General features: G+C 42.1%; 7 protein-coding genes across 21 annotated transcripts in view; 2 read left to right on the top strand and 5 right to left on the bottom strand.

Annotated features, from left to right (window-relative positions):
• Positions 1–20269, bottom strand: part of LOC129168076 (inactive ubiquitin carboxyl-terminal hydrolase 53) — a 35241-nt gene extending 14972 nt beyond the window's left edge. The window contains exons 1-7 of one of the 2 annotated variants that reach the window (XM_054752922.1): positions 19947–20269; positions 5529–6043; positions 3783–3875; positions 3583–3717; positions 1962–2072; positions 502–584; positions 272–356 (exon numbers count right to left, since the gene is read on the bottom strand). In XM_054752922.1, the coding sequence (XP_054608897.1) occupies positions 272–356; positions 502–584; positions 1962–2072; positions 3583–3717; positions 3783–3875; positions 5529–5672 (651 nt within the window). In that variant the 5' untranslated portion in view covers positions 5673–6043; positions 19947–20269. The remainder of the gene's footprint in view (positions 1–271; positions 357–501; positions 585–1961; positions 2073–3582; positions 3718–3782; positions 3876–5528; positions 6044–19946) is intronic. The other variant, XM_054752923.1, reaches the window with a different exon arrangement.
• A 17175-nt stretch (positions 20270–37444) lies between these two features.
• On the bottom strand, positions 37445–48695 carry LOC129168314 (myozenin-2-like). Its single transcript, XM_054753438.1, has 6 exons — positions 48557–48695; positions 48116–48207; positions 45809–45975; positions 44781–44892; positions 40927–41110; positions 37445–40800 (listed from the first exon to the last, which is right to left on the bottom strand). The coding sequence occupies exons 1-6, from the start codon at positions 48664–48666 to the stop codon at positions 40581–40583; spliced, it is 885 nt and encodes a 294-aa protein (XP_054609413.1). The 5' UTR covers positions 48667–48695; the 3' UTR covers positions 37445–40580.
• Positions 48696–49136: 441 nt separating this feature from the next.
• LOC129168313 (synaptopodin-2) lies at positions 49137–61549 on the bottom strand. 4 transcript variants are annotated; one of them, XM_054753436.1, is made up of 5 exons: positions 61403–61549; positions 57347–57498; positions 55694–56151; positions 52149–54712; positions 49137–49598 (listed from the first exon to the last, which is right to left on the bottom strand). In XM_054753436.1, exons 1-5 carry the CDS (start codon positions 61502–61504, stop codon positions 49152–49154), a joined length of 3723 nt encoding a protein of 1240 aa, XP_054609411.1. In that variant the 5' UTR covers positions 61505–61549; the 3' UTR covers positions 49137–49151. The 4 variants fall into 4 exon arrangements, with proteins under 4 accessions (XP_054609411.1, XP_054609408.1, XP_054609410.1 ...); XM_054753433.1 differs by lacking the exon at positions 49137–49598 and having other exon boundaries at positions 49606–54712; XM_054753435.1 differs by lacking the exon at positions 49137–49598 and having other exon boundaries at positions 49606–54712; positions 61468–61489.
• Positions 61550–64318: 2769 nt separating this feature from the next.
• Positions 64319–80614, top strand: sec24d (SEC24 homolog D, COPII coat complex component). The gene is made up of 21 exons (XM_054799808.1): positions 64319–64413; positions 64965–65162; positions 66307–66391; positions 66501–66622; positions 66693–66974; positions 68283–68383; positions 68532–68643; positions 68713–68840; positions 70959–71097; positions 71170–71285; positions 72249–72373; positions 73230–73421; positions 73492–73585; positions 73675–73962; positions 74032–74128; positions 74465–74610; positions 74680–74937; positions 75774–75953; positions 76023–76214; positions 76298–76387; positions 77536–80614. Exons 2-21 carry the CDS (start codon positions 65009–65011, stop codon positions 77674–77676), a joined length of 3042 nt encoding a protein of 1013 aa, XP_054655783.1. The 5' UTR covers positions 64319–64413; positions 64965–65008; the 3' UTR covers positions 77677–80614.
• kcnip4a (potassium voltage-gated channel interacting protein 4a) lies at positions 78514–155727 on the bottom strand. Of its 6 annotated transcripts, none has more exons than XM_054799811.1 (8): positions 139330–140235; positions 84597–84721; positions 82811–82880; positions 82627–82697; positions 82454–82561; positions 82275–82379; positions 81041–81103; positions 78514–80900 (listed from the first exon to the last, which is right to left on the bottom strand). In XM_054799811.1, exons 1-8 carry the CDS (start codon positions 139454–139456, stop codon positions 80853–80855), a joined length of 717 nt encoding a protein of 238 aa, XP_054655786.1. In that variant the 5' UTR covers positions 139457–140235; the 3' UTR covers positions 78514–80852. The 6 variants fall into 6 exon arrangements, with proteins under 6 accessions (XP_054655786.1, XP_054655784.1, XP_054655790.1 ...); XM_054799809.1 differs by lacking the exon at positions 139330–140235 and adding an exon at positions 93333–96503; XM_054799815.1 differs by lacking the exon at positions 139330–140235 and adding an exon at positions 96043–96503.
• A 2494-nt stretch (positions 155728–158221) lies between these two features.
• Positions 158222–195664, bottom strand: si:dkey-172j4.3 (diacylglycerol kinase delta). Of its 3 annotated transcripts, XM_054800635.1 has the most exons (31): positions 195358–195664; positions 194828–194974; positions 193150–193254; positions 169462–169572; positions 169264–169344; positions 169083–169187; positions 168857–168989; positions 168672–168778; positions 168447–168572; positions 167171–167273; positions 166925–167084; positions 166742–166850; positions 165686–165825; positions 165003–165090; positions 164842–164933; positions 164666–164765; positions 164160–164225; positions 163918–164089; positions 163747–163845; positions 163201–163285; positions 163013–163120; positions 162846–162942; positions 162667–162774; positions 162474–162587; positions 161459–161593; positions 161007–161170; positions 160820–160925; positions 160196–160285; positions 159997–160110; positions 159777–159900; positions 158222–158938 (listed from the first exon to the last, which is right to left on the bottom strand). In XM_054800635.1, the coding sequence occupies exons 2-31, from the start codon at positions 194909–194911 to the stop codon at positions 158892–158894; spliced, it is 3273 nt and encodes a 1090-aa protein (XP_054656610.1). In that variant the 5' UTR covers positions 194912–194974; positions 195358–195664; the 3' UTR covers positions 158222–158891. The 3 variants fall into 3 exon arrangements, with proteins under 3 accessions (XP_054656610.1, XP_054656612.1, XP_054656611.1); XM_054800637.1 differs by lacking the exons at positions 193150–193254; positions 194828–194974; positions 195358–195664 and adding an exon at positions 170520–171546 and having other exon boundaries at positions 169462–169569; XM_054800636.1 differs by lacking the exons at positions 193150–193254; positions 194828–194974; positions 195358–195664 and adding an exon at positions 170520–171545.
• gpr185b (G protein-coupled receptor 185 b) lies at positions 187664–220409 on the top strand. Of its 4 annotated transcripts, XM_054800640.1 has the most exons (7): positions 195547–195661; positions 195939–196013; positions 200713–200827; positions 205292–205445; positions 206006–209470; positions 211359–214526; positions 215574–220409. In XM_054800640.1, exon 7 carries the CDS (start codon positions 215576–215578, stop codon positions 216635–216637), a length of 1062 nt encoding a protein of 353 aa, XP_054656615.1. In that variant the 5' UTR covers positions 195547–195661; positions 195939–196013; positions 200713–200827; positions 205292–205445; positions 206006–209470; positions 211359–214526; positions 215574–215575; the 3' UTR covers positions 216638–220409. The 4 variants fall into 4 exon arrangements, with proteins under 4 accessions (XP_054656616.1, XP_054656615.1, XP_054656614.1 ...); XM_054800641.1 differs by lacking the exons at positions 195547–195661; positions 195939–196013 and adding exons at positions 187664–187701; positions 188507–188585 and having other exon boundaries at positions 200717–200827; positions 205292–209470; XM_054800639.1 differs by having other exon boundaries at positions 205292–209470.
• The last annotated feature ends 3079 nt before the right edge of the window (positions 220410–223488 follow it).

The raw sequence follows: 223488 nt of genomic DNA, 5'->3' as shown, positions 1-223488 counted from the left end.
ATGCATTGCGGGTAGAAGTTAAAATAGCTTTTGTTTTGTTATTTTAATTTAATAATTGATTGTTATTTTAATGTTTATATTATGTTATTTTCACTTTTAGTTGCTGTGTGATTATTTTAGCTTCCTTTGTAAGTCCTCTGTAAGAGTCAGACTGTTATTTTGAGTAATGACCTACTGCAATGAAAAGTTTTGAAAATTGCTGTCCCAAAAATTAAGGAAATCATGTGTGCATGCTTGTTAAATACACCAAAAAAAAAAAAAAAAAACTTACGGGACAGTTCCTCAGGTCTCCGACCGTGCATGCTGCTTGTAACAGTTCTCCAAAAGAATCATCCTTACGCTGAAGCATCTGCTGGCTGAAAAAGAAGACAAACACGCAAGAAGTGAGACCAATGAGGACTTGAGGGGGTCGTAGTGAGGACAGTCCCATGTGAAGCCTCGGGGTGGGAGGGCAAAAGTGCAGGGACAACAAGAGCAGGACAGATGACAATGCAGCCTTACCAGAGTGCGGTGGTGGAGACATAATGCACCAGCTCTATAAACGGCAGTGGGTCAGAGGATGCCCCGCAGCTACGGCACACAGACTGAGAGGGAAGAGGAGGACAAATAAAGTTACTAAAAACTTTACACATTGCTAGCATTGCAGTATGCATGCTGGGCCAGTAGTGGGCAGTGTAGTTGAAATCTGAGTCTGAAAAAAAAATATATACACCAAACTTTATATAGAGTAAGCACATTCAAATTAGTGTTGTGTTTTACAGTTTTTTATTTCTTTTTACACTTGCAAGAGAGTTGATTTACACTTGTTTTTACACTTGCACTTCTTTTGATCGTTTGAGTTTTACAGTGATTAACATCTTTTGACACCTGCCAGAGAGAAGTTTATTGTTTTTGTGTTTCACAATGTTGTACAATGTTTTCACTTGAAGTGTAAAGTTTTGTTTGTTTGTGTGTTTTACTGTGCTTCATTTTTTACACTTGAAAACATTAAGCTTAGTTTATTGTTTATATATTTTAACTCAATAATTTTGCCGGCCTCAATATAGTCATGTGTATGCGTGTCTGTTTTCTTCGTCTCCCGCCTCCAAACAGGAAGGAAGAGTGTTGACCCTGTGCATTGGTTTCAGCACCTTGGCACATTAGTGCCATAGAACAACAGCATGAATAGAGTGAGAGCTTTTGGGAGTCATACAGTCTCTTTGTCTCAGTGGGTGGAGGCGGGGCCGGTAGCATACACACAGAGCGCATACGAGTGTAGCCTCATGAGGAGCAATGCAAGGTAACGTAGTAGAAATTATATTAGTCGATTGCAATATATTGTCATATATTTTTTCAGTGTACTTTTCTTAAAAGTAATGTTAAAATCTTGTCTCGTCTCTTCCTCAGACACCCAATCTTAGCGAGAAAGAGCAACCTCAAGGTCCACACTCAAAGGAGTAAGACTGCAGTGTGTGTTTTTGTGCTGGTTAACTTCTTTTTACACTTGTGCGACAACTAAGAGTGTTAAAAATGTGACTGGACTGTACTGTGTACTGATCATTGTCTGTACAGTTATTAAAGTTTTACGACGGCCACAGTTTGACCCTGGAACAGATCGTTCTTATTTTCCTTCATGTCCTATGGGAGAACTGCTTCACAATGGTTGGCTCCAGCTAAAGTCAGCATCTCAGAAGGTCCCAGTGGTGTCTGCCTGGCTATAATGGATGTACACACAAACACACACACAGCATCTGTGATTTACTCGGTACTGCTGATGCTGCATGGACACCACTAAGGAGTCCAAACCCAACCCTCCACCTCTCACTTATTCCACTCAGGAACATGACGGATTGGATTCTCACTGTCTTAGACATTGATTCATGTACCTGTTGGACAACAGTGTATGTGTACGAGTTGTGTTTGCTTGACCACCACCGTATCAAAACAATAATCATGTGTAAGTTAAATGGTGTTCCACTGACCTGCTCGTAAAGTGACATGGCAAACTTCTGGTGAGTAATGCAGGACTTTGAGGTGCACGCATCAGTCTCCTCAGGCACAATATGCAGGTGTATCCTCTCCAGTATATTTTCCTGTCAAATAATAATAATAATAATAATAATAATTTGTATTTAGGTGGAGGACAAAGCTAAATACAAACAAAAAAGGTTGTTTTAGGCCTAGAATGAGGGAAGGTGATAAAATATTAAAAGTCCTGCACGGCAGGCGTGCAGAGGTTACAGGCTAGAGCGTCACGGCCTGTTAATCTGACACTGGTGCACATAAATTCTCCAGTGGCAGGCTGTTGCCTCCGACACCGCCGCCGCCAATGCATTTCAGCAGTAAGGATAAAAAACATATATATATGAATGGAATTAAAAGGGAAGATAAAGGCGCCATTATAAGCCATTTGAGACATAAATAAGACTCGTGATAGTGTGTGTTTCAATTATTGTCTTCTGGATGTGTGGGCAGGAAGTGACATCGGGGATTCAAAGTTGAGTTTTAGCTGGAGCATAGCCACAACAATAGCCCAAGTTATTATAATGATGATGATGATGATGACCATTATTATTAGTATGTTATTATTGTGCCTGTTGTGAGATAAATAATTCTACAATAATAAAAGCCTGTTGTTGGTGATCAAGTCTGGTGCGTTTTACTAGTGACAGCATGTGGGCAGTGTAGACTACAGTTTATCAACGTCTTGTAGTGCCTTAAACTGTATTTGTATTTTAGTTCATTTAGAACATTTTTATGCTTGAAAAGGCTTAATTCAGCCCAAGAATACGTAACATTTGCTTAAAATATGCACTTTAAAAAAAAAAACGCGCCAGAGTGAGGAAGCGATGTACATAGAGCAATGGAGTGAAGGACGACTGCCTTACAGAGTTCTTAACACAGCCCATCGTGAAGGGGAAAAAGTTCAAGAAACAACCAATAAAATGCTGAGAAATGTGGTTGCTCTTGTCAAGTTTAGCAGAGTATGAACAGGCTAGAGTTTGCAGTGATCAATAACAAGCAAAATTTATACTAAAACCAAAGTTAAAATATTTTTGAAACTCAATAATGCTCATGAAAATGGGAAATTGTGCCCCCCCATATGAAAACCAGAAGTGAGGCAGACTGCCTTTAGGTCCATACCCAGCCATACAGTCAGCTATGCTGTGTGCATGTGCACGTTTGTGCTGATTGATTATCAACACACGTAATAAAATAAATAACATAATATAGGAAATAATAAATACAAAATAAATAAAAAGAATAATAGATTAAAAAATAATACATTAAACAATACTGATTTCAATAATATAATACAAAAATTCATACATAGAACACATTTAAAAAATAAAAATAAATCAACTGGTGTCAACATCATTAATTATGCATGAGGCATCCTTTTCCAAAGCACACAAATGATGCAACCTCATGTACTGTATGTGCAGAAAACAAACAACCCCGGCCGGCGCTTATATAATCTGTCATCCTGATATTTAGCGGCAGTGTGGCAAGCACTTGATGGGAGGAGAAAGGAGGGACAGAAGCTCCTTTCAATGACCTCACTTGTTGCAAATAAAGGGCTCCCTCCTGACAGGAACTTACAAAGCACTCTGCGGCATCATCCATGAAGCCCAGCTGGAAGCGCTGTTCGTCCTTAAAGGTCTCCGCCAAGGCGTGACGCAGGTTGTCCGAGGGCAGCGCTCGCTCCCTACTGTGCTGGAACTGGGAGAATATGCCCTTAGAAAAAAAGAGGAAATATGTTAGAATGTAGACAAAAACAGGACAATTTGCACTGAAAATACCTTTAATGCACAAAAGATGCATGACTCCCCCAAACAGAAGTGCCCAGGTAGCTGCCTCAAGCTGCGTCTGAAGATGTCCAGCTGCCAAAGGACCTATGGAGAAGACAAAACAAGCATTTTCAGTGTTTTTGGGACACAAGGTCATGCAAGAAGAGCAAAAACAACTGTTCATCTCCGACCAGCTCCAACTAGTGCCTCACCCTCTGAGTCATGCTGAGTGGAGGGTGACTTCACTGACTGGAAACCATGAAGTAAGCCACAGGCCCCACAAGCCAACCTTCATGTGTATTAATACATCGCGCGGGAAGGGCGCTGACTAAGATGCGAAACCTCGAGATAAGTCTTATTTTGGAAAAGGGTGGAACGCAGTCTAAGGGTTAGGCATGAGGACACAAGTTCAGAACATTAGGACATGAACTGGACATTTGAATGATGTTCTGACAGTAATGTCTCCCTGTGTTAATGAGCAGCAAACAGGAGAAAATCTATCATGCACCTCACACAAAAAAAAATCAGGCTTTGTTACACATCTTAAAAAATAGCCAGAAGCTCTGCAAACTATCCGTCAGACAACTACAGACCTGAGACCTGAAAGTTTGATAATTTAGTTTTTCTTCATCAAAAGAAGCTAACCTAGCATGATGTTACTGTTAAAATGTGACCGTAATGTTAGCACAGTAGCTCACATAGCTACACAAGTGTTGTGTTTTGTTCCTCCTGTCCCACTCCCTAATGTTACGTTGTTCTATGTTAGGGGTAATCAACTAACATTCAAATAGGTCCAGATACAGAACATTTCCTCAAGCTAAGGTCTAGTTCAGTGCCCTCAAAAAAAAAAAAAAAAAAAAAAACACCCCTGGACACCCCTGGGTTAGGATTGAGAACCACTGACCTACAGGATCCAGGGAGGGTTATTCATCATGTGCTTTGCATGAGACTGCTTACTTTTCTGTGGCGTGAATTTAGACTTGAGTGGATAAGTCTGGTCAAAAACTTTGTGCTTTGTCTCATCATTTCACATTGCCACTTTTTATGAGTGCCACGGTCTCTGGGCACATAACTGGTGGTGTGCTTCCAGAGGGAAGAATGAACGTCCACTCTTCTCTTTGTAGAGTACCATGTGTATTTATTTTTCTGTTGTCTCCGCTTCACTTGTTTCACTGTAGTCGCATTCCTCCAACATTGCCGGTGGCCAGGGCGAGGGAGGGTGGGAGTAGCAAGTGGGTGGGTGCGTGTTGCCATTTCTTTCTTCTTTCCCCGTAAATTTCACTTTTCTGGCTGTCCTCTTTATCAGTATCTATCACTCGTTTCTATCTTCTTTCCCTGTATGTTTCACTCGTTCTTCAGTGTCACTCACTTCGCTTCTCTCCTCTTTCATTTGTCTGTTGAATTTAGAGTCATAATGTTTGTGCAGGTCCGTATTGGACGGCGTCTGGTCTGTACTCGGACCGCGATCCACCAGTTAGTGATTCCTGATATAGGGCAATTTCATTATGTTTCGGGGAGTGGTGACCCATCCCACTTTGTTAGACGGCCCTAGAACATAACATAGTCATGTGTGTGTGCGAACTTTCTTCAACACTGCACAGATAGATTTATACTTCACTTCCGTTTTTCCTTCACCTCATATTTGTTCCCAAATGCTGATACTGTGTGGGAATGCACAAAGGTAAGATTGGAGGCAGAATCCGAACTGCTTTCACACATGGGAGAATAGGACTCTAAGTGAATAGTAGTAGCACCTACCTGCACAGCGCTGTTGAGAAAGCAGCTGTTCTGACCCGGCTCGTTCAACAGTCCTTTGGTGGGCGCCAGGGACAGCATGCTCCCCGGTTGGTAGGACTTCCCAAGGTTGCCCCCCGGTTTCCTGAAAATCCTTACCCATGCCATTGGGTAGTGGGTTCTGCGCAGCTTTGAGCAGAGACACCGGGACTAAAAAAAAAAAAAGGTGGGGGGGCAGGAGGGTTGGGGGTCCGCCCCCAAAAATCTTGGGCTGCTAGGTGATTCCGTGAGATGCTGCAGACTCCCCGCTACACATGGGCCACTACTGCAGGTTTGCAACACATGCAGATGAGGTCTCTCCGGGATGAATAATGACTATTACAAAGAAACAGTTATAATCCGAGTGGCAAGTCTTTGAAGGTAGAAGTTAGATGCCTTGACTCGATCATCTTGCAGCCCACACAGGCAAATCTGCTACATGTGATGTTGACATACAGTGGTCTGTTCGAAGGTCACAGTATCAGCTTGAATCCAGGTTCCTGTTTAAGACACACTTAAAATTAGTACATGACATACAGTACAGGACGAATGGGCAACCTGTGGTACGTGTGCAATATATTCAAAAAACAAGTGTTACAAAGAACGCTCTTAAACCACATTACCTTATTTACCCATATACAAGACTACCTTAGATTCTTTAGAAGAAAGTCTGAAAAAGACCGGTCATCTTTTATTTACAACTCAATAGGCGGCACGGACTTCTCTCCAAGAAGGAGAAGGGGAAAAAAAGTATGCGCAAGCACAATTAAAAACATTCATTCATTTTCTATGCCGCTTTTCCTCACGAGGGTCGTAGCCTATCCCAGGGTGAGAGGCAGGGTTAACAAAAAACATGGAAAGAAAAAAAAAAATTATTTAGCACTACAAATAACATTTCTTATGTCACTTCTTTTTGTCCTTTTCTTTTAATGTCACAAATGACATTTTAGATTGGGGTTCTTCAATTAAAATTGAGTAAGGTCCGTTTCTGAAATTTTTTTCACAGCCAAGGACCAAACCTTGCGAAAACATTTCTGTACCCCATGACAGAAAATACGTGAGAACCACTGCCCTACAACACACTTATTTTGGAACCTAATCTGCTGCTCGATGAGAACAGCAATACGTGCTGTCAGTGTCAGTCTCCAAGTGTTTAATAAGACCAGAAAAAGTCGCTAGATTTGTTGCTAGTCACTTTTTTTTAATTTTTTTTTTTTTAAAGAGTATCTAAAGGGATCTGATTACTCTGTAAATATAGTGTAGCTTGTTGGGAAACATTACTGTGGGTTACCCAGCATGCCTTGCGCGTAGATAGGGGTGTAATTTTGCGTGTATGTTTGCACGTAGGTGTTAGAAAAGCTTAGTGTTGCGGTGTGCTCCATATGTGTTAACTTTCTGTTGTTTTGTATTGTTCGCACCATGAGTGAGGTGGGTGTTTGGGTTAGTCAACTCCTGTTCCTTTGTGCAGTGTAACTGAGTACGTGCAAAACTGATGACCTGCAAACTAAGAGCACTTCATTATTGCGTCCAAAGTGTCAAACACACAGCAACAGAACTGTCACGGAGATGGAACAAGTCCATGAAATACAGTGGATGCTCAGTTTTCATCATTAATCTGTTCCAAAAGGTCAGACAAGAAACAAATAATAAGAAATAATATACAGGTTGTCCTTAAGCTATAGTGATCCGAGTTTTGCTGTTTTGTGATTACGTACAGACTCCAACATTTAAAAATACTGTAAGAATGCCACTTTCATATATTCTTTATTTTATAATGTAAGATTAATGTCTACGTCAACAAACATTTACCACAGGATCAAATCGAATTGTAGCGTTTATACACTGCATCGAATCCTTCTGTTTTTAAAATATATCTTTTGAATCGTATCGGAACCTGTGTATCTAGATTCAAATCAAATCGTCTATCACAAAGAGATTTACATCACTAAACTATAAAGTAAGAGGATTTCTTCCTGTCACTCACATACATACACTAGTGACTGGTAATTTATTATTCTAGCCTTGCATCTTTTTTTACGCCCCAAGTGAGACACAGCTTTTGTTCCTGTCACTCTCTCAAACACATGCACCATTGACCTGGAGATATGCATGGAGAGATCCCAAAAAAATCGGCTTTGGAAAAGACAGGTTGTCTTATATTTGGGAGGGAGGGTCTAGAGATTTACACATGTAAACCAACAGGTGGAGCCGAATGACTTCTCCCCACAGCGAGACAAATGTTCTTTGACATGTCAGGCTATGTCCACACGAGCACGGACTTTTTGAAAACGCATATTTTCTCGGCATTTTGGCCTCTCGTCAACACGTAAACATAGGCTTTTGTCCTTAAAAACTGAGCGTTTGGGAAAACTCTCGCCAGGATGAAGATTTTGGAAAACTCCAGCTTCGGTGTGGCCAGCGAAGACGGAGCTTTTGGCTTGTTGCTGACAGATGACGAAACAATGTGCCGCCATTTCCGTACTAGATACAGTAAGTATAAATTAATGTGTGCATTGGCAAACATTACTGTACATTGCTGCTTTTAAGCATACTGAAATGACTTTTTGTGTGTTTAAGAGTAAACATACGCCTACTTTCACTTTACAATGACAAACAAAAAGAGCCATTATTGTCTTCGGAGGACGCTGCTGCTGCTGTTTTACTCTCTAAAAAGGCTACGACATCCCGCCAACGACGCCGATTTGGATCAAGACCTTATCAGACATCAAATTGTGGGTCAACTTTGACAAGCATGTTGTTATTGTGGAAAAATGGTGTGATTGTGATTGCGTCTGATTGAGCTGCATCGCCCGCACATTGAAAGCTTCCCTGTTATATGCGCCTGTTTTGTGCTGCATAACTACTGTCGTGGAGGCACTTAAAAAAGGACAATTTGCTAGACACACAATTATTTCAGCAATGATAGCGTCACAGGTGATGGGGTTCTGTCTTGACCGATAAAATGAACTACACTTCACTGCTTGGTCGTGAAGCTCTTCTTGCATGACCTTGGGCAGAATTACCGAACGCCTTCTGCCCAAGCAAATCAGAGATTTGGTGACCTGCGGTCTGAAAGAGGGTCTGTCTTATATTTGGGTCAATATGGTAATTTATTAACATTTGTTCTATCCTTGCATCTTTTTTTTACCCCCATAAAATTTTGTTTGGCCCTGACTTGAGGAAAGGCTCATCACTGAACAGTTTAAGGTATGTCAACAAAGCTTGCACATTAACTTTTACAAACAGCTTTTAAAACCAAGGCCAAGGTCAAGTTGAACTTCTACCCGGCAACAGTGGCACATTATCGTCCCGAAAGCAAACACTCGCAAGCATTTAATGAATGATATCCGATTTTGATGTAAAAAGAACAAAACAAAACAAAAAAAACATTATTTTCACTCTCAGTAAAAAGCAATTCTAAAACAAAACAATAAAAAATGACAAAAAATAACAGTAGCTAGAAAATGTAACTAATTGACTGTCATTATTGTCATTCATTAATCTCATGTGAGTGACCCACACACGTAGCTGAAGGAAGGATGAAAATAGCCTACAAACAGATTTTGTGCCGTTAATTTCCTCAGCTTTGCCCCTTTCAGATGCCTTTCAAATTCCACTTTGTTGTCTTACCAGCTCCACAACAACGCAGGTCTGACCTACTTTTTGAAGACGAAAGTTGCAGCACGGGATACTATCACAAGTCACAGTGGAAGGTGGCATTCAATTTATTCAATTTCCCATTCGGGAAAAAAAAAAGTGCAAAGCAACACTCGCTCACTTTGATAGCTTTGATGAATGTTTATATTTGTGCTGAGGGTGCCAGTAAGATGTTATTACATTACTGAATTCTGGTTTTAATACGCACATTTTTTATACAGTATATTTATGCATCATGTGACTTCAGAATACATATATCTTGAAAAAGCATACTTTCTTTACACAATGTCAAAAACCACAATGAAACGTTCCTCATTGTCTAGAGATCTGCACGCTTTCAGTCACAACCAGTTGGACAACATTTGCCACCCTGGAATTGCAAGAATCCTGGATGGATGATGATGATGATGACGATGACGTGGCAATCATGTAACCATTCAACAGTAGATTGAAAAACTGTGACGTTTAGGGACCCGCATCCAATTCAATTAAACATGCAAAAGTTCTCAGGCTTGTACTTTGCAGCTGGGCTCCATGGCAACAGGATTCCAAAGCAATCACTTAAGCTCAGAGTTGCTTAAGAGCTGCAAGTTTTCAGATTAGTTTTGGGGTCTGGCAAGGCGAGTGTTCTCACTGTATGCATTGCAACAAAACCAGACATTTTCAGTAATTGCTATTGAACAACTAACTGTGACAGTAAAATTCAAACACCTGCAAGCAGTTCCATCCTCCAAAATAAATAGGGGACATTTTTAATCATAAATTATTAAAGGCATGGTATGACTACGCAAAACATAATGAGCTAAAACAATTGCATTTTATCCATAGTTAAACTCATAATTAATCGCACTTAATCGCAGATAGAAATTAGTTTTTATCTGTAATAAGTAAGGATGTATAGTAAATCTCTTTGTGGTAAACGATTCAATACGCAACTACAACAATAACTACATCAAATTGTATGCAAAAAGATATCAATTTTGGAAATATGGGCCATTATTTAATTGAAAAAGTAATATAGTGTGAGAAGTCCCACAGTTTTTACATGTTTAATGCGAGCGGTATTTTGTCCCACTTTTATTTGACCTTGAACACACCTTTAACTTTGTCCCACGCTGCACAGATCAGCTATTCTGTATTTTCCCCCTTTTTCTTTCACCTCATAATTTGGTACCAAATGCTGATACCATGTGGGAATGCATAAAGGTAAGATTTGATGACCTCATTGAGTGCTAATGTGTATACTTTATGAAAAACAAACACTGGGCTCATACTGGTTGGTGGATGGTGGCTCAGTATTGATTTCATGCTTTTAATTTGATGCTGTCCATTAGGCTGGTAATCAATCTCAGGGTACCTCACGGTATGATAAAGGATTTAATTTTAGGTGTCTGACAAACAGTGACAATATTTTAAGTTTATTCAGAAAGCACATCTCATGCCTATCAAGTAGATCAAATCTATTAAGTAAATGTATAACAAAAATAAATATTTAGTGTCCCTTTGGGACATCAATAATGTCCTACTTCTGTATATGAAGAATCATGGAAAATATGCGTTAATATAATAATATAGTGATATGTTTTAATTTATGGTTTACCGAGTATATCTCACACAATATGTTTGCACACCTTGCATAACTGCATGAACCCTAACGGCGCACTACAACCAAGTGAATATCTGCTCATACTAAAATACTTAGTACTCTGATGAATTGTACTGGAATAAGCGTGGAATAAGCAAAATAATTTGAGTTAAAGTAAGTTAAAAGTTGGAGAGTGTATTATTCAAAATTTTGTCAGCAATATTTTCACTTTTACTGCAAAAATTGGTTTTGTTTCAGCCCTGAAAAACTATATCTGTCAATCAAAAAAAATAAAAAGAAAATAAAAAGTGCTTAGTACATTTTAACAGATGTCTACCTGGAACCGCCTTACAGTGTAGTGTAACCAGTCATGAACAGGAAATTAGCAGAATTACCAGTAATAAGAGTCTAGAGAGAGAAAAATACAATTTTAGGGGGCTTTGGGCTTTTTCCACTTCTCCTTTGTTTTATGTGTAATGTTCTAATGTGGGCCATGTTTAATTTTACATGTAGAAAATGCCGCAAGCCAATAAAAGACAAGTTGCGGCCCGCACTTTGGACACCTCTAGTCTAGAAGTTTACCGTATGCAAACATATCCAATGACTGACAGCTTGACAGTACCAAGATGATCATTTTTCTTTCCCCTTTAAAATACGGCCTTACTCCGCCACCGAGCGCTGACAGATCGAGAGCAGTCTATTTAATATGCAATGAAAAGAAACCATTGATACCAGTGTGGAAATTGGGTCACTGCATCCGCAAAAAAAAGAAAGACTGCCAAAAAGCAGCACGATGAGTACAAGAAAACAGAACAATGAGGCTCATATTATCTAGTTTAATTTGGATTATGACGAGGCATTTTCCCTCCACTTTTAATGATCTCTAGGACTATGTGGGATGTCCAAAGCGTGGCCCGAGGCCACTTGCAGCTGCTGCTTGTTTTTATTGGCCCTTGGCACATTCTAAATTTACAAATCAAACAAGAAAAAAAATAGTGCTGCCACTAATGACTAATTTTCGAACAACTAATCTTTTTATAATTTTTTTCTTTTTCCAATTTTTCCAACTAGTCGACTAATCTAAACAAACAAAAAAAAAACAGTTTCTTATTGTTCATACGACTCAAGGGCCAAAATGTAAAATCACTCGTACAAAGAAAAATGTAAATAATATAAATAACTTAGCCTACTTTTGTGATAAGCCCATTAAGTAAACTGTTTAAAAAAATGATGTATGCCCTAGGGGTGTCACGATACACTCACAAGACGAGATGATTCAAGATATTGGGTTTACAAGAACGAGGTAAGACGATATGCAGCAATCGTGTTTTCAGCTGACAAATCTTAAGTAAGTTTGATCAAATGTAGAATTATTACAGCTTCTGTTTAGACATTAACACCTCTGCAGCTGCTGAACTCCAATGGGGAAAAAAAGCAAAAAACAGGGGCGCCGTAAAGGGGGGAAAAGTTAGGACAATTCCAAGGGCCCATGACTGGCAGGGGCCACAGTAAATAGGTAAATAATTCTACTATCTGGTTGAGATTTTTGTTTTTATATATAGTCAAAAAACGATAACAGTCTCTTGTATCTGGTAGTAACAGTTAAATACCCACATAGACTAAAAGTAAACTTCCATAATGACAGACCACCCCCCATAGTTACATGAAATGGTTTGGTTCACTCCTGCCTTCACCATGCTTGCCACTGCAGCAGAGCAGAGTGAAAAAATGCTGCCAGCGCCTAGTAAAAATAATGTCTGGGAGTGAAAAAAGAAATGAGGGAAAGGTGAGAAAAGAAAGGCAAACAAAAAGGGTGTCAATATGTGACCCGTTTCTTTTTGTAGCCTAACCAGCCTGTGCAGGGTGTCCGCTACGTGTAATGGATCGTGGCGCAGCGCCATGGTAAAATAAAAGCCGCCACACCTTGGAAATGAGTTGGTTTGTTTTTTTGTTTTTTTGCAGGCATGCCCATAATAAACACATAATTTATTTTTCACCATTTTGCAATGCAACTCTGGGAGTGACAGGCGATAAGCGGTAACAACACAAATGACCAAAACTGTCCAGCCAATGATGAGATCCTGTTACGTATTTACTTACGCAGCCAATCAATTAATTAACAGCGCATTACGTACTTAATGTCGGTGTTTTGCAGGTTAGCATAAAGCTACTGGTGCAGGGCAGCTAAATGCTACTTGCTAACCCAGGCAGTACCACATCCACTCACCAAGCTAAAGTTAAAAAAAAAAGGTCTTTTAAGGTGGCCTGGCTGTCGGAGTATGTGGGAACAGAAGAACAAGAGTTGAATATGGGTGAGATTGTTTTCTTTTTTTGAATGAGAAAGGGCTGCTCTAAGCCAATTTTCTGAGTGAAAACTGGCTGGCTGAGTGAAAAGTGTGGACTAAATGAGTGGCTTAACTGCACATGTGGTACTGGGGCATGCTTTTATTTATTAACAGGAAGTATTACACTGAGTTTGCACGAGTGATGCTGAAGGGGGGGGGGGGGGGGGGGGATTTTTTTTTAATTTATAAATTTTTTCATTGAGACAAATTTAAAACACATACAGCAAATGTGGTATCACTTTCGAGTAAATTTCCAGAATGAACTAGCAATGCAAATCTCTTTGTGATAGACGACTCAATTCAAAACTAGACGCACACATTATGATCCCATTCAAAAACTGAACAATTCGATGTGATTCGATGCAGTGTAGAAACGTGACGATTCGATACGATTTGATTCAATTCTATGGATATTAATAGATATTAGATTTGATATTATATATTAATCTTACATTATAAATTAAAGATGCCAGTGATATGAAAGTGGCATGTTTACAGTATTTTCTAATGTGTAATAGTGCACATCATAGCCCCAAGCATTCCGCAAGACACTGGCAAAAAATAAAGTCAACAGAATAAGATGTCAAATGTATATATTGTTTAGACAAAGACCAAAAAAGCCTTGCTGAATGAAAATCTTTTTCTTTGATGCGATCAATATTTTACATTCTATATTTTATATGTATATTTTTATACCTTTAAGTTTTAACATGTCTTAATTTTGCTAGAAATGGAAGTGGAGCCACCAAACTAAGTTTGGTTGTATACTGTGTGCAATGGCAATAAACATCAATCTATCTACCTATCTGTCTATCTAGCTGTCACTATAAAATATAACAATGAAAAAACAGAAGTCAACCTTCACTCCAATTAATAATACAAAATAAATAAATTGCAAAGCCCCCTTAAATAATGGCACATCTCTTCCAAGAACAGACAAGGAAATAGAAGTATTTGTCACATAAGTGCGATGACAGTTCTGTTTTATCTTGGAAAAGTAAACAATCCCATACTCAGTCATAACAATGGTAATCGTGCAACATTACAGACTGAGCATAGAGTTTTCAACACTCCAGGCACAACATTTCAAAGTAATCAAGTTACAGAGCAGAAACGTTAATACACTCGCCTCTGCTGGTTTGGCTGCTCAAGTTTTGCACCCTTCTCGAAATTAATCCACAGAGTCTCCAAACGTCGGCGTTCAAACACAAGCTAGTTACCTAGCGCCGGCCAGCATGCTGGCCCTAACTAGTTGGCGCCGGTGGCCGGCGTGTTGGCCCTGGTCATCATAACGGAGGTGTGGCTTGCCATGATTCGTATGCTTTAATTACACAAAAAAAATGTAATGTCATGTAATTAAATAAAATAGTTACCGCCGTTAACACGTTATTTTTTGACAGCCCTAGGCGTAATGTAACAAGAAAAAGTTGATGTTAATGCAGATAACACTCATAACTAGAAGTGTAACAGTAAGCCATAATCACACTTTGATATGTACATAGGTTTTGAGGTCATGGTTTGGTTAATTTTCAGTATGTAAGGGAACAAAATGCTGAAAATAAAAATGCTTAACATTTGTGTAAACAGCTTTAATGATTTTTAAAATGAAACATCAAATCTGTTGAAATTTTAAATAAAATGCACATATTTCACCGAGAAGGCAAAGTGGAAGAAACAGGAGACTTAAACAACAGAAGACTGTCTCTAGGCTCTGGCCTCTTCTTAGGAATGTCACTATCTTAGACTTAAAAAAAAAATATATATATATATATATATCAAAATGGCCCCAGAATCCTTTGATTTTCAGTATACGGCCCTCAGTGGAAAACGTTTGTTTTGTTGTGGTTTACACTATTACATCAGCATACTAATAAAGGAATATTCTATGCTTTCACCAGTTTTACAAGCAAATACATCTGTTTTCCCTAAGGCGGTGGAGGAAGCTCAGTCTTCCACTGCAAATAAAAGGTTTTGCAAAAAAAAAAAAAAACAATCCAGTGCTTCTTTCCCTCGTCATTAGGAAAATGCACAAGCTAGCACCTCGGAAGCAAATCACCCGGAGAGGTGCATCAGCAAGTCAGACGGGGGGTCAAGGGAGTTGCGAAGAAGGATCTTTCACCACAGAGTTGTCGGGAATTGACAGAATTTCTTCCGATAGCCATCTGCTGATGGACTACCTCATTAGGGAACGGCTCCTTTTGCTGCACAGGATGCAGAAATTGGCCCATGGTTGTGTTTTTGTACACATGTCCAAGCTAGGATTGGGATGTAACTCCATCCATCCATTTTATGTGCCGCTTATCCTAATAAGGGTCGCGGGTGTATGCTGGAGCCTATCCCAGCTGACCTGGGGCGAGAGGGAGGTATACCCTGGACTGGTCACAGGCCACTCACAGGGCACATATAGACAACCAACCATTCACATTCATACCTATGGCCAAATTACAGTCTCCAATTAACCTAACATGCATGTTTTTGGAATGTGCGAGGAAACCGGAGTACCCGTAGGAAACCCACGCACGCACGGGGAGAACATGCAAACTCCACGCAGAGATGCCCAACGGAGATTCCAACCCAGGTCTTCCCGATCTCCTGACTGTGTGGCCAACATGCTAACCACTCAGCGGGATGTAACTCGATTATCTTAATTTAAATCAATAAATGAATTAATTATTATTAATATATTATATTTTTATTAATATAGTATATATTTGGGGCCGCACGTGGCCTAGTGTTTAGCATGTTGGCCGTATAGTCAGCAGATCTGGGTTCCTATCTCCGTTGGAACATCTCTGTGTGGAGTTTGCATCCCCCACCATGCAGACATGTTTGTGGTGTACCGTGGGGAAGTTAGTTTCACGTCGGATATTAGGCTCCGTAGCTACAGCGATAGTTCCCCCTGATGTGCTCGGACTGCTGTGACATTGGGCGGGGAGCTCGCACACAGTGGCGGAGCTACGTGGTGGCCTTGGCCACCCCACTAGTCATCTAGACATTTCAGGTATCAACTTATTGCCACCACTATGTGTGTGTAATGGTCTCACCTTGGCCACCCCAATGAAACATTTCTGGCTCCACCACTGCTCGCACGGGAAGTGCTGCTATAACCGCTGGTTGTTTACACTAGGGACCGTCAATAAATTACTACTGCGCTGAAGAGAGTTGTATTGTTGTGATACACTTCATACATATTGTCAAGTCATGATCCAGCTTTGTCCCATCCACACATACTGTATGAAAGCCAAAGTAAGTCCACACGTTTGATTTCAACTATGCTGGCACGTTTAACTTCACCGCCCGAGTCCACCATGGCGCTGTTTTTTTTCTTCTTCTGTGATTGTCTGCCACTCTCGCAAGGAGCGGCTCCTGGATGACATGCAAATGGTGACTCTACTCACTGAGGAGGAAGAAGTTTATAGAAAATATATTTTAAGAACAATTTTCTAAAAACAATACGCAGTGAGAGCGTATCGATAATCCATCATAAGGTTAAACATCGCGTAATTCGGTATATCAATATTTTGTCACACTCCTAGCCAATGCCCTGCCCAATGACTGTAATAAAATACTTAGTCATTCAAAACCATTCCCAGTTCTGCACTAGTCTAAATTGTAATGAAGAGCTTTAATTAGAACACAATTGAATGTCACGATGATGAAGCGTTGGCTTTGGGTGAGCTCATACCAGCAACTGGGATGAGTCATGACAATGTCATGGAAGTAGAAATAAACTCATGATCTGCTCTGACAGTCTCTGTTTACTGTTAGCACAAACAAATTCTCTGAAAAATATAAAATTACAAAATTTCCTGAACCAAAATACAACAAAACTTAACGAAGGACAAGATAACATACATAGCAGCATATCACAGAAATCTCCAGATACAGGGGAAGCGGTCTTAAATTAATTCTCCTTTGATTTTGACTGTACAGAGATAAATGTGCCTCTAAATTTCAACAGTTAGGTAATGCGTGGCATTCTGGGCTTTTTCTTTGTATTTTTTTGCAACACTGCGAGAACAAGAAAACACATTGGAAGTTACATTTTTAATTTAAGGAAGTAAGACTCCTGCGCCACAAAAGCTAGCATTCAGCATTTTATAGTTTTTAATGTTCACAGTGGTTAACTTATTCAATCAATAAAGAGACATCATGGGCTTTTTCTTTGGATTTTTTCACAACACTGAGAGGAAGAAGATATACAACAGAAATTACACATTTAATTTAAAACTTCTGTGCCACAAACAAGAGTGTACTAGTGTTTTTATGTTAGTTTTTACTGTTCACAGTGGTTACCTTATTTTCACACTTGTACAACCTCGTTTAAAAAAGCACATCTGCAACACAGCAGATAACTTATTTTTACACGCATCTGACCATTAGAAACATTAAAAACTGAAAAACAGGTGACGCACAAGTGCGACACAAATTACTCAAGCAAAGACTGCATGTTTTATTGTTTCTGAATAGTACTATATTATTTTACACTTGCATGACTGTTAGGAATGTTACATGTATTTCGTTGCTTCAATATAACAGTAAAGTACTTATTTTTACACACTGCCGCTTGAAAAAATGCTCCTGAAGCCAATAAGGTTCTACGCCGACATCCCGAAGTTGCGTATTTACTAGGGGTGTCACAAGCTCTCGTGTCACAAGATCTCACAAGATTATATATCTTGATGACAGATGACAGGGATGTTAAAAGGCGTGTTTTCTTATTTTTAGCCGATAACGTACTTTACACTAGTATGACCGTTAGGAACATTAAACAAGATGTGTTTTGCTTTTATTAAACAGCGGATAACTTATTTTTACTCTTGTACAACTTTTTTTAAAATGCTTGTAAGGTCAATATTTTCACCGTGATTACTTTCAGTTACATCATTTTATTAGTTTTAAAATCTAAACAAACATCACAGCGCTTTATTTTGGTAATGAGGGGAATATCAGCACATTTTCAGCATTTTATCTCTAAAATATTCCAATATTCTGGATGCATGTGGTCTAGTCAACACAATATCCTCATTTTACTACATGATTAGTATTACGCCTCTTGTGAATGAACGTTCTTTCAATGGCTACTACCACCTTCACCTCTTGTGACCTGAAATCACTGACCTTATAGTTTTGGAGTACACAGACTGACTAACTGAGGTAATGTTTACATGGTTTAAAGTGCTCTCGATTGGCAGCTTGCAAACAAAACTGGTTCTCCTGCATGCCTCGCTTTATGTAGGAGGGAAATCTTCCACTTTATATACACAAGAATATATTTAAAATATTTTTATTATTGCTTTTTCCATTGGAGTAAAAGGGTACCGGATCATACTTGTCAGGTGTTTCAAATATTTTGCTCCACTAAATAAGCTTAATAAGGCAACTAATATACTGTATTACAAATAAAAATAACAATAAAAAAGCATACTGTAGTTTGAAATACAATTTCAGTAATTTAATCTAGAATTAAACTCTTTTTTTTATGTCACAAGATCTCGCGAGATTAAAACGTGACAATAGTTCTCGTTCAGAAAGTGTGCCATGGACACTAAGCTTGGGACGATATTAAATGAATTAATTAAATCACACAATAAATCGAATCCACTTGATAATGTCGCCAGTCTCAACATACTGCCATGTGCCTCTGTGTTCCAGTCAAGATGGTTCAGTCTTGTCATATATTTTTTATATTGTGCTTTTCTTAAAAGTAATGTTAAAATCTCGTCTCGTTCTCATACACCCAATCTCGTGTATCGTCTCGTGTGGTGATCAAAGTGTCTCGTGGCACTCCGAGTTTTAACACAGCTTTTTGTATAGAAAAAGAGAAATATTATGTCCGCTCATCAGGCTTAATTTGTCCACGTGATGACGACACGCAAAACCTTTTGCCTTGGCAGCAGCTGTTTTATGGTAATTTAGCCAAACTCATTTTAATTCACCTACCACTTAATTAACTAAGTGGATGTTGGTTTATCCTAATTAGGGTCGCGGGGGTATGCAGAAGCCTATCCTAGCTGACTTCGGGCGAGAGGCGGGGTTCACCCTGCACTGGTTGCCAGCCAATCGCAGGGCACATAAAAACTAACATGTGGGAGTTATTTTAGCAACTTTTCCCCGAAGCTGGGCTTTTCATTGTCATTTTACGAACCAATAAGGTCACTTTGCTTTGCCTCAAAAGGCAACCACCGTATGCAAACCACAGAAATTAACATAGCTATACAGAACAATGGCAATAATTTAATTTATAATAATAAATGACTGCAGTATTCCTCCTTAATTAGATGTTATTACACAGAAAAGTCGTGCCTGGTGTTATGTCCGCTCATCATCATAGCACAATTTGTCCACGTGATGACGCCACACAAAACATTTAGCCTGGGCAGCTAGTTTGACCAAAAATGACACACACGACGTCATTTTATCAGTTGTAACTCACATATCATTGCGTTTAAGCGGCTAACTATGTGGATGTCCGCCTAAACGCCACAAAAAACGAACAATTTGAGTTATTTTGGCAACTTTAGTGGTTAGCTTGACATTGTATGACAACAGGTACGTCACTTTGCTAGGCAACTAACCTTAATCAATATTAAGGTTTTGAAAGGACAGCTGACAGTTGATGTTTAAGTCGCTTTACTACTGTTTGAAACAATATACGTTTTATTCCACCAGCTGCTGACTTTTTAGGCCCTTCCTGATTCTTCGACTTACCTGAGCTCACGACCAGGTACATTTCCTCACCGGAAGCGCAGCGAAAACAGCCAATTTGAGGAAAAGAGGAGGAAAAATAAAGGGTAAATCATTAAAACAACTTACCTAGACGTGAGTGAAGAATGTATCCGAAGTTTCTGCGATATAGTCCAAATAAGAGTTGCGAAATTGGTGGGGGAAAGTAGGAGGAACCATCCAATAAACAAGGTAGACAAGTGGTGGTGCTTCACAAGACACGATAGCCCCGGCAGAAATAATGCAAACTTTCCTCCTGGTTTAGAACCACAAAAATAAATAGATAAACACAGTCCTCCCTTCGTTTGTTTGTTTGTTTGTTTTGCCGCTGCTTTGCCTGGAAGGGAATCGGCAGCGATGGTGGCTCGCTTCGTCCACTTTCTTTCGGCACCTGAAATATTTCTACTGGATCAGAGATGTTTTGTGCAGCGAGATGACAAGCCACGCCTCTTCCTCAACTCTCTGTTTACTGCAGTGTGCCGTGCTCGATACACGACTCGCACACACACACACGCACACACATATCTTGTAACAGCTTTTACTCTTTTTTTATGTAAAAAGTTGCACATTCACAACATGCTTTGCAATTCTAATTTTTCAGTTATTGCTGCGTCTACACCAGCGTGTCAAGGGAATGATTAAAGACGCCTTTTGTGAAGTGTAAATATTCGCCACTGCATACTTGTAGCCCGGCAGCGGTATTTAACATGAAGATAGGAAGAGAGAGCAGAGCAAAAAGAGGCAAAAGTGATGTAAGGCTCATGTTGTTACACCAAACACCATCTGCGTGATCCTGTTACATAAAGGAGGTGCAATTAAAGCGCAACACACAACCTCTATTCATGGTTTTGCATTTTTATTTTTAGTTGGAGTTTTAGTTATACAGATAGTTTAAATATATTTCGTCAAATTCTGGGATCAATTTTTTTTTTACTTATAAATGAATTCATCTTCAACGTCACAAAAGACCTAAAGCCAATACTGTGCTAGATGACACAACTGCATAATGTTAAGGGGAGAATGCACAGGAGCGAATAAAAACGGTGGAAATTAACAAATTAATAAGGTGGTTAGAAAAGAACAGGCTATCCTTGAACCTAAGCAGAACTAAAATAGTGTTTGGGAAAAATCACTCAAAAATCACTCAAACATCAATAGAAATAGACGGCAGAGACAGAGGGTGAACGAAAACAAATGTTTAGGGATCATAATACTTGTAGATCAAATGAGAAATCTAATTTACACAGCATAGTGGCAAGAAAAGTGGCAAAGCATATTCTTAACCAACAATCACTTAGACTCCCTTTTGTTCTTTAGTGTTACAATATCTGAGGTATGAGAAAACAACTCCAAAAGGACAGTTCATTCACTAACTGTACTGCAAAAAAGGTCAGTTTAGATCATCCACTATGGTGGTTGTAGAGAACACACAAACACTTTATCCATTAAATCACAATTATTGAAATTCACAGATCCAAACAGCTAAACCTATGCACGCAGAAAACAACATGCTACCCAATAATGTACAACAATTCTTCTCAAGGAGTAATACAGCCTAAGGGAACCTGACCAGTACAGCTGCAATCGATTCAATGCCTTGAGAACACAATGACCTGGATGAATGAAATATTCACAGGCTAGGGGGAAAAAATTCACTTAAAAAATACTAAAAAAATACTAACTATTCTTCTAATTTTTCTGCCGCATTGTCCCGCAATTCGCCGTGGCAATGCGTGTCTTGTAGATCAGGGGTCCCCAACCACCGGGCCAGGGCCCAGTACCGGTCCGTGGGCGGGGCCGAACTGGGCCGTGGGCGGGCCCGAACTGGGCCGAGGAAACCTAAAAAATAAAAAAAATAAAATAAATAATAAAAAAAATTCACACACAAAAAAAAAAAAACTTGAAAATAACTAAATACAATTTTAAGTAAATGCATATCAATTTTGGAAATACGGGCCATTATTTTATTCAAAAAATAATATAGTTTGAAGTTTTTGCATGTTTATGTTGTTTGTCGTGAGTGTCCCACTTTGTTTGACAGTCCTTGAACGCACCATTGTACGAGCGCTAGCCTTCTCCCACTCTGCACAGATTGTCAACTATACTGTATTTTTATTGGGAGTTTTTCACGTCATATTTGCTCCCAAATGCTGATACTCTGTGGGAATGCATGAAGGTAAAGTTTAATGACGTTATTGAGTGCTAATGTGTATATTTTTTGTAACAGCTTCAAGTTAATTCATGCTAGCACACTGCCTGTTAGCACACACGTCAAGCAGCGGCGCTATAATCTTCTCACTGCAAAACAAACTCCAAGCTTATAGTGGTGGATGATGGGTCTGTATTCACTTTGTGTTTTTAATTTGATGTTGTTCCTGTCTTAGTTTTACACAATACATACTAAATTAGATAAATTACATCACTATATGACCCCCACCACCACCCCAGTCCGTGTAGATTTGTGGGAACACGAGCCGGGCCGTGGGTCCAAAAAGGTTGTGGACCACTGTTTGTACTAGTTTGCTTTCTTTTTATGCATAAATTATGCATAAAGCGTTCAATTAATGACCAAAAATGGTGCGCCCTGACACAAAATGCCACGCTCCTGCACGACCTATGTCAAGTACTGTTTACATCTAGTGTACGACATAGTACGTGCGACACGCATTGTTCCCGCATGGGTATGCATTGTCACCACCACTTCCCGCATCTGTGAAGCAGTTGTGGCATTATTTGGTCCCGCTTTGTCCCGTGTGACACCACGTTACAGCAGGCATCACCCCAGCTTGATTAATTCCTCTATTTGCAAGGGACCTACAAGATGTTGAACTCCGGAGATGAAGCTGTCATTGCAGAAAAGAAAAGGTATGTCTATATAATCTGGCAGCTGCAGAAAACAAATGCAGAAAGAGCAAGAAGAAGGCATAACACTAACTAGAAAAAAGAAAGCATGGACAATGTGAGTGAGCGAATTGTTGGCAACAAGACATCGCTTTGGGCATTATGGTCAGTTATTAACAGAACTTCACAAGGAAGATCCAAGAGGCTACAGATATGACAGTACTTGAGAACACCCCCCATGTCTTCAAAGAGGTGATGGAAAAGTTAAGCCATTCATGACACGCTTTGATACGTACATCCCACATTGTTTGCAAATAGGTTGCACTGCGTTCACGACCAGTTCACGCAAATGGCACGAAGATTATGCGTGCCAGAAATTTTTAACAATTCAAAATGGTCTTTGTGCACTGGCACACAGCCCTGCACAGTTTACACTCATTATCTTGCTCATAAGGCAAGCAAAATTGCGAACCACTGCAAGGACAGAATTTGAGCATGTGTCAAGGTGGCTTTCGGTAAGCAAACGACAGTCTCACACAATAAGCACATGCAAAGCACAATGAACCAGAGTAGTCCAGGTGACCACTCTGAGTAATGGAGCCCTTCCAATGAGAGATGAGAAACAGCTGCGCCGACAATCCCCTCAGATAGGAGTAAAGTCCAAAACTGCACAAAACAGGAAACTGATGTACAAAATAAGAGCACTTAACAGGAAACAAAGAAAACCGACACCAAAGAGTCCTAGCTGTCAGCATGACACATTGTTTATGTCAATTTGATAGGGGACATACATGTGTAAATCTATTTATTTATTGTACAATGTTGAGTCAGATTTACTTATTGTTTACTTAATATTGTTTATGTCAGTTGTGTCTGAATTATATTCAATAAGTATCCATTCACTACACATTGGTATGTCAGTTTTACTACTGCATTACTATTTACTCTCATTATTTTATTAATGGATGAAAGGACGGCATTACATGTGGGGAGAGATGCTCTGGTAGACTTCCCCCTGTTTTCAGAGATGGTTTCTCAACTTTGACGTAGATGTCCTCCCTCACTCCCCTTCCAAACCACCTGTTTTCTCCGTCCAGAATATATACATTTTTGTCCTCGAAAGAGTGCTGTTTCTCTTTGAGGTGCAGGTAGACAGCTGAGTCTTGACCTGAAGAGTTAGCCCATCTGTGTTGTGACATGTGTCTGCTCAGTGGCTGCTCACTGGTTTCCTCAATATAAAAATTAGCGCATTCCTCACTGCACTGGACAGCGTACACCAATTGGTACAAAGCTGGTACACCCCAAGGACCCCCATACTTCTGAATACAAACTGCTAATGAGGGTGATACTGTCACACCCTTTTGTTGGCTGGCAGAGGCCCCTTAACGACTGTCATTTGACGTCACAAAAGAGCGAAACCGTTCTTGTCTAGACATGCCTCTACCTTTAGAGGATAAATACTTTGGATCCTACTGCACACTAACCCCTCAAACTAGGCTGTCCTACCTAGTCAGACTAGTATCTGTCCCACCTAGTCACTGAGTATGAACTGTGAAGCCTGCTAGGATGAGAAGTAAAAAATCTTCAAAGACAGCCTGAACAGTCCAATTGACATTACATAATAACCTGGAGGAATGGGAATAGTCACAGGCAAATATATTTTCAATAATTGAATTAGTTTTAATACTTTCTATTATATATATGTTATTTTCAGTTTTGGCTTATACGCTGAATATTTATATATATTTATTTAATATTTATTTTAAATTTAATTTATTCTACAAAAATAAACACACAGAAAGCAATGTTTATTTATCTAGTAACGAAAGCACAGCAGTTATAATTCAAAACCCAATATCATTTTTTTTATTTTAAAAAATACATCTAATATACAATTATTTTCATATTTTTTGCTTATTCTTCAAAATTTTATTCAGCATAATTAAGTTTATACTTTAAAATATTACCGAAATGTAAAAAAAAGGCACGATTAAAGCCAAACACACAGGCATCTTTTTTATAATATATGTATGTGTATATCCATCCATCCATCCATTTTCTATACCACTTATCCTCATTAGGGTCGCGGGGGTATGCTGTAGCCTATCCCTGCTGACTTTGGGCGACAGGCAGGGTACACCCTGGACTGGTCGCCAGCCAATCACAGGGCACATATAGACAAACAACCATTCACACTCACATTCATACCTATGGACAATTTAGAGTCGGCAATTAACCTAACATGCATGTTTTTGGAATGTGGGAGGAAACGGGAGTACCCGGAGAAAACCCACACACGCACGGGGAGAACATGCAAACTCCACACAGAGATGCCCAACGGGGATTGGCCATTTCTTCCAGGTCTTTCCGATCTCCTGGCTGTGACTGTGTGGCCAACATGCTAACCACTAGACCACCGTGCGGCCCTGTATGTGATCCTCAGTTAGAGGATTGAAGATGGGTCGTGGCTGGGTCTTCCCACATGACAATGACCTGAAGCACACAGCCAGGATAACCAAGGAGTGGCTCCGTAAGAAGCATATCAAGGTTCTAGAGTGGCATAGCCAGTCTCCAGACGTAAACTCAATAGAAAATATTTAGAGGGAGCTCAAACTCTTTGTTTCTCAGCGACAGCCCACAAACCTGGTTGATCTAGATAAGATCTGTGTGGAGGAATGGGCCAAAATCCCTGTTGCAGTGTGTGCAAACCTGGTGAAAACCGGAAACGTTTGACCTCAGTAGTTGCAAACAAAGGCAACTGTACCAAATATTAACATTGATTTTCACAGCTGTTCAAATACTTATTTGCAGCAGTAACATACAAATAAATTATTAAAAAATCATACATTGTGATTACCGGACTTTTTTTTTTTTTTAGATTATGTCTCTCACAGTGGACATGCACCTAAGATGAAAATTTCACACCCCTCCATGATTTCAAAGTGGGAGAACTCGCAAAATCGCAGGGTGTTGTCCCCAAAAAATGTATACACCTGCTGCAACAGTCTGTCATGCCAAGTATTAGAGAACGTTATATGGAAGGAGGGGTTTTGTTGAATACTCTCTGCGTTCACCAGATCCCACACCACTAGGCTTTTTTTTTTATGGGGATACCTAAAATACAAAGTCTACCCTATGAGAGCTGCAAAGGTCGCTGAATTGAGAGCAGCCACTGAACGTGAATGCACGCAAATACCAAGGAAATTGTTTCGTGACGTGTGCAATTCCATTGCTTCGCGTTGTCAGTAGTGTCTGGACCAGAGCGGATGTTAGTTTGAGAATAGGCAGTGACAAAACAATAAAAGGATGTTTGTAAATTCTATTAGACTTTGAAAATTTAACAAATTATAATAAAGACCTTGATTACAATTATTTAAAGTGTGTATACTTTTTTTGGGACACTCTGTATGTAGTATATACTGTATGTCTGTAGACACACAATTATCTTCATATTTAAGTTTATTTTTTTACTTGTATGCAGAATAATTATGTTAATATTCAATATTTTAATTAGTTTCAATATTATTATTTTATTTTATTTGTATTGCACCAATACACAATTCAACTAAAAAACATTTCACATGAAATACTTGCGCATTTTAAGTATTTATAATACACGGTAAAAGATACCTTAAAATGAGCATTTTTAAAAATGCTACAGCTTCACAAGGCAAAAGAAAGAGTACGCGGTGATTTAGTGTGTGTGCAGTGGAGGGTTCTCACAGTGTATCAGCACAGTCCAGCGTATCCCCAGGAAGTATTTAAAATCCATTTAAAGCTGTTTCCTTCCACGCACATTTCCTCAGGGGATGTTCAACACTTCCTTTTGAAATAATTTAAAGTTTGGGAGCGTGGCAAAAAATTGACTGTTTAAAATGAGTATTCTTATTTTTATTATGATCATCATTATTTTCTTAGTATTTCTTTTATTTTTGCCAGTTGAAAACCTACGGCAACCTATTATTTTATTTTATTTATTTATTTTTTTATTTTCTATTTTATTTTATTTTATTTTATTTTTTATTTATTTAATTAAATTTTATTTGTTATTTATTTATTTCTATTTATTTATTTATTTATTTTTTTTATAATTTTCTTTGTTGTGTTTAAAAAAAAAAGAAAAAAAAAAGCTTTGTTCTTATTTATTTATTTATTTATTTAGTATTGTCATCATATTATCATTATTATGAATGTTCTCTCTTTTTTTGGGGGGACGGTTATCTCACCGTTATCTATTATGTGTTATCCTGACTATCACTGAAAACATGACATGGAATCCAGGAAGTGAACTACATGTACTGTACTAGATGTAGAATGGATGGGGGGTAGGATTAAATAAGCTTTGCTTCTTCCTACTCCTTTTGGACATGTGGAACTGTCAAAAAATGATTCACGAGATGTATTCCATTGTAACCTTCATGTTCAAATAAACTAAACCAAACCAAACCAAACCAAACCAAACCTGATCCCTCAGGTTTAAGCTTGGACAGGCGTCCAGCCGAGTACTTGTCAGCGGTCCCTAGCAGCACAGTCTTTTGTATTTCTTTGGCACTGACTCTGCATGTGAGTTTGTCCAGTTGCTCATGGAATCCGTTCTTGATGGGTCTTAAAGCTTTTATGTTCCACATGCACTTGACTTCTATGTTAAAATCTTTCTACATTGTTATTTTCTCAGCCTCTTTCTTCAAGATGTTATTGTCATTTGGGATAGACACATCAAACAAGTAACACATTTGTCTATTTGTCATGGAGCACAATGTCTGTCCGATTTGCAGAGACGGTACCATCTGTAGGGATGGTCATGTCCGACATGAGGACATAAGCTCCATTGCCAACCACTTTCTCAGTCCTGTTTTTGTACCACTTGTCACCTGTACCAACACGCATTTTCTGGCACAATGCCCAGTGCAGGTAAGTCCCAACCATGTCGTGTCTTTCCAGATACTCTTTTGGTCCCAGTAGTTTGCAACCAGAGACCATATCACAGATGGTCTCTGGTATTACAGGTATTTAACATTTAGTCCTGTACAGCAGTAATTAGGCTTTGAGTTTCTCCTTTGAGTCCTGCACTGCACAGCCATGAGTGAATAGGTTATTTGTCCACATAATGCTTGTCAACATTGTTCGCAAACAATGATCTTGTGCCCTCTGAATGATCAAGCGCTAGCAGAACAGCATTCAGCGACCCTCCCTGGTGGCGCAAGATGTACATGCGCTCAGCATCAGCTCTTGGGTGTAGACGGCCACATAATGTCCGAAATTTCCTGGTTTTGTAGTCCATATCCTTGATATCCTGCTTGGTTCATGAAAGTATACCAAAACTGTCACTGCTAAGCTCATGATTGCAGAAATCTTGTTCAAATATTTCAGCTCTGATAGGAGAACTATTATGATGCGGTGGTAGTATTAATTCCTGGTTTTAACATTCATGCACTCATGCTTGATACCATCACCCTCATCCACTCCAATACACTTGTAGATACCTCCATGCTTCAGGTTTTTGTTGGTTGTTGGTTGTGTTGGTTTTTGTTGGTGATGTTTGTCACTAAGAGTGACATCTGTCTTTTAACCACATTCAGCTCACCACTTAGTTTTGCATTTCCTGTGGCAAAGAGCTTGAGGTTGTCCATGAACAGCAGATGATTGACTTGCTGTCCTTTTTTATCCTCATATCCCAACTGTTGTTGGCGATGCATGCTGCTGTGCAAATTAAAGCAGTAACAGTAAAAATCCCTCGCTTGATGTCTCCTCCATGCTGACTTGACTGTAAAACAAGCTCATGTGTAACAGCCAGGTTTTCATAGTACTTGACAAAATGTTCATCGTCATCGTTAGGCTCACTCTGTAACACTCCAGGCTTTGCAGGATCCATGAGTGGGGTAAGCTTTCTTGTAGTCTATGCCATGCTCAGGTTCTTTATTCTGCTTTTGGCATATCTGATCACCATTTCCTTTATGTGAAGCTGGTCTTTGCATCCCCTACTCCCCTTCATAAACAGCCTTTTTGTTCTTCAGGCAGCATGTTGTTTGCCAACAAGTGGTCATAGATTTTGTTATTATTCCTGTAAGATCTTGTAGAGTATTGGGAGACAAGTGATTGACTGATTGTTTTTTCCTTTGTACGGTAGATTAGAATCGTGGTCCCTTTGCTCATCCAGTCGAGCACCAAACAAGGGTTTTGGACAATTTTGTTCAGTGCTGTGCCAAGTTGTTAGTGTGCAACTGTGAACTTCTTGATCCACGGGTTTTGAAGCTTGTCAGGCCCTGGCACTTTCCAGTTCTGGGTGCCCTCGATGATAGCCACAACTTTTTCAGTCGAACTGTCCACCAGTCACTGTTGTATGGGCCTGCTAGCGAACGTCTTAGGTTGAATCCCAGTTCCACTCCTTAGCCCTTCCCCTTCGTCTTACTCCTACCCCTTAAAACCAACGTCCAAGGGGAAGAAGCCACTAAGAAATGGGACGCCACTTGATGCTCATTCCGTCATCACACCTTACCGCTTGCTGGCTGTGATAGATGAGACAATTAAATTGTTCATAATAAATGTTTCCTATCATAAAGTAAGGTGCATAAGGTGCATTTCTCCATGATTTCATTCTTACAGTATACAGCCTACCTCATTTATTGCCAAACATCGCTAATAAATAACAGCTTACAACCAGCACTGTAACAACATTTATCAAAATAGAAAATGTTTCACGTATACATATGAAATAAAAATAACAATATAACAGACTTTATGAACATCAACAAATGTATACACCTTATCAAGTATTTCAAGGTTTAACACCCTCCTTGTTTTGGCCTCAGCCTCCTCCTGTCATTGTTCTCTCTCAGATTCTTTTGTAAGAAAGTCCAGAATGGCATTTTGTTGCCTTTTACTTTTGTGCTTCATTGTGGTTTTACTAAGTCGTGGCAATGTGCTCCTATGGTGTGTTGACTTCAGTTGGCTCAGCATCCCCTGCAGGAATAACACATGCATAATTGATGGGGTACAACTATTAACTCTATTATAAATACAATAATAATAGTAACAGTAGTATATTAATAGCATGACTAACGAACACAAGTCTCATTTATGTCCTAAATGGCTCATTTTCTCTGATTATATCTACTATATTGGGTAATGCAAGTGTAAAAATGACTATGGGGTGTTATTTTTTTATGTCTAGAGGGCTGTAATAATTAAAAAAAAACATATTTAGAAGATTGCAAACAGGTTTTCTATGCTATAACTACAAAATTATTCCATTCATGAAGAAGGAATCCTACTTTGTGGAAATTCACTCATCACAAACAGGTCTGGACTGAATTAACTGTGATAAATGAGGGATTACTGTATTGCCTCTCCAGAACGTGGTCAGCCCCTGCTTGTCAGGCGACTCAGACACACTGCTTTGCTCACTGTTCAGCTGTTGGTACAGGAGCTTCTCAAAGAGTTTGTTCTGGCGCTAATGCCTGCTCCTTTTTTCAAACCTAGCCGCATACTGCAGTCTTTAACCTCTTGCTTTGGATAATTGCACAACCTGGTCTGGTCTGCCACTCTCGAAAGATTTTGGTTGCCTCGAGAATGGAACATTTTTGCAGCAACTCTTTTTTCCAGCTCTTGTAACGTGACTAGCTGACCTCTCGGGTTCTCTATTTGCCGTTGAATGCATTGTTTCCATCTGGGAACTTCACTAAGCTTACACTTTGCAAGCTTGTTGGGCTGTTGCTCACCTGCAACAACAGCAGCCACTGCACACAGGAGATGATTGATCTCAGGTTAAAGTGTTCCTCTCAGCAACGTTGACTGATTGCCTTGGTTGGCCAGCTCAACCGTCTCAGAGAGTTTCTTGCAGGTCTTGACTTTTTCGATACTTTTGTGCTGGGCTATTAGTGTTATTTTGGTCTCAAGCAGTTTCTCAACGATCATTTGTTTCATCTGGAGCACACATTTGAAATGTGGTGGGACAGTATGGGCTGATGTTGGTTGTCTATCAGAGACTTCTCTAGGCTCATTCAGTCGTGCTCGCTCCTCGTGCATAATGCCTGTTTAAACTGGTCAAGCAAATGGCAGGTCTTGTTGCAATTAGTCTGACTGTGCTTGTTGTTTGTCACCATCTCATCAATCTCCAATGCCATTAGTATGTTATATCTCCTCACTGTGTTCAACCAATTTGCATCAAACTCAAAGCAGGTAAGGATTGCACTGTGTCCATGTGCTCTCATCCATGCCTCTTGTTTTTGGAGCTGGCAGCCCATAGATTAGTGTATCGTGATACAGTCTTCCTTTGTCCAGTTATGTTTTTCGTCCAAGCGCCGGTGCTGGGGCAGCCGGACGCGACAACCACACCTCTTTCATTGTGGTCTTTATTTACCTTGTTTATCTGCTTTCTTAATGCAGTCAGCACCACTTGGTGGTAGGGATAGAACTTTGCTGACATCATTATCACCATCATATTTTATTTTTGAATGCATTTCTTTTGAATAATTATTATCTTTTAAACCTGTTTTACTATAACATTCACTTGATGTTGACAACATATTGCTTGCTTTGCTTTCTCCTTGTCACTAGGAGAGCCCCAGAGCTCAAGCTGGGTCCACAGCTGTGCCATCTTAAGTTGGACACAACATCAATGATAATCAATGTGTTTCGGGTCTTCAGTCAAGATTCAAGATTCAAGATTCAAAAGTTTTATTGTCATATGCACAGTAAAACAGGTAGTTATACTATGCAATGAAATTCTTGTTCTGTTCATTCTTCCAAAAAAGAAAGAAAGAAAACACAAGAAAATGAATAAGAACATCAGAAACATAAATACCAACAAATTAAGCAGCAACAACAGAAGAGACATTAATACAAATAAATAAATAAATGAATGAATAAAGTGCTATGAGTGTGTGCGTGTGTTGCGTGCGGCGTGTGTGAGTGCTTAGTTGAGAAGCCTGATGGCCTGTGGGTAAAACCTGTTTGCCAGCCTTGTGGTCCTGGACTTCAAACTTCTGTAGCGTCTGCCTGATGGTAGGAGTGTGAATAATGAGTGTTGTGGATGTGTGCTGTCCTTGATGAGGTTGTTTGTTCTTCGCAGGACTCTAGTTTTATAAATGTCTTGCAGTGAGGGGAGGACTGCCCCAAGGTGTCCCTCTTTAAGCACAGAATACACTCTGGTATGTCTAGGTTAGCTGGGTTTTCAGAGGATGTCAAAAACCAATTGGATGAGAAATTTAATGCACGATGGTTAAGTGTGCCAGAGGTCTGCCCAGGTGATGCTCCAGTGTTGCTTGTGCTCCCACCTGGCTCATCCTCCTTGCTTGGCCATGCCAACCATCTTGCTGCTACGTTCTTCCTCCACTTCTGCTCGGCTCTCATCCTGTACCAGATGACGCCTCTCTTTTCCCCGAGCAAAACTGTAGCAGGGCTTCTGAAAGCAACTTAGACCACCTCACTTTGTTGCCATGGTGCCCACTAGGCTTTTTTGCCTCAGGAATGCCTCGACTCCATTGACCGCCTCCTGTGTCTGCCACAGTCTTCACAAGGATTCCCGCCATTGCGACCTTATCGTCCCGGGAGTCCCTGTACATCATCATCATGGTTGACTTTAAAGTCTGTTAGTCCACTAACATTGCCAAAAGAGAAGAGCACACTGACGTTGTGACACAAAAGAAACGTTCACCAGGCAGTTAATGTGTTTACACTGTTGTAATCTCTCCCAAAAATACTTTTCTCAACACCACACTACGTACAATTATATTTTATCTCATATTATTATCTGCGATTGGCTGGCGACCAGTCCCGGGTGTAGCCTGCCTCTTGCCCAAAGTCAGCTGGGATATGCTCCAGCATACCTCCGCGACACTAATGAGAATTAACCAGCATGGAAAATGAATGAATGAATAATATTATTATGCATCAGGTACCATTTTGTACTGTTTCACTAGTTTTTCTGACCTTGACGGGCAGCAGCATAGCCAAACAAATTAGAATTATTATTATTATTATTATTGTTGCTGACCCAGAATGTCCTGTACTTTGGATGACTTCCGGAGAATTCGTCATATTGCACATGTTGCCAACAAATTTAAGTGCACCGGTTTATATGGCTCTCTGGGGCCCTAATGAAGTATCCAGCCTAATACATCAACATAAAACCAAATTAATTAATAAATAAGCTAGGACACATAATTGAAATGTGAACATCATGTGCCACCTCTGCAATAACAAACAATTCTTGGGCGCTTTGCATAGTGGGAAATAACACAATAACCATAACAATAAAAGTCAGCCTACATTGTTTGTTTTATGCTGGTGGTGCATACTTGGCGTCCATTTATCTTTTTTTTGTTTTAGTGCAGAAAAAAAGAAGATGACATAAGCATAATTCCCTTTTTGGCACTTGACCGTCTTACTTTGGTTGTGGAGCTCGGCCAAAAGGGGGGACGGTGAAAAATGTTTCTCTGCTGTGTTGGCTGCAGTTGCCACAGTAGCTGCAGACTGCAGAGAAAGCATGCAATGCTTAAGCTGTTACTGCAGAAAGCACGGTCGCTCTATTGTAGCATAGTGGGGTGTTTTTCGTTGTAGTTGAACTATTATTTCAATTATTTGTTATTAGTATTAATTGCTTTCAACATGTATATAAAAATGTTTCTTATGAAAATAACATTATATAATAATAAAATAATATACGATAAAATTATTTTATAAAATGAATACAAATGAAAACATTGTGATGACATGCAGTTTATAACAATAGAAAAAAAGGTTTTTAATGTGTACATTTTTGAGGGGGGGGCGGCATGCACTGCAATACACTGCGAACTTCAGACAAAATAAATTAATAAAGTGAGGTACACTGCAATGAAATACAAAAACCTGTACCATCATACCATAAAAGGGCTTTTTAAAGTATATTTTATCAATGTTTTCAATTATATATTTAATTATAATTGTATTTACAAATATATATTTTAGAAATATATAAAACATTATTTTACTATGAAAATCATCTTAAATAATAATATTACTATTATGTAAAACTAATACGCAATCATCTGAAATGTGAAGTCGACATGTTTACGACACAATAGAATTGAATACAACAAAATACAGAACAAACTAGTCGAGTGCTCGGTCTCTGTGAAGAATGGACGGTGGCTCTTTTAGAGTTGACCCACAATATTCAGATTATGACCAGGGAATCCTTGAATCATCTTTATTGTCTATGTGGTTTATTTGTTCATAGAACACACACAGAACGATGAACAGCTCGTATCTGTCTCCTCCTTCCTCCTAATAAGCACAGCAATGGCTGGTGAGGTGTTTAGGCGCACTGCGTATTTCTGAGCGTTGGACGAATCTGTGGTTTTAAAAAAAATTAAATACAGCTGAAAAAGAACAAATAGCAAAGTCCTAAAGATAGCGTCTATTAGGGTAGGATTGTAATGTAAAGGTAGGAACCTTCTACATACTGTATGTTGCAGGGGGAACCATTTAAGGGAGACACATAAGAGACAGTGAGCCGGGCCAGTGTGTGTAATGATGATTGTAACTGTTGCTGAAATTTACAAGAAAGTTCAAGTGAGCCAGCATACAGCTCTAACCATCCACTCTTTAAAGTTAAGTTTGTAACGACTAGAATGAAACAGCGCTCGGCGTGGCGATTCAGTCCGCTTCCCTCGCTTCCCATGTGAAACTGTAATTGCCTTCTGTAAAATGTGTTTTGTGTTAATATTATTGGGTTTCTGGAACAGATCAATTGAATGTACATTATTTCTTAAGATTAATTCGGGTTTTGTTCATTTCGATTTTTCGTCTGACCTTTTGGAACGGATTAATGATGAAAACCGAGGTTCCACTGTACAATTCATTTAAAAAATGAAGGCATGCATAACCAAAAAACATTGTACAAACTCTTCGGACTTAAGGCAATATAAAATACAAGGAAAGGACATACAAGCAAGCCAATGGCTGAGAAAAAAAAATCTTATTAAAAAAATAAAATACCCATGTTAATTCGTGTATTGAAACATATAAATAATAGAAAACATTCAGTTCAATTGACAATACAGAGATGATCTTCGGTGATGACCACATTTAGTATGACTTTAATTTAATCTCTGGAGCTTTAGAACACACTCTTGATTGTTCTGTATGTTCTAATGAGGCTAACCTATATAATTATCCCACTTGTGGCAGACTGAGCAACATGCCTATTGCGTCATTTTACCTCATTTTAAGACATTCTACACGCCATTGGCAACCCAACACCACCCCGCTGACCCCTGAGGTTTGCATGGCTCGTATCCTTCCTGGTATTTTTAGATATCCCATAAGGCTTTGCACCTTCCCGTGAGAACCAACACCTGCTGCGACCCATCCATCAGCCCAAAGCCAGACAACACTGTCTTCTTAAACACAAAATTACAGGCGTTAATGCCACATCCAAACATATTTAAGCCTCCTAAGATGTGCTTAGTCAAGTGTCTAACTGTGCCCTTCCAGCTTTGACTCCCTTTGACACAACAACACGAGATTCAATGGTTTATCTGCTGTCAGCACACAGGGGGCATTAGCTAGGTGCCGTGTGCCAGATGGAAACCCGAGGGACCCCAAACGACGACTCAGGACTGCTGATGGAGCGACTGGAAAGGACAGCTGCTCCTGTTGCGACATCAACTAATTGGCATCTCTTTGACTTCAAAACGACCTGCTCAACCTGTTTGAACGTGAAGGAGTGTTCTTGTGACATAACGCCCTCCCAAGAATGACTTAGTGTGCATGGAAGTAGAAAACACAGTTATTATCTATCATGTCATTTTGTCTATTTTATTTTGTCTGATTTATTTTATTACATTTTAGGGTCAATGACCTGGAGTCAAGGTGGAGTGGAATAAGAGAAGGAAAGTGGAATAAAGTCAAGTGTAGTGGAGTACAGTGTAGTCGATTAGAGTGGTGTAAACTGGCGTGGCGTGGAGGTGAGTGGAGTATATTGAAGTATGGCTGAGTGGGGTAAAGTGGATTGTAGTGGAGAAAAGTGGAGTGGGTGGGGTACAGTAAACTGGATGGAGCAGAATGAAGTTAAGTACAGTGGAGTGGCGTGGAGTAAAGTGGAGTACAGTAGAGGGGAGTGGGGTATAGTGGAGTGGAGGAAAGTGGAGTACAGTAGCGGAGAGTGAATGGGAGTGGGTAGAGTCGAGTGGAGTGGAGTAACATGGAGTGCAGTGGAGTAAAGTGGAGTGAGATAGAGTATAGTAGAATAGAATAGATTGGATGAAGTTCAGTGATTAAAGTGGAGTGGTGTGCAGTGTAGTACAGTTGAGTGCAGAGTGGAGGTTAATGGAGAAAAAACGGGATTGGAGCAAAAAAAAAAAACAAAACAAAAAACTGTACTGTACTGTTTTGTTTCTTTAACCAAAAATGTATATACCCTATAACTACATAGTAGGGCTGTCAATTGATTAAAACATTTAATCACGATTAATCACATTTTGTCCACTTAACTCATAATTAATTGCATTTAATCGCAGATGAAAAAAGTTTTTATCTATATCAAGTAGGGATGTAAATCTCTTTGTGGTAAACGATTCGATACACAACTACAATGATAACCACATCAAATAGTGTGTAAAGGATTTTGGAAATATGGGCCATTATTTTATTCAAAAATAATATACCGCTAAATCCATGTTTCCGTGAGCGGCGATTTATCCCACTTTGTTTGATGGTCATTGAACGCACCTTCTCACACGCTGCACAGATAAATACTTTATTCATGTCCAAGAGAAATTCACACTACTATACCGTATTTTTACTCTTTTTCCTTCACCTCATATTTGCACCCAAATGCTGATACTATGTGTGAATGCATAAAGGTAAGACTTGATTACCTCATTGAGTGCTAATGTGCATATTTGTCCGGTACACAACCTCTCTGAAAACAGGTCCAGGGTCATACAGGTGGATGGTGGGCCTGTATTCATTTTGTGCGTTTAATTTGATGTTGTTCCTGTCATAGTTTTACACAATACATAATAAAAAAGATCAATTAGATTGCTGTAACGTACGTATGTTTTACTGATGTGTTGATGACAAGCTAGTGTGCTGCTAATGCTAGCGCTGCTAGCGCTTTAGCCATGGTCACATTGACAGCAGCTCTTACATAGCTGTCCTCAGCTATGCCTGCCATTTACTAGCAGCTCGTACCCAAATTTTAGCTCCAAGCAAAAAATCAGCCCACAGACACCTCTCGTCTAAAAAAACACTCTTTATTTGGGACACTCGTATGCCAAGGTAACACTGTAAAAATGACAATAAAAAATACCGGCAGTGCTTCAGTACCTTCTTGCTTCTCTCTGGCAACTGGACGACAACGTAGTCCGTGACATTTCCAATCATAGACAGTAGATACAAATAACTTTGGTCTTGTTGCAAGAGCCATCTGCCAGGGCTTTAAAACTAAATGTACTAATCAAAGTACTCTTTTTTTTCTTCAATTCTGCTCAATATTTGCTGCCGCTTGTAGCTCCAGGTCACCCACCGCTGCTTCCTCAAACTACAGCGTCGGCCGAGGGTCAAACAGGAAGTGTACACGTTAATCGCACATCAAAAAAAGTGCCGTTAAAGGAAACTGCTAACTTTGACAGCCATAGTAGACATATACTGTATGCTTCAATTAATAAATACATTTGACCTTCTTGTTCCTGGATAACATAATGCCTATAAAATATATATATATATTTTTATGTATTGAATTAACAAGAGCTCACAGCTTATTTTGGAGTGCAGTGTCTCCGTCATGCCAAGTGAAAAAAGCCTGAGGGGAAACTAGTTAGACACTAATAATCGAATTGTCTGACTGCCCCCGCCTCCCCCCACGTCCAATAGCCTGTGCCAATATTATTTCCCGTTGGTGCCTTGTGATAAACGCTCCGAACAGAGTGCAAATAGAGTTCACACACTATTAATGTAGAGCGGCATTACATTTATTCAGTAGGTGATTTGGCAGTACTACTTCATACTTCACACACTGTCTTCCAAAAAGTGACCACTGACAGGAATTCATTATTGGACAAGAAAGGAGGGAAGATTGGGGGTGTGGGGGGTTGTGGGAAAGGGAGTGGTAGCATTCCAAGCGTTCTCCTACTGAAGCTTGGAATGTGGATGCTGGATTTAGTCACATGGCAGAAGACAATATCACACAAATGTACTGACATCCTGGATAGTCAAAACATAAACAAACAAAAAACTAACACGGGGGAGGGATAGGTTGTATCATGCAGTGCAGAACTCTCTATTTTTATTAAGTACTGTAAAAAATAATGAAAAAATCATAAATGTATCCATTCATTTTCTATGGCACTTGTCCTCATTAGGGTCATGCATGAGCTGGAGCCTATCCCAGTTGACTTCGGGCAAGAGACAGTATACACCCTGGACCTGACTTGTATGACACCCTGGTCGGACCGCCCCCCTTTGTCCGCCTCTTTTCATGAGCACCCCTTAATTTGCATTTGAAATACAGTACAGTCGTCCCTCGTTTATCGCGGTGAATTGGTTCCAAACCCGGCCGCAGTAAGTGAATTTCCGCAAAGTAGGATTCAATAGTAATAAACATAACATTTTTGTAGTTAGAGCATATAAAACTTATTACTTTCTAAGTATGGGTTTTAACATTATTAGAGCCCCGCAGACATGAAATAACACCCAAATAGTCAATTTTACACTCCTATTATTCTTTGTTTACATCGCATTGCGCAGATACGGGATCACTACAGGGACATAACAGACGGCCACTGCTAGCATAGCAAGCTACCGAGCTAACAAGTTAGTCTCTCCAATTTATTTTGTTCTAAACTTAAGAAAGTGTTTCAAACAGAGTGGGGAGGAAGGACAAAAAAGCCCAAAACTTACCACTTCCACACGGAATGAGAGGAGGACCTTTTCTTCACCTGATCTCAGCCATGGCATGTCGACTCTGCTCTGCTGGCTCAGTAGCCAGTCTCCATGCAGCGTGAAAGCTAATGTAATCTCATAACATTACTCATGCCTAGTGACCAGAATACTACATATAACTTGTCTCTCAATATTTTTGACTAATAATATGCCATGGTCAACCCACAAAACAGCTAACATTAATCGATTAATTCTCTTTTGACAAACCAAGATATAGTGTGAGGGAGCGATATTAGAACCGCGATATAGCGAGGGACTACTGGATATATTATTCACGCAATTAAAACTCTCCGTCAAGAAAACAAATGAACCACAGTTAGCTGACAGCCACCAAGTAATGTTAGTTGAATTGATCACATCCATTCCATAATATGGTATACTTAAAGTGATGGCATAGCTCCATCTTTGGCCCGTTTCTTCTCTTCTTCATTCCTCTTCTTTCTAACTTGGGTAGTGATGGCTTCGAGTTTCTCTTTTTCACATTTTGTTGACACAAATGAATGACATCAAATTAAACATCGTTTCCCACCATCACATCGATATTGACTCACAATTTCCTCGGTTTTATTTCACATTTTCATAGTGAAATGCCATGTTTGAGACTCCTGGCCTGCGATATAGCCAATATTATACAATATTAAGAATGAAATTAGTTTTATTTTTTAGCAATTACTGTTGTCATGTACTCTTTTACCTTGTAACTAGCATGGAGGCTGACGCCCAGCGGTCAGCTCACCCCCCTCACTACTCCGTTTGGTTTGATCCACCTGATTTGAGCAACATGGGGGTGCTCATCTGACTGACATATTCTGACCTGAGGAGGAAACGACAGCTGAGTACAATTAAAATAGGATTTTTCCTTGCTTCATCCATGCTAACCACTAGGCCACCATGTGGCCATTCAAAAATATCTATGACGGACTGACTGGTTGAATGTTGTTGTGTTGGATGATGTGGCTCGAATTTTCCCATAGTCTGATTTCATTGGTTTCCAAACCCAAATTTGCAATGGCAGCTTCCTGTACCTCAGTAAACATTTGGCCACTTCCTTCACCATGGTTGCGTCTCTTAGTCTATTATAAATACAAGAATACAGAGCTTGGACAATGCAGACTAAAGATATTTCCCCCACAGTAGAGTAAATTATACAGGAAATGTGTACTGTTAGTGACATCAGCCATTCAGGAAGTACAGGTGTCATCCAACTGATACACTATGACATGATGTGGACTATATACAGGGGCGGACTGGCCATCAGGCTTTTGATGGATTGATGGCCATTTATTTATTGATATATTTATTGCTGCACTTTGCCTTGGTAATTACGATAAGTAAATCTCTTGGGGGCCGCATGGTTAGCATGATGGTCACACAGTCAGGAGATCGGAAAAACCTGGGGTCGAATCTCTGCTTGGAGTGCATCTCTGTGTGGAGTGTTCTCCCCGTGCGTGGGTGCGTAGGTTTTCTCCGGGTACTCCGGGTTCCTCCCACATTCCAGAAACATGCATGTTAGGTTAATTGGCAACTCTAAATTGTCCATAGGTATGAATGTGAGTGTGAATGGTTGTCTACATGTGCCCTGTGATTGGCTGGCGACCAGTCCAGGGTGTACCCTGCCTCCAGTATACCCCCGCGAACCTAATTAGGATAAGCGGCATAGAAAACAGATGGATGGAAATCTCTTGGGCCAGCCCGCGAACATGCCACTGCAGACTCGACACAACAGAGCGGGCGAGTTGGCACAGTTAGAGCTGCGGATCCCCACATCAATTTTTGTCCCAGAGGTGGAGTAAAGTGAAATGTACTAAAATGGAGTGAAGAGGAGTAAAGTGAAGTGGAATGGGAAATATTGCATTGGGCCCAATTTTATTGAGCAAAAACAAAACAATTGACATTATTATACACTACTGTATAATATATTTTTAACCCAACATCAGTTACAGCATGACAGGTTCAAAGGTCATCTGACTCAGGGAGCTGGCAAACGGTAGTGGAGAGGGTGACCGGCGCTTCTGTGGACACCCACCCTAGGGCAGACCTGTTAAAGGTGGGGCGACCTGGTGCAGAGTCCACTTTGAGCTCAGGGTATTCGGGTAGGGTGGACTCTACGTTTGGGCTCTTGAAGGGTGCAGTTTGGGGTGCCTTGGAGAAGCCACCAAAGGGAGTTGCCACTCTGAAGGTGATTAATGAAGGGGGGACTTTAATGAGCCATTCTTTTAATCAAACAAGATAGTTACTGATCTCACCAAATGAAACATGGACCATTCTGTTAATTGAATAAGACAGTTACTTATCTCACCGATTGAAACTTTTGTAGCCTGGTCGGTTTGTTGGTGCTTCCGGCTCTGACATGTGGGTTATGAGGGTCTCAGCCAAAGCTGGGTCGCTGATGATCGCCTGTTTCCACGGTGAGTGGTAGGACTTTGGGACCGCTGTACTGTTGAACTTCTCCGGTGCGACATCTTTCAAGGGACCTCCGTACCCTGGGATGATTGCATGGCAAAGACAGTGGTTATTAGTTATTAAGTAATGAAAAAGGCGATGAAATATATAGTTGCTCATTAAATAAATAAGTAGCAAATAGTGTTATTTTATACAGTGGTGTGAAAAAGTGTTTGCCCCCTTCCTGATTTCTTATTTGTTTGCATGTTTGTCACACTTAAATGTTTCAGATCGTCAAACAAATGTAAATATTAGTCAATGACAACACAACTGAAAAAACAAAATGCAGTTTTTATATGAAACACTTTATAATTAAGGAAGAAAAAAATCCAAACCAACATGGCCCTGTGTGAAAAAGCGATTGCCGCCTAAACCTAATAACTGGTTGGGCCACCCTTAGCAGCAACAACTGCAATCAAGCGTTTGTGATCACTTGCAATGAGTCTCTTACAGCGCTGTGGAGGAATTTTGGCCTCTTTCGGCATCTTTGCAGAATTGTTGTAATTCAGCCACATTGGAAGGTTTTCCAGCATGAACCGCCTTTTTTAAGGTCATGCTACTGCATCTCAATAGGATTCAGGTCAGGAGTTTGACTAGGCCACTCCAAAGTTTTTCTTCTTTGTTTTTCTTCAGCCATTCTGGACTTGCTGGTGTATTTTGGATCATTGTCCTTCTGCAGAACCCAACCAGAAAAGTGGCAAACACTTTTTCACACCACTTTATACTTTTATCAGTACATCTTGACCGCACTCGGCTCTTTCAGTTTTTTTTCTTTACATAATGTCTTACGCTCGCGTTGGAATCAACAATTTTGTCTAGCGGTGTCAACCAAAACAAAACAAAAATTGTATATTCAAAAGACTGTACAATGAATATACAATGAAACTTTAAAAAATATTTTTATTAGCATCAGCACATCTCAAACAGCCTAATATTATACGAAAGAAAATTGGAAAGAGCCGCGTGGTTCTGTTTCACTTTCATACAGTAAACGCTAGTGTTGCAATCTATCACTATGTGAGCTAAATTGATGCAATGTGGACTTTTTTAATGACCAAACATCTTGTTGTTTTTATTTTTTATTAGTGTTAGCATATCTCAGTTGCAGTTGGCTTAAAGTTTTTTTTCGTATGTACATAATGAGGCTCGCGTCTGAACCATTATAAGGAGTGGAACTGCATCGAACACAACTTACTTACATACGTATATTTAAATCTATGACCAAATTTTTTGTTGCTTTTATTCGCAACAGCACTCAGCTGTTTCCAGCGGCTGTTTTCTCTTACATACCGTACCGTGCTAGCTTCAGAATCTACTTTAAGTACATTTACGGCGTGTGACACCCCTGGCAAGCATTTCCTGTTTTTTAACCTTGCTTGACATACGCTAGATGTGCATGTGGTAAAGTCAGAACGCTTGAACCATATTCCATGAGCTGAGATGATCTTCTGGGTCGAGATCCTTTCTGAAAAAAAACCCAAAAAGAAAAGAAAATGTCCCCACAGCTCGGTTTGGTCTCTGTGTCTTCCCCCCAGAGGACAAAACATAAACTCAGGAAGGGGGATTGTTCATTGTGAGAGGTTTGGATGTGACACGACGCCCCACGTTATGTAACGCGCCAGCTTGGAGAAGCTTGGATAGGCCTCTAGCTTATTAACATATGCGATTTAAAGAATGTGTTTGCTGTGTATTTTAATAATAATAGTAATAATAATAGTATTTTGGCCTTCAGGATACCCAAAGATGCTTAACAGAAACAAAAAATGGAAATAAATAACAATAAATAACATGAATTTAATTTACATGTATTTTTATTAAAAAAAACAGCGTGTATTGTAGATATGGTAGAATTTTGTGTACAGTTGTCCCTCGCTACATTACGATTCAATTATCGCTCCCTCACTCTATCATGTTTTTCCAAAAATGTATAAGTTAATAAACACTAATAAACATTAATAAATCACTGTTTCATGGTTGACTACGGCCCATTATTAGTCAAAAAGTATTAAAATACAAGTTATATGTAGTATTCTGGCCACGAAGCATCAGTAATGACATAAAAAATTGATGAGACATGACATTACATTATCTCATTACCGTCACACTGCATGTAGTCATCCATGGCATGTACAGCATGACAGAGTGAAAATAAGTTCTCCTCCTATTCCGTGTGGAAGTGGTAAGTTTTGGGCTTCTTAGGGGCTATCCACACGGAAACGTTTTCAGGTCAAAATGGCAACATATTTTATGGTTTCAGCCTCCCATCTACACGGAAACGGCGTTCTGGGTGCCTTGAAGCAGTATTTTTTTTAAAACGGCTTCCAGAGTGGGAAAATCTGAAAACGCCAGTTTGTCGTTTTGGTGTAGACAGCCAACACGAAAACCATGATGTCACTGACCCGAGCTTGGATGACAAGCCAACATAACATCTGAATATTTGGACTGCCATGACTCACCCCCGTCGACATTCTGACTAACTGACCAAAAAAAAAAAATCTCAGGAGCGTTCCTGTGTGAATAGGGCCTTATTTTGTTTTTCTTCCCCACTCCATTTGCAACCCTTTCTTAAGTTTAGATACTGTATATATATATAGCACCCATATAGCACCCAAATAGCACCCATATATATATATACAGTATATGGGTGCTATTCCATGTCTACATGTCTCTAATAATGGTAAAAAAAAATTGTATTTAGAAAGTTATAAACACGTTTTCTATTCAAAAACTACAAAAAAATTCCAGTTATTAACAATTAATCCTACTTATCGGAAATTCACTTACCGCAGTCAGGTCCTGAACTAATTGGCCGTGATAAACAAGGGACGACTGTAATACATTTACATTTTTGAAAATTCAGATAATTCATATTATACAGTATGAGTAAGTTGTGGTTAATGCACTTCCACTGGATCCCAACGTTCGCTCCATTCCGATTTCAGAGTAATAATGTACGTAAGAGAATCGGAAAAAGCCAAGTGAAATCAAAATGTTCTGATTCTACTAAAAGTTTTTGAAATGGCAAAAATTAGTAAGCAAGTTAAGAAGTTGTGATTGAGGCAGTTCCACTTGATTCCGGCGTTAGCGTAATAGCGTACGTAAGAGAATCTGAAGCAGACAGTGCTAAAAACATCAGTGCACATAGTGGTACATTCCAATGCCAGCGCACACCTGCATGTAAGAGAATCGTAAACATACGAATGCAGTTGAAAATAAGTGAGTGCATTCAAAATGGGCTTATGCTTAAAGTAAAAAAAAAAAACAACAACAAAAAGGCACAGTCATATTTTTAAACGTACATTCATAAGATGCAGTCGATGCTCTTCCACTCCACAAAATACAAGTAAATGTTGGCGTAGTACTGCACATAAGAGAAAATGTTACCAAAAACAGCCCAGTATAGTCAAAATGTGCTAATACTAATACAAGTTTTTTAAACGACAATAAGATCAAAGCACATACAGGTAGTCGATTCCGACAATAGCGTAGTGCTGTGAGAAAAAAACCTGAAGCAACTGATGATAGTTTAGATGTGCTAAGACTAATGAAAATGCAACCAAAAACTACAGCTTCATAAAAAATGATAATAATAATTTAAACTATGAAACTATGAAATATGTATCAAAAACAGTATACAGTATACATATTTTGTATACGTAATACAAGTGTCAGTAACATGGCGATATGTGTTTTATCACATGTGTTGCATACCAGGTGCGATAGCGTCTGGATGTGGAACCATTTCAGTGGTATCAACTGTGCAGGCCTGGTTGTCAGTATTGTAGTCTTCTGTGGAATTATCAGCTAGAGAGTCCACCGTGTTCTAGGAGAATGGATGAGAAACACAACGACTAAGACATTAGGGACACTGTGCCGAAGCTTTCATCTGTGTGAAAGATATTTATGATGATTTACTCCAGAACTTCCTGATGAAAAACTTGAAACAAAATCCACTCCATTTCCCCTCAAGCAATAAACAAAGTAGAAATATGCGAGTCACTTCAAAGATAGGAAGGGAAGTAAGAGGAGGGGGGCTTCCTTTTAGTGTAATCATTACTTTGTACAGACCTCAACAGTCACTGAACAGTACACAGGAGGTCCTTAAAAGGTTCTTAAAACCCGCAGAACGTTCCCTTTATATACTGTAGAGCAGTGGTGTCCAAAGTGCGGCCTGGGGGCTGTCTTTCATTATCGCCCCGCTGCACATTCTAAAAATATAATTTAACAAAAAAAAATTTAAAAACAGCAAAAATGGAAAACTCAGAAGGAATTTTAAAAGAATAAAGTAAAAAAATATTAAGAGAAAAAGTTGTAATTTCAGTAGCATGAAGGCGAAATATTAAAGGAAAAAGACGTTTTTCTTTAAGCTGTAATGTTATGAGAAACAAACAAAACAAAGAAAAAGTTACAACATAATGACAATGACAACAGGTAAAAATAGGGGAATAAGGCATAATATTACAAGTAGATTATTCAAGAAGAATGTGAAATATTTAGGAAAAAAGCAACAGTAAAGTGGTGGAAAATATATATAAAAATAATACGCGCTTTTGCCTATATCACAAAATATATATACTGTATAGCTTCTAAGCATATTACAAAAATATCATTTTTCTGGAAAAAGTTTGGACACCCCTGATATAGAGGATCTTTGACTGGTGTTTTTGCACAACATTAGGGCGTAATAATACTGTTTCTATAATAATATAGAACATAATAATATTAAGAATAATACATACATTCATGTGTGTGTTGTTGTAATTCTGGATGCTTTCAAAGGTGTATTTTTCCGATCGTCTCTGCCGCATCTTAAAGAGGCGAGATCCTCGGTTGGAGGCAAGGGACAGTTCCTCCAGCATGATGTCCTTTGGCACGCTCACCTTCTTGCCCAGATCCATCTCCACGTCTCCGCATAAAATCAAGAGGAAGAGGAAAGAATATGATGTACATGAGCGCAGACGTCATTTGTCATCCTACTTCTGACACGAAAAGTACATGACTGTACATTTAAGGGTCATACGGCTTGGTTCCTCTTCAAGATACTTTTTGAGTGTACGCGTACCCACTTATCCATTCAAGTTCAGCACTTTGTGTGGTAACGAGTATCTCTCAGCTGTCAGCGACTTTAAGTGCGTCCTCCATTGCCAGACAGCAGTTGTCCTCGCCTCAAATAGCATGGTCAAGACGACAAAGGGATTGGTTACACTGAGCCATAAAAGTATTCATAGCCAGGGTCGTGCGTGTAAGTGTATGCTTGAGTGAATAAGTGTAAATATAGAAAAATTACAGCTAACGTGAAACATCCTACCTCGGACACCCAAAGTATATCAAAGTACTGAAAAAGATCAAATGTCCTCATGCACTCAAAGTTGGCTTTTTTAATTTTGGAGACAGTAATTGACCATGTGAGGTACATCTGCAGACGCCATACCTCAAGGCACACACGGTGACTCATTTTGTAATCCTGCTTCACCAAAAATTACAGTATATCAAAGTACAGTCGTCCCTTGCCACTTTGCTGTTTGAATTTTGCGGTTTTCACTCTCAGTTTTTCCAAATGAATGAATTAATTATCACTGTCTCGTGGCTGACTACGGCCTATCATTTGTAAAAAAAAAAATATTATAAGTACATTTTGCATACTCTTGGCCTAAAGCACCTAAGCATTTTAAAGCATAAAAATGTCAAAATGAACGAAAATTCAAATATTTTGAGGCATACAGAAGACACATTCAAAGACATTATATGTTGTCGTCTGCACTGGTCACAAGGTGTCAGTAATGTTACATTGCTGAGACAATAGTCACCATAGGAAATACTTTGTCCAGAAAAAAAATAACAAAAAATACTCTCCCAATGGTAACGTGTGAGTCTTTGCTATGTCTTATTTATCTCTAATATGTCTTATTTTCTCTGATTATGTCTATTATATTGGGTAATGTCAATGTAAAGGTGACTATCTGGTTATTTCATGTCTAGAGGGCTCTAATAATGTTGAAAACTGTATTCAAAAGGTTGTAAACAGGTTTTTTATGCAATAATTTCGAAAATATTCAATTTATAAAGAAGGAATCCTACTTTGCGGAAATTCACTTATCACAGTCAGGTCTGGAACATCAAAAAACGCAATAAACGAGGGATTACTGTACTTCAAAGGATAAACTAGCTTGATGTCCTCAAGTTTAGTGCCCTTGACTTTTATCATTTGGAGACAGCAATAGCCCAAATGAGGTACAGAACACACTAAACCTCAAGGGACAATCCTACTTCTGATACCAAATGTATATTAGAGTACCTAAAACGCTAAAATTGCTACTTTTCTAACTTTGGGACAATCACTGATCATATGAGATATATGAGTACACTTCAAGGAACGGACGGTAACTCTTTTGGTAATCTAAAGAGCCAGGCAACGGCCTGCTGTTAGGAGGGATTTCCCGAGTCATATTTTTTGGCTTCCGATCCGATTTTTTTATTGTCTTGCCGATCCGATACCGATTGTTTTTTTGTTTTGTTTTTTCTCGTAAATTTACGACTTTATTCTCGTAAATTTGCGACTTTATTCACGAAATCTAAGCTTTTTTTTCCCAATGTGGCCCTAATACTCTGTCGTATTGAAGGTGTATGTTGTCAGCTACTTTAAAAAAAATTTATATCGGCCAAAATCAGAGGCAGGTCAGGCTTTTTAAAGGCTGGTGATTTTAATCGAAGCACCCCTACTTGGTGTACTCAAAGTTACTACTTTTATACCTCAGACATTTACAACTAGTACATTAGCATCAATAGAAACACTATAGCACACCGGCTTCCTTTGTAATCCTAATTTTTTTTTTTAAGTAACAAAAAAAGAGGAAAATGTACTTATAATTACCAAAAAGGTAAAATGGCTGCTTTTGCAACCTTGAATTTTATAATTTGGTAAAGTTGGAAATTGAAAAATACTGAGTATTTAAGTATCTAAGAGGGTAAAATGACTTGTTGCACTCAAAGTTACTACTTTTGTACAACTAGAAGGAAGAGAATAGAAGGAAGGGGTGTAAAACTACCTTCCAGGGCTTGCACCTCCCTGCAGATCGCTTCAGCCTGAAGTTTCCGCTCCCTCCCCTCGTCATGGTGGAGAACAGCGACATGGCTGCACCTGGGATTTGGAATTGGCACAAACTGCAAGCATGACTTACACACGACAATGCACGTGTGACATCAGGCACATGTAGTCCAAGCGCTGACTGACTGAAAAGGGCAAGGTTAGCACATCTCTTTAAATAATCTTGGCCTGTTAAACTGCTCGCACATGCTCATCAAGACACTGTCAGCAGAGGTGTCAGGACCCCCGGAATCAACATGTGGTGAATTGGCGGAAAATAATACATAATAAGTATCAGAGGAAGTACTTTGCGAGAGTTCTACACAAAACTTTCTTTAAAAAGAAGAAAAAATGAAACATTCAGAAAATTGACAAATTAGCACCTTTGTGGGTGGTTGCTTACCTGCCCTGAAGGACCTTGGAGAGGGGTCTGTCGTTGCACCTGTTGGAGTGCAGGAAGTGGCAAAAGAACCTAGATAGTAGTGTGAACCAAGTGGGTACACTCCACGGCATAGGGGGGCTCCCTGACTGAGTGGGTGAGTGGATGGAAGGGTGGGTGTCACTATGTCGTCATCAGTATTTACTGTAGCTCACAAGTGTCTAAATTTAGAGCACTACAGTCCCTTGGCCGGTGCTGTTACACTACAGTAGCTGGGTGTGCTACAGTCAAAAGTTTGCAAAGTTTCTCCCTTTCCTCTTGTTGTGTCTTTACGCAATGATGTTTGCCATAGGAACACAAGCCCCTCCTCTCGACCTTAAAGAGGATGTAAGAAGCACATACGGCGCAATGGTTGTCTTTATTTTTCGAGAAAGGCTGCATCTTTCATGCCCATATAGGTGAGTTGACGCCACTAAGGGAAAAAATTGTGGGTCATTAAGCATGCTTAACATGAGCAACCACGGCAACAACAAAAAACCCTCTAAAAACTAAGTCTCACTGTGTTTTGTTTAATTACAGCATGCAAATAAAACAAATTAAATGTTTTGAAAAGTGCTTCCTATTTCTTCCAATTATATTTTACGCCAGTAACAGACTTGTATGCTTGCTGCCCCACTGAGGGTGGCCTACGAGCCTGCCACTGTCTAGGCAGGGATCCGTAACCTATGCCAGAGACGCCACCCCTACTGTGGCTCCAAGCCTGGCCTCCGCCCTTTTGCGAGGCCTGGAAGGACACCCTTGCCTTCCACTCTGGCGGCGGATCGGGGACCAGTTTGCGCTGGGCTGCCAGGTGAACATTGGAGGCCAGGTTCTGCTGGAGGTCCTGGATGGCGAAGGCTTCATCCACAAGACCCAGGGGATGGCGGGATGCGGCCTCCCATGGTGTGAGGGGTTTGGGGGCCTTCTCCAGCCAGGAGGACACCTGCCTGGATGCCCGGGTTGGATGCCGATGGGCTGTGGAGGACACTCTGGCTGGAGGGGAAAGAGAGTAGCTCCTCCCAGTTACCTAAAAACCACAAATGTAGTTTATTTTAGTAAATGTGAGGCAACTGTGACTTCTGAATTTTTTTTCATCCTTATTTGTTCAACTTATGCATGAAAATAAATAATCTTTTGAAGCCAGACTACTGTGCAACACATACAGGAAGTACAGAGCTGCCATCGTGTGGTGAAAGATAGAATTACAAGGGCTAGAACGCACAGGAGAAAAGGAAATACACTAGTGTATTAGAAAAGTAAATCAATTATTACATCATTTCTAAATACATTTGGTCGTTGTAGCTATTGTTTCAGCTGTTAGTTGTCATTGTTGTAGTGGTGGTTGTATTTGCTAGTATTGCTGTAGTACTTCTAAAGCCTGTAGTTGTAGTAGTTGTAGTTGCATTTGTTTACTTAACAAGGTAGAAAGTGCAGGAATATTCAGCAGTAGTCAAAAGTTGGGAGACACCTTCACACTGTATAGCAGCAGGAAGTGTCTCCAAATTTTTGACTGGTACTGTATGTAAACTATCTTGTCCAAATGTATTTCCTACACAAAAACTGTATGCTAAAAATGTACTATATTTGTATTTTTGATGCAATAATTTATTCAAATTGTAAATAATATAGAATGGCAGAGGATGTAAAAAAGAAAAGAGCATGAAAAAAAAAATAAGTAAGGAAAAAACATGCAGCAAAGGGAACAAAAGAAAGAAAAAGCCAAACAAGGATACAAGTTTTTTAATGGCACTGCAGTGAATGGTATACAGGAAAGTGCATCGTGAAGAAGAGAACACACTAAGGAGGGAAAGAAAATGGAGAAAGGGAACAAAAAAAGCAAATTGCAAAACATAAATAAATGCAATCTATTCATATGAAGACCATTGCAAAGATAAAGCTATATGGTCGATTAGTTTGGCTCAAGTTGAAATTCAAGACCGCTATGTGTCAGCCGTGGTTTAAATATAACATCCAGCATGACGCAACAGCTGGCAGGAAAAAAAAAACGCTTAAAATAAAGTCACTTGACAAAGGTGCTGCATGAAGGCAAAAGACAGTGGAGTAATCAAATAATTTTACTATTATTATTATTATAACATTTATAAGGTTCAAAAAGGACGCTTCTAGGGCTGTCAAACTACCACCTCTCTAAAATATTTGGCTTTGCAAACACCACCATTTTTTGCCACCGTTTTAGCTTCGAACATGAGGCTTGTACTCACAGGTGAAGGAAATTCATACATCTTTTTCTATGCCGCTTGTCCTCAATAGGGTTGCGAGAGGTAAAGGAAATATTCATTTGAATTAAACTTCAGCAAATTTTGGTGATTTGCACTTGTATAATTGCAAACATTTACGTTAACTCCATATAGAGTCATGGAAAAAATGATGTGACCACCCTTGTTTCTTCAGTTTATTGGTCCATTTTAATGCCTGGTACAACTAAAGGGACATTTGTTAGGACAAATATAATGATAACAAATATAGCTCATAAGAGTTTAATTTAAGAGCTGATATCTAGCAACTTCCAAGGTTTTCTTGATAATAACCAAAATCATTTAAGTTCTTACATGAATAGCTATAGCATTGTACTGCCAAAAGAGTTAACTCTTATGAGCTATTTTTGTTGTCATTGTTATATTTGTCCAAACAAAGGTACCTTCAGTTGTACCAGGCATTAAAATGAACAAGAAACTGAAGAAACGTGTGGTCTAATCATTTTTTCCATGATTGTATTTTTGCTTGTTTTTTTTTTTTTTACAGAGCGTTAAGTACATACAATCATCCGTCTTTCTTTTTCTAAAATTCTGTCCTATTTTACCCATCATACCCCCCTACATTCTTTTAACTTTAAAGCTTTAAAATTACATGAATCCTTCCAATAAACATAATGCGACTGAGATCACTCTTTCTCAATACCGGTGGGCTTCCAAACCTGAGCGGAGCTTTTTCTTGCTGTAAATTTAGGTTTGGGGGCGGCGATTGAGTTTCCCCCGGATGTGGACTCAGGTGGGGAAGCTACAGGGAAGCTATGGGGGATGTTAGTGTGAGGCTGCTGGTAAGCAGGTGAAAGGTAAGGTGGATTAGCAGCTGTTTGGTAGGGGACCGGAGGCGGTTGGTACTGGGGATTGGGTTGTTGGTTGTATGCTACCCAGGAGGGACCACCTGGAGGTTGCTGATAAGGACCAGAAGGGGGGTAAAGGGTTGGCTGGTAGGTACCATCATGCGGCATAGGCTGCATGGGTTCGTAAGCCTGCTGGGGGTATGGTGGACTAAAGGTCCCAGCTGGTTGATCAGGGGACATTTGCTCATATAGTGGCGCTTGATGGCTAGGAGGTGAACAACTAAGTTTGGATTCCTTGGCAAACTCTGCTGCAGGACCGTAGGTAAAGAGCGAGGCGCTAAGCTGGTAAGGTTGATGCTTCATGACGTCGATAACATTGAGCGGTTTTGCGGCAGGTTTGCCTTTTTTCTTGGATTTTGACACCGGGCCACTGGAAGGGGGTTGCTTTGATGCTGCTGGGGGATAAGAAGGGGACTGAATGGGGTTAAAAGCCCGAGAAGGTGGCGCACGTACATTAGGGGTGTACTTCCACTCATTGGGTAAGGAAGCGGCAGGTGACGTCGATCGGCTCGCCATGTTGGCTTGAACAGTCTCAGAGTCCACGACGTATTTTTCCATACGAGACTGCCGCTTGGCAAACATGTCGGCACCTTTTCCCTTAACAGCTGGCATCTCGAAAGCCGAGCCAGCAGACGATGGGTTCAAGATTGTTGCCAAGGGGTTCACAGGTGAGGAAACTCTTTGACCACTAGCAAAGTTTCGCTGCTGTGCTGGTAGTGGTGCAGGGCTGCGGTTTTGTTGCCAAGGTTTTGGCAAGGGGTGAGTGTTAGCTGTTGGTGTTTGCTGGGACTGAGGTGCCCAAGTATTCACAGGGGTCTGAGGTTGAGCTGGAGGCCATGCGTTCATTGCAGGCTGCGGTGGAGGCTTTGGAGTTTGCCAGGTGGGCTGTGGCGATGGTTGTAAACGAGCAGGCTGAACCCAAGGTGATTGCTGTTGGACCTGATCTTGCGTTGCTCCCCAGGATGAAGTGGCATGCGCTACCTGTTCTGGAGCCTGCTGGGTCCATGTTGGCTGGGCAGGAACAGGGGCCCATGGATTCAAACTGACTGGAGGCTGTGCTTGGGCTGCTTGGGTCCAAGGAGGTTGCGACGGAGGCCAGGAATTAATCGGAGGTTGCTGCTGAGGCTGAGGGGGAACCCAGTGTTGATCTGGCGCTTGGGTTTGTGACCAGGCTTGTGGTGGAGTCTGAGGCTGTGCTGGTTGACACCATGGTGGTTGTGGCTGGGATTCTGGCTGAACCCAAGGTGGCTGCGCCTGGGCTTTATGCTGCGGCCATGCCGATTGAGACTGTACTTGGGTCCAGGAAGTCTGGGATTGCTGCGGCATCACTGTATGCGCTTGTCCCCAGGTCGGCTGCACTTGTGGCTCTTGCGTCCAGGTTGTTTGTGGTGATTCTTGTGGCGGACACCAGGATGGTTGGGCAGGAGGCTGTTCTTGCTCTGGTTGGGTCCAGGAGGGCTGCCAAGTATTGGCTGCTGGGGGCTGAGCCTGGACTTTGCTCAGAGCGGGCTGATGTGTCGCCCACGGTTGTTGAGAAGGGGACTGTGTTGGAGGTGGATCCTGGGGCTGTTGTACCTGGAATCCACAGGAAATGGCGGATTGCTGTGGAGCTGTTTGCATTGATGCTGAATCCCACATTCTTCCTGGATCAGGCTGTGGCGAGGAATTGGCGTGAGCATTCCCCTCTTGCACTTGTGTCACTTGTTGTGTTTCTGGCACAGAGGGAGGCCATGTTTGTTGTTTCTCTGCAGCTTGAGGGGGAGATGGCTCAGGGGCAACAGAGATTGGCTCCCGGTCTGTGGAAGGTGTGGTCTCAGCAGTGGGGGCTACAGCAGGTGGGCATGCACTATTTTCAGCATGCTGCTGAGGCATGTCCATCTGAGGGGACCAGGGAGTGGCGCTGGGGTTGATCATGGGTTTAGGGGCCACTGGTGGAGGAGTCTTGTGTTTAAGCCGTGCGGACTGCAGGAAATTACAGGCCTCTGCACCGAGGCTGAGATAGTCCTCCTCGGGTCCAGACTCGAACCCCGTCTTCTTATCTTTGCTCATGTTAAGGAGGTTCAGCAACTCCGGATTGGGTGATACCTTTGGCGCCTCCTTAAAAGTGAACATCGGTTTGCCGGCATTCCTTCTCTTGGAATCCAGAAGGCCAGTCCTGCTTGCCGGCGTGGAAATGCGCTCGTCGCGGGAGGCAATCTGCTCTCCTTGACCTGTAGACTCTTGATCGGCGCCACTCATGACCGTAGAGTAAGGACTGGCGGCCATGTTTTGTACCGAAAAGGGCTTTGCAGTACGATTGCTAAGGGATCTCTGCATCTCACTGCTTTGGTGATGGACTGAGCCATTCTGAGGAAACTCCTGATGATACATTTTCTGTTGCTGAACCTGCTGATACTGCTGGTACTGCTGCTGCTGGTACTGCTGCTGCTGGTACTGCTGCTGGTGTACATTCACATCCATGTACACGTGGTCCTCTGTGGCTGACTGCATGTAGGACGGTTCTACCACTTTCTGCCTCTCCTGTACCCCTTCCACTGGGATCCCTTGGCGCCGGAGCTCTTCGTGCTCTGCAGCGATCTCGTCCATCCTCTGGCGCCGCTGGGCGAACATGAGAGCGCCCTTGCCCTTGGTGTCTGGTAGACACTCCATTTGCTTATGCTGCCCAAGGAGACCTTTATCCTGGAGGCTGATGGTCAGCACACCTTTCCCGCCTTGGCTGAAATGTTCCTCTAAATTGGTTCGGTCTTGTGCTGCGACGGTGAACTCCAAAACATGGATTCCACCTCGATGGCCTTCCTCGTCACCGTCCTCTTCTTCTGTGCTGTCTTGCTCGTCTTCACCGGTGCCGTAGCTCACAAGGGTGTACTTCTTGGCTCGTTGCTGGTGCTTCTTGAACATCAACAGCCCCTTGTTGTTGGGGTTGGGCGGCGCAGTGGTGAGGAGGAGGGCAATCCGTTTACATTTGGACTTGGCTTCCTTCACCTGCTTCTCAGAGAGACTCTCGCTACGCCTGAGCCCTGCGGGAAAAAAGGTGGACACTTAGACTGACAGCCTAAAGGTCATTACTGCAACAACACCACCATGACATAAGACCAACATGAGTGTAATTGACATTTCTGGCGCCCCTTGTGGGTTGTGCTCATAATGCTTTTATGCTAGCATACATGTAATGCAGATATCCTCAAAGTGTTATAATCATTAGACAAATGGTCAATGACAGTTGCTTAGTCCATCTGGTGCCCCTGGAAAGATATTTTGCTTGATGGCGGCCATGCTTTTAACCGGTCTTACTCAAATTTTAGAAGTTTGTTTGTCAGTCCCCTAAAGGTGTGTACCAAATTTCATAGCAAACATGCTAAAGTTACAGTGGGTCAAACTTTTGTTTGGGTTTAATAAAGTCAACATGTGGTGTATTTCTCAGAAAAATAATACCACAGGCCTTTTCACCTTTTTGTGTGCAATTGAAGCGGAACACATACATGCAGTCACATGAAAAAATTAGCTATACCAATAACCTAGTCTCATTTGCAAGTCAATAAATGCACAAAAGCAATTTAAAAAGTCTTTGACCCATGTCTAATCCTGTGAGAACACACTACATTAAACCAACAGCATTAAAGATGTGTTGTGATAAATTCAAAATGACCACGGACATCAAAGAACAAAAAGCATTCAAGTTTTTCCTCCCAGACTAACCTGAAGGCAGTGAGGACTGCGAGCGGTGAGAGTGAGCGTCCTGACTTTTTTAGTTCGGTTTGAGAGGAGGATCAGGTAACGGCTTGAGCAGCACATGCACATGCTGGTGTCTGTCAAAGTGCCACACTTCTGCAGGCATCAGTGGGTATATTTAGCTCCCTCCCCCCCCAAAAAACTTTAGGAGTCTACAGTTTGCCTTTTTAAATAAAATGTCTGTAGAATCTTAAGACTAAAAGGACCTTCTGCAAGCACAAACATATATCAAACATTTATCAAACGACCCTTTAGAGAATAGTACTCACTGGCGTGCCTCGCCCGGTGCCTGCTGGGTTTCTCCTGGTCGGAATCCTCCTCCTCCTCCTCCTCTGCGGGCGTCCCCTCATCTGAAGGGAATTCGAAAGCGACTCTAAAAGACCCAGGACCCTCACAAGGACCTCCCCCGTCCTCTGCTCCGCTCTGGGATCTTCCCAGGCCCCTCCCTGCTGATGCTGATGATACTTTCTCTTGGACAACTCCATACTGGCTCAGTGGCTTACGGATGGAGGATGGTGCTTCATTTGTAGTGGTGGACCCTCTGGTGGAGACATCTCCTTTGATACTGTGGGCACTTCCAAGAGAGGTGCATTCCATGTCTACAGGGACACCCCCCATGCCTTGGTCACCATCAGATGCCTCATCCTGGGACTCGGATATGTAGAGCTCTGTCGGATTTTGGCTTCTGTACTTCATGCAGCTTGTTAACGCTTCATTGGTTGCAGACCTGTCACAGAAAACAGTTTAAAATTTTATTATTATTATTATTATTAATTCTATTGTTATTATGAGGTATTATTTTTATAATTTAGTTTAGTGTAGTTGTTCACTTTAGTTTAGTTTAATTTGGTTTTGCCATTTACAAGCTGAGTTGAGTTGAGCTTTGTTGTTTAGTTTGCTTTAGTGTTGTTGTTTAATTTAGTTTAGTTTGTAGTTAGTTAGTTGTTTAGTTTCGTTTTGGTTTGTTATTTTGTTTAGTTTTGTTGTTAACTGTCAGTTTAGATTGCTTTAGTTTATATTAGTTTAGTTGTACTGTTTAGTTTGTACTTGTTGATTGTACTTGTTGAGTTTAATTAAGTTTTTATTGTCTGGTTTAGGAGGCTGCCCGGTAACCTGATGGCCTAATGTTGACCGCACAGTCAAGAGATCGAGGGTTTGAATCCCTGTTTGGGCATCCCTTTATGGAATTTCCATGTTCTCCTTGTGTGTTTTCTCCAGGTATGCTGGATAATTGGAGGATAGGGAGACTCGCCCAAAGTTGGCAAACCTCAGCTAGAATGGGATCCAGTTTACCCGTCACCGTGATGCCAATCCATCTATTCATTTTCTCTGCTGCTTATCCGAATTAGTCACAGTCGGTATGCTGGAGCCTATCCCAGCTGACTTCGGGCGAGAGGCGGGGTACACCCTCGACTAGTCGCAGGGCACATATAGACAAACAATCATTCACGCTCACAATCATACCAAAGGACAATTCAGAGTCTCCAGTTAACCTAACATGCATGTTTTTGGATTGTGGGAGGAAACCGGAGTACCTGCAGAAAACCCATGCATGCACGGAGAGAGATGCCCGACGGAACGTCTTCCCGATCTTCTGACTGTGTGGACAACATGCTAACCACTGAGCCATCGTGCGGCCCCGTGACCCTAATGATGATGAGCGATATAGAAAATGTAGTTAATTAATTAGTTTAATTTTCTTGTTTAGTTTAGATGAAAGGAAATGATAAGCAATGATATGTGTAATACGTAATGATGCCCCAGCATACCACCCAATCAAATTGTACTGATGTAATTCCTATGTTACTCATTGCTACTAGGGGCATATTGGCATTGTACATGGGGGGATGGCCATATGCTGTTATGGAGCCATTCTATTCATGTGTGTTGAGGGATTGTGATATATAATTGAGCTTTTATACCTTTTGACAAGTAACTGCAGGCGGTTGCTGGATGTATCCATGAGGGCGTGGGCTCGTAAAAGGGTGACCGTCACACACTGCTCTCCGTTCACCGACACCACCTCATCTCCTTCCTGTAATCCGGCCTTAGAAGCGAGACTGCCTTCTTCTACCTGTCGATAAACATACATTTACACTAGAAATGCTACAGTACATGGCTTGTGGGGCTCCTGAAGTAGCTGACAGGTACCGGCAGGCCGAGTGGCACGCGGCTTTGGCGGTGGTCGAGGCAAAAACGCGAGTGTGGGAGAAGTTTGGTGAGCCCATGGAGCACAATTTTTGGTTGGCCTCGAAGAGGTTCTGGCAAACCATTTGATGCCTCAGAAAGGGGAAGCAGTACCAGGTTCACACTGTTTACAGTGGAGACGGAGGCTTGCTGACCTCGACTGAGGATATAGTCGGGCGGTGGAAGGAATACTTTGAGGCCCTTCTCAATCCCACTGACATACCTTCCATAGTGGAAGCAGAGTCTGAGGACACAAATGCAAACAGGTCCATCATCGTGGCTGAGGTATCTGGTGTAGTCAAAACGCTCCCCAGCGGCAAAGCTCTGGGGATGGACGAGGCCATGGTTCTCAGTCGGAAAAGGGTGGATTGCACCCTACAGGTTGGGAGTGAGGTCTTAGTCTCCTTGGTGTCCTCCCCATGGAACTGGATGAGGTGGCAGGAGACCAAGAAGTCTGGGCTTCTCTCCTAAGGCTGTTGCTCCCGGGACACGGGCCCGGACATGCGGAAGAAAATGGATGGCTAGATAAATGGATGCTACAATACATTCTCATCTGTGTGTGTCTTATAATGAATGAAGACACTGTTTGGTGTTTCACGTTGGATGCATTTAAAAGGGCAGTTATTACAGTGATGGATGGTTTTGTTGTCTTGTAATTTCTTACTGCTGTCGCCTCATTAATAAAGGATTCAAATAAGCATAAATGACCCATAAATCTTGTAGAAATCAAATTATGCAATTAATTAAAACAATACATTTACGATACATTTACGCTGGTCAAATATACTCTACATGGCCATAACCGTCAACAATTGCAAACAACAATTTTTGTAGCCATGGGCGACGTATAGAGAGGAAAAGTTAGGACAATTCCAAGCGCCCATGACTGCCAAAGGCCCCAAAAATAGGTAATTTTTTAAAAAATAAAAGGGGGAGCACCAGTGTGATTTCTTTTTTCAATCCTGGTGGCACCCCTGTTTGTAGCACAAGTGTGGAAACTGTCACCATTGTTACAGGCAGTACCAGAGAACATGAATGAATGAATGACTTCAAACATGGGAAATCTACGGGAAATTATTAGAACGGGAGAGTAAAAGGACAGAGGGGAAAAATACAGGAGTTTCCCAGGGGTTGACAGGTATGCACTGTATAGGATGGGACCCTACTGCAGAAAAGAAGATGGTAAAACAAGGGGCAGTGTAGCGTGCCATGTTTCCACTGAATAACACTCCTCACAATGCTAGCCAATGGTCCATGCATAGGCTTGACAGGTAAACACGCAATACCAAAGAAAAAACAGTAATATTACCGTACTGCTTTATAAGCACAAACCGCCATGACAGAGCCTAACATAAGCAACACCCACCATAATAAAATGAGCTGCCTTATATATAAAATGCATTTTATGAGCTGACTCCATCCACTCAGGCCCTATAAGGCTACAAACTACATCTCTGCTCCAAAAAAGGATTTCTCGCCTTGCAACCAGGAAACGAGGAACCAGGAAAAGTAAAGAAAAAAATCAGTATTACAAATAAAGGTGTCATATATTACATTAGGGGTGTACAAACTTTTGTCATCACTGAGGACCGTACAGTTTTTTATATAGTGGTGTGAAAAAGTGCTTGCCCCCTTCCTGATTTCTTATTTTTGTGCATGTTTGTTCCACTTAAATGTTTCAGATCATCAAACAAAATGCAGCTTTTAAATGAAACTTTTTATTATAAAGGGAGAAAAAAATCCAAACCTACAGTAAATAGCCCTGTGTGAAAAGGTGATTGCCCCCCACCCCTCCACCAGAAAGAAAGTAATTGAGATCTATCAGTCTGGAAAAGGTTATAAAGCCATTTCTAAAGCTTTGGGACTCCAGCGAAACACAGTGAGAGCCATTATTCACAAATGGCGAAAACATGGAATAGCGGTGAACTTTCCCAGGAGTGGTCGGCCAACCAAAATTACCCCAACTCCGAGTCATCCAAGACGCCACAAAAGACCCCACAACAACATCCAAAGAATTGCAGGCCTCGGTTGCCTCAGTCAAAGGTCAGTGTTCATGACTCCACCAGAAGAAAGACACTGGGCAAAAACAGCCTGCATGGCAGAGTTCCAAGACCAAAACCACTGCTGAACAAAAAGAACATTAAGGCTCGTTTCAATTTTGCCAAAAAACATCTTGATGATCACCAAGACCTTTGGTAAAATACTCTGTGGTCTGACAAGATAAAAGTTAAACTTTTTAGAAGGTGTGTGTCCATTACATATGGCATAAAAGTAACGCTGCATTTCAGAAAAAGATGCCAACTGTAAAATATGGTGGTGGTAGTGTGATGGTCTGGAGCTGTTTTACTGCTTCAGGACCTGGAAGACTTGCTGTGATAAATTCAACCATGAATTCTGCTGTCTTCCAAAAAATCCTGAGGAGAATGTCCGGCCATCTGTTCATGACCTTAAGCTGAAACCAACTTGGGTTCTGCAGCAGGACAATGATCCAAAACACACCAGCAAGTCCACCTCTGAATGGCTGAAGAAAAACAAAATTAAGATTTTGGAGTGGCCCAGTCAAAGTCCTGACCTGAATCCTATTGAGATGCTGTGGCATGACCTTAAAAAGGCACTTCATGCTGGAAAACCCTCCAAAGTGGCTGAATTACAACAATTCTGCAAAGATGAGTGGGCCAAAATTCCTCCACAGCGCTGTAAGAGACTCATTGCAAGTTATGGCAAACGCTTGATTGCAGTTGTTGGTGCTAAGGGTGGCCCAACCAGTTTTTAGGTTTAGGGGGCAATCACTTCTTCACACAGGGCCATGTAGGTTTGGATTTTATTTCTCCCTTAATAATAAAAAGTTTCATTCAAAAACTGCCTTTTGTGTTCAATTGTGTTGTCATTGACTAATATTTACATTTGTTTGATGATCTGAAACATGCAAAAAAAAAAGAAATCGGGAAGGGAGCAAATACTTTTTCACAACGATGCATTTATTACATTTAGAAAAAGGATTTTTTTTTAAGTTTTGAACTTTGGCCACCCATGCATTATATGGACAGCATCATGCAATAACATGCTTCCTGCACTTCTTGGCCTTTGCAGCTTCAAGCAATTGCACTTTTACATTACAAAGGTAAACGTCTGCTCTTTTTAAACAGACTGCAAAAATGATAGTAAAACAAGTCACTCTTTCAGCAAATCAGGGGTTTTGCGTCCCTGCATTCTGTCACCAGTAATGAAAGAAGCACTTTGGTTACTCCGCTGAATAAATAAAGCGATGGCATTTTGCTTAATCAGGTTGCCATGGTGTACTATTAGGCTGGCAAGGGTCCTCTTATTTAAACTACAATGTATTGTTTTTGTAACAATGTAAAAAAAAGTGCATCATTTACCACCATAAAACTAGGAGGCTTGTGAGGCTTTTGTGAAATAAAAATAAAATGACCTCATCAAATTTGTACACAGGTCAGGAGAGGGGCAAAAACACAAAATTCCTTATAAGGACAAAATGCATCCATCAGGCTGTGAGTCTGTAATGCCTTGTACCTTTTATTACTTCAAGGCCAACAACGCTTTAAGTGGACACAATTCATTCCCCGCATAACACACATACCGTTACATTTTGTTTTTTTGTTGGTTTTTGAGTGATAACAGATCATACTGGCCTCTCCTCCTCCACCTCGGCATTGACCATATAAGGATTGTAAGGAATCTTGCACCAAAACACAGCTAAGGCATGCAAAACCAACAAAAATACCTTGAAGTGTAATTAACTTTAAAAGTATTGAATGAAAGAGAGTTACCTGGGAAACCATCAAAGATGCCCCACCTTGTCCTTCCCCCAGAGTGAACCCCCAGGGCGCCCCACCTTCTAAAGTGATGCACAGGTACTCTCCGGTTCCCATGCCGTCTGCATGAACCGCTGCTGAGCAAATCCGAAGTCAGTCAGGCAATCGGGCAAGTTAACAGCATTTTACAAGAGAGGAACTGCCCCTCCACACCACTGCTTCTTAATCCCCATCATCTGAGCTCAGTCCAGCCCGCTTGGTGATGTCACAGCAAAAAAGGACCAGCCCACCTGGAGGAGAGTGAAGGGGTGGGGTTAGAGAGAGGGACGCAACTGCTGGTCGGACTCCCATGCAGTGCTCGACACTGCTTGTGAATGATTTTGAGCAAAAGTTAAGATTTTTACATTTTATTGCATTTGAGAGGTCTTTGAAGTTCACTCATGCACTTGAACCACACAACCAAAAATGTCAGCTTCCCAAAAATGCTGTACAAATATATAGTAATACTTTTGTCTAATTATTCAAAATAAATAATTAGGCCATGAGATGGGTCAATGATTGGCAGCAACGGTGATTATCATGCATCGTTATTTTTTTCTATAGTGTCCTCAGGACCGAAAAAGGTCACACTGTATTTCCAAAAACTGCTATAAAAATATCATATAGTATTAATACTTTTCCACTTTATGAGAACCAGTCAATCTTTTATAAGTATTGTATTTCAGCCTGAAATATAAGCACAGCAAATATTAATTGTACTTTTGGGCTTTTCACCCTTTAATGGCCAGTTTACATAAGGCTACTGTTTTTTATTGAAATGTTTTCTTCAAGGAGTTTTTGATTACTATTATTATTATTATTACTATGAGGTCCTGAGAAGTGTCAATGACTGGCAGCAAGAAAAACTCACACTCCAGTGTCTGAGGACCACTCTTTTTTTAAATCCCAAAATAAACTTCCATAAAATATATTCCAAGAAGTATTTGCTTATTACTATTGTTATCATTATTGTTGTTGTTATTATTAGGCCCTAAGAAGGATCAACAAAAACAATAAAAGCAAAATAGCATTTTCCCCCCACTTTAAATAAGTCAGTCTTTTTAAACTTCTTCATCGTTAATTATATTTTGCAAACTTTTAATGGTTTAAAGGTAAGTGTGTTTAATTAAAGCCACGGTTTAAAAAAAAAAAAAAGTTAAAGTAACAGTTTTTTAAATACAGTGTTCCCTCGTTTATCGCGGGGAATAGGTTCCCAAAATAGCCGGCAATAAGTGAAGTAGACAACTTTTTTTGTTTACAATTATTATATATGTTTTAAGGCTGTAAAACCCCTCACCATACACTTTATACACTTTACTCAGACAGGCATTAACATTTTCTCACATTTCTCTCTTGTTGAAACACTCTCAAAGTTCAAATTTCATTAGAATTTTAATTATCAGTCGACCAAATTAGACACAAGAAATTAGTTAGTTTCTCACGCGTATCCACTCCTCTGATCGTCTCTCGTCCTGGCGCAGTTCGGCTCTGGTGTTTTTGTATCCTTGTTAAAACATATTGCTCCTGACGTCGTCCTCCTCCTCGTCGTACTCCTTGAACTGAACATTTATGTCGCCAGTTAGCTTCTTCTTCTTCTATTGTTTATTGTTAGTAAGCAGTTCACACAGTTTGCTATTTTTCTGGCGACTATTGACCACAACAGGAAACAACACTATGGAGATTGATTAACAATGGTCAAACAGCCAATCAGGATGCAGACCACAATAGGCGGGTTCTCTCTTAGCCAATAAGGACTGCCGTGGCTCTGTATTTAGCCAGCTATTGTCTACTGTGGGTTCCTAATATGCTCGTACAGGCACATACGAAGACTAGTGGAGCTGCACACGTCTTCAACATGGGTACAGCACAGAAAAATTGCTCTAATGTTAAAAAAAAATATGTAAAATTGCTCTTAAAAAAGTGGGTTCTGGAACCAAACTCCTCGAGAGGGGCTGGACCTTGTTCTACTCTGAAGTTGCTGCAGGGGAGAGGCCCCAAGCTGGTGTAGGCTTATTGATAGCCCCCCGGCTCAGTGCCTCTGTGTTGGAGTCATCCCTGGTTAACGAGAGGGTCATTTCCCTACGCCTTCGGGTTGGGGAAAGGGTCCTGACTGTCCATGTGCGTACGTGCCGAACGGCAGTTCAGAGTATCCAGCTGTCTTGGAATCCATCAGAGGGGTGCTGGAGAGCAACCCAACTGGTGACCCTGTCATTTTACTGGGAGACTTCAACGGCCATGTGGGCATTGACAGTGTGACCTGGAGGGGAGGAACGGCCTCCCCGATCTGAACCCGTACGGTGTGATGTTGTTGGACGTCTGTGCGAACCTCAGTTTGTCCATCACAAACACCACAGCGGAGATTCGTCTTCCCGATCTCCTAACTATGTGGCCAACATGCTAACCACCTGTCCATGTGCAGCCATCATTTTAGCATATCATTTAATTATGTTGTATTTCTTCATATCTCCTTTATTTAATCTTTAAATTATTTATAATTTATTTAAAAATTATATGAACAGTATTATTGTTATTATCATTCTTTTTATTTATTTTTTCGGAAGTATTTTTAGCTTTATGCCGCTGACGTGACGTGAAATATTTCTGCGCATGCGTACTCTTTCCCTGCCGTTAAGTCAACGAAAACTATCAAAGGGTATCCCGTCCAAGGAAGGCTGCCGAGCATCGAAATAAAAGCACGTCATACAACATTTACATTGATTTTAAGATTGTATGAATGATGTTTTATATCCAAAAAGGCTATATAAACAAACACTGTACCGCTTATGCTTGTTTAAGTTTTATTTGGGCTATTAATTGGCCATTGATGGCTTCACTGTTGTTTATTTTGAAACCAAATGCTGATAGGAAGTTTCCCTCCACCCTTTTTTCCTCATACGTCACACAGACCGGCAGCTTGGAGGAGTTTGACGTGGCACTCTGCATTCCCTGCAACCAACAGGCGAAGCGAATTCTGCCCCAATATACTGGTAAATAAAAGAACATTTACTTGTCACTTCATAATAATTGTAAACATGGTCGCTTTGGGCGCTTGTGTGTTAGGACGTTTTGTTTACTTCAGGATACTGTAATAGGTTTGTTACTAAGTAGCTGGCTAGCAAAGATGCCCTAGTGTTGTAAATTGCATTACTTTTTGCATTGTGTGTAATGTAATTTAAACATACGTAAGTGTATGTAAGATGATTTATTCGTTGAGAATGATTTTATCCACTACAACAAGCTTTGACGTGGCGACGACCCTGAAAAGAATGGAAGCATGAGTTTAAATGCAACGCATTGTGTTGACAGTGAAGGTGTTTTGCGTTGTTTCGTCCAGAAAATGGCATCAAGCATATGTGTATTATTTTTGCTGGACTGCTATATAGATAGATAGGAAATTCACAAAGATAATCTTATCTGCTTCTTACCAGCATCTCAAAGGTCCATGTTGTGTGCACGTTAATGCATGAGGTCATCATATGTGAGTAGACAGCTCATTTTGGTCATTACACTTTTACAGCTGACTTTCTACCTCCCACAGACTGTCCAGAAACCCAATTACTGTGGCATGAGAAGAGCATACCAATGAGTCAACAGGGTTATGTTGCCGCACCCCCTTACTCCCAGGCCCAGCCGGGGATAGGGGGCTACCAAGGTGGGTTTGGGCCTGGTCCTGTGCAACCCCATTATGGACACTATGGAGGAGGAGCACCACCCACGTTCCAAGCACCTCTGACAGGTGAGCATTGACCATGCAAGGTAGCACAGGGGTCCCCAGCCAGCGGGCAGCAAGAAAACATTCAGACACAATCGGAAAATCACTAGGTTAACGACATCCCTAAGTGACAAAGCTCGGTTTTAAGGTCACGGTTTGGTTAATTTTGGGTACAGTAAGGGAACAAAACTGTTTAGCATTTGTCAGAACAGCGAAAATGGACCAAACCGAGCACTTCAAGAAACTGAACCGAACTGAAATTACATTTTAGTGTACTGTTACACCCCGAGTAGTTACTTACCTGTTACATGTTGTGCTGTCACTTTGTGTGTGTGTTAGCACCGCGATTGTAGGCAGTCTTCTGTTTAGTGACCCCCATTTCTCCATGTGACACACTCTTAGTTCCGTGGTAGGTTATGCTTTCACCCTGTGAGCATCATTGGCTTAACTTTGAGCTTGCGGGTCGCATTCACAGTAGTCGTTACTGTCAAGTCGCGAGTTTGAGACCCCAGGTTTAAACAGTCTGAATATTATTTTATTTTTAGTAAATTTTAAATCCTTGTTGGCTGAATTGCAGCATTAATAGTTCCACCTTGTTTACCATATGTCAATGACACACACTGCTTTTGTCTTATCCACGTTTTCGTATTGCCCTGGGATAGCAATTGTTCTCAAACAGGAGACTTGAACAACAGAATAGGGTTTTCAAGCTTTGGCTTGTCCTTGGTACTATCACTAGCCATGACTCCTGCTGGCCAAAAGCTGGGCTGCAGCATATTTGTTTACGGAGACATGTGAGAGCAGTAGATTCTTGCCAAAAAACATTTTTATGCTTCATTATCACATATTCAAAAATGATTACTCACAAAAAACTGCCTATTTTGGGGGGGAATATATTTTTCACCAGGAATTTGTGATTTTGTGGTGTCGTGAATGTCATTTGCCACCATGCAGGGGATCCATTGTACTGTATATCGCGCAGCAGTTACACTTCCTGTACATTACCTCATGCATTCCATCTCTGTACCACTCCAAAAATCACATTAGGAATACAACACACCTTTTTCTTTTTCTTCTTTTCCTTTTTTTGTCACTGGTCCGTCAGAGGTTTGACAAAGGAGCCAATAGAAGGTTAAATACTAAAAAAAAATTCCTTACCATGTGTTAGGTGGGATGAAATCACCAGTGTTGCCACCTCCAGTGTCCACTCCTTCCAGTCCAAGCAACCAGCAGAATGGGGCTCAGCCACAAAGGTAAGTGGAAGTAAATATATTTGTTTAATTAATTCATACATTCCTCAGTTGATCGATGAATTAATTAGGGTGAAGTGATGAATTAATCAAGTGATTTGTTATACCTCAGGTACCCTGCTGCTTACGGACAACCGCTACAGTCCACAGCGTACAACAGCATGGCCTCTTCAGCCCCGCCTCCAGCCATGCAGCTGACCAATCAGATGAGTTCACTGAACATGGGCAACTATGGTAAGCTGTTCTTAACTTAATCAAACATGTCAACCACCTTTGTGATGAACCCCTTTCTTCCTTGTTGAAGCTCCGGGACCAGTGCTCCAGAACCCCCCATCTGCGACAAGCCTCCAGCAGCCTTTCCGTACACCCCCTCCGCCTCAGATGACCCTGGGATCGCAGTCTCCCCACATGCAGTCTCCCCACATGCAGCCGCCCCAGATGGCCCCAGCGCCAAGTATTTCCATGGGAAGCCCTCCGATGGGACGACCCTTCCCTGGAGCACCGCCTCCTCATCCTGGTGGTTCTCGAGGGCTCCAGCAGCCTGGTCCTGGGCCTGTGGGTCCGCCTGGATACCCACAGCAAGCAGGTACCTTAACTGTCTACATATAAGTGTAAAAATAAGCTAATTGTTGGGAGGTTGCAGAGTGACACCATCCCTTAGTAGTGTTTTATAGATATTAAAAGTGTATTTATGCTAATAAAGTGTCACAATACGCTCATTTTCCAAATCCATGGTTATCATCACACTTCTTTGCCATTGCTGGTACCCTTCAATGTATGCATCATAATAAGAAAACAAAAGAGGCATATTTTAAAGTTTAAAATCCTCCAAAAAGCCACAATGCTTGGGTATGTGCAGCAAGCAAATACATTAACGTTCAACATACAGTGGTACTTTTGTTTTTGTGATTAATTCGTTCCAAAATATCAGATGAAAACTGAGATATATGAAATCTAAAGCAATTTTTCCCATAGGAAATAATGTAAATCCAATTAGTCCATTCCAGACACCCAAAAATATTAACACAAAATAGTTTTACATGCAGAAAACAATACAAAATAATTTAACTCACAAATATATAAACAAGCAAGTATGTCCACATCTTTATTAATACCACAACATTCAACATGCCAGACAGTAAAATACAAGTTTGCTCCATGCAATATTGTACGATAACCAAGTCAGTGTGCGAGAACCAAGACAAAATTTTGCGATAATTAGCTGAAAATAGAATCATAAAAAAATGTGGGCGTTTGAAAATCGAGGTTTGATTGTACAAATATAAAGAGAAACTAACCACTATATAATTAAATTAAAGGATGGTGAGGGATCAGGAATGTGATTTGCTGAGTGATACTGTCACCTACCAGTGTTTTATAGGCATTGCAAGGCAATTTATGCTGATAAAATGTCACAGTAATCTCCATTTCTAGTTCTACAGTAGGGTAGCCTCACACATTTCGTCTTCGCCATCACTGGTAGTCTGCAGTGTTTGCATCACAAAATACACAAAAGATGTGTTTTTTGAGGTGTTTCAGTTTCATAAAACAGACAATACCTGCATACTAAGAGCAAGCAGGTACTTTACTTGTAACATACATGTTTCGATATACAAGTAGAAAGAAAAACGAATCACTTTATGATTACATTAAATAAACCTTATATACTGTCACCTATTGGCGGGAAGTGGTAAGTAAGCTGGTAAACATATTTTGTTGTTTGTATTTCGCTTGATTAAATCTCACAATAAGATTGATATACAGCTCTGTGGTGATGGCATTGCCTTCGCTGGTACCCTACTGTGTTTGCGTCACAATAAAACACAAAAGATATACTTCTGAGGCGTACTTTAGGAGTTTAAAATCCTTCGTCATGCCTTTTGTTTGCGCTCAGGGCCATTTGGAGGCCACATGGCAGGACCACATCCAGGACCTGGGGGATTCCCTGCTGGTCCGCCTCAGAAGAAACTGGATCTGGACTCCATTCCCAGCACAGTGCGTACGCTACAATTTATTTAATGTAATATTTGCACAATCCATCCATCCATTTTCTATGACGCTTAGCCCCATTAGGGTTGCGGGGTGTATGCTGGAGTCTATTTTGTGCTATAATATGCTAATTCATATCTTTTTTTCACCCCAGATTCAAGTCATTGAGGACGACCAAGCCAAACATGGAGGACAAGTTTTTAGTACCAACATCAGAGGACAAGTTCCACCTCTAGTCACCACCAACTTTACAGTGCAAGACCAAGGTATTATCCCACTAACATTATTCTTTTGTTTGCGTCATTTGTACTCATTCTACATTTCATTGGATTTAGGCAATGCCAGCCCCAGGTTTATGCGCTGCACCACCTACTCCTTGCCATGCACCTCCGATCTAGCCAAACAGTGCCAGGTGCCCTTGGCATGCATCGTCAAACCGTTTGCCAGCTTGCCAAAGAACGAGGTAGGACTGTTTTTCCCTCAAATAGTTCCACCATTTGCCAATAAGTTGTTTAATTGCCATACTGACCTGCAGATAATAGGACCCTGAATGTAAGACGGCCCTCTTTTTTAAGACCTGTTCTTTTTGAGCCTTTTTTCAAGGGAAAATAACTTGTCTTAAAATGTAATTAGGGTCAATATGGAAAACTGTCAAGTTACTCATCATATAAAAAGTATTATTAGTACCCTATATTGACCACCACCACCCACCAGAGACATAAATGGGGACACTCCACACTTAAAAATTTAGAACGGAAGAAGCCTTTTGGATTAAAGGTGAGATGTCTTCAACAAAAAAGAAGAGTCCAGCTGCAACAAAAAGGAGTCTAGCTGCCTTTATTCAACCATTGCGGATTACCTGGATGAATCAACACAGACACAGTATATATGTACATTTGCATTTGGTGCCTGGGCCTTGAGTGGGGAATCGGCTATAATTTTTCTCATCAGACACTGTGAGGGCCGGTGTGTGTGTGTGTGTGTGTGTGTGTGTGTGTATATATATATCTTGTCATATGTTGTATGTTGCCATTAATTCTGACTGGGATTCCCCTGTGCCAAGCGCCAGCGTTGTTATCCGCTGCACAATCCGGCTGCTTGTATAAAAAGCTGACTGTCAAGACACTGCAAAACCATTAGCAAATCGAGACCCCCATTTAATTTTTTATCTTGGGATACATCATCACCAATATGCCTAACTTTCATTTCTGCAAGTAATTTTGAGCATTAGAAATTTCCTCCGGTGATCGGTGGTGCTTGTAAAGCTGGCGCTCAACCAAATATAACAAGCTTAAAGGGATAGTTCAAATTTTTTGACATGAAGTTGTATGACATCAGCATTGTAGTCCATTAACAGAGACTTACTCCCCACTTGGTCTCCTAAATACAGTTCTGATCAGATCTGTGATGCAGAACGTAGTTCCGCTTAGTTGCTGAGGACAATTGAGTAAACAGTTTGGCTTCTCAAAACAATATGCGTTCAAAAGATTAATACATTTGCATCACAAAAATGCTAAAAAAAAAAATCAAGCCTCACAAAACGCTCGCCATTATATTTGTCTCCCACCGTATTCCTGTGCACTGTCGCAGGATTACGGCTCATTGATAAAGGGTTCAGACAACGCCAAACCTGTATGCCAAAATTTAATCTTTACCATTTGAGAATCAATATTTATCTAAAAACAGGACAAAAACATAACACTTTTAAGTAAACTACATTCAAGTACCAAAGATGTCAGAGTTTCTCCTGCTTAGTCAGCCATTGTGGGTTTTCCCAAAAACATGTCTTGATAAAGAGAGGTTGTCTTACATTCACGAGCTTTTTATATTTGGGTCAATAGAATAATGTTGTCTTTTTCTTTGTCTTTGGCTGGAAAAACCATTAAAAAAAAAAAAAGGTCTCGAGAAAGAGGTGTTATCTTATATTCAGCATCGTGTAATATTCCGGTCACTATGATGATTACATTTATTTTTAGTTTTTGATTTTTTTCTTAAAACATTTTACCAAAATTGGGTCTTCAAAAATTATGAGTCATCATTTATTCACGTCATTAGGCTAATATGTGTAGATACAGGCCCCTAAGAGATGCCTGGGAATTTCTGCATTGAGGAAATAAACTCCAGTACAAGGCTTATATAAGACATGTATTCAGGAATATGGTAATATATTTCCAAAAAAGGGAACGTCTTATATTTGGGTGAATATGGTAATTTGTGCAAATACAAACTCCTACTAGATGCTTGTCAATTTCTGCAGGTTAGTCAATAAAATCCCAATACAAGGTGTATATCAAATTTCTCAGCATGATGCATTCATCATAAATCAATAGTTCACTTGTACTGGATGTCATGACACAGATGTACTACCTCCTTTTGGATCCCTTGCAGTGTCCTAAATGCTTCCCTTGCCGCTCGCCTCATCTCCTACGCCTTTTTAGGCAATGTTAGTGTTCCCTCCAATATCCAACACTGCATCTGGAGGAGAAGAGAGGAGATTTTAAACACATTTTAAGATGTCAACCTTCTCAGATGTAAGCTAATAGAATTCACCATGATGTCATTGTGTCCTCCTCTTCTGTAGACGCCACTGTACCTCGTAAACCACGGTGAAAGCGGTCCCATCCGCTGCAATCGATGCAAGGCCTACATGTGTCCCTACATGCAGTTCATCGAGGGCGGCCGCCGCTACCAGTGCGGCTTTTGCAACTGCAGCAATGAAGGTGCTACACGCAAACAGCAATCAGAAGTAATAGGAAGGCAGTGTTAGACATTATTATTTTGGTTATCCATAGTGCCTGTCTTCTACTTTCAACACCTCGACCACATGGGCCGCAGGGTGGACTTATACGAGAGACCAGAGCTGTCGCTGGGATCATATGAAATGGTGGCCACCCTGGACTACTGCAAGGTCTTTTAAGCAAGGATTGCATGTACAGTGGAACCTTAGTTAGCGTGTTTTTTAGTTAACGTCAACAAGTTCCGCCATCATTTGACTTTGGTTTGCGTACATTTTCTGTTTAGCCTACAATATGGTGCGCCTCTTGTCGTGTTGTTAATACACTGTGAGTCTAACTGTGTTCTTAATGTATTTTTAAGGACAAAACATCCTTGTTATCATGCTATTAGCTTGCCACTACATGAAAACAGGAACCGAAAGTCAGCTGCGTCACCTGTCTATGATGTCATTAGTGGTTGACTCAAAAAAAAACACAAAACACGTTTTTGTAATTTTACCCACATAAAACAGTTCTGCTGTAAATGCCTGAATATGATGAATGAAAGGGATAAATGCTTACTTTTACTTTAATTGAAGATGTGGCAGCACGATCAACACGGACACTACCTTTGTGGTTTGTCATGAGTCATTTGTTGAGTTCAGTAGTGTTTCTCACCTTCTTTATCAAATGCCAGCACTTGCAACTTTCTTTGCCTTTATTTTGGGTTATTGCGGTGAAAAAAAACTGTTGATTTCAAGAAATAATTTATGACAAAATATGAAGGTGGTGTCGATGTTGATCTTGCTGCCACATGGTGTCATGGGGAAAGGTCACGTCAAGAATCACATCTTCAATGAAGATAAAAGTAACCTAAAATGTTAATTTCTTCCTTTCATTTATCATGTGTATGTATTTGTTTTCTGCATGTAAAACTATAAAAATGTTTAACATTTTTGGCTTTCTGGAACGGGTTAATTGGATTTACCGGTACATTATTGCTATTGGGAAAAATTGATTCAGTTAGCGTCCATTTCGGGTCGAGTCAGACCTCCTGGAACAAAATAATGATGCTAGCCAAGGTTCCACTGTACAGTATTGGTCAGCACCACATTGACAACTGTTCTGGACATATTCCTGATATGATGATTCCACAGAACAACAAGCCGCCCAATCCACCTGCCTACATCTTCATGATCGACGTGTCTTACAACAACGTTAAAAGCGGGCTGGTCAGACTAATATGTAATGAGCTGAAGACGCTGCTGGACATGCTGCCGAGGTACGAACGTGTGGGAATGTCCGAGGATGTCCGGTGGTCTGATGGGGTACATTGACGTCGTTATTTTGAGTTTTTCAGTTGTTTTTGTGGTTGCCAGCTTTATTATTATTATTTTTGGTATACGTCATATGCTACTGTTCGGCCGCATGGTGGCCCTGTGTCTAGTGTGTTGATCTCACAGTTACAAGATCAAGGTTTCAAATATCTGTTGAAGCATTTCTGTGTGGACTGTGCATGTTCTCCCCATGCCTGCGTCAAATTTCTTGGCTACTCTAGCTTTCTCTCACACTCCAGAAACGCTCTCATACATAACACTTATGGAGGACAAGCGGTACTGAAAATGAATGATTATAGAATTTATTTTGAAATTAATTAATTAGTAGTTTTTATTGTTGCTAGCCATTTGAAATTATTTTTTTCTACTTTTATTTATTGTACATTATTTTTTAATTCATTCATTCTCTTTCTATACCGCTTAATCGTCATTAGGACCACGGAGGTATGCCTATCCCAGCTGACTTTGGGTGTTTTTTGATTAAATTGATAATATTAATTTGGGAAAGAAATTACAGTAATAATTTCATGTTTTTATGGTTGCTAGCCATTTAAAATGATTGCATTTACTTTGGCTTATTTGTTTTGTAATCTTTGTATTAAAAATTGTTTTATTTTCTCAGTTGTAATTATTTAGTTGAGTTTTATATATTTTTAAGCAAAGGGGCATCACACTTGTATGTTCAGTTGGTTGTGTTGTTAAAGTCACGTCTTTAAATCACATTGATGGTGAAGTACGTGTATTATTATTTGTATGATGTGGTCACTGTTATAGAAGCTTGTCTTATCTCCCATTCATCAGAGAGGAGGGCGCAGACAACTCACCTGTGAAGGTGGGCTTCGTCACCTACAACAAGACACTCCACTTCTACAACGTCAAGAGCTCCCTGTCGCAGCCGCAGATGATGGTGGTGTCCGACATGGCCGAGATGTATGTGCCACTCCCAGATGGCTTCCTCGTCGACTTCCAAGAATCCAGGGCAGTCATCTGCAAGTAAGTAATATTAATTACAATAATTAAAAAGGGTAAATACTAAAGTTAATGTGTGATTTGTTATCGGCAGCCTCCTGACCCAAATCCCTGACATGTTTGCCGACACCAACGAGAGCGAAACGGTCTTTGCTCCTGTCATCCAGGCTGGTGTAGAGGCATTCAAGGTCATTTTGAAGGGGAAATTACCAAAACACTCTGTTGTAGAAGTGCACTGCATCCAACTCATCATCATTTGATTACCTTCAACATGCAGGAAGCAGACTGCAGCGGCAAACTCTTCATCTTCCACTCATCCATGCCTACCGCAGAAGCTCCCGGCAAGCTCAAGAACAGGGACGACAAAAAGCTGGTCAATACGGAGAAAGAGAAAACACTCTTCCAGCCGCTGAAGGGGACGTACGAGCAGCTGTCCAAAGACTGCGTGGCCCAAGGCTGCTGTGTGGATCTCTTTCTCTTCCCCAACCAGTATGTGGATGTGGCCACCATGGCAGACGTGTCGTTGCACACAGGAGGCTCTGTGTTCAAGTATAACAACTTCCAGGTGAGCTTCTTACTGGTGTAGACACAAGCCTTCCATCTGCTGGTTATTTCTAATACTGCATGGTGTCAGGTGGAGATGGACGGGGAGCACTTCCTGCAAGATGTGAGGAAGGAAGTGCAGAAGAGCATCGGGTTTGATGCCATCATGCGTGTTCGCACCAGCACAGGTGAGGAATTTTACCATATTGACCAGAATATAAGACTCTTTTTTTTCTTCTCCGGTTGTCTTATATGACGTTTCCATTCACACACTGACCCGTCTTACTTTGTGTAATGTGTCAAACTTAAACTCCAACCTGTCTTATCTAAGAACCTTTACATTCCAATCCTATTGTAACAGATGCTGCCTTCGTACATTGCTGCGAGTTCTTTCTTGAATTCAATAGTGTTTCTCACCTTCTTTATCAAAACTACAGGCACTTGCAACTTTTTTTGCTACCATATTTAATTAAAAAAAGCACAGATTCATATAGTATATTATATCCAAGTGAGTGTGTCTACAGGCTTCAGAGCCACTGACTTCTTCGGCGGCATCCATATGAAGAACACCACAGATGTGGAAATGGCAGCGGTAGACTGTGACAAGGCGGTGACGGTGGAGTTCAAGCACGATGACGCGCTCAATGAGGAGACGGGCGCTCTCATACAGGTGTGCGCCAAAAATTCTCAATGGCTACTTAGTGCTTTTGTTTCTAAACCAATGCTCTTCTGTTCCCAGTGTGCTTTGCTCTACACGACCATCAGCGGGCAGCGGCGCCTCCGCATCCTCAACCTCAGCCTCAACTGCAGCTCGCACCTATCAGAGCTATACAAGTGCTGCGAGACAGACTCACTCGTCAACTTCTTCGCCAAATCAGCATACCGGGCCATCTTGAACCAGCCGCTGAAGAACATCAAGGAGATTCTGGTCAACCAGACGGCCCATATGCTGGCCTGCTACAGGAAAAACTGTGCCAGCGCCTCGGTGGCCAGTCAGGTTAGCCTGGAATACACAAACATACAAACTCGTGCTGCATTCAAGAAAATTGGGAAATATGCAGAACCGGCTGTGTATAGCAAAATACATTCATAGTAAAAATACTATAGCAATATGGTAAAATAATACAAATAAGGTATAACTAATTTTATTATTTTATTTAGTCTTTTGTTGTGTTTTTGTTCTACATTCCCTCAAGTAGTGGCTTTCCATTGACAGAGAAATTTCCCACTTTCCTGGAATGCAGCATTGGCCGTACACACGCACACCTACACACACACACACATACATAAAATAATATATTTTAGGTGAAATTATATAGGTATCTTTTTATAAACAGCTATTTTTTTTTTATTTACTGCCATATTAAATCTTTTAAATAAACACACACACACACACACACACACACACAGTACCAAAAGCATGACAAAGTGTGTCCAAACTTGACTATTGCAGTGTAGATCAAATTAAAAGATTTCTTTTCAAAAGATGATATATGATGATGAAATATTTTTGGGGAAAACCCGCTCATTCCCGCCATTTCTCACCGAAAATAGAATTAGGGTATCCGCGGAGTCCTAAAAAGCCTAAATTGAATTTAAGGCCTTCAAATTTCTAAAATTCTCTTAAAATGTGTTAGATATAATTTTGAAAGGTCTTTAAACTCTATAAACATTACTTTTATTTCAAACAAATGCATAAACGTAAGTCTCACAGTCTCACTTTTAAAAGTTTCAATTTTGAGGACACTACAGCATAAGCTGACTAAGGTACCTGTGCAGCCCCCACCAATAGCAGGGATCTATTGTAAGTATTTTTGACTTGTGTGTGTTTAGCTAATCCTGCCAGATGCCATGAAGGTGTTCCCGGTCTACATGAACAGCCTGATGAAAACATCTCCCTTGACCGGCAGCACTGAGCTGTCGACGGACGATCGGGCTTATCAGAGGCTGTCCGTCATGGCCATGGGGGTGGAGGACACTCAGCTGCTGCTCTATCCGCGCCTCATCCCACTGGTACAGCAAAGACAAGAAGAGAAAAAACACAATAAAATGAAGATCAAAATTAATTTTATTTCCTTTTAGCACAACATGGATGTCGCTAATGAGGCTCCACCCGCTCCTCTGCGTTGCACAGAAGAGCGTCTAGCAGACAGTGGTGTCTTCCTTTTGGAGAACGGCCACACTATGTTCCTGTGGTTGGGCCAGGCGAGTCCACCTGACGTGATCCAGGGCCTCTTTAACGCACCCTCCCTTGCCCACCTGCAAGGAAACATGGTCGGCGCTGCTTATATCTACATTTAAACAAATATAACTCAACACGTATCTGACTTTATTGTGCTTTTTTTCCTCCCCTAAAGAGCGTTCTGCCTGAGCTGGACAACCCGCTGTCTAAGAAGGTTCGAGCAATCATGAGAGACCTTCTGGAAAAGAGCCCCAAATCCATGAAGGTAAGGACAAAAAAGGTCCACAAAGAAGTACTGTAAGGAAAAAGTCTGAAAACACAACTCCTGTCTTGTCTGCTGTCCACTCAACTGTGGCTTTGGAGCTTTAGAGTAAATACTTGCCCACGCAACAACACATATTTCCAAAACATTTAAAATTACGAAAATTGAACATAAATAGAATATAAAGCCATATTATATATTATTATATATTAAAAATTATATACATTGAAATTATATATTAAAATATGAAAATTAATTTAAAGCACATGAAAAATATGTGCGGTCTGTTGGGCCACTCTTTGTCTGGTCCCTCACCAAGGACCTGTTTGTCATGGGTGACCCACCAGGGATATAAAAGCCCCCGGTAGTGCGTGTTAAACTTCAAAAGGTCTTGAGCAACCTCTAGCTATCAATTATTGAGCACATTTTGCCCAAATTCCATCCATCCATTTTCTTTGCCGCTTATCCTCATTAGGGTCACGGTTATGCTGGAGCCTATTCCGGCTGACTTCAGGCGAGAGGCAGTGTACACTCTGGAATGGTCGCCAGCCAATCACAGGGCATATATAGACAAACAACCGTTCACACTCACATTCACACCCTGAGTCGCCAATTAATTTAACACAGTTTTTGGAATGTGGGAGGAAACCGGAGATAAACCCACACACGCACGGGGAGAACATCTCCAACGGACATTCGAACGCAGGTCTTCCCGATCCCCTGACTGTGTGGCCAACATGCTAACCACTCGGCCACCATGCGGCCCAAATTTATTTTTTTACTTATTCAAACATGTTCTATATATATTATTCAATATGTTCTAACAAATTGTTAGAACATATTGCTGCAGACGAATCAAAGATTCGTTCACAAGCTAGCAAGCAAAAAGGCTAGCGATGACACAGACATGGCAGGACGGCACGAAGGAGATTGATTGACAATGGTCTACAGCCAATCAGGAAGCAGAAAACAATGGGCGGTGCAGACAGACAGAGATGGAAGAGAGACACTCACCTTCCCACAATGCAGTTCTTCTTAAGGGGCCGGGCTCAGCCTGTAACAGCGTTCATACAGGGAACACTGTACAGTCATTTTAATTACAACATTAGATTATTATTCAAATATTTTTGCTTGTCTTTTCCTCTTCTCAGCTTCAGATCGTGAGGCAGAAGGACAAACCTGAGATGATGTTCCGCCAGTTCTTGGTGGAGGACAAAGGCCTTCACGGCGGAACCTCCTACGTGGACTTCCTGTGCTACGTTCATAGGGAGATCAAACAAGTACTCACTTAAAACATTTTTGTCTTCCAGAGAGCTTAAAACGGACCCTAATAATTTTACAAAAGGCGGAAAAACTGCATTTTGGGAACATTCCAAACACAGATCATGGAGAAAGTGTGCCAAAGCTGCCTCTTTTTTTTTTTTTAAACCACATTCCAGCTTATTGTTTTTTTTTAGTTATTTGCTGAGTAAAAGAAGGCTAATAGAAGACAAATGTAAATGTGCCTTTTGTTTTTAATGCTAGTCTGAAACAACAAATTACACTTTAAAAAAAAAAGAAAAGGTGGGGGATGGTTAAAGGAAAACGGCACTTTTTCAGAATTTTGCCCATCATCCACAATCCTTATGAGACATGAACACACGTCTTTCTCTTTTCTGTGCGTTCTGTACATTCCGTCACATTATATGTAAAAGGAGCGTTGTTGGTGCTTTTTGGAATCTTTTTGAGAAGGCTTTATAGGCGGAATAAATGTTTCCATACGTGCAGTGATGAGCTGTGTCTTTTTATCTGTTTTTATATCTTTAGAACGCACAGAAAAGAGAGAGACGTGTTCGTGTCTCGCATAAGTATCGTGGATGATGAGCAAAAATTCCAAAAAAAAGTGCAGTTTTCCTTTAAGAATTATTTTTTCAGTATCGTGTATTGTCTTTTTGTACCAGATAAATTGACAGCTGCCTTTTTAGTTGAAACCGTACAATTTGGTTTGTATTAAAACATAACCTCAGGTAATGTGAGCACATTATTTGTCTTAAAAATTCTATCCTTAATACAGTTGATCCCAGCTATTCGCAGGGAAACCACCCGCAAATAGCAAATAAACAAGAATATTTGAAACGGCCGTAAAAATGTCTATTTTTAACAAGAGTAAAGCCTGGATTATGCTGCTGCATCGCTATGCCAGCTCGCTGCACCCCGTCCAAACCCTCCTGCGAGTTTGACTTCAGTTGCAATAAAATTGACTGCAATTATTAGATTAGGCACTGACGTCATGTCGTACAGCTACTGTATGTTGGCTTTATTGTCCTGTATTTATAAATTATTCCTGACTTGGGGAGAATGAGATGTGTTTTCAGCAGAAAAAAATGCCTATTTTAGGAGAAACAAAAACAAATTTTTCTACCAAAAATCTGCAAATCTGCTGGGTCGTGAATGATGAATCATGAATATGTGGGGATCCACTGTACATACTTGAGAAGGAGTGGTGCACCTTTGCCTTAGAGCCACTAAAAGGCACCAGGGTACTAAAAAAATAAGACTGCAGTACAGTACAGCAGTGTGTTCCATTCCGAGACCTACATGACAAAAAACAGCAAGTGAAATACACACCCAAGAAAAGCCTATAAATTAATTAAAAGCTTACCATAATTTCTGGACTATTGAGCACACCTGAATATAAGTCACACCCACCAAATTTAGAGAATTTTGTTTTTGTACATAAATAAGACGCACATGTAACGTGGGATATTTACACAGAAAGAAACTATAAATCTTGCAATCCTACCTACACTCGGTGGTCCCCTCATCACTTGTTAACCCTAATGATGAGCAGTGAGATGCTTCTGCCGCAGTCCAAGCAGAGCTGTACTTATCCTACGCTTGATCAAACTTACTTAAGATTTGTCAGATAAAACACGGTTGTTGCATAAGACTTCAAGAACATGATATTTTTGTCCACTACTGCAATTCCAAACTTACTAAAGCTGCACTCTTAAGCACCACGGGAACTGTAGCTCTTTTAGCCATAAATTAGCCACATCATTGTTTAAGCCACAGGGTTCAAAGCGTGTGGCAAAAAAAGTAGTGGCTTATAGTCAGGAATTTACGCTAATTTATTGTCTGTAAACACAGGAATCACTCGAAAACTAGTTACTAAACTAAACTAAACTAGTTAGTGTGGTATGCCGTGGAAGAATACACAATGTACTCAATATTGGCCGCACTTGTCTCAGTGGCTTGACTGTTGCCACCATCATTTAGGATAAAATATCTAACTGGAAGTTGGAAAGATAACGAAGAAATGGTCCATCAACTATCTCCACCGCACCAAAACAACATCAGCAAACTTAGCGGTCCTCTCTGCACGGAGCCACACACACAAACAAAATCAGGACACATGTAATGTTCAAAGACGGTCAGAAATCAGTAAACTCTTAACTCTACAAAACACATAACTGGTGTTGCTTCAGCAACAGTAATAACCAAGCAGTGTAGTGGTCTTACTATTGATATGGAAAGGTTGCTAGTGCTTTAAGCTTTTATTACATTATATCCATTTTTATTGCAGTTTCTTTCTAATAGTATTTTCTCACTGTGTTTTATGTCTTTCATGTGCTCTGAGTACAAAAGAAATGAACACGCAGCGGCACGGATGCCGACCCATGAATAGGCGGGCATCTACTGTACATTGAAATAAAAATGATGAAAAAATACAGTAAACAAGAATGATGTTTATCGTTTATTTTTATGTTGTGTTATATTTTCATAAATGTAGAAATATGCGGCATCCAGTCTCATTTCAAAAGTGATGATGAGCACATAAGTAAAATGATAATAAATACAACATACAAAGTGTCAGAGAGAATAGTTTTTCGAAAAATAAATAAAATGAAAGTTCACATACTTGTAGAGCAGCTTTTAAAACTCCCACAAACCCACAAATGTTCCTTTAATACTGCATGGATGACCTGTTTTTTTTACAATGAGCATAACACCATATAAATAACTTAATTATCCGATAGAAAGATGAACGTATGATAAAGAAAATACACTTAAAAAGCATTGGTGGTGTCTAATATTCTACATAAATTCAATATAAGCTACTTGTGTGCTTGTGTGGACGTCATTTGCTGCCTTCTACCTGGCGGGGACACATGATTCTTTTCATCATTCATGTACCTACACTAAATATATACATTTGTCCTCTAAAAGAAGTGGGGACACTCGGGAATATTCTCCATTGTATGGAATGGTGTTTTTTTTTCCAAAAAGTCACCTGGTGTCACCTGGCAGGAAGTAAGTAAAACCAACTGATGCTTCCAGAGTGTCACCACAGCTCCTCTTACTGGTGGCCCACAGTAAGGAACAACAAGTTATTTTATGTCATAAACGCATAAATCTGCATAGCACGCTGTACACCAGTCCCAAAAGTCTGTCAACTCCCCCAAAAGCTTTCCTGGGTAACAAAGATTTAAAGGACGTTTTCAAAGAGATGCATTGATCGCATGATGTTTTCATCCTGGAGACAAAACAAAAAACAAATATGGCGTTTAGAGCGTCAAAATCAATCGTTTGGAGACACCTGCCCATTCACGAGCACGTGGAAGTGCGTATACATTTTTGGCTGCTACTATACGGGATGGCCGCGTCCCAACTTACATTTTGGCAGCAGTCGATGAACTCGTCCATAGTGACCACTCCGTCTTTATTCTTATCCATCTTCTGTTAGGAGAAAAGGCGGGAACAATCAGAAACAAATCAGAAGAAAATATACACACATTCAGACCACATGATCTTTTCCCATTATTCCTATTAGGAGCCCCCCCACTCTAGAACAGGGTACAAACTAGATGCAACAGTGCTCCAGAGTAGGGGTAGCGGGATCAAGATTTCTCGTTCAGAAAAAAAAAACAACAAATAAATGAATTAGTCACAAATGAAAATGAACTGGATCATTTTGACGGCTTCCATATATTGCCATGTAGGAGGTTGGCAATGCTACCTGCAGAGTTGTAAATTAAATAAAATTAAACAGGTACCCCACACAATTTTTGTTAACTGCACCTGACTAACTACTATTTTTCTATGTACTCGTATTTCATTGTGATAGTGTAATGACATGTTTACGCCAGCAGAGAGTGTGGCAAGGTGCTGACAGATTCAGTAGGGAGACTGGGCTGGTTAGCTTTAGCCATGCACCGCTGATTAATAAGCGAGCTCAGTGACGAGAAGACGCTAACTTTGGATCTCTCTCTCTCTTGTTTCGCAGTCATTTTTATTGGCTACACAGTGCTCCCTAGCCTGTGGAACCTTTGCTACTGGCCCGGATTCCCCCAGGTCTGGTGCTGGTAACACATGCCTGTCTGTTTTCCTTGTCTTTCGCCTCCAAACAGGCAGGAAGCGGATTCACTCTGTGCATTGGTTTCAGCACCTAGACGAAAATGGCGTGCGTTCACGGGGATACGTCGCAAAAGAAATGCTGCTGTTTAATACCGTTGGAAAGCCAGCATATTAAGAAACGCTGCAAAGATTTTGTAAACAGCACAAATGGCCTGTGAGAAAATACATGTCATAAACCGCAATTCCACAACTTTACAGAAATATTCCATTATTATGATATATTATTATTATTACTGGCATAACATTAGTGGTTTATTTGGTCTAAACAATTTGGACAATATTGCTTTAACATCAATTTGTGGGACATTCAACATTCATTTTCACTAATTTTTTCATCATACTTTCCTTAAAATGAATGTTAAAATCTCGTCTCGTCTCGTTCTCGTGGACCCGACGTCATGCGTGGTCTGATCTCACGAGTGGGGTGCCTCGTGACACCTCCTCCAGAGTCCTTTACGCTCCGAAAAAAATATACTTGCGTTGGTACACTTGCCTGAAAGAATATTTCTACGTGCTGGCGTGGGGTCTCCTCTTTGAGTACGGGGTACGTACACTTGCCCATCATGTCATAGATGGCCTTCATGATGTCCAGCATCTCCTGCAAACCAAGACAAAGTGGCCTCAGCTCTTACTCCAGCCCTAAGAGGACACGTCTTTCACTGAAGGACCAACCTCCTTGGTGATATAACCGTCTTTGTTGATGTCGTAGAGGTTGAACGCCCAGTTGAGTTTCTCTTGAATGCTGCCTCGCAGGAGGATGGAAAGACCCATGACAAAATCCTGCAAGGACATTTCACCTCATCTGTAACTCTTTGCATCTGAAAGGGTGACGGCGACCGGCTTACCTCAAAACTCACAGAGCCGTTGTGATCCGTGTCAAAGGCGTTGAACAGGAAATGAGCGTACGTCGACGCGTCTGCAGGGAGAGAGAAAAGCGGCAAAGATAGGACAGGAATGAGCAGTGATCCGCGCCGGACTTGTCTTTTAGGATTTTTACATGATAGCGACGCTGCAAAAAGTGGTGCAAACCTCCTTGTGGGAAGAACTGGGAGTAAATGTCTTTGAAGGTGTCTTCATTGACCACTCCGCTCGGGCATTCCTGCAAGACAAAATATACAACTTCTACATTGAGCGTATACATTTTTCACATACAGTAATCCCACTTTAGCACAGTTAACTGGTTCCAGACAAGTGAATTTCTGTGAAGTAAGATTCAATATTGGAATATTTTCATAGTCAAAGCACAGAAAAGCTGTTTCAGTAAATGTCTTCTGGATGTGTGGACAGGAAGTGGCGTCAGGGATTCAGTGTTGAGTTTTAGCTGGAATACAGTAGCCTGTGTTATTATGATGATGATGACTATTATTATTATTGTTATTATTGTGCCTGTTGTGAGACAAATAATGATAAAATAATGGCGATCAAGTCTGGTGCGTGTTACTAGTGACACCTAGTGGCCAGTGTAGACTACAGTTCATCAATGTCTTGTATTGTTTTAAACTATTTATGTTTCAGTTCATTTGGAAAATTGTTACGCTTGAAAAAGCTTAACTTAGGCCAAGAATGTGTAACATTTACTGAAATATGCATTTTTGCATTCAGCCACGAAACAGCAATCATTTATTAACTCATTAATTTTTGAAAAAAGGCAACAGAGTGAGGGAGACTATGTATTGTACTTTTGTTTGTTTTTTTTAACCTACCATTTTGTAAGCAACAAAATCAAAACTTACGAGACAGAAAACATCGCAAAACAATCATACCAAACTAAAACAAATAACCATCCATCCAACCATCTTCTATGCCGCTAATCCTCACTAGGTTCGCGGGTATGCTGGAGCCTATCCCAGCTGACTTTGTGCGAGAGGACTGGTCGCCAGCCAGGCGCAGGGCACATAGACAAGCAGCCATTCACGCTGACATTCATACCGATGGACAGTTTAGAGTCGCCGATTAACCTTACGTGCAAACCGGAGTACCCGGAGAAAACATGCACGCACGGGGAGAACATGCAGACTCCTCACAGAGATGTTAAAATGTGAGATTCAAACCCAGGTCTTCCCAATCTCCTGCCTGTGTGGCCCACATGCTGACCACTAGGCCACCGGGCGGCCCCAACAAATAACTAACCAAACAAAATTAAAATAAACTAAAGTAAGATAAAAACTAACACAAAACTAAAGTTAACCTTCCAATTCCAGGCTTGAACCCTCATCTTGCAGCAATTTCTAAAATCTGTAGAAAAGGCCATTCAATTTAAAGTGACAGAAGGCCCATTCAGGATCAACGCTTGAGTTGAAATGCGCTTATTCTTATAATTTAGTGCCAAATGCATGACTGGAGAGTATGAACGGCAGAAACAGCCCAGTGTATTTCATTAGATATGCTTGTAACATTTGCTCATCCGTGAACACAAAAACCACAAGGCGTGAAATTTCCTTCCCAGGGAACGCCTCGAAGCGATAAGGAAGTGTGAAAGGAAATCACATTTTAATCTCTAAAAATGTTTTTTTAAAATATTACAACGGGGGTCCGTTTTGACCCGGGGCAGAGGTCTTTTTTGGTCACCTGAACCACAGTCAGTGCGGACAAATGACCTCATTCTGTCTTATGTATGTTGCCAAGGGCACAAAAGGGCTCCATTTCGCCGCAGGATGCCAGCCTGAGATCGTGCTGTATTAAAAAGGGCTGACATTCTGCCCGTTTCCTTTCCTTAAGAGGAACTGTTGGATCCCGGTGGCTAGAAATGAGCTTGTATCACGCGATAATATGTAGCAGAGCAAATATGGCCCCCCCAGCGCCAGGTGTCACTTACGCTCTTAAAGCCGCGGTAGAGGATCTGTAGCTCCTTGCGGGAGAATCGTGTCTGCGCCTCCAGCTGTCCCAGTCCCTCGGGGCGGTGTCGGACAGCGGAGAGCTCCAGCTCATCTTCAACGCTGTCTGCAAGAGGAACAACACATAAACATGTGATATTTCCTCAAATAAATTGTCGACCAATCACCACGGTGCGTCGTCCACTTGAAGAAATGAACGCCACACCCAAGGTGATGCCAGCAATAAAAGAGCTACACAATCTACACAAAATCCCAATTCGGACACTTCCTGTCCTAAACGGAAGCGAGTGGTACCGTTGGAAAATGCAGACCAGGGAATGATCCATGCAACGATCCTATGCGTGAACTGCCAAAAAAGCTCCCAAATTCTCAGTTCAGGTACTTCCCAACATCGTCGGTGGAAGTGGAACGCTAGCTACCGCTAAAAATGTTGGAAGTGCAAGTCCAATCAACGGTAGCCCACTGCTGGAAAAGCTCACTTCTAAAAAAAAAAAACAAACATAAGAAAACGGAATTGTTATTTTGTTATTTTTTAAAAATTGTTTTATTTAATTCAAATGATTTTAAAAATGTACCATATTATTAAATAATATTTAAAAATGTGTACAAATACAGGCCTCCACTCTCATGAATACCTGGCACTCTCTGCAGTTTCGTAACAGGAAACCATTGCAAAAAGAAGGCGCTTGCTTTGAACACTGCTTGATGACTTTTTGGCCACGGAGCATGAGAGGAGCCACGTGAGACGAGCCCTCACCCTCACCCTCACCCTCACCCTGTAGACAAGCAGTGGTGGCAACAGGTAAGGAAGTCGGGACAACAGCACATTTGGTTGGGATGATTTTAAAAGGGCAAAATAGGGCAGCTGGGGAGATGAACGGTTAAGTGAGGGTGAATACAGGTGTAAATCTACACCTGGAGACAACACTGTGTGTGTGTGTGTGTGTGTGACATCACTAGGTCACATGACTTATTTAAAAGTCACACAGTAGGTCAGCACAACATGATACTCTGACCTGATTTTGCTGATAGCATCTAATTCTGGCCAGAAAAAACACACGTTACAATGCTGCTACTAGTAAGACTACTGCTGCTATGACTTAATAGGATAGAATACACTTTATTTGTGTTCAGGTAGCTTCTGTTAAATAAAAAGGAACTAAAGTAGTAAGTCAAGGCACCACTGTGTACTTAATATAGCTCGGGTGTACCCAATAGTATTTGATGGAAGTGTACCTTATATTTTGGGTATACAATATCGCGGTTTGATTATCACGCCCTTGCTATTTCGTGGATTATCAGACATGGATGAATGAAAGATCGCTGTTTCGTGGTAGATTACGGTCTATTGTTAGTCAAAACATATTGAAATGCAAGTGTTATGTAGTATTCTGGTCACCAGGTGGCAGTAATGTTACATCCATCCATATTACATTACACTACCTTGCACTTGATGTAGCCATCAATTGATGCAGAGTGAAAAAAAATTCTCCTCCCATTCTGTGTGGAAGTGGTAAGTTTGTGGCGTTGTATTCCATCCTTTGCCACCGTTTGAAACCCTTAAGCTCTGAAGAAATACATTTGAGGTTAACTGGTTAGCTCGCGGACGTCTAGAGTCCCTGTATTGTAATAGTTGTGCAATCGGCGTAATCAATGAATAATAGGAGTGCAATGGTGACTACGGAGGAAGTCATGAACAGGTTTTCTATGCTCCAACTACGAAAATATTACATTTATCAACAGTGAATCTTGTATTGTGGAAATTCATTATCGCGGTGGGGTCTAGAACCAAATAATTAACCAATTAACGACTGTATTATAGATTTTGGCAGCAGCTGCACCTACTATTTAGTGTGCAGTGTTTTTTTGGCCTCATCTACCTGATACTTTTAATCGCATCTATCAAATATTTTGGCCTGGCGTGTGCTGAATAGTTTGGCTAAATGTATACCTACTATTTTGGGTACAACTACTACTATTTCTTATATTACTGTTATTCATATTACCGGTTGTCCACACGTAGCCTTGACACAGCTAGCAAAAAACTCTAAAAAATGTCTTTTTAGTCCCAAGAAAATGTACAGAAAGTTATGTATTTCTTTAATTAGCCCTATGGCAGTTGAGAAGCAGCCAGTGACTGGCCAATTAAAAAGATGCAATGGCGGCAATTACATATCTGAACAAAATTGACTCGTAAAACTACCAAAATGTCAATCTGGTTATGAAAATCTAAAACAAACAAACAAAAAATGCTTTTTCATCAATTTTTATTATTCGTTGGACCCACGTGTCGAACAATCCAACGCTGCCAAATGTATTCAAAGTTGGCGGCGAGCAGGAGTGGAATAATGGGTAGCGTCCTTTGTGCCATGGAGCGAACGCGACGGTCGCCTCCTCCTTGTGTCTGTTCTTCAGACAGATGTGGATTTTTGCACGCACGCACACACACACACACACACACACACACACACACACGAGCAAACGTTGACAGCGTGATGGCTTTATTTGGAAGCTTGGGTGCACCGCGGGGAGCCAGCTGTGCCAAGCTCAAGGACAAAAAGCAGTGGCCTGGAAGACTCTTAATTATGATGAGTTAGTTGGGAGACAAGCATGTCTGTTCTGCTCTTCTGGGGACTGCTATGATCGACTGTCATGTGATCTTTAGTGGGCTGTTGTCCTGAACAATGAAGTCCGTTAATCCCAGGTCTAACATTTCCTGTATAATAGGGATGGGCATGATCATCAATCAATCATATTTATGCCACATGTCTACCTTATATTCACTTCATGTGTACCAAACATGTTGGGTTCAAGAGCAAATGTAATGCTCATAAAAAGGCACCTAAGAGTTTGGCCTCAGGTGTACCTGACATGTACTGTACACAAATATGTACCTATACCTTGGGTGCACCGAATACTTCAGCCTCGAGTATACCTCATTTTGGGTCTACACTAGATCCTCGCTTTTTGCGGCGATTATGCTCCGGGACCGCCATCGAATGGCGAAAAACTGCAGGTGTCTTTTTTTGGGGGGGGGGATCAACAGTTGCAATTACAGTGACTGCTGAAATTAGCAATTAGGTTGAGCTCCAGAATGCTCCCCTTCTCTCTTCAATTGCCGTTGTTCGCTGGCGAGACAATCCATGCATCACACACTTATTAAAGTATCAAATGTTTAGGTAATCACCACTAATGAATGGTCATGTGAGAGGATCCCTGAACGGGTGGAATCAGAGTCACGGTGTAGCCTTTAGCCTCGTCGTCGGGCTAGAGCTAGATGCTAGCAGGCTAGAGAAGGCGTCTCACCAAGCTGTCCTACCCACTGCTTGCCTTTTGTAATTCCAGTAACGACTTCCACGATCATACCGTATGTTAACTTGTGTTCACCTCGCTGCCAGTTTTGACTGTCAATGCTAGAGTTTCCGTAGCCAAACAAACATTTTGCATCTCAGAGAACTGTGGTGCATTTAACAGCTGTCAAAAGAAGTGCGAAACCTCATCGCTTAACGAAAAAGCATTATCAGTCAAGCATAAAGACGAGGGCTGTCAAATGATTACAATTTTTTATGTCTACATATATACATATATATATATATATATATATATATATATATATATATATATATATAGATAGCTACATATATATAGATATCTTAATCATGCTGATTAATCGTGATTAATTAATTTCTAACCATGATTCATTTGATTAAAAATTTAAATGCCAACGTGCAGGGATGCACTGTATTTAATTTTGACCTCAGGTTCACCTTATACCTTAGTGGAAAGTATACCTCATATTTATGATGTTCCTAATATTTTGGCTGCAGGTGTACCTAATATTTTGGGTGAACCCGATACGAGTATATTAGGAGCCGATGCATCTGGGTGCACATACTGTTTTGGTACCAAATCTTTTGCACATTTACACCTAACACCACGCCGTATCAACTGTACCACATCTTTGGGCATACATTATATTTTTTGTGTACCTAATATAAAAACTAATGAATGCCCATCCCTTATAATTATACACGCTGCACTCTTGTCTTCTTCCAGAAACACTCCCTTGTAGACTGAGTGAAACAAAAACATGTAATTCCCATTAACAAGCACTGCTGTATCCTTTTGTTTTTTTGGGAAACGCAACCCAATACAACATGGACTTATTAAGATAGAAGGCCTCACCTGCGGCGTCATAAACGCAGGACAAATACCTCAGCAAATACGGAATTAACACGGGAGCAAGGCACGGTGAGGTTTGCCGACGACAGCAGGAAAACTAAAAAGTCCTCATCAGTGAAAATGAGAATAACAGCTAGAAACCATCCATCATGGCCGGCAGCCTGCAGGCGTATGTCAAAGCACGCTGACCTTAAATCGAGATGTTTTCTCAACCTGAAAGGAGACACTTGCAGCTTGGGAACATGCGTGTACACTTTTTGCCCCCACAAAAATAGATTTTTTTAATTTTATTTAAATTTTTCCAACGTTATACACTGTACTTTGAAAAATGCAACATGGCTGCATTTGCAAACATATGGCAAATGCAACAGGGAGTTCTTTATCACCCCTGTTGGGCCACTTTGGCCAGCTGGAAGGTAGAAGAAAGTCATTTCCTGGAAAAGGCCCGTTAAATATAATCAAATTAAAAAAAAGTATCATTTAAATGGAAGCAACATCTACATTTGTGTAAATTAAATACTACTTCTAAAAATATAAACAAATAAAACATCAATGTAAAATAAAAATATAATAAATGGAGACTGACCCTCAATTATATGTACTCCATCACTGAAGCTCTTGCTCGCGAGCACCTGAACGCTACTCAACACCTGATCTCATCCCTGCCAAACGCGACACGGCCGCGTAGCGCACTCCTTATACAGTATAGGCCAACAATCAGCCTGCTCACCTCCATGTAAGGTAGCAGTAAATATCCAACAATTCTCTCCATCCCTGAATGCATCATACTTTCAATTTACAATTTAAACTCACCCATTCCTCTTAAAGGTCAACTTAAGGAAGCAGACTTGGAGGCTCGTTAGGATTTTTTCAGAGGCTAATATTTATGTGCTGTTGAGTCGTATCACTTTATCGCCGCACTCGTCTCACACATCTAATAAAAAAAAAAAACTTTAAAAATCACATCTCCGAGAGCGGCGTTGCGGCGTCTTTCATCGCTCTTTTAGGCTGGACTTCAAACTGCTGGCTTTGAAGTGAAGATAACGATATCGTCATATTGATGGACGTTTCTATTAAACACACTATGATGTGAAATGGAATCGATTGTCGCAATTCATTGGGGGTGGGGTGGGGGGTGAGGGGGAATGACAGAAGATGCAGCCTGCATGCAAAATAGACTTTTTGGATTACTTTTGGTTTTATTGACTCACACTACGGCCCCACAGCGTATTATTATTATTTTTTCCAATCAGATAACAGCACAGCAAGCATGAGGGGAGGTACTGTACACAGGCAGAACACAAATAAGCCCATATGTCAGCGCTGGTATTTAATAAAAGTGCCTGCAGCTTGCAAAAAAAAAAAATGGCTTAGGGAAAAGGAAAAGACAACACAGCAAGCGTCCATGTAATATTGCCTCATTTCATTCTTTTTGTCGATATGACAGGAGCGCTCTGCTGTTACGGACCGAGTGCGGGGGAAAAAAAAAAAAACGCTGGTCACAAATCTTCTATATGACAAGATTTCTCTGCTGTTTTTAAAGGACATACTGCAAAAAAACCAAACAAACAATGACTTGTCAAAGATCTTCTATATCAGTGGTCCCCAACCCCCGGGCCGCGGGTCATTTGGTACCGGGCCGCACAAAAGGAAAAAATAATTTCCATTATTTCTTTTTTTTTATGTTTTATTTTGAAAAGTGGCCGGATTCTCTCTGTTACATCCGTCTCACTTGACACATGTCCATTGTGCGTGTGCCGCACAGATAGTCTACTACTGTATTTTTACCATTTTTCTTTCACCTCGTATTTGGTGTCAAATGCTGATACTATGTGGGAATGCATAAAGGTAAGTTTTGATGACTTATTGAGTGCTAATGTGCACATTTGTCTCAAGATAATTCATGCTAGCGCACTGCCTTTTACCACACACGTCAGACAGCCATGTAATAATCCCTCTGGAAAAACTCCAGGCTTGAACTGGTGGATGGTGGGTCGGCATTCATTTTGTGCTTTTAATTTGATGTTATTCATGACTTAGTTGTACACAATACATAATAAATGGACCACTGCTCTAAATGACGAGGGCTTTCTAGGTTCTTCTGCAGTAGGTGCTTAAAAACAGCAGAGTGCACCTCCTGTCTCTCAAAGGATCTTTGACTAGCTTATTTTTTGCAGTACAACCTTAAAATCAGCAGTCAACTGTTCTCTATATCACAGTAACGCTCTGTCTTTCAAGATTTACTAAAAAAAGAATGCAAGCCAAACATCCGTATGTGACAGGAGCGCTCTGCTGTTTTTAGGGACCTACTGCAAAGAAGGTCAAAGATCCTCTATGCATTTCCTACAGCATATTCAATGATTCCATATGTCTAAGTAGAAATGACTGGTTTCATTACACAACGATAAGAACTATCGTAACAGGGGGACACGTCAGAACTGTCCACCCCATGTGTCCCACTTTCTCTTTGGGCACTTTTACAGAAGCTGATGTGTAACGACTTTGCATTATGCATGAGAACGTGTCCTCCACCTTCATTACGGAAAATACCCATCACCACGTTTCCTGTGCCTAATTAGAGTGCTTGTGGGAGGGTGGGGGGGGGCATACACGTTTTCACACCTTTGCTGTAGTAAATACAATGACTAGGCGTCCTATTACTTTTGTCCACATCATCCTATTGATTTCGGCCATTTATTAGCTGTTATTTATTAGCAATAGCGCTCAGGCTAAACACCCTCACCCGTCCCCCTGCCGTCTCCCCGGGACACACCAGCAAAAAAGGTCAATCAAATCACCATGCTAGTTGAGGAAAATAGCCAAAAGGCTAATCGGGCCGCTTTCTTGTTGTCTCTTCAAACTAATGTCACACTACTTGCAACCAAGATGTACCACCCCCCCCCCAACACACACACACACACACACACACACACACACACACACACACACACACACACAGCTTCATTATGTTTTTGTTGTTTTTACCAACTAAAATGATGGGAGGGGCTGAGTTGGCTGAATCAGTCCAGGTTTGAGGCAGGGGTGGGGAGATGCTTCTCTAAGCCCCGCCCACATTATATATATATACACGTATATCACATAATGAATCCCAAAATATATAACTGAATACATTTAAGTGTATGAAAAGCAATTTATTTGACATTATTATTATTACTGTGATTTGTGGGGGGGAGGGGGGGGGGGGTTTCGTCTTATATTTGGGGTCAACTGGTGTTTATAATATGTCTTGACAAATGACAGGTCGTCTTTCATTCAAGGGCATTTAGGGTTTTACCATATTGGCCAGAATACAAGATGTTTTTTCCCTAAACATTTTTTTGGTTGTCTTATATTTGTGGTCGAGTTATTTTTACATGAAAACCAAGCAGTAGGCGGTGCCAAACATACCCCCCCTGGGTCTTGAAAACGAGGGGTGGTCTTATATTCAGGGTGTAGAGGTTTATACAAGCAAACCAACAGGTGTCACTAAACATCTCGTTTTCCAGAAATTGGTATAGAATAGAATATATTTGGGTCAATACAGTTGATGTACTATAAGCATTTATGGGTTCAGTGTTTTTTGGGGACTTTTTTTTTTTTTTTTTTTAAGTTGCTCCGCGGTTTTACTGTATTGACCGGAATATATGTCCTTTTTCCACCTACAGAAAGGTCTGAAAACTACTTATTTTCAGGCCATTAAGGTCATTTCTGACGTTTCCATTTTGTCTTTAGGCGTGGCTACTTCTTTTGAAGCCTTGGGAGCAAACCTGGCCTTGGAAAAAGGTTACAGAAAGACTAAAAATGAGTAACGAGGCTTCCAAAAGTGGTCTAAAAAAGTTGTTCTAAGCTTTTATCAGCCATCTGTGACTGTCTAGCCAGCCGCTTAATTCTAAAACGATCTTTCTTGTCAATATTTTGCACGGAAAGCCTGTCAGCTTGTTTGATTTTCTTTAAGACGTCTGGAATACTGATAACGTCTGAGCAAAGCGATGATAACGACACAGCTGCGTTACGCATACTCATTCTAATTATAAAATATGGCTTTTGATTGTCCGGACTAATTAGGCAGCCGAGGTGTGCGCTCCTCCAAACTGCTTACGATGCACCTCCGCTATATTTAATGAGACTGCCGCCGCGGTCGGGATTAAAGCGGCAGCGAGCTTTAGAGTGGCCGCACTAATTAGACGGGCTTTTCCTTGACATGCATATGAGATCCATGCAGAAATCGCACCATAAAACAGACATTTTTACTATTGCTTAGCCTATGAGAAGTTGATGAGCCCCAGAAGTTGCAGCTGCAAGAGACACATGCAGAAGCAGCACCACAAAATAGTCAATTTTACTTTGTTAACCCTATGAGAAGTTGTTGAGCCCCAAAAGGGTGTGGCAGCATGAGATCCATGCAGAAGTAGCACCACAAAATAGTCAATTTTACTTTGTTAACCCTATGAGAAGTTGTGAGCCCCAAAAGGGTGTGGCAGCATGAGATCCATGCAGAAGTAGCACCACAAAACAGCTGATATGACTTTGTTTACCCTCTGAGAAGTTGATGAGGCCCAGAAAGTGCAGCAGCTTGATGGAGGCGAATACCAGCACCACGATGCCCACCGTCTGCAGACCCTCCGTCTCCCAGATGGCACTCAGCATTGCACCGCCCTCGACCCACTCGCCGCCCCCGTACCCGGACCCCAAGTCAGAGCCAGAGCCGCCCCCTTCATCCTCGCCAGCGCTCCAGTTGCCCTGTGCCCACTCCAGTGCTAAGCCGGGCCGGGCACACAAGCCGGTCGCCCCTTGGCACCTGCCTCCTGACCTCCTGCCGCTGCCTAAATCTAGGCTGAGGTGCCCTGACCTTAAGTGTTGTAAGGTCATGAACGGTCTATCGGGTCACATGGCATCAACGTGGACTACGTCCACACCGTGCTGAATGACAACAATGAGGATGCAGCGGAAGCAAAGTCCTCTCTCACACTTCTCTTCTTGCTCTTTAGGGAGCAAGGGGAGGAAATGTGAGACGGAGAGAGAGAGGGACGGAGGAGAGAGAGAGAGGAACAAGATGAGCATATCGCCATCTAGTGGCTGTATGCATCTATGCAGGGGTGGGCAGCCTTCGGACCTACAGTCGTCCCACGATTTATGAAACATTAATGAATTCATAGAAGGTAGCTGTTTTGGGAGTTATTATTATGCCTATCATTGCCCATTATTAGTCCAAAAATATTGAAAGATAAGTTCTATGTAGTATTGTGGTCACTAGGCATCAGTACTTTTACATTGATGAGACATGACGTTGTATTACATGACCTTCAGACTGCATGGAGTCAGCCATGGCATGTCTGACATGATAGAGTGGACTTTATATTTAGGATAAATTAACTGGAGGCTAACTAGTTAGCTTGGTAGCTTGCTATGCTAGCGGCAGCCGTCTTTTATGTCCCTGCAGTGATCCTGTAGCCTGTGCAATGTGGCATAAAAAAAAATAAGTATAATAGGGGTGTAAAGGTGACTATAGGGGTGTTATTTTGTGTCTAATAATGGTTAAAAAAAACTGTATCTAGAAAGTCAAACAGGTTTTCTTTGCTCTAATTATGAAAATATTCATTTTATTAATAATGAATCCTACTTCCCGCATGCCGTGGTCGGGTCTGGACCCAATTAACCGCGATAAACGAGGGACGACTGCGCTTCAAAAATGGCATTCAAAGATCCTTGATATGATGGGAGCACTGTCTGTTTTTTTTTTTTAATGCAAAAACATGAGTCAAAAATCCTCAAAGCGACAGGAGCTCTGCGCTGGTTTTAGAAACAATCTACATTTTCATTACGGTGGGCTTAATTAATATGGTTGCTGTGTAAAAACAGAAGAGTCATCAATCAAAGTTGTGGACAGGCGATGAAAAGATTGTTTATCATCATCAGAAGATGAGGACGGTGATACAATTAGGTGACACCTGCAGCGCTGAAAGGGGGGAGGGTTAGTGTAATTACGAGGTGCAAAACGGGGGCAATCAAGCGCGTAGCGCTAGTTAACCTTATGGCAATTTCCCATCCATAATGCATTTATTGTTGCACATCATCTTGAGGCGCGGTTGTCTAATGCAAGTTCATAGCAGTGGCAGAAGAAGTAGAAGCGCTCTTTCATGCCGATTGATACCAACATCTCATCAGTTGGCACATAGGAGCTGCACCTTTATCCTGATTTGCACCAGACTTTCATATGTTCTGACACTGGATTTGCATTTTTAGCCAGATTTCCACCAAACTTAAGTCGGCACATGGGATCTACATCTTTAACCAGATTTGCACCGAGATTAAATGGGTTATCACACTAGATCTGCACCTTTATCCACCAAAATGAAGTTGTCACGTGGGGACGTGCACTAGATTTGAACCGAAATTAAAATGGGTTGGCCCCCCTTTAACCAGATTTGCATCAAATTTCACAAGGTGGCACATTGGAGCGACACCTTTATCCACCAAAATGAAGTTGTCACGTGGGGACCTGCACCAGATTTGAACTGAAACTAAGATGGGTTGGCCCCCCCTTAACCCGATTTGCATCAAATTTCACAAGCTGGCACATTGGAGTGGCACCTTTATCCACCAAAATGAAGTTGTCACGTGGGGACCTGCACCAGATTTGAACTGAAACTAAAATGGGTAGGCCCCCCTTAACCAGATTTGCATCAAATTTCACAAGGTGGCACATTGGAGCGGCACCTTTATCCAGATATGCACCAAAATCGAATAAGTTGTCGCACTGGATCTTTATCTGGGACAAGTGTCTTCATCCGTGACTACGCATGCCAGCCTCCTGTGTGCAGCAGTGCCGCCCGTTTCCAATAAATTAAAAAGTGAGGCGAAAAAAACCGTCACAAAGCGGACAAAGCCGAGAGGACCCGCATGGAGCAGCTGATAACATTGACCAGCTTGTGTCTCGGCCTTGACAACATGACAAGGAATGGAGGGAAAAAAAGGCTTTGTAAAGAGTCAGGCCTGATTTACGCCAGACTGACAGTCACGTTGAACTGTGAGCGTAAAGGCCAGCGAGTAATACAGGACATAAAATGAGGGGAGACATTAAATAGGAGGGAGAGCCCAGGACGGCTGGAGCCACTGTCCACTGGATGACGTACAAGCAGCAGCCAGAGGAAATCAATAGAGACATCATTTATGAACAAAAAGATTAGCTTCATCAAACTTGACAGCTCACACAGCCACAATTCAACTTTCCCCTGCTTGTCTTACCATCATACCCGTCTTCCAGCAGCCCAAACTGCTCCAGAACCTTCACAAAGAGCACCACCACCACCAGCACGGCAATCATCTCCAGACCCTCCAAGTTCATGTCGATGCAGAGCGCCGCACGTCCCCAGGGTCATTAAACGCCTCACAAGAGTGTGCGCTTGATGGGCATGAAGCCGCGAGGGAGGGAGTGAAGAGGAGGAGGAGGTGGTGCTCTTAAGTTGAACTGATTTGTTAGCTCGCCGTCCTTATTGCCAATCATAAAATGGGAGAAAATATCGAAAATAATATTTTAAATTGAGGGGAAAAAATAGTATAAATTGTTGTAATTGTTGTTAGATGTAGCTGTACTTAATAGGCCGCAAAACTCCAAGCACATTTTAAAAACGATACATAAAAAAAAGAGCCACGTAGCAAAATTTAGGAGGCAGCTGAGATGATGAAAAATAAAACATTATAAAATAAAATTCATATGTTTTGCGCAAAATGTTCTATAATATTTTGACAAAATTCTGGAAAATGCTCCAGTTATAATTAACAGTTAAAGTTAATCTAATTAAAAATGGGAAAAATGTCTAAAATTCTTCCATAAAAAAAAAGTGGCAATAAACTGGTAAAATGTCTAAAATTATTGTGTACTATTTTGACAAAATTCTGGAAAAAAAGTTGTAGTTATAATTAAATATAGTTACTCAAAGGATGCACAGGTTGTAAAACGTCAAAAAACAGAAAAAAGACAATATAGAATTGGAATATAAAAATCAGAAAATATTCTCTAAAAATGTGGAGGAAAAAAAAAAAAAAAGTACTAAAAAGTTTGAAAAAGTAGCAAAAAATAAATAAAAATACCAACAAATATTCTGGAACATTTTGGAAAAGACAGTTCAAGCCATGGGCCAATAGTGACCCAAATTAGTCAATGTATTCTTCTAAGAAAAATCATACAAAATTGTGTGTTTGTGTGGCTCTAAGTATCTAAAAATAAACAATAAAGTGTGTAATAACGTTTGGAAACTGAAACTACAAATAGTTAAAAGTTAATCAACTACACTTAAAAAAAAAAAAAGAACACTGGATGCATTCAATTGGGTTTTGACTTTTTTTTTTCTCCCCCAAAATGGCTGCCAACATTAGTCGTCTTTGTCCCGCATGAACGCCACTGTGTGCTATTTTCTAATCACCTCAGGACATCGCACGAGGCGCAATCAAGGGGCCGTGGCTAACGCTTATTAAATGTGCCAAGATCATCAGCACACAGTATGCCGTATCAATCAGCATGTGATTATTGGTGATGAGGATAATTGCTAGAGTTGGGCGCACGGTGACACCTGCGCCGTGTATTGTTACAAATATTAACAATGCAGGTATATTAGCAATCATGTTTTAATGCAATGCGAGTCGACACAAAATTAGGTACACCAGTGGCCTCCAAAGATGTTCCAAACGGAAGTATTTTAGCACTGTCAAGATTTCACAGGAATGAAAAAAATGATTCATTTAGGCTACTTGCTGAGTGCTAGCATGTCGTTAGCATTTGAGCTAGTTTACGCATGTGAAATTGCGTGTACAGTACAGTCGACCCCCGCAGTATCGCGATTTAATTATCGCTCCCTCGGTCTATCGCCGTTTTTCAAATACTAATTAACAAATCATCACCGTTTTGTGGTTGACTATGCTGTATTATTAGTCAAAAAATACAGTATTGAAAGACAAACTTGTGTCGTATTCTGGCCACTCTGCGTCAGTAATGTTCCATTACTGAGACGTGACATTAAAGTAACCGTCACATGCTAGCTGCATGGAGTCAGCCATGGCATATGTTCAACATGATAGAGTGAGAAGAAGTTCTCCTCCCATTGCGGTTGGAAGTTGGAAGTTTGGGGCTTCTTGGTCCTTCTTCCCTACTCGGGTTTAAACCCTTTAAGTTTAGAATACAGTGAATACATTGGAGGCTAACTAGTTAGCTCGCTAGCTTGCCTATGCTCTGGCTACAAAAATGTTCCATTTATTAATATTAAATCCTTCATGGAAATTTCACTTTTCGCAGTCAGGTATGGAATCATTTAGCCTCGATAAAGGAGGAATGAGTACATTTACATAGCATGTTGTTTTTACACTTGGCACTTTCTGCACTTTTGGTTATGTGATATCTTGCTACCTTCTCGCATGCTAAACAGTTAGTATTGTAGCAAGTTTCCACATGTCAAAGTGCACGCATTTACGTGGAGCGCTTTTTAGCTTTGGCACGTTCGGTGGTAAATTTTTGCTAGCTGCTAGCATGCTAACTGTTAGCATTTTAGCAACCTCCTCATGTGACATGGCACGTGTCTACATATTTCCACATTTCTTAACTGATCGCAAACCATTTAAACATCAAAATGTTCAGCTCATTGTTCCACTTTCCAGAATTCCCCACTATTTCCATAATTCCACATTTTCCATGACCAATTCTGCTCCGATTCCAAACATTCCAGCCATTAAAAAAAAAAAAAACCCTTCAGCTCTACAGCATTCTCACACACTTCCTGCAGGAGTTGTCTTCTTTCGTTAAGCAGTGCTATGGGGTGTCTTTGACTCTGCTGCCATCCAGTGGACAAAGACAAAACCGCAGACCTTTTATTAATACATAAGAAATAACAAGAAAGTCTGCATTATTTGCATAAGAAATGGAGAACTTAAAATGTTTTTTTTTGTTGTGACAAACTCCCCGAAACCTTTTGCCTGAAGCTGAAATACATTTATAGTACTACACGTCAACAATGTCTTACAATCTGATCATGAACAGACACAGGAACAGGAACGACAATCCGTGTGTGGGGATTTATCACTTTAACATGATGGAGACTATCCAGACATTTCTTGTCACAAACGACTGACCAGTTGGTAGGAGCCTGACTAACCATCTCACTCCCACACAACAACAACAGTGCGTAACACACACACACACACACACACACAGACATGCGCACACACACACGCTACTGTGGGAGCACTCAGCAGCCTGATGTGAGAGCACCTAAGGGTGCTTGTTGGAGCGGTATCTGTTGTTATGCAAACCATGGGCGATGAATGGAAGGCTGCTTTTAATATGTTCAAAAAAGCAGCATAAAGTGGGAAGGAACACACCACAACATTGCTGATTTGTTGTTGTTTTAATTCTATAGAGAATACATGGTGGCTAGAGATCACCACCATGATGCACCCCCAAGAGTAAGTACCATAGAAGTCAGGCCAGGGGGCAGTGAGTGCAGATTTTGCATTTTTTTTTTTAATAATGACAGCATAAAATAACATTAAAATGTATAAAATAAAACATATTGTTTTATTAAATACTACTCATTCAATATGCCAGTGTTTCAAATGTTAATACACATTCTTTTAAAGTTTTTTTCTTCATACTGTGTGTGGAAATAAAAAAATATATATATTAAATTTTGTGTAAAAAAAAAAAGACAAAAATATTATATGTCTGTATAAAATATGTAAAGTAAATCCACAAATCCCCACAAAAATCCACTGGATTTATATGTATTTATATATTTGGGGGAAGTGGATAAAACATAATTAAAAAATATATTTATAAAATAATCTTGAGTAATAAGATGGCATAGCACAACAAAACAAAACATTCCTATTGACATACTGTATGTGGAAATTATTATTTACATATCAAATGTATATATATAATATAAATACTTGGTTTTATATATATATATTTATTAATGCTACACATAAAAAAAAATAGAAAATGGTATACATAATGTGGGTCCGCCCTTCTATCCTTTGTAGGTCTATGTGAGATGTGCTTACAGGAGCAACCGAGGCTGCCCCAAATAAAATACGACTTTAATTATCATCATCATCATCATCAGCAACATGGGGTTGGCTTCCGCTAGTGTCAGCATATTGAGGCAAGCTAACAACGTTACAACTTTTACACAAAGACAATTTCATGAGCTCCTGGTCCAGAAAGAGGAATCCAAAAGCCAAACATTTCACCATTGAAATAACTCATCATTGCAGTCTGGGTGGTGCTATGATATGCTGTGATGCATCCATTTGCTATTCACATGCCAGTTTCTATGACACAGTGCATAAAAAGGTATCTTATAAAGCCTCATGGGTGCCTACCTGTGGTTTTGCGTCTTTGTTTGGGCTGCAGAGAGAAGATGACCATTAAAGCTCCCATGATGCCCTCACTGTCTCGCTGCCACTGATATGGAAATCCACACACACAAACTCACACACACTTTTTGCCTCCCACGCTTTGCAGGGTGCCTCACATCAGAGGGAGTGAAAAAGAGAAAGAGAAAAGAAAACAAAACCCTGGATTTCCAGTATTGGATATGCCAGTGATATTGTGGTCCTAGTGTTGTGTTCAAGTGAGAGATCCAATTATAAAATGCAATAGATGTCTCCTCGTCTCCTCGTTGCTCATCCTGCAGACCCCTTGTGTGGGATTAAGGCCAAGGTCACAACTCCTGTCTTGCTCAATCTTGTTTTGAGGGGATAAAATAATAAAGACAGTAAAAATATACTTGCTGACAGCAAGACTGAGCAGAGAAGTGTCACATTATGTCCATGCAAACTTACAAATAATGGCAATAAGAGTGTATTCAGGAATATACAATTTGTCTCCTTGGTGACAATTGTTTGAATTATTTGCTTAAGAAGGAATATTCTTAAAAAAATACAAAAATTACAAGATGAATTTTACATATTAAAATTAATTAACATAATATAATAAATATAAAAAATAAATTCAGGAAAAAAAAGAAACTAATAGCATGCCAGTTTTAGTAGCGGAAGAACAGTACTTGAAAACGACCACTAGATGGAGGCAGAGTATTTGTGAACATGCAGTATTTGCCTCAGCAACACACAAAACAATAGTTTGAATTATTTGCTTAGTAACCGTAAGGAATATTCTTCAACATTGAAATTATAAATTATTAGAATTTCACAAAATGAATTACCAGGCATAGTGCACGTGTATTAAAGTAATTCATAGAATGATCTAAATATTGGTCTTAATAGCCAATTTTAAGGCATTAACACGTGTATTCGTAAAACAAGAGTAAATAACCAAACATGTTAACATTCTATAGTATATGGATATAAACATATATATATATATAGTATGTAGTATTTAGATCAATCTACTGGAGGACAATCTGTGTACTGCAGGGCTTTGGACCAAAGAACACGCAATTGTTTCATCCCAAGGGGAGATAGTTTCTTCTTTGTTTCAAAAATTGTGAAGACCAGTGTAGTGTCTTTAATGTATATTCTATTTATTTATTTAACAATTATTTTGGATTTTTGAATTAACTGTATTTATCAATTATTTATCACGCAAGCCACACATTCTTACAGTCTCTCCTGAAATGTCTTACACAGGAAGTGAAGAAATGATCAGTAAATCCTGAGGCATGGAGAAAGGATGAAATAAGCTCTGCTTCTTCCGACTCCTTTTCGGTCATGTTGAATTGTCAAAATAAAATAATTCAGTGTTCCTTAATATAACCTCATCTGCAATTCTGAAACCATTAGCATTTTTGGAAGAAAAACTGTACAACAAAAATGAAATGTGATAAGAGTTCTGACTTGCCTTTTTTTTGTGCACTCAAGTTATTTTCCTTTTCTCAACTGATGGCTCTTGAAAGATATTAAACTGGAGGCTCGAGGGCCAAACCTTGCCCGTGAATGACATCAGACTGGTCCGCAAATTCACTTCAAAACTTGACTATATTTTTGTAGCGGATTCCTAAAAACAGCGCTTGACAGCTTGAGGATCTTTGGCAAGCTTTTTTGCAGTCGGCCCTGAAAACCAGCAGAGTGCTCCTGTCATAGTATAGATTCAAGATTCAAGATTCAAGAGTTTTATTGTCATGTGCATGGTAAAACAGCAGTTATACCATGCAATGAAAATCTTATTCTGTTCATACTCCCAAGAAAAGAAAGGAAACACGAGAAAGAATAAGAACATAGAAACATAAACACATAAACATATATACCAATAAATTAAGCAACAACAACAGAAGAGACATTAATACAAGCAAATAATACAAATAAATAAATAAATAAATAAATAAATAAAGTGCTATGAGTGTGTGCGTGTGTTGCGTGCGGCGTGTGCGAGTGCTTCGTTGAGAAGCCTGATGGCCTGTGGGTAAAAGCTGTTTGCCAGCCTTGTGGTCCTGGACTTCAAACTCCTGTAGCGTCTGCCTGACGGTAGGAGTGTGAATAATGAGTGTTGTGGATGTGTGCTGTCCTTGATGAGGTTGTGTGTTCTTCGTAGGACTCTAGATTTATAAATGTCTTGCAGTGAGGGGAGGGCTGCCCCAACAATGTTCTGTGAGGTCTTGATCACCCGCTGGAGTGCCTTCCTATCACGTGTTGTACAGTTACCGTACCAAACAGTGATGGAGGCGGTAAGGACACTTTCGATAGTGCATCTGTAGAAGCAACTCAGGATTGTGGTGGACATGCCAAATTTCCTCAGTCTTCTCAGGAAGTACAGTCTCCTTTGGGACTTCTTCAGAATTTGTTGGGTGTTGTGAGACCAGGTGAGGTCCTCGCTGATGTGTGTGCCAAGGAACTTGAAGGTTTTCACCCTCTCCACCTCAGTCTCATCAATAAACAGGGGTCTATGCGGCTCCTTTTCCCTTGTTCTTGGGTCAATGATCATCTCTTTAGTCTTATCTGTATTGAGAAGGAGATTGTTATCACGACACCAAGCTATGAGGTCCGCCACCTCTCTTCTGTATGATGTTTCAACACCACCAGTGATCAGTCCGATGACTGTAGTGTCATCCGCAAATTTAATGATGCTGGTGTTGTTCTGGGAGGCCACGCAATCGTAGGTGAAGAGCGTGTAGAGGAGTGGACTCAGCACACACCCCTGTGGGGTCCCAGTGCTCACAATTCTTGAGCTGGATGTGCAGTTGTGGACTCTGACTGACTGGGGTCTGCCTGTGAGAAAGTTAAACACCCAGTTACAGAGGGAGGGAGACAGGCCAAGTGTGAGGAGCTTATTTGTGAGTTTGTGGGGGCAGACTGTATTAAAAGCAGAGCTATAGTCTATAAATAGCATTCTGACGTATGTGTCCTGGCCCTGTAGGTGAGAAAGGGCTGTGTGGATGGCAGTGTTGACTGCATCATCCGTGGACCGGTTCTGGCGATATGCAAACTGTAGAGGGTCCACAGTTGCCGCCGGGATGCTCTTTTTGATGTGGGTCATGACTATTCTTTCAAAGCACTTCATAACAATAGGAGTGAGTGCTATAGGGCGATAGTCATTCAAGCAGGTCACGTTGCTCTTCTTGGGTACGGGCACTATGGTGGTGGACTTAAAGCAGGTCGGTACAGATGCTTGTGCAAGCGACAGGTTAAATATGTCAGCAAGCACATCAGCTAGCTCTGATGAGCAAACCCGAAGTGCACGTCCTGAGATGTTGTCTGGCCCTGCTGCTTTTCGTGGGTTTGTTTTGTTTAGAACCCTGCGCACATCAGCTGATGTCACCATGAGAGGTGAGTCCTGTGTGCTCCCCAGGTTCAGCCACCCTCTCTGCTCATCAGGAGTTTGGGTGTCAAAGCGGGCATAGAACTCGTTCAGCTCATCTGGAAGTGTGGTATGGCTGGACGTGGCTATGCTACTCTGCTGTCGATAGTCTGTTATGTGCTGGAGCCCCGCCCACATGCGCCGAGGGTCTGAGGTGGAATAGTAGCCCTCCAGCTTCTGTCTGTACTGTCTTTTGGCCTCCCGTATGGACCTCCTCAGGTCATATCTGGCCTTTTTGTAGTCATCAGCGGTGCCCATGACAAATGCAGTCGAACGAGCACGTAGCTTAGCCCTTACATCACAGTTCATCCACTGTTTTTGGTTAGGGTATTTTCTGTAATACTTGGTGGTGGTAACAGTCTCTATGCATGTGCTAATGTAGCCAGTAACAGCAGAAGCATATTCATCCAAATCAACAGTACAATCTTCCCTCCCCGCTGCAGTTTTAAACACATCCCAGTTTGTGCAGCCAAAGCAGTCCTGAAGTACTTGATCAGTTTCTTCATTCCACACTTTAACTGCTGTACGTACAGGGGGAGCTTTTTTAAGAAGTTGTCTGTATGTTGGATAAAGGAATATAGAGATGTGGTCAGCCTTACCAAAGTGGGGTCTTGGAACAGCCTTCAAAGCACCTTTCATGTTGCAGTAGACTTGGTCCAGGATGTTATTTTCCCTTGTGGGAAAGCTCACATGCTGGTAATATTTGGGGAGGACAGTCCTGAGGTTACAGTGGTTGAAATCGCCAGATATAATAAATACAGCGTCTGGGTGTTTGGTCTCGTGTTTATCAATGATGTCATGCAGGAGGCCTAGTGCATTAGCAGTGTTAGCTCGTGGTGGGATGTAAACAGCAGTTAAATACACAGCGCTAAACTCACGAGGCAAATAAAAAGGTCTGCATTTCACTATCAGCAGCTCAATGTCCTGCGAGCAGTGCTTTTCCATCGTCTGTACGTCTGTGCACCACCGTTTGTTTACGTAAACACAGACACCGCCACCTCTGTGTTTACCAGACGCTAAAGTCCGATCTCCCCGGTAAGCAGCAAATGATTCCAACTGGATCGCCGAGTCCGGTATATCCTCCGTCAGCCAGGTTTCTGTGAAGGTGAGGACACAGCATTCCCTGATCTCACGTTGAGCTGTAATCCTTGCTCGTAGTTCGTCCATCTTGTTTTCAAGAGAGCGGACGTTGGCTAGCAGCAGGCTTGGTAGCGGTGGCCTCGTCGCTCTAGCTTTTAGCCTAGCATGCAGGCCGGCTCGCTTGCCTCGTTTACGCCTCGGATGCTTTGCTCGCCGGGTATTCAGCTCACCAGGCCCGCAGGCTGCTGCGTTCTCTCGGCGCAGAAGAAAGGCAAAGTCTGAGAGGCTAAATGAAAGTTCGTGGTGAACCCTGCCGATGTTCAAAAGTGTCTCTCTGTTGTAATGTACTGCGTGAGTGTGTTGAATGTCCAAAATGAACAATAAAATAGCAAAAAATAGAAAAACACGGGAGAGTGTCACAGAGACGTCTGCCACGGAGGGCGCCATCTTTGATCTATAGATAGTATAGATAGTATAGTATAGTATAGTATAGTATAGTGTCGTATAAAGAATAGTATAGTATTGACTTCCAGACAAGTGCATGTCAATAACTCATGCCGAAGTCGTGTCTGAGGGCGAGGGCTTTGCCAGCATTGCCACCCAGGAGACCATCTCTTTTTCAGTGGCTGTAAAGTCCTGAAGCTCGGTGGTGAAATATTGGACATTCTAGAGACGGGACAGCACAGAATTCCAATGTGAGCAATAACAGTTCAGACTGTGAATTTGGCCCATTTCTGTCACGGGACTAAATGAAATTCATCGATTGGCTTCATGACGCCATGGCTTTTTTTTTTTTTTTTTTTCTTAATGGTGCTTTCTGTGCTGGAGCACAGGAAGCAGACGTTAACTCTTTCCACATTCCACATTATCAAAGATGGCGCCCTCCGTGGCAGACGTCTCTGTGACACTCTCCCGTGTTTTTCTATTTTTTGCTATTTTATTGTTCATTTTGGACATTCAACACACTCACGCAGTACATTACAACAGAGAGACACTTTTGAACATCGGCAGGGTTCACCACGAACTTTCATTTAGCCTTGGTACGGTAACTGTACAACACGTGATAGGAAGGCACTCCAGCGGGTGATCAAGACCTCACAGAACATTGTTGGGGCAGTCCTCCCCTCACTGCAAGACATTTATAAATCTAGAGTCCTACGAAGAACACACAACCTCATCAAGGACAGCACACATCCACAACACTCATTATTCACACTCCTACCGTCAGGCAGACGCTACAGGAGTTTGAAGTCCAGGACCACAAGGCTGGCAAACAGCTTTTACCCACAGGCCATCAGGCTTCTCAACCAAGCACTCACACATGCTGCAAGCAACACATGCACACACTCATAGCACTTTATTTATTTATTTATTTATTTGTATTATTTGCTTGTATTAATGTCTCTTCTGTTGTTGTTGCTTAATTTATTGGTATATATGTTTATGTTTCTTATGTTCTTATTCTTTCTTGTGTTTTCTTTCTTTTCTTGGGAGAATGAACAGAATAAGATTTTCATTGCATGGTATAACTGCTGTTTTACCATGCACATGACAATAAAACTCTTGAATCTTGAATCTTGAATTCTGACCTTCGCAATGGAAGACAGAGAAACCAATTAAGCAAATACTTCATCTGAAAAGATGAACAGTTCCTTTGTGTTTGTGCATCGCCTCGGGAAATGTGACTGCATTTCCGTTGCCTGCATTACCTCTTGATGTCAATGATCTTTGACAACATTAACGGTGCCTCATACCATTTGTGGTGGTCTGATGTTGCTTTAGAGCAGGGGTCTCAAACATTGAAACCCACACGAGATGGTAAAAGGCACTTTAACATGCTTAATTAAAGGAAGAGGGTATTTAATTGGCTAAGCAGTAGCCAGCACGTTTGTCTCACAGTGAAATGAACGGGGGGGGGGGGGGGGGGGGGGGGGTCACTAGACAGAACACTAACTTCAATCGTGGTATCAACTAGGCATGACATTCTGACAGTATGATAACCCAGGTCAAAAATACCATGGTTTCACGGTATTATCATTACAGCTCAAAAAGCAATTTTGAAATTTCTATATTGAAAATTTAAACTAAAGACATGAATAACATCAAATTAAAAGCACAAAATGAATGCTGACCCACCATCCACCAGTTCAAGTTCCCGCCAAGTTTTTGGCTAATTCATGCGCTAGCATGAATTAACTTGAGACAAATGTGCACATTAGCACTCAATAAGTCATCAAAACTTACCTTTATGCATTCCCACATAGTATCAGCAATTGACACCAAATATGAGGTGAAAGAAAAATGGTAAAAATACAGAATTAGTCTCTGTGCGGCGAGAGGTAAAGTTAGCACACGCACAATGGACATGCGTCAAGTGAGACGGATGTAACAGAGAGAATCCGGCCACTTTTCAAAATAAAACAGCAAAAAAAAAAAGAAATAATGGAATTTTTTTCTTTCTCTGCGGCCCGGTACCAAATGATCCACCCCGGGCTGTAATAGAACACTATGAAAGGGGAACATATTTATTTTAAATAAATAACTCCATTTTTAAATAAATATATCCATAAATTACTGTGGCTAATCCTGCAACTCAAGTCAGCACAATAAATATATATTAAAAAAAAATGTAAAATGCAAATACATGCAATCACAACATAAGTAATAAAAACAACTCGTAATGTTGGGTTATTATTTCATGGGGTGAACGTGCAGGTCACAATTTTCCACGAACGTCCGTTTTCGGGTCATGTGGTTGTTGCTTGTTGTTCAGTGGAGGATAAACGGTTTATACCACTTATCCTCGACTCCTGTCTCGTTCTGAATCACATCTCCACATTTGGTGACTGACGACTTGAGTAATACATCGACTGACAACATCACCGCCATACCGGCGCTGCTCAATGCTAACAAGGCAGCCAACCCACACCCGTGGTTCCAACACATAAAAGCCCAGTTCGAGGAATTATTTAATAAAAATAATAATTCCACGTAATGGCCACGCTGGACCGCCACTTTCTCTCATGAAGATGGACAATTTTAGTGGTTTTGAAGCTGTCTTTTTCATACCGTGGTGTTAGATGCAGTTACATATAGGTCTCTCTTGGACATGTTAGCTAGCATGACCAGAGCAAACTCGTCTGTTTGCTGTATCTTTACCACTTGCTTGACCTTCATCTTATCCTTTATCACAGCCTTTGGCACACTTAGGATCCACCTGCTTCAACCAGCTAAGACCACTGGGTCGCACAAAAACATACCTAAAGGGGGGCTAAGCTAGGTAAAAGGAGATCTGACCCGAAGTACTTCGGACTTGAGAGCGTAGAAGACGAGTCCCGCAGCTGTGTATCATTCTTCCTGGTACATTAAACTGTCCAAATTGAGCTAATTCCAAGACTTATTTAGAAGTTTTATTTGGACTTATTTGGAAGCATTAAAGATAGCAAACCAAAAGCGACAAAAACTTTCAGTTGGTCCTTTGAGCCGGATATTGCGCTTCCTGCTCAATCTGCCTTTCGATCCTGGACACTTCCAGCAATCTAAGTGGACCCAAATAAGAAGGTAAGCAGAAAGAACTCATTTCTGGCGGTCCCCTTGTGGGGCAGATTGCTGGAATTGACGAGAAAAGAAAGCCAAAAACTTTTGTAACAAATTTTGCCTTATTTAATTGCAAAAATTACAGTTGGGAGTACCAGTAAGAATGATTTTGCCCCAATTGTCAAATGTTCCGTCATAAGTGGCCTTTTCGGACGAGGATCCTGCCGTCCCATTTATATGTTTGAGTTTTGCACAACTTGGTAAAGAAAGCCGCTTAAAAAGGTGTATACACACACACCACCGAGAGTATACTACTCTTGGTCGGGAAAGCCTTACCGGTGTACACGTACTTACCGAGTGTGTGTCTGTTTTGTTTGAGTTTTTGAGGCAAGGAATCCCCGCTGGGGCCCACGCACCGTCACTAAAACTCTGTTCTGTGTGTCTGTGTTACCGTTTGTGTCGTGTCTTGTTTGAGTTTTTCTGAAAATGTAGTCCTGTGCGTTTGTGAGACTGTCCGTGTGTTGCTGTAAAACGGCAGAGACGATTTGGAAGTCTCATTTTAAAACAAGTAAGCTGTGGAAGTGAGATCCAAAAGGCGCTGAGAAAAGTTCTTGAAGGACAGCCTGTTTCACTGCGGGAAAGATATGCTGAGAAATGTAATGGTTGGCTTAAACAAGTGCAAAATTTGGGAGGAATAGGGACATTAGAGGGTTCTTTGCCAAGTAGGTGAGATAAAAAGGCAGGGAAACTTGCCAAAATTAAGAAAAAGAGCCAATTGGACACCATTCATGATCTGTTAAAATTCTACAATTCCATTTTCCTAAATATCCCTCAGGAGGAGAATAAAAAAACACGCTCTTCCAAATGTGTGTGTGACCGTTGAAGCCACATCCAAGCCTGCAGCAGTGACAGCAGAGAGAGCGGAACAAAAGGAAGCAACTGTTTGTGATTATGACTTACCTGCTCTACGGCCTTGAACCTACAGTATGTCAGTGAGTGAGTCACACACAGCATGTTATCAACAATCCAAACATACCTTGAAATCGGTAACTGGCCAACAAAAAAATGACAACACAACATGTAACAGGTAAGTGAACACACATAGGACACTACTACTGCTACTATGGGGAATAATAGACAACAACTATGTTAACTTTTTACAAAACAAATGTTGCAAGGTAATGCCGGTAAGCCAGAACTGAAGCACTGTCCGGCGACAGGAATGATGCTGGCTCCCAGCATGCCTTGCGGCACCTTTTTGTACATTGTTGCTCAAAGTACATGTTTATAGTTAGTTGGTTATTATCCTGCACTAGTAGTAGTGGTTGCCCTGCGTAGGAGTTAGTTATCTATTTATTGCGTGTTATATGACCTGCCATTTCGCATGTTTTGACAAGCTCATTGTGAGTTACCTTTTGGCTACTGCGTGCCCAAATAAAGAGCAACATCCTTTAAGCAAGCTAAAGTGCCTCTGACCATCTCTTGGGTAACAAGAGCGCCACAATATATGTAGGCAAGCTGTCTTTGATGCTTGAATTTAGCACTAAAACTGAAAAAAAACAAAAAAAAACAACCCTCAAAAAACATTTACATTGCATCAGAAAAAAATGCACTTGATGTAACAACCCCCTAATAAATGTGATGCCTGTGTAAGGCCTCAGCTCAAAAACACGTGGCACCTGTAAAGTTGTCATTTGCGCTGGAGTTTAGCCCTAAAACAGTTAAACATTGACCTGAGAACATACAAAAATTGCTTTAAGCATCTACAAAACGTGAAATTACCGTATTGGCACACCAGTGGCACCTGTAAACACCTGTAAACTGTCCTTTACACTGGAGTTTAGAACACGCTGTCATTGCAATTGATAATCCAGGCAGGTTCGGCTGATGTCATGTTTTTAAGAATTCCATTTATGCGGCGTCGGGGCTTGTATTTAAAGGTCACGTCTTTGCAATAAAACACAGCCCGTGTGATGCTTTTGTTATTGAAACACGCTTTGGTAATTGCTCATTGTGGTGTATTGATTTAAAAGAGAGGAAGAGAGGAAAGTTTCTTTTTATGTGCATTTTTATTTCGTTTCCACCCCCACCCCCAAGTTTTCATCTGTATGACAGCAGGATTTATGTCCTTTATTAATTTGCAGTGGAGAACGACATCGGTATGCCAGCGAATTAACGAAATTTATGGACAAATATGTTCATTTTTAGGAGCGTCTCTGTTATTACTTCATTTACAATGCTTCTGTTTTGCTGGGGGAGAAAAAGCATCCGCTCCGGAGGGCCTTGCTGCATCTGCTGGTGTGGGAAGGACATTTAACGGCTTTTGTGCTTTGTAAAGCAGCAAGAAACACACTTTTCTGTCTCAATCAGCCCTTAGCTGTCATCCAGCTTGTAAATTAGATGCTAAAAATACTCTATTTCAATTAGCCACTTAAAAAACAGAGCAATCCTGTCATATAGAGGATTTTTGACTGGCATTCTTTGCAGTAGGTTCTTCAGCTGTAGCCATGTGATGAAATGTTGCTGGAATCAAGGGATTTTAAGCTGCACAATTGGGTTACATTTCAACTCATTAACACTAGGATTGACAACCTGCTGCACATAGGCCCAAAATGGTACACGGGAGCGTTGGCTGCCATGCAATTGAAAAAGCTAATTTAACAAAAGTGTAATCCACAAACACTAATATTACATAAATTCCTTAATTCTTGCTTTGTTTCAGCTTTCCTTTTCAGTCCCGCAAGATGATTTTCACACAGCGAGGGGCGAGTGTTTTCTGGATAAATCCTCTTAGTTTTGAGCCACTGAAACTGTGCATATCTAATAGCGCTTGGCTGTGATATGTCACGCACCCCCCTTGCCTCATCTCAAGTGCAATGGAGAGCGATTGTGTGCTGAATGATAATGCCTTTTATGTAATATTTCTCAAATGGAGTGGGAGCGAGTTATGCTTATTGCTGTGGGGCGTCTCAGTTGCTTGTTCAGTGACCGTCATCAGCACCACGGAATATTGATTTTTTTTTTTTTATTGTGCAGGAATGTTTATTACACGGCTGTAATGCAATACACGGAGATGTTATGAATGTAATGTCTCTAGCAGTACCCCTCGTGCGCAGCATGAGTAAAAAGAATAATAGGCTTTCCAACCTGGAAGGGGGACGCACGGCGAGGCCGACAAGCACCACCTGGGCAGGTATCACTGCTCTAGCGATATATTTTACATCACACCCTCACTCTTTTTCACAAAGTATGGTAATTAACTAAATGATTGCTGTTTCATGGTTGAATATGGCCTATTATTAGTAAAAAAAAACAAATATATTTAAGCACATTTCACTCATTCTTGGCCTGACGTAAGCATTTCAAACATAAAAATGGCTAAATGAACTAACTAAATGAACTAAAATACAAATACAAAGGCAGAAGAGGCCTTTTGAACGTGAATAAAGAAGTGAATGTAGTATTCTACATTGGCCACAAGGTGTCAGTGTTTGGTGACTGGTACAATGACCAGACTAAAATGTATTTAAAATGCAGGTTTAAATTATCTCACAACCGGCACAATGATAATTATAATAATAATAACAACATAATAGTCATAATAACAATGGCTACTGTTGGGGCCATAACCCACGACAAGCTAAAACTCAACTCTGAACCTCTGATGTCACTTCCTGTCCTTGACACATCTGTCCGCCTGCCACTAAGGTCCGCTAGGGAACACATGTACTGTGACACACATGAGCAGAAGTTTTACTTACGTCTTAAATGGTTTATTTACTGTTGTTATGTCTACTACATTGGGTAATACGAGTGTAAAGCTATTTAAAGCTGCCATTACATTACATTGATGAGACAATAGCCACCTCAGAAGTACGCTGTCCAGGAAAAAAAACAAGGAACTACTAACATGTGAGTCTGTTATCTAATTTATGTCTTATATAGCTTATTTTCTCTGATTATATCTACTATATTGGGTAATACAAATGCAAAGATGACTGTATGGGTATTATTTCATGTCTAGAGGGCTCTAATGTCAAAAACCGTATTTAGAAGAACGTAAACAGGTTTTGCTATGCCATAACTACGAAAATATTCCATTTATTATTATTGAATCCGACTTCACGGAAATTCAATAAATCGTGATAAACAAGGGATGCCTGTAAATTGTAACTGCTTGAGGTCTCGTCTGGCTTTGAAAGTAAAATAATTATCATCGTAAGTTAGTGTTTCACTACAGTATATTTAACTTCATTGTTAGCTACATTTGTAATTTGTGTGTTAGACTCACTCATCCTTTAAATACTTGAATTGTAACTTACTGTATTTTCCGGACTACAAGTCACAATTTTTTCATAGTTTGTTTTTTTCCTGCGACTTATAGTCAGGTGCGACTTATATAGCTAGATCAGGGGTCACCAGCTATTATTTGCTATATTTGTCCAAACAAAAAGGTACCTTTAGTTGTATCAGGCATTAAAATGAACAAAAAAACTGAAGAAACAAAAGGTGGTCTAATCACATTTTCCATAAATGTACACACACACACACACACACACACAATAATTTAACGTGCTGCTTTTAAGATAAAGTGGAGTGATGGTTGTTTTTTTTGACGATCCCTATTGTCCGCAGTAATTTATTGAGCTGAGCTTGTGACGCAGTTCAGCACACAAATTGAATGATAGAGCGCATACCGGATGTACACTTCTGCCTTGGAAACTATGTCTGTAAGTAATGTGCAACTATAATATATGATACGTGTGTGGATGGAGAAATGCCGTATTTTACACTGCAGTGTTTACTAAGGTAATTATTTAGGTACAGTAGTTATGTCTTGCTTGGAGATTGTAGCTGCCATGTCAGCCACTAACAAGTTTTTTTTGTATCCATTTACTTCACATTTTTTTACTTATTTTAGCTTCTGTAGTTTTAGTTTGTCTCCTTATTGGTGTAAACATCGGCCCCTTCTTTTGGTTTCGTCTTCTTCTCTTGTGAAGTTAATGTTAGGAGTGTCGCCATGACACTCCTTAAAAAAAATGAAAAATAAATGCTTGCTCCATTATGAATACCGGTAAACGCGACTTATAGTCCAGTGTGACTTAAAAATGTTTTTTTCCCCTCTTCACACATTTTTTGATGGGACTTATAGGCCGGAAAATACGGTATAAGAAGGGTTCATTATACATGTTCAAAACCCACCTGTTTAAATCAGTATTTAATGTTACATTTTTTAAACATTGCTGCTTTGTTTTGTTTTGAGTCCTGTTTATTGTATTTTAATATGCCTTCTGCTGTGTTTGTTTTTAGCTTTAGCTTTTTATCTTGTACTGTAAAGTGTCTTTGGCTACCATGAAAAGCACTATACAAATAAATTGGATTATTATTATTATTATTATTATTATTATTATGTTAGACATTTATACAGTATTTTTTTTCAGGTTTTTGTTTTTTTGATTTAAGGCCCTATGTGTTAATACACTCGGTAAAAATGGAAAAAAAATAACTGTATGGTCACACGGGAGGTTGTACTGAGTAAAAGGAAACCAATTGGAGGCAAGATAAATACGTGTTAAAATAAGTGCAATGTGACTGATTCTCTAGATGACAAGAATGCTTTAGAAAACAGGAGTAATTCATCTTTGGCATCAATTGAGGTCGTCTGACGTCGAAAAACCACTGCCTGGATGTTAAAAAAAAAAATCGCCATTCCATCAGTGTCAGTAATTTTTTCCAGCTGTTGATTTTAAATAATAATGTAGCGCTTTAATGTTTACTGGTGGCACTGAAGTGGAACTTTGCTTCCTTCATTTCCAGCACACTTCATCTACGCTCATGCTCCAACAGTTGCCTACAAATGATCCATGATTTTTAGTGCATTAATCTTCTGTGGAAAATTGCTTTAATTAACTGCTTTAATGAGGTAAAAAAATGGCTTCTGCTGCTGCTTTAATGCATCATGTAGCTTTTCAAAAATATTATTATTTTTAGTGCTGGACAAATAATTGGCTTGTCCAGCAGCACAATAACAAGGACCGCCTCCGGGAATAGTTATTTTTTGGCCACTGAGCAATGATAATGGGAGGAAATGAAAGACTGTTTTTGACTCCATCTCTAGATAAACTTTATTTATCCCACGTTGGGGAAATTCCACACTATATCTATTTACTACTGAGGCGCCATCTACACGCACTCTGCTCTATTTCCTCCTGCAAATCTCCAATTACACTAATTTGCTTTCTTTGCCAAGCAGTCTTGTAAGCAATATGAAATTGCATTAGAATGCCATAACAGGAACAGGAAAAGGAACAGCGGGTAAATGTGTGAAATGCAGACAGGCCAAGCTATGCTGGAAAAAATGCTTGGAGTTTCCATTCAACAGGCAAAACAGTGACAAAACTGCGCGGTGACCTCTTGTGGTCGATCAGAGTCTTCTTAATCACTCCCAGATGTCACAAAAAGAGGGCACTGGAGCAAAATCCATCCTCATTAGGTGTAAATGTAATGTATCAGAAGCAACAGGAACGGCCGATGTGATACCGACAAACTCGGACCATAAAAAGCAGCAAAAAAAAAAAAAAAAGTGCTACTTCCTGTGTCGCTTTGCATTTAAATTGAATTTCGCAGTGCGCTCGGTGGTGCGTGGACAATGCAGGGGGAAACAGAGGGAAAGATTGTAAATGACAATTCCGCTGTGGGGGTTGTAGGTGGTGGGGCTCATATCCTCGTCTTTGTTTTACAAAATCCATAGGAGGACACCGCCTTTTGAGCTGGCAAAAAAATATACAGGCTAATGCAGACAGGTTGACATCTTTCCACCAGATTCATAGTTCAGTAAAACGGTACCAACAAGGAATGGGAAGTCGACCCAGCAATTTTCCACCACTGAAGGTATACTATCAAGAGCTGAAACAGGGGTGGGACGGCCCATTGTCGCCAATCGACAAGTATTTCATATTACACGTTAGTGCTGAGGTCATCAATTACCTAATTGCAGGAGGTTGCTGTGTGAAAGCAGGTGAGGCAATATCCCACAAAGTGTCGCGGCGTTCTGTGTAAAAGGCAAAGCTTAAAAGGTAAATGCCCTAGCTCCTGGTACAACCACCAATATTGGAATATAGCCGGGGGAACGAGGTTGTTCTGGCAATTTTCCACCACCTTTGGAGGCAGTATCAGAATACAAGTAGTAACATAGGCGGGAACCCCAATTGTTGCTGTCCGAGTATGTCATACAGCACACCACACTCACATCATCTAATTGTCCAACTGTCACTATGAAAGTACACACAGTTGTGGCAATGTTCCACCAAGCATCACTGTATTCTGTGTAAAAGACAAAAATTAAATGCTGGATTTTCATCTTCTTTTGGTTCTGATACAGTACAACCTCCGAAGTCATGTCAGTACTGTTCATACAGAACACCGAACTGGAAAAAAGGCGGAAAGATACAAACTAGAGGTTTTTTCAGAAATCATAACAGGCTGTCATTTTCCGACACTTTAAAAAAGCGTCCCAAGATTGATCTGTCAAAACAGGGACATGAAAGCCATTTGCTAGCTGCCATGTTCGTCTGGTGGAAAATGAAATATGACAAAAAAATAAATTGCACGACCAGCAAAATGCAAGAACCTACTAACATGGCTAGCTAGGATGTGTTGCATAATGAAATGTATCATTATCCCAGTTCCCTAGAGGGATAGATTGATTCCCTGGTGTTTTGTCGGCAGCCTGGGCAGGACAGCGGGACCAGTAATTGCCAGCGAACGATGCGTGGAGAGGACATTGTCTCTCTGATTTTTTTTTTTTTTTTTTTTTACTTTGGTTGGAGGGAAAAGTACAAAGAGTCTCACAGGGAGGTTAAAGTTAAAAGTGCTTAAGTGGCAATAAAGAGGGGGAGGAGCTACGTAGGAGGGAGGAAGTAAGGAGACTTAAAGAAGGAGACGTGAATGGACATACGTAGAGTCTTTAATCACGTCAACTGCGAGGGTGACATCTCTGTGACAAGCTCATCAGTGCCTAATTATTCATTCACGGTAATGATGGATGAAAAAAAAACGTGAGAGTGTGAGGGAGACACAGAGGACACAACTGAAGGTTTAACTTTCCACTTCTCTGCAACAAAAGCGGATCATTTTACAGCGCTTGAACACGTGTCAACAAACTGTCCATCAGGCGAAAAGCATTTGAGGCGGCAGGGCTCTGCTGTTCTTAAGGACCGAATGAAAAAACACTTGCCAAAGATCTTGCATGAAACAGGAGTGCTCTGCTGTTAAGGACCCACTGCAAAAGACTGAGTCTAAGATCCTCTAGGTGACGGGAGCGCTCTGATGGTTTTAACTTCCTGCAAAAAGAAAAGAAAAAAAAAAGCCAAAGATCCTCAATAGAGTTTTGGGACAAAAATGTCACTTGCTCCCACGTTTTGAACTGAACTTGCTGGTTGGTCTGATGCCTTTCATTGGCCAAATTTGGCCTCCAGTCAGTTGAATCGCCCTGTTTTTCTTCAAGAAGCAAAAGTGTTCTGCTGTTCATTTGCATTTTAATAGGAAACACCAACAATTATTACTTACTACAGCTTTAATGCTGTTACCAACCGCTGCACAGTAATAAGTCCATATATACTGTATAGCAGTGTCAGCATTTATTTAACGTATGGAGGATAGGCAACATCTTCATCGCCTCCATCATTTCCAGCTGAGTGCTTTGCTTTCCGGTGGCATTTGGATTCCCATTCATTAGGCTGCCAATACTCCGCCATGATGGAGTGTGGTGATAAAGCATCTCCATTCTCACGCTTACAGAGATTCCTCCTTGGCACGCGTTCTCACGCACTCTCTGTCTGCGGCGCATTACTCGACTCGCAGTGTGTCTCTGGACATGACGGATGAAAGTTTTGCAGACTCTGTTATATAAACACATGTATAATGTATAGTGTAATGTATAGTTCACCTTTATGGCCTGGGGAATATCCACTTGTGGTGCCGCAAGGTGACATCACAGGGGGCCCCCTATCAGGTCATGTTCCACCTGTACAGCACTCCATTGACAAACACTGAATATTTGATACCTGCATCCACGTGGGCTGGCGTCATGTAGAGAATTCATCGTTCCAGCTTTGGAATAATTCACTTTAGCCACAGAGGATTTGTTCTGCTGCTTAGGACTGATCGGGAAGCTGATGAATGATGAAAGGTGTCAGCGTTGAGGCTTTCTTGACCTTTTTACAACCACCCCTTTTCCAGGGGTCACTGCCTTTTGCCCGGTCTGGTATCACCTTCCCACCAGCTTGCCTTTGTCTCTCCTCCTGGTTTCTGGTTTCCCGTGCAGATTTTTAGTTAGAAATCTCTTAATCTCGCGTTTTTGCGGTAGGTCCTTCAAAACAACAAAGCAGTCCTGTTACATAGAGGATCTTTGACTTTCATTTTTGCAGTAAGACCTTAAAAACTGCACAACACCTCCTATCATAAAGTCACCTAGCCCCAACTCCTGCACACTTAAAAACATAAATCATAATAACAACACAATAAAACAGCTTACTCTGAAGTATTTCTCACCTGTTTGATGCATTTAATAAGTATTATCTGGTTCTATAAAAGATCTTTTGGAAAAGGACATCCTTATGATATGAAGAGCATGTCCTCTGTAATTGTCCCTTCATGAATATATGCTTACACACACACACACACACACACACACACACACACACACACAGCTGTTGACTCATCCAGCTGTAGTGCATAAGATTCCCTGGCTCGTATGCGCTGCAGTGGAGTTTTTAAAACATCCTGCGCCATATCATTAGTGCTCCGAGAAACAGTGCTGTTTGATGAAGGCATGGTCTAGTTTTTTTGGCCTTAATCGGTGTTCAAAAAAAAAATCATGTGGCTTATTCTTCAACTGCACACATACTAGTCAGTGCATCCAGTCAAGAAACAAATTACAGGCTCATACAGCTCGGAAAACGCAATCAGTCACAGCACCACATAAGAAGACCAGCTCTTAGCTAGCACACAATATAAATGAACTCTTCAAGATTAAACACTTTTAATGCACATCATCATCAAACTTACTTATTTGTTCATATAACACACACACACACACACACACAGAACAATGAACAACTTCATGCGCTGTCTCCTTTCTTCTGCACTGTACTCTATGCACTGTTCACATGATGAGCCGTTCAAGAGCACTGTGCAACTGTGTGTTAGACGCCAATGTATGTATGCTGTTTTTAATTTTTATTCATGTACCCCCAAGACAACTTATGTACCCCTGGGGGTTTTGCGTACCCCACTTTTGGGAACTTAGGATATAGAGGAAGTAAACAGACCCCAGTAAACAAACTTGGCTTCCTGGTGTGTTTTCCTAGTAATCATCCATGCGGACCTTATGTCTCTTAATTGAGCATCACTCACTGAAACATAAAAAAATCAAATAAATGAATTCATCTGTAATTTCATTAGTCACTGACATGTAGACAACAACAATACGGTGGTGAATAAAAAGTGCATCCTGTTGTCTCTCAAATATTTCAGTGAAGAATGGAATGTCCCTACACAACAATTTACACGTCATTGACATGTAGTCCATGAGTTAAAAATAATTCACCGTGTCGCGAATAGTTTGTATTTAAATATTCGGTCAAAGCAAACCATCGCAATGCCGATTTTTTTTCTATGCCTCTGAGGAACACCGTAACCACAAGAACCAGAAACCAATGTCTTTTAAATGCCCCCTGGCATTTCAGAGCCACACAGCATACGGCCAACAACAGAATTACTGAATTACTGTGAAAAATGGAAGAAATCCGACTGGTTTATTGAATGTAAACGTAGTGAGTGTCAAGAGGCAAATCGTGTTACGACATGATGCTAATGACTTCTGGGTGCTTCTCTAAGCAATCATCCGCTCTTAAATTGCCTTGACGTCCTTCATTGGTAGGCAAATATTCCCTGGCCCACTTCCTGTGGTTCTTGTTGAACCTTGTGCAAGATGAAGGCAGCTGAAAGCTTTTATGTCATAAACAAATTAGCCAAGAATCCATCAATTTACCCAATGGAGTTACAGCCATTAGTTTCCATAGTGACCAGTGGATGGTTTATTGTCATTGTTCTGTTGACTGCGCAAATAATCCTATAAGCTGTCTGCGATGGACCAGTGGCTTTGAATTGACAATGTTCTAGAACACTTGCTTGAGTGATCGCTTTGTACCAGCGCACAGTAAAGAATCCTCGTACTTCATGCTGGAGGAGCTTCAAGCATGTAATATGTATGTCGTTTTTTTGGCCTTTAAATAAAGTCAGCTGGGTGATACACACTGGCGTCTTTTTTGCTCTGAAAGCCACCACAGATGAAAGACTGCAGTGCAGGGTTATTCAAATGGTGGCCTACAGGCCAAATCAAACCCATGAATGACATGAGACAGGCCCACAGGTTCAATTCGAAAATTCGGAGTGACTAACATCTAATATCCAGGATCTCTGGCAAGTGTTTTTATTCTTATTTTCTGCAGAAAGTCATTAAAAACAGCAGAACCCTCCTGTCACATAGAGGAACTTTGACTACTGCTTTTGAACTTTTAAAGGACATGAGTCAAAGATCCTCTGTTTTTAACAACAACAAAAAACCCACTAGCCAAAAATCCTCTATATGAAAGGAATTTTAAGAAAAAAATATTAGTCGCTCCCTCGTCATTCATTCATTTATTCATTTTCTATGCTGCTTAATCCTCATGAGGGTAGCGGGGGTATGCTGGAGGCTATCCTAGCTGACTTTGGGCAAGAGACGGGGTACACTCTGGACTGTTTGGCAGCCAATCACAGGTCACATATAAACAAAACCATTCACATTCACATTCATACCTATGGACAATTTAGAGTCATCAATTAACCTAACATGCATGTTTTTGGAATTCGGGAGGAAGCCGGAGAACCCGGAGAAAACCCACGCGCGCATGGTGAGAACTCCACACAGAGATGCCCAACGGAGGTTCAAACCCAGATATTCCCAGATCTCCTGACTGTGTGGCCACTTGGCCACCGTGTTGCCCCTTAGTCAGTCAAAGATCAAAGATCCTCCAAGTGACAGTGGCGTTCTGCTGTTTTTTTTTAATCATTTGCAAAAATGCCAGTGAAAGATCCCCTATATGACAGGAGTGCTCTGGCGTATTTAAGAATGTGTTTCAAAAATTGTCACTCTCAAGTTTTGAAGTGACCTTTCGGGCCGGTCTTATGTCAGTCATGGGTCACACTTGGCCCGCGAGCCGCCAGTTTCACATCATTGCTCTATAGTACCACTCTCTCTCTCTCACCGTTTTCTAGTTTTGATCAACAAAAATCACAGCTGTAATAAGAAAGAGTGACGCTCCACCAAAAGGGGAGTGCAGTGGGGGTCTTACCGGTGTTCAAAGAGCCAGTGACAAGTCGGAACAGGTACTGGGCGAACTTGAAAATCTCCCGCTTGCACCTTTTCCTGCAGCTCATCTTGACCTGCGCAGAGAGCCAACAAAGTCCCGTTTGCTCCTCCTGCGGCGCTGTCAGCGGATCATGAATGAGTAGGCTCCAGCGTAACACTTTAGAGCCCTCTTTGTGGGAAAACTCTGCCTTCCTTCCTTCCTACCTTCCGTCCTTGCCTCTCTCACCGCACGCAACAGCACGCTCGCACACTTAGTCGCGTAGTGAGCGCTCCTCTTGCTCTACTCGCCACCATCTGTGGATGGTTTTACTGCTGACGGTTGCCATGGAGGCGTGGCCTGATTGGCCCAAGAAAAGGAGGAGGAGGAGGCGAAGAGATGGCCGGGACATGCAAAGGAGGAAAAAAAAAAAAACAAAAGAGGGAATGACGGGTAAAGTGCTGCAGATGTGGAAAAAAAATGAGAGAGAATGTTACTACAGAGCAGGGGTGGGCAAATTGCCCACAGACCAAATCCAGCTCGTGAGTGCGGCGCAGCCAAGGTAAAACTTGAAAGTGACTAATTTTTGCAGCAGATTCCTAAAAGCAACACGGCACTCCTGTCATATAGAGGATGACTCTTTTTGTTACAGTAAATCCTTAATAAAAATTGCAGAGTGACCCTGTCATATAGAGGATCTTGGACTAGTGTTTCTACAGTAGGTCCTTAAAAACAGCCAAGCGCTCCTCTCATATACATAGTTTTTTTGTTTGGTTTTTTTTGCAGTAGGTCCTTAAAAGGAAAACTGCACTTTTTTGGAATTCCTTATGTGAGACATGAACACACGTCTTTCTCTTTTTCTGTGCATTGTAAATATAGCACGAGGCGGCTAATACTGCATTGTAATGGGATTCAGTTTTTTGACAGCATCGTCCTACTGTCATATAGAGGATCATATAGAGCTAGGGTTGCGTGTGGGCATCGAGTCTCGAGCATCGATGGGAACCGGGACTATAATTTCGATTCATTCAAATTATTTTATTTCGATTCCTAGATTCGATGCTCGCCAACTGGAAGAAATCTCTGCGAGCACCAGCGGAGAAGAAACTAAAAAGTTTGGCTTAACTTCATAAATAAAAAAAAAAAAAAGAGCCGTCGGCTCAGTGCAACATTTGCAACACAATGGTATCATGCAAATGAGGGTGCACGACCAACATGAGTAATGTTCACACATTCATGGTGCAGAAATAACAGTATCTCGTCTTTGATGCACTACGTTGTACTTCCTCTAAGCAATCAGAAGTCAAAGAATAAATGACGTCTGTCTCATGACAATGTAAGCTAGGGTTTCAGGATGCTAGCTGATGTGGAAGCTGGGTGTAAATAAAGGACGGGGGCTACTGCTAGCAACAGTCAAGGGACCATCTCACACGCGACACGCAAAATAAGAGCGGTTTCAGGTACATCCCGTTTACCTGTGTTCACAAAATAAGGGTTTCGTAAAAAATAGCTTACACCAGTGGTTCTCAATTACTTTCTGTCATGCCACCACTGGGGGACAAAAATGTTTTTGCACCCCCCTCCCCCAATTTGAAACTACTGGAGAATCTGATAATATCTACTTATTTATCTGTACTGTACAGACTGAACTCTAAATTGAAACCAGCGAAATGCAACAAAATGGAGAGCAGTGAAGCATACAAGCGTATTCAAGAGTCAAACTGCATGTTGAGTACGACAAATTCATACATGTTGGCATGTCTGCACCTACCTGCCTCCCAGGTCCCCCCCGACAGTTCACCGCGGCCCGCCCCACTATTTGAGAAGCACTGGCTTGCACCAACATTTAGGCAGCAAACAAAGTATACTACTTTTCAAAAGTAAGCATCTTTTGTGAAAGTGTACTCTTGTAAAAAGAAACCCAATAGCATTCATATTCAAGTTGAATGCTTTGATATTTATATACGCAATTGTTTTTTATTGTTTTTGAAACTGTTTTATTGTTTTTACTGTTTTATTAGTGTCATTAATTTTGGCCATTGTTTTTACCTTTCGGTTGTACAATTTTTTATTAGGTGTAGTTTTGTGTTTATTGGCTGCTGGACAGCACTTTGGGCAGTTAACTGTTGGAAATGTGATAGATAAATAAATTTGATCTTGACGTTGGTTGAAAATACCCTTCTAAGAAATTCATAGTAAAGTTGCTAAAAAGTTCATATTACGGATGTCCCGAGCCGATCTTCAGTCTTCAGGATCGAGCTCGGCTAGCAATCCGCTGTATTTTGTAGATCGGACAATATCGGCTTCTGCCATGAGATCGGGCCAATCCGGTTGCTGTATAATGTCTGTTATAATACCGTATAATTCCAACATGCTAGGTGTGGTAATGCACATCAAAACTGGTTGCCACTCGACTCAAGACCACCCGCAAGAAGAACAAAACGCAACAGCATCAGAATCGAGAATCGTTAGGAACCGGAATCAAAAAGAACAATCAGAACCGTTCAAATTCAAGCGATGCCCAACTCTATATAGAGCAGGGGGGTCAAACTTGTGCGCCGAGACACTGCAGGTTTTCTATCCAGCTGGTCACTAAAGCAGGTGATTTTAATGATGAACACCTCCTTCAGTTTGAGGGAAGGAGCTCATCAATTCAATCACCTGCTGGAGAAAACCTGCAGTTTCTCGGCCCTCCATAGACACATGTGATATAGAGGATTATAGGACTTTGACTATAGTGTTTGACTATAGTAGGCCTGTAAAGCTGCAGGCCTACTGGGTGAGAGGCATGCCCCCTAGTGTCCACCACTGCAGGTCCTTAAAAACAGCAGAGCGCTGCTGTCACATAAGTAAAGCTATCAAAAATTAACCATGCTAAACAAATGACCTCTTTTAAGATGACATCCCCAAATGTTGCTATGGCAACGTTGTCTTAATAGCTTTATCGGCAGACCCTTCACTTACCAGCTGTTCAGTCATTAAGACAACACCTTGGAGGATATTACAAGAAGAAATTAAGCTTTTTTTGTTATTATTTGAGAGAGCTAAAAGACAGCTGCACTGCACCAAAATTCAACCTGACATAAAGCAGATTTTCATCCATCAGTGTCTGTGGTGATTGTCTGGGAAGGCTATATGATGGTATTACCACCTCTTGTAATCGTGTATGGGCCCTGAGCCCCAATTTACCATTTAAAAATTGGGGCACTCCGATCGATCGGCCACAAATCAATATCGTCTGATTTACATGAAAAAACAACATGTGATCAGCGTATGCCGATAAACGCCTTTCAAAGCCGATCACCAAAACCGATCACCGTACAGCGGCAAATCCTGCATGTCTGCTGTGTCATGTGGCAAATTACAGATTTGCAAGAGGCCCTTGAAATTGTCTAACGGTGCCCTTAACCAATACCACTCATCATAAATCCATGTGATCGGTATCGGTAGCAGAATTCACCAAGCGTTGGATTGTTCAGCCACTAATAAGGAACATGAGGTGGGTGTTGTGTTGTTGCAACAGTAATCTTGCTCTCACACTCACTCATGAATGATGGGTATCAGAATGCACATCATAAATCCCTGATCCCCTTGAAACCGAATGCTTCTGTTCATTTCAACCAAGCAAAGGCGCTCAAAAGCCATAATTTTGCTTTGTAATACCTTAGCAGAATGCCCTGTTGCTCATTTAATATTCCTGTTGCAGCCAGTGAGCCACTAGTGATGCTGGCCTGCTAATATTTTCAGCGTGCATCACAGTTTTTTTTTTTGTTTTTTTGTTTTTAAATCAGGGCTTGATTATTGACATGCTTGTTTCATGTGCTGCACCAACTTAAATCAGCTCTATTAGAAGCCACATTTAATTTTCATGGCTTTTACATTACTTGCTAAGAAACCCCTTTAAAAAAAAAAAAAAAAAAAAAAAAAAAGCTATCTACAATTAGTTTAGTGCCAAGTTACTAAAAGTGCATAATAAATTAGGACTGTTCATAGAATTAGCATACCACACATGTAAGGAAACCATGCCACAAGGCACTGGTGCTATACCTGAGCTTCTTATGTATAAATGTCATGACAGAGATGCTGTTTCGACATGCACAGAAAGGCTTTTCTTAATTTTCTTACGCTTCCTATATGGTTTCCACCACCAATGTTGTGACCTTTTACTCCTTGCAAACATACGTCAAGTTGCGTCTTGGACTTTTACAGAATTCCGATCAATTTCTATGCTGATTGTATACTTCCACGCGCATGATCGCTAGGAATGGCAAACATACGATGTGAGGTGTGAGGTGATGGGATCGCACACATGCTAAAACTAAATGAAGCGCTCCCACAAGGGGGACGGGTGGAGCTTACAAAGGCGCAAGTTGTTGACACACTAGCTTTTTTTATGCATGCATACGGGAGACTGAATTCCCCCACTCAAGTAGGGTTGAGCGTCATCCCCCGTCAGGTGACCTGTGGAGTTTCACAGTTCCATTGCTCCGTATGTGCCTCTGTAGGCACTTAAAGGTAGAAGAGACCATGTAGGTTGAATAGTAAAGTAAACCATTAGATAACCCCGAATACCCTGACAGTCTTTAAGACAAAAAAAAGACTGAATGAATCTTCTCTCCATGTCATTGGTGTGCGTGAGTGACAGGAAGAAAAGCTCTGACTCGCTTGGGGAGGAAGTGCTTTGGCACCACCTGTGGGTTTGCAGGCATACATCACTAGACCCCAATATAAGACGACATGAGGGAAATAAACAATGTCTTATATCAAGCATATTTTGTAATTAAATCATCAATTACAGTAGATATCGTACAGTCACGGCCAAAAATATTGGCATCTTTGGCATGCCTGTAACTGGCCCGTAGCGGAAATGGCGAGCAAATGAAACATGGTGAGTTTTTAACATATATTTCTTTTCAAAAGATGCGTGGTTATACATTAAGTTGTATTCAGTTGTATTACACTGAGCTTAACTTCTCTTTACACTTTTCTACGGGGAATGTTATTGGAACAATTTGGAAGTTGTGAACGTGCAAAATTCCCACCCGACACTGATAATTCAGTGCATTAGTAATGAAAGAGGCGAGGAGCTCATTGCTATATAGGAAGCACTTTCAGCCCGTTTGGGGTGGGAAGGTGGCCGAGACAACGCCGGGGCGCCACTGCAGATAAGAGCCTTGCGGGTCGATACCCGACGAGTGTAATGAATTGCTTATGACATCAGATGTTAACACAAGCGCTCCCTGGGGGCTCGGCTGGAGAAAAGCATATGAGATGCCTCCTCACATTAAGCTCCCGCTGTCCTGCTTTTGTATGCGCTCCTTGCTCTTTTCTTAAGCCATAATGAGAGGTAAATGTAAGCTCCTCTTAAAAAAAAGGTCATTACAGACAAGGGGATATACTGTAATCCTGTTCTTTACAAAAGTGCAATAGTAGCAGTGACTGCAGAGCTGTATGTCACTGTCAGTGATGCTCACCTCTATCTGCCCTCAAATGGGATGCCGATAAGGGAAACTCGTTCATTTGTGCAAAAGCAAAGGCACAAGAAACAATTTAGAATTTCCAGTGAGGCTTATAGCCCAAACAACTCAAACACTGCATGGGAACAAATCATACGAAAACCAGGGGGGCTTGACAACCGAGTTTGACTGTATTGTATGTAAAAACTGCTGCTTCATTGACCAGAAGTTTGACATATGTCGTCTTCATAAAAAGGAGCCTTTTCTGTTATATGTCATTGTGGAGGTTTTCTTCTCAATGTTCAGCGGGTAATTGGTTCCCGTCTTGTCCCAAAGCGCAGCATCCACCACCTCAAGGTCAGTCCTTGACATATCTCAGCCACCAGGGGGGTGATTTTCACAAACGTGAAGGACAGCTATTTCTATATTTGCCGTTTTTGCTAATGGCGCTTTCTCGTCTGTTGCGTCTGTCCGCTTCTTTTTTTGCTGGAATTGGGTCAACAATCCACACCAGGAACAAATTGAGGTCACATGGAGGAGAGCTTTTTAGCATGGCGCTTTACATGCGTTGTTATGGCTGCTCACTTTGGTGTGCTTACAGTATGGAGGCATGCTTTTCTTGTCTGGTCCTGAAGTCGCAAATGTAAACATCGCTTTTACAAGGAAACCTCTCTGAAAACGAGCCTGCATCTCCAATTAACGCATTTCCTCATCCTTGGCTTGTGGAGTGCTTACCGGCAATCCACTCCTACTGATGAATGTCAAGTAGTTTACAGCCCCTAATAATAATCCTGCATTTGTGGTGGCTTCCATTTGCACCATTCCGGTGGGAGCAGAGAGTGCCTCTCAAAGGAGTGGCTGCTAAAAGACATTAAAAAACCTTGATGACAGTTTGATGATGTTCTTAGTCTGAAACTTAAGCCCTTAAGTTCATACCAAGAATGAGGACTATGAAAGTATCCTCAATATAAAAAAAAACCTTTATTTTTCCCACTGGAAAAAAGTCTTAAAAAAAACAAGTATATTAATAATATTCTATTCTAATTCAGTTTCTATTTTTAACAAAAAATAAAGACAAAAATTACGGTATTGACCCAAATATAAGGCGACCACCTCTTTTTCAAGACCTGTTTTTGGAAATTTATTTTTAAATTCAAAGTTTAGAACAAAAATAAAGACAGGACTGGCCCAAATATAAGACAACCCCATCTACTGAATATATGATGACCACCTTTTTTTCAAAACCCATTTCTGGAGAACTAACTTTAACAAAAAAATTGAAAAAAAAAATGTTTATGGCAGCCTGAATATAAGACGACTCCAGCGATTTAAACTTGTGTTTTTGGAAATCTATTTTTAGCAACAACAACAAAAAAAGACAAAATTGCCGTATTGGCCCGGATATGAGACAACCCCCCCCCTCCTCTTTCAAGACCTGTTTTTGGAAACACTAATTCTAGGACAAAAATAAAGACTAAATTGAATGAACATTAGATGACCCTTGCTATAAGATGATGACCTATTTCAAGACTTGTTTTTGGAAAACTATCCTAACACAAAACCAATGGGAGAAAAAGTATTACCACGTTGTCCCGCATGTAAAATGAGCCTAAATATAAGACAAACTTGTCATTTTCAAGACCTGTTTTTGGATAACAACTTTCAAATTCCAATTAACGTAAATTAGTTCATTGGCATTAATTGTTAGGTTAATTGGCAACTCTAAATTGTCCATAGGTATGAATGTGAGTGTGAATGGTTGTTTGTCTATATGTGCCCTGCGATTGGCTGGCGACCAGTCCAGGGTGTACCCCGCCTGTCGCCCGAAGTCAGCTGGGATAGGCTCCAGCATACCCCCGCAACCCTAATGAGGATTAAGCGGCACAGCAAATGAATGAATTAATTAACTTTCAAATGCTGAACAAAAGACAAATAATAAAAGACCAAATGACTGATTTGGCCCCAGTATAAGACAAGCCCTCATTTTCAAGAACTGCTTTTGAAAAAATACTTCTAACACAAAATCAGACAGAGAGGGGAAAAAAAAAGGACCAAAATTCAGTAATGACTCAAATATAAGACAATCCTTAGTATAAGACAACAACCTTTTTTTCAAGACCCATTTTTGGGCTTCATCTCTCCAGGTGACCGGTGAGTGTGAGTGACTGCAGGAAAAGTGTTGACTCGTGTTGGGCGTAGAAGTCATTTGACTCCGTCTGTAGGTTGGTATGGATCCCGAACTATCTTTTTCGTGGTGCTCATAAAATTCTCACCGAACGTAACCTTGGCTGTCGGGATTTCCGTTGCTTTGAAATGGAATCATGAGGCGTTAATGAACTGTCATCTGCGGGTACATGAACTATAATTGAGGTGTACGCTCTGTTTGTACAAACACTGTATTTAAAGCTAATTACACTTTACAGCAGGGGAGGTAGCATGGGAGTCCAATAAAAACAACATTGTCTCTTTAAATAATCATTTAAAAAGACAAAGATTGTTTTCCATTTTTGCTTGCTTTTTCCATTGCATTGGCAAGGGACTCCTTATTTGGCACCGCTACGGCTCGAGTGCCGCTGAGAATCAAGAGCGGCGTGTTGGCTTCGACACACACAAACCTCCAACATAATCAAAGCAACAATATTTAACACAGCCATAATAGAATCTCTTGGAGCACTGTCATTTCTCTGAGGACCAAGTATCCACATTTGAGATGAATGTCCTAGTACATAAAGCACATATGATTGCATTTTAAACAATTCCAAGCAGTGGAAAAGGCATGTAAGTGTCCTTGACCTATAGTCTCCATCTAAAATATCTACTTTATTCCCCTCAAAAGGTCAATCTGTACAGATGTGTCCAGGAACCAGGCTATTTATAATGAACGCACTGCAGAGACACTCTATATAACACACGTAGTTTAAATTCATTCAATCTACGTCCTCCCACCGCCGACACTATCTAACCTCCTCGGGGAAGACTGCCATTCATCATAAGCGAGGCTTTAGTGTGTCTTTAAAGAGCTCGGCTGGGCCCGAGGAGAAAGTAAATACAGGAGGGTTGACACTCTCCAGATCGTTGTGGCTCAATGTGAGTGATGATACAGAGGAAGAGGAGGGGTTAATGTTAGCCATGTTCATCGCCTAGTTCTAGCCGGGTGAAGAAAGAAAAAATCAAGGAAGCAAATGTTGCGAAACGGGTGAAGGTTTTAGCAAAACAGAGATCACAAACGATCGAAGATGATGGAAAAAATTGGTGGTATGGATTCCCCCCCACCTCCATGCTCCTTGTTGTTTTGCTTATAAGAATCTTCATTAAAAAGGTAAAAAGTGTTGTTATATATTTGTATCCAATGTATTCAATTCAGCATTAATCATGATTTATTTATTATTATCTATAAAATGTATTTTCATAAATATTTTTGGGCGTCTGGAACAGATTAATTTGATTTATTTTATTTTTCATACGTTTTCCTCTGGCCTTTTGGAATGAATTAATAACAAAAACCGAGGTACCCCATCCATTCATCCATCCATTTTCTATGCGGCTTATCCTAATTAGGGTCGCGGGGGTATGCTGGAGCCTATCCCAGCTGACTTCAGGCGATAGGCGGGGTACAACCGAGGTACCACTGTACTTATTTCCCTCAAAAACTAAATAATTTACAACCTTAAACATTTTTTCTGTTTATTTTTATTATATTCAGTCTCTCCCAGTTAGAATCAACCTAGCATAAAAATTCTGGACTGTTCATATACAGTATTTGGGTAAAATATGTATTTTCCCCACTGTATATTTAGTATATTTTATATACGCTAGCCTAGAAAACCATGCATTTGTTCCTGTGGCATGACCTCTACGTGAAGTTAGTATCAAAGATGTTGTTTGGCTTTTAAAAAATTATTTTCATACTGAATTTACCATGTCCCGACCCCCCAACTTAGAGCAGTTTTGATTTTATTTCATTCGATCATTTATTATACATTTTATTTTTGTATACAGTAGTGATCTCCGCCTGTCGGCGATTCGACTCTTGCTCCCCTGCATATGCTTTAAATTGTACACTTTTTTAAAACCAAAATATAGAAGAACACCACCACCAGCTAGCATGTTACCAGTGGTGGTTTAAAAGAACGGATACAACAAATACATTTGTCACAATACCGTGTTAAAATGTTGTTCAACCCACATAAAATGACCGGTTTTCATGGCTTTCACTCAGCGCTGTCTCGTATACAGACTGACAATTTGGAGTCATTGTGTGGCTATGATAGGTTATACATTCAATGATAGTTAATCTCAGTAGCTAAACATTGCCAAATTGTTATTATTCGCTGACAATAAACATAACTAATGTACATGCGTGTGTTTTACGTGGGGTGGGGCTTCCAACGTTGGAGCAGGGAGAAGGAATATATACATTCGTAAGTTAGCACCCTAACCAAGGCAGCCAGCATCTTTCAATAGGACGTGGTATGATGGTGATATCTGCAGGGATTAAAAAACAAACAAACAAACAAACTAACTAACAGTGTTGCATCTATGAATCCAGCAGAGGGCGCTGTCTCATGAGTCAGTTCACTCAATATTTTCCAGCAGGAAGATGTTTTGTAAATACAATACTGTATACTGGATGCCTGCAATTGTTTAAAATGTGCACAAATTAATTTGCACATTAGGCATATTACAGAAATTAGAGTATCAAAAATGTGCATTTTTGGGCTTTAAAAAAATATATTTTTTTAATGTATGAATTTATTTTGATGTTTGTAATATACTGTTTTTATGTGTTTATTTGAACATTTATTTTAAATGTTTACTATATTTGAGGAAAAAACAGATGCAAAACAAATTTATGAGCTTTTTCCGAGGGCTTTTGAAAGCAGTTCCTATCATTTTTTTTTATATATATTTTTTTTTAAGAATTGAAAGCAGGCCATAAGAAATATCTTTAGAGACATGAACACATGTCCGGAGTGTGCTGCATCACTTCTAATGAGCCTCAACCTGCGCTGGCATGACCACACTAGTTTTGAGCATACTTTTTGGGCAGACGTAATGCTGGGAGATGCAATAAAGGGTATGCAGAGTATGTATCAATCAAGGAGGGTTTATTTATGGAGAGGATACAAACACTTGACTGGAGTGGGTTAGCAGCATGTGAGAGCTAGGGCATATAAGGTAGACAGTCACCTCTTGCATAGGAGGCCATATTCCACTAAAGGTATTTACCATCAAATTAGAACACTAACAAATGCATTTTAATAATGTATGGAGCCGGCTCAGTTTACAGCCGTTTATTTGACATCAGGACATCTTTCAACAGGCCACTTGGAGGTGTTTTGACACAAACAAGGTGGGACTAATCCCGGGCTGTTAGCGGCTAATCCTTGTTTATCAACCACCAGCTCATTGTGTGAAAGTGCTTCTTGAATTATGCAGCCCATTTAATTACTAGGATACGACAGTGTTGGCGTATAAGCTGAAAGGGGAGCTATACTGTACCCTAGTAACCAAATATAAGACAGTATTTTTGTTATACAGTAGAGTTATACAGTACATGTAGTCTAACAGTTCATTTTGTTAAATTGTTTTATTTATTTATCTTACATTTGAGTGTAAATGATACTGTTAGTGTAGAACTAAAAATATGAGCAAGGTGGAATTTACCATATTGATTCTTACACAAGGCAAGTTTTTCCCCAGAGGAAAACACAAAAAAAAGCAGAAAAATTGACTGATTTGAAAAAGAAGTTTTTTTTTTTTTTTTTTATATCTTACGTCTTATAATGAACGTTCATGTGGGGGAAGTAATTCCTCGGCGGACCGCTCAATTGTAGCAGAATGTCATCACAAACACTAACCCCCTCCCTCTGAAGCTACACATATTGAAACGGCGGCCTAAAACACTGGCGAAAGTTGACAAAGTCCTTTCTTACGGAGCGTGAATGGAAGCTAGCAGGGTTAGCGTCAGGGTTAGTTTAGCAGAGCAATGGTTAGTGTGGCTGTGTGTGCGACTCAGGCTGGATAAGTGTTTACATGGTGTTGTGTGTTTCCACTATAATGTCAGTGGGCATGTTACAGTGCCCACTACATACATGTCATATCATCTTGCTACGTGCTTCACAACTTGACCATCAAACAAAGCACCGTGCCTCCCCCCAGAGCAGACCAGCCGATGCCAAATGCAAAGCCTGCCCCTAAATTTAATTTGTTATTTCTTTATTTTTTTTATTTTTTTTTATTGGTGATGCACATGTAGCAATCTGTGCCAGTGACTCGTTGATTTGCAGTCGAGTGTTTGTGATGCTTGTCAGTTGGTTGTTTATACTTCTACTACTTCAATTTCGGTGTCAGAGAAATTCCCCTTCCTCGCCCTCTTTGCTATGACTTTAGGGAGGGAAAACGTCCATTCATGCATTCTTAAAAAGGGATTGCTGCTAAGAGGCGGAAATTAAAAATGTGTTTTTTTTTTTTTTAAATCCGATTCATCAATTAATCAAAAAAAATAAATCGACCGACTAATCAGTTATTAAAATAATCGTTAGTTGCAGCCCTAACCAAAATTAAAGTGTACTGCATGGACCATATGTACTGAGCGGTTAATTCGTTCATGTCTACGTTTGTTGTTACCGATTTGCAACCAGCTGTCAAGAGGCCTTGTTTTGATGTAACGCAACAAGTCAACCGGAAAAGACGGACATTCACCTGTGCGAAACGGAGCATAAGTGTGTTTCGGAGTAACACAGCGTACGGCCAACGATTGAATTAGAAGTAGGGAAAAAAACAAGGACTTCACATACGCATGTAAAAAGGGAAGCAACAGATTTCGGGTGCATGCAACATATGTGGGGATATTCTATTTTGACCCATTTATAAGAGAAATTTAAGAAGAAAAAAAAGCAAAAGACGGGTTGTTTTATATTTGAGGTTTAAATGCAAACCAATAGGTGGCGCCACACGACTGTTCCCAAGTGAGTCAGAGAAGTCAGGGTACTCGTCTTACATTCTGGTCTATACGTACCATAAAATAAAATAAAAATAAAACAAGAAAAAAAACGACTTGTTACTTTAAAGTGACATACATCGATTTTACCTCAGCTAAAATGGCCACCTTGGGTTGCCCATCACTCCACAATAATACTTCACAGCACATCATAGTAGTCCCCAGATTGCTTGCCAACAAGCCTCCTAGTGGCTGTTTGGTGTAGCATTTCCCTCCACCTCAACATCCCTTCCCCTGTACGAAGATTAATGTTGAGAACATGTCGCTTCATTTCCCATCATTTTTCCACAACATGAATCACGTCAATGACAACATGTCTGCCACTAAACCTCCTCCACCCCTCTCGATGTGCTACCAGAGGCCTTATACACACACACACACCAATTATTGTCTTTTTAACCTGTCATTTCCACCTCACTTCAACAAAGAGATGCACTCTTGACCACCGTTAAAATGGAACGCGTCCTGCTGTATTGGCCTCCAACGACAACCAGGAATCATCAAGGACAAACAGCAGGAAATTTCAAACGAACAATATTTTCCCTTGAAATGGAGAATCATATTTCTCAAGGTCAAAGTTTATTTCGATGCCTAGCAGCTGCAAAAGGTATCATACTGTGAGAGATGTCTTAGCAGTTAAATGATTTCATATTATTTTTGTTAATAAAGCAAGCAATATAATTTCTGGTTAATAGACGCCAAAAAAAAAAAAAAAAAAAAAAATGCCGTAGCTTCACTTCTGCTGAAGAGACATGAAAATGTACACAGCAACATAGACGGCAGAAAAAGTAATTTGCTGCCCTCTTGTGGCTAAAATAGAAAGTGCTACAAGATACTTAATGGCAAGATTCGGCCCGCCACAACTTTCCAGGAATACAATTACTGCTTTCAGTCCTGAATAAAAACATTATTAACGAAAAATGTTTATGGTTTTCTGAACAGTACAATGCCAAAAACGATCTAAAACTATACTTTTGGCCATGTTTTGTGTGTATGCAACCTTTATAAATGAAATTATTATGGGTACAATGCATGGAGGGTTCCGTACAGACTTGAGGTGGAACCCTCCATGTAACGTTCTCATCTTGATATCAAAGGCTTGCATCTCTTCCAGTGGCGAGGGTATTATGCCAGTGGGTTATCTGATGACGAGTAGGGCATACAGGGGAGGTGTTAATGGCCTGGATCTTCAGAATCTGCCTCACCCTCTGTGGGTATTTGGCTGTAGTTGTCCTCTTGGTTGCCCCCAGGTAGTTCAACCCCTTCAGTTGTGATCATCCTTCCTCGTCGAGATATCATTTGCCCGCGCTTATCTTGTTTGTTCCACAGCAAACAATACCTCTTTCCAACAGTGGTAACTCAGACGAGATACAACCAATTGTGTTAACCAAAACTGCAGTCCTTTGCAGTCCTCTGTGCAGTATGACTTACATTGGCCTCTATGAGCAGTCGGCAGTGAGACCAGACCGCAGGGACCGTCTATAAATGTCTATAATCATTCAATAATTTCACTTCTGTTAAGTGTAGTGCCACCAAACTCACCTCACACATTAATTGCATCCTTGTGGTTGTACTACAGCAATTACTTTGGGAAAAAGGTACTTTTACATACCTTTGGGGTACTTTTATTGGTAATATCATTCAATATTTTAAAAAATGAATCGGTACCTTTTCCCAAAGTAATTGCTGTAGTATAACCGGTGCTCCCCAACCCTTTTCAGTTAGATGGACCGCTTTTCGGTTCAACGTGGTCAATTAGATTTAGTTCAGGGGAACAAGCAGGATGGTCCAAAAGAGTGAGGTTATTCCTTTGTCGTTGTGACTTGCAGTGTTGTCCTGTTGAAAAACCCAGTCGTTACCACACAGACTAGGGCCTTCAGTCATTAAGGATGCCCCCTGCAACATCTCCACATATCCGGCAGCCATTTGACGCCCCTGCACAACCTGAAGCGCTTTTGTTTGATTTGAAGGAAAAAAGCACCCCAGATCATGATGGTGCCCCCTCCACTGTGCCGTGTGGAAAACATCTCAGGTGGGATCTCCTTGTCATGCCAGTCACATTGGAAGTCATCAGGACCTTCAAGGTTTCATTCGCTTCCCCTCATCAGAGAATAATTTCCTCCACCTTTCTATGTCCCATGTTTGGTGCTCTCGTGCAAATTCCAAATGGGCAATTTTGTGGCGTTGAAGGAGATAAGTGAGATAAGAGAGGTTTTGAAGATGTTTTTTGTTCTTAAAACCCGTCTCTCGCAGATGCAGTCTGATGGTTATTGAACTGCACCACGAGCAACTTTCCATTTGGCAGAGGATCGTCCCGTGTCTTGACAGACAGCCAATCAGATCCCGTGTCTTGACAGACAGCCAATCGGATCCTCTGAGTGACAGTTTGCGGTAGATAAGATCGGTGGATAAGCTCGATTTCATATGTAAGGATCGACCAATCGCCGATACCAAAATTAGGGTATTGGGCACTGATCGATCGGTCCTGCATGCCTAATTTTGTGTTATGTATGAAACAAAGACAAGCACAATGTAACAATGTGCTTATTTAGATGATGACGTTGTGGAAGCTTAACATGAAAGAGGGGCGCTTGAAGACCACCAACACACTTTCGGTCGCCACAATAAAAGTGCTGCGCGTTTCATCCTGTCTGACTGCACTGAACAAAATATGAAAAATAGCTTACAACAACACCGAATTGAGCACAAAATGAATACAGACTCACCATTGGTGCACGCCTGGAGTTTGTTCTCCAGAGGGAAGATGATCACATCATTCTCTGATGCGCGAATGACAGCCACAGGTACTGTGCTGGCATGAATTACCTTGAGGTTATGCTCCGCTCTAACTCAACACAGACATGCCACCCTTATGCATTCATACACAGCATCAGCAATCGAAAACAATGATGAGGTGAAAGAAGAACAGGAAAAAGTACGTCTGTTTGTGGCAGCATCGGAGAAAGTTATATTCAACTTTCACTCCGCGCACAAGCTATGGTAACACCGAACAATGTGGGAATAAACGCTTGGAGAAACACAACTAATCAAAACAACATAAACATACCAAAACTGTGGGATAACAGGACAGTAATCCGTTTATCGCGGTTAATGACCGTGATACGTACATTTCCCCAAATTCGAATTCCTTATTTATAAGTCAAATATTTTTGTAGCGCATGCCCCTCTAAATGTAGTTTAACATCATTAGAGCCCTCTAGACATGAACCAGCACCCCTATAGTCACTCGTATTACCGAATATGGTAGACATAAGTGTAAATAACCCATTCAAGACAAAGATTCATGCTCATGTGTGTCGCTATTAATGCGTTCCCTTTGGGAGCCGAGTGGTGGGCGGACATGAAGTGATGTCAGGGGTTCAGAGTTGCGTTTTAGCTGCCGTGGGTAACTGCAGCAACAGTAGCCCGTGTTTTTATGAGGGATTTTTATTAGGGATTATTGTGCCTGTTGTGATATTATTCAAACCTGCAATAAAACCCTGTTGTTGTTCTGGCGATCAAGTCGGCCATTTGTGTGTTGAACATTACAGTAACATTAGTGACACTTGTAGAATAATACATGTCATTCACAGCGTCTTTGGTTGCATCTTCTGATGCCTTATGTTTTTTTTTTCTTCATTTTGCCATTTTTATGCTTGAAAATGATTAATTTAGGCAAAAATATGTAAAATTTGCTTCAATATGCATATTTTATGACTAATAAGATGTATTCAACCACAATTTGTCAATTAATATATTTTCAAAAAACCGCGATAATGAAGCTGCGAAACTGGAACAGCGAAAGTGGCAAGGCCGAACTGAAAATAATAATCCTTGTTTACAAAATTGATATTCGTTTACATAAACTTTGATGTAGTTACTGACAAAACTATTTTTAAGTGTCTTGTTTTATCAATGCTTCTTAAAGTTTTACACTGCTCAGTTCGGGTTGGGGACCTCTGCTCTATAGCACAAATCGACTCACACAAAAGAAGTGCGCCCCTTGGAAATTAGCTTTATTTTGCTGCCCTCTTGTGGCTAAAACGAGAAAGTGCAGAAATAATGGCCTTTCATGCCAGAATAACCCTTTTGCTTGCTGTATTTGTGTAAACGTACAAAAGGACCATTACTCTCTCAGTTAGTACAGGACAGGTTAAAAAGCCCTAAATGTACACTTAAACATGTTAAAATACAAAGTAATTAAGATAATTAAGTAATTAAGTACTGATTCTATGTTAGTTCTATTTTTTAACACGTACACAAGGGTGCATTTGCATAATTTGCCTTCGTGATGCATAACGAGAACAGCTGTTGTTGTTGTTTGGGGCCTGCAGGTGTAAACAGAGATGTTCATGGCTATTTAATAGCATCCCGGCAGGCAAAGCTCTCCATGAAAATCTGCAATTGAGGTCATTCATATAAATGCTGGCTGTAAATCAACTGTCTGTAAGGCTACACAGTCAGGGTTCAATAAGGAGGATTTATTCACTCACAGGCTGTGCAGCGGTGTGACTCGCCACTCGGGCCAAGCCATAAATCCTTAAAAATATGGTTTGATCCATACAAAATGTACAAAACGCTGACACATGCAAGGGTGGGCTTGCAAGGGTTGATCAGCGGTACATAACTGGATCGTAGCGTTTAAGTAAAACAAAGTACAGCCGTCCCTCATTTATCGCGGTTAATTGGTTGCAGACCTGACCATCATAAGTGGCCTGTTTATGACTTTCTAAACATTATTAGAGCCCTGTAGACAGGAAATAACACCCCTATAGTCCCCTTTACACTCCTATTATTCTTAGTTTACACCACATTGCCCAACTGTAATGCGCAGGCTATGGCATCACTGCAGGGACACATGAGACGGCCGCCACTTCAAACATAGCATACTACCAAGCTAGCTAGTTATCCTCCAGTTTATTTATTCTAAACTTGGAATGTACTGTCTCATCGATGTAACATTACTGACGCAGAGTGCCCAGAATATATAGCGTTTGCGTTTTTTCAAAAATTAATTACGTAATAAATGATCGCTGTTTCGTGATTGAATATGATCTATTATTAGTAAAAAAAAAAGTGCATTAAGCAAAGCCCTGAATTAAGCATTTCCAAGCATAAAAATGGCCAAATGAACAAAAATACAAATTTAAGGCATTCAAAAGAATACAGTAATACAATATCTGTGACTTGTATGAAGCAGGGCCTGAAAAGTAACGTGGGTGATGTCAGCTAGCTAGAGTTGACTGTTAGCTGAGTGCTAGCATCAGGTTAACAGTGTAGAGAGTGGCCGACAGCAGCTCCTGTGCGAATGCTCACTGCATATATGTTCTCTGCTTGTTAATAAAGTGATTGAATGTATTGTCAGTCTCTCCTTAACCACAAACAGCGGCTGTATTCTACTCTGGTCACTAGGTGTCAGTAACGTTACATTGATGAGACAATAGCCACCAGAAAGTATGCGCAAATGTGTGTCTTTTATCTTATTTATGTCTAAGATGGCTTATTTTCCATTATTATGCCTACTTTGTGTAATACAACTGTAAAGGTGACTAAAACCATATTTAGAAGTCATAAACAGGTTTTCTATGCTCTAACTTTGAAAATATGCCATTTATTAATATTGAATCCTACTTCCCGGAAGTTCATTTATCGTGGTTTGGTCTGGAACCAATTTACCGCCATAAACGAGGGACGACATTATGCATGTTCATCAAACCAGGACGCACAAAACTCATCATAGAACCTATGCTGAAAGACATACAGGTAATTTACCATTTTGGTGTGAAGGTGCCATTTTGGCCAACGTTTTCATTACTTGTCATGAAACAAACCCCCCCAGACAGTTATGAAATATTAGCACTCGCCACGCGTGTGTAAGATGAAAACACTCTGTGTCCATGTTCATCATGACAGGATGCACGAAAACCACTGTAGAATATAGAATGTAAGACACACAAGTAGTTGGCCATTTCGGTTTGCAGGTGCTATTTTTCAAGGATTTCCAGGGTTCGTACCGGAATTAACTCTTTCTAGGGAATTTTTCTGATAGGGATGAAATCTGAAGCCTGTATACTAGGCAGATGGGTGATGATAAATTGGTATATTGTGAGCTTTCACTATGAGGAAGGTGGTGCTCGGCGGCAAAAGTTTGATGATTCGCAAGTTGTAGGATCCCCTGCTTTAGACAGCAAGAGGTACCAAATATATTGCAGCCGACCCAAGAATTTTACACAATTGAAATGACTTCAGGCTGCATACCTTTTGTTTTCGGGGCGGCCCAGGCAAGGATGCGGCGCACCAGGCAGCAGTTGAGCAGGACTTTCTTTGAGAGGCCTTTGCGGAAGGGCCGTGCATCCCCCGGGCACTGGTTGTCTTTGGTACACATGCCGTCGACCTCGATAATGACAAAATGTGATGACCCCCCCCCCTCCCCACGGTAAATCAAAACAAACAACTCAGGAAATACTTGCCACAAACAAAATATAAAAATGCTTGTTCTATAGAAATTGTCCTTTAGCTTGCAGTCTTAAAGAAAAATTTAAAAAGGACGATACCGCACACCCCACTTGCAAAGTGATTGGAGCCGAGCAACAGAGTGTGAAGAGGGAGGAGGAGGAACATGAAGAAGGGGTGAGAGAATGAGGAAGAGAGAGAGAGAGAGAGAGAGGGAGAGAGCGAGCGCTATGCTAAAGGTTGTAAAACACCACTAGAGGGAATTAGAGCTCTCAAAGTCTTTGCTTCTCTTCCCATTTTTTTTTTTTTTTTAAATAAGTTGCTTTTAGTGTAATTGAGTTAATGCACCAGCAGTTTGTGGCCTTGAATTTATTGCACAGGAATCTTAAAAGACTAACAGGATCGTTGCTGTATAACACAAACAATGCTTTCACTGTAATGCTGCATGTTCATTAAAGCGCACGGGTATAAGCACTAGTCAAAGATCCTTGATATGACAGGAGCACTCTGTTGTTTTTAAGGACCACACTGCAAAAACATTAGTCAAAGATCCTCTATGACAGGAGTGCTCTGCATAGACACAAAAAAAAATGTGATTCCTACACCTTGGCAGCCTTATAGAACGTCAACTGCTGTGTTGAACCAGCATCACACATGCTGACCTTGTCCTTGGACTTGGCCAGCCAAAATTAGCCAAGGCACCAGGGAAGTGGCCTTGTGGATCAAAAACCACGCCGCAATGCAGCATTACAAAAAAAAAAAAAAAAAAAAAAAAAAAAAAACACTAACCGGATCTCTTCTCACTAGGAAATCTTTGACGGAAAGGCGCAACAATATGCTCACCTCCAGTGTAGACTTGCATAACCTCCGTCCAATTAAAAGCCACATTTCCCACACTCCGTCCAGTGGAAGACGCACTTATTCAAAAAACATCCCGTATTGTTTAACATCGGACAGCATACTAAAAAAAACAAAACCACAATATTTTTCAAGTCAATGTCGCCATAAATGACGAGGCCTTGCAAGCAGAAGATAAAAGTCTAAACTGTGACTGTACACGCCCTCCCCCAAAAGATCAGTTGTCATGTCAGCAGAAAAGGGGAACTACAGTACGGCTCTGTTGTATGGTCATGCTATAGGGCAGGTCTGGTCAACTGGCAGCCCAGGGGCAAAATCGGCTTAATATATGACATCAGACCGGTCAGCAATTTTGCAACGGCTTCATTAAAACACCAGATGGATCATAAAAGATCTTTGACTAGCAGATGTTCTTTAAAAACAGCAGGGCGCTCTTATATACTTATATATTTTAGAAGGTCTTTGACGAGCGTTTTTGCACTAGGTCCTTAAAAACAGCACAGCGCTCTTGTCAATGTAGAGGACCTCTGACTCGTGTTTTAGCTGTAGGTCGATAAAAATAGAGCTATCCTGTCATGTAAAGGATAGTTTTAAAAGTTTTAAAAAAGTTTTTAGTTTTAAAAAAGAAATTGGAAGTCAAATGTAGTTATTTATGATTCATGACAAGAATTCTAACCACAAGGTGTCAGCCTTGTACAAGCCCTCTTTTTCTTTTCCAGTCCAGCCTCCTTCTGTCACATTTACAGTCCGCCTGTCACAAAGTCCCACTGGAATGATGGATGTGTTCAGCATGGTTGAGTCTAATAATAAAGTAGACTGACAGCATTTTTTATTCTTTGGGGTCCAATAACCCTACTGCGCCACCTTGTGACAGAACAGTCCGTTCAGATGTGTCCACGGGCAAACAGACCAAAGTTCTCCTCGGGCGGCATAAACAATCTCTTCAAAAGATAATGGATGCTTTGAAGAGCCTACGTATGTGTTGTTTTATTGTATTTATTTATGTATGTTATACATAGCACGGTGGCTGAGTGGTTAGCATGTTGGCCACACAGTCAAGATATTGGGGAGATCTGGGTTCAAATCTCCGCTTGGGCATTTCTGTGTGGAGTTTGCATGTTCTCCCCGTGTGTGGGTTTTCTCCGGGTGCTCTAGTTTCCTCCTACATTCCAAAGAACCTGCATGTTTGACTCCAAATTGTCCATAGGTATGATTGTTTGTCTATATGTCGAGGGTCTATACCAGGGGTGGGCAAACTGTGGCCCGCGGGCCACATCTGGCCCGCCAGGCGTCTTAATCCGGCCCACCGGGCATTTCCAAATTCTTTTTTTTTTTAAAAACCTTTAACATCGAAACTGTAGCTAGCAACATGACTTGCAGTGCCATTGCGGCACGCTTGAGTCACCAAAATAGTCAGACGCAATCTATAGCTTGAACAAAAAAGCAATCCAAACAACACAACACGTTAACATACATGACACACAAATCAACCTACCTAAAACTCCATGTGGGCATACAAATAAATACCTACGCACAATTCCTATGCCAAAAAAACACCCATATATTCCTGCTGCAAGGCATGCTGGGTAGCTTGTGTTACTCTTTCTCCCAACATTTTGCTGTATTTGTCACATTTTTGTTTGGTTTCAAAATATGTTGAGCAGGTCGTCAGAGAAGTAAACAAGGAGGAGTTAACATACTCTTGATATCCAGTATTTCATTGTTCATAGCTCATATTGTTGTTGCAGCTGGACTACCCAGCATGCCTTGCGGGCAATTTGAAAATAACAGTGTTAAATTACGTGTTATATTTAGTGCTTAGTTTATCACCCACTTAGTAGTAGTAGTAGTATTAGTGGTTAATTTATGTGTTGCATTGGTGTGAATGTATTGTGTTTTCGTTTTGTTGCACCGTGAGCAAGTATGTCGCTCCGTTTGATGACCACCTTTATTAAAGATGGCCCGTCCGCCAAATTTTTTAACCCAATGTGGCCCTCAAGTGAAAAAGTTTGCCCACCCCTGGTCTATACCAGTCGAGGGTGTACCCTCTTCCCGGAAGTCAGCTGGGATAGGCTCCAGCATTCCTCCGCGACCCTAATGACAATAAGCGTCATAGAAAATGGATGGATGGATGTTATACGTAACCGGATATGACGTATACGTGCATTGCGTAAGCTTTAATGTAGCTCAGTCTTGATAACAGAACCATCCACAAGCCGCAAAGCGCGTAGGAAGAAGTCTTTTAATCAGAGTCACTAAGAAAATAACCCACCAATATGAAGCATGGGTATTGACCATCCATGTTCATACATTTAAAAAAAAATAATAACTAGCACAGCATGTGACGTCGCAGAAGCGCTGTTGTAAAAAGTTGCTGAAAGAAGAAGTGACACATGCCTAACATGTGACTGCCTATAGCTTGACCGGTTATAGACATGTTCTGCACATGCATAGACCCATTGTTTTTCCAATATGGATTGTTATGACACACTGTGCTGCCGCTCCTTTTTCTGCTTTGCACACTGCCTTTTTTGGAGTTCCTGGGGTGGAGTCACTCGCTATTGCCTGCTTGGCATCACCAATTAGTCATTTTTGAGCTGAGTTAACAGCACTCAGGACTGCTGCTGGACTGTCTTCATGTGTCGTTGTGCGTTGATAGCGATAGCGCAAGCTCTCGCTATTATTGCCTTACCACTTGTGTTTGGGCTTGGCCAAGTTTTTGTACTTTGTTTTTGTATTTTTTCCACAGCGACCCTTTTGTTGTATTGTGTTTTTACCATGTTTTTTCCCCCACTTGTGTAATGCACTTTTTGAATAAATGTTTGTAGTTTCTCATGCTTTGTGTCCGTCTGCTTTGGGGTCCAACAACCTTACTGCGGCACATGTTGACCAAGGACACGGGACTTTTTTTTTTTTTTTTTTTTTTTTTTTCTTCTCCTTACCCCTGTCCTGTCCAGCCTTTAAAGCAGATAGAATTGTATACCTAAATGCCGTCAAGTGCTCAACAGATTTACTCTGCCAGAGAGAAGTGTGATATACACTTCCCCTGTCATACAAAATTTATTCGACCTTGATGCTTGTTATAAAGCAAATTTGGAGCGACCGGACCGGAGCAGGAGGGGACAGAGAAGAAGAGAAAAGGAACGGGGGGGGGGGGCAAGAGAGAGACAAGAGACAAGAGACAAGAGACAAGGACAACAGCAGCAACAACAACAATTGTGACAGAACAACAGAAACATACAGAACGACATCAGCAAATAAATGTCCGTGACAACTATAAAGACGAACAAGGATAAAGGACAAATCAATATCAACAACCACAATGACAACGCTGTCAATGACAATCAGACATAATAGCAGTCATGAAATGATGAACTATGACAGTGATCACAATGACAATACTGCATTGAAACAGTCGCACACAATAGCAGTCATGAAATGATGAATTATGATAGTGATCACCATGATAATACCGCATTGAAACAGTCACACATAACTGTAGTAATGAAATGATTATCCATGATAGTGAATAGAATCAAAGTTACTGTAATGCACATCATTGTAAAAAAAAAATTATACATATACACACATACATACATACATACACATACATACATATATATATACATATATATATATATACATATACACATATATACCGCACATACACACATATATATATATAGTCATACTGCTGAAATCACCGTCGCTGTAATAAAACCAACAACATAATAACACCCTGGATAACTCAGTGAGTAATGTGGGGAAGTACGTATGTACTGTGAGTGTGCATATGTACAGGTATCTCTGTATGTAAGGAAGACTTCATATATATATAAAGGTGCAGGAATGTGTGGGCGTGTGATTGTCACTGAGAGTGCATGAAAGGAAAGGGGCCGCCTTCCACCTCCCAGAGAGCCCCGCCCCAAATAGCAAGGCCGGGCCCCGGCCGCCAGAAGGCCACCAGGCCCATAGGGGCAGGCAGCACAAAGATCAGTGCCCCAAGAGCCAGCCCAGAGAGCCCCCCCCCCCGGGAAGACCAGTAAGGGGCCGAAGAGAGGTAATCCCAGCCAAGGACAGGGCGCCAGCGGGCCGGAGGACTGCCAACCCCTGAGACCAGCGAGAGATCACACCCCACAAAGGCAGACGGGTACCGGGGGCCACAAACCGGCAGGCCCAGAGACGCCTCCACAGCCGGAAAGAGGCCCGCCCGCGCCGGAAGCGCCAATTCCCGCCCACCGCCACCCCCACCCCCAGGGAGCGGAGCCCGGCCCGCCCCGGGCCAACCCCCGCCCGACCCCCGACACAGGGCCGCCCCGCCAAGGGATGCAGGAGGCACACCCTCCACCCACCCGGCGGAGGCACGGGCGGCAGAGATGTATCGCCCAGCACCTGACCCCACGGAGCAAACCCCTGTATGCCCCCCCCCCCAAATAAATAACTAAAATAAATAAATAAATAAAAATACACACACGCACGCACATACACACTCCTACGCACCCACACACACGCACATAAACACTCCTACGCACAAACACACCCCTATGCGCACGCTCATACACACTCTTACTTACTCAAGCGCGCACACACACACACACACACACACACACACACACAGTGGTCGACTGCCCGACACCCGGAAGCCCCACCCTATCCCCCGTTGGTAACCCAAGGAGCAGCGGAGCCGGGGACCCCGGGGTCCCAGACATACGATTCAGAACCCAGGGGCGGAGAGCGCAGACCGCCGGGGAGCAGGAAGACACCCGGCCACACCCCCCCAGCGGTAGGACGCCGCCAGCGAGGCAGACAGGGGAGTCAGCGAGGAGGAGAGCGGGAAACCGAGCAGGCAGGCGGGAAAACGGGCGAGCAGCCAGGCGAACCACCACACAGCGCCAACCGACACCCGCGGGCCAGCAAACCCCGAAGAGAGAGCGGGAGCACCACACCCCAAGCCGCAGGGAGGCCAAGCACCAGAGCCGAGAAGGCGAGACCAGCAGCCGACCAGCCGACGGCCCCCACAAACCACCAGAAGCCAGACCAGCCACATGCCACCAGAGCCGACAGCGCACCACCCGCGCACCGGAGCCCCACCCCCGACAAGCCCACAGACAGACCGGGGGAGGCGAGGACACAAACAGCGGCCCGGCAGCGCACAAAGCGCAACGGCGACAGACGCCCAAGCGCCCGGCAAAGCACGACCCCCCCCAGCGAGCCCGGCCCCAGGGCACCCGCCCCCCCACCCCCACCCCGCCACCCAGGCCCACAGTACCCGCAAGCATGACCAAGCCCCAACCCACCAGCTGGCCCGGCGCCCCAGCAGCCACCACAGCGCAGCAACCACCGGCCGCCGCGACAGCACACGGGCCACCCGAAGCACCAGCACCGCCCCCCGGAGACCGCCGAACCCGCCCCAAGAGCGCAGAGGCGCCCGCGGCACGTGTCAGTCCAGGGGGGGCACCGCAAGCCGCCCCCCCCCGGCGCAAGCCCCGGCATCAACAGGCCCCAGAGGGCCACCCCAGGGAAGGGCAGGCGAACCAGACAAGGGCACCCCACAGGCCAGGCCGCCCCGGGCGAGCCACCGTGACGGCCAGGCCCCCGGCCACACCGCCGACCCTGGCGGGCAGACGCCGAGGTGCACGAGGCACCCCAATCCAGCCCGCCCCACCCGTGTATGTGATAAGGTGTGATAGTGTCTATGATGCAATTAAAAAATAAATAAATAAATAAATAAAATAAAATAAAAGAGGATGGTGTATCTGTGTGCATGTATATGGAGTGTATGTGGATGATAGCTAATGATGCAATTAAAATCGGGGGACAGCTGCCGCTCGGAGGGCCCCTCACCTGGCCAGCCCCCCCAAACCCTAAGTGTCTACTCTGCGATTAAAATTGGGGGGCAACAGGTCAGTGGCACAGCAGGAGCAAAGGAGCCCCGCAAGGCAGCTCCCCTCCCCAATCACGCCCGACCGTAGGCCACCCCCCAATGTCCTATATATATGTGAGGTGGTGCAGTGGCACAGGAAGGACGGGGGCCCCACACCCCAACGCCGCCCAAACCGAGCAGGGGGGGGACCAAGGACACATGACCGACCGGCCGCCCACCACAGCCCAGGCTCGGGCGTGCCGCAGGACACACCACAGGCCCTACCCGGCCCGCCAGGATGCCCAGTCCGGCCCACCCAACCCCCCAGAGGCGATACCCCCAGCGCCCCCCAACACCGGAGCCCCACCGGAGGTAGCGTTCACAGCGCCACCCCCAAACCGCCAAACACCACGGACAAGCCACACGCCCCCAAGGCAGATCCGACCGCCACCAGGACAGCGGGAGCCGCGCCCACGCGCCCCCCGCATACCACCACGGCCGGCAAGGGAGCAACACCACGACGACCACAAGAGCACCGGACCCCACATAGAGCGGAGCACGGCTGCACCCACGAAGCACGCAGGCCAGAGGCGCCAGGGAGGGACAGAGAAGCAAGCACCGCACGACCGGGCCCGCGAGAGGAGCGGCCCCCCGCCCGGCGCCCAAGCAGATGCCCCCGCCCGCCCCGCCCCCCGCCACGCCACAGACCGGCCACCGCCCCACCCCCCGCCCATCCACCAACACGCCAAGGGGGAAACCCCGGAGGGAGGGAGACAACCGCCGGCCCGGAAGCAAGGACCAGCCTGACACCAGCAGGCAGCAGGGACCGCCCGCCAGCCCCCCGCCAGCCCGACCCCCAAGCCCCCGGCCAAAGCCACCCCCCGACCGCCCCACCCCGGAGCAAGCATCCTCCCGCCGATCCCGGGAAGCACCACGCAGATGGACACCACGCCGCCCGTCCCCACGCGCAACCCGCCCACGGCCCCCACACGCCCCACCCACCGAGCCACAGCGGCCCCGTCCCTGAGGGGAGAAAGCAAGGGATCCCCCCCACCCCAGCACCACGCACCCCCCACCCCGAGCCCAAACCGCACATCCGCGACCCCCACCTCCGCGCCCCCCGTCACCCGGGGGACAGCCACAGGCGCCGGAGGATAACAGGCAGCTCCCACCTATCACACATACACCACACACATAAATCAGTGAAATAAAATAAAATAAAATAAAATAATTAAAAAAAAAATAAAATAAAAATAAATAAATAAAAAGGGGCAACCCAAACCACCCTCCCACCCAGGGGAGATGGCTCCGCGGGGGCAGCTGGGCTCAGGCACCCGCGCCCCCACCAGGGGGAGAGGCCGGCCCCCACACCCCACACCGGACGGCCCCACGCGGCAGCCGAGCAGGAGGGCCCAGGGCAGTCCCCGCCCCACCCCCAGAGGCAAAGGAGGCGAGGGAGAGCCAGCGCCACCAGCCGCACACGGGCCCCCCCAGCAGCAGTAGGCGCCCGGCACCCGCAGGATGCAGCACCCCATCCACCCACCACCCCGGAGGCCAACCAACGCCGCCCCCTGGTCGACCCCCCCGACCCCGCCCCCGCCCCATCACCCGACCCGGACCCCTCCCCACCCCCACCCACCAGCCCCCCCAGGCAGGCAGCCCAGCAAAGAAGACCCGGGACACCAAGCCCGCCACCGCCCGCCCCCGAGGTACCAGGCCCACCCAGCGACCAGGACCACACCCCACGCCAGATGAACGAGACCCCCAGGGGCAGAGACAGATGCCCTCACCCCCCTGAGAGTCAGGTCAGGGAATTAATTATTGGTGCCCATATAGACTGAAATTCTGACATTTGTTCTTTAGATTCAGCAGACATTCTCTCCATAGCTATATGATCTAACAAAAGATTTTTGTAAAGAGCTATGTTCAGTTTCTTCCTTGATTTCCAATTGATGAGAATGGTTTTCTTGGCGATGCTTAATGCAGTGATGAGAAGCTGTGTTTGATTTGTTTCTACATCAATTGTGGAGAGATCGCCCAGCAGGCATAGTAAAGGAGAGGTAGGAATGGAGAACCCAAGTGCCAAAGATAGGTACTCACACACTCCGTGCCAAAAATTTTTAATGGGAGCACAGGTCCACATGGAGTGTAAGTAGTCATCTATTCTATGGTCTGAGCAGTGTGTACAGATGTTAGAGTCAGTTAAGCCCATTCTAAACATTCTATGTCCTGTGTAGTGTACTCTATGAAGGATTTTAAACTGAATCAGCTGTAGGTTGGGATTATTGATTAACCGGGAAGCATTAAGACATATTTGCTTCCAAAATTCAGGGTCACAGCTTGTAGATAAATCTGAGCTCCATTTGGAGATTGGTACTCCAATTGTGTTGTCATTTTTTGAAAGTAGAATATATAATTTAGATAATGTTTTAGGGGCAGATATTTTTAAAAATTGGTCAATAGTGGTATTGCTTTCCCATGATATGGTCCTGAAACTTGCTTTAATTATGGATTTAATTTGTATGTATTCAAGAAATTTGTTATGATTTATTCCATACTGTGTAACAAGGTCGTTAAATGAGATAAAGTTGTTTCCTATAATTATATTTTTCATACAACTTATTCCTTTTTCGTGCCATGTTGGGAAATTTAATGGTTTCTTTTTAAGCAAGATGTCAGGATTATTCCAGACGGGAGTGTATTGGCAAGGAGTGAGCGAGAATTTTGTTATTTTTAAAAATTCCCACCAAGCTGTCAGAGTGTTGCTTATATTTATACTTTTAAAACAATTATTTTTTCGGAGGATTTGGCTAATGAAGGGCAGGTTACAAATTGGGATTTTGTGGCTAAGTGATTGTTCTATGTCTAGCCATAAATAATCCAATGGGTTAGGGTTGATCCATTTTAAGATATACTGTAACCTGTTTGCAAGGAAGTAGTTGGAGAAGTTTGGGAGTTCTAAGCCCCCATATTCTTTAGATTTTTGTAATGTTTTGAGACTTATTCGTGCTGGCTTATTTTTCCAAAGAAATTTATTTATATATGAGTCTAATGACTTGAACCAAATTATAGATGGTTTAGTGGGGATCATGGAAAATAGATAATTAACCTTTGGTAAAATCATCATTTTCACGGTGGATACTCTGCCTGTAAGTGAGATGGGCAAGGTTCTCCAACGTGCAAGATCATCCTCTATTGACTTCAATAGTGGAGTATAATTCAAGCGGATCAGGTCTGACAGGTTGGAGGAAATGTTAATACCCAAATACTTAATGTTCCCTGAACACAGTGGTATAGAGGGGGTGCTCTGGAAACCAAAGTTAATGGGCAGTACTGTGGATTTAGACCAGTTAATGGAGTAATCTGAGAAGGTGCTATAATTGTTAATGAGTGAGATAGATTCGTGAAGTGAAGAATGTGAATTATCCAGGAAGAGTAATACATCATCAGCATAAAGGCTTATCTTATGATGAACATTTGTGGTGTGGATCCCTTTAATATTTATATGTTGTCGAATTGCAGCTGCAAGAGGTTCGATAAAGATAGCAAATAGTGAGGGAGAGAGTGGACACCCTTGCCTAGTACCTCTTTGTAAAGTAAATTCTGGAGAGATGTGATTGTTGGTCCGAACAGAGGCCTTCGGGGTGTTGTATAGTATTTTAATCCATGTTCTGAATGAGTCTCCAAAGCCAAATTTATGTAGTGTTGCAAAGAGAAATTTCCAGTTTACTCTGTCAAATGCTTTTTCAGCATCCAATGAGACAATTGTGGTTTCTAAATTATGGATGATAGAGTAATCAATCAGATTGATTAGACGGCGTACATTGCTAGTTGAGTTTCTCCCCTTAATAAATCCTGATTGATCAGGGTGTATTATATGAGGGGTAACTTTTTCCAGCCTTATAGCTAACGCTTTGCATATTATTTTAAGATCTGCATTAATCAGTGAAATTGGACGATAACTGGAAGGTAGTGTTGGGTCCTTATCCGGTTTCAGCAGGAGACTGATTGTAGCTGAGTTCATGGTTGGAGGCAAGCATGACCTGTCTTTAACTTCCAAAACCATTCTAAGAAATATTGGAGATAGTAATGGCCAGAATGTTTTATAAAACTCGGCAGGGAAACCGTCAGGTCCTGGTGCTTTATTATTCGGCAACCGGTGTAGAGCGTTATGGAGTTCTATGAATGAAATGGGTATATCTAAGTTGGTCACCTGTTCGTCATTTAATTTTGGTAATTCTATGTTGTTGAGAAATGTTTTGATATCTGGGAGAGATGGTTTAATCTGAGGTGTATATAGATTTTTATAAAAGCTCCTAAAGACAGAATTAATTTCTTCCGGGAGGTGAGTGATGTGACCTCCTGAGTTTCTAATGGAGGAGATAGAGCTTTTTTCTTTATTGACTTTTAGCTGGTTAGCTAAGTATTTTCCGTGTTTATTGCCATGCTCAAACTTTTCCAAACGTAGTCTCTGCAGTTGGAACTGAATTTTCTTGTCAGTAATTTCTTTTAAGTCTAGTTTCAGTTTCCTTAGGTTACTTAGGATATGCTCATCCTTTGAGTCAGCATGAGCGGTTTCGAGGAGTTGGATTTTTTTCTCCAACTCTGATTCTAGTAATCTCTCTTTCTTTTTCTTATATGATGAATATGAAATGGTTTTTCCGCGCATTACTGCTTTTGCTGCCTCCCACAGAATACTAGCCGAAACACCGGGTTGGTCATTGAAGTCTAAAAACATTGTCCACTCTCTTTCAAAGTATTTTAGGAAGTCTGAGTCTTTTAGTAATGATGTATTTAATCTCCAGCATCTAGTAGGAGTGCTCATTGTTTGGTTAGTGAGAAAAAGAGAGACTGGGGCGTGGTCACTAATGGTGATAGGGTGTATGTGAATGTTTGAGATGTCTGATATGACTGAGTTGCTTGTCAAAAAGTAGTCAATACGAGAGTAGGTGTGGTGCACTGGTGAGAAATAGGTATATTCCCTGTGAGTAGGGTGATAAGAGCGCCAAGCATCACAAAGACCAAAATCATTCATGTATTTCTTCAGTATCGATGTTGATTGAGACTCACGATGTCTCCCAGCTGGGCTAGACCTGTCCACTTCTGGGTTAAATACTAAGTTGAGGTCCCCTCCCAAGATCATATTTGTATCCAAATGTGCAGAGAGAGAAGAAAAGAAGGCATGAAAGAAGGAGGGGTCGTCAACATTCGGACCATATATGTTGGCAATGCAGAAATGTACATTATCAACAGATATGTTCATAATTATATATCTCCCTTCTGTGTCTGTAATAGTGTTGTGGAGTGTAAAATTCACCCTCCTGTTAATTAAAATAGCTACCCCTCTCTGTTTGGAGTTGTAACTTGCTAAATATGTGTGTGGGAACTGTGGTGAGTGAAGTGTATGGACAGCTGACTTGGACATGTGAGTCTCTTGTAATAAGACAATGTCTGCTTGGGTGTTCTTCAAATGATTAAAAATTTTTTGTCTTTTTTCTATCGACCCAACTCCCCTGACATTCCAAGTGACAAACTGTAGTGAGTTCATCCTACACTAGCTTTTGGTGATGTGTGTGTAAACAAGATCAAATGCAAAGTATGTGTACCTGGAAGTAAAATTAATGGGAGTATATACAGTACATAATGAATGCTTAATTTGTACATAGGCAAAGTGTAACATAGTAATCCTGAATGAACTAAGACAACTAAAGTGAGGACGTGATGTGGGTTTATGCATAAGTGAGATGAGCGTGCTTGTGAGTAGTTGTGATATCCGTATCAATAGTGGAATATGATGTGTATGTGTAGAAGAATGCGTGCACGTGTGTGTATTTGTGTGAATAGCTTGAATTTGGTTGGGATTGGACTTTGAGGGTGTATGATGTCACTGTGAGGAGATGCTGATTGAAGGAGACAGCTGGCAGACAAGAGGATATGTGACAATATGAGGAGGGGAGAAAACGTGAGACAGAGGGGGGAATAGAAGAGGAAGAAATAGAAGAAGAAAAAAAAGGACAAAAAAAGAAGAAAGGCTGTGCATACATACAGTGGGATAGAGAGAGAAAAAAAAACGGGGGGAGGGGTAAAGTGGAAGCAGACAGTAACATTGTAAACGCTACAAGTGTGCGCGCTGCGAGATAGAAAGAAAAGTTACCTGTTTGAGATAGATCATTAGTTACCATATCAATACAGCCACGGTGTTACTTCCCGGTCGCGGTAAAGTTGTCCATTAACGAAGAGTTTATCCACCGTGATGACAGCTCGGCATCCCTCGTTGATGAACTTCCTCCGAACAGGGAATAGGCGTCGGCGCCTGTCGAGGATTTCTCGGGGGAATTGATCGTTGACGCTGAAGTCCGTCCCCTTCAGCTCCCGACCTCGGCCCTTCACCTGTTCCTTCTGCTTGAAATGTTCAAATTTCGCCACGATGGGTCTCGGCCTACGGTTCTCTGGCTTCTTGGCTCCCAAGCGGTGAACGCGGTGAAAAGTGATGTTTTGGATGGCGTCCGCTGGGAGTTTGAGTTGTTGCGCCATGAAGGCCCTCACCGCTTCTTCCGGGTCCTCCTCAGATTTTTCGGGAATTCCCGCGAAGACCAGATTGTCCCTCATGCTCCGGGCCTGGAGGTCTAGAATCGTCTCCTTCATGGTCTTGTTTTCCTGGACGAGTTGTGAAACTCCGTCGGTGAGGGACTTCACCGACTCGCGGAGGGTGGCGTTCTCCGTAACCAAGGAGACGATCTGGTTTTGGCTGAATTCCAGAGATTCACGGATGGCCTGGAATTCTTTGTGAAGTACCTCGACGAGAGCGAGGCGGCCGTCCAGGCAAATCAGCCTCTTGTCGATGGACTCAAGGATGTCTTTGATGTCAGTGCCTGGCGGAGATATTCCTCCAGGTGAGTCTTCTGGACGGCTCCGTTTGGGGTTTGGTGTCTTCGGTGATTTTCCCATAACTACACGTTCGAAGCACCCGTCGATGTACTCCTCCAGATCTTCCAGTTTGGGTTGGTTAGGCGTCAAAGGTGTTTAATTTGCTGGTTTTGTGTCGAGATACTTTGCGGATGTTTTAATAGTTGATTGTTTGTCTTTTTTTTTCGAGCGCTATGTTCCGCTTGTCTGTATTCCGCGCGTCACGCACACTCTCGCGAGATTACAGCATCACGTCACGTCACAGCCCCGGGACACGGGACTTAAACAGGACTGCCTACTCGGCATCCACTCTCGGAGTATGTCCTGCGGTCCTGCGTGGGTTTGGCCGCCATGATGGTGAGCACAATCCAGAAACATGGCATTGAAACATGTCCTCGGCACACTGCTCAGCCATTAATTGCTCTAATAGACGATCCAAAAGGGCAGATTTGTCATTTTTCAAGTTCCCCAAAACAAGGACAGGTGTGTGTCATAAAAATGTTTTGTAGATATCTAACACTGGTTGTTGTAAATAAACAGGACAGTGGACAAGACTCGCAAAGTGTATATTATATTATATTATTGTATTATATCTTAAAGCTAATTGGTTTCTCTGGGTGATTAGTTGAATTCATGACAAGTCAGTGATGATTATGTAGGTTATAGTCTATCAAATGTATTAACAATGCCATTACTGACATACCGTAAATTCCGATGTATAAGCCGCATGTGTCCATGTCATAAAAAGGCATATTATGGCGCGCACGAGTGTGTGAGGATCAGTCAGCTCTTTATTTGACTGGATCTGGACGATATGAACCAAAAGTCAGATCTCAATATATTATAGGGGGAGTTACATCCCGACGTACGTGCTCCTAGGTGCTGGCTAAGTGCAAAAAATTGAGAAAATCGCAAGAGACACGCACATTTCCCGCACGGAAAGAACAATAGAACAAAATATGCAGGAGTGTCCGGTTTAAAAGGAAATTTTTAAATGTCAGCAACTCAAAAATTGAACAGTGGGCCAGGAACACCAACCTGTCAATTGCAGCAGGCTTAGCAACTGTCTGACTTCTTCCCGTCAAAGTACTTCTTGACAACTCGACTCACAGCGACACAAATAACTTTGAAATGGTATCTGCCAAGGCTGTGACGCTAAACCTACCATTGAAAACACTCTTTTCTTTTCTCATTTCCCATCAGTATTTGTTCTCGCTTGTGGCTTCACATCAACCGCCATGCCGCTGTGTTTCCTCAAACTACGGTGTGGGCCAAGGGTCAAACAGGACACTGTTAATCGCACGTCAAAAAAATTAGCGCTATTAAAGGGAACATGCATGTCCGTGGCAGGATACAGGATATCATGCTTGCAGTACATTCAAATGTTGGCGCCATCTAGGCAGTTTGAGGAACCCACTGCATACAGTCCCATTTAACCTCGGCCATCCTGTGCCACTTTTTCTCTTTCCTCTTGGCCGGAGTCCCAAGACAGATGGTCCACCCCACCACACAAGTGTGTCCAGAAGGCCAAAAGAACAAACAAAACCCGCTTGAAAGCTGAAAAACTCCCACTGCGATTAGTCCTGGAAGTCATGCCTCTCACCCGTGACCATAACATAGGTCAGAATGTTCCAGAATTCTATTTTCAAGCCGATACAAAATCTGCATGTGTTCTGCTAAATCAGTTGACTGGAAAAAGGGGGATCATAATAAGTCATTTCTGTCCCTTCATGTACAATCCACACATAATGTACTAAAAATGTGTTTATTGGATTTAAAAGTGACTTTGAGGGCAAAATGGTACAAGTATGCTCTACATTTTAACAAAACTATATTCCATTTTTTAGTATTTATAAACTGTATTAGTCACAAACCAGAATAACTACAGAAACCTTTTGCATGCTTAAACATATTTAGCTGCAATATTCCAAAAAGTGTTAAGGAAGAAGTTCATCATCAAATACAAGACATAGCTACTGCTATGGCCGCTGCTAATGCGGTTCTTAACAAACAAACAAACAAACAATACAATACAAACAATACAAACAAGCTCTGGTCCAAAAAAAGAAGGCGAAAGTTCCAGCATGACTCCACAACCTCAAACTTGAAGAAAAAAGTAATTTAATGCAACCTTTTCAATATCAAGCCAAATTTAGTTGACAAAAGCGACATCCTTATGTAATAAAACTAAGAAAGTAACCTTTTTGGACGTATTTACTAAACGCCGAATTAATTATTTAGAAGTTTATACATAAATCCACGTTTAGTTTGGGTAGTTGAGCGGTAACACAGGGAAATGAGAAAGACGACATTGAATACTCTCTTTCTCTAGCCTCAGAGACACGAGAAAAATATATTCCCGCATCGAAATATGACCAAAAAAAACATCAAAACAGTCCTACCATGTGACGAAACAGCAGCATCCACGGAGGCAGAGATGGTAGTCACTCTTCTTGTGTCCATTTTGAGAGGAGGGAAAAAAGCGACTATAGCCTGTTAATGGTGACTGTTAGGGTGATAGTTACTAGATCGTGCTCATTGAACTGTAGGCACTTTATGGAATCACAGGAGTAGCACTTCGGGAAGAGCGTGGCTAATGTAGGCGAGAGCAGACGTCAATCAAGTCTAATTAATAAATAATTAGGAGGTAGCACCAGGGGCGGAGCTAAACGGTGTGGCCATTGAGGGGGTTTCTTTTAAACAGTTTATTATTCTTTGCTATTATTATTAGCTCTTACTCTGATGTAACGCATCAGTTCTAAAAATCAAATGTACATATCTAAATTTAAATCCTGTCAACTTGTGACATTTTTAGACTCAGAATGTGCTGTTTTATGTTCCAAAAATATATCTTTGTGTTGTTCTTGTGTCCTCGTGCTAATTTTAGACCCATCGTCTTCACCAATTTCATTATTTGTTTTTTTAAAAAACTTTTTGTCAACAGATGCATGTTTGAATGATACTGGAAAATGTAATATACATGATATAGTTTATCGTTCGCTCTATTTTTACTTAAATAAGTAAAGCTCTGGTAATTTCACTGTGTAGTGAATAAACTGTATTTGCCAAAGCCCTTAGTTGAAATAACATCACTGATATTTAAAGTGCTCATTTTACCAAAACACATTTTAATCTTGTTAGTTTCTATTTGAAAAAATGTTTTTATATCAATGTTTTTTCCGTGTGCTCCTACGTGAATCACCACCTCATCGTGGTGGAGGGGTTTGAGTGCCCGAGGATCCTACACTCCTGATCAAAATCTTCAGACCAGTTGAAAAAAAAAAGTATAACATACTGTAATACAAACATATAAACAAAAAAGTTGGAAAATGCTGTAAATAAAGCTGGAGTTTCACAACTGACACTTCTTCACTGGTCACTGTCCTCACCCTCCCACTCCTGAACTCCATCATCACCTTCCTGGCCATCCACACGCTGCTGTCTGTCTGGGCAAATATTCTCATCCACATCACAGCACAAGTTCTAGTTTCACCTAACTGTCAAATAACCAATTTATCCAGTGTTCCAAGCGATTCATATATGGTTTTATGGTATATTCTTGACTAATTTGGACAATAGAACAGACTACAGCACTGTGCATATGATGACTTGTACAATGAAATGATGCTGACATGTTTTGGAGAGAGCAACCATTAGACCTGAAAATCGGCAACTATTCAATTGGAAATTGTGCTTAATGTTGGCTAACTGTGCTAACTCTAGCTACCTGGACTTAATCATTTGCAAATATGGTCTTAGACATGGAGGCGTGTACTAAGACATTTGAAAACTGATGAAATGAATGAGAAATTCAATTTAATCGCCATGTTGTTTGGAGGTTTGTCCATGTTATTTTGAGAATGTAATTTCTGTTTCAAGAAATGAGCCAAACCAATGGAGAAAAACTGTAACGCATGTCATGTAAAGATTAAAGAAAGAAGCAGCAAGACACACATTCCACACACCATTCAAGTCTTTTTAATCTCCAAAGCTTGCTGTCTTTGTTACACGCTGCACACGACAGCACACAATACAACAGCTGGCAAAGCACACGGTCGTGCAAACATCGAGCTTGGCTTCTGGAATTGTGGGATCCTTTCTAAATCCCATTACATTAAATTAAAACAATCCTTTAAAAAAATTAAATATATATAATATGAGCTTTGTTTAAAAAAAATCAACACACAAGTTGCAATCATTTGTTCAAAACAAGTTGATAATAACAATTCAAACATTTCAGCTCAATCAATCAATCAATCAATCGGTGATACATTTAGTTCCAGACAACACTGTTGGAGTTCTTCAGCTTTGGCTTAAAGCTTCACATGGTTACCGTGGTTACATGGAGGAGGAACTACACAACCACTGATGTCATCATGTGGATATATTTAGCATGTTTGCCATAAATAATTGTCTTCACCTAATCGTACACACGCCTGTAAACACACACACACACACATTTCCCATCCTTGTTGGTAAAGTGCAAGGCAAAGATACAGTAAACTTTGAAATGTATGACACAAATACACACACACACGCACGCACGCACGCACACCCCTGGAACGTGTCGCTCTGCTTGGCACAAGCACCTCCAAGATGAGAAGGTGTCACCGACAGCATACAAAAATGAATTCCGAGATAACTACGATGTTTTCTTTTTAAAGGCTCGTAATAATATGGCAGCGTAGCATCACTACATTAAAGGCTAATATTGTCTAAATCTTAATGTGAGTGAAAGAAATGAATAGGCATTTTTCCTGACGATAAATGACCCAAATATAAGACGGTATTGTCTTGTATAAACTGAAAAAGGCAGGTTGTCTTATATTTGGGGTCAAGATGTGTATTCATGCAAACCAGAAGGTGGCGCCAAACGCCAAACCAGCCCACAAACAGGTCTGGACAAAAGAGTCGTCGTCTTATATTCGGGTCAATACAGTAATACAATGCAGTGTGATTTCCTAATGCAAGCAGCCCTGGCGATAAACATCTACTTACAACACTCTTACATATTTGCTTAATCTTCTTCATGTGTGGTCTATTTCTAGTCATTATTTATCTTAATTGTAGACTTTTAGAGGCGAAGGGGAAGCAGCAAAGCCACTGGAGATCGTGAGAAGCACTGGCAAAGCAAAAAAAAAAAAAAAAGGGCTCACATTCGTGCGTTACATCTACAATCAGCAGTTTGTTAGCGGGCCCTGAATGGCCACAAATGACCTCATGAGTACCTGTGGGAGGCCACAACATACTAAGAACCACTTTAGAACCACCACACCTTCATGTTGCATGTGTACATTATCATCAATTATATTATTATTTCAACAATTCACAGCTCGACACACAGATACATTCAATATGTTTCTTCTTTTTTTGTTTTTTGCAACATTTAAGATATTCTGCAAGTCTGAGGTCACATGGCAGTAGCAACGAGAACTGAGTCTCACTTGAGTCTGAAGGCTGTTTCGCTTTCCGACATTGGGCCTCAGCATGCAAGGAGAGCACCGTGTAAACACTCAGGTTGGAACAAAACAAACTAAAAAACCTTATTAAATTAGAAGTTCTTTCACCACAGCGATGCAAGCGAGGCCTCTTTCAAAAACAAAAAGAACAGGAAGTAAACCAACTTGGTCCCACCTCTGTCAGCCCACCTGGTCGCAACAGGGAGGAAGAGGAAGAGGGGGGCATCTCCCCACCTCTGGTTGTCAATGTGATGGAAAAGACGATGCACCTCACCGCACCCTCAGTTGCCCGACGATTCTGCTTCAGGAGTTTTGACGTCCCATGTTCCTAAAGTAGAACCACAAATAACAAATCGTATGAATTATGCTGCAGGCTCGTCCTCCTTCCAAACTCTCAGGCACAGCTTGACGTGCGTCAACAATCAAAGTAAGAGCAGCTGTTTACTTGCAGAGTGAGAGGGGGAAAGGTGAGCCAACAGTGCCATCAAGTGGTCAACTCATGTGAAGCCGGCATCATGGCACTGAAAGACCAACACACGGCTGACTTTTCCCTCTGGATGATCAAGGACATTCTGCCTTCTTGAGGTGGACAAAAACTTTTTGGAATGCACCATATTTGTTGTGTACATAGCAAATTTTAACTGGCCGATGCCTTCCTTGGATTTGAAGGTAAATAATAATTCTAACTAGGTTCCTTAGTTTTTTGAAAATGTGGCCCACAGAAATATTTAGCTGAATAGACCTGATTTATAGTCAGTTTTCGACATTCTAACTTTGAAAGGATCCACTTCTTTATGCTGCACCGCAATGAAGGCAGCCATGTTTTTGCATGTTTCAACCTGACGAGCCAATAGAGGGCAGCAAAGTGTTGCTCAAAGCAATAATAAAAAAAAAAACAGGTAGCTTTTAACCTACTACACCAGGGGTGTCAAACCCGAGCCATGGAGGGCCGAGACACTGCAGGTTTTCTTTCCAGCCAGTCACTAAGGCAGGTGATTTTAATGATCAACACCTTCAGTTTGAGGGAAGGAGCTCATCAATTAAATCACCTGCTGAAGAAACTGGTTGGAGAGAAATCCTGCAGCGTCTCGGCCCTCCAGGGCACGAGTTTGACACATGTGTACTAAACCATTGTTGGTCTGACATTAAGATTTATTTGTTCCAACCTGAGAGAGAGCTGTTGGACCTCTGCTTGTGGAGCTTCTCCTTCTCCCTCTTCCCCTTGGGCATGATCTTCAGCTTCATGCTGCTCTTGCTGCTGCTGCTGCTGCTGCTGGGACGGACTGACTCCTGGACCAGGACACACAATCGCAAATGTACACAATGACAGTGGTTGGAATGTGTGTGTGTGTGTGTGTGTGTGTGTGACAGAGAGAGAGACCTCACCTCCTCAGCGCAGTGCATCAGTGGACAGATCCAGTGGATGTCATCCAGCTTGTGGAGTTCGGTGCTCAGGCTGTTCAGGGTCACGTGGAGCTCGTTTTCCTCAGGGGACTCAGACTGAGAAAGAGGAAGAGAGGGGTGTGTCACAGACAACCCGACAGAAAGGTGTCGCGTAATGGCAGCTGCGAGCAAGATAATTTACCAGATGTTTTCCATCCAGAAGCATGGTGGTCTCTGCCTGCAGAACCTTGCTGCTGTTGACGATTTCGACCGCCGTGCTACGACTCAGACACTGAAAAGAAAAAATTACATAACAACATTCATATAGTATAGTAACAGTATATTACTGTAAATGCTCCAATTAACGCGGTCTATAATTAGTGCCAGGTCAAAAAACATGACTTGAACACCTGTGTCGGCAGGCAACCTCCTTAGTTTTAAAAATTAACTCCAGAAGTTGACAGTAATTGCATTTGAAGTATAATGAGTAGTCAGCATCCAGTAGCTTTACCTACCGCTGTAAAGAAAGAAAATAAAAAAGAAAATAAATAAAATCCTCTCCCCAATCACCACCTTCTTCTAATGAACACCTCATCCTCTTAGCGATTTAGCAAAATAATCACCTTGCCTATATTTAGGGCATTTATGGCATATCTCATACATTAGAAGGAGACTAAATCTATTGCTATTAAGAATTGTCCACACTGAAGTGATGCTTTGGCTTCATGTTTCAGCATGTACATGCACAAACGTGCACTGTGTCGGCCCCTGGGGCCATCTGTCGACTCGTCTGGACCCATCTGTCTACTCTGCCTGGCGTCCCTACCTCAGGACTGGACAGCTTGGCCTCGGTCAGCACCATCGCGCTGGCGTTGACAGCATGCGCCAACTCCTGCTCCACCAGCTTGTGGGTCTTGGCGGCCTCGCGGATCCTGGAGAGAGGAGAAGGAAGGGATGAAGATTGTTCCGACACCTGTTGGTGCCACATAAATATTTTAACAAGCTGTACTGACTTGTTGATGAGCGTGTCGGCCACGATGCCCAGCTGCTGCACCTGAGCGCACTCTTCCTCCGTCAGGTACTCCATGGACTGCTGTGAGTCAAGGCGGGGCCTGGGGTTGCGGTCGATGTCGACTTTCATCTTGTCCTCCCAAGACTTCAGTGTGCTCTCAAACGCCTGCAGACACAGAGCAACTTTAGGCCAACGGAGAGCAACTTTAGTGAAGGAGCTTTGAGGAGAGACGTTGACATGATGATCTCATTTAACCAAGGGCAGGACACATTTAGGAGGATCAAACCAGCCAGTGAGTCAACATCCCACTCAGCAGAAACCATGGAAACAATCTGCCTGAACTTGCCCCTCTCAAGAGAGCTCCCACAGGCTGGAGCAGCGGGAAGTGATCTTGATCATGAAGCAAGAGTGAACAAGCTAAACGCCACATCATCGCCATGAGTGAGTACACACCCTGTCTCTCGTCAGCATCTGAGCTCGATTCTTGTGGAGGATCTTGACGATGCCAGGCGGCTGAATCCAGGCCTCGCCGTCCACCTGCACGGGGACTCCCTCCTCCCCCTGGATGGTGATCTTCACTTGGCGACACTGAAAAACACACAGCGGAGGTCAGAGGGCAGTTCAGTGCTTAATGAACAAATTCATCATCACACACTTCATAGACAAAAGTATTGGGAATAAATGTACAGTGGAGGCTCGGTTTACATCATTAATCCCTTCAAAAAGGTCCGACGAAAACCAATACTTACAAAAACTGAAACAATTTTTTCCATACAAAATTATGTAAATCCAATGAATCTATTCCAGACTACCAGAAATATGAAAAAAAAACCTTTTTTAGAGAGAATAATGATAGTTTTACATGCCGAAAACAATGTGAAATAATTATAAATGATGATTGAAATAGATGAATGAACATTTAACATCACTTTTGAGTGGAGGGAGGGCGGGAGGGGAAAGAAGAGCCACACGGATGCTGTTCCACTCTCGTGTGTTTAAAGAGTGGATGGTTAGATCTGTATACTTGCTACTTTGTTGTGAACTTCAGCAGCAGGTACAATCATCAATACAAACACACACCGGCCCAGCTCACTTTCTGTCTCACTTAACGGCCTGCATGCTCTGCGAACAAGTCGCACACATACAGGAAACAATGCTCCACAAGCCGACCAATCACAGCCCCTACGGTTGGTGAAGTTAGATTTTTTGGGTGGTGCATGTCATGCTGTGCAAGAGGAGGAGAGAGCTGGTGTAGTGTACGCTGGTGTACTGACACAGGAGCATTATCAATGTTTCACAGACTGAACTTGAAACTGAAACATCCGAAAGCGAAAAGTACAAGCGCATTCAAAATGCATACCAAGTGCGAAAAATGCACACGTGCCGACGGGTCTGCAATAACACTGATAAAGTCCCCCCCTCCCCGACACATCGCCGCGTCCCACTATTTGAAAAGCACTGTTGTAACCTGTGCGATGCGGTGGTGCTGCAGGTTGATGACTCTGGACATGGCCATCTGCATGCTGCCAAACACGGCCACCACTTCCAGCTTCTTGTCGTCAAAAGACGGCGCACCAAAGTTCTGCATTGATAAACAGAGCAAGCCAAAGGGTTAGAGCTGCTATAGATGGTGCTCCTTTATTTGTAACATCCATACTCACATTGTCCTCCTTGGTGCCGCCCCAGAAGTTGATGCCGCCTGCATAGCTGGGAATGTTGAGCACAGCCAGTCCCTGGAGACTCGGCAGAGGCACGGAGACGCCATCACACTAAAGACAGAAGATTCTGTTATGTTTTTGATCTTTCTTGAAGAGCTGTAATGAGTGTGTATGAGTCCAACCTCAAGCTGAACCCTCTGCTCTAGGTTTTTGTAGGTCTTCTGGACAAGCTCTTTTGTCCCTAGCACTCCGTACCACATCATGTTCTTTGTGCGACTGCTGCCGAAGAACAAACATACTTCATGGTAAACCCATCATGGCAAGCTGTGCAGCCGTTTTTTCTGCCTACCTGCACTTTTTGGGGTGCTCATCCCTCTTGTTGTTGAACTCCAGCGAGATCTTAGCGTCCAGGCCAATGCCAAAGTAGTTGTTCATGACGCACTTCTCCCAGCATTGTCTGCACGCAAGCACGGAGGGTCAATTCAGAGGCATTAAAAAGAAGAGTGCAACACTAAGAGGCCGCATAGCCAGACGTACACAGAGTCATCGTTGAAGTTGACCGCATGGAGGCTATCTGGTTTCTCCAGGACGATGGGTGAGGACGGGCTCAGACTTCCGTGGCCTGAACGGAGGACGGCCATGTAAAAAAAGCACCCAAATTAATTTTAAAATAGCTTTCAAATGAACAATTGCATAGCACAACACTAGCAACTGAACCAATGTTGTAACAGCAGTAAGGAACAAACTGCTCAGTCAGCATTAATAGCGCATAACCGTTCACTGTAAACAACTGTACAACAAGTGGAATACACAAGTTGCACAGCTGGGTCACAACATTTTAAAGAGCATGCAGAGGTAGACAAAGCTACTAGATGCCGACTAGTCTTGATACTGATATAGCCCCTGCCATCTTGTGGAGTTAATAAAAACTACATCATCAGAAAGCCAACAACCACAGATGATAATGGCAATGTTTTATGAAGAGACCCCGGCGGTTATTTGCTTTTGTAGACCAAGCACTCTGCGATATAGGAGACTCTGTGGTTAATTGACAGAGTCCTTAATTAATATCCAAACACTTACGCATCTCAGCATCCTTAAGCTCCTCGCTGTTTTCCCTTTTAATGGAGGATAAGGAAGACATCCTATGGAACTCAGTGTGTCGGTTCTGCTCGTCCACCACTATAAACATGACACAGGTGAGCGGGGGCACTGCCTCAGAGAGCATGACTGATGCTGTCAGTCCTCTCTCACCTTTCTCTGCTTGTTCAATGATCTGCCTCAGTGCCTTTTTCAGGCTGTTGGCCCGCAGCATCAGTTGCTCCCTGGAGCGGTACGTTTGACCTTCAGAGCCTGTGTCACCGCCGTTTTTATCAGGGCCTGACCCACCATCCTCCTGGCTGGGAATGGAACCTGCCGGAACCACCTGGAAGCAATAGGAGATGAGGAGGGTTGTTTTTTCTGCCCTCAACACAGGTTAGCTCCCCCTTTATTACCTGCGCGTCCACTTCCTCGCTTAAGGCTTTGACCAGAGAATCCAGTTTCTCATTCAGCAATGCACACTGGGAGATAAACATATACACACATTTTTTTTCAATGCCAAATGATTTTGTAGTGTCTACTAAAATGCACTTTTGTGACACCTCTTAATTAAATAACTAATCATCTTGCTAAGCCATTCTGGGCTATTGCATGCTTCCAACTTTGTGAGAACACTTTCTGTTCCCTGTGCACAAAAAGGCATGTCTGAATGGGTTTGGTGTGGAAGAATCTCTGTCAAAAATTCCATAGTCATGTCAAAAGTCTTCCCAGAATACTGAAGTGTACCAAAATATTCGCATTTTCCTAATACGTTTGTCCAAAAGTGTGTAGAATATTGAATAAGAGCCTCTAACACAATACACCTGCCCACCAGTGGCTCTCACACAACTACCTTATGTAACACCACACACACACACACACACACACACACACACACACACACACAACAATAGCCATTTACCTTCTTAGCCATGGCGTCTGCCTCTTCCTTGTTCTCAGTGGCCCTCTCGTACGCCTTGCCCACCTCTGCCACAAACTCATTTACCGTCCCACACAGGAACCTTCAGAATAATTTGAGCAGGTCATGTGACACAGTCAGTCATCGCTCCAAGCAAAACCGCAAAAGCCAGGGCTTACTTGGCGGAGGAAATGACGTCGCTGTGTTTGTCTGAGTCCAGGATCTTGGCCAGGTGGGACGCCACAGAGTCTGCATACTGAGTGATGTGAACCTGAGATAAAACGCTGATGAGGATCACAATTCGGCAGGGAAATAATCCTCATGAATTAAACTCACAAACCTGCAGTGGGGAATCGAGGGGGTCATCTTCCTTTAATAATGCCGGCTGCTTCGTGGTGGCAGGAACCTCGTACGTCATCACGCTCCACCTGACGCACACATAAAGAATAACAAATAATGATAAATAATTAACAATAGATGCCTCAGTCCGACAGTGGAACCACATTCAAGCTGTCCACCATCTTTTGTCTTTCAGTCCAATTAACAGAAGAAGTACAATATGTCTGTGTAGATTCTCTGTCATCCAGGTCATGGTGATCTGCAAATGTCGAATTGAGGCAAGTGTATGAACTCTTCTTATTTGTTGAAGATGTTTCACCTTTAATCCAAAGGGCTTTTCCATCAATCATCAGCGTCATCACCGATAGTCTGCTTACAACAATGTCCAAACATCTCTTCCCCCAAAGATCCCCCAATCTCATTCCACTGGAAGATTCGCCACTAATGGGCTGTTTTGCCATCAGGCAGGTGAACGGCCTATTGTTATGAAGGACGGTTGCTCACCAGCCATACCAGGCAACAACAACAACAACAACAACAACCCTTTTGTGCCCAGTCCCAGGGGACACCTCCACCAAAGACATAAATAGGAAGACTCCACATGTTCAGTTGCCTGGATTGAACCTTTGCGAATAAGAAGTACAGTACATCCCTGGAATGTCTCTCACGGGCTCTGCTCCTTACCGGTCCAGCATTTTGGTGGTGGCCCTCTCCAGTTTCTCCAAGATCTGCAGCAGTTGAGCGTCATCGTCGCAGAGACCCCCCCAGCCCAGGACTCGGGCCAGGTCGTTACCGGTGCCCAGCGGCAGCACGCCCAGCTGACACTGCCCAGTCAGGAGAGGGAGTACACTTTTTTTAAACATAGTTTTAATCCCAATAATGTCATTATTTTATTATATTTTATTTGAGGTTTCCTTGACGGTTTTATTTCCAGTCTCCATGTTGTCTTACAATTTCTGTTTACCTTGGTTTTACAGTTTAAAAGGCCTTTTGGGACTACCGTGAGCAAACACTTATTTGCATCTTGCTGTGCTGTCAATGAATGTGTTATGAATCTCATACATGGCTCATTTTGAGTGACGTTACCGCGTTTGCTGTCACGTAACCGTAATAACTGAAGTAGTTACGCCCACAAACTGCCCCTGCGCTCGCTCCGCTAGCATGATTATATGTTATTATTATTATTATATTTCCCTTTCACTTTAATTGGTCACGGGTCCGGAAAGGGCCGTCACTGGGTCTGTATCTGAGCCGAGGTCCGCCATTTGGTGATGGCTGTTATGTAACAACTTCATTTTTTTTTTACTTTAATAATGATTTGAAGTACATGAGAAAGTGGAAAGGAAAATGTAGGTCATTTATGAGTAAGTATATTGCACAACACAGCAGCAACATAACCAATGTTGTAGCAGCGATAAGGAGCAAACTGCTCAGCCAGCATTAATAGCGCCGATGAGTTCATTGCAAATAACAGTATGGCAAGTATAAGTTTTGGTTGTGTGAGTTTCACACTAACAGCTGAGTAGCAACATTTTAAAGCACATGCAGAGGTAGATGAAGCTGCTGGATGCTGACTACTGAATGCTACTTTAAATGCAGCTCCTGTCATCTTGTGGAGTTAATAAAAATTACATCAGGGGATTGCCAACAGCCACAGCTGTTAACCGGCACTAACTAGAGAGCTGGAAGGTTATTCGCATTAACTGAAGCATTTACAGTATTTTGCAATAAAGTGCTCACCTGCTTGTGGAGGTTGAGCTTATCCAGCTCAGAGAGGACCCAGCCCACGCTGCCATCTCCCCCGCACACCAGGATACGGAACGTCACAAACTTCTGGAAGAGGCGAAGGCTGGAATTGAAAAAAATGTAAAGTGAGGAAAATGCTCAGTGAGCTTGGAGAGGCGGCGAGCGAGAGGCGCCTACCCAAGCTCTGGCCCCCCGTTCATGAGATCGAAGACTTGTGCTGGGTTGAGGAGCTGTTTGAACTTGCGCAAAAACTTGACACCCTGGTTGTCCCCACTTTTGGAGTTGACCAGGACCAGAAGTGGACTGGAGCAGGATGCTGAGGTGGCCTTCCAGAAGCCTGCGCACAAGCGTTACAGGCAGACATACAATTTAAACTGATAACAGAAAAAGTCAGTCAGTGTGTGTGAGTGAGAGGCATCTTACCGTCAGAGTCGATGCTGTTAAGTGCAGTGGGAGGGATGATAGACACTCTACACTGACCCAGGGGACAGACTTTGGCCATTTGTTCTTTACAGCTGCTATGGACCTGGTGCGCACACACACACACACACACACACACACACACACACACACACACACACACACACACACACACACACACACACAGACACGTAAAAAATAAGCAGTCTCCATAATAATTCCATATTCCAGCATGAGCTCAAAGGTCATTACGACCCTCACAAATGCAGCAAATGTCACTTCACTAACCTTTACAAATACCACACTGATTTATATGTGTGTGCGTGTGTGTGAGGATCTCACATATCTGACCAATTGCACACTCAGCACCGACGCACTCCTTGCTAAGTGGAAGAGTGGGAGCACTCATCATGTATTTTCCAGCATATTGGCACAAAACAAATACTGGAATATCCGGTGTATAAATCGCTACTTTTTCTCATACTTTGAACCTTGCGGCTTATACAGTGATGCTGCTCATTTGTGGTCTTGCGACATCTCGTGTACTTTTGGTCTCAATAATTTAGTTACTTTCCAGTGGGTTCCTGTTAATGATATACAGTATGTTACCTCAAATGAATGAAGTATCAACCTATCTATATTTTTGATTTTAGAATTGATTTAAGAGCCTAAAGATATGGTATCGAAGGTTTTGATATTTCAGTATCGATCCGCACATCACTACTCGTCATGGAGAACGGCGTGGAAAGGTGCATGGCATGCGACGTTCAGGTTGAATGTGATTGAGCTAGCGGCTTTTGTTCGGGTCTGCCGGTGGATCTTGGCAGCGTGGAGGTGTTGGAGGTCCACTGTTGCTAGCGGGTTTCGGCGGGCTAGACTGCTGTGTGCTGGGGAGGACAGCACAGGCTCAGGGGCTGATTTGCCTCAAAAAAAGAAAAGGAGAGAAGCCGGCCGGTGGCCAACACTTGAAGAGTATGACATTTAGTTCCCAGGAGGAGAATGAAGACAGCAACTGAAAGACTTTTCTGGTAGGCTAGTGTTTAACCAGCCGTATTACACGTACTGTTACGGAAAAAGCATTTAATTAAAAGCTTTAAAAAAAACTTTCTGTGTAACATCTCTCTGTGTACTAAATATCCCATGTTACAACACCTGCGGCTTATAGACCAGTCTGGCCTATATATGTGCAAATCTTGAAATTTAGTGGGTGTGGCTTAGATACCGGTGCACTCTATAGTCGGGAAATGACGGTACTTCCTAACTGAGCTAAGGCACGTACGATGGCTTTGCACCAGAGGCAGCGCCAGTCCTGCAGTCGCCGCACGCTACCACAGTTCTTGTCGCACACCACACATTTGGCGCTGACGGGCAGGTTGCCTTCCAGCCACTGGTGGGGCATGGACACCTGGTGAAAAAAGACATTCTGTAAGACTATCGGTATGCCAATATTCACAGGGACGCCAAGCAAAGTGCAAATATTAAAAACACACACAAAAAAACACACCCCGTCCTCGTCTTCTATGATGTCATTCCCAATGGAGGCCAGGGTGGTCCACTTGCAGTTGTTGGTGGAGCGAACTGCGCATCGCTTGTGAGCTTTAAACTTGCATACTTGAGGAAGACAGCAAGCAGAAGCATGTTAAATTGGCTGAAAAGTTTTAGTTGGTGTGTGTGTGTCTGTGTGTTTACCTTCGCAGGACAGGCCATGGGAGGTGACACCAGGCAAAGCCTCCCTGCAGACATTGCAGAAGGTGGGGCGGGCGTGCGAGCAAGCGTACCAGTTGTGCATCCCTGAAAAATGCTCCATGTTGAACTGGCTGGCCTACAGAAAGAGGAAGCGAACAGATATCACAAAAGGGCCTTCCCCACACTGTTGGAAACAAAGTTGGAAGTATACAAAAACTAAAAAACCTACCTCATAGATTTCCCATTTCTGGACAGACCTGAGGGCACCAATCCAGTCTTCCATCTCTTTCCTGTTCTCAGCACACAGCATCAACTTGCGAAAAGGAGTAATGACCTGAGAAAGAAGAAGAACGTCAGAAAGACGGATAGGCCACATTTAGAAGACAAAACAACTTCAGCCAGCTGCTTACGGTGAAACTATTGTTGATGTTCTTGGTGCTGGTCTCGGCTACGCTGGCGTCTGACAGGTCCACCTCATCAAATATAAGAGACTACAAAAATAAGACGATTAATTCGAGTTTACTAAATGGCAACAATAATGGCAACATCTATCCACCACGCTGCACAGTTTGAAACCTGAACTTTTAACCACCATGCTTTGGGGGTACCTTGCAGTCCTTGGCATAGTACAGCGTCCTCCCTCTGAGTTTAAAGTAGCGCCGCTTCCATCTTTGGAAGGAGCTGGTCTGCTTCAACAGGTTTCCCTCCTTCACGCTCTTCTGTGCACACAAAATAACACACACATAAGCAGACTAGATAGAGGACATTTTAGGTCACTTTGGGGTTAAATTTGGGAAACTTCCTGCGATGCACCTGTGTCACGTGACATTTGCTTCCCTGTCACAGTGCCGTAAGAAAAGCATGACCATGCCCCTCCTCCCCTACATGACACCACACTGTTTGTCTATCGCTACATGAAGAAGGCTTCTCAGTGCAAACACGGGCGGCAGTTCACAGAGGTGACGTGCCGCCAAAGAAAAACACGCTTTAGCTCACTCAGTAAGAAATAAATCAGTATTTGTTTTTGTTCAACTTTGTTTTGGTCTTATTTACCTCAATATCACACATCTACATTTTTTTGCTGTCTGTGCTAATCAACATAGGGCAGGGAGGTCCAAAGTGCGGCTCGGGGGCTATTTCAAGCCAGCAGCTTGTTTTTTTATTAGCCCTCGGCATATTCTAAAAATAAAATAATTCATTATTAAAGCGACATATTAGATATTACACCAATGTGCTTTGTCGCCTATAACGCAAAGCTAAAATGTGGATTTTTATTCCGATAGCTTAGCACATATTGACCTATTGGCTTTAGCATCTTTAATGAACAAAATCTATCAATTTGTCTGTATGTTGCCCTCAGTGGAAAAGACACATGTGATGTAGGGGGTGGCTAGGTGTTGGTTGGATCTACTGTACTGCGGGGTGGAAGTATGGGGCTGAAAGTGACAGTTCTGATGTTTTCTTGCAGTTTGTGGAGGATATCACACTGCATTTCCCTTTATGATTCTTTGAACTTTGCTCCAGGATGTCACTAGCACACATAGAACAGGTCCAAAGTGAGAACCACCACAGCAGCTGTTGCATTCCTTCAGAAGGACGATAACCCCACAGAACCCACCAAGTGCCTAAACCTGCCGTCCTATCCTCAACGTGGTGTCACACTGACCTCTTCCACTAAGTGGCTCCCCTGACTGCTCCTGGCCACACTGTCCTCCAGATGATCCTCTTGGCTCAGCTGGTCTTCATCGCCGAGACCCCAAGCTTCGCAACGGAACCACACTGGAGCCGCGCAGCACCCCGTTTGGCACAGGCCCAGCATCGGCAGGCGGAGGCGGACTAACTTGTTTATTAGGTTTCTCGTTGGCTCCAAATGAGAAAAAAATGAACGGTCCGGTCGATTCCCCCGCCCTCCAACATAAGAACACTGTAGAGCTGGTTTCCTTGACCCACCCAGACCACACCAGGACACTGCTCACGTTCCACACTAGCTGCTACTCAAACAATACCAGGCAGCCACTTCCTGCCTCTCACAACTTGTTAGATAGCAACACCCCCTCAGGTGTGCTGGCGGGCCCGCCCCCTTTTACTCGATCTACCTGTGTGTGTGTGTGTGTTTTCAGTGCCAGTCAGACAGGTTCCTCCAGTTGTATTTATAGCCTCCAGGAAATCAGCTTGTTCCTACCTGAACACACACATCCACAAGCACACATACACACGCGCAAAAACCACTCCCCTCTGGTGTGTTAGTACGTGTGTGCTCGTCATTCTGGTTTATCATCTTAACAAGCTCAAAGCCGCAGACTCACTCACTTGTCATGTCTGCCTCTTCCAATTTTAGAAAATAGCTCTCCAACCATTCCCAACAATCAAACCCATTCATGGCTTTGTTAGCAGATGTAATGAAAAGCGTCGACGCCCCTGTTTCTGTCAGCGTGACTCTTGCTGGTGAATGGAAAAACAGCAATAAACCAAACAGAAAAAACAACCAAACACCAAGTGAAGTGCTTCAGACACGAGTGGCCTTTTTATGACATGACGCAAGCGATGTTCACTGTGCCAGATAAGCACATTCTTGAGATAAGCGCTAATCTGAAGTGAAAGAATCCAGATTGGTCAATTTGTAAAACGTGTGAAAACTTGAACAAACCCCGCACCAAAATGCAATGCATTTCCCTTTGGCCCATGCCCCACTCTGCCGAAAAGTGTTGTGGAAACCTGGGAAGGATTTTTTGGAGTGACCCTGCTAACCAGAAAATAAATTATAAGGTGCACTTATGTGTGTTGCCCAGCGGAGGGCAGGGCGCGCAACATGTGGGCTGAAGAAGAAGCATCAGGCAGAAAGAGAAAGACAAACAAAAAGACACAACTGTAATTGTTACATTTAGGCTCCACAAATGTGCAAATTCTCACAGACTAAACGACTATATCAGACTACTCAGTCATCTCACAATGTGTTGCCAGAGCTGGAAACAGTACAAAAATATTCAAGTAAAAGTACAGAATTAAAAAAAAAATACAATAGGCTTCTTCAAAGAAAACATACATAAGTAAAAGCACAGGTACAGATTTTAAAAACAACTTTGCACAAACACAACAGACACCTACTCAATTACAGCAACGCAAGCTTTCTGCAGGATTATGCTACCGACCAAATGAGCAATAGCGGGCCAATGTTGTTGTTGTTGTTAAAGGTGCTGTCTAGCTTGGTTAGCTACACCTGTTTATGACTTTCTAAAGGCAATTCTCATCATTATTAGAGCCCTCTTAACATGAAATAACACCCCTATAGTTACCTTTAAACGTATATTACCCAATATAGTAGCTATCATCAGAGAATATTAAGCAATTATAGACATAAATAAGACTCGTGCTCGTGTGTGTTTCAATAAATGACGTGTGACGGCCAGGAAGTGGCAACGGGGATTCAGAGTTGAGTTTTAGCTGTAGTGCTGCCACAACAGTCGCCTGTGTTATTATTATGATGATGGTGTCTATTATGGGCCGCACGGTGGTCTAGTGGTTAGCATGTTGGCCAACACAGTCACAGTCTGGAGATCGGGTTCGATTCTCCCTTGGGCATTTCTGTGTGGACTTTGCATGTTCTCCTCGTGCGTGGGTTTTCTCCGGGTACTCCGGTTTCCTCCCACATTCCAAAAACATGCATGTTAGGTTAATTGGTGACTCTAAATTGTCCATAGGTATGAATGTGAGTGTGAATGGTTGTTTGTCTATATGTGCCCTGCGATTGGCTGGCGACCAGTCCAGGGTGTACCCCGCCTGTCGCCCGACGTCCGCTGGGATAGGCTCCAGCATGCCCCCGCGACCCTAAAGAGGAGAAGCGGTATAGAAAATGGATGGATGGTGTCTATTATTATTATTATTATTATTATTATTATTATTATTATTATTATTGTGCCTGTGAGAATGTGAGTGTGAATGGTTGTTTGTACCCTGGAATTGCCCCAGTGAGGATAAGTGGCATAAAAAATGGATGGACGGATTGATGTTGTGAGATAAATAAATATAAAATGATAAAAGCCTGTCATTGGTGAACAAGTCTGGTTCGTGCTACTAGTGACTGCAGTGTAGACTACAGTTCATTAACGTCTTGTATTGCGTTAAACTGTATTTGTTAAACTGTATTGTCTTATATTTGTAACATTCTTATGCTTGAAAATACTTAATTTAGGGCCAGGAATATATAACACTTGCTTAAATATGCATTTTTGGACAAGTAATAGGCCGTAGTCAACCACAAAACAGTGATCATTTATTCTTTATTCTTGACGACTGTATCGCCAGTTACACAATGACTACAAATTGTCATGGACGCTTCTCTGAGACTGCTTTTGTGTGTATGCACGCACTATTTAACACGTGTGTGGATACGAGACAGCGGTGAGTGAAAACCATGAACGGCAATCATTTTATTCAGGCCAAACAAATGTTTTTTTCCAAGTTTAACTTCAAATTGTGACGAATGTAGACATTGATGTATTCAATCTGCTCTTGTAAACCACTATTGGTAACATATGCTATGGCCGGTGGTGGTGTGGTTATATTTTTTTGTTGAAAAAAGTGTAATTTGGAGCACATTTGTAGGTTTGTGCAGTTATGCAGGGTTACCATGGCCATATGAACGTTTGACTTTCACGACATAAAAATCACTGCATGATTCCCAGTAATATTACGTGCAGTATGTGTATAAAGGCTGAGCAGTATATTACAGTGAGCATTACCTCAGAGAACATGATACTGATCCCCAAAGGAGCATATTTTGTGGCGTTTCAATTCATTTGCCTGAACAGGTCTGAAAAACATGTTTATATTTATTTTTGAAAACTATTACTTATCCCTATATTGCTAGCAAGAGGTTAAACCTGTTGATCCAGAACATTAAAATGGCAAGGATTTGCCGAGATCACCTGAATAGAAAACAAACCCCTGCACCAGTAAAATTGTAATCGAGCGAGAGGAAGCGCGTGTCTTCCTCTCGCTCGATTACAGACGGTTAGAAAGAGACACTCGACATGCACAAACATGTTGCTCTGACCACGCACGCACGTGCACGCACACACGCAGTTAAAACAAGGCGTAGGAGGACTTTGCACCATGGCGACCACATCCTGTCTCATGCACCCCATGCGTTTATTAATAGACACACAAACACACACATGACATGTGCAGGAAAAAGAAACTGATGTGTTGTGTTTCTCTCGCACACATACACACACATGCACGCGCGCGCACACACACACACACACACGCACAAAATCCCTCAACTTTAGCCACATGTTTCCACTCTCTTAATGTCATTCCGTACTATCATCCCATTTTTGGGATTCGGCCTGTGAGGTTTGTGCACTGAAAGACACATAATCTCTTGCCAGTGACGGGAGGGGGGAGGTGGCTCGGAGCATACGGACCAAATCTGGCTCTTGTGCTCCATAATCCTCACACACACACACACACACACACACACACACACACACACACACACAAACACAGAAAAAGGGAAATGATGGCGGCCGCTTCTCCTTAATGTCCTGATACGATTAGCATGTTGTTATTGATGTGTGACATGAGTCGCGTTTACAATGTTGCAACTCAAGCTTGAATACTTTTAATAGTTTTTATGCAACCATTTCAGACGTGTATTGAATATGTAGGGGTCTTAAAAAGGGTACAAAGAAAAGGCAAATACCGTATTGACCTGAATAAAACCTAAATATTTTTAAAGACAAAATGAATGTTGTTTTAAAAAGTCATATTCCATTAATCTAAAGGATTTTAATAATCACATTTCTTAACTGATAAATAGCTGTTTGATGACTAATCGCCATCATAGATCCATCATAGATCCTCCTGTGATGGGTGGATTGATCCAAATACAGTCGTCCCTCGCAATATCACGGTTTGATTATCGATCCAGAAATAAATAAATCAACTAATGATCTCTGTTTTGTGGTAGACTGTGGTGTATTATTCATAAAAACATACTGAAATACAATTGATAAGTAGTGTTCTGGTCACTAGGCGGCAGTAATGATACACAACGTTGGTGAAACATGAACTTACATTACATTACCTTAACACTGCATGAAGTCATGAAGTCAGCTATGGCATGTCCAACAAGATAGAGTAAGTAAGAGTGAGTAAGTAAGAGTGAGCCAAACACTTTGAGTAAGTGTTTGGCTTCTTAAGTTTAGAAAAAAAAATACATTCGAGGCTAACTGGTTAGCTACCTAGCTTGCTATTGTTACCTTGCTAGCTAGCAGCCATCTCGATTCCCTGCAGCATAAGAGTTGCGCAATGTGTTGTAAACACTTAATAATAGGAGTGTAAAGGTGACTATAGGCATGTTATTTCATGTCTACAGGGCTCTAATCATGTTAAAAACTGTATTTAGAAAGTCATAAACAGGTTTTCTATGCTCTAACTACAAAAATATTCCATTTATTGACATTGAATCCTATATCACGGAAATTCATTTATCACGGTTTGTCTGGAACCAATTAACCACTATAAACAAGGGACGACAGTCTTGAAATTGTCGATACCAGAGTAGTATCGATATCAGATTGACACTAGTGTTATATGTTATTTTGTTGTTATTTTTTGTTGTGTTGTTCAAATATTATTTTTTTTATTATTATTTAGAAACTCAGGATTGTTCTTGAACAAGCTAGGAGGGCTTTGGGGACAGAAATCTAAAGGATGTGACTGAGAACCAATAGTAGTTTTTGTGTTTGTTTAGTTTTCATCAGTGTTGGGAGTAACACCGTTAAAAATACTAACGCTGTCCCATTTTAACGCCTTCCATACAAACACCATTTTTGTTTTCCAGTGAAGGAAAATCTAATTAGTTACTATTTGAAACGTTGCATCACCACTACCCTTACCGACAGTAAAATGTGGCTCGTTATTGTGCACTGATATCCATATCAATGATCTGGTTGTCGCTTCAGTCGGCATTGTTCACTTCTACTACTACTCACAGGAAGCTAAATAGCTAGTCAACAAGAGTTGTGGCTGCTCACTCTCAGGAAAACACTTCCCCCTCGTGTTTTGGTTGAGAATTGCAAGTCAGGAGCTCATCCCAAAGGCTGAATTATGCTACAGCGAAGTTACTACGCTGGCTCTGCTGATGGCGTCTTGATTCATTTATAGCTCTCCGGCCGGGGGAAAGCACTTAATGTGCAAATCTCCATTAAATCACCTGAGAGTGACCAACCACAACTCCCTTTTCTCTTTGACGAGCATCCGGCGTAGTAGTAAAAAATGGTAATTGGCAACATCCACATAAAACGTATTGTAACGACCTGATGGGTGTTTGGAATTCTGGTGTTTGTGAATGCACTTCACCGTGAATGTTATTTGTTATTTCGCTACGAATATAGAGAAGAAGAGACATGTGTTTGAACTGACTGTTGGCGACTTGGCCTTAAAGTTGGCAGTGAAACTTAAAAACAGCGTCACTCTATCGCTGTGTGACTCTATCAGGACACTGCAATATATCAGTGTTCATAATGGCAAACTTTTTCCTCTCAGATGCTCCTGAACTTGCTTCGTCTCTTTTGTTGCGGTGGACTTTTTGGCACTTCCGCAAGAGGGAAAAACCCGAAATGATGTACGATGAAAAGCCGAGCAGTCCGAATTTTATGGAGGTGCAAGTCAAGCTCTGCTGGAGGGTTTGGAAGGGGCAGAGACAGCCGGCTTGGTGCGGGAGCATAACTCAGCCTTAACTCTAATCTCATGAAACATTTCTCAACGCCAAGTAATTTGCCCAACACTGGTTATAATTGACTTTATTTTTCTCAAACAATTATATGTAATAAATGGCAATAATTACAGTATTTTGTGACTATTGTTACATTGTTGTATTTATATATTGTTCATGTATTGGTCTTTGTCCTGTGTTTTATTCTGATTCTAATCATGATCAACAAATTAATGACAAAACTAAAAACATCATTCAGTGATCCAGGTAAAAATCGGAATCATGGTTTCAGTTCGCTTAGCTTTCACAATGGTATTTATGTCACTGGACTATAGGTCGTGCATTAACAACATGCATATGACCCCGAATATAAGACTACTCATATATTCCAATCATTTCAGTAATTGCTGTGTTCTGCCTAAATTGTGTTCCCCTGTGTGGCTTTATATCTGTGACACCGCGGAGTCCAAGCACTCGCTCATTCTCCAAGCCTCGCCGCCTTCATCCCTCATTAACTCCAATTCCTGCCCTCGGATCAATATTTTACCGCAACTGCTCCTCATCTTTGTGTTCTCTCTTCTATCCCACTTTGCCGCCCAGATCAATACATACCTCCTTCATCCTCTTCCTCATCCTCTTTTTCCAACTTCGTCCGCCACGGAGGCGACAATCTAATTGCCGTTTGTTTGTCGGTATGGACGTTTACTCCAAAAACAGGTCAAGAGAGAGTCAATGATATTTCAATGCAGGTCCACATCTGGAATTTGTTTTTTCACTTATGTGTATGCCTATGAACAGTGTTTCCACAGTGTTACCTTGAAAAAGTAATCTGATTACTGGTATAAAAGTAACTAAGTCACTTCACTGATTAACGTAAACTCAATCCAAACTACTTTTTTCACACGCTTTGAACCCTGAAGTTTAAACAATGATGCAGTTAATTTATGACTAAACACAAAATGATGTTTGAACTATTTACAGATATGTACTGTATGTGTAAACTATTTACAGTATTTACAGTTATTTACAGTATGTGTGTGTGTACGACTCTGAACTGCTTCCCGTGTTAGGCTCCGGTGTCGCGCCACATGGCTCGACAACGCTAGCTACTCGCTTGTTGCTCCGGCTTCCTTTATCAACTACGTCACCATCACTCATGTGACCTCTATCTTTTACGATCGCGTCGTCTAATAAAGGCGGATCCACCGCCACACAAGCTCTGTGACAGGGTTAGCTACCTGTATTTTTTGTCTCCGCACGATTTCCGAATGTGCTTCGCCATTTTCCTCTCTCAACCCGCAATCCGCCAATTTCCGTCTTCTTCATAGCCAACCTGTCGCTGCTGGTTGGAGGAAAAAGAGGACTGTGGCCCGCTTCTGGGACAGAACTACATTGCCTGCAAGTCTGAAATTCGCACACAGGATAAGACTTTGATCTGTAGCTCTCGTGAAAAAAAACAAAAGACGTCAATAGGCGTCTTTGGCAGTCAAAGTTACTTTTTGAAAAGACGTCTACAGACAGTCAATGAGGTAATATCGAATGTTATATTAACTTATAGCAGTCAGGTCTGGAACCAATTAGCCGCAGTAAACAAGGCACGGCTGTACTTGACGTCGCTTACTGGTGGGGACCTTGTGCATTAGTCGCAGCTCTCTGCTTCTACTTATTGGTTGCTATTGTCAACATTTCAGCTTTTTGTCATTGTGCCTTTTGCTCTATTTTTAATATTTTTGCAGTTTTTTTTGTTGTTGTTTAATTTTGTTTCTGCAGTGTGCCTCGGGCTAATAACAAATGAGCCACAGATGGCCCATGGGCCGCGCTTTGCACACCCTGTGGTTCTTTGTGTAAACCACAATTCTATATGGCTTGATGGCTTACTGTTTCGGTTGAGCGATGGTGTTTGACGGGTGGGGAGTGTTGTTGCGGCTTGAGCTGGTCGATGTGTTATCCGTGTCACCACAGCTTGAATGTTTTCTTTGGAGGCACATGTCACGCAATGCTCGTTGCTTGCAGGGTGAGGCGTGCCGGTGTGGTGTGCGCTGGCACCTCCGGCCGGGCTTTAGGGGCTGAGCTCAGGGCTCAAGCTAACAGGGTATGTGTCCGTTGAGTGACGGGGCTTATGGGCGTGTTGGTCACTCTCCAGGAGGGGAGGGCACTGATGTGATAATGCAATTATTTTCCCAAATTTTTGCGATCGACCGACAAAGTCTCAAAGATCAAAGGGTTGGCGACCCCTGCTCAAAATAAAGGCTGTGTTTCCCGCTACAAAATGCCCGTCTCTCTCCTCTCTCCATTGTGAAACACAAGAAGAAAGCAAATACAGTATATCTTTTTACTGAGGAAAATGACACAAATAGTACCGCACAATGACTTGGATTAGTAACTTTAATCTGATTACTGTTTAGGAAATGGTAACGCGTTAGATTACTGAAAAAAGTGGTCATTTTACTGCCTATGAAGGTGCTGATCCAAACTGGGCCTAAAACGAAGCACTCCCTTTTCAGAACACACACCATTATGGACTATTTTAGGCAAGGCACAGAAGTTAAGGCCATCCTGGTCTCTTGTCTCTGACAACGTGATGGATGAGGCACACCGCAGCATGTCTAGACAGTAATAATCTGCTTTTTCAGCCGATAAAATTAATATCTGTGCTACGTTTGGTGGCCTCGGAGGATTACTTTCGGCTCGACAATTTCAGCTGCTTCAACTTTTGATCAAAGTCGACGGACAAATTGTTAATTAACACTCCATTCGGTACAATGCAAATCCAATGAGAGACAGCGGCTTTATCAAAAATAAAAAAAATAAAAAAACAGCCTTTGAAGAGAATATTCTGTGTTGTTTCGTCCATCAGGGGCTGTGAATGAAGAACTGCACGGGCACATGAGGCACTGACTTTTTGACAACACTCTGACACAGATGTACTTAACCAAACACCGATCTAAATTTAGCCGTTGCATCCCAGAGGAGGTTCTAAAACTGGACACTTGCGTATGTATGTACTTGTGTATGTATGTATGTATGTACAGTGTGTACATGTGTGTATACGTGTGTGTGTGTGTGTGTGTGGCTTCAGTGGAAACTTTTATAAAGGATGTTGTAACATTCTGGCTTTAAATTTAATTTCTCAGTGATTATAGCATCTTAATTCACACACACACTTTGGTGTGCCGATCCCAATTACTTTAATTGGTGCCATTTTAGTTCACTCCTCCTATTATCTCCTTTGTTTACCCTCTTTTGTTCTCCACATAGTCCAGTGTCAGGTGATCTACGCTGGAGTGTGTGTGTGTGCGAGAGAGCAGTAAACGGCTTCAGATTCTAATCAGATTACTGAGCTCTTACAATGTAAACAAGCTGCATAAAGCGCATAAGGAAGTGACCTTTCAACATGAAGTTGCATTTCTACTCCATGCATGGGAAGAAAAAAAACATTATTATTAACTCTTCTTATTAGGCTTTGATTAAATTGAGTTAATTATCTCAGAAACCGTATGAATACAACTTGTCACGTACCTAAAATGGCGAGGATGGATGAAGCTGCGCAGGCAGATGGAGTGTCAGTGTTGTGCGTGTTAATGCAAAGCTGCACTATGTAAAAGTGTGTTTGCCTGCGCGTGTGTGTGTTCTTGTTGTTCTGACAGGCAACAGATTGCTGCACCGCATGCCTGGACGCTCACACCGGCAGGCAGAAAGGAAAGGAAAAAAAATGATAGAAAAAAATGTGTGTAATAAAATGCGTGCAGCCGCAAGAAGTTCCATATCTTAAGCTAAGACACACGCAGCGCCAAAAATAGCTCTTGTGGAGTTCACTGAGTGGTTAGTGCTGCAGAATGCATGACAAATGCCTGTGTGTGTGTGTGTGTCTGTGTGTGTGTGTCTTTTGAAGCTTCACAACGCTACATTTTCTTGTCCTCATTCCGTCTGACAAGGAGACAGGAAAATGGGAATCCCGCAGCAGTGACAACACACTGCTCCACACTCCGAAACTAAAGATAGTTATGTACAGTACATCATTTGTTGTGGCACCCCCTATGGGTTGTACTCAAAATGATACATTAGGTTAGGTTAACTGGAGACTCCAAATTGTCCATCGGTTTGAATGTGATCGTGAATGGTTGTTTGTCTATATGTGCCCTGCGATTGGCTGGCGACCAGTCCAGGGTGTACCCGCCTCTCGCCCGAAGTCAGCTGGGATAGGCTCCAGCATACCCGCGACCCAAGTGAGGATAAGCGGCATAGAAAATGGATGGATGGACTAGCATACATGGGGGCTTAATACAGATATCCTCAACGTTTTACAATTAGATTGATCAATGACATATGGACAGTTAGTTGCAACATTGCAAAGACAATTTGCTTGATGTTTTTCAGACAATTTTTCTACAACTTTACACACAAATGCTTGTCAGTCCCTGAAAGGTGTGTTCCAAATTCCATAATTCGGTTAAACGCCCTAAAGTTACAGTGCTTGTTTTGTAGTGCTGTGTGACATTTCAAGTCATTTTATGCAGTTTAATAACAGCGCCACCATGTGGTGAATTTGTCAGAAAAATAATAGCACGGGCAACACAGTAAAGGTGCATGTTTTGACAAATTTGCACCCTTTTGTGTGTAGCGATTCAGGAGATGAAGAGTGACAGCATGGGGAGTCCACATTTTTTCATTGACAAGTTAACATATGCATATCAACAAAAAAATATTACATGTCATTATTGAGCCGCAATGTCTTCCCTTTCCTTCTCTTTGTGTATAGTCTATATTTACTATACTGTATACTATATATTTAGACGAGACGATGCACGAGAACAAGACGAGATGAGGTTTTAACATTAATTTAAAGAAAAGTACAAAGAAAAAATATGACTGGACAAACTTTTAACTGGACTTTTTTATTTAACCGAGTAACAAAACAGTGCAGGTGTGTTGCAATGTATATTGTCCCACAAATTGACACGCAAAGATATTGTGAACATTTTTTGAGACCAAATAAACCACTGTTATGATAATATACTGTATAATAATAATAAATAATAATAATACAGCTCACTGTTTTTCTCTTATTTACTTGTCTTTGTCTATTTACATCAGGGCTGTCCTGCTGTCCTTTGGATTTATGATGTCATATAAATTTTAATTTTCTCATAAAAAAACAACATGTACATACATATACATTTAAAGACAAGTCTTTGTGTTTTTATCAGTTATTAGTATCAAAGTTTTAGCTTTTTCTAATTACATTATGCCTTTTTGCTGTGTTTTTCCACTTTGCTGGGTTTCTGTTTTATTTTATTTCTGCATTGTACCACGTTCCACAAATGGCCCCCGCGCCACACTTTGGACACCCATGCATGTTTTGCTAGGAAGGAGTGGTGCAGCAAGGTAATGGAGGATTGGTTCCAAACTGTTGGTCAGGGGCTGAGTTGCATTTGTGGAGACGTTTTTACAGGTTTCGGATGTACATCGCACGGCGTTAAGGAGATGGAGCCTGCTTGCCGGATTGTTCACCTTTGTTGATTGCTTGTGTTTAATTACCAAATAAATGCATGACGCAAGAAACATTCACTGGCAAAATATGGCGACCATGTTGCTAAATTGTCTCCTCTGTATGAGGTGTGCTCATTGGATTCGGCTCAGCGCCAACTTTCAGGTACCGGCGATCATCTGCTTCATAACACACCTCATACAGAGAGATCCGAGTTGTCAATTTTGCGACATGGTCAAAAAATTTAGCAAGTAAGGGTGTGTATTTAAGTGTTGCTTGCGTCATGCAATTATTTAGTTCATTAAGTTAATTTAGTTCATTAAATACAAGTGATCAACAAAGGCAAAGTTTCTGCGGAGCAGGGGAGTGGGAGTGAGCTCCGCCTCCGTAACGCCGTGCAATGCACATCAGAAGGCAATCCAGCCTTGACCAACATCGCCAGGAAGGCAGACCTTGGACACACTCGTCCAAAGTGTGGTGCAGGGGCCATTTGTGGAACGTGGCCGATTGCAGAAATAAAATTCAGAAAAACCCAAATAAAAAAGGCATAATGTAACTAGAAAAAGGTAAAATGTTGATGCTAATAACTAATAAAACGCAACAATTTGTCTTTACATATATGTACTGTATGATGTTGTTTGTTATTAGAAATTATTTTTTTTATTATAACTACCAAACGACAGCTGGGCAGCCCTGACGTAAATAGACAAAGACGAGAGAGTAGACAAGAGAAAAACAATGAGCTTTATTATTATTATTACAGTTGCTTATTTGGTTTAAAAAAAAATGTTATAATATCTTTGAGCGTCAATTTGTGGGACAATAAACATTTCAAATCACACCTGCTTTTTTTTGTGGCTAAAGTTAAATAAAAAGTGTGTTTGTCCACTCATATTTTTCATTGTACTTTTCTTAAAATTAATGTTAAAATCTCATCTCATCTTGTTCTGGTAAACCCAACCTCGTGCGTCGTCTCGTCTCATGAGCTGGGCGTTCTTCCTCATTAGGGTCGCGGGGGCATGCTGGAGCCTATCCCAGCTGACTTCGGGCGAAAGGTGGGGTACACGCTGGACTGGTCGCCAGCCAATCGCGGGGCACATATAGACAAACAACCATTCACACTCACACCTATGTATTTAGAGTCGTCAATTAATGTCACCTGCATGAATGTGGGAGGAAGCCGGAGTACCCGGAGAAAACCCACGCGCACACGCGCAAACTCCACACAGAGGGAGGGGAGAATCGAACCCACTAGACCACCGTGCGGCCCCTGGATGTCTTGTGACACCGCTAATATATTCTATATTTTATGTTCTTCTATTCTATTGTTTTTCATTCATGGTGTATTGCTTTTTATTAGGACTGTCAAAAATAGCGTGTTAACGGCGGTAACAAATTTATTTCATTCATTACATTATATTTTTTTGTGTAATTAATGCATGCGCAACATGGCAAGCCACGCCTCTCTGTTATGACGGCAGAAGCAGGCACAGTGTAGCGTCCCCCACAGAATGACACAGTCTGACGCTCTTGTATAACTTTATTCTGACCTGAACACATCAACAGCAGTGCAATTCCAGCACCATATATGTATCTACAACTCACAAACATACCTCTAGTCTCTTCGTCATCGGAACAACACTTCTTCATTATCACTAGATGACTGTGTGGCGCATTCACCGACACTCCGAACATCACAAAGTCATTATGCATGTATGCGTGGTCTAAATAAACAAATACAAAAAAAAAAAACAATAAATGGATGGCTATTCTTATCACTCACTTTGTAGCACTTTGTAACTAATGCAGAGGTACAATTTGCTGCATTTAAGTATGCTTAGAAATCACAGAAAATACACTCAAAACGTGTATTCAACTTAAAATGACGTGGGGTCTTTGAACGCAACCCCCCCATTGTTCATAATAAGTCAGTTAAAATCTGATTTAAATGTTCTGCTACTATTAAGGAAAGTAATGTTAGGTAAATAGATTTTCAGACATGTGTGCTAGCTTTTAGCTTGATTTAAATGTTCAGTTAATTTGGAGCTGTTAATATATACAAATATATATAATCCTGTCCTGTCATTTACCTTTCTTTCAATAAAATACAGTAAAAATAGGAATATTTCACACATAGTTGCAAATGGTGATTCCATGATTAATTAATTTGAAAACCATGATTAATCCTTCTGTGTAGGCTCTCAGTCGTACAGGAGTTGTCCATCGAGGAAAAGGCTTCTTGAGACGTCATCTGTACTTCTGTGAAGAATGTGTCGGACGTTTCGCTCCTCATCCGAAGAGCTTCGTCAGCGAACTAATAAGTGCTGGTAGCCTAGGCCTTAAATACAGTAAGGCCTAGGCCTAGGCTACCAGCACTTATTAGTTCGCTGACGAAGCTCTTCGGATGAGGAGCGAAACGTCCGACACATTCTTCACAGAAGTACAGATGACGTCTCAAGAAGCCTTTTCCTCCATGATTAATCCTATTATAAAGTTTAATCATTTGACAGCCATATGTTTTAATCAAACATGTACAGTAATCCCTCATTTATTGCAATTAACTGGTTCCAGAATTTCCGCCAAGTTTTGTAGTTTGAGCATAAAAAAACCTGTTTACGACATACTAAATACGTTCTTTAACATTATTAGAGCCCTCCAGACATGAAACAACACCAGTATAGTAGATATTATCAGAGAAAATAAGCCATTAAGACATAAATTAGACTGGTGCTCATGTGTGCTGCAATAAATGTGTCCGGATATGTGGAGTACAGAAAGTGACATCGCATGTTCACAGTTGAGTTTTAGCTTGGAGTGGATTATGGCCGCAACAGTTGCCCGTGTTATTATTTTTATTATTATTATTATGATTATTATGTTATTATTATTGTGCCTGTTGTCACATTTTGGCTTTGCGGCGTTGAGGCGGTGACCCCAGTATGCAGAGAAAAGGCCCCAGTGCAGGTAAAAAGTGTTCTTTAAGAGCAATAATGACATGAACAATGACAATACTCGGACCGCGCGCCTGAACTAAATAGAAGCACAACTCAAATAAGCAGCATGTGCGAGTGATAAGAGAAAAGCAAAGCAGGGAAACACCAAACAGGGCAAAACAGAAAGTACTACCAAAATAAGAGTATCAAACCAGGATCTAAGGCATACAAGGCAACATAAGCGAACTGTCATGCGGGCTAGCTCACAGAGCGTGACATCTGTGGTGAGGTAATTCAAACATGCAATAAAAGCTTGTAGTTGATGAAGTTGTTGATGAAGTCTGACGCTTGTGTGCCGCACCGAACATTACAGTTACATTACTGACATCTAATGACAAATGTAGAATACTACATATCCTCATGTCCGTGAATGCATCGTATTAATTCCCTAATATGCATATTTCAGTTCATTTGGACAATTTTGATGCAAAAATAGGTAAATATGTTTAAATATGTAGAATGTTTGACAAATAGCCATAAACCAGCATGATTTATCAATTCATATATTTTTGAAAAACCGTGGATTCCGTGAATTCCAATTGTATACCTGTGTAATTGTTATACCTACTTTTCCTATCATAGTGTTTTAAAGAGTGTTTTTCTTTTTCTCTGCAATTGAACTACGGTCACCAAGCAATTTCACCTGCGGATCAATAAAGTATTTCTAAGTCTAAATCTAAAAAATATAAGTTTAAATATAAAGCCTCTCTCAACCCCCCTCCCCTTTTCCCACTGATATTTGATCACCTCCTTTTAGGCAGCAAAGGATGTGGTCGCTCTGTTGCAAGAGATTTGTGCGCTCTCATCACCCAGATTGCACCGTTGAAAGGAAACAAGGGAGGGGGGGTGCTGGCGTGGGGTTGCTGTTGTCTTGCTGATATTTTTCCAACACTTGCCTTTGATATGATTCAATGTCTGGCTCGAGTGCCATGACTCAGGGAGGAGAGCAGGAACATAGCAGGGGAAGGAGTCTGGGAGCTGGACTTTAGGGCAAGAAGCAGGAACAGTGAGAATGGCTAAGCAATGCCAAATAAATGCATCTTGGAATATGAATAAAACAGCCCCGATGCCCACGTTTATCCAGATATGCACCGACATCTAACAGGCCCCTGCCCTGCACATAGTTCAATGAGTTTTTGGGTAATTCTGCCCACAGCTAAAAACAGCAACAGGACATTTGGGTCTGACAGAAAGCGAGGATGTGGCTGCTTTATTGTATTGACCTTGTCCCACGTGCACGCATGTGCGCCCACACACACACACACGTATACACACATACACATGGTGCATGCGTCATAAACAGATGTGTGTCGCTGACTCATGGTTACGCTACATGTCAGGACAATGTGACAGAGACACTCAACCAGCACAAGTGAGAAACACTTATCCGGATTTTCTGTCGCACGTGTGTGAGTGACTTCCTGTTAAAGACAGAGTGAAAAAGCAAACAAGGAACCAGAGTGAATCTATTTTTGGATGCAGGGGCCGATGCAGGCCGCACGGTGGTCTAGTGGTTAGCACGTTGGCCAACACAGTAACAGCTTGGAGATCGGGAAGACCTGGGTTCGATTCTCCCCTGGGCATTTCTGTGTGGAGTTTGCATATTCTCCCCGTGTGCGCGTGGGTTCTCTCCGGGTACTCCGGCTTCCTCCCACATTCCAAAAACATGCAGGTGAGGTTAATTGGCGACTCTAAATTGCCCATAGGTATGAATGTGAGTGTGAATGGTTGTTTGTCTATATGTGCCCTGCGATTGGCTGGCGACCAGTCCAGGGTGTACCCTGCCTGTCGCCCGAAGTCAGCTGGGATAGGCTCCAGCATGCCCCCGCGACCCTAATGAGGAAGAAGCGGTATGGATGGGGCCGATGCAGAGAACGATATAAAGATAGTGTGCACAATGTGAAAAAAGGCAAATAATAATACTAATACTAATAATAATAATAATAATGACACAGTTATTCCTAAAAGAAAAAACACACTTAATCCTGTCAAGGCTCGCCATGCTGTAGTTAAGATAACAAACAAATGGTGTGTGTCAAAGTTGTGTTGTCAGTCTCCATTAGGCAACAGACACGAGATGAAGGGGGAGATTAATAGTACAATACACACACACACACACAAACAGTGATTGATTACCCGCATTAGAGCGTCTACACAAACATACAAACACACGTCAGGCCCAAGCTTGTTAGCGATAACACAAACACACAGCTGCTACTGACTGAATGCACGCATTACGACTGGAGTTGACCGCACACACACTACCTACACACACACGCACACACACACACACACCATGCATGAGAGATCTCCGCTTGTCATTAACACATGTTCAACGTGAGTGTCACTATGTTTGACACAGGCGCTGAAAATAGCTCATTAAACAGTATTTCTGTCTCGTACGCACGCGCACATGCACGCACACGCACGCACGCACACACACACAGTCGTTAATGGCCTGTCGCAGGCTGATGCCTTATGGGAGGAGGAATGACAGGGTGTGATGGAGAAGGAGAAGACAGAAGGGGAGAAAGACACTGGAGGATGGAAGGAGAGAACAAAGAGAGAATAAAAAAAGCATGTATCAGCAGAGGGACAAGACTGACGTGAAGGACAAGAGGGACAGGAAGGACGACGAGCAGACACGGTGGGCGGAAAGAATAAGACAGATACCTTTGCTTTATGTTGCCTTCAGGTGTCCTTTTGCGTCACTTCATGATACGCTCAGGCACCCTTTTACTATACATGATGCTGCATTCGGGAGCTCTATTGGTCTACATGATGCAGCTTTTAGGTGTCATTGCTTTACATGCTGCTGCATTCGGGCATCCTATTGCTTCACATAATGCTGCGTTCAGGTGCCTTGGGAGTCTTATTCCTTTCCAGGCACCCTGTCACTATACATGATTCTGCATGCGGGCTCCCTTTTACAATACATGATGCTGCGTTTAGGCATAACTGATGCTGCATTCAGGTGCCCTTTTGCTACACATGATGCTGCATTCGGGTGACCTATTGCTTTCCAGATGCTGCATTCAGGAACCTTATTACTATATACTCACACTCAGCAAAACAAAACAAAATGATAAAACCAAACTGCACATTTCGGAGTGGCCTTTTATTGTGGGCAGTCTAAGGCACACCTGCGCACTAATCATGGTGTCTAATCAGCATCTTGATATGGCACACCTGTGAGGTGGGATGGATTACCTCAGCAAAGGAAAAGTGCTCACTATCACAGATTTAGACAGATTTGTGAACAATATTTGAGAGATATGGTGATACTGTGTATGTGGAAAACGTTTTAAAGTGTTGCGTTTATATTTTTGTTGAGTGTATATATGATACTGCATTAAATTATGCAGCTTTTACAGTAGTTATCATTGCTTTACATGTTACTGCGTTCGGGTTCCCTATAGGGTCATGTAATGCTGTGTTTGGGTATCTTCTAGCCTTACATGATGCTGCAATTTGCGCTCCAGTGCAGGGCTGCCCACCTGTTCATGGTTATTCACAAGGCATGCTTGTTGGGTGAGTGTCTTACATAAGTCTCTACACTACTTCAACACTCTGTCCTCTCCTCCCTTTTGTCTCTCCATCTCCTCCTCTCACTATTGACCCTCACGTAGCACTGCAACTGTATCACATCCAGCCAGGGGCATAAATCAAAGCACACGCGTACACACACACACACACACAAGACTAATGCACACACACACTTGCTTGCTCACACAATGCTAGCCATCCCACACACTGGTGCGTGCGCACTCTCCCGTTTCTTTCGCCGTCCCACGCGCACACCTATAACTCGTCCTCATCTTCGATGCAGTCGACACCCACACACACACGCACGCACACATGCACGCACACGCTAAGAGAGCAAGATGCAGATAAAAAGTGAACCAATGTGGTGAGGCCAAACGCTCCCTGCGGCAAAGCTACAGGAATAGGAGACAGGAGGGAAAGGCTGAAAATACCTGTTGGTCATGGCTCAAAAATGCCAGAAATATTCCAGATGATGTAATCGGAAGAGGGTGGATGGTCTTTGCATGTATTGGAATTGCTTGATTTATTTTTTGCTGATGCATTTATATCAGGATTTAAAACAATGAAAGGATTTAAAACAAAAAAGGATCTATTTATCGCCATGGCTTCTCTTTCAATCTGCAATCACCTAACTTTGAAATAAGAGAAGCCAAGAACAAGCAAATCATGCCAACTGTTCCACTTTAAATTGCTTCATGAGGCTTAGGAAGTACCAAGAACTATCACAAAGTGAATACACGTCATTCAGAATTAGCTATGGCAGGTGTGGGCCGCATACAGAAAAATGAAAGGTTGCCGGGGGGCATTTTGATCTTTTTAATTTTGCAAACAGGAAGGGGTGTCCCGAGATCTCGCAAGATTAAAACATGACAATAGTTCACATTCAGAAAACAACAGTTTTAAATTAGTTCATGACAGTATAAATGAAAATGAACTCCACACTTTGGCCTCGATATATTGCCATGTGTATGTGCGTCTGCTTTCTCGCCTCCAAACAAGCACAAAGAGAGTTCACTCTGTGCATTGTTTCAGCACCCAGACCACACGGTGTTCCAATGGTGTTCCATAGAACAATGGCGGACAGAGTGAGACCTTTTGTGAGTCATACAGCCTCTTTGTCTCTGTGAAGCGAGGCAGCGCCACGAGCATACACCCAGCAGAAGAGTGTTGCCTCGCGAGGAGTAATGCAAGGTAACGTAGCAGACATTAGTAAGGAAAAAGACTCTTGCAAAGCCAAAATGCCACAGCCCCGGCATTTTGGCTTCAAACCAAATGAGCAAGGTGAGCCCTTCAATAGTACACCGAATTTGTTCAAAAATAGCGCCAACAAAAAGGCAACGCAATGAACATCCCCGACGAAAACATATCCACCGACCCAGTTTTCCCAAAGAGAAAAAACTGCACATCGAGATGCTGAGCCTTCGCCCTGACAGTCAACACTCACTGAGACGTTTGGTGGACAAAGTAAATGCAAACGGAACAGTGCAAAATGGTGTGCGTTCACAGAAAGTGCCCTTTTTACTGTATTTTTTTTTTTTTAAAGATAAATGACATGACGCAATTTAGTATATTTGAATCTGTTAACGGCGCCAAATGAACTGAAAATTTAAAATGGTGCTAAAAGATACTACACATCTGAAAATCTAAAACACCAGTCTCTGTAATAGCAGCAGAACATTTGAATCACAATTTAACCATGTTATCATGAGCCATGAAGGCTTGCGTTCAAAGACATCACAGAATTCAGTGTTTCGAGTGCAGATGTATTTTCAGGGGTTTCCGAGCATACTCAAATGCAGAAAAATGTACTTCTGCAGTACGACTTACGATAGTCAGTGATACAAATATCCACTGACTGTTTTTCTTTGTCTTTCTGTTCATTCAGACCACACATACATGCATAGTATACATGTTGTCGTGATGTTCCGAGTGCCTCTCAATGCACCTCGCTGTTGTCTTGTGACAATGGGAAAGTGTCATTCCGAGAAGGACTAGAGATGTATTTGTGAGTGGAGATACATGAAGATACGTATATGGTGTTGGAATTGCACTGCTGTTGATGTGTTCAGGTCAGAATAAAGTTATAAAAGAGCGTTTGACTCAGTGGGGACACTATTGTGCCTCTCACATGAGAGAGGAGTGTCTTGACACGGTGCGCGTTCGTTAAATACCCTAGAAATGTTACCATAATTAAATAAATTAGTTACTACCGTTAACACGCTATTTTTGACAGCCCTAATATATATATATATATCATTATTACTATGATATTAGATTTAATTTGGTCTCAAATAATGTCGACACTAATGGGAGACAATAAACATTTCAAAATGTACCTGCATTGTTTTGTGACTCAGTGTGTCCTGTCACATATTTTGTCGTAGACCCAATCTTGTGTATCGTCTGATCTCGTGAGCTGTGTCTCGTAACGGCCCTTTCAACCGGCTAAAAACAATCCGATGTAGATATGTACATGTAGATATAAGTCCCATAGAGCTGACAAAGTGTATTATCAGCCATTACTGTCTGCCGTCTTTCCGCTCTTTCCCCCTTATTGTTTTTTTGTTTTTTTTTTTTTTACAATTTTCTTGTTTCATTTCTATTTTTGAACGTGCCACTGGCCACTAAAAAAACGTACAAATGCTCCATTTTGTACTGACTTATGGGAAATGTAGTTCTTTTCCGTTAGAAAGCCATATCCACAAAGGTCGGCAGGCCTCATTTGCAACGCCTTGTGGGAAAAGTAATCCATTTAGCTGGGGAAATAGATATGCACAAAGCATATTTGACTTTTACATCGTGCCAAAGTCTCTCGTGGGGTGTTGGCTCACATTCCGAGGTAAAAGGTGAGGATTTCCGGGGCTTTTCGGAGCTGCTGAAAAAACACTCATGAGCTTGAGCGGGGCCGCAGGACAATTACAGGACTAAAAAAAGCGTGTAGGAGTGGCACCGTGAGGGCAAAGTATGCTGAAAAAATTAATTAAGACAATTAATTTCCCAGCAGAGGGAGGAGAAACTGGAGCGAGGAGGAGAGGAAGCAGGAAATGTTTTGTGTCATTTGGCTAATGTGGAAAGAAGCATAATGAAGGTATGTTTGTTTGTTAGTGTGTGTGGGAGGGGCCTAGTCAAAGCTCCTCTACTATGAGGCAAACAGGGGGAAGAAGAGTGAGAAGCCTTATGTAACTGTGGCGCAAGTGAAAGTAAAACTTAAAGCAAGCGGAGGAGGAAGAAGAGACACTTTTGAAAAGATTAAGAGCAACCAAAGGTGGCCGTTACTAAGTGCCACCTGGATGGCATCACACAAACAAGACAGAATTAATCGACCTCCATCCATCCATCCAAAAAAGTCACGCTGGCCGAGTGTTAGCCACACTTGCAATTAGCGAGACTGCAAGGTCACATCACAAGGTGAATACACCGCCGACCATAAAACAGCGGCGACCCAGCATTCACTGCCAAGAGTCTGCGCAAAAGATAGGCGGGGGCTGTCCCGTGAAAATGCAGCTGCTAGTCTGATGGAAGAAACATGGCTGACACTCACCAGCCTCCTCCCTGGAAAGATATTTAATTAGAGGCAAAAAAGCAGGGGAAGGGAGACATCTCATCTTTGAGGGCTATCGGAGCATCTGCGTGATTATTTGAGGACCGCCGGGCGAGCCATTAATCTGACAGGGGCGAGGATGTCACGTCGGAGAGGAATTAGCACCTCTCTAACAAGTGCAACGCTCTAACGAGTGCGCCCGACACAATGAGGGGAGGAACGGTGGCAGCGGAGAAGGAGGGGCTACGGCGCACGTGCGTGTCCCAACAGGACACACCAACAAACACACTAATCCGCTGGAGGCCATTGTGAGGGACAGCCAATCCGTGAGTGGGCTTAATCTAGGTCACATGACTGACACATCATCGCTAACATGTATTGATTACCTGCAGTGGCCTGAGGACTAGCTCACTTTGTTTCCACTTTATTTTGGCACCCAAACTTGACTCTTATTGGGTCCGCCTCCAAAAGCTAGACGAGGGCTCCAGCGTGTCAAACATTTTGCTCTTTAGATTTGATTGACACCTGCCAAAATCTAATCCCCATTCACAAACTCAGCCACCAAGTTCTTATTTTTAGTCCCCCCACATAGCGATCCTCACTTTGGCGCCTATCAGTCAATGCCGGAATGGTATCCAATACCGGTGGACAGATGATACAAATACGGGATGCTATCACCATGGCAACCAGGAGCTGTATCCCATGTCTCTGATCGATCCGAGCGTGATTTACAGCGAACGCTCGATGGCGGCGATGCCTAACGATCTCGACTTAACGCAGCAACGATGAGGTCATCTGAGAGTCAGCGATGCACAGCTAGCAGAACTCATGGTGGATCAGTTATCCATTATTAATAACAAACTGCTTATTAATAAGAAATGAGAGCGCAACATCAAAGCGCTAATTTCTTCCAGGAAGACCCGGCCAAGGGATCAGAAGTAATCTCAGCTATGGGAAACTTGGCTATGTGACAGAAAGTGAACCCGCTATAATTAAGTGGTCTCCTACCTTGGCGCGGATCTGGCCTGAAGTGGACACTTTGCGGATCAGTTTGTGCGACGTCTCCTCTTGCTCGCCGTCGCTGTCGGACGACTCGTCTCCCGCCTCGCCGGCCTGTCATGACACCAAGGAAGCACAAGTCGGGTCAGACGATTGTTTTGTGCCTGCGGCACATTGTAGTTCTAAAATAAAATAAAATAGTGCAAAACGGTATAAAGTAATGAGAAAAATCTGAAATGAACATATCTATATAATGTATATAGAAAATATAAATATAACAAACATTTTTAAGCCTTTTTACAAATGAAAAATATCAATGTGGTCCTGTGCATCCTTTCATTTATTAGCATGTTGCCCCCCAGTAGGTAAAATTTGGACTCCCCTGGTTTAGACGATACCTGTATAACCGGTACCGGTATAAAGTCAGCCAGCACCAAAACACCCTGCGGGTTATTTTCAACCAAACTGTACCCGGTTCCGCTTCTGGAATACTACACTCCTACGCTTTACTCAAGAGAGCTGGTTCTCATATTTTGGTTCCCTCATGAAGCTTGCAAGAGAGGGCCAATGTATTAGGAACCATTCTCTGTGTGATGCAGTGCAGTTGGACACCACTATAAACTACCACCACCATCATTAAGAACATCATTTTAATCGTGTTTGTACAATTTGTAAACAAAGCTATAAGGCTGACCTGTACACTGTCAAAAGTTTGGACACACCTGACTTGTAGCAGCAAGTAAATACATCCAAATATTTAACTGCTACTGCAAATGTAACCATTTAAAAATGTAATATTAAAAATCATTTGCTGTCAATGTCGTTGTTTGTAAAGCTAGCTACGGTAAGGTCCAGAAGTCCACTGTCACTGACTCAGAAGTCACTGTCCAAACACTTCAAGATTCAAGATTCAAAACTCTCTTGAATCTTGAAGTGTTTGGACAGTGATTTTGCCTTTACACTATACACCACCACAATGGATCAGTTAATCCATAAGCATGCGACTGAAAGCCTTTCAGCTTTAAGAGTCTTGACAAAAATATTGCATTTAGCATTGAGGAATTAGCACGAATGGTACATTATGTAGACAATCTCCACGTCCTTTTCAGTGTACCATCATGTTTAATTAATACTCACAATTTGATGATGTCTATGGGCTTCACTGACTGCAAAGGATTTTCGTCCAAGTATGAATGTTGCTTATATTTAAAGTGTGTGTTTGGACACACCCGATGCTATACTGCACCTGTAGCTTTCATTTCTAAATGCTTAATGCCATCTGTATGTCAAAACTCTTACATTAAAGCTGAAAGTCTACACTGATTTATTAATTTATTGATTTATTGACTTATTTGTGTAATCCAAACTGTCACTGTCCAAATCCAGGTTTACAAACAACACTGACAAAAAAGGATTTTCACCAGTACCAGTCATATGTTTGGATGTACCTACTACCATAAATAAGATGTGTCCAAACATGTGACTGGTAGTGTAGGCCCTATTGTACCTTAGGAGGCGATCAATTACATTTTATGTAAGATTGTGTCGAATACTAATAATGTGAGGTCATGCAATTCATAGTGAGAGCGCTCATCGTAAGCTGAGCAAAACATTAGAAACGCCTCTAAGTAGGATGCCCTGCAAACTACAACACGTTGTAAAAACATCAACAGCATTTACAACGTACCATAGGGGTCCTCTCAGCTTCCGTTTGAACCGACTCGCCCAGCTCTGCCACGTGCAAGACGTTGGGGTTCAGCTTGGACGCCATCGGGGGACAGATTTGGGATGGGGTACACTGTAGGGGGAGTTGGATGGGGAAGCTGGGCAGCAACTGTGGAAGAGATGAAGACATGAGGTATCAGTTGTGTTGCCTGCATCCTTCACACACAAACGCACACACGCGCACACACACACACACACAAACACACAGTGAGACAACTTCTCAGTTCCTCTCAGCTTCCTCCTTTGTTGTCATACAGAATGGCCCTTTAGGATGGCGATGGGAATGATGATGACGATGATGATGATTATGAAGAGCAAACACAGGATGAAGACGCCGTTCATTGCACTCAAGGTCCGTGCGTGCGTGAGATCACCCATCCTGACGTGCACGTCTCTTGTCAAATTGTCAAAATTAAGACTTGGAGCCACCGCCGTGACCACCGTCGGTTCGACAACACGCCGTGAAACGAAGCGACGTGGTGCCTTACTTACCCTTCCTCCGGCCGCCTGCCGCCGGCGCCCGGCCTGCCGTGCTCCGCTCGCTCACTCGCTCGCTCCTCGGCCGGCTCCGGAGTGCTCGCCACCGGGTCCTCTCCGCTGGTGCTCGGCTTTGCAGCAATGGTGCTCACGGCGCCGGAACCGAATCTGGATCAGGTAGGAAGAGCAGAGGGAGGCAGGAAGACAGGCAGGGCGGAGGAGGAAGAGGAGAGAGAGGGAGAGAGAGAGAGAGAGAGAAAGAGAGGGAGAGAGCGAGAGATTAGAAAGCCTGAATCGCTGCGGTTCGGATGTTAAACTGGTGAGCAGTACGCGCACGTACTACACGCACGCACACACCCATGCATGCGTGCGTGTGTAGACACATAGCGATCAGATGCTAATGCATGTGGATTGTGTCAGCGAATTTGAGGATGACTAAACGGACGTCTGTTTTGTCATGAGTGTGTGTTAGAGTAGCTTAAACCACGACCGAAGCGTGTGCATGTGTTAAATTGCATTATTAGCCACGAGATTGCCTCTGCCAAGAACCTTCGACCTTTATCTTAATGTCAGTTTTCATTTTTTGTACTGTATAGAATCTTGAACGAGAACCTCCTGACCTCAGGCGGAACACTGAAGATCGGCTATCCAGCATGCCAATGACTCAAAAGGTACCACCAATGCAACAAATGAGTGGCTCCAGAAGAAGCACTTGTATATCCAGGAGTGGCCTAGCCAGTCTTTACACCATAATCCCATAGAACATCTGTGAAGGGAGCTGGGACTTTGAGTTGCCAAGCCATAGCCTCGAAACCTCCAGGATATGGAGAGTATCTGTAAAAAGGAGCAGACCAAATCTCTCCCATTTTGGAGGTGTGTGTCACACGCTTGTTGCTTCCGGGGCCATGTGAGCCGATGTGGAGTGAGTTGGCACCTCCGGCCAGGTTTTGGGGACTGGACGGCAAGGGCAAGGTGTACGGCCGTGTTCAGCGGTCAAAATGTGCGCCTGTTGGTCACTCTCTGGGAGTGGAGGGCCCCGATGTGACGATGCATTTATTTTTCCTAATATTTTTGGGATTGACCAGCAAAATCACAAAGACTGGTTGATCGACATCCACGGGTTTGCGACCCCTACCATAAGGGGTCATTTGCTCAACAGGTCAGGTTATATGTGTCAGATGGGCACCCCCTCACGCCGCTCACTTGAAGTGGATAAAACCAAACCAATGAGAGACGATGACAGACTATCATCACAAGTCGACATCTCTGTAAACAAGGAGTGCGCAAAATCCTGGAGGCAGTGGTTTTGGTTTGTGCTGATAGGGGCTCTCGCATGGGGCAGCATTGGAGCTTCAACCACCGCTGCACACACCTGCGTGACAACCACACACCTGTCCCGAGTCACCTGCGCTCACGTGCCAGCCTTACTCTGTACAACCCCATCCTTCAGTTGCCCTTGACAACCACGCAAGGGTTAGAAGGATGAAGCCGAGGGAGGAAACAACATCTCTGGGGCGTATTGACATCAAGTACAAGGTGATACTTCTCCATTCAAATCTAGCACGGATGGGGGGCGGGGGTCTCTCCTGCTTCCACGCTGTCAAATGCGGAAAGAGGGGCGCCATGCAAAGCCGCGATAGAAGAGAGGGCTGGCGGCGAGATAATTAACAGCTCTGTGTTATCGCGTCGCGCTGGAAGGGAAATCACAGCGTCGTCATTATCACCGCGCAAATGTGAGCGTACAGTTGCACTTCCTGCGCTAATCTGTCACAAGCAATTATGCATTCACAATCCTATTTATTTATTTATCAATCTGCTTAATGTGCAACTAACACATTATTGCACGAATCTCTGCTGCTGCTGTTTTCCCTTTTTGTAATGACTATACTTTAGTCAGTAAATGCTGAGATTGGGGTTCTCTAATTATATTTACATCCTTGAGTGAGCAGGCTCATTATTAAAAACACAATGCACAACCAGAGGTAAATAACACTACGGGAAAGCTTGTTAGCATAACACGGCACACAGCTACCATGGCTACATACACTCTGACAAGTATGTACATAAAAACTGCGTTGATAAAGTAATTCCCAGTAATTTAATTTGTAGCGTTACATTCGGCACACCTGCACGTTATTATAGCGACGGTTTAGTTTATTCTGAACATGGTTACATTGCAGTATCTAAATCACATGTTTAAGGGAAAACTGCGCGTCATCATCCACAATGTTTATGTGAAACATGAGCACACGTCTTTCTCTTTTCGTTTTAAAGAGAGAAAAAAACAGTTAGCCTGAGGGAGCCAGCAATGCACGTCATGGGATACACCTATTTTGACTATAAAGCCCTCTAAAAAACCTCCAACAGCGGTTTAATGTTTTATATACATGCTGTGGCCATGCAGTAACAGGTACATACATGATAATATGTAATGCTTAAAGTATTTTGCTTAGAGTATTTTGATCATTTAAACATGACCAGAATTTCTTTTCTGGGCTCATCGAGTTCACATAGTCTGATAGGGACTAACGCTGACTTCCGTCAACAATGGCGGCATAGAAAGCAACTACTAATCATGGCAGACTTCATGAGTTTTTGGACAAATGAGGATCCAGAATGTTATCTTTTAGAGCCTGAATATGAGCTACAAGTTTTAGAAGCGGATTGTGGATGATGAGCAAAATTCCCCCCAAAAAAGTGCAGTTTTCCTTTGATTCCCATAATAAAACACGCCTGAAAAGGAGGATGAAGCATAGCTTATATAATCCTATCCTTACTCCATCAGCAATTATTGATAGCTTGTTAGCTACCTAAACTCAACAAGTACCAGTTTGCCATGTTTTATCAGTAGGTCTCTAGTACAGTATAGCAAGTAGTTTTTTAAAAGCTTTTTTAAAAATACTTTTGAAATTGTTTGTTAGTTGATGCTTATTGTTGTGGTTGTAGTATTCAGACGACATCATACTACTTTCGGCTATACTGTAGATGGGAAAAAATGACAAATTGTAATCTCATCCAGGGAGAGACAGTATGAAAAGATAACATTTTAAAGGGGATAAGCATGGATTGTTTTAATTGTTTGGGAAATTACCTCTTCATTGACCATGTGTGCCGTTTACAGACTAAGCAAGGCACGCATATGATTTAAAAGGTCGTAAAAGGTCATTAATGGATCCCGGGGGAACATTATTACAATTGATCTGGCATCGACAGCCCCTCATTGATCCAGAGAAGATGAGAATGCTGTCTTTTCACAATAAGAGCAGGTTGACTTGCACGTGGCCTCTGTCAATCTGCGTGCTGCTATGCTGCCACCTAGTGATGATGAACAGACCAGCCTGCAGCGCTCAGAGGAGAGCCCAGGCAGGGCAAAGGTCGCCGGGAGGAAGTGTGGTGGTGAAGGGCGAGTGAGTGGCAGCGCCAAGCCGTTTAAGAGCATCAATTATTAAGAGGAGTCGGAGATTTCCCCTTTTGATCAGGGAGATGAGCTAATCAGCATTAATGCTAATGAGGCATGAAATAGGAGAAGACAGTTGTGTGTGTGTGTGTGTTGGGGTGGGGGGGCACTTTACAGGGGTGGGAGAAGGGTGGGACGGCGACAAGCATATCACTTTATTAGCAAACTACTGCTGAATGGTGATATGATGCTTATTTGGATATATTGCTTCAATTAGGCCTGTTTAAGTCTGGCATCTTTTATTATGTAAGTGTTGATTAGATGTGAAAAAGCTCTGAGTTTCTGCACTCAAAAGGGTGAAAATGTGTGAGAACATGCACGCCTGCTGTGTTGCCTGTGCTGCTATTTTTCTGACAAATACACCACATGGTGGCGCTATTATTACACCCCAAGGTTTGACCCCCATAAGTCAAAATGACTTGAAATTTCTCACACAGCTCAATGTGCTCACCAAAATACCCCCTCTGTAGCTTTAAGGTTTTTAGATGAATCATTGCAAAATTTGGTACACACATTTAGGGCACTGACCAACACATGTCGGTAAAATTGGAGCAAGATTGGTGAAAAAAACACAGTGTCTTAATTTTTTAAGACAAGATTACAGGAGCAAAAACAGTAGGCTGTGATGCTTACAAGAGGCCAGAAAGGAAGAAAATCAGTTCTAGTTCATCCTAAAGGTGTTTGAAGGGCTTCTTCCACACCAAACTCATCCAATCATGCCTTTATGCAAGTTAAACGTGTAAAATGGTCCAAAATGACTTGGCAATATGAAGGATTAAGACCTACTCCTACCCCAGACTGACTAATAGCATGAGCATTAGCATGTAAACTGGCATAATAATAATAACTCAGGGACAATGCAAAAAACAAAGATGGGGCGAAGGCAGCAATTGAGATGGGGCGAGAAAGGTAGAGCACCCGATCTACCAAAGCTATAATACCGCTGTGGGATGCACGGATGGGGAACACTTGAGTCATCTACCGTCTAATGCAGCAGTGCCACGCAGGCTTTGACGATGGACATGTTTATCCCCAAGTGCCGGGCTGCACGTCAGCACAGGACAGAGCCTTGACAGAGTATTCCGCGCTGGCCCGCGATGTGAAACACGGCGTGGTGCAATTTAGGAGTCAATAACACAACAATGCACACATGCAGGCAGGCGGGCGGGCAGGCCGGCAGGGTGGGAAAACAAAGAGGTCGCTGTGTGTTGGAGTCACCGGCATATTTGTTTCCATGACAACACGAGACTGAAGGAGCTAACAGGTGGGAGACCTCGGCAAGCGTGGCAACACAAGAGCCTCTGATGAAGCCCTCATGTTTGGAAGCCATTTTAACGCGACAAGAGTTCCAGAACAATCCCAACAATGGCGTTATATATCTGATTAGGCAATGACAGAATGTGCATGGTGCGTTTTTTAGCATTAAATGATCAAAAGTTGTGAGAGGGACCCAAAATACTGTTACATTTGTTGGCACCCTGCTGTTACAAAGGCTACTACCTAAAGTGCGAAGAAGAAACAACCCCAAATGCTGAGCTACACTTACACTGTGTCCCCACACCATCCTGCCTACATACAAGCCAGTACCATGGGTCATGCACCTGGACCACTTGTTGGGAGCCTCACTATAGACTGGCCTCCATGGCAACAGCTGGTCATTATTGTGTGGGTAATCCAGTCATGTGACACGCGGCCTTCTCAGAGAAAATATAAAGGAGCTGCCAAGTGCCACATCAGGGACAGTGAAAATTACCACTTGGCTCGCCTTTAACAGCGCCTGTCTGTCAAGTCTGCCGTTCTTTTTATTCCATGCACGAGAGCGCTGCCTCTAAATCTGCCTTCTGTTAGAATTAATGATCATGTGACACCCTCTGCGCTCACTTGCTTTCTCTTTCTCTTTCGCTGCTTTGGAGGAAGCTGATGAACACCAAGGATGAAGTGGTGGGTGAACCTTTGAGGACACACACCTTGAAGTGAAGGACTTTCATTAATCCGTGAGCAGCTTGCAGAGGGCTCCATCCTTTCTCGGTGAGGAAATAATGTAAAGCTGGGATGGCCAAACTTTTTTCACAGAGGGCCGCATACACAAAAATATAAGGATGTGGGGGCCACTGATACATTTTTGCCAATCTAATATGCAAAGCTATTTGAACAAAACATCCACTTCTGGGCTTTGTGTTATTGGTGACAAAGCAAACCATGTAATATCTCATAATATACTATGTCACATTTACAAGTATAATGCACTCAACAAAATTAACAAAATAACCAAAGCAGGTCGAAAATGGTCCCTGGGCTGCACTTTGAACACCATCCATCCATCCATTTTCTATACCGCTTCTCCTCTTTAGGGTCACGGGGGTATGCTGGAGCCTATCCCAGCTGACTTCGGACGACAGGCGGGGTACACCCTGGACTGGTCGCCAGCCAATCGCAGGGCACATATAGACAAACAACCATTCACACTCACATTCATACCTATGGAGTCGCCAATTAACCCAACATGCATCTTTGGAATGTGGGAGGAAACCGGAGAACATTTAACCACTAGACCACCGTGCGGCCCCCACTTTGAACACCCCTAATGTAATTCAAGTATCATACAGAGCATTTTTGGCGATTAGAGCACTTCAGGAGGCATACTGTTGTATAAGCACAGGTACTGCTACACTCCTGAGAAAAAATTTTGACCGGTCAAAAAATTGCAAGAATTAATAAATTTTTCACTGTTGCACTGTTGGACCTTAAGGAGGTTTTAAGTAGATCTTCAAAATGCAAAAAGAAGAAATGGGAGTGAGACAAAAACCTTTTTGAGTGAGCAAATTATTGTGAATGATTTGATTTATTTAGTGAAATAGGCTGTTCATCAGATGATCAAAAGACTAGAGCCATTAAAAGTGAACATTTTGGCAAAAATGTGGATTCAATGTAGTTTTCTGACAGATATTCTCTAATCTCTTGATGGCAAAAGCAAAAAAGCTTTCTCTCTTTGAACGTGGTCAGATTGTTGAGCTGCATAAGCAAGGCCTCTCGCAGCGTACCATTGCTGCTCAGGTTGGACGCAGTAAGACAGCCATTTTAAACTTCTTAAAAGATCCCGAGGGTCATGGAACAAAAAAAGTCAAGTGGTAGACCAAAAAAAATGTCATCGCCCTTGTGCCAGAGGATCTGATTGGCTGTCTGTCAAGACACGGGGCGATCCTCGGCCCAAATAAAGGTTGTTACTGGTGCAGAGTGCACTCCAATAACCATCAGACGGCATCTGCGAGAGAAGGGTTTTATGAACAAAAAACGTCTTCAAAGGCCTCGTCTCCTTCAACCCCATAAATTGCCCATTTGAAATTTGCACGAGAACACCAACCATGGGACATTGAAAGGTGACGGAAAGTTTTACTCTCTGATGAGAAAAAAAATGTAACCCTGATGGTCCTGATGACTTCCAACATTGCTGGCATGACAAGGAGATCTCACCTGAGATGTTTTCCACACGGCACAGTGGGGGGGTCGCCATCATGATCTGAGTTGCTTTTTCAATAGAACAATGGAGCTTCAGGTTGTGCAGGGGTGTCAAACGGCAGCTGGCTACATGGAGATGTTACAGAAGGCATCCCTCATGACTGAAGGACCTCATATGTGTGCTAATGACTGGGGTTTTTAAGCAGGACAACACTGCAGTTCACAGTGCGTGCCTGACTTCTTCCAGAGGAATAACCTCGCTCTTTTGGATCATCTTGCATGTGCTCCTGATCTAAATCCATTGGAGAACATTTGGGGATGGATGGCAAGGAAAGTGGCGCAATCTTCACCACCTGGAGCAACATTCCCACTACCCTCCTGGAAACACTGGCATCAAGCATGCCCAAACCAATTTTTGAGGTTATTAACAAGAATGGGACAGCTACTCATTACTGGGTCCTTTAAAAAAATATATAATTTCTATTTTTGGGGGTTTTGTTTTTTTTTTTAGCTAAGGTCTTAAACTTTTGATCAGCTGATGAACAGCCTATTTCAGTTTAATGGTTGTTTACAATAAATTGCTTACTCAAAACATTTTTGTCTCACTCCCATTTCTACTTTTTGCATTTTGAAGCTCTACTTAGAACCTCCTTAAGTTCCAACAGCGCAAAGTACAAATTCTTGCAAATTTTCAACTGGTCTTAAAATTTAGATCAGGAGCATAGTATCACTTTCTGGGACATCTTTAAAGGTCATTTTGAGACTTACGTCACAATGGTGCAGCCTTTCCGCTGTATAAACCTCTAAAGATCAATGACTGTTTGTCAATAGCAGCAGCAGTGTGTTTACTTGTCGGCCAATTTGATTAACGGCGAGCCGAGAGATCAATTAAATGAAAGGAAATAGCAGCGGTCGATAGCGGACGGCGGGTCGGGGTGAAAAGTCAAACAGCAAGCAGCGCGGGCCAATAATGCGGCTAATGGCTCCAAAGGGGAGCTAATTGGATCCTCAGGAGATGACTCCCAAATGCCACTAATTGTCTGCTTCATTTGTCTCACAGGGAACCATTTCCATGCTAGTTTTGACTTAAAAAAGGTAAAGGTACATCTCAAGAGTGACACACACACACACACACACACACACCGGTCAACTAGTTATACTCCTTAGTTTTTCATCTTACCAAGACATTTTGGACAATTGTATGCTTCTGTTTCCAGCAAGGTCTGTAAGGGCTCGCTTGGATGAGTTTAATGAAGAAGAACCTAAAAAATTCCCACAGATGTAAATCTTGTAGATGTGTGCGTTCATTCTTTTGAGAGGCTGTTAGCGAGTGAGGAATGTGATATGCAGGGGTCGCCAACCAGTCGATCGTGAACGACCAGTTGATATTTGGGACTTGCCCAGTCGATCACAGTTGTAAATTCCCTGATTATACATTTATATTTAGTACAGGCAGGGTTCAGGGCGGACTTCATTGGGCACGGCTGAGACCAGGGATCTTGGCATCAAAAAGGTTGGTGACCAGTGATGCTTTATGTGTGGATAAAAGGTGATTACATTAGACTGACAGGCTGATGTCACTGTGAGCTCCTATGGGTAAAGGATCCCCACTGTCCACACACACACACATACACATACACACTTGTCAGACAGCATTAGTGTTAACACAGGCGACTTGAAAGCCACACGGGGGCGTCAGTTCAAGAGAGCACACTCATCTTATTCATAGAATGAGCAGCTTTGATGCTGATCTACCAGGACATGTGCGTGTGTCACTCTTGAGTTGCAGGTCTGGCATCCTGATCACTTTTTTTTTTTAATCAAATATAAAATCAGAACTAGAATGGAAAAGGATCCTCTGCGAGACAAACGAAGGAGACAATTAACGGTGGCATTTGGGAATCATCTCTTGAGGACGATGGCTCATTGTTGTACTCACATTGTGTCTTATTTGGAGTTGTTGCGATTAATTCTGTTCTGCCAGGAGGCAGCAGTCATTAATTCGCAATCGCATTCATGAAATGATACCTCTTTATATACATATTTTTTTATATACATATTCTTCTACATATTTGGAGCATTCCTACTTATTTCTTTTATGCAATGTGTCGGTTATCAGTAAAATCATGCGAGAAACAATCACAATACAGTCGTTCTATGACTTTGCAAGTTCCATGCATGCGTGTGCATGCAATCGTGTCGTGCGTGGTCTTCTGGAGAGCGGATCAGACCACTTACACTAGCCCAACATACCAGAATTTATGTGTGAGGCCCTTGGTTTTATAATCCTTCATCTTGGCAGTCAAATTAATTCAGTCATTCATTCAGAAGAGCATAACAATATCTTGCATTTGACTCGCCTGTAAATCTAGCTCTAGCTGGCACTGCTAGAAAGAAATGCTGGCTTTTCCTCAATGGAAGAACAACAGTGACAAGCACCTTCCAAGTCACACACGGCTCCTTTTCAGGATGATGGGTGTACTTGTCTCACGTATGACATTCCTGTGTATTTTATTGTCCGACTGGCAAGAACCGTAATGTCACACTTACATTAAAGACATCACAGGGGCTGTAGAAAGTCATGGTAGATAATAAATATTGCAACATTATATTATTGGCGACATGTTGACAAACACTAACTGGCAGATCCATCTCAGAGTGCACTCAGATGGTAACTCGAGCTTGCACACTAAGATGGCAAGAGACACCCAGGCCTTAACTTTGGTTTCTGCCCTGTATTTGATAGGCAAATTCAACTATATTTACGTAAAAAAAAAATGTTAAAAACAATTGGAATCATACAGAACACACATTTATAGTACAGTTTGTTGGAGATGAAATTCTACATACTAAAGGTCAAAGGACCACTTTAGAAAATTAATTAAGCCGACTTCACCTCCCCCTTATGTGTTCGTTAATGTCCAGTTATGAGAAGAAAAGAAGACTCACACACCAGATTAAGAATTGTATTGAGAATAAATCAGACAGAATATCTCAACAGTTTAAGAAGCTCCAGACTGATTTTTCTTCCCATAGACGCCGTCCGCCTCCTCTCCAAAGGAAGAGAACCAGGTCTCGATCGATGGTCCCCTCTGCCGTTTTCTAAATGTTTTCCTCAGGCCATTGGCGCCAGTCTCTCCAAAGATAACTTTCTCCTGGATTCTTTGACAAGGTTGTGTGACGCCAGCAGGTGAGAGTCGCTGAGTTGTTTACACTTAGCTAGCATAACCAAGACATTCTTTTCGCTTCCCTATCTGGCTGCTGGTCCCGGCTGGCCTTCACTATGTGTGAACTCTCACTACTTTTACAAGTTAAGCTTTGACACACTTAAACAGTTAATCTACCCAGCTAATTATTTAATAAAGCAATATTTCTATAAACTACTTGTAACCATTCACTCAGTTAATCATAAAACAGTTATATTTATACTCTACTTATATTAAGGCACTTAGTCGATAAACATCAATGCAAACAGTTATTCTGAAATCTACTTGTATATGTTACTTGATTGTATATGCCCCTATGATTCAGGGGGCAACTAAGGACTCTAATCCAAACCCTTCGGTGCTATATCCCAACACTTTTGTCCAATATATTACACCATCTGGACTGCATGTGTCCAATTCTTAAAAACATTTGTGTGCTGAAGACTTCCTGTTTGTTTAGTTTCCTGTGCAGGCGCTTTTGCAGACATTGCAATGTCTTTTTTGGTTTTGCCTGTCTGTCTCATGTTTATTTTTTTCCTTTCAGCTCCTAGAAGAGTTAACATCAGGGAGCCTAACTTGTCAATATACACTCAAGGAAAAAAGAAACGCAGCACTCAGTTTTGGGAGTTTTTGGGGGGCAGAATAATTTTATTTGTGAGATCTGCCAGTTTTATATGAACCCTATATCCATTTGTAATCCTCAGGCCAACTCATGCGGCGTTTACACATTTTCAAGTCCAATAACACAACCAAACGATAGAGCACCCCCCAAACCAAAAGTTACAGGAATTGCATTATACTGTCAATAGTTCACAACACTGGCCTGTGGTGTGTCCCAATGGTCTCGGCTGCGGACCTGGTGGCAGGCCGGAACCTGTCACAGAGATGTCCCAGCAGGTTGGCGCGGTCTTGTGCAGCGGTCGTTACACGGGGGCGACCAGTACGAGGGCGGCCGTTAGAGGAACCAGTGGCGTGGTATCGCTCAGCAAGACAAGCAATGGTAGAGCGGTGGACTCCAAACACCCTGGCGACAGCAAGACAACCCCGTCCAGCTTGGTAGCGTACCGATAGCTCGATCCCTCTCTGGGTGCGACAATCGTGGAATCTTGAAGAAGTGTGTTTTTGGCTTCATTCTGGTGCCCTTTTATAAAGAAGGCTTGAGCACAGTTAACCAATGGTAAAACTCAACTCTACGAGCATGTGTGCATAAACACGCCTGAAATGCACTCTTTATTGTCCTCACCATCAGTCACATTATTATCCTATTTTTGTTTTATGTATTTATGCTCCGTTGTAAGGACTCCTTTTGTCTTGAAACATTTTTTGTTATACATCGGACTGTGTCTCCTCTGCATTCTGGGATCCGACACCAGTTCACGCAGTTTTGTGTCAGTTTCCCTTTGGACCACCGACCAGCTCATCAGTTGGCTTGTGATTGGCCGTCCTCACTGTCACTCCATGAGTGCTTGCCCGCCAGTGTTTTAATAATTGGCGAGGAGATTGTGTTCATCTGCCAAATGACAGTTGCAAAGGTTCTTCTCTCCTTTGTACTTGTGAATTTCAACCGGGAGTTAAGTCCCTCCCCTTCCGCTATGTAGTCAAGATGGCGAGGAGGGTGGTTAGGCTCCATTGCGGCATACTATTGGGGCGTGTTGAGTGCAATATCCGAGTACTGACTGTACTGCAGTTTTCCGCACTTCTCATTGGAATGCACTTATGCACTCAAAATGCTAAATGCAAGCGTGGGTAAACATGGACCAAGTTACCCAGCTAGACATCACAAACTAGGCAGGTACGAGGACCAGAGCTGCCCAGAAAAGAGCCGCTATGACTGGGTTGCATCTGGCCATTGAGAGCCCTGGACCTCCAATCCAGTGAGGTGACTGCTGAAAAGTGACAAAATGGCGTGGAGGTGAGGGGGGGACAGATCCAAGCGCGGATCCAGAGGGTGTGTTGTACTTTACAGACAGGCACATGATGATCATAGCCTCATCAAAGTTGCCTTTGTTTGACGGTGCAGAAATGTACATTTCCATCAGGAGAACAATCTGCCTTTGGTCTGTCAATTTGTCCCCAGCACCTCCCTTTTGACCTTTCACAGCGACCTTTAATCAAAGGCAAGCTATGGCTCCCCAGGGTCGCCGCTAACGAGCCGATTGCTCGGGCACCGACAGTGATGCTGAGAAAGCCGACGGAGGCCTGGAAAAAACACCTTTCTTAAATCATAAAGCTTCTAAGCCTTCATCCCGGCGACAAGCGGAGCGGAAGTTTGTCGCACCGTGTAAATGATGCAGGGAGAGGGATGAGTCACCACTGAGAGCGTCAGGAAAATGAATGCAGTGATGCAGCACTTTGCCGTGGCAAAACGCTTGCACCTGCGAGGGCTCTGACAGGTGCAACAACAAGGGCACTCCTATTAAAACACTGAGCCATCGTCCACTCCATGCCAATCCGCACTAAGTGCTATAGTTGCATTCTGTCTGGAAAATGCAGTTAGGTTTTACTTTCGGGCGATGAAGAACCATTTGGCCATTAGTTGCTTATTAGTTCTTCATTAGTTCTTCATTGGTTTGTCAGTAACTGGTGTATTTTTGTGTAGCTGATTGTAAAGTGTGACCAGTGGACCTTAAATATTAAAGGCTGAATTATGCTACAGTGTAGTCCCTACGGTGGCCCTTTTAACGGCATCTTGATCCTGTTATAACTCTTCAGCGGTAGCCGAGCGTGTAACGAGCAACTCCCCACTAAAACGCTAGGGGTGATGTTTTCCTAAAAGTGGCTCTAGTAGCAGAGAACAATACGACTGTTGGCGCTGGAACATCAATCACTTTTACTGTACATGTTCTTGCAAAACCACTCGTATTTACATCATGTTCATACAGCTGCTCATTTTTGCATACAGGCATCCCTCGTTTATCACGGTCAGTTGGTTCCGCGATAAGTGAATATCTGTGAAGTTAGATTCAATATTAATAAATGGAATATGTTCGTAGTTAGAACATTGAAAACTTTCTAAATACAATCTTTACCATTATTAGAGCCCTGTAGACATGAAATAACACCCCTATAGTCACCATTGCACTCCTATTATGTTTTTGTTTACACAACTTTGCTCAACTGTAATGTACAGGCTACGGGATCAAGCAAGCTAGTAAGCTAATAAGTTAGCCTCCAATTTATTTACTGTAGTCTAAACTTAAAGGGTCTAAAACTGACATACCATTGCTGACTCCCTGCAGTGTGACGGTAATAAGACTCTGATGTTATGGCTCAATAATGGAACATTACTGACGCCTAGGGGCCAGAAGACCTTTGTCTTTCAATATTTTTTGACTAAAAATACGCCATAGACCACGAAACAGGGACCATTTATTAATTCATTCATTTTTGCTTTGAAAAACCGAGATGGAGCGATAATATAACCGCGATATTGCAAGGGACGAGTGTCTTTCATATTTCTTCGCTGCGACACTCTTTTGTTTGGGAGGACTTTTGGGGGCTTTCACGGGAGGCAAAACCGAAAATAATGTACTAAAATAAGACCACCAAATCACAGCTTTGCAGTCCGTGTCTGTGTCATAAGGTTAGATTTTTTTGAAGGTGCAAGTCAAGCTCCAACAAAGGGTTTGGAGGGGGAGGAGCCAGCCGGCTTTGCTTACGCGGACGCTGTGACACTCAAGCATGATTCAGCCTTAACATTCCAGTCCTTTGCCTTTCAGAGAGAAATTTAAACGAGGAAATGATGGGATGTGAGTGAAATATTAAGTCATCCACATTGCGAGATTTTCCCCTGCCTTTATGCAACATGGGAGATTTGGATCCATTTTTGCAGAGAAGACATTCAAAGTCATTCTGGAGAACGCCGACGATGATGGAAATTCATCCGTGATATAATACAGCTTGACTTTGGTGTGCCTTGTCATAAAAGACAGCCAAGTGTGTGTGCGAGAGAGATAGAGGGTGGGTGGTATGCAGAATGCAGAAGACCACAAGACTGACTGCATGGCAAGTGAGTCAAGCCAGCTTTGAAGCAAAACAGTTCACTGATGTAACAGCTCTCAATTACCCATGACGCTTTGCTGGAAAAGATGAATGGAGTCGTCAATGAAAACACACACGCACACACACACACATAGTGCATCTGTATGCTAATTATGTGGGATGATTCACTCTGAAGCTGTGTAAAAATAGGGAGTAGAGCCCGAGTATCAAACACACAAATGCTTTGGTTAGCAATTATGAGTCTATTCTTAAACTGTCCTACTAATAATAGTAGGAAAATGGAATGGATTTATATGCTGTGAAATTACAGTGCTGTGAAAAAGTGTTTGCCACTGTCCTGATTTCTCCTTTTTTTGCATGTTTGTCCCACTTAAATGTTTCAGATCATCAGACAAATGTAAAAATGAGTCAATGACAACACAAATGAACACAAAATGCAGTTTTTAAATGAAACTTTTTATTACTAAAGGGAGAAAAAAAAATCCAAACCAACATGGCCCTGTGTGAAAAAGTGATTGCCCCTTAAACCTAATAACTGGTTGGGCCACGCTTAGCAGCAACAACTGCGACCAAGCGTTTGCAATAACTTGCAATGAGTCTCTTACAGCGCTGTGGAGGAATTTTGGCCCACTCATCTTTGCAGAATTGTTGTAATTCAGCCACATTGGAAGGCTTTTGAGGATGAACCACCTTTATAAAGGTCATTAGGCCACTCCAAAGACTTCATTTTGTTTTTCTTCAGCCATTCAGAGGTGGACTTGCTGGTGTGTTTTGGATCATTGTCCTGCTGCACAACCCAAGTTGGTTTCAGCTTGAGGTCACAAACAGATGGCCGGACATTCTACTTCAGGATTTTTTGGTAGACAGCAAAATTCACTGTTCCTTTTATCACAGCAAGTCTTCCAGGTCCTGAAGCAGCAAAACAACCCCAGGCCATCACACTACCACCACCATATTTTACTGTTGGTATGATGTTCTTTTTCTGAAATGCGGCCTTACTTTTACTCCAGATGTAATGGGACACACACCTTCCAAAAAGTTCAACTTTTGTCTTGTCAGACCACAGAGTATTTTCCCAAAGGTCTTGGGGATCATCAAGATGTTTTCTGGCAAAATTGAGACGAGCCTTAATGTTCTTTTTGTTCAGCAGTGGTTTTCGTCTTGGAGCTCTGCCATGCAGGCTGTTTTTGCCCAGTGTCTTTCTTATGGTGGCGTCATGAACACTGACCTTAACTGAGGCAAATGAGGCCTGCAGTTCTTTGGATGTTGTTGTGGGGTCTTTTGTGACATCTTGGATGAGTCGTCACTGTGCTCTTGGGCTAATTTTGGTTGACCGGCCACCCCTGAGAAGGTTCACCACTGTTCCATGTTTTCGCCATTCGTGGATAATGGCTCTCACTGTGGCTCGCTGAAGTCCGAAAGCTTTAGAAATGGCTTTATAACCTTTTTCAAAATCAAAGATCTCAATTAATCTCAGTTAGAGATGGGGCGGGGGAGGCAATTTTTCACACAGGACCATGAAGGTTTGGATTTTTTTTCTCCCTTAATAATAACGTTTCTTTTAAAAACTGCATTTTGTGTTCAGTTGTGTTGTCATTGACTAATATTTAAATTTGTTTGATCTGAAACATTTAAGTGTGACAAACGTGCAAAAAAAAAAAAGAAATCAGGGAGGGGGCAAACACTTTTTACACCATTGTATATACAGTATAATTATTTTTATGCAGTGAAACCCATTATTCATTCACTCCACACGCAGGTGGTGGTAAGATACAATCGACGCTTTTGTTTTTGCTCCCATTTCCATTAGCTGAAGATCTAAAACTTCAATGTACAAAAACATTGTTCACAAATCTGTCTAAATCAGTGTTAGTGAGCACTTCTCTTTTCCCTAGATAATACATCCACCTCACAGATGTGGCATATCAAGATGGCGATTAGACAGCGTTATTAGCAGCAGTCAGTATCTGGTGTGACCACCATTTGCCTCACGCAGTGCAGCACATCGCCTTCCTACCAAGTTCATCAGGTTATTGATTGTGGCCTGTGGAATGTTGGTCCACTCCTCTTCAGTGGCTGTGCAAAGTCGCTGGATATTTGCAGGAACCTGAACACGCTGTTGTATGTGCCAATCCAGAGCATCCCAAACACGATCAATGGGTGACATGTCCGGCGAGGGCGCGTTCAACTGGGATGTTTGCAGCTCCATGGGGCCGTGAATTATCATCCTAAAACATGAGGTGGTTGTCTTGGATGAATGGCACAACAATGGGCCTCATGATCTTGTCAGAGTATCTGTGCATTCAAAATGCCATAAAAATAAAATGCACCTGTGTTCACTGTCCATAACATATGCCTGACCACACCATAACCACACCGCAACCACGGGACCAACAACACTGACATCAGCAAACTGCTCACCCACACAACGCCATACACACTGTCTGCCACCTGCTTTCTGTAGTGAAAAACGCTATTCATCTGTGAACACGTCCTTACATGAATGTGAGCGTTGGCCGACTCAAGTTGGTTACAATGACGAGCTGCAGAGGAAGACGAGCATACAGAAGAGCTTCCCTGAGATGGTTTCTAATAGTGAAGCTGCTTGGATGTGCTGCCCAAATCTCTGCAATGTCTTTGGAGGCGGCTTATGGTAGAAAAATGAACATTCAATTGAAGGGCAACACTGGTGGACATTCCTGCAATCAGCAAGCAAGCCGATCTGTGGCATTATGCTGTGATAAAACTGCGCATTTTGGAGTTGCCTTAGGCACACCTGTGCAATAGTCATGCAATCTAATCAGCACCTTAATAAACCACATCTGTGAGGTGCATGGATTATCTCGGGAGGGCGCTGGGAAAGAAGGGCAAAATACATTCGGGAGGGTTGACAGGTGTGTCTCTGACACTGTCTTGATCCATTTTGTTTTTAACCTGTCTTGTCCAGCCAACAGGGCAAATAGTAATGTTGATCTAGATGGACGTGAGCATGTATGCACGTATGTGTACCTGCGTATATGTGTGTCTGTATGTATTTGTCACTGAGTATGTATGAAAGATGGGGGCTTGCTTCCCACCACTCAGTAAGCCTCGCCCCACAGAGGCAGCGCCAGCAAGTGGGGGGGCAGAACTCGGACAGGGACTTAGCTTTTATCTGTATATGAAGTACACGCAACCTTTCTTTCTCCAGGAAAATTTCTGATACTTTGCAGTAAAGGTCTGATCACATCCTGGTGAGTTTACGTAAAAATTCTCCATCTTGGCAGTCAAATGAATTCATTCATTCAGAGCATAAAAATATCTTGAATTCGTTTGACTTTCTGTTCGCTAGCGCTGCTGCTATAAAACAACAAAAAAACGCGGCTTTTCCTCTGTGGAAGAATGTCGGTGACAAGCACCTTCCAGCTCATGCACGCCCCCACCCTTTCAGGATGCAGCGGTACCGCAAGTGCCTCCCGAATGACATTTCTATCTTATTTTTATTCTTTTTTTTAATTATTCTATTTCATTGTCCGAGTAGCAAGAATAATGATGTCACACTTACATTAAAGACTTTACACGGGCTGTAGAAAGTCCCGGTGTATCATTCATTTTTCTGCATTATATTGTTGGCGACGTGCTGACAAACAGAAACTGACAAACACAAACTGGCAGGCGCTATGTGTGATGGCAGCCAGGGATGCTCGCGGCATCCTCAGGCTCAGGAAATGAGCAAATTGAGCAATTTTTATTTTGAGGCTGTGCCTCACCTGTCTCCCCTGACTGCATGTCACAGCTCACTGCACACAGTACACCCCAGCATGTTTTCCAAAGCATTTTCACCACAACCCATAGGGCGCGCCACAAATCTAATTCACATTTATGTGACAAAATGAGGACAACCCATGGCGTTAACATTTTTTCACAACTGTATATTTGTAACGTTGACTGTAACGTTTGCAGTTTCAGGCTTCAAACCAGTTTTGGTGTGTCAACAATTAGCCAAAGAAGACAGTGTTTTAGATCAATTTCAATATTGCATGACATGCTATGAACTATCATGTTTTCCTTCTGTGGCGTTCACTTTTAATTTGAATTGTCTTTACAATTAACAACAGAAGTTTAACATAATTAAAATGTACTTACTTATTAAAAGTTTTAATAATAATAGTTAGTGGTATCACGATACACCCACCCGATCCAAGATATTTTGGGTTCACGAGAATGAGACGATATTTTAACATTACTTTTAAGAAAACTATAATCACAAATAGGACTTCTTTATTTAACTGAGTCACAAAAGATTGCAGGTACATTTTGAAATGTTTTACAACTTCGCATGCTAAAGCGTGATGCTTTTAACTGCTGAACTTTTTTCCACAAATTGAAACAAAAACCTAAAAATGATAACAGCTGCACCGTTCTCGCGAGAGAGCGTTTCTCTAAACAAGAAATATCGTCACTTTTTAATCTCCCAACTCCCCTAATAATACTACTGACAGAGCCCGCATGCCTGCGCGCGTGCATGTGTGGCATTGCATAACCACGCTCCCCCACCTATGAAGTCCGACTGTCTGTGGACACGCGCAACTCCTGGTGCCCTTTAGGAAATGTCATCCAGCCTGGTGATGCAATGTTTGGTTGTGGGAGGGGGGACGGAGCTCAATGTCGAGGGTCAATATCACCCCCCGCCCCCCTTTCACACTGAACCTCATCCACTCTGCCATCGTGCGTCACTGAGCGTGAGATGGCCACCATTAAATATCCATCCATCCTAAATGACTCCCAAGAAACGTTAAGAGCACTCCCTCAACCACCACCTCGCGTGATTCACGATGACGACGGCTGCTCACGGGGAGCGGGGTGACTTTCTGTGACGTCACACGCGGGGAGGGGGTTAGAGATTGCGCGAGGGTGTGCATGCGGCGGGAGCAAGGCAGCCATATAACCATGACAACGGAGCAGCGAGGCGCGCGCGGCTGAATGCGTGGATAAAGAAGAAAAAAGAGGAGGAAGGAGGAAGAAGAAGAGGAGAAAGGACATCGCCGCTTTCCTGCAGGGGACGACAAGAAGACACCCAGCTGGTAATTATGTTTTTCCCCTATCTCCTCTTCAGTGTAGCGTGGTCCCCCATCCCACTCCCACTCCTCCCTCCTCTTCCTCTCACGCAACGCTGCAGCTAAATCAGTCACTTCTTCCTCTGTTATTATTATTATTGTTGCTTCAATCAGTCCACATCTTGGCTGGAGTCTGGAGGCTCACTCGTTTTTTTTTTTTTTTACCGCAGTGATGTGCTGAGGTGGGGGGCATGGGAAGGATGTGTGGGGGGTGCGTGGCGGTGGTGACCTTCTGGAACAGACGGGGGTGGGGGGTGGGCGGGGGTGGGTGTTAGCTGGTAGGTGTCTTTTTGTGAATGGAGCTCCATTGTGTCATTTTTGGATCGTTGAGCTAAAATTAGCGGCATTTAAAAAAAAATTCCCACACTGTATCATCATCAGAAGCAGATGAGATGATGATGAGGAGGAGGAGGAGGAAGGGATTGTAGAAGATGCACACGCGCAGCGGTGAATAGGGGAGCAGATCGAGCAGCGCGCCATGCCCCAGGACGTCATGCACCATTTTTAGAGATGCTCTAAAAATAGAATGTGTTGAAAATGGTTTGGACCGGGAGCAGCGTGAGCATTTTGCTTGGGATGTGGCACCTTTTAGGTAGGGACGCGTCGGATCGAAGATCAAAGCCTCTCTTGGCGTGTTTGCGGTTTATTTTGGGCTCATTTTATTTAGTGTGCGAGAATGCTGCTGTGGAGGCTAAGATGGAAGAATGGATCAGTGTGTTAGTAAAAGGGAGAATGCGCCACTCTAGTGCTGTGATGCCCACTTTTCATGAATGAGTGAGTGCATGAATGAATGAAAGGGTTGTGTTGGATCGATGAAGCGTTTCTTTGGGCTGACACCCTCCCTTTCTGCATGCTGCTGCCACCTCCCTACTCACTTTTGACCTCCCTCGCCCCATTTTGTGTTTCATCATCGCTCTCCACGCTGATCATCACACGCGTTCTCCTCCCAACTTCCACTCCGTGTCTCCTTCTCAACTTTCAACTCCTTCATCTCTTCCCACTTTCTTCCTCCAGCCATGATCCTCTCGCTGGCCGCGGCAGCAGCCGTGAGCAGCGGTGGCAGCCTGAACTCCTCGTCCCCCCTGGACCTCGTCAGCTCATCCACCTCCTGGGGTCTCTCTGAGGAGCTCTCCAACGCCTCCTCCGAGCCGGTGGTGCGGATGACCCCGGACCTCCTGCCGGCAACCACCGCCGTGGCTGTCCAGGAGGTGAGCCCGTGGGACATAGCGCTGTGCGTGACAGGAACGCTCATTTCGTGCGAGAACGCGCTGGTCATCGCCGTGCTCTTCTACACTCCCACTCTGCGGGCGCCCATGTTCATCCTGATCGGCTCACTGGCAGTGGCCGACCTCCTGGCTGGTCTCGGCCTCATCTTGAACTTTGTCTTCACCTACTTGGTGGATGGCTCGCTGGAGCTGGTGACTCTTCTGTCAGTGGGACTGCTCATCTCGGCCTTCTCTGCGTCCGTTCTCAACATCCTGGCCATCACGGTGGACCGCTACCTGTCGCTGTACAACGCGCTGACCTACCACACGGAACGGACGGTCACCTTCACTTATGTGATGGTCATCTTCATCTGGCTCTCATGTGTCACGCTGGGCCTGCTGCCGGCGCTCGGCTGGAACTGCCTGCGGGACGAGTCCATGTGCAGCATCTGCCGGCCCGTCACCAAAAACAACGCTGTGGCGCTCGCCGTCACCTTCCTGCTGGTTTTCGCCCTCATGATGCAGCTGTACCTGCAGATCTGCAAGATCGCCTTTCGCCATGCACAGCAGATCGCCGTGCAGCACCAGTTCGTGGCCATCTCCACCACCAAGGGCGTCTCCACGCTGTCGGCCATCCTGTGTGCCTTCGGGGTGTGCTGGCTCCCGTTTGCCATGTACTCCATTGTGGCCGACTCCAGCTACCCCGCCATATACACCTACGCCACCGTGCTGCCCGCCACCTGCTGCTCCGTCATCAACCCCATCATCTATGCGTTCCGAAACCCGGACATCCAGAAGTCGCTGTGGATGGCGTGCTGCGGTTGCGTCCCGTCCAATCTTTCGCTCAGACCCCGCGCCTCCAGCGACGTGTAGCACAGACCCTCTGCATTCTTCGGGGCTTTTGGCAGAGCAGCGGGGCGAGGAGTGTGGCAGCTCCTCTCGTCAGGAAGAGGTCAGCGGTGGGACGACGAGGACAACCGCCAGCGTTGATCCCACTGCAAAAACCTGATGACGCATCGGGACCTCCTTGAGGCCTACCTCTCAGGAGTAGCACCTTCGTGAAGGTTTGGAGGGACGTGTCCCGACCTTGCTGGGAAAGCACTGCATGCTTATGCAATTCGAAGGTCACAGAATGCTGGTTTGGTTTGGAATTCAAGTGGAGCTAACTTCTACCAAGGAATGACCTTGGGTATCTTTTATGAGCTAATTTGTTTTCTCCTGATGGGGAAAACAAGAACAACGGTGTCCTTTAATCTGATGCAGATGAGCTAATGAGTTAGGGGGCGGGAATAATCACCTGGGAGGATAGATTGGATTCACTACGACATCTTCTTTCAAGCACATTAGGACTTTTCCAGAAAAAGAAAAAACAGCAGCACAATCAGCATTTTCCCAAAGGCAGGAAGATGGAAAGCATCCGTCCTAAACGCATAGGCGAGCCCCCCCCCCTTCCTTAAAAAGATACCCAGCTAGGGTGCACGTCGGGTGTTATAAAATAGTGTGAGGGAATCGTGTTCGGCTGCGCCGTGACTGCGAAAGCAGCATTCAGCACCAAAGACAGCACCACTGCAGCGCGCCGCTATGGAGGGAATGCTTCTCTGCTGCGGGGGCGGGGACTGCTCGTGGGGTGGAGGGGGGGGTCTAGAGAGAGCTGGAAAGTAGGCTAGGCTGTTCTCCTTTAGCATCTCCATGACGGCATGACGATGCGGCCTTTAGGAGGAGGAAAGATTCCCCCGCTGATTTCTTCCAACCATTATGAGGATTAAAGATGTTCCCACAGGGTGTTGATAAGGTGTCTCCCGATTACATGGCAGGAACAGGCGGGGTTTTATGATGCACATATACTTTTAATTTAAAAGACCCCACTGATTATCCATTCGCCTATGCTGGGATAGAACAGGATATCAACATGATCATGTTCAAATCATGTTTTTTAATGCATAAAAATACAATGGCAACAATTTACCACCGAGCAGTTGCAGTTTTTTGCAGAGAGAAGACATATTAGGCGTAGTGACACCCCTGCCGAGGAAATTTGCCATTCATCGTCCATCAGAACCTCTTTGTTGTCTTCATAGAAGGGAAGGAAAATGCAACCGGCAGCGGGGTCATCGTGCAGGTTAGAACCGCGCAGAGCTAACAATAACATCGTTATGACGATAGTAACAATGGCGCAAGGACGTGATGACGATGGCTTTGGGAAAATGATTGGTGACTTACTTCACAAATAAAACACATAAATAAAGCAGGTTGTTTGACAGGGAATCATTTTAACGCTTTTTACCAAATAACAAGAGTGAGAGTCCCGGCTCATCCTAAAGTTGTCAATGAAGAGCCTCTTTGTTGAATCTCTGCTGTCTTGTTCTGTTCGTGGCCTCACTGGAACAAAAGTAATGCTTATTTGCAATAATGTAAAGGATTTAAAAAGCAGATTTGATCCTGGGCAGGACAATCTTATTTTCATATTATTTGATCTCCAAGCAGTCCAAAATACGGAGAAACCCCCCCCCCCCAACATGAGTTGAACATAATGTCACTGTGACTCAAATGCTGAAGTGGGTTTGTGTCATTCTCTCTCTTTTGGCTCACTGCAAAAGCATGAGACGACATTTGTGCATTAGTCACACAGTGAAATAGACCTAGGTTATTTTTTTATACTAAACTTCGTTCCATTCAATCCAGAGAGGCCGACAGAAGGAGAATCATGATGAGCACCAGTGATCGGATGTTAAGCTTAGCCAAGCTGCAGTCGGACATGTTAGATGGGACGCGCTGTGGAGAATATTATCAAAGTATACGTACCAGGGCTCCAGACTAACTTTTTTTGGGGGAAAATTTAGGGAGCGTGCACCGAAATCGCCTTGGAAAGTAAACAGTTCACACACACTGGCCCTTCTTCTTTGGTGTTTGTGTCCTTTCTCCCTCTCTAGGAGTTCATGTCTATTGCCTGTTACTGCCGACTACTGGGCTGAGGTGTGGTGCAGAAGTTTGTCAGCAGCAAAAAAATATTGAGTAATAACACAATAAAATCGGCAAATTAACTGGTAGGGTTGCCAACATCTGCAAAAATAAATAAGGGACACCTTGTTGGCAGGGCCAACCAGCGCGCCTGTTTTGGGAGGTTTTTTTTGCCTTTAATTGTGTAATCTGATGCCTGTTTTAGAGTAATACCAATACACGGGAAATTAATTGTTCAATAATATATATTTCTTGTACGAAAATACCACAATTAACAGAATAAAATAAGGATTTAAATCTATTTCTCACAGAAATATAAAACAGTATAAAGTGAGTGTTCGGTTTATGATAGCTACTGTGATAAAAAGAAGCTATTTGTGTTTTATGTGACTGCCAACATTTCAATTGTACTTTATTTGCAAAGCACATCTCCACTCAAACAGTGTGCTCAACGTCTTTATGCTATTTTGTGGTCATTAAAAACAGACGTAATGCATGAATGGAAGAGATGTACTAAGAGTTGAAGCAAATATTCTTTGGTGAGCTACTCAAAATCAGAGCGGAGAGAGCAAGAGCAGACAGCTCGGTTGTTAAATGACACTTTAAAAAAGTAAGTTAGCACGTACCCCATGAACGTGACAGCCACGAGGCCAAAACGAGGTCCGAACAGACCGCATTGCTTATTTGTTTATTTGTTTCAAAGACAAAGACGTCTCAGTGGTTAAAAATAAAAAAAAAGAAGTCACATTTGGAGTCGGTGGACCGGAGGCTAGGCGGATAACTCAGAAGAAAGTGAGAGCCAGGCAAAATGTGTAAACAAAGTCGAACAAATGCGATTGAAACATGAGCGATCACACACTTTGGCATCGAAAGGCTTAGACTGTGACAAGCTGTCGTCAGTTGACTCCACATTTTACAGACTGTTTTTCACTCTCACAGTAACAATTCTCCCTTGTCAAATGGGCGTACTTTTATCTGGTCGCACACGCGCGAGGAGATGAGGAATTTACTTGCGATGTCTCATATTTTAGTTGCAAAATGCGACCATTTAGTCGCAGTCTGGAGCCCTGTGTACTAAGCTAACTATCTTTCCAAACAACTGGGAACACCTAAGCTAAACAAAATGGATATCTACAAACTTCACTTAAACAGGAAGGTCATTAACTGTAACTGTTCTAATTGAAATACATGAGCTAACTAGCTGGCTAACCGTTCTCACTGAGCTACACTTAAACAGGAAGTCAACTACTGTAGAACGCTAACTGTTCCAAATGAAATACACCCGCACAGGAAGCTAACAGTTCTCAGTGAGCTGCACTTGAAGAGCAAGCTAATGTTCAAATGAACTACACCGACACAGCAAGCGAACTCACGCGCTAACTTTTCTAATTGAAATACACCTACGCAGGAGGCTAGCTTGCCAAGTGCTCGCTAAGTGCTCTCAATGAACTTACACTTACACAGGAAGCTACCTAGCCTGCTCACTGTTGTCATTTAAGAAAAAACGTATTGTCCACTGTTGAGGTTAGCTTGGTGGCTGGAGGGAGCGTGACAAAGAACACATTTGGCGACATTTGAGAGAGAAAATGTAATCAAATTTAAAAACGGTCCCATCTGGCATGACTGATTGTTTTTTTTTTTTTTTTTTTTTTTTAAATTCCGCTGACTAATTCTCACCTGTGAATATGACACTAAGCATTCCTGTGGTAGGAGTGGAGCGACCACTCACTGTGTGCTCGTGTGTGTGTGTGTGTGTGTGTGTGTGTGTGTAATCACAGACAATTGTAATGAACCATATTGCAACCAAATCTCACTGTAAACACACACGCATTGAGAAGGGGTGGTAGATGCTATACAGGATAATTTGTTGTTTTTTTACATATAAATAAGTAAGTGAGTGTGTTATTTTTCTTATGCAAAGCTGTACAGAAATGTCTATTTTTGTAACGTTTCATCAGGGCATGAGTCATCAATGTATCTATTCCTCTTCTTCACTGTTCTTCCTCTTCCTCTCGTTTTTGTTTTTTATTTCTTGCTTTTGGGACAAATTATGCTGAGAAAGTGCCATATTTTCCAACTCTCTAGTGTCTTACTTTGATTTGCTTATGTAGGCCGCTGTAAACAGGCAGAAGCAATGGAGCAAAGAGCGGACCAGCACTTGACCTTGCTGTTATTGATCGCTCGGCTGGGCAAAAGAGCCAAAATAGACGGTGATCAATTCTCAGCTTGACATGCGATAGCTGGGGGGGTTTTTTGGGGGTGAGGGGGGAGAAACATACACAAAACGTCAGCAGCCTTGTGCGTCACGGCTTCAGATTTCGGCCATCTTTGTCTGAGAGAGAGAAAGAAGGAGAGAGCGGGTCGTTTCAAAGACGTCCACTTTCATCCTTCATCATTCCGTACGTCTCATTCCATCCTTCCCTTGGCCTGGAAGGCAAGTCGGTCAGGCTAAAAATAGTTAGCCTGAAAGCAGACAAAAAAGGAGGCCATTTTCCTTCACATTAACTTATGCCCATGTTTTGCCATTTTAAAAGGTCTCCCACTTTTGTTTTGCGCATTTACATGCAGGTTTCCAAACTGGGGGTCCGGGGGCAGCGGCCGGGACGTTTGAGATGTATCAATCCAGAAAAAACCACGACAGAGCTAATATGTGGACCAAGTATGGCCTTCATTGAGAAATATGTTGTTTTATGCATCCATCTTGTTATACCTGCGTGTGTGTGTGTGTGTGTGTGTGTGTGCGCGCGCGTGCGTGTGTGAGGATACTGACTTTCTTCGTTTCCTCTCTTGTGATCATCTTGTGGTTAAAAAAAAAAAAAAGAAAAGAAAATGCACTTTATGAGAGAGAGTTATGCTACACCTTGCACTTGTAAATGTCGAATGTAAAACCTGAAAGAGATTTATTTTATTATTGTACATAACCGGGGGGGGGGGGGGGGGGGGAAAGAACATTTGGAACAGAAAAAAAACACTAAAGGGAAATAAAATGAGTCAAGTCAGGACGGTGAGTGTGTCCTTTTTGTGGAGGAGTCACTGCATGTTATACAGGTGAAAGGTCACGCAGCTAAAAGGTCCCATGTTGATGGATTTATTTAACAAGTCCCTCAGTATCGTATTGGGAGTGTGTTGGGCAAAGTCTAGCCTTGACGTTGGACGTTAGTAAGCCCTACTGAGAACACAACAGTGTGTCTCCAACAAGCGCTGTTGTTACTTTACCCACTTTTGATATCAGCCGTACCTCTGCACTCGTCCATGGTAGCAGATGCCATACATCACATACAAGGATGAAACATGAAGCACTATCGTACCCGCGAGGAAGGAGGTTTTTCCCCTTCATGATGTCACCAAAACGGCGCAACTTCTAAAGCAAAGCAAGTGGAGCGATTAGGTGAGGGAGATGATCGATTTTTGTCACGTGCGTATTACTGTTCATTCACCACAAGGCGCATGAGGTGTCTCATCAAAGCTCCAGGCGGTGAACAAGAAGAGCACCACCGTGTGGCCACAGGCATCTTCAATTCCTTTACATCAAGCACCACCTGTGTATCTCTCCCTCCCTCCCTCCCTCCCTCCTTCCTTCCTTCCTTCCTTCCCGCCGTTGCCATCTGCTGCAGCAAATCACCTTACAAGAGAGCAAACCTCTTTATGCTCATAAATAATTAACACAGAGAGCATCTGGGGGTCGTCAACACGCGTTCGGTCATATGTACTGGGCCGTGACTTAGTCAGGGGAAGCAGGCGAGCTCATGATGAAAAAAAACCAAATAAATCAATTTTTAAAAAATCGGACGTTATTTGTCCATTTAACTGTCTTAAATGCACTTTCCGCGTGATTCCGATCGTTTTAAACATTTTCTTCAGTAAAAAAAATCGCTGAAAAAAAATCTTTCCTCTCAGCATAAGTGAGCAAGCTGAACCTACCGTCTTAGTGCCCTTTCTGTTTGTCAGCGTGTCCCCAATATGTTTGCAGAAGCATTTATTATGTCTTCAATGGAAGTGTGACGTCATGATTCTTGCTAGTCAGACAACAAAATACAGAGAAATGTCAACTCGTGGCGGCGAAGCGTTCATAGCGACGTCGCTTTTTGACCCTCCGATGTCGGCTCTTCCTATCATTGTGAAGCAGAATTCACCAAGCGATGGTTTGTTGACCCACTAAGAGGGAACGTGACCTGGGTTTAAAGCAATATAGTCAAGAAAGTATCGAAGCTTTTCCTGGAGGAGGCTTGGCTGCATGTACTTATATGCAAATTAAAAAGGTAAGACCACAAAAGTTTTTCAGTTAATACAAATAAATAAATGTAATGAGCAACTTCTTAAAAAAAACAAGGAGTCAGTGCCTCACTAGCAAAGCACTTCAGTACACGTCCCTGGCGTTCGGCACAGATTAGGCTGATCATCAACTACATTTCCCACAATGCATCCCACACCCCCTTTTTGAGGTCACCTATTCACACTCCATTGTGTAGTATTGACATAATACTTTTAAATGCTGTATATAGTGATGCTAATATCAAAATAGCATGCACTATTAGTGAAAAGAGTACCTGTTACTGTATGTACAGTACAACACATACACTCCTGATCAAAATATTAAGACCAGTTGAAAAATTGCTAGAATTTGTATTTTGCACATTTGGATCTTAATGAGGTTTTAAGTAGAGCTACAATATGCAAAAACAAGAAGGGGGAGTGAGACAAAAAGCATTTTGAAAAAGTAATTTATTGAAAACAATGAAAACGGAAATAGGCTGTTTATCAGCTGA

The sequence above is a fragment of the Dunckerocampus dactyliophorus genome, chromosome 15, assembly GCF_027744805.1.
Source record: "Dunckerocampus dactyliophorus isolate RoL2022-P2 chromosome 15, RoL_Ddac_1.1, whole genome shotgun sequence".
Classification (NCBI taxonomy): domain Eukaryota; kingdom Metazoa; phylum Chordata; class Actinopteri; order Syngnathiformes; family Syngnathidae; genus Dunckerocampus; species Dunckerocampus dactyliophorus.
The sequence above is the reverse complement of the archived record's forward strand: the minus strand, read 5'-3'. Positions and strand labels throughout refer to the sequence as shown.

What these genes read in the sequence shown, in the direction of transcription:
- gpr185b (XM_054800638.1), top strand. Translation starts at nt 215,097, where the DNA reads ATGGTTTGGACCGGGAGCAGCGTGAGCATTTTGCTTGGGATGTGGCAC. An exon ending in TGGGATGTGGCACCTTTTAG is followed by an intron (nt 215,152 to 215,573) that starts GTAGGGACGCGT and finishes TTCTTCCTCCAG; the next exon opens with CCATGATCCTCTCGCTGGCC.
- si:dkey-172j4.3 (XM_054800635.1), bottom strand. Translation starts at nt 194,911, where the DNA reads ATGGCGTCCAAGCTGAACCCCAACGTCTTGCACGTGGCAGAGCTGGGC. An exon ending in TAACAGCATCGACTCTGACG is followed by an intron (nt 167,085 to 167,170) that starts GTAAGATGCCTC and finishes GCTTGTGCGCAG; the next exon opens with GCTTCTGGAAGGCCACCTCA. An exon ending in GTCCAACAGCTCTCTCTCAG is followed by an intron (nt 158,939 to 159,776) that starts GTTGGAACAAAT and finishes GTTCTACTTTAG; the next exon opens with GAACATGGGACGTCAAAACT.
- sec24d (XM_054799808.1), top strand. Translation starts at nt 65,009, where the DNA reads ATGAGTCAACAGGGTTATGTTGCCGCACCCCCTTACTCCCAGGCCCAG. An exon ending in GTTCCAAGCACCTCTGACAG is followed by an intron (nt 65,163 to 66,306) that starts GTGAGCATTGAC and finishes ACCATGTGTTAG; the next exon opens with GTGGGATGAAATCACCAGTG. An exon ending in ATCCGCGCCTCATCCCACTG is followed by an intron (nt 75,954 to 76,022) that starts GTACAGCAAAGA and finishes ATTTCCTTTTAG; the next exon opens with CACAACATGGATGTCGCTAA.
- kcnip4a (XM_054799809.1), bottom strand. Translation starts at nt 93,666, where the DNA reads ATGACCTTACAACACTTAAGGTCAGGGCACCTCAGCCTAGATTTAGGC. An exon ending in ACGGTTATATCACCAAGGAG is followed by an intron (nt 82,380 to 82,453) that starts GTTGGTCCTTCA and finishes CTTGGTTTGCAG; the next exon opens with GAGATGCTGGACATCATGAA. An exon ending in TCATCGACTGCTGCCAAAAT is followed by an intron (nt 80,901 to 81,040) that starts GTAAGTTGGGAC and finishes TTTTGTCTCCAG; the next exon opens with GATGAAAACATCATGCGATC.
- LOC129168313 (XM_054753433.1), bottom strand. Translation starts at nt 61,504, where the DNA reads ATGGGAACCGGAGAGTACCTGTGCATCACTTTAGAAGGTGGGGCGCCC. An exon ending in CATCTTTGATGGTTTCCCAG is followed by an intron (nt 57,499 to 61,402) that starts GTAACTCTCTTT and finishes GTTTATCGACAG; the next exon opens with GTAGAAGAAGGCAGTCTCGC. An exon ending in GCACCGGGCGAGGCACGCCA is followed by an intron (nt 54,713 to 55,693) that starts GTGAGTACTATT and finishes TTTTTCCCGCAG; the next exon opens with GGCTCAGGCGTAGCGAGAGT.
- LOC129168314 (XM_054753438.1), bottom strand. Translation starts at nt 48,666, where the DNA reads ATGCCGTGGAGTGTACCCACTTGGTTCACACTACTATCTAGGTTCTTT. An exon ending in ACAACAACACACACATGAAT is followed by an intron (nt 44,893 to 45,808) that starts GTATGTATTATT and finishes CCATTCTCCTAG; the next exon opens with AACACGGTGGACTCTCTAGC. An exon ending in GGCTACAAAAGTTTCAATCG is followed by an intron (nt 40,801 to 40,926) that starts GTGAGATAAGTA and finishes AATCACCTTCAG; the next exon opens with AGTGGCAACTCCCTTTGGTG.